Raw genomic sequence first — 288,358 nt, 5'->3', positions numbered from 1 at the left:
TATTCTAAGGAGTCAGCACTATATGCTCCAGGGACTCAAGTCCTAATTAAAGTCTGGAAAGATGGGTTCCCAAAGACTCAACTCTAGCCCACATGGAAGGGCCCCTACCCTGTAATACTTTCTACCCTCACAGCAGTCAAGGGTCCAGGACATGACTCCTGGATTCACTAGTCACGAGTCAAGCCGTGGAAGAAGACAGAAGAGGACACTCAATACACCTGTACTGAGCCCCTGGGAGATCTCAGATGCCTATTCAGGACTGCAAATGAGTGCCATTCTAATGAACACCCCCAAAATCAATATACCCGTGAGCCCCTGGGAGATCGCAGATGCCTATTCAGGGCTACCATTGAGGGTCATTCTAATGAACACTCCCAAAATCTGGTTTCTGGGGATAAGATTTCTCAGGATAGCTCTAAAGAGCCAACACAGCTTGGTAGGGACTGTACTCCAAAACAGACAGGAGATAGATCTTCTGATCCCTGAACAAGGAGGGACTTGAGCCATCCTGGTGATGGGAATTTGGAATTGGCTAATGCCCCTGCTAGTCCTTGTTATGCCATATTGATGCTGCTTATGATTGCTCCATGGATTATCAATTGTCTAACCCGTTTTGTCTCTGCCCAGGTCAACAAGCTACAACATGCAGTGCCAGTTCAACCGAGGCATAAAACTACAGCCGACCACGGAAAATATCACACCCTTAGATGGACACCACAGTGAGGACCCTGAGGCTTGAGACTAGCAAGAGCGGGAGGCCCAATACCCCTCGCCGCCCCAGTTCAGCAGGAAGTAGCCAGAAAGACCTCGACGCCCCTATTCCCAAAGAATTGGGCCGCCCATCTCTTGAGGGGGGAATGTTAGGTAGGGAGAATAGGGAAAAGGAGTCCAGAATGGCGGTGGCTAAAAGACAAGGAAGGGAAAAGCCCTCAGAAATAGAGCAAAGGAAGGTCTGAGGACCTCAGGTAAAACAAACAACACTCCTGGCTGGCCCAGTTTACATAGGACAGGCCTGGGTGGGGGTGGGGGGTTGGGGAAACATAAAAAGAGGAGCCAAAGCTAGCTCTCCCTCTCTCCCATGCACTGGGGCACTCTTCTCTTTGCGTCTTTGGATCGACGTGCCCTCACACGTCGAAGATGGATTTTCCTGCTATCTTCTAAATAAAATAGAGCTGTAACACTGATTTGTCCAAGAGCTACAACACAGTCCTTTTGAGACCTGAGAGCTATAACATGGTCTGTCCAAGACCCAAGAGCTGTGACACGCCAAGGGGGCTTTAATGTCTGTCACTCCAAATCTTTGTTGTAATAAGACAAAAACCGAGGAGCATGCACTCGCCTGACACTTGGAAGAAAAGCTATGACAAACCTAGACTGCATACTAAAAAGCAGAGACATCACTTTGCAGACAAAGTTCCATCTAGTCAAACCTAAGGTGTTTACAATAGTCATGTATGGATGTGAGAGTTGGACCATAAAGAAGGCTGAGCATGGAATAATTGATGCTTTTGAACTGCAGTGCTGGAGAAGACTTTTGAGAACCCCCTGGACTGCAAAGAGATCAAACCGTCAATCTTAAAGGAAATCAACCCTGAATATTCATTGGAAGGACTGACGCTGAAGCTGAAGTTCCAATACTTTGGCCTTCTGATGCAAAGAGCCGACTCATTGGAAAAGACTCTGATGCTGGGGAAGACTGAGGGAGAGAGAAGAAGGGCGAGACAGAGGATGAGATGGTTAGATGGCATCACTGACTCGATGGACATGAGTTTGAGCAAACTCCAGGAGATGGTGAAGGACAGGGAAGCCTAGAGTGCTGCAGTTCATCCAGTCGCAAACAGTTGGACATGACTTAGCAACTCAAGAACAACAATAACAAGCCTAATAAAAAAATTAAAGCTTACCCACTTTCCCTGGGGAAATCTTGACCCAGAGAATAGAATTGCTAAAAAGAAGACAAAGAATGACAGGTGTGTGTGTGTGTGTGTGTGTGTGTGTGTGTGATATCATGTTTGAGAAAATGTACACGTGTAAAATTAAGTGCATGAGTGTGTACATGCATGTGGATGTTCAGGGGTGAGGGCATGAGCATGCACCTGCATATGCATGTGGGCATGTGTGTGAACAGGTGTGCATGTGTGTGTTCACATACAACTGCACTCTCCACCATGCATAGATATCTAGGGTTCCTAGAAGCCAAAAGTAGAATTTAAAGATCAGCTCACTCACAATCTCTTTTGATCCCAATCTGGATTTAGAGCAAAACATCCAGAGGTCTACCAACATCTACCCATTTTCATTCTGCAGCAGAAAAAAAACTTGGTGACAACTACAAAAAGAAAGAGAGACAAATATTCAACTTGCCCCAGAAATGTAAAAGAACCGCCTATTTACACCTGAGAAATGGAACCCTTCCTGCCATATCAGTATACAAGAATGTCACAGTCATCAGCAATCGCAGCCCCCCAGTGTGAGCCAGTGAGCCCTAAGGAAGCTCAGAAATACAATTATCTGCTATCTTTGTTCAGTCATGAGTCGATGTTGTTCAGTGTTGAGTCCATGATGCCATCCTACTGTTCCAGGAAGGCGGACCCCTTCCAGGGCCCGAAACTGGGCTCTTGTCTGACACTCAGAAATGAATTGTCCAAGGAGACACATGTGCTGACAAAGCAAGAGACTGTATTGGGAAAGGGCACCCAGGTGGAGAGCAGTAGGGTAAGGGAACCCAGGAGAACTGCTCTGCCACGTGGCTTGCAATGTCGGGTTTTATGGTGATGGGATTAGTTTTTGGGTGGTCTTTGGCCAATCATTCTTTAAAAAAAAAAAAAAAAAAAAAAAACTTTATTTATTTATTTAGACTGCATTGGGTCTTGGTTGCAGCATATAGGTTTGGTTGCTCAACAGCATGTGGGATTTTAGTTCCACAGAAAGGGATCAAACCCACGTCCCCTGCACTGGAAGGCCAATTCTTAGCCACTGGTCTGCCAGGGAAGTCCCTGGCCAATCATTCTAATTCAGGGTCTTTCCTGGTGGCGCATGCATCGCTCAGCCAAGATGGATGCTAGTGAGAGGGATTCTGGGAAGTGGACGGACACGCGGTGTCTCATTTAGACCTTTCCTGAACTCTTCCGGTTGGTGGTGGTTTGTTAGTTCCGTATTCCTTATCAGGATCTCCTGGCATAAAACACCTCATGCAAGTGGTTACTCTGGTGCCTGGCCAGGGTGGGCGGTTTCGATCAGTGTGCTTCCCGTAACACAACCGTCTCATTCTCTGCCACTCCTTTCTCTTCCTGCCCTCAGTCTTTCCCAGCATCAGGGTCTTTTCCATCTAGTAGCCATCAGACTACAGCCACTCCCTGCAGTGAGCCCCAAGGGAGCTCAGGATGTGAAAATACAGGATACTGGCTTCAGGTAGGTGAGGTGCACATGAAAGGAACGATTTCAGTGAGCCCAGACTCTTGCATCTTCGCATACATTGAAAAGTGCTAAATTCCTTAACTTGAGATAGCTGGTTTTCTTTAATAACAATAATCTTTTGATGTTCAGACTACCTGCTGTTTGATGCAAAACTTCTATATAACCTGTCTCATCCCTTCACCTCCTCAGATCAGTTATCTCAGGGTTACTTGAGATGCTGTCTCCTGGACTTGGAGTCCTAAAATTACCCACTGAATAAAGCATATCTCTCAACTTTTAGGTTGTACATAATTTTTCAGTTGATACATCTCCCTTAAATAAAGAATGTCAACTTCCGCGTAACTTGATATTATGCATCAGCGACTCAATGGTCATGAGTTTGACCAAACTCTGGGAGATGGTGAAGGACAGGGTAGCCTGGCATGCTTCAGTCCATGGGGTCGCAAAGAGTTGGAACCAACGAAGCAACTGAACAACAAATAAAATTTCAAACAATCCAACAGTTTCAGTGTACTGAACTTGAGATAATTTTGCAGGTAATTTCATCTGTGCTGACTCATAAGCGTCGTCATGGCCCCTTCGAGCTCCCTGGGCCCTCTGTCCACCCCTGCTCATCAAGAAGGGTTCAGGTAACACATGAACCTCAGGGCACAGGTTTTAATTATTAGAAAATTCTAGACCAAAAATCTTATTGATGCATTACTCTTTAAATAACCAAACAACTCCAGTTGATACTGAAAACTCTACCAAAAGAGTAATTTATAAGCAGACAGAATTACAGCAGCAACCAAAAGCCACAGCCAACTTAAAACACCTCTAAAGATGCCGAGAAAGAAAAAATTTAAGAAATCACTGCACAGATCACTAAATAAAGTGCTTTTCCTAAAAAACTCGTCCCCTAGTAGAGATAAGGTTGCCTTCGGTTTAAGTTCTTATACTGCTTCTCTTGTTATTAATACAAGGTACTCATACTTGCTTTTTAAATTAAAGTTTTTATTGTGAAATATATCACCGGTTGTTTTTTGTTTTTTACAAAAAGCAAGCTTCTTTCTCCTGAAAACACAATAGCCTGAAATGACCTCTCTCAGGGCTTGGTTGCGGGGCTTAAAGTAACCACCTGGTTGAATCACTCACAAAAGATAAAGAAGAAAAGACATTTAACAGGGATTGAATTATTCTGGAAGGAATGATCTCACACACAGAGACTGATCCAGGGTGTTAAAACAAGCCTTTGAAAAACCACATTAAAAGCAATAGGGTATCTATGTTATGTAAATTTGCTTACAAAAGGAGTGAAAAAGAAGCAATGTTCTGATGTTGTGTAAACAGATAGTTATAGTTTGGGATAAAGTTTCTAGTGACAGCATCTGGCTTGAGTTGGCTGTCTGGCTGGAGCTCAAGAAATTGAGACAAAACTGAAAACTACACAATGTGCCCCGAAAAACTGTGAGCTCAAAAGTCACAAGGAAACTGCATGACAAACAGGCAGGTAATGAATTTGAATGAAATACTTCATTGAACAGGAGCCTGGAAAATCAGCACTATGGTCATTTGAAATTGATATATATAATACCAGATTTTTATATAAGGAAATCAGTAAATTTTGTATTTCAGAGAAAGATTTGACTATTTAATCTGAGTTATTCATCTTTTACAGGTTTTTCTCCTCTAAAAACATCTTTAATGATCAGGGTCACCACCTTTAAGGACATAAGGCAGCTTCCTGAATTTAGGTGAAGCAGGGAACACTGCAAGGAGATCCACCCAGCCCATCCTAAAGGAAATCTGTCCTGAATACTCACTGGAAGGAAGCTCCAATCCTTTGGCCACCTGGTGCGAAGAACGGACTCATTTGAAAAGACCCTGATGTTGGGAAAGATTGAAGGCAGGAGCAGAAGTGGACGACAGAGGATGAGATGGTTGTGTTGCAGGAAGGAGGACCCCTTCCAGGGCCCGAAACTGGGCTCTTGTCTAACACTCGGAAATGAATTGTCCAAGGAGATACATCTGCTGACAGAGCAAGAGATTTTATTGGGAAAGGGCACTCAGGTGGAGAGCAGTAGGGTAAGGAAACCCAGGAGAACTGCTCTGCCGCGTGGCTCGCAGTGTCGGGTTTTATGGTGATGGGATTAGTTTCCAGGTGGTCTTTGACCAATCATTCTAACTCAGAGTCTTTCCTGGTGGTGCACGCATCGCTCAGCCAAGATGGATGCTAGTGAGAGGGATTCCAGGAAGTGGATGGACACGCGGTGTCTCCTTTAGACCTTCCCCAAACTCTTCCGGTTGGTGGTGGCTTATTAGTTCTGTGTTCCTTATCAGGATCTCCTGTCATAAAACAACTCATGCAAATGGTTACTACGGTGCCTGGCCAGGGTGGGCGGTCTCAATCAGTGTGCTTCCCCTAACAGTTGGATGGCATCACTGACACAATGGACATGAGTTTGAGTAAACTCCGGGAGTTGGCGATGGACAGGGAGGCCTGGCGTGCTGCAGTCCATGGGGTCACAAAGAGTTGGACACAACTGAGCAACTGTAGGAATTGAGGGGACACTCAGCGGTGTAACATCAACACTACTTTTGCAATTTTAGTAAATTAGTAACATGCTAATTTTATCCAGATAAGCTTCTCCAGTGGCTCAGCAGTAAAGAACCAAGTAGGAGACATGGGTTCGATCCCTGGGTTGGAAAGATCCCCTGGAGGAGGAAATGGCAACCCTCCAGTATTCTTGCCTGGAGAATCCCATAATCCCATGGACAGAGGAGCCTGGTGGGCTACAGTCCATGGGGTTGCAAAGAGCTGGACATGACTTAGCAGCTGAACAGCAACAAAAACACAGATGAAGAAAACAAACTGTGCTGTGCTGTGCTAAGTCACTCAGTCATGTCCGACTCTGCAATTCTACAGACTATAGTTGTTAGGGGAAGCACACTAACAAGGATTGAAACCACCCACCCTGGCCAGGCACCATAGTAACCATTTGCATGAGTTGTTTTATGACAGGAAATCTTGATAAGGAATACGGAACTAATAAGCCACCACCAACCGGGAAAGTTTGGGGAAGGTCTAAAGGAGAAACCGCGTGTCCATCCACTTCCTGGAATCCCTCTCACTAGCATCCATCTTGGCTGAGCGATGTGTGCACCACCAGGAAAGACTCTGAGTTAGAATGATTGGCCAAAGACCACCCGGAAACTAATCCCATCACCATAAAACCCGACACTGCGAGCCACTCGGCAGAGCAGTTCTCCTGGGTTCCCTTACCCTACTGCTCTCCACCCGGGCGCCCTTTCCCAATAAAATCTCTTGCTTTGTCAGCACATGTGCCTCCTCAGACAATTCATTTCCGAGTGTTAGACAAGAGCCCAGTTTCGGGCCCTGGAAGGGGTCCGCCTTCCTGCAACATAGTTAGCCACGCTCCTCTGTCCATGGGGATTCTCCAGGCAAGATTACAGAATGGGTTGTCATGTCTTCCTCCAGGGAATCTTCCCAACCCAGGGATCAAACACAGGTCTCCTGCATTGGGGGTGGATTCTTCACTGTCTGAGCCATCAGGGAAGGCTGGCAAACAAACTAGGGGTTACCAAAGGCGAGGTGGAAGTGTGGTGGGGCAAATCAGGTGTATGGGGTTAAAAGATACAAACCACTGTGTATAAAATAGATAAGCCACGAACTTATATTGTATAGGACAAGGAATTATAGCATTATTGTGTAATAACATTTAATGGAGTATAATCAATAGTGAATCACTGTGCTGTACACCTGAAACTAGTATAATATTATAAATCTACTATATGGCAATTAAAAAATAAAAAATTTCAAAATTAAGAATAAATAACAAATAAGCAGGTGAATTTTCTGCAGATAATTGATAAAGACTGTATTTTCTGGATGGTACAAACCATCAGACATTTAATAAAGTGAAATTCTATGAAAAAAAATTTGTTTAAGTTCATTTCATAGGCTACGAGTAAACAGCCTATTATTTTACACAAACACAAAAGTCAACATAATTAGACTTCTTTCTCTGGTTAGAACCCAAAAGAGGCTAATTCTTACTGCCCACTTCAGCCTCCAAAGAGGGACAAAGTGAGAATTTGGGGGATAGAAGGGCCAACAGGGAGCAGAGAGAGGCCAGAGGGAAGAACAGAAACCACTGCAGAGCCTGCATCTGAGTGGTGGAGATGGGAGAGGTGGGGCTTGAGGGCTGGGGTCCCTTTAATAACAAAAAACTCACGCTGTGTTTTCTCACACACTTTGCTCTCCGTACAGCAGGTCCCTTCAGGCAGAGGCACGCCACTGGGCTCCCCTGGGAACCTCCTGGCAGAAGAAAATCCTCCAGAGCCCCAGGTCCTGTCCCCAGTGGTTTGGACCTGAGTGGCCCCAGTGTGGCCTGAGCATGCCTGGTTTCCCTGGAGCCTCTGGTGAGTGCAAGGTGTGGCCAGAGCTGAGCACCGCCTGGGGTAGGAAATTGCTTCCCTTAGGATTGCAGAGGGAAGGTGGACGCTAGGCCAGTCTGTCCAGAAGAATTGCCAGCAGCCCACAGGCCAGAGGGCTGACTCCTAGACTGACAGACCCCTTCCATGCCCCACACCCTCTCCTAAACTGAGGGGCTCTCCTCTTGACAGTAACCCTAACCCACACCTCCCCACGCCCACCCCACTACTGGAGGCCTTTGAAAGTCACATTTAAGACTCAAATCCCATCCACTCCTGGCAATGGTCTTCAAATTTTTACTTCTCTAACTTCTAAAATATTTTTGAGAGACCAGGTGCCCCCTTGCACTGCCTAAGCTGACATTGAAACAACTGTTATACATCTAACAAGTGAAGCATGGAATCCACCATATTTTGAATAAGAACGTTTTAAATATTTTTTCTTTATCACCTAAAACTCCACATTCAGAAAACTAAGATCATGGCATCTGGTCCCATCACTTCATGGCGAATAGAAGGGGAAACAATGGAAACAGTGAGATTATTTTGGGGGGCTTCAAAATCACTGCAGATGGTGACTGTAGCCATGAAATTAAAAGATGCTAGCTCTTTGGAAGAAAAGCTATGATCAACCTAGACAGCATATTAAAAAGCAGAGACATTACTTTGCCAACAAAGATCCATCTAGTCAAAACTATGGTTTTTCCAGTAGTCATGTATGGATGTGAGAGTTGGACTATAAAGAAAGAGTGCTAAAGAATTGATGCTTTTGAACTGCAGTGTTGGAGAAGACTCTTGAGAGTCCCTTGGACTGCAAGGAGATCCAACCAGTCAATCCTAAAGGAAATCAGTCCTGAATATTCATTGGAAGGACTGATGCTGAAGCTGAAGTTCCAATACTTTGGCCAAACTGACTCATTGGAAAAGACCCTGATACTGGGAAAGACTGAAGGCAGAAGGAGAAGGGGACGACAGAGGATGAGTTGATTGGATGGCATCACTGCCTCAATGGACATGAATTTGAGTAAGCTCCGGGAGTTAGTGATGGACAGTGAAGCCTGTTGCGCTGCAGTCCATGAGGTCTCAAAGTGTCAGACACGACTGAGCGACTGAATTGAACTGAAAATGTATCCTACTGAATCTAAATAACCTAAGGATCTGACCCCCACCGGTGACGACTCAGAAAGGACAAGAACCAGCTTTTCTTTTACAGTCAGGAATTTCATGTGGATTTTTTTTTTTTTTTCTCCTTGAACTTGCATTTCCATCCTATTGTGACCCTCTCAGGTCCATCCCAAATAATCTGTTTAGTATTGATAAGGTTGAATTCTACTTGAAGTTTTAGACATCCCCTGACCCTTTCATATCCCAGTAAATGGTTTATTGCAAGGAATCCCCACCCTTCTTCATAAGACTTAATAAGACACCTAGAGCATGTGTGTGCTCGGGCATGTCCGACTCTTTGCAACCCCGTGGACTGTAGCCCGCCAGGCTCCTCTGTTCCTGGCATTTCCCAGGCAAGAATACTGGAATGGGTTGCCACTTCCTTCTCCAGGGGATCTTCCCAATCCAGGGATCGAACCCACATCTCCTGTGTCTCCTGCATTGGCAGGCGGATGCTTTGCCACTGAGACACATGGGAAGCAAGACACCTAGAGGCCTCTGTTGTTTACCTGGATAATGATGTGTGAAGAACCCCTCACATTCCCATTCTTTGCCTCATAAAAGATTGCCTCAACCACTTGTCCCCACTGATCATGAGGACGAAACACTGGTTACCCAGAGCTCGGCTTCTCTCCATCCAAGCTCCTGAACTTGGCCCATGCTGTCAGGCAGCCCCTCCTGAGGACCCCTGCCAGAGCCCCCTTCTTTCATCTGTCTCACTTCCCAGCACCCTGTTCTTTTCTAGTTTTGTTCCCTCCACTCTAGGCAAGAAACCCCCTTTAGCATCATGAGATGTCTGAACATCTTTGCTCAGAGCAGCTCACCCATTGCAAGAGACCTTTTTCCTTCCTTGCAGTAGCCTTTCGGATACGGCCTTTCCTTGCTAAGTCTGGATTTAATTTGTTTTTCATTTGACAATATGTGTTTATGGCTTTTTGGAGTAACCTGTCACACTTCCTTGGAAGAAAGTGTAATTTTTAAATTACCTGAGGTGTAGGGCACCGAGTGTCAAAAAATATCTTGAATTGTAAGTTTCGGTCACAATGCTTAATGCGATGTCACTAATGATGACAACGTAAGTATATAGTATAGACTTTGATGTGATTGTAAGTTCTGTGTTTAATAACTGTTTGTTGGAAATGCAGCTATTAATGAGATGATCTGATTTGAGAATGGAAACACATGCACCCACAGCTCTGGCTACAGAAAACTTACAAACCTGCTGTCTTCATAGCACAATTTTGTCCCTCCTGTTGTCTGTTCCCAGGCAGAAACCTCCATCTTTTCATTCAGGAAATTCCCCAGAAGCCCATCAACCTGTCAGTGGCGAGTGTCCACAGACGGTTGAAGATCGTTTCAAACCCCTCACCTCAAAATCGTCTCCTGGCTGTTTCTGCCCGTCCTACCATCTTACCCAATTCTAATCAAACCCCTCTCTTTCCCACCAGCCTGACTTCCACACAAAATCCCGACCTTGCCTTCTGCTACACTGCCCAGCTCCGTGGGGAGCCAGGGCCTAGCTTGCCACGAGAATACAGGGGGAAGGCCGCTCCAGGTTCCCTGCCTGGTTTAGGTTTTTAGAAGAGTGAGAAGTCTAGAAGTTGGCATCAGCTGGATTGCTGCTCTTTGTTTTACAAACGTCAGGGCTGAGAAGCCTGCTGGCCTCAGTAAGAAGATGGGAACAGAAGGTCCGGTCCCGCCGCACCATCCGTCTTTGAATTAGTTCCGAGTGCTGGGCCAGGGTTGCATGATGTAACCCAGGCGGCCAGGCTCGCTAGTCGTGTGGCCCAGGACAGGTCATGACACCCCCTTGCCCCGGTCTCCCCACCTGCCAGGTGGGCTCAGTGCTGTCTGGCCCTCAGGGGTGGGGGGATTCATGGGCTATGTAAGTGGGTCCACCAATAGCTTCTGGCACATGCGAGGGGCTCCCCCGAGTGATAAATAATTACCAACATGCTTTCAGTGATCTCTCATTGATGACCTACTCAGGTCCCTCATCTGCCTGTGTTTAAAGCCTGCCTGGAAACTGGACCCTCACCTCCTCCCACTTGCGACAAACAGGGACAGGGTGAGGTCAGGAGATGGGAGGGGGATGTGTTATTAGCTGCCTCTCAGGAGAGCAGTCTGAGTGGGCAAGCAGATTTGGAGGGTGAAGAGATGGACATCAGTGACCTTGACACTATCCTCGCCCAGTGGCCACCAGTGACTCTCTGTCACCCCTGACTCTGCAGCCCGTCTCCCCAAGCTTCACCTGGATTTCTTCCAGCCCCATGGGGGCAGCCTTACTCTGAGCCGCCTTTCTCCTTTGACGGCAACAAAGAATGTCTGCTTTCAAATACAGGTCTTTTCTCCAGATGGTAAAGAATCTGTCTGTAATGTAGGAGACGCAGGTTCGGTCCCTGGGTTGGGGCGATCCCTGGAGAAGGGAATGGCAACTCACTCCAGTATTCTTGCCTGGAGAATCCCACGGACAGAGGAGCCTGGTGGGCTACAGTTCATGGAGTCACAGAGTCAGACACGATAGAATGACTAACACCTTCACTTTTTCCCTAGAGCCGACCCCTTCCTGCAAACCTCCCCAACTTCCGAGACTTCCTGTCAGTTGTTCCATCATCTCGGCAGTGGCCTGGGAGATGCCTGAAGGATCCTCCCTCTGCTGGCTGTAGCTGCACTCCCAACAGACGTGAAGGCAGCCGCTTAAAGGGGGTGCGTCAAGGGATGTGTTTCCTGATCTGTGTTGTTGGAGGCATGCAGACCTAAAGAGCCCTCAGTGCCCTCAGTTCAGATTCCAGCCCAGCCACTTATAAGGTATGCAGCAATTCAAGCTTCTTAGCATATTTGAGTTCAGTAAAATAGCTTGGTAAAATAGACATTCCACTGATCTTATAAGAGCAAGACCTAGGCAGAACAGATACTCAACTAGGTCTCAGATTGGGACCTGGCCACTCGAAGCAGCAGCTCAGTAAATGCGCCTGGATGAGATTCCCTGCTCATCACTGGTCAGACCTCAGGTAGATACCCCAGATGTGGAGACAGATGTCCCCCACCCCACCCCCCAGAGCCTCTGCCCAGCCCTGGGCCCCCTGAAAATCTCTGAGCCAAAAGCCTTCCAGGGCAGGCATCAGTGCAGACCTATTCCTGTAGAGCTGCGAGTGAATAAATTATTGCCTGCCATATCAGTAAACAAAGGAGGTTGTGGCCATCAAGCCATCACATTGCAGCCACCCCGACCTGGGCACCCTGAGGGAAGTCAGGATGGACACAGGATGCCCCACCCCCCCACCATCCAGCAGTCAACTGCTGCAGCCACTCCCATGGTGCACCTTGAGGAGACACAGGATGAGAATACAGAGGATTCTGGCCCCAGGTAGAACAGGCGCTCATCAAAGGAATGATTGCCGTGAGTCCAGACTCTTGCATCTTCCCACACCTAGAAAAGTGCTAAATTTATTAACTTGATATGGCTGGTTTGCTTTAACAGTCATCTTTTGATCTTCAGACTATCTGGTCTTTGTTGTAAACAGTCCTATATACCCTGGCTCCTCCCTGACCTCTTTGGGGCAGTCTGTCAGAGTGATCTGAGATGCTGTGTCCTGGGCTTATGTCCTACGACTGTTCACTGAATAAAACATAATTCTCAACTTTCAGGTTGTGCTTTTTTTTCGGTTGACAGAGTCATGCCTGTCACTCTAGAATGAGCTTGTTCTTGAGGATGGGGAGTTTTGAGGGTGAGCAAATGGACAGCTTTCTTCTGCTGCAGATCAGGTGGTTCCAACTCTCAAAACCCACTGTCTCCCCAGCCCAGTCTCCTCCCCAGGCTAGTCCTAGGGCTGCTGATGAAATGGTCCCTCAATCCCCACTGTTGTCAGGACACCAGTAGCCTGTCTGAGCTGCCCACCAATGTGTGGGGTGGTTCTTTTGTATTCTGTTCTATTACACCGATCTGTCTGTGGTTCTCTGAACAGTTCCAAAGTGATGCAACTACAAGACCTTTAGCAACGGTCTTTTTTTGAACGTACAGTCTTGAGTACACATTTTCTTTAAAATATAAAGAACACCAACATTTCTATTCCCTTCCTGCAGGAGACATGGATACTCTGACACCCAGCCTCCAGTGATTACTGTGGTCACCTACAGCTTAACCAGTTTTAAATACACAACAAAGGTGTGTATGTGAGTGTGTGTGCGTGCCCACACATGCCTCTCTTTTTTTAGTCTTTTTCTCTATTGTGGCTCTAACAGATGTCCACACACTGGCTGGTTAAATGTTGTACATTTGTTACGTGAGAGTTCTGGAAATCAGAAGTCAGATATAGGTCTTGCTGAGCTAAAACCAAGGTGTCAACAGGAGCATGCTCCTTTCTGGAGATTCTAGGAGGGAATCTGTTATCTTGCCTTTTCCAGCGTCTTAGCATATATGGCCCTTTTCTGCATCTTCAAAGCCAGCCACCTGTGTCTCTCTGATCCTCCTCCATACTAACAACTTTCTCTTACCTGGCTTGGAAAGGTTCTTTCCTGATTAGGTTGGGTCCACAGGGATAACTCCCCATCCCAAATTGGGAAGGAGACAGGTTTCAGGCCCTCACCTGACTTGACCCCTGGTGACACTGTATCCATTGATCATCACTGATCTCACCCCTCGGTGCACAATTTCTCCTGGGTCTCCGGGACCCCACCTGGAGCAGTGCGATCAGGGCACAATTTCTCCTCGGTCTCCAGGACCCCACCCAGAACAGTGTGATCAGGCCACAAAAGACCGCAAACCGGCCGCTTAAACAACAGAAATGTATTTTCTCATCGTTCTGAGTCAGAGATCAAGGTGTGGGCAGTGTGGGTTTCCTCTGCAGCCTCTCTCCCTGGCCTGCAGACAGTCGTCTTCTCCCTGTGTCCCCACATGGTTGGAGGGAAGCAGAACATAGACCCCCAAAATGTGCCCAGTTAGCCATGTGGATCATTTCGAGGGGAAGGCAATCAAGACCCAGCTGACTTATGAAAAACTTACTTCTCCCTTAAGTGCCTGAAAGATGTTGACAGAGGGCCTGATTTGGGCTTCCTGGATGGCTCGGTGGTAAAGAACCTGCCTGCCAATGCAGGAGACATAAGACACATGGGTTCAGTCCCTGGGTCAGGAAGATCCCCTGGAGCAGAAGATGGCAACCCACTCCAGTATTCTTGCCTGAAAATCCAATGGACAGAAGAGCCTGGCAGGCTATAGTCCATAGGGGTTGCAAAGACTTGGACACTACTGAGTGTGATTGACTGAGTACACACACACACTGACCTAGAAAGGGAGCTCTTCTCAGAGATGACTTTTTATCTGACAGACTTACCTGAGCAGCAGGGCAAACAGCCAATGACAGGACCTCCTTAGCATCCTGAGAGTGACCCTCCTCCCCTTTGGAGGCCAGGCCCCTACTCTGGTTCTTAACTCCAAGTGGTATATTGGCCTCAATTATGGGACTGCCTTTGGGGCTCATATGGGGATCCCATACATACAAAAGCAAATTTGTTTTTCTCCTGTTCATCTGTTCAGTTCAGTTCAGTTCAGTCGCTCAGTTGTGTCCGACTCTTTGCGACCCCATGAATCACAGCACTCCAGGCCTCCCTGTCCATCACCAACTCCCAGAGTTCACTCAGACCCAAGTCCATCGAGTCAGTGATGCCATCCAGCCATCTCATCCTCTGTTGTCCCCTTCTCCTCCTGCCCTCAATCCCTCCCAGCATCAGAGTCTTTTCCAATGAGTCAAGTCTTCGCATGAGGTGGCCAAAGTAAAGTACTAGAGTTTCAGCTTTAGCATCATTCCTTCCAAAGAAATCCCACGGCTGATCTCCTTCAGAATGGACTGGTTGGATATCCTTGCAGTCCAGGGGACTCTCCAGAGTCTTCTCCAACACCACAGTTCAAAAGCATCAATTCTTTGGCACTCAGCCTTCTTCACAGTCCAACTCTCACATCCATACATGATGACTACTAGAACCTTGACTAGACAGACCTTTGTTGGCAAAGTAATGTCTCTGCTTTTGACTATACTATCTAGGTTGATCATAACTTTTCTTCCAAGGAGTAAGCGTCTTTTAATTTCATGGCTGAAATCACCATCTGCAGTGATTTTGGAGCCCCCAAAAATAAAGTCTGACACTGTTTCCCCATCTATTTCCCATGAAGTGATGGGACCGGATGCCACATCAATTTAATTATTAGATCAAAGAATTTAGAAGAGAAGAAGGGAAAACTTCTGCCCCTATGTGGCCTTCTCTCTGTACATGTGCACCCCTGGGGCCTTTCTGAATCCACATCTGTTTTGAGAACAGAAGATGGGATGAAGACCCACCCAAGGGTCTTGCCCCATGTTACCTGAATCATTTCTCTGAAGACCCTATCTCTGAATATAGTCACATTCAGCAGTGTGCTGGGGTAGGGGTGGGGGAAATCGGGCTTCAACATGTGAATTTGGTGGGGTGGGGGGGCAGCGAGCACAACTCAGCCCATAGCCTCGCCTTGCCTGCTTTTCCTCCTGGCTCTTTCCAGGTTCTCTGCTGCCCCTGGGCCTCCATCTAGAACTCCCTTCTCTGACTTCCTCCCCTTGGTGACCCCACCAGACTGCAGGCTTTAGAGGTCACTGTCTCCACTTCTGTACACAAGTGACTCCTACATTTCCCCTCCCACCCTACCCTCCCCAGCTCCAGCCTTGAGTTCTCAGTTCCCTCTGTGATGTCTCCATCTGATGTCAAGCAGGAATCACAGATGCAACTTGTCCAAACCTGAGACTTCATTTCTCCCCCAACTGACCCCTTCTCAGCTCAGTAGATGACAACTCTGTCCTTCTAACAGGTCAGATCAAGAACCTTGAGGCATAAGAGTGGTCTTCTCACTAATTGGTAGTGCACAGCAATGAGCTTGAATACCTTTCTTCTAAACTAACCGTTTGAGCCTGCAGATACATCAAGGCCCAGAGACGTGCTGCTGGCTGATTTGTCTGGGCATGGTGCTGTCTCCCCATCACCGGCGGAAGCAGAGGCAGGAGGGTTTGAGCATCCACGTGATGCTTCTGGCAGGCCTGTGCCAGCTCAGCATCTGTCCTCTGGCAAAAACTCAGCACTTGACAGCCCTACACAGAGGCCGGGCTTGCTTCCAGAGCTTCATCTTGGAGCACAGAGGAGGATTTACCTGGACACTAATGAGGTGGAAATCCCATGTCTTCTTGGAAAGACTGTTGCTGAAGCTGAAGCTCCAATACTTTGGCCACCTAATGCGAACAGCTGACTCACTGGGAAAAAACCCTGATGCAGGAGGAGAAGGGGACGACAGAGGATGAGATGGTTGGATGGCATCACCGACTCAATGCAGATGAGTTTGAGCAGACTCCAGGAGATAGTGAAGGACAGGGGAGCCTGGCATGCTAAGTCCTTGGGGTGACAGAGAGTTCGTCACAACTGAGTGACTGAACAACAAATCAGGTGGAAGCCTTGGGGCCCTGGGAGGGTGGTGCTCATATGACTAGAATGTTTTGCATGAGAAAGCTTTTATAGCTGCCGTGGTGAGCTGCTCTGCTCACTCTCACCTCCAGTCCAGTTTTCCTGGTGATATTGCAGCTGCCATGGGCACGTTTGGATGGATGCTCATGGGAAGCTGAGCTGGGGATATGTTTCAGTTGGGATGAATACATTTTATGTTGTCTGCCTCGTGTGTAGGTAGTTTGTTTTTGACTGTGGGGTCTGGAAACAGCTTCTAGGATGCTCCTGCCACCCATAGGGCCGGCTAAGGTACAAGGATACAAGACAAGTGTCTCCTCATCATGAGTGCAGCATGTCCTGGGGTGCCCAGACTCCTCCTTTTGTGGGAAGTGGAGCAGAGCAAAGGTTCTAGATCTACAGAGTGAGAGGCTGCCCTACTAGAGAAAGGCAGAGGCTTCTTCCTCTTCTCCATAAAAGTGCTGTTTTCAGGAACTTCCCTGGTGGTCTACTGGCTAGGACTCCATGCTCCCAAAGCAGGGGACCTGGGTTCAATCACTGGTCAGGGAACTAGATCCCACAGGCCACAACTAAGACCTTGCACAGACAAACAAATGAACAAATACATAAAATATTTTTTAAAGAAATGTTATTTTAAATTGCTGTTATAAGAAGCAAGCAAAGAATAACCGCTAAAATGTAGTTTAAAAGGTATTATAGAGTAAATAAAACCCTTAGTCTGTTCTTCTGAATTATGCTATCATGGTACTGCTTGTTAGAATTCACAGTTTATTGCGGTTACTCATTTTTTAAAATTCTTTTGAAATGAAACACTTTAATCATATCTCTAAGCACTTCTGCTCTATGTTTTATTATATTAAAAAATGAACTCATGGTATAAAAATGAAGCAGCACAGAAGGAATGAAAAGCCAATAACTAAATCTCCAGTCCTTTTATTGCAGAACAGATTCTTACAAGCAATGCAATTACTCTTAAATATTTCTAGTATCAGTATTTCATGGTTATCTTCAGACTACAAAAATATCACTATTGACGTGCACATATTCCTGTTCCAATAGACAAGAACTTTGTCTATTCAAACACTTCAATTACTCCTCCCTCTCTTTTGTTATTGGAGAAGGAAATGGAAACCTACTCCAGAGTTCTTGCCTGGAGAGTCCCTTGGTCAGAGAAGCCTGGTGGGCTGCTGTCCATGGGGTTGCACAGAGTTGGACACGACTGAAGAGCCTTAGCATGCATGCATGCATTGGAGAAGGAAATGGCAACCCACCCCAGTGTTCTTGCCTGGAGAATCCCAGGGACGGGGGAGCCAGGTGGGCTGCTGTCTATGGGATCGCACAGAGTTGGACATGACTGAAGCGACTTAGCAGCAGCAGCAGCAGCATCTCCTTTGTTATTCAGTCGCTCAGTCATTTCCAACTCTTTGTGACCCTATGGATTGCAGCACGCCAGGCTTCCCTGTCTATCGCGAACTCCTGGAGCTTGCTCAGACTCATGTCCATTGAGTTGGTGATGCCATCCAACCATCTCATCCTCTGTCATCCCCTTCTCCTCCTGCCTCCAATCTTTCCCAGCATCAGGGTCTTTTCCAATGAGTTGGCTCTTTCTATTAGGTGGCCAAAGTATTGGAGTTTCAGCTTCAGCATCATAATATTGATTGTTATATCACTGATTTTACTTCCTTTAATGGGCATCATTGCAATATGTATTCTCATTTTAAATAGACATCTGCTTTTGATCTGCTTTTGGATTTAGAATTTTGGATTTTACGCCTTCCAGGGGATCTTTTCAAATCAGAGAAGATCCACCCCCCTATGTGGTGTGGGTCTGGCCCTAGTAGAGTCTCTTACAAATATGCGTCCCCCTCCACACAGTACTGGGTTCCCAGAGCTGTATAAACAGCGGCTTTGTTGACACAGAAGGAGAGCTGGAACAAGCTGATTCCAAAAAAAGCCAGGCTTCCCTCCTGCCCCAGGTGCTGGTCTCTACCGGCTGGGGTGGTGGTTTTGTTTGGTTCTGTGCAATAACAGATGCCTGGGGTGCCGCAGTCCATGGGGTCACAAAGAGTCGGGCACAGCTGAGCAACTGAACTGAACTGAACTGTGCAATAGTTTGCTCTTTGTTGTCTTTTCAAACCCTGTTCAGATCCATCATTTCCTGGAACTGTTGGCACCACGGGCAGGGACAGGCTCACCCCCGAGTCCCTACGTTACAAAGCAGGACATGGTCACTGGCCAACAGCTGTACCCCTGGAACCTAGGAGACTGGAACCCAAACCCAGGTATCCTGGACACTACAGTCCCAGCCTGGACGTGTTCATGTCCAGTAAGGGACCCCACCTGAGGTTTCCAGCTATGGCAGAGCCTGCTCAGGGAGCCATTCTCTCCTCCAAGCCCAGGGAAAGAACCCCAGGGGCCCCAGGGGTTAATTACCTCTGCAGCCGGCTGTTTCTGGTCCAACTGGAAAAACCAGGCAGGCTAGGCTCTGGGTGATGGGCCAGTGGGAAGAGGGAAAGTGTTTCCTTGTGCAGCTAGTGAGAGAGGGGAGAAGCAGAGAAGGCGAACATTTAGCAAGCAGTGAGTCCACTGGGGGAAGAACAGGAGTCTGTCCGGGGGGCGGTCAGAGCCCCCCAACCCCGACTGTGGATGCGGCCACGCAGGCCCTGCCGAGGAAGGGTCAGGACTCACTTCAGTCTCTTGCTGAGTCTCCATTTCTACCAGTCCCGACTCCCATCCAGTCTCCTAGCTGTCAACCCATCTTCCAAACAGGACACGGGACTGCACTTCTAACAATCTGGCCAGCACTTGCTTTGTGGCCTAGAAGTAAACTTGGAACGTAGAACCTGCCCACCCACGTGCTTGACCACCTGGGGGCGGGAGAACGGCCTCTAGGACTCAGGCCTGGGCCTGACTTTGTGGCCTACCATCTCTAGGTACGGGGCTGGCCTGGCACCCTTCTTGACCACAGCCCCCAGGACATGAGTGTGTAACTGGGAAGGGTTAATTTTGAATTTATGTTGGAGCTGCTTCTGAGACTTTAACCCTCATCTTGCCACGTTTGTTTTTATAAACATACATAATGGGCTGCAAGGAGATCAAACCAATTAATCCTGAAGGAAACTGATCCACCCAGTTAATCCTAAAGGAAATCAGTCCTGAATATTCCTTGGAAGGACTGATGCTGAAGCTGAAGCTCCAGTACTTTGGCCACCTGATACGAAGAACAGACTCATTGTAAAAGACCCCGATGGTAGGAAAGATTCAAGGCAGGAGGAGAAGGGGATGAGTGAGTATGAGATGATTGGATGACATCATCAACTCAATGGATATGAGTTCGAGCAAGCTCTGGGAGTTGGTGATAGACAGGGAGGCTGGCGTGCCGCAGTCCATGGAGTTGCAAAGAGTCAGACAGGACTGAGTGACTGAACTGAACTGAATAGCCTGCCTCAGGGAGATAACCTGAGCCACCCACCTGTGGAGGACTGTAAGGAAGTGAAGCTAACACATTCCCCTGCCTGAGGCTTGTTATTCTAGGGGACATTTACAAGGATTGAATAGCCTTTTTAATTTGTTTCCTCACCTCCCCCCATATCTGATCCATAAAAGAACCTGGCATCCAGATCCAGACTAGATGGATATTTTGCGGTGATAGCCTGCTGTCTTCTTCATCTCGAAAAAAGTCCCTTTATGATCCAAACACTTCCTTATCTTGCGGTGAGCAGAGACGACTTGGGGTAACAATTTGGAGCACCAGTGCAGGAGCCTTGCTGTTCCTGGCTAGCCAGCCCTGGTCGGGGGTATTGAAACCAATATCGGGAGCTGCCAGGACCATTTGTTTTGGGAATCTTTCCTTCAAGGCCCCTTGAAAGCAGTGCTGTCTACTCCCAGCGTTTGGCCTTTGGGACCAGGAACTGACTTAATTTGTAGGATGAATTGAAAGTGAAACTGTTGCTCTCTTAGTTGTGTCCAGCTCTTTGTGACTCCATGGACTGTAGTCTACCAGGCTCCTCTGTCCATGGAATTCTTCTGGCAAGAACACTGGGGTGGGTAACCAGTCTGTTAGTCTACATAATCCGATAACTGGTTTGTAGTTTGCATGTGCTTTTGTGTTACAAGTTGATGGGCTCAATTTTTGTAGGATAGATCACTCCAGTGTGCACCCTGGGAATATATTTCCTTTACAGGACAGGCTAATTTGGTTGGTGTACCCTGTTGGAGGGGGAAGGTGTTTTTTGGGCTAGCCGAGTAGGAACTGGCTCATCTGGGAAATAATTATTGTAGGGTAGGATGCCTAGCTGGAATTGAGCTATCTGTTCTGTAGCATATTTGGAATGTGTTAGTTGCTCAGTTGTGTCTGACTCTTTGCAACCCCATGGACCCCATGCAACCCCTGCCAGGCTCCTCTGTCCATGGAATTTCCCGGCAAGAATGCTGGGGTGGATTGCCATTTCCTTCTCCAGGGGATCTTCCTGACCCGGGAATCTAACCTGAGTCTGCTGCATTGAAGGTAGATGCTTCACCATCTGACCCACTAGTGAAGCCTTCTGTTCTATCAGGTAAAGCCTATTTACCTGAGTGGGAACCAGAATCAGTTCATTTGAGGAGCTAATGGATGTGAGTCTGAGTGAACTCCGGGAGTTGGTGATGGACAGGGAGGCCTGGCGTGCTGCAATTCATGGGGTCGCAAAGAGTCGGACATGACTGAGCAACTGAACTGAACTGAACTGGACTGAACTGAAGCTATCTAGCCAAAATTGGTTCATTTGTTCTGTAGGGTGAAGCCTACTCACCTATTCTGAGCCCTGGCTCATCGGAGCATTGATGTTGAAATTTGTGCCATTTTTGTTGAAATATGTGTAGGTCTTTAGCATTTTGGTATTATGAAGCTTATAGAAGTGGAGAATACTCCATCAGTCCTAAAGGAAAGCATTAGTATATTAGTTAGATGGGCAAAATAGAGCAGTGGCGTCTTTGGTCAGCTCCCCTCCTTCCCACTTGAGAGCTTCCTGGCACCACAAGTGGTCTCTTGGCTGCAGCCCACAGTGTCCGGGGCAGGGCCGGTCCCATGTACACGATGGGGAACCGATGGTGGTGGGGCCAAGTCCTCTTCTGATGCTCTTTCTTCACCAGTGTCCCAGTGCCTGGCTGGCCCCCTCTGAGGCTCCGTCCTCACCAGGTATCCGGGTCTGCGCCCACTCAGACCCCCTCGCTTCCCTTTGTTAGGGCCAGAGGCTTGTGTGAGGCCTGAGTCACATTCACGGTCACACCCCAAGTTGGCATGCCCCAGCAGCAATGCATGGGGCACCCCAACTCCATCGGCTGCTGCATCAGAGGGAAGAGGGAAAAACCATCTAAATTAACAAGAGTGGGGATTCCTTAAAGGAAAACGGAGAGCCCCTAGAGGGAAGTGGACATTTCTGTGTATCTTGGAGGTGCAGGTGTCCTATCTGGTCTCCTCTCAGCTGTCGTTTGCAATGCGATTTTAGAACAGGAAAAATAAAAATCTGCTGGTAACCCAATATCAATCCAACCTTTGTGCAAACTAATGGGTTTTATAGTACTGTACCTGACTCAGGATTGAAACCAAAATAAGAACTGAGGTCTCACTGTGTGTCTGTATGTGTCTTTTTTTTTTTTTTTATCACATTGCTGTGGTTATTTTGAGTTTCAGGTTCACGTGAACTGGGAAATATTTGATATTAAATTAGTACATGGTATTCATGTTTAAGTTTGTTGATCTAATAATAATGATATAGACATGTTTTGAGTCATCAACATATTAAATTTAATATTAAGTATAATACTTTCATTGTGCCTAGGTTTAGCATAAATGAGGCATTATATCTATTACAAATTTGTGAGCTAAAATGTACCTCAATGTGGAAAAAAATTTAAGAAAACTAAGATATGTGCTTTCAGTAGAAGGTGTGAGAAATAAAAATATGCTGAAGAGTTATATATGATCAAGACCTCCTAAGACTGGGTTGAGTTTGGTTGGGTAAATGAGTCTTTTTTGAGAGTAAGCTAGGATGTGGATTTGATTTTTCTTTCTGTTCAGAGGAAAGCTTTCCTGGAGTGTCATTTCGATGATGGATTATGTGAGATTTTTGCCTTTGTGTGAGTGAGTTCCTCAGTCGTGTCTAGCTTTTTGCGACCCCATGAACGACCGCCTGCCAGGCTCTCCTGTCCTATGGATTTCCCAGGCAAGAATACTGGAGTGGGGAATACTTGTCATTCTCTTCTGCAGAGGATCTTCCTGACCCAGGGATCGAACCCGAGTCTCCTGCATCGCAGGCAGATTCCTTACCATCTGAGCCACCAGGGAAGCCCAAGAAAATATGTTTCTGCCTGGTTAAGTGATGTGTATTCGCTTTTGAGATCACTGGTTACTTTGGTTAAGAATTAAGTTTTATTCAAATGCCTTTGTCAATTGATCGGATGTTTAACCGTGACTTTGACGTCTTTTGTCATTTATAGATACTTTTGTACTCTGATGCTCTATAGTATGGGCATCATTATCCGGGAGATTCACAGAAAGGTCATGGAAGCAGCTGCAGCAGTTCCACATGAAAATGACGACTGTGTGAGGATTCCAGCCCATACAGATGAAAACAAGGCTGTCCTGCCCCTGGGCCCCTAGACCAGGTATTCTTGGATTTTTGCTCCCTGACAGGCAAGGTCGAAGCTTCACTAAGCCTTAAAGCAACTACAGAACGTAGGTACCCCTTTACTTCTCATACGAATATGAGAATAAATTCTCTGAGGGGGGCAATGAAACAGAAGGAAAAGGGGCAGGACACAATCTGAAAGAATGACATAGTCCAGGGACATTACACAGGCTGAATATAAGTAAATAGGTCCAGGACGGTGGACTAGTCAGTTTCCACTGGACCTTAAGCCTCAACACACACTCTTTATAACACATCAGCAAGCTAAGTGATACACCTACAAGTGGGTGGAGGCCCCATTAAATGGAAAAGAACTTTTAGAAATAATGTTTTAGAACCTCTTTGGATATTCTACAACTTAAAAGTTAAAACTGTGCTACGATAATGATATAATGGTCTTGCCCATGATCAGTCAGTTTGACTAAGGTTTAGACAAGTTTAACTGAGTAAATGAGACTTTAAGCTAATGCGAAAAATAAATTCCACTTTTCCTTCTCTTAAAATGGACAAATCTTCTGAAGACGTTAAACTGCCTTTTGATAACAGAGTTCTAGTTACCTTTTAAATAATCTGTATTTGCCTTTAAAATCTTCTATTATTGCTTTAGCTAAGTTTCATGGTGACCCACGGTCTGGTTGTATTTTAAAATGTTACTTGGTACTCCTTTGACAAGACTTCCCAAATCAAATTATAATAAAGTTCCTTTGACCTCCAGGTAACTCTGGGGTGTTTCAAAGGGCTTCTGAGGGACCCCAAAGGGAGATATTAAATCAGGTTCTTTTGGTATGTTAAATTACAAGGGGAGTGTTGTCAAATGAATAATAAACTTCGAATTCTGTGGTAGATGGTACAGATATTCTAGAACCTAAGAATCTGATATGTCCTGGTAGAATGTTATGAGTCATATTTTTAGTTATCCGAAGTAACAGACTGCAGCCACTCCCTCTGGTGAGTCCTGAGAAGCACTGATAAAGCAGGACTACAGGCTCCAGGTAGCTAAGGTATATAAAATGTGACTTAATGAGCCCTGACTCTTACATCTTCCCATACATTGTTGTTTTTCAGTCGCTCAATCATGTGACTCTTTGCGACCCCATGGACTGCAACACACCAGGCTTCCCTGTCCTTCACCATCTCCCAGAGCTTGCTAAAACTCATGTCCATTGAGTCAGTGATGGCATCCAACCATCTCATCCTCTGTCGTCCCCTTCTCCTCCTGCCTTCAACCTTTCCCAGCATCAGGGTCTTTTTCAGGGTCTTTTCTTCCCATGCATAGAGAAGAATTAAGTTTCTTAACCTGAGATGCTGCCTCCTATGTTTCAAGTTCATTATTTCTAAGTCTACAGGTGTAACGAATGCATTTTTCCAAGAACAAAAGAAGACAAGTCTCAACATTTAAAACTCCAGCACCAAGGGCAGCCACTCCCAGGAAGATCCATCTGACAAGCAAAATGCCTCCCTCCCGCCCGCCCCCCCCCCACCCCCGCCACCTTCTCCCACAAGATTTGGGATGCACGTTGAGAAGGGGGAATTTTAACTGGGAAGGGTTAATTTTGAATTTACGCTGGATCTGCTGTGACTTTAATCCACATCTTGCCACTTTTGTAAGCATGCATAATGGCCTGCCTGAGGGAGATAGCCAGAGCCACCCACCTGTGAAGGACAGTAAGGAAGTGAAACTAGCACATCCCCCTGCCTGAGGCTTGCCGTTCTAGGGGACATTTGCAAGGATTGAACCGTCTTTTTACTTTGTTTCCTCACCTCCTCCCCCATCTCTGATCCATAAAAGAACCTGGCAACCAGGCCCCGACAAGATGGTTATTTTGAGGAGCTAGCCTGCCATCTTCTCCATCAGCTGGCTCCTGAATAAAGTCCCTTCCTGAACTCAACAGCTTGTCTTGGATTCATTCACTTATCATGCAGTGAGCAGAGTGAGCTGGCACTTGGTAACAGGTGCCCAGCCTGACAACACACTTACACTGAAGGATTCACAGTGGGCATGGACTCCAGCCCCTCCCTGCCACAGCCTGGACCACCTTGGGACTTTGAACAAGATGCTCCAACTCTGGGCCTCATCAGTCCAGCAGGCTGGTGACACCTAACTCCTTCACATTCAGGAGGCACCACAGACATACAGAGCACATGGTGATCCTTCAAACTTAAGAAAATTAAGCCTATTGTCTTAATCCGTTTAGGCTGCTATAACATAAATACTGCAGACTGGGTGGCTCACACAGCAAGCATCTCCCACAATTCTGGCTGCTGGGCCAGGGAAACTAAGATCAGCTTGCCAGCATGTTCAGTGTGTGGTCAGGAGGGCCTCCTTGGTCCGTGGATGCCTGACTTCTCACTGGGTCCTCAGCTCCCCTGGATCTCTTCCATAAAGACACTGACCACATTCATGAAGACTTCATCCTCATGACCTAGTCACCCAGAGTCCCTACTCCTAATATCATCACACTGGGAGTCAGGATTTGTGTATGAAGAATGTAACCTGCCAATGGTTTTTGTTCAGTTGCTAAGTTGTGCCCAATTCTTTGTGACCCCATGGACTGCAGCACACCAGGCTTCGCTGTCCTTCACTATCTCCTGCAGTTTGCTTGAACTCATGTCCATTGAGTCGATGATGCCATCCAACCATTTCATCCTCTGTCGTCCCCTTCTGCTGCCTTCAATGTTTCCCAGCATCAAGGTCTTTTCCAATGAGTCGGCTCTTCGCTTCATGTGACCAAAGTACTAGAGCTTCAGCTTCAGCAACAGCCTTTCCAATGAAAATTCAGAGTTGATTTTCTTTAGAATTGACTGCTTTGATCTCCTTGCAGGCCAAGGGACTCTCCAGAGTCCAGCGCCACAGTTCAGAAGCATAAAATTTTCGGTGCTCAGCCTTCTTTCACCGTAGCTTCATAGTATCAAAGTTGGGTAGTGAAACAAAGGATCTTATGGCCATCAAATCATCAGCCAGTGCAGCAGCCTGTCCCCCGCCTCCATGTACCCTGGCCCTAGATAATTAAGGTGTTTACCAAGAGAATGATTTCAATGAGCCCAGACTCTGGCATCTTCCCATATAAAGAAAAGCACTAAATTAACAGCAATCTTTTGGTGTTCCAACTACTCGCTCTTAGTGGTAAAGAGATTCCAGTACATAGATATATTCTTTTTCAGATTCTTTTCTGCTACAGGTTATTACAAGATATTAAATGTAGTTCCCTGGGCTATACAGTAGGTGCTTGTTGTTCATCTATTTTGTGTATACAGGTGTGTATCTGTTAATTCCAAACTCCAAATTTATCCCTCCCCACTTCCTCTTCAGTAACCATAAGTTCATTTTCTATGTCTGTGGGTCTGTTTTGTAAATAAGTTCATTTGTATCACTTTTTAAGATTTCATATATAAGTGATGTCACATGATATTTGTCTTTCTCTGTAGGACTCATGACAATCTCTAGGTTCTTGTATATAATTTTTTTGGTTGACAATTCAGCACATGAATTTTGGGGGAATACAAACAAATCTATGGGCTTCCCTGGTGGCTCAGATGGTAAAGAATCTGCCTGCAATGCAGGAGACCTGGGTTCAATCCCTGGGTTGGGAAGATCCCCTGGAGAAGCAATGGCTACCCAGTTCAGTATTCTTGCCTGGAGAATTCCACAGACAGAGGAGCTTGGTGGGCTACAAAGTCCATGGGCTTGCAAAGAGTTGGATACGACTGAGTGACTAACACTTTCAAACAAACCTATAGCACCTATGGATTACATTTCCATTATACATAATGATAATTTTTAATCTGAAATAGAAATTTGAATATTTATTGTTGTTACTTAGTGCCATTGGTAAGAAAGATTGTATTTTCCAAAAATATTGACCATGGAGCCTTCTCTGGTGGTCCAGTGGTTAAAAATTCACCTTGCAGTTCAGGGAACACTGGTTTGATCTCTGGTCAGGGCACTAAGATCACACATGCCATGGGGTAGCTAGAGAGAACCCCACGCACCACAATGAAGACCCAGTGAACCACAAAAATAGATAAATATTTTAAAAAATAAAATAAATGATTTTTCAGTATTTAAAAACCCCTCCCTTCTATAATACTTTTCCCATTGCTTCGGGTGTCCTTTGTTTGCTATCACCGAATAAGAACCAACAGGGAAATTCATTTATTCTCCCAAAATCCTGCCCAATAAAATGATGCTTAGTTAATGCCTTCTTACAGGAAATTACATTAGTCCAGGCTTTGCCAGAAACCATAACACATGTGGTCCTCCTCTCACTTCTCTTGGTTAAATTTCAGGATGAGGGAAGATACTTTATACGTGGAAGTCAAACTACCATTAGGTAGGAGCTCTGGTCTATGATCACATCACCAATGCTGTGGGTAAGATGATGAGTTTAATGTTGATGAAACCAGACAAAAATGCCCAGGTCTTGAGAATTGGACCGCAGGCTTCTTTCCTGAGACCTGGCCTTTGGTGTTTCGATTTCTCAGGCTGGTACCCCACATGCTCCTGTCCTTTTGTTCTGCATCAAACCATCATCACTGTTATTTTCTCAAGGTAGTAAGACCCTTTCCTTGTGGCTCCATCCTCTTAGGTTAAATAGAACCTGAGAACACAGTGAAAGAATCGTCAGATGCTGTCCACATACAGTAATAACGGGCTGCTTGTGCAGAGCCTAGCAAGCACAGCGCCGTGGCTGCTACACAGCCTGTGTCCTTCGGTCTTTGCAACAACCCCATGGTGGCAGATGCTGCTTATCCCGTATCATGGGTGAGATAACTGCATGTCCCATATCATGGGTGAGATAACTGAGGCTTAGAGGTCTCAGTAGCTTTTCCAGATAACATATGTTGAGATATTAACTCATATTTTCTTACACCTCCCCTTTCCCACCTCATCCTGGCTTGAGCTGGCTGTGGACTTTTATTTCCTGGAGAAGGAGGTGGCAGATGGAGAGAAGTGACCTGAAGTGGTTCTTTCCTTTTTTTCAGTCCCAAAGTCTAAATCTCTAGGACAACTATTTATGGAGCATTCTTTTAAAAGGCTGTAAACTGAAAGGAGGAGAGAATTTGCTGAGAAGGAGACGAGAGGACTGGGGTGCGGTGCTTTGTGCCTATACTCTGCCCTTTTCTAAGCAGAGAGGAGTGTTTCCGCTTCCTCTTTATAGACCTCTGGTCACCTGCTTCACGGGGATCTGGGTTTCTGTTTGAGACAGTTACACAGTAGGGAATCCTGAGTAGTGAGTGCCATGGTTCTGTTGGTTTTGCCTTTTCCCAGATGGGGCGTCTCCCAGTACCATGGGGCCCACGGAGGCAGCTACCAGCAGTCATTCCTTATCTCCAACTGTTCTTTACCTTCGTACCTTTCTTTCTATGGGGTTGCACAGTATCTATTTTTATTTATTTTAAAAATATTATTGTCATTTTAAGTCTTTATTAAATTCATTACAATATTGCTTCTGTTTTACACATTGTTTCATTTTTAGCCACAAGGCATGTGGGATCTTAGCTGCCCAGCCAGGGATCAAACCTGCACCCCCTGCACAGGAAGACAAAGTCTTAACCAAAGGATCCCCAGGGAAGAGGATTCTACTGAGAGCTAGGGTCTAGACAGGACCCCAGGAAGGGAATGGCCACCACGGATGGCACTGGTGTGTCGGGGGGAGCCCAAGGGGGCAGCATAAGACGGCAGAGCCTGTGGTTGGGGGCAGGAGGGACCTGGAACCTATCTTTAAAGTTTTATATTGAAATAAGTAGATTCATTTGGTTTGAGAATTTAATGTAGTCATCATGATAATGAAACATCCTGAAAAGAAAGCTCAGGATTCAGAGTCCCTCCAAGGAGGCCTGGGTGGACTGGACAGGTGTTCCATTGCTGGGATCGATTTATATGCCACCTGTCGCAGAAGTCTGATGCAAGGTTGCAAAAGAGAATAAAAAGACCTGAGCAATAAGGAAGTTAGAGTAAACAAGCAAATTGGAAGGATAAAGAGGAAGTAGAGCACCCCGACTGTAGAGGTGAACACAGCAAGTTTGTTTCTGAGCTTCCTGGAAACCAAGGGTGATGGGGGCAACCCAGCAGTTCTTGGGAGCTGATGGTCCTTCCCAGAAGGACCAGATTAGATACATCCTTCCATCAGACACAGACAGGACTGTGTGATGAGGGGTCCATGCCCACAGGGAGAGCCCACAGCAATGCCCATTCCTAGGCTGGGTTTTCCTTCTGTAAGTAAGATAGAAGAAAACCCTCCAATATTGGATGGGCCTTAAGATTGTGCCTCTAAAGGACTTGAGGTGCCGCCTCATCCTTTCCACTCACTCTCTCAACTCCCCAGCAACCCGATCTGTGTCGTCACTGGAATCACCCTCACCATAGTCCCTGGATCAGGCTGGGATCCAACTAATCCACCCTCACATCACGGGCCAGCTGCTCCTTCTGCCTGGAACCCATTCTTCATTCTGCCTCCTGGGACTTCTCCCTGCTTGGTCCCTCCTGCCCCCATCTCAGGCTCTTCCCTCTTATCCTTCTTCCCCTGAGTACCCCCTGCCCCACACCAGGTCCATTCGTGGGGGACACGCCCTACCTGGGGGCCCGTCGAGACCTGGGGTCTCAGTAGCATCCTCTGCTGGTGACTCCAGCCTTGAGTGTCCTTTCCCTCAGCTCTGACACAGAGTAAGCATCTCCACTTAGAGGCTCAGTTGGCAGCTGTGTCAATTTCCTGGGACCCGTCACTAAATACCATGTGCTCTGAGGAGTTGAACAACACAGCTCCTTACAACGTGGAGGCCAGAAACCCAAGCTCAGCGTGTTGGCAGGTCTGGCTTCTCCTGAGCCTCTCTCCTTGGCTTGTGGGTGGCTGTCTTCTTGCTGTGTCCTCATTGGCCCTCTCTCTATCACATCCCTGTTCTGTGTCCAGATTCTCCTCCTCTTGAGGATGCCAATCAGATGGGATTAGAGTCATCCTCACTGAATCAACTCTAAAGGCCCAACCTCCAAATGCAGGACATTCAAAGTCCTGGGGGTCAGGGCTTCACCATATGAATTGCGAATGGACACAATTCAGCCCATAAAAGCACCTGAAACTCAGTCTTCCCAAGACCACATTCTTAATCATCCCCAAACTTGCTTCCTCATCTCGGTAAATGGCCCCTCCCTTCCAGGGGTCATTTTCAGGGTCCTCTCTGACTCCCCACTTGCCTCTCACCCGCAGCCACTCCCATCAGTCTGTCACTGCCTCAGCCTCCAGCATTCTTGGCCCCACCAAACGCAGCTTCTCTGTGGACCTCCCTCATCCACATGGCTCACCAGGAATTTATTCTGAACATGGCAGAGGGCAGAGTGCTCCTTCCAAGTGTAAACCGAACCCTGTGATGTCTCAGTTACCATCCAACTCGGAATGTAACCCGCATTCTTCCTGAGGCCCCAAGACCTCCCACAACCTGCCTCCATCTCCCATCTCTTATCTTTCATGGTTCCTGTTTGTTCTCCATGCGGCCCCTAGGGCTGCTCTCTGAGCCTCTACCTGGAAAGCTATTCCCCTACACAGGGCCACCCGTTTCTCTCCAGCCTCTTGTCAGCCTCCCTGACTCCCATGTGAGAAGGAGCCTCTTTCTGCCCCCTTGTCCTGGTTTAATTTTTCTTTTTTGCTCTTAGTCCCACTCCACATTATGTGTTTATTGCTTGTGAATTTCGGCCTTTTCTGGTGGAAAAACAGTTGCACGAGGGCAAACCCTCCCTGAGCCCCCAGCATAAGCCTGGCGCGCGGCGGATGTTCAGTAACTGTGGGGGCGTCCAAGAGCAGAAGCAGGCGTGGGGGTAGGGACCCTCCTCTGTTCTCCTCATCCCACTAAGTAAGGATTTAAGGAGTAGGGAGGCTACACAGGAGAAGGTGGTGGCGTTGACAGCAGCTTCTGGTCTCAGGCTCCAGGGAGACAGGTATCCAAAGCTCAGTGCTGTACGTCCAGCACTGACCGGACCCCAGAGCTTCTGGAACAGGTTTTCCAGTGGTCCCAAGGGTCCTCCATGCCAGCAGCAGCCGCACAGATGCCCACATAGAGGACAGCAAAGACTGCTCAGCACTCAGTTCTACAAGGGTGGAGTTGCAACCTATGGCAGTGTCCACTGACTGGTCACTGAGAGGATGGAAGGTACCCATGGGAGGAGATGCCCTGTACTGTGGACAAGCTGCCCCTAGATAGCTCCATGCGTGTCTCAGGAAGAATGTCAATGACCCCAGGTTCCTGCATCTTCCCGTATATAGAAAAGTACTAACATCACTTACTCTAAATATCTGTTTTTTGTGACCAGGAGTGGATAAACTTTTACCAAGATTATGATTGACTGCAAGTATTTTCCAGCCAAAAAATAATGTATAAACCAGCTTCTCCCCAATCTCTTGGGGGCAATTCGCTCAGAGCTGCTATAGGCTGTCTCCTGGACTCAGGAAGTCCCTGGATAAAACTTAACCTCAGCTCTGCTGTGTTGCTTTTTTTTTTCTTTCTTTTTAAAAAAGATTTATTTGTTCATTTTCAGCTGTGCCAGGTCTTTGTTGCTGCACACAGGCTTTTCTCTCGTTTCAGCCCGTGGGGGCTGCTCTTGGTTTCTCTTGTTTTGGGGCGCAGGTGAACAGCTTCTCACTGCCACTGCCGTGGCTTCTCTTGTCGAGGAGCACAGCCTCTAGGCGTGAGGGCTTCAGCATCTGCGGCCCCCGGGCTCTAAAGCGCAAGCTCAGTAGCTGTAGCACTCTAGGGCTTTCTTCCCCGGTGGCATGTGGGGTCTTCCTGGAGCAGAAATCAAACCTGTGTCCCCTGCATTGGCAGGCAGATTTTTCAACACTAGACCACCTGGGGAGCCTTGCATTTTTTTCTTTGAGTTGACAGGTTCAGGGCAGCTGGGGCCACCCCTGCGGCATCCAAAAGGTATGGGGCCCGAGCAGCCAGATCTCTCAAAAGATAGAAGGCTGGATTTCTGTGAAGTCTCCCTATTTTAAAATGTTGTTTCAAAATGGTTTTAGACTTCTGTGTTTCTGGAAGGATGAGTCATACCTGGATTGACCACTACAATTAGGAGCTTGGTTCTAGATCAGTCTAAAGTGACCTGACACAGTTTTAAAGTGATTGATGGTTTCCCTTCTGGCCTCTAGCCATAGAGTTAAGTCATAGAAAGGTTAGGACACTAAAACAGTGATTTAACTTTGCAAACCTGGTAGAGGAGGATATTGCCATTGGGTTTGTTCCTCCCATCTTACAAGATGCCGCTGGACAGGCAACCTCAACCCAAGCTTGCTCAACACTTCACATGAATTAGAGTAAATCATCCTTTCTGGCAGCTGCTGGACGCTGTCATTAAAAGTATGCATCTCGCATGCCTACAGATGTGAAAGGCACCCCTGGAGTTGTGCAGTCCACAACCTGCACAACCACACATGACACCCTAGGTGTGGTGGCCTCTGTCCAGCCCATCCCAGAGGCACACCAGTTTGGAAAAGATGAACCCTTGGATTTGCCTAGCTCTTCCCAGTTTGCAAAGTCTCTCCTCATTCATTGGTTAATCTAACATTCCACAACACAGAAATATGTTGTTTTGCCTATTTTGTGGATAAAGGAACTAGGTAAGCAATTTGCCTACGAGATTACAGAAGGAGTTAGAAGCAGAGGGAGTGCAGACTTCAGTGCTCTGACCACACGGATCCCTGGAGGCCCGGGAGGGCCCACTCTGGTGTCTCTGGGCCTTCTCTTCCATCTCTTGGGCAGTTGGTTCTCTCAGTCCCATTCTGGCACCCAGAATGCACTGGGGGCCATCTCCAGTCCCTCCCAGGGCACTCCCTGGGGGTGTCTGGGGGAACTGGGAGCCATTCCTTCTTGAAGGTCATAGTTGGTAAAGGAGAAAAGAGGTTGCTGTCTTCTTCCATCTTTTAAAAAAAATATTTATATTTATTGATTTGGCTGCCCTAGGTCTTTGTTTCGGCATGTGGGATCTATTTTCCTGACCAGGGATCAAACCCAGGCCCCCTGCATTGGCAGCGTGGAGTCTTAGCTGCTGGACCAGCAGGGAGGTCCCCTCTTTCGTCTTTAATGCGCAGTAACTTACTGTTTCACAGCAGATGATTTGTATCCAGGACTGAAAGATCTTTGCAGCCAGGAACACAACTGCGGTATTAGCCCTATTGAATAATTTCTCTCTGTCCAACTACAGAAAATTGGTCCATTAATGTCAGGCTCAGGCTCCTCAACACCACTCACTCACCAGCTTGCTAGTCCTGGTGATAAGGCAGAGCTCACCCCTGTGGCAGAGGGAGGCAGATGAGATTTGCCCTGGAATGGAGGTGGGGGGCCAGAGGGCACAGGTATGATTAGGGTTAGATGTAGATCATGTTACCAGAGCCACATTGGTGGGAAGAGCCAGGCAGGGAATTTAAGGCAGGGGTTTATAGAACCTCAGGGCATGAACTGTCTGTTGACACATCCTACTGAAAGCGGGCCTTTTGGGAGGTTTCTGGAATGAATGACCAAGTCTTTTGCCTAAGCCTCCTGGAATAGCAGCCATGCCAATTAAGGTGTTGGATAAAATCTTGTTGATGTAGACGGGCATGGACATGAGGCATGGGGGGTTTCAGTGTTCATATTTTAAAGGACAGTCACTGAAGCAGCTACAGTTTCTAAAAATCAGTGAGAAAAAGGCGCATCTTTGTATTTTCATGTTTACATATGTATACACACACATTACATATACTGTATAGATGTCTGTGTTTGCACGTGTATGGGTTTATGCACACATACATATGTGTACACGTGACAAGGCTATGTGTGTACACAATGACAGGGCTTCGTCTGTGCTCAGTCATGTCCAACTCATTGCGACCCAATGGACTGTGGCCTGCCAGGCTTCTCTGTCCACAGGATTCTCCAGGCAAGAATACTGGAGTGGGTTGGTTCCTCCAGGGGATCTTCCCCACTAGGGATCGAACCCACATCTCTTACGTTTCCTGCATTTACAGTTGGTTCTTTACCACTGAGCCATCTAGAACAGCCCCGTGAGTACACACACGTGCATAGATATTGAACGTGCATAGATATTGAACTTGTGTTCAGCAGGGTCACACATCTCAACTGAACTGAACTGGAGGCATTTGAGACCAGATGAACCATGTGGCATATTGATCGGTTACAGTTCATTTCTTGGGCACAGGTAGCCACACCCAGAGCATCCCTGAGCCTGAAGAAGTGGGAAAAGGACCAGGCAGTCCTGAAGCTGCCGGCCACCCCCAGGTTGCTCTTGTTCTGCTTTGTAGCCTGTGGCCCCCAACCCACCAAAGCAGCTGTCTCTTTCACATTGTGCATAGATTCATGACTGGACATTGTGTTTCTCTGGGGAGAAAGAGATTAAAGGGTTTTATGAACCTTTGAACAGCCATTACCAGGAAAAATAGATGCAGGTTGCTAAGCTGCCTTCCTGACTCAGGACATCAGAGGCTCTTGGTAGAGGGAGGGAACTGGGGGAGGTAAATTTAGCCAGTGCCAAGGCGTGAGCATGGAAGCTTGGGGATCCCCAGTGTCTCCTCAAAGTCTGAAAGGGCATTTAAGCGTGAGTACCAAAAACAGCACGTGTAGATCACTGGCCAGGCTTAATCTTTTCCAAAAAAGTTACTTGCCTGGATTTGAGCCAGAAGAGAGAAATCAAGTATAACATGAAAAAATCAAGCCTTTTTTCTTTTTTTTTCAATCCACGTTTTTATTTTTCTGATGTGGACCATTTTTAAAGTCTTAATTGGATTTGTTACAACATTGCTTCTGTTTTGTGTTTTGGTTTTTGGCCTTGAGGTATGTGGGATCTCAGCTCCCCAGTCAGGGATCAAACCTGGACCCCCCTGCATTGGAAGACAAAGTCCTAACCTCTGGACTGCCAGGGAAGTCACATCAAGCATGTTTTAGAATGAGGAACACTTGTGAAAAACAAAACCTCTGATTTTTTAGATCTTTAAGAACTTACTACTAATGGAATAACATTTCTAATTTTTCTCTTTTTCAAAGAAGAAAACTATCCACATCAGTGATACCCCTCTTTGTAGCGTGGGGGTGTCAGCAGGGTGAAGACCCAGGGCTCACATAGAGGTTCAGTGGGGCTGGTTTCATCAGAAAATCTTCATGCAAATATGTCGCATTCGGTAATGAAAACATTTTGATTTCCCATGACATTAAGCTGTGTCCTGCAAAGATAATAAAAACTATATAGCTCATTTAGAAACAAACTTTAATACAATGCTAAAAGTAAGAGGGGTGGAATATTATTTACTAAGCAAATGAAACTTATCAGGAGTCTCCAGGGTGTTTGATCTCACTGAGCACCCCTCCCCCATGAGTACCTTCCCCTTCCTGCCACGTACCTGGTAGGGCAGGGGTGGGGGCAGAAACCAGGGGTGCAAATCCATCTCATCTCCCATTTTAACTCTTCAAGGATGCCCCTGCATTGAGGTCCAACTAAGTTCTTTGAACAGGTCTGTGAGGTCTCTGAGGTTTGATCCAGCCCACTGTTTATTGATTTGTTTTTGGCTCTGCTGAGTCTTTGTGGCTGCACACGTTTTCTCTGGTTGCGATGTGCGGGCTTCTCATTGCGGAGTCTTCTCTTGTTGCCAAGCACAGGCTCTGGGCTTGAGGGCTTCAGTAGTTGGCAGCACATGAGCTTTAGCTGTTCTGGGGCACGTGGGATCTTCCCGGACCAGGGATCGAACTCATGTCTCCTGCGTTGGCACAGGCGGATTCTTATCCACTGTACCACCAGGGAAGTCTGACCCAGCCCACCTTTGAAGGTTTGTCGAGCAGCAGCACATTTCCAGTGAAATCTTGCACATACTGCAAGATGGCCCCAGCAGACCTCGTGGATGAAAAGGAGAGTTCAGATCAGCCGGATGGCCCCTCCTTGGCCTCCACACCCCATGGGACCTGGGCCTCCCCTAGCATATGCGGTGGTCCCAGGCCTCCCTGCCTAGGGAAGAGGAGAAGCAGCTCCTGCGTGCAGTCTCTGTCGCCCACTGGAGCCACTCACTGGTCCCCACCTCCCCCACCTTGCCGAGGCTGTCAGCCTTAGTCCTGGTCCCGGGTGGGAACTCCCAGCCTCTGGACAGCCTCCAAGGGATGAGCTGGCCAGCACGTGTGCTGGTCTCACTGTTCTGAAAGCATGCAGCTTGAAAGGAAAGGATCTGTGACCATGACCTCCCCGAAAACTGTCCCGCCCTTTAATGCCTCAGCACCTTGCCTTTTATTCAGCTTTGAGGTTTTCAGAAAATCCAAGATGTGGGCTTGAAACTAACTCTGAGGGCTAACCTTTAGGGAAGTTTGTTAAACAATAAGTTGTTATTCTGAGAGCAGGGGGCCATCTACTAAAATGCTTTAACCTATGCGCTGGCATTTGTATTTTACCTGCACTTCTCCGGTTTCTTGTCTGAAAGTGCTGGCATTCAACAATGTGATGGAAATATTAGTCTTGACCTGATGAAAAAATCTTCAAGTCCCTAAGGTAGTGTGAACACAGTCCACTGGGCTCCTGACAGAAGGTCCATATAGAGGGCTCTGATGATAACAGGATTTTCGGTGCTCCGAGTTGGAAATGTGGTTTGATGAGAGACAGAGCTTGAAACTCCCCAGACTGGGGTTGATGGTTCCTCCATCAGGGGGTTAATTCCATAGTCGATTAATGAGAAATGGATGAGTTCACATATGTAAGCAGTGAATATCCTTAATTTATGGTTCTTCGATGCATGGGTACATCTTGAGCATCTAGAACACATCACCGTGAGCATGTGGGTTTGAGTCAGGGTGGGGGTTTTGCTAGAGCTACAGCAGGTCATGGGCTAGGAGGCAGTGGTGTGTCCTGAGTATTAGGAGCAGGACTACCAGTAGTACATGAATGCTTAGTTGCTCATTGTCTGACTCTGCAACCCGCCAGGCTTCTCTGTCCATGAGATTCTCCAGGTAAGAATGCTGGAGTGGGTTGCCATTTCCTCCTCCTTGGGATCTTCCCGACCTAGAGATGGAACTTGCGTCTCTTGTGTCTTCTGCATTGACAGAAGACTCTTTACCACGAGTACCACATGCAAACCCAGTTAGCACCAGTAGTAATAACTGCGTAATAGTGATACTCTTTCTAAACCTTTTACATGCCATTACTCATTTAAACCCAACTTTCTCTCTATGGCTTTTCCACTGTAGCCCTAAGAGATTAGATGACTTCCGTCCTGTGTCAGCTTCCCTGGAGACAGGAAGTTTCTTCAGGAGTGTTAAACATTTGGGGGCAGAAGGAAGCAGCTTAAGATGGAGGGAAGGGCTAAGGTGTGGTGCCATCACCCCAGAAGCCTGGGCCACCCCCCAGGGAGTGGGGGCTACTACCCACCGGTAACTGGTGCAGACGCTGTCCTGGGAGAGGAGGGTCCTGGGAGGGGATCTGGCGCCCCAGGCTGGAGATGGGCATTTGGTCAGGAGCCACTTAGGACCCCATGGAAGAGCCGGTGTGTTCTGAGGCACTGCAGTTAGAGGGTTACACGGCTGTCTCTTCATGGCTGTGAGAGAAGACAGTCAGTATAAACCTCTCAGCTCAGGAGTTCATGTTCTCCAGAGGAGAAAGAACATCAAGGGAGAGAAAGTCACAGAATCGTGGAAAGAGCCAGACTGTGGCTCAGGCACCGGGTCCGGCCGGCTCAGGGGAGGCCCCGGGAGGTGGTGGGACCCCTCCCCAGCACTCTTCCCTCTGTGCACCAGGACAGTGGCCAGTCAGAGCCAAGGACCGGCCTGAGTCTAGCCTGTCTGACCAGAACCGACTGATGGAAATCGAAGCCCAGCAAGCCGGCCATAGACCTGGAGTCTGTACCTCCAGTGATGCCCCATCCAGCACAGAAAAACTGTAAAACCTCCCCCTGACCTGGCAAAAGGAAGTGGGTCCAGGGCAGAATTGGGGCCACCAGCACCTCCCAGACAGCAGGGCAGGGACAGGACGGCAGTAAGGCACAGCCAGGTGGGCGCCAAATAAAATGCTGCTGTTTCTCCGCCCCTTTCCAAGCGGCCCCCGCCCTACCCCACCCCCCCCCCCCCCCCCCCCGCCCGCCCGCCCGCCCGCCCCGCACTGTCCTGTTTTTGCTCCGTTGTTATGAATCTGCTGCCTCTAGGGACAGAGTGGGAACTTAGCCCCCAGAGCCAAGGAGGCTTGCTGCCCTTAGTGAATGCACATCCTCTAGTCCCCCAGCCGAGGTCCCTGGATGCAGGGTGATTCCTCACGGAGGCGGGAGGACCAGGGCAGGAGGCAGGGGACCCAGGGCCCAGGAGGAGGCTGACGGAGGGCTGTTCCTTCCTCGCTGCGGCTGCTGTGGGCGTTCCCCCCTCCCCCCACCCCTCCCCCTGCCCGCCTGCCCCACCCTTTGCCCCTGCAATTGCCTCCCTCTGGGTTCTGGAGCAAAGGGAGCCCAGAAACCTGGAACAGATGGGAACACAGGCCCCGCCCACATCCGGGTACCAGGAGCGCCTTACCCTTACCTGACGCCGCCGCCCAAGAGACGGCCAAGCCCAGAGACCCAGTTCTGGCCTTAGCCCCACCCGTGTGCTGAAGCAAGGTCTGGTGCACCCCCTCTCCCAGAGCCTCAGGACCCTCAGTTGTAAAAACTGGGGAAATCAATGCCCCTCTCTCACAATGGAGTAGTGTAAACCCCAGCGTGATGACTGATGCAGAAAATGTTTAATGAAAGGTAATTGTTTTTACAGGGTCAGAGACTCAGGACTTGCTGAGCCTTGGCGCAAAGCCGTACTAAACTGGCTTCGGTCACGAGAAACAACTGCTGAAAACTTTCTCCTTGTGTGAACAAGTGGGATCTGGGCTCACCCAAAGAACTTGGTGAAAGCATGGAGACCATCCCAAGCAGCCGCTAGAGATGCTGTTTGCTCAGCAGTGGTGTTTGATGAGGGGCTTCATTAACTCTGGAAGGAGGGGCCCGAAGTCCTGAGCTCACTGGGCATGGCATCGTAAGGCTTCCGCACAGTCTTCTTCGTCATTTTGGTTCGCAATAAATCCTGTGTGTCCTGCATCCTTGTTTTTCAAGGTACTTGATTCTTTCTTACTCCTTCTGACTCTGGGCACCCACGGGACTCTGGTGAGCATCAAAACCACAACACAGAATTATCCTCTCCATCTGAAGCACCATGGGGCCAAGATGGTCTTATTACTGCCAAACGGTGAGCAGCTTCATCATTCTCATCAAGGCATTCATGTTCAGGGACTTCCCAATGGTACAGCAGTTAAGCCTCTGTGCTCTCAATGCAGGGGGCTTGGGTTTGATCCCTGGTCAGGGAACTAGATCCCACATGCCGCAACTAAAGAACCAGTATGTCACAGCTAAGATCCAGCACAGCTTAATAAATAGAAATAAATATTTTTAAAAGGCATTCATGTTCAGCTGTACACATTCTAAAAACAAAACAAAACAGTTTAATGACACATACATCATTTGTAAAATTATGAAATACTCCATACGTACAATAGCATATGTGTGCGTGCATGCTAAGTCACTTCAGTCATATCCGACTCTTTGCCATTTTATGGACTAGCCCATCAGGTTCCTCTGTCCATGGAATTTTCCAGGCAAGAATACTGGAGTGGGGTGCCTTGCCCTCCTCCAGGGGATCTTTCCCACCCAGGGACTGAACCCGCATCTCTTATGTCTCCTGCATTGGCAGGTAGGTTCTTTAACCACTGAGCCGCCTGGGAAGCCCCAACAGTAGCATACTGCTGTTCAGTTGCTCAGTCGTGTCCGACTCTTTGAGACCCATAGACTGCAGCATGCCAGGCTTCTCTGTCCTTCGCTGTCTCCCAGAGTTAGCTTAAAATCATGTCCTTTGAGTAGGTGATGCCATCCAACCATCTCATCCTCTGTTGTCCCCTTCTCCTGCTTGCAATCTTTCCCAGCATAAGGGTCTTTTCCAGTGAGTCAGCTCTTTGCATCAGGTGGCCAAAGTATTGGAGCTTCAACTTCAGCATCAGTCCTTCCAATAAATATTCAGTGTTGATTTCCTTTAGAATGGACTGATTTGATCTCCTTGCTGTCCAAAAGAATCTCAAGGGTCTTCTCCAGCACCATAGATCGAAAGCATCAATTCTTTAGCACTTAGCCTTTTAAAATATATATATATATATAATACAAAATGGTATAAAAAACATATAAAGGGAATTCCTATGTCGTCACCAGCCAGGCTTAGAAACATATTGTCATCAATACAATATGGGTTATGTCCAGTCTCCCCAGCTTGCATCTCTCCTTATTGAACCTCATCCATTCCCACTGGGGAAAAACCTCAGTACAGAGTTTTTTCTTCTTTCTCTTTTACACTTTTTTCTCTTATTTCTCTTTTACACAGTTCACCATATATGTAAATTCACTTCTTTCTCTTTTACACAGTTCACCATATATGTAAATACCTCTAAAAACATTGTTTAACATTGAATGTTTAGAACTTCACATAAAGGGAATCCTCTGTATGTTGTTCTGCAGCTCACTTTTTTGCTCCACATTTTGTGAGACTCATTTGTGGTAAAGCACACCCTTATCATTTGCCCAGTTTCATTGCATCATGTGAATTAGACCAACACATACTTATTTCTTTTCCCATGAGAAGAACTGACAGGGCTTTCCTGTCAATATTTAGGTTGTTTCCAGGCTTTTGCAATAGCAATTGCGCCTCTGTAAACATTTCTGTAGAAACTTCACAGGAATACTTCAGGCCACATACTTGGGAGTAAGATTGCTGGGTGAAGGGTTTTCAACAACTTCAGTGTTAATGCAGAATTCTGAAAAGGCTTCCAGTTACACCCTCTCCCTCTACCCTCCCCTCCCCTCCAGCTGACTCAGTTTGGGCCACACATGGTATTGAGTAACTTTAATTTTTGCTAATCTGGTATCTTTGTTTTTGTGGTGAAATATAAAGACTCTGATGCTGGGAGGGATTGGGGGCAGGAGGAGAAGGGGACGACAGAGGATGAGATGGCAGGATGGCATCACTGACTCAATGGACGTGAGTCTGAGTGAACTCCAGGAGTTGGTGATGGACAGGGAGGCCTGGCGTGCTGCGATTCTTGGGGTCGCAAAGAGTTGGACACGACTGAGCGACTGAACTGAACTGAACTGTATAGAGCAATGTTGCCTACAAGCGGAACGGTTCTAATTATAGGAGTCAGTAATTGGCTTAAGAACAAATTTGTTAAGAGGCAACAGACCAGATGTTCCATAAAAGTGGAGGGGAGATTTGATCCAGGGGTATGTTTGTAACTTTAGGAGAAGGGTGGTAAGGGTTTGGGCCCAAACGGCCAGCAGAGCTAACTCCCAAAGTGGCAAACTTTATCCCTGGGAGCCCAGTCATCTTTGAAGGGATGCCAGCCGATGGACTTCCAGCAGGCATTGTGTGCCTGTCGCCCGCCCTAGCGGGTTCACTGGGAGATGCTGATGTTGTACATGTTGTAGGAAACATGGAAGATGAAGGGCTGAATATCTAGAGGGACCGGATATTATACAGAATTTGCCTCCCAAGGGCCAGCTATTTTCTGATTGTCCCTCCAGAAGATTGTAGAGGAAACAAATGGGCCTGGACAGGGCTCAGGAAAAGAGCATGAAAAAGGAGGGAAGGGGGCAGGGCACAACCTTTGAAAGAATGACATAGCACAGCATAACATAAACCAATTAAAATCAACTGGGTCCAAGATGACAAAAGTCAAAGTCAAGTAAACCTTAAACTCCAATCTATAAGCCAAAAGACACACCCAGAGGTGGCAGAACAGCTCTAAGGAACTGGCAAAAGACAGAGGAGTGGGTGGTTCCCCAACGGCTGGGATGATCCTCCCACTCATTAGCATATGAATTTACCCCCCTCACAAAGGCTAGCCAGGCCGCATTCCATGGCCAGTACCCTGCAGAGTGGGCTCTTCTCTCTGAATCTTAACAAGTCTACCTCCTATCTATCGCTTTGACTCTCAATGAATTTTTGCAATGAGAACTCAGAGCCTGAGCTTTATTAAGTACCCGAAGCCATCCTGGGTTTTGGTCGGGCTCAAGTCCCCGGAGAGGGCTGAAGGACAGGAGGAAAAAGCAGTGGGAAAAACGTGCCAAGGAATTCCCTCCATAGCCCGCTGGAAAAATTGCTAAATATCTAAGTGGTGCTCAGTTTCATTGGTCTGATCCTTGGCACAGAGAAAAGAAAGGACAGAAGAACCCCCACCGGCTTGTGTAATAGCTATTGGGGCTCAGCAGATAGCGCCTTTGGGACGTGCTGAGGAGTAGCCTCTCCAGAGTCCCTCAGTTGTGCCCCCTGCCAATCTACCTTCCAATCAGTTCAGTTCAGTTCAGTCGCTCAGTCGTGTCTGACTCTTTGCGACCCCATGAATCGCAGCACACCAGGCCTCCCTGTCCATCACCAACTCCCAGAGTTCACTCAAACTCATCTCCATCAAGTCAGTGATGCCATCCAGCCATCTCATCCTCCGTCGTCCCCTTCTCCTGCTCCCAATCCCTCCCAGCATCAGAGTCTTTTCCAATGAGTCAGCTCTTCACATGAGGTGGCCAAAGTACTGGAGTTTCAGCTTTAGCATCATTCCCGCCAAAGAAATCCCAGGGTTGATCTCCTTCAGAATGGACTGGTCAGATCTCTTTGCAGTCCAAGGGACACTCAAGAGTCTTCTCCAACACCACAGTTCAAAAGCATCAATTCTTCGGCGCTCAGCCTTCTTCATAGTCCAACTCTCATATCCATACATGACCACAGGAAAATTCATAGCCTTGACTAGACGGACCTTAGTCGGCAAAGTAATGTCTCTGCTTTTGAATATACTATCAAGGTTGGTCACAACTTTTCTTCCATGGAGCCCCCAAAAATAAAGTCTGACACTGTTTCCACTGTTTCCCCATCTATTTCCCATGAAGTGATGGGACCGGATGCCATGATCTTCGTTTTCTGAATGTTGAGCTTTAACCCAACTTTTTTACTCTCCTCTTTCACTTTCAAGAGGCTTTTTAGTTCCTCTTCACTTTCTGCCATAAGGGTGATGTCATCTGCATATCTGAGGTTATTGATATTTCTCCTGGCAATCTTGATTCCAGCTTCTGTTTCTTTCAGTCCAGCGTTTCTCATGATGTACTCTGCATACAAGTTAAATAAACAGAGTGACAATATACAGCCTTGATGAACTCCTTTTCCTATTTGGAACCAGTCTGTTGTTCCATGTCCAGTTCTAACTGTTGCTTCCTGACCTGCATACAGATTTCTCAAGAGGCAGGTTAGGTGGTCTGGTATTCCCATCTCTTTCACAATTTTCCACAGCTTATTGTGATCCACACAGTCAAAGGCTTTGGCATAGTCAATAAAGCAGAAATAGATGTTTTTCTGGAACTCTCTTGCTTTTTCCATGATCCAGCGGATGTTGGCAATTTGATCTCTGGTTCCTCTGCCTTTTCTAAAACCAGCTTGAACATCAGGGAGTTCACGGTTCACATATAGCTGAAGCCTGGCTTGGAGAATTTTGAGCATTACTTTACTAGTGTGTGAGATGAGTGCAATTGTGTGGTAGTTTGAGCATTCTTTGGCATTGCCTTTCTTTGGGATTGGAATGAAAACTGACCTTTTCCAGTGCTGTGGCCACTGCTGAGTTGTCCAAATTTGGTGGCATATTGAGTGCAGCACTTTCACAGCATCATCTTTCAGGATTTGAAACAGCTCAACTGGAATTCCACCACCTCCACTAGCTTTGTTCATAGTGATGCTTTCTAAGGCCCACTTGACTTCGCTTTCCAAGATGTCTGGCTCTAGATGAGTGATCACATTATCATGATTATCTGGGTTGTGAAGATCTTTTTCGTACAGTTCTTCTGTGTATTCTTGCCACCTCTTCTTAATATCTTCTGCTTCTGTTAGGGCCATACCATTTCGGTCCTTTATTGAGCCCATCTTTACATGAAATGTTCCCTTAGTATCTCTAATTTTCTTGAAGAGATATCTAGTCTTTCCCATTCTGTTGTTTTCCTCTATTTCTTTGCATTGATTGCTGAAAAAGGCTTTCTTATCTCTTCTTGCTATTCTTTGGAACTCTGCATTCAGATGTTTATATCTTTCCTTTTCTCCTTTGCTTTTCGCCTCTCTTCTTTTCACAGCTATTTGTAAGGCCTCCCCAGACAGCCATTTTTCTTTTTTGCATTTCTTTTCCATGGGGATGGTCTAGAGCTTGCTCAAATCTTTATTCTTCAAATCTATATTTTTACTAAGTTTTTGATTGTCTGTTTGGCTGAGCTGTCGTTACTGAAAGAGATGATGATGGATTTGAAAAGATCTTTTTCCTCTTCCATAAACTTTTCTTTGTACATTTTTGGGGGACTATGTTTTTAGGTACAAGGAAATGGCAACCCACTCCAGTGTTCTTGCCTGGAGAATCCCAGGGACGGGCGAGCCTGGTGGGCTGCTGTCTATGGGGTCACACAGAGTCGGACACAACTGAAGCGACTTAGCAGCAGCAGCAGCAAGTTCACAACTGTTACATTTCTCAGGTGACTTGTTTCTTTTACCGTGACAAAGTCAATAAAGCCTTTTCTTCAAAAGTTTATTTTACCCACTATTAATTTAGCGAAGCCAGCTTTCCTTTTCATATGTCCATTCTACATAGTTCTCACAAATTACATGTTTCAATTTTTAAAAATTAGACTATCTGATAATTTATATCTTTCAAAAATCTATTCATATTATCAGGACAGTTTGGAGTATTTATATGTACTATGATTACGGATGCATCTGTATATATTTTTAGGTTATATTTTGGGCTTTTGTCTTCTTTTTGGGTCTGGTTTTGTTTCTCTTCCTTCCCTTTATTTTATTCAATTTCACTGAGTGTTTTTTCCTCCTTATCTCATTGTTTCTTCGTTAGGTTTGGACTAGGTCAACATACACTCTATTTTTATTCTTTTCCAATTTTCCTTTTAACTCAGTGAAGTCACATGTTCTTCCATGTGTTTATGCTCCTCCAGAAGATTGCAATGATTATAATGCTGTGATTTTGTTTCTCCCACCTAGAGCAACAGGATTGAAGCATTTTCCAATATCTTTGTCCTACTTTCTGTTGTTGTCACTTTGCCTCCATGTATTCACCATTATCAGTGGTGCCTTTTTTATGCCGTCAATATATGTTGAGATTTATTTGCATTTTTAGCATTTTATTACCTCACCATTTCCTTTTGCATGTCAGACTTTCCTTCTGGGATTATTTTTCTTCTTCTTGGATTGCATAACTTTCAAATTTCTTTTTGTGATCAACACTGTCTTAATTTGTCTATAAATGTCATTTCCCTCTTTCTTGAAGGATATTTTACAGGATATAAAATTTTAGGTTAACAGTCATTTTTTTTGTCCAAACACTTTGAATATTTTATTTCACCATATTCTGCCTTCCATTTGGGGGCTAGGTCTATTGCTTCAGGATGTTTTTTAGATCTTTCCTTCCTTTTAATAGTTCTGAAGTTTCACTATATTACAATTTAACTCTGATTTCTCATTTTTTTTCTGCTCAGAATTTGTCGTGTTTCAGTAATCTAAGGGTTCATGACTTATCAATTTGGGGAAAAAGATTAATCATTATTGCTTTTAAAGTTTTTTCTCCATTATCACATTTTAGAGGTCTAATCAGGTGTACATTAGATCTTCTGATCCTCCATACTACTTAGCTTCTTATAATTTTATCTTTTTTAGAGTAATTTCATCCTTCTATGTGAATTTTGGATAATTTCTTCAGGAATATATTCTAAGTCACTAATTCCCTCTTCAGCTATTGAAAATTTATATTGTGGTTTGTTTCTAGAAGTTCTGCTTAGAATTTTACCCCCAATTCTCTTCATTTTAAACAATTCTTGCTTCTTATTCATTTTTAGAGTCTCTGCTTTACTTTTTCATATAGCAAATACACTTATTTTGTCGTTTGTGTCTAATAATGCCAGTATCTATGGTCCAGTTCTGCTATTGTTATGCTTGTTGACTTTTTGCATGCTGTCTTATTTGAATTATTTTTAATTTAATTAAGCTCATTTTAATTGACTGGGCATTTTTCCTGAGTTGGAGAATACATCAATCATCAGAATATATTAGCTCTCCAGAACCAGTAAAAGATATATGTTATGTGTGTATGTGTATGCGTGTGTGAGTTTATTATTATAGGAATTAGCTCACCAGATTATGGAGGACAAGTCTTGGGACACACTGTTTGCAACCTGGAAAACCAGGAAAACCAGTGGCATGATTTAGTCTGTGCCCAGAGGTCTAAGAATCAGGAATCTGATGCTGGTAGGCAGAAGATGGATGCCTCAGGTTGGGCAGAGAGGGCAAACTGGCCCTTCCTCTGTCTTTTTTATTTTAAGCCCTCAAAGACTTGGATGATGCCCACTAGCACTAATGAGGACAGATCTTTTCTTAATCTACAATTTAAATGCTAATCTCTTTCAAAAACACCCTCACCAAGGTGTTATTGCACCAAGCAATAGTATTTTATCAGCTACCTGGGTATCCTTTAGTCTAGGCAAGTTGACACATAAAATTATTCATCACAAGTGGCATTCCACTAGAGAGGCTTGCTTCTGCCTTTGCCTGGGGCATTACCTATCAGGGACCACTTTTGATTAAATTCTTGACTTGATGTTTCTCTGACTGCAAAGTTGGTGGGAATTAGGGTTCAAAACTTGAATTCTTGTAAAAGGCTTCCTGGCACTTGTAAATTCTCAGGAAAGCATTAGTCCCCCTCCATTAAGCAACCCTGAATATTCATTGGAAGGACTGATGCTGAAGCTGAAGTTCCAACACTTTGGCCACGTGATGCGAAGAGCCGACTCATTGGAAAAGACTCTGATGCTGGGAAAGACTGAGAGCAAGAGGAGAAGGGGATGGCAGAGGATGAGATGATTGGATGGCATCACCGACTCAATGGACATGAATCTGAGCAAACTCCAGGAGATAGTGAAGGACAGGAAGCCTGGTGTGCTGCAGTCCATGGGGTTGCAGAGTCAGATACGACCTAGGGACTAAGCACAGAGCATTTTTAATATAGAAGAATATTGTTTTGTTTTATTGTATATGTCTACTCCCCTTGGTTGGTAATTCTGATTTCTACTTATACTCATGGAAGATGTGGTAAAGGAGGCTTAACTTCAGTGGTTGGATGCAGTGGTTCAATGATATCATTAAGAATTAGGGCTCCCTGTCATCTCTATACTGTGTTTGTTTGTTTTTTTTAACTGAAGTTAAAGACCCTGATGCTGGGAAAGATTGAAGGCAGGAGGAGGAAGGGGGATGACAGTGGATGAGATGGTTGGATGGCATCACCTACTCAATAGACATGAGTCTGAGCAAGCTCTGGGTGTTGGTGATGGACAGGAAAGCCTGGTATGCTGCAGTCCATGGGGTCACAAAGAGTCGGACATGACTGAGTGACTGAACTGAACTGAATTAATTTATAATGTTCTGTTAGTTTCAAGTGTACAGCAAAGTGATTCTGTTATATACATATTCTTTTTCAGATTCTTTTCCATTATAGGTTATCACAAGATACTGAGTATATTTCTCTGTACTGTATACATAGCAGGTCCTTGCTGTTTATCTATTTTATATAATAGTCTGTATATGTTAATCCCAGACTCTTAATTTATCTCCCTTCCTCTATCCCCCGTTAGTAACCATAAGTTTCTTTTCTTGGTCTGTGAATCTATTTCTGTTTTGTAAATAAGTTCATTTGTATCATTTTTTTAAGAGTCCACATATAAGTGATATCATATGATATTTGTCTTCCTCTCTCTGACTTATTTCACCTGATATGACAATCCCTAGGTCCCTCTATATTGCTGCTGCTGCTGCTGCTAAGTTGCTTCAGTCATGTCCGACTCTGTGTGACTCCATAGACAGCAGCCCACCAGGCTCCCCTGTCCCTGGGATTCTCCAGGCAAGAACACTGGAGTGGGTTGCCATTTCCTTCTCCAATGCATGAAAGTGAAAAGTCAAAGTGTTACCCCATGGACTGCAGCCTACCAGGCTCCTCCGTCCATGGGATTTTCCAGGCAAGAGTACTGGAGTGGGGTGCCATCGCCTTCTTCGCATCTATATTGCTGCAAATGACATTATTTAATTCATTTTTATGCCTGACTAGTGCCACACAATTGCACTCATCTCACACGCTAGCAAAGTAATGCTCAAAATTCTCCGAGCCAGGCTTCAGCAATACATGAACCGTGAACTTCCTGATGTTCAAGCTGGTTTTAGAAAAGGCAGAGGAACCAGAGATCAAATTGCCAACATCTGCTGGATCATGGAAAAAGCAAGAGAGTTCCAGAAAAACATCTATTTCTGCTTTATTGACTATGCCAAAGCCTTTGACTGTGTGGATCACAATAAGCTATGGAAAATTGTGAAAGAGATGGGAATACCAGACCACCTGACCTGCCTCCTGAGAAACTTACATGCAGGTCAGGAAGCAACAGTTAGAACTGGACATGGAACAACAGACTGGTTCCAAATAGGAAAAGGAGTACGTCAAAGCTGTATATTGTCACCCTGCTTATTTAACTTCTACGCAGAATACATCATGAGAAACGCTGGGCTGGAAGAAGCACAAGCTGGAATCAAGATTGCCAGGAGAAATATCAATAACCTCAGATATGCAGATGACACCACGCTTATGGCAGAAAGTGAAGAGGAACTAAAAAGCCTCTTGATGCAAGTGAAAGAGGAGAGTGAAAAAGTTGGCTTAAAGCTCAACATTCAGAAAACTAAGATAATGGCATCCGGTCCCATCACTTCATGGCAAATAGATGGAGAAACAATGGAATAAGTAAGAGGCTATTTTTTTGGGCTCCAAAATCGTGGAGGATGGTGACTGCAGCCATGAAATTAAAAGAAACTTACTCCTTGGAAGGAAAGTTATGACCAACCTAGATAGCATATTCAAAAGCAGAGATATCACTTTGCCGACAAAGGTCTGTCCAGTCAAGGCTATGGTTTTTCCAGTGGTCATGTATGGATGTGAGAGTTGGACTGTGAAGAAAGCTGAGCACCAAAGAATTGATGTTTTTGAACTGCAGTGTTGGAGAAGACTCTTGAGAGTCCCTTGGACTGCAAGGAGATCCAACCAGTCCATTCTAAAGGAGATCAACCCTGGGTGTTCATTGGAAGGACTGACGCTAAAGCTGAAACTCCAGTACTCTGGCCACCTCATGTGAAGAGTTGACTCATTGGAAAAGACTTTGATTCTGAGAGGGATTGGGGGCAGGAGGAGAAGGGGACGACAGAGGATGAGATGGCTGGATGGCATCATCGACTCGATGGAGATGAGTTTGAGTGAACTCCGGGAGTTGGTGATGGACAGGGAGGCCTGGCGTGCTGCGATTCATGGGGTGACAGAGTCGGACACGACTGAGCGACTGAACTGAACTGAATTTTCCATTATATATATGTACCACTTCTTTATTTATTTCTATGTTGATGGACATTTAGGTGGATTTCATATCTTGGCCATTTTAAGTAGAGCTGGAGTGAGCATTGGGATGCACATTTATTTTCAGATCAGAGTTTTCTCCACCTATATGCCCAAGACTGGGAATTCTGGATCACATAGTTGCTCTATCTTGCTTTTTAAGGAACCTCCATCCTGTTCTCCTCAGTGGCTGCACTAATTTACATTCCCACTAGTGGTGTAGGAGCATTCCTTTTTCTTCACACCCTCTCCAGCATATATTACTTGTACTTTGTAATGATGGCCATTCTGGCTGGTGTGAGGTGTATGCTTTGGTTCTTGGTGGAGAAGCTATCTTTGTTGTGGCACTAGCTCCCTGGTGATGGAAAGACAGCTATCAATGATTCCTGTGACTACTTGCTTCTTCCTCCAAGCACAAGGGAGAGGGTCTCTGAAGGCTCCAGTATTAGAGAAAAAAATTCCAGCTTCCCCAGGCTGACTCTAGACTCAGGTGCAAAGGTGGTTTGTGTGTTCATCCCTGAAGCACAAATCCAGGCAAGGATGGGATTTAGCTGCTAAGCCAGACACTGGCCATGTGCTCACCTCCAGAACTGAGGTGGTTCCCCAAGCTAGTCCTTTGCTCCTGGGAACAAACGTTCCAGAAAGTTGCCAAAAGAAAGGGAAATGGACAGTGAGAAAACAACCACTAAAGGGATGAAGGTTGAGACACACGTAGTTCCTGACGTGTGGTGGACACTGAGTTTTGGTGAACAACGGTGCCGTTCCCAGCAGACTCCAAACGCACTGTTCAAAACAGCAATAGATGCGTCACCGCCAGAAGACCACCTAACCTGCCAGTGAGCTGACACTGACCTCGAAGCAGTCCTCAAGGGTCTTCTACTTCGACAACCTGTACACCGCGAAGGATGAGAGATGGGATGGGCCAAAGGGTGGGTGCCAAAGGAGAGGCTGGGAAGCACTTACTAGGCAAGTCCAGTCCCAGGACACCTGCTCAGGAAGGAATGCTGTGCCAAGGCAGCACATGACTTGGCATGAATCGGGCTTTCTTCTGCCTCTACCTGATTCTAAAGCAATCCAGACGTATTTGTGTATTGCAAACGACATTGGGAAGAGCCTCTTAAAAGGAAGCAGAAAGCTAAGCTTTATTTCACCCTTTTCCCTCACCCTCTGCCTTAGTGGGGGCAGGAAGACCTCAAGCCACTCCAGGGGACGTTCTGAGGGAAGGGGAGGGACTTGGGACCTGAGGGCAGAAAAAGGCCCCCCAAGAGGACTGGGGAGGGTCCTTGGGCTCTAGCGCCCGGGCCAGCGGCCTCCGGAAGCAGATTCCTGGGTCCTCGCCTAGGGTACAGAGATCAGGCAGATGCCTTGCGCCAGGGCTCGGCCGGTTTACAGGAGACTCGGTCAGCGCTCCCCAGAATCCCGTTGCCGAATCCAAACTTGAGCGTTCGGGCACAAGGCGCCGGCGACCGGCTCGGTCCCGGTCCCGGTCCCAGGGAATGCGGGAGGGAGACGCGCTCCTCCCCAGCCCTAGACTGCCCGCCGGGGATGGAAGCCTCCCCCGAGCTCCCTCTGGGTCCCTCCAGGAGCGCGTGCCGGGCTTTCCCTGGAGGAAACTCCTCCTCTCGCCGCCTTCGCCCCGACCAGCCCCGCCCGGGACAGCCGTTCCGGTCCGTCCCCTCCCTCTGTCCGAGGTGACCCGGGACCGGCGCTTGGGGGTGTTGCCCTGGGCGCTCGGACACCGCCTCCCAGGATTAAAGCGAGAGCCGGGGAGGATCGGGGACTCCGAGCTGGGCCGAGGAAGAAGCGAACTCCAGAGGAGGCAGAGGAGAAGGAGGAGGAAGGGGTGAGGGGAGGGGAGCTGCCCCGGAGGGCAGCAGGTAAGTGGCTCGCGCGACGAGTTCTCTGCGCTGGAGATCGCGGGGGCAAGGGAGTACCTGGGCGCCCGGACTGGGTGGGAGTAGCGGGATGTGAAGCCAGGTGTGAGCAGCCTCGGCCCGGTGGGTCCGTCCTCCCGCCGTCGGGACGCACTGGGCTGAGCCGTGCAAAGCGACCTGCGTGAGGTCGGGAGGGTTCCGCGTGCCCGGGACGCGTTGGCGCGGGGGTCAGAGGCCCCCCGGCTGCTCTGTTGGCATCACTGGGTTGGTGCAGGCTACTCTGCCGGTCCTTAGCCAATTGGTAGCCGGAAAGGTGCCTCGGAGTGGGTCCCCTTGGCTGAAGTCGGCTCATGCTCCCCTGGCCCCTTTAGCTCCGAGTTGGGAACGAGGGGTGCGCCTTTTCCCTTCGGGGACGAGGAGGGAGGGAGGGTTGTCCATCCGCTTCTTTGTTTCGGGGAAATCTCTGCAGCCTCGTAGTGTTACCTGAACTCCTGTTTCTTCGTTCCCTCCCAAAGTGGGGAGAAACTGGAAACTCTCGGAGATGCCGGGAGCGATAACGCCGGCGCGGCGGTGACTGGCCTGGAGGGCCTCCGGGCGAGGTGCGAACCACTCGGTGGCCCCAGGAAGGCAATTTCCACAACCCTGGCCCCAATGCGGCGACCCGGAGGCTACGATCGGGGCTGGACCGCCTGTACAGCCGGCAACGACCCCCGCCCCCGCTCCGGTCCCCCGAGCTTCCAGTGCCGGAAGGAGCCGTCCTGGTCTCTCGGCGCACATTCCGTGCCAGGGACAAGGCCGGACACCTGGGCGCTTCGGTCCACCGCATGCCATCCGGCAGGACCCCGGGCCGTGGCACCGCGGCTGAACGTACCAGCTTGGCAGTGGGCACCGATAAGAATTGCCTTATGGCCCCAGATTTCGCGCTTCCAGGCCCCAGAGGGGAAGCACGGGTTGAGGGCGGCCGCCTGCCCTGGCCTGCGCCCCGGCTTTTGGGAAGGGCCCACCACGCCGGTGATCCCAAATCAGGAATTCCGTTTCGGACGCGCAGGTGGCTGCGGGCCAGGTGGAAGCCCAGTGGATAGTTTGGGAGGGAAAAGAGAGCGACTCGAGACCTGCCTGTCGGGCAGGGGTCACCCGGGGCTCTGCCTCGAGCCTGCGAATCCCGCCCGATTGCCGCTGGATTCAGACCCTCGTGGTAGTACTGGGGCATCCAGCAGGCGCCCTGGGCTCCGGGCTGTAGAGAGCCAACAAACTGATGGAAAATTACAAAGGCTACTAAGGAGAGCTTCAAGGTGTTTAGAAAACCTGAAGTGAGGGGAGGGTTGTTGACTTAGCCTGGGAGGTCTCAGAAGGTTCTCCAGGAAGTGGGGACGGAGCCAATCTCCCCTGGAGGAGGGCGGGGGCTGGGAGTGGGAGCCCGGCTTACATGAACCAGCTTCCTGGGGGCGCAGGCGCTGCTGCTGCTGCTGCTGCTGCTGAGTGAGGTGCAGGGGTTGGGGAACCCAGGGAGGTGGTGGAGGTTTGCTCCCACCTTCCACAGCTTTTCCGGAGGTGGGCCTGCCTGCAACCCCCGACCACTGCCAACCTTACTGGACCCTTGAGGTCAATGTGAGAGGCCAGGGCACCACCAGCAAGGCCACACCACAGGAGTCAGGGAGCTGCGGTGGGGACTCTGCCTGGAGATTGGCTATGGACACCTCCCTCTCCGTTTTAAAACGTGAGCTGGCTAGCAGCAGGAGCCCTTTGTTCTTGACTGGGAGGTTTGTTTGTTTAATCCCCAGCCATGCCTTTCTTATTGACTCCTCCAAGGTCAGTCTTTTTCCTACAAGATTGTGTAGTTGCCTGGAGCCTACAGGGCTCAGAGTTGTTTGGTGATTGGCCTCCGCTCACCCTGGGCTGCTCCACCCTGGACTCCTGCTTTAATTGTAGGAGAACATTGGATTGCACCCCTGTTATCATAGGAACAGCCCATGTGGATGTGGCCTTTACTTTCAACTGGGCATCCTTCCAGGCTCTTTATGATGCATGTAACTCAGTTGTGAGGAACTAAGGCAGACAGGGGAAATAACTTGCCCCAGGTGATCCCATGACCTGTAGGGAGACCAGGGGGGTGCAGGCAGGCCAGATGGCTCCAGGGTAGCTTCGTGAGGCCTGGAATCCTCATGGGAAAGAGGGTGGCTCTCGGGCCAGGCTGACTTCCTCATGACCCAAGAGCAGAGCCTCTTCCCTTCCCCCTCCCCCTTCCACCTGCCCCGCTGGCTCGGAGCTGCCCATTTCCAGGGTGACCTGGGCAGGAGATCTTGTACCTTTATGGGGCAGTGCAGAGGGGTGACCATCTCTGGTGATGCGGCCTAGGGTGCAAACGTCTTGGTGGTGAAGCCTACACACGCGAAGGACACTATAATGGTTGTTGCAGAGACTCGACCCAGCCTGGGACATGGGGTCTACCAGGATGTGTAAACCAGGGCTCCAGGCTGGTGCCTCTCACTCTTTTCCACCTAGGCCTTTGGCAGGAGTCCTGGGGGCCTCTGTGACCACTGAGGGTCATTGCCCTGGTTTCAGTTGCTGCATCAGATTCTGATGGAATAGGAAATCTATTTTTTGAAGCCCTCCAGAATTATGCAATCCTTAGGCATGGAAGTAGGAAAAGGAAAGGCGACTGGGTCAAAGTAGTGTCTGGTCAGCTTTGCTTACTTATGGAGGGGAAGCCGGCTCTGTTGATGTGGGGGTGGGGCACTCAGGGCTCGTCCACCCTCTGCTGCTCTCTCAGCTCTGGATCTGCTGGGTGGTCTTGCTTCCCACAATTGCTCAGTCTTTGCTGCCCTTCCTGGCACCCCCTAGGGGACCCCCAAGATGAGCTAAGGGGCCTCTGGGGAGGGAATGGGAGGTGTCACACACCTGGGTGCTGAGATGTGAATTGGGCCAGGCTTGGTGAGTCCCTTCCTAGCTTGAGGTTGGGGATCCCTACGTATAGGCCATTTTGGGGGATCTGGCTTGCAGGCCACTCAGGACTGTGGGCCTGGATGTGGTGGAGGGGACTCCCAGTGCCCCTGCCCCCACCATGCCGATGGCCAGCCTGGTCCCAAATGCAGTAGCAGAGGGCTCAGCTGATCACACAGACAGGTCTGAGGAACAACCCCAAGGCCGAACTCGAGATCAGGAGGAAGAGGAGGTAACCTCGGACATGGTCTACCCCAGCCACTGGACAGAGGTCCAGAGAAGAGGAACCAGGGGCATGAAAAATGTCATGGGCAGTCTTAGAGACATCCAGGGAGAATGGTAGGCCCTGATTTTCTGGTGGGCGTGTGGGCAGCTCCCTGAACTTTGAACAGTGTGAATCTTGAAGAGGGCAGGTGACTCAAAGCAGAGCTTTATGCTCTTGTTAGAGGTCAGTCAAGGAGAAGGAGGGAAGGACTTGCCATGAGTGGAAACTCCAGGTGTTTATGTTGTGTGTAGGGGTGGGGTGCAGGAGGGACGAGGGTGCAGAAATGTGATAAGGAAGCAGGGAATGTTTGAAAGGCGTGGAGAAGGAAATGGCAACCCACTCCAATATTCTTGGATTACTGGAGAGAGAAGCCTGGTGGGCTACAATTCACGGAGTTGCAAGGGGTTGGACATGACTTAGCAAGTGCTGTGCTTAGTTGCTCAGTTGTGTCTGACTCTGTGAAACCCCATGGACTGCAGCCTGCCAGGCTCCTCTGTCCATGGGGATTCTCCAGGCAAGAATACTGGAGTGGGTTGCCATGCCCTCCTCCAGGGGATCTTCCCAACCCAGGGACTGAACCTAGGTCTCCCACATTGCAGTCGGATTCTTTACCATCTGAGCCACAAAGGAAGCCCTGCAATTCACATTAATTCTTGCAGCTATCTGCAAGTAAACAGCAACAAAAGCTTAAGTCCGGGAGCTTCTGCAAAGACAGAGTGGACGGAATCATTGGGAGCTCCGTTGGTCTTCTGGTGGACGTCCATTAGAGAAATATTTCCTAGGGAGCTCTGATCTGGAAGGTGAGATGAAGCCCAGGCTTTTATGGTGGCTTGTTTGGATGTCACCTCACATCAGCATTGCTTTAAGCTCCCTGCTTTCGGAGGGGCCCGCCTGGCAGGGCAAGCACCTGGCCTCATCTGAGACTTGATCTGAACACCAGGCATGTGGAGCCTGTGTTTTCTAGGGATAGATTTGTGTTTCTGATCACAAAAGATAAAAGATCATCGTGTCTGGCCTCTCAGCAAAAGCCCAGTTTGGTTCTAGAATGTACTGTAGACACAGCCTTCCAGTGTTGGATCAAACTTTTTTTTTTGGTTTGAGGAACTGTTTCTCACAAGGGAAACCAGTGGATACTGAAACTTCCTCATTGTTGGAACTTGGTTTCCCTGGATTGAGTTAAATCTGCCCTCCTGATATTTCTGAACTTTTTGATCCTGAGTTCTTCCTTTGGATCTTCACACAAAAAAACTGAGTCCTTTTCCCACACATCAGTCCCTTAGCTACTGCCATTATGTTATTCTGGAGGGCTCATCGTGTGATGGGCATGATGTTAGGCCATGAACACACTTAATCTGGACAAAACCCCATTTATCTGCTATCTTTGGGTCAGGAAGATCCTCTGGAGAAGGAAATGGCAACCCATTCTGGTATTCTTGCCTGGGAAATCCCATGGACAAAGGAGCCTGGTGGGCTAGAGTTCATGGGGTCGCCAAGAGTTGGACATGACTGAAGTGACTCAGCACGCATTGCCTGCACGCATGCCCATTTCACAGATCGACTCAGGCAAGTTCTTCGAACCTTAGACAGTGGCTTTTGTACTTTATCGCGGAACAGGCAACCTCTCCAGCCTGCCTGCTGGCATTCGGTCAGCTCTGTGCACCTGGACCTGTAAGGTCACTCACATCCTCAATTTGGTGTCTGCTTTGTCCAGCTGCAGGCTCTCTGGCTCTCTCTGTCTTAAATTTCATCTTACTCATTTGGCCTTTGGGATGCAAAAAAAAAAAAAATTGGAACACTTTCTGTGTATGGTACAAAACTAGACTGAAAGAAAAAGGACCAGATTCAGTTCCTGCCCTAAAAAGTTTGCAATCTCGTTTGGACAATGAGGCATTCATAGAAAAAGAAACTTGGATGATGTAGGCAGTACCTCTCCTGAGCGGCTCTCTCCCTCCCTCTGTCTTTCTCCTTCCTGCATCAGTGACTGTGTGTGCCGTTTCTCTGATAGTCTTATATTTATTTACGTTGAACTGTTAATTAAATCCACCACTGTCTCTGTTAACTTCCCCCTCACAGTGCATTTTGTCCCCAAATGGGATATGAAAACCTCTCCAAATGTAAGGTGATTGTATGCAGTGGCTGAGACGTAAGGGGCTCCATTGATCATGGACCCTCAGATAGGGAGTATCTGTTGGTGGTGTTTGCTTTGGAGTTTGAAGAAGGCACGCTGAATTCGAGGTCAGGAAGGTGGGGTTTCTTCCACCCGTCCCGCCTCATCACACGACTGGTGTCTGGAAGGCATTAGAACGGGCCCGGTGCAGGCGCCCATGCATGAATGATGTGTGAGGGAAAGTTCCCATGCATGAATGATGTGTGAGGGAAAGTTAGTGGAGCCTTCATAATAGGGAAAACCCCTGACTCCTGTGTGGGCATTGGTATCTACCTCTCTGACCTCATTTCCACTGGTTTGGTAGTTTTCAAAATAAATCTCCAGCAAATGTGTTCTGAGGTCCAGAGTAAAGATACTGTAAGGAGGGACCCTCCTTGTCTAGAAATAGCTTCATCACGTCATGGGAGACAGGTGGTATTCCACAAAACCATCCTGTTGAGTGGTGGCCTGGCAGGTGACTTGAGGCTTGAGTCAGTCCCCTGAAAGGAGAGCCCAGGGTGGCCTGGGACAGTCATGCTCTGCTGTGTGACTCAAGTGGGCAACATTGAAGTGGACGCGTGCCAGGAGCAAGCAGCAGGGCAGAGCTTCGTCGCACGTGAGTCTCGGTCACTTTGGGGAAAAGCGTTTCCCTGAGGCTGGCTTTCCGGAATCAAGAGCATTCACGGGTGTCCTCTGATGACCGGAGAGAACATTCGAGAGGCGGTGTTGTCTCTGCCATCTGGATTGTCTTGTTCCTTTCAGAAGCCAGCTAAAGAGTGTTGCTACCTCGTAAGGGAGTGGAATTGCCTGTTTGGGAAATTAATCGCACAGAATGTGAGCCCCTGGTCTTTTTGGACAGCAGTGCGTCTCCATCAGATCCAGGTCCCTGGGGAGACCTTTCTTCCTGGCTTTGTCTCTGGCCACTGAGAGTTAGACTTCCTTGGCAGTTCAGATGGTAAAGAATCTGCCTGCAGTGCAGGAGATTTGGGTTCAACCCCTGGATCAGGAAGATCCCCTGGAGGAGGGAATGGCAACCTACTCCAGTATCCCCCCTGCAGAATTCCATAGACAGACGAGCCTGGCAGGCTACAGTCTATGGGGTTTCGAAGAGTTGGACATGACTGAGTTACTAACACATACACACTGACAGTTAGGAGCACTCTGACTCGTCTTCTCTTCCAGAGTCCGTGGCAGCCTGTCTGGGCTCATTTGGTGTCCTGGGTCCTCAGGATCTACCAGCTGTGGGATCTCTGGGTGAGAGAGGATTGTGCTGTAGTTATTTCTGGGTCCTGGGTGTATAGGGGCCAATTCACAGCTGTGGCTCCCAGTGCCCCTGAGCTCCTGGCTTCCTGGTCTCACTGTGTGGGATCTTGAATGACTAGGGAGCGTGGATTTCAGGCACTGATTCATCACTCTTTTCAGAGGGCTCTCAAACTGGGAAAGCTGCCAGTGAGATCGGATTTTCATTTCCTGAAACTCCAACCAAACCTATAACTGGTGAGATAGCTCAGAGGCCCGGGAGTGCCTGCCACTGAGAGCAGAGAAACCAGGGCTGAGAACCTTGGCCGGAGCAGGACTCATCTGAAACTAATCCGAGGAAGGTGCCAGCTTTTCCTGCTTAGATGAGAGGATTCTGTCCTGCTGTCAAGTCTCAGAAACGTCTCTCGTTACAGAGCCGAAGTAGGAAAGGTTATTAATACGTGATCATCATACCCACGTAAAGATGTAAACATCATGTGTATTCTACATGCTGATCTCATCTTCCTGTGTATGGTCAGGTTTTTTCCTCATACCTGGAACCATGTTGACTCTTTTTTTTTAATCTTAAAAAATCTCAAAGCACGAACTGGTTCTTTTATCTTTACATGAAAAGTAAATGAATGACCTGGTACATCTTTCTTGTGACTTGTTCAACAAGTTTTCCTGAGATTAAACACCCTTACTTATATTTTTATGTATCCAAGTTAATGTTTGAGGGGTTTTTTTTGATGTGTAACGAGTCAAGTAATAATTTTGCTTGGGACTCAGAGAGGCAGTGCCAGCAGGAGCTCCAGTGGGTTTTTCAGAGCTGGTGGATTTCTTGTTGGTATCTTGGGCATTCTTTGCAGATACAGATCTGCGAATCTATAAATGCTGCCAATCAGGCCCATCCTGCCTTTATGGGCTGTTCAACATTTATCAGATTTATGATCAATTTTAAGAGCTTCCCATGCGGTACTAATGGTAAAGAATCCGTCTGTCAATGCAGGAGACTCAAGAAATATAGGTCCAATCCCTGGGTCAGGAAGATCCCCTGGAGTAGAGATGGCAACCCTCTCCAGTAGTCTTGCATGGAAGATTTCATGGACTGGGGACCCTGGTGGGCTACAGAGTCGGCTCTGTATGTACAGCCTTAATGTACTCCTTTTCCAGTTTTGAACCAGTTGGTTGTTCCATGTCTGGTTCTAACTGTTGCTTCTTGACCTGCATACAGGTTTCACAGGAGGCAGGTAAAGTGGTCTAGTATCCCCATCTGTTTAAGAATTTTCCACAGTTTGCCTCCTTAGGTAGGTTTATTCCTTAGGTATTTCATTCTTTTTGTTGCAATGGTAAATGAGATTGTTTCCTTAATTTCTCTTTCTGATCTTTCATTATTAGTATGTCGGACTGCAAGTGATTTCTGTGTATTAATTTTGTATCCTGCAACTTTACTGAATTCATTGAGTAGTTCTAATAGTTTTCTGGTGGCATCTTTAGGGTTTTCTGTGTATAGTAAGAATCATGCCATCTGCAAACAGCGACAGTTTCACTTCTTCTTTGCCAATTTGGATTCCTTTTATTTCTTTTTCAACCCTGTATTGGGTGCCACTGTTATCCTCTCCCCCTCCTTTTTTTTTTTTTAAACAGGTTTGTAAACACTATGTTACACTGTGCAAAAACCTCTTATACTAAGTAAATACCAAACTACATTCTTCTGAAAGATGTTTCTAGTATGTCTTAGATAACTTCTGTATTATGTACAGTGAAACCATTTTTAAAAAGCAGTGACACAGGCAAACCAACCCTACTGATTCATTAAACCATTTCCCCATTTTACAGACAAGGAAACTCGCCCCCAGGTCATGGCGAGTGTGAGTGAGTTTGGTTTGGATCCAGAGTCTGGTCCCAGAAGTCATGGGCTCAACCATCCTGCCTTGCTGCCCTTATCGGCTGTGCACCAGGCACTTTACAGATGAAAGATGCTCTGACCAGATCTGCCAGCTTTGAAGCCCGGAGCTTTCTCACCCAGGACAGGTCCTGTGGATGGGTGATTGTGAAGGCTGTTTCTTGGAGTTACTGTTTGATCAATTCAAGGTAGCCAGGAGTGGTGGACAAAAGCCATTGTTTGCTTAAGATGGGAAGAGTGACATCAGATGGGCCTTTACTATAAAGCTTTTTATGTTGATGGTCTTCCTAGATACCACTGTTCAGAAACGTCTGCAAACAAAGTGACCAAGGGCTTTATTTTTCGTGACCAATTTCCTTATATATTGATAAGCGTATTGTATAGGGCTTCCCAGGTGGCTCAGTGCTAAAGAATCTGCCTGCCAATGTAGGAGACACAGAAGACGGTGGGTTCAATCTCTGGGCCGGGAAGATCCCCTGGAAGAGGAAATGGCAACCCACTCCAGTATTCTTGCTTGAAAAGTCTCTGGGACTGATATCCTTAGAAACCACTCAAATGGTTAGTCCTGGATTTCCTTCTTTTCTGGATTTGGGAATAGTAAGTGGAGTATCAAGTGAGTTTAAATGTGTTTTATAGAATTGTTATACATTTGTGTTGATTAAGGTTGCAGCGACTCCATGTGGCTTATTTGTATGTGTGTGTGTTGTTGTTGTTGTTGTTTTTTCTGCTTTTAAAAATTTATTTTTAATTGAAGGATAATTGCTTTACAGTATTGCGTTGGTTTCTGCCAAACATCAACATGAATCATCCATACGTATACATGTCTCCTCCCTCTTGAACTTCCCTCTCACCTCATATGGCTTGTTCAGGTTCTTTCCCATCTCATCTCCCACAAACTCACCGGCACAGAAGCAAACTCACCGGCACAGAAGCAAAACAGTCCTGTCGTTCTTTCCTCTAGGTCAACTCGAACGTTCCAAATACCTCCCTTTACCCGATGCTGCTGATAACATCAGGATGGCTTTAAACTCCGTAAGTGGTTAATCATTACCTCCCTGGCCTTGCCCTGTCCTGGGTTCCTTCTGCTCTTTCCAGTGGCGGCGTGTGCTGGTCAGCAATGTCAGAGCTGCTTGCTGGATGCCTGTGCTGCTTGGGATGCTGTGAAGGCATTCTGGGGTTCAAGGGTGATCAGGAGTGGGGCGGGGGGAGCCGCGTGGCAGTTGTACAGTTGCAGGGGTTGTGCAGGTGATGAGGTTCTTCCTGCTTTGATCAGCATGGAGCAGGGGGCAGGGGTGAGATGTGGGGACAGAGGCAGGATGGTGGTGAGAGGGAGTGTGTGTGTGTGTGTGTGTGTGTTAGTCACCCAATCATGTCCGACTCTTTGTGACCCCATGGACTGTGTGTGGCCCACCAGTTTCCTCTGTCCATTGGATTCTCCCGGCAAGAATACTGGAGTGGGTTGCTGTTTCCTTTTCTACGGGATCTTTCTTACCCAGGGATTGAACACGGGTCTCCCACATTGCAGGACGATTCTTTCCTAGTTAAAAGAGCGTGCCTGTGACACCAGTGGCCAGCCGAGCACAGTGTAGCCTCACTTACTGGAATCCTGTGAGAGGCCATAGCTGAAGCAAAGGGCTGGCCGCCCCCTCCTGAAACACCCCCCCAAACACACACTTTGGATACAAATGTACCTTACATTTGAGCCTCTTGATGAAAGTGAAAGAGGAGAGTGAAAAAGCTGGTTTAAAACCCAACATTCAAAAAATGAAGATCATGGCATCCGGTCCCATCACTTCATGGCAAATAGATGGGGAAACAATGGAAATAGTGACAGACTTTGTTTTCTTGGGTTCCAAAATCACTGCAGATGGTGAGTGCAGCCATGAAATTAAAAGATGCTTGCTCCTGGAAAGAAAACTTATGACCAACCTAGACAGCATATTAAAAAGCAGAGACATTACTTTGCCAACAAAGGTCCATTTAGTCAAATCTGCGGTTTTTCCAGTGGTCATGGACGTGCAAGTTGGACCATAAAGAAAGCTGAACACTGAAAAATTGATGCTTTGGAACTGTGGTGTTGGAGAAGACTCTTGAGAGTCCTTTGGACTGCAAGGAGATCCAACCAGGCAATCCAAAAGGAAATCAGTCCTGAATACTCATTGGAAGGACTGTTGCTGAAGCTGAAACTGTAATACTTTGGCTGCCTGATGCCAAGAACTGACTCATTGGAAGAGACCCTGATGCTGGGAAAGACTGAAGGCGGGAGGAGAAGGGGACGACAGAGGATGAGATGGTTGGATGGCATCACTGACTCAATGGACATGAGTTTGAGCAAGCTCCAGGAGTTGGTGATGGACAGGGAAGCCTGGTGTGCTGTAGTCCATGCGGTCGCAAAGAGTCGGACACGACTGAAACTGAACTGACTGACTGGCTGTACCTTCCCCATCGCATCTCACTTATCTTACATTTAGATTACTAAAAGTTGTGGTTGATAACAGAGGTCTCTCTATTTGGAAAACAGACCTTTGCTTTCCCCATTCCTGCATTTGATAGTTTCCATTGGATCCTTTTAAAATTCCAAACCCACGGTACAGGAACTCACAGGGTCAGACCGCTGTGCCCGCTGCCGCCTTTCCTGGGAAGGTCAGCGTGTTCTCAGATGCTTCAGATGGAGACCTGTTCTGCTTTTTGGCCTCTGGCTTCCTCATTTAGATGAGAGATTACCTTCTGTTTTCCCTTTCTGTTACTGCTCTGGTGTTGGGTGCAGTCTTCGGACTCTGGAAGGGGCACGTTGGTGAGTTATTAAACTCAAGATTGGCTCACTGTTTTCTAACCACGCTGCCCTGGAGGCCTCATTTAAAATTCTCAGCATTAAGTCGCCTATGCTCAGAATACTAGTCTTCTCTGAGCTCTCAGACAGCCAGGAACAAGAGGAGGCGTTACTGAGTGGGGAGGAGTGTTGCAAGTGGACATTTAGATAAGAGGGCAGGTGTGGCTCCCAGGGCGGCCTAGTCAGTGGGTGGGCTGTGGGGGCAGGAGTGGGTCTGAAGCACAGCAAGTTCTCAAGCTCCTGGGGTCTCCAGTTGCCTTGGGGGGTTGGGGTTTGGAGAGGGCAGATTTTAAGTAGGCATAAGGGGAGGAGAGAAGTGGGGAAAAAAAAGAAAAGAAAAACAACAACAAGTAAAACCAAAATTAAAAGGCAAATGACAAGCTAGAAAATACATTTTAAAGCAAAGATTTACCACTTTATCATAAGAGTGTTCACAAAAATTAATTGGTAGAACACTGAGATTTCGGAAAGTTATGACCAAACTAGATAGCATATTAAAAAGCAGAGATATTACTTTGCCAACAAAGGTCCGTATAGTCAAGGCTATGGTTTTTCCGTTGGTCATGTATGGATGTGAGAGTTGGACTGTGAAGAAAGCTGAGCGCTGAAGAACTGATGCTTTTGAACTGTGGTGTTGGAGAAGACTCTTGAGAGTCCCTTGGACTGTAAGGAGATCCAACCAGTCCATTCTAAAGGAGATCAGTCCTGGGTGTTCATTGGAAGGACTGATGCTAAAGCTGAAACTCCAGTACTCTGGCCACCTCATGCGAAGAGTTGACTCATTGGAAAAGACCCTGATGCTGGGAGGGATTTGGGGCAGGAGGAGAAGAGGATGACAGAGGATGAGATGGCTGGATGGCATCACCGACTCGATGGATGTGAGTTTGAGTGAACTCCGGGAGTTGGTGATGGACAGGGAGGCCTGGCGTGCTGCGATTCATGGGGTTGCAAAGTCGGACACGACTGAGCGACTGAACTGAATTGAACTGAAGATTTCAATGGGCTTCCCTGGTGGCCCAGGGGTGGAGAATCCACCTGCCGAGCAGGAGACACAGGCTCGATCCCTGGGTTGGGAGGATCCCCTGGATGAGGGTGCAGCAACCCACTCCAGCATTCTTGGAGAATCCCATGGACAGAGGACAGGCTATAGTCACACAGAGTTGGGCACAACTGACACAGCTTAGCACACACACAAGGTTCCGACAGAAACTGGTAAAAAGCATAAACCAATACTTCTTGTTAAAGAAAATATTATTTTTTGATAATCATAACTGTGATTATAAACACTGGAAAACCCTGGACCTTTATCAATGTTGCCAACTGCAGCATTGCTGAAATCTTGGAAAGAACTTATGGCATAGCAGATACACCTTCCCCCCAGATCATTACCATTTCATGAAAAAATGTTCCTGTTTGTTATCAAAACGTTTAATTTGAAGCAACTAGATGAGAAAACAATGCTAGGTACAAAGAGAATAGATTTGAAAAGAAAAGCAGATAGGAACCAGCCAAAGGATGGAGCTGAGAGTGCGATGCAGCGACTGGGCGTCCCTTCCATGTCTGTGTGTGTGTACACTACACCCCAGAAATACCACTCAGAGGTGGAGCCGCCAGAGTCCACGTGCTGTCCACACAGACACGTGTGCCATGGAAGGATGCCTGGGGCAGCAGAGCAGCTAGCTGCCCCCAGCTGTAAATCCTTCAGGTAGATTTTGTAGCCTCTGTCACTCACGTTCCTGTCTGAGTATACCCATCACACCTGTACCATCTTGGGAGGTTATGGTCAGGCTCTAAGGAGGCTTGAATACAGATGCCCAAGTTGGTAAGTTTTCTAACGTTAGCTTTTATTATTCTCATTGTAATTCTGGTATTGCTAGTCCATAACTTGGTACCCCAGCCTCAGGGGTACCGGCTCATTTCCAGACTTCTACACATTTTTTCTTTAGTTTGTTACTCAGTCTCAATGTCAGCCATTTATGTTTTCTTTATTTCAAAAAATGAATAGCAAACAAACAAAACCAAACACTATTGCCAATTAATTGGACACCCTGGTGAGTTTTCATTCTAGGTGAGGGTTTGGCATACTTAAAGATGCCCTAGTATCTTTGGTAAAGAATCTGCCTGCAAACCAGGAGATCCTGATTCAATCCCTGGGTCAGGCAGATCCCCTGGAGAAGGGATTGGCTACCCACTCCAGTATTCTTACCTGGAAAATTCCATGAATATCAGCCTGGTGGGCTATAGTCCATGGGGTTGGGAAGAGTCAGACATGACTGAGTAGCTAAGAGTTTCACTTTCACATAGGAGTCTGCAGTGCTGAACCCATGAATTGACTGAGGGCCATGGAATGTTTCTTTAAGCTTTGGAATAATTACAGCTTTGTATCATTCATCTTCTTTTTAATCATTTAGGGATCATCACCAGGTGTCGGGCCTTACTATGAGAACCATGGATACCAGCCGGAAAGCTTGTACCCTCAGCAGCTGCCCACGGCTCCCCCTGCCTACGAGGTGTACCCCGCTCAGTACTACCCGCCCATGGTGCCCCAGTACACCCCAAGGGTTCAGACACACGCCTCGACACCTATAATCTACAGGCAGCCCAAACCTCCGTCCAGAACGGCGTGCACTTCAAGTAGGACCCTTTTTGCTTGTATTTTCTCTAATGGAGCCGAGTTTGGGGTCTGCCTTCTCCAGTGTGCCCTCTGCCCCCACCAGTTTGGTGCCGGCTCTCCTCTGTCTGCAGGGCTGGTGTGCATGCCTCTCCCTTCCGCGTCTCTGCGTCAAAGTTGGGGACCCTGGTTCTCACCTCCCGGGGGCCTTCGGGAGCCTCTTAGCTAGGTGGCGCTAGTGTTAAAGAATCTGCCTGCAGGTGCAGGATATGCTAGAGCATTGAATTCGATCCCTGGGTCAGGAAGATCCCCTGGAGGAGGGCACTCCAGTATTCTTGCCTGGAGAATCCCGTGGACAGAGGAGCCTGGCGGACTACAGTCCATGGGGTCACACAGAATCGGACATGACCGAGCACACAGCACACGTACACAGCAGCTAAGACCTTCATCTCCCACCAACGCTCCTGTACCAGCTTGGCCTGTACCACCCAGCCTCTCTGAACTCCTTCTTGTCTGCGTGGTTTACCACTGTGTCATCTTGAGTAGATGGTAAGCCCCCAGCGCAGGAAGAAACAGCCTTTCTCTACGTACCCATTTCCTGGATGCTACAAGTCGCGGTCAAGGTGCTTGATGAGTGCTGTGCATTCAGTGAAGGAAGTGGCTGGTGGGGTTGTCGCCCAGAAGCATCTGCAACATTTTCTCATGGCTTGGAAGGTCTTACAGAGGGTGAGGGACTGCAGGTGGTGTGTCTTCTGCCCACCTCCTTAATTCCATGTCTTTCATGCCCTCTCATTTGTCTGCTTTCTTTTTTAGTAGTTCAGACTTCCAACTGATTAATTAATTGTTTTGGCCCCATTATGCTGCACGCAGGATCTTAGTTTTGTGACCAGCGATTGAACCCGTGCCCCTTGCATCGGAAGCACGGAGTGTTAACCTCTGGACTGCCAGGGAAATCCTTGTCTGCCCTCCTTACATTTCATTTTATCTTCTTTCCGTCCAGATCCCTTCCCTTTGTGCCCCCTCCCCTAGCTTGTAATGCAGGCAAGTTGATGTGGTAAGCACTGCCCGGACAGGACGAGTACAGCCCATTATATGAGCACAGAGCTAGTATAGGGGCTGGCCCAAGGAACATTTTCATTGATGACATTTTTATATTATTTTGTGAGAAACACATACCCTCACATACAACTCACACAGTTAAAGATCTATGACAGGGTGAATTTCCATGTGCCAACAACGCACCATAAACAGTGGCCTCAGGTTCTATCTGTACCCTTTGAAGATTCCTCTCCTCAGAACTCCCTCAGTTCAGTTCAGTTCAGTCGCTCAGTCGTGTCTGACTCTTTGCAACCCCATGAATCGCAGCACGCCAGGCCTCCCTCTCCATCACCATCTCCCGGAGTTTCTTCACGAGCGCCATCCCTCTTGGATTTCTCTCTCTGTCCTTTCTTGTCTCCCTCATGCTTCACAGACGGCTCTTTATCCTTCCTTCTCCCGACCGCTACTCTCTTCCATTCCTGTGTCTTCCACCCCTTTGTGATGCCTTCTCCTTAATTACTCCTATCCCTTTCCTGTGTGGTTCTCTTTCCCGCCATCAGTTCGTCTTGGTTCAAGAAATTACTTGTCTCTGCACTGATGTCTTTCTGGTGGTGGCTGTTAGATTGAGACCGGTGGCTCCTAATGGGGTGATTTTGGCCCTCAGGGGCATTTGGCGATGTCCGGAGACTGTTTCGGCTGCTATAACTGGGGTGGGGTTGCTACCAGCATCTACTCGGGAGGTGCCAGTGATGATGCTGAACATCCTCCAGTGCACAGAATGACCACCACCAAGGATGGCCCAGCCAAGATGTCCATGGTACCCAGGCTGAGGACCGCTGGTCTTAGCCCCTCATGGTCTTAGCTCATCCTTCCCTAACTCTTGGCAACCACTGATTTGTCTCCGTAATTTTGTCTCTAAATTTTAGAGTGTAGAGTTGGAATCATGCAGCAGTACATAGCCTGTCAGAGCCTGACAGTATTTTGCAAGTGACTTAAAAAGCACAAAGTCAAGAGATCCTCAGCAAGAGTACAAGGGACTTTTTATCTTCCTGGTTCTGTTTGTTTTAGCAAGAGATCTTTCACACTGAACCTTAATACATGTGTTAGCGTTTGGGTTTGGGAGGCTCGAAGGTCAACAATCCTGTGAGGCAAATAGTTGACATTGGTCACAGAAGGGCTACATCAGCAACTGGTAACAACGAAGGTGAGAGGAGAGTGAAAAAAGCTGGCTTGAAACTCAGCATTAAAAAAACTAAGACATGGCATCTGGTCCCATCACTTCATGGTGGATAGAAAGGGAAAAAAGTGGAAGCAATGACAAGATTTTATTTTCTTGTGTTCCAAAATCACCTCGGATGGTGACTGCAGCCATGAATTAGAAGATGCTTGCTCCTTGGAAGGAAAGCTATGACAAGCCTAGACAGTGTATTAAAAAGCAGACATCACTTTGCTGACAGAGGTCCATATGGGCAGAAGCTTCCCTGGTGGCTCAGATGGTGACAAATCTGCCTGTAATGTGGGAGACCCAGGTTCAGTCTCTGGGTTGGGAAGATACCTTGGAGAAGGAAATGGCAACCCACTCTAGTACTCTTCCCTGAAGAATCCCATGGACATTGGAGCCTGGAGGGTTGCAGTTCATGGGGTCGCAAAGAGTTGGACACGGCTGAGTGACTAACACACACACATGGTTTTTCCAGTAGTCATGTACAGATGTGAGAGTTCGGCCATAAAGAAGGCTGAGTGCCGAAGAATTGATTCTTTCAAATTGTGCTGGAGAAGACTCTTGAGAGTCCCGGTACTGCAAGGAGATCAAACCAGTCAGTCTGAAAGGAATTCAACCCTGAATATTCACTGGAAGCTGAAGCTGAAGCTCCAGTACTTTGGCCACCTGATGCAAAGTGCCGACTCATTGGAAAAGACCCTGATGCTGGGGAAGATTAAAGGCAGGAGAAGAGGGTGGCAGAGGATGAGATGACTAGATAGCATCACCAACTCAATGAACATGAGTCTGAGCAAACTATAAAAGATAGTGAGGGACTGGGAAGCCTGGCATGCTACAGTTCATGGAATTGCAAAGAATCGGACATGGCTTAGGTACTGAACAACAATAACAGCAGCAAATGATTAGTCAGTTGTACCTACACCCAAATAGGTACAACTGCAAACCAGCACCCAGTCCGGTCTGATCGACCAGACACTGATCCCGAAATAGTTGTCCACCAGCAGTGAGATCTGGGGCCCTCACTGCCCACATTCCTAGCAAAAGCCGGGCAGGTTGCCACCCTGTCCAGGAGAGGTTCAGGACACCTAGTTCAGGATACCCTCTCAACGAAAGGTTCAGGACACCTGGTTTAATATCCTTCTACTCACCAGCATGGTATCTTATCTTGGATACTATGACACACAGGGAAGTCACCCAAAGGAAGAAATCACCCTTTACTGATGGATCAAATCGACCATTTGGAATTTCCCCTGAGCCTCCTTGGCGACCCCACCTTGCCTGCTGCCAGACACATTGACCGTGAACCAAGCCCTGATAACACGTGGCTGGTGTCACATGGCACTCTTCAGACCGGCGGCCGTGACCTCACCCAGGAGCCTGTAGGTCTGAGACTCACCTCCTCTCCCCTAGCTGAGTCAGAATCTCTGGGTAACAGGCTCCGCAGGTGATTCCTAAGCAGGTTTGAGCACAGACTGTGGAATTTGCAGAATGTGGTAACAAAATGAGGGGTGAGGGTTCATGCCCAGGTCCAGTGGTTCGATTGACTCCAGAAACTGGACTTCTTGGTCTGGTGGACTTCTGGAAGGAAAAATGGGCACAGGTGGGGTGCAGGGCCTCCCCATGGGCTCCACCTCTGCCGCCCGGTGTCCTCCTGTAGGAGCTAAGGAGAAGTAGGTTGTATAAGAGCCTTGGCCCTGGCTCTCCTCTGCCTGTCCACCCATCTCCCGAGCGAAGCACCAGCCCTGGGGTGCTTTCTGCACAGGAACTGCTGGGGGTGGTGGTGGTGGACGTCTTACTCTGAAGCTTGGCACGACTTGTGGCTTAGGCTCTGACCAACAGCGGCGTGTTGGTTTGTTTCGAAATGGCACCCCACTCCAGTACTCTTGCCTGGAAACTGCCATGGACAGAGGAGCCTGGTAGGCTACAGTCCATGGGGTTGCGAAGAAGTGGACACGACTGAGCGACTTCACTTTCACTTTTCACTTTCATGATTGGAGAAGGAAATGGCAAGAAGGAATCCCAGGGACGGGGGAGCCTGGTGGGCTGCCATCTCTGGGGTCGCACAGAGTCGGACATGACTGAAGTGACTTAGCAGCAGCAGCAGCAGCAGCAGAGGACACTGGTGACCTCGTCCTACAGCTTGTCTTCTTAGCTGAAACATGAGCGCTGGCGACCCCAGCGCTGTAGATACTCCCACAGTGATAGATCATCCTTCCTTTTCACGGTCCAGCGCGGCAGCCACTGGCCACGTGGGACTATCGAGCCGTTGAATTTACAGAATGATTTAATATCATTTAACATGAGAATTAATTAAGGTGAAACTAGCCACCGAGGCCAGTGACTGTGAGTCAGTGAGCCAGTGTGACTCTGGCCCATCCATTCCCTAAAGTGCCTTGAGGAAGAGGCTTTTTTCTCTCTGCCTCGAGTATCACTGACACGGAGATGAGAGAACGGCTGTGCTTTGTGGCTTGCAGGATCTTAGCTCCCCAACCAGGGGTCAAACCTGGGCTCCCTGCATTGGAAGCTTGGAGTCTTAACCATTGGACAGCCAGGGATGTCCCTGGAGATGACGATTTGGGGAGTGTTATTACTATTTTGCTTATGCTTGTAGTTACTGGAGCAAGGTATATTTCCTTTATTCAACCAATTTTTTTACATTCATCATTTTTTGGACTATCTTGAGACCAAAAGACTATCTTACTTTTTAAAGAGCTTAACTTCAATGTATGTTTGCTTTATATCACGGCTGCCTGCTTTGGGTCTCCAAAAAGTTAGCTTTAGTTCACCTCTGTGGAGGAAACAAGGCCTCCCAGGATATGTTCCTAAAGAGAAAAGTCACTTTGAAAAAATGGAAATGTAATTGCTTTACAATGTCGTGTTAGTTTCCGCTGTACGACGAAGAGAAGCAGCTTCAAGCGGACACGTGTCCGCTCCCTCGTGGCCCTGCCTCTCACCTGGCCCCCACCCCACCCCACCCCTCTGGCCACCACAGGGCCCTGAGCTGAGCTCCCTGTGCTCTGCTCCCCACCAGCTGTTTCACACGCACTGGTGTGTATATGTCCATGCTGCTCCCCGTTCGTCCCACTCTCCCTTCCCCAACTGGCCGCAAGTCTGTTCTCTGTCTGCATCTCTATTCCTGCCTTGCAGATAGTCTCATCAGCACCGTTTTTCTAGATTCCATAGATATGTTTTAAAATACGATATTTGTTTCCCTCTTTCTGACTTACTTCACGCTCTGTGTGATAGGCTGTGGGTTCATCTGCCTCACTACAGCTGCCTCAATTTCATTCTTTTTATGGCTGAATAATATTTAAGTGTGTAAGTAAGTAAGTAAGTAAGTGAAAGTCGCTCAGTCATGTCCGACTCTTGGCGACCCCATGGATTATACAGTCCATGGAATTCTCCAGGCCAGAATACTGCGGTGGGTAGCCTTTCCCTTCTTCAGGGGATCTTCCTACCCCAGGGATCGAACCCAGGTCTCCCACATTGCAGGCGGATTCTTTACCAACTGAGCTATCAGGGAAGCCCCATTTAAGTGTATTATTCCTTGATAAAATACACCGTAACAGTAGTGCATGAAATTTGAGAGTCTAAGAAACCAGGTGACTAAGCTGTGTACTCACTGCCTTTCCTGCAGAGACCAAGAAAGCCCTGTGCATCACCTTCACCCTGGCGGCTCTGCTGGCAGGAGCAATCCTCGCTGCCGTCCTCCTCTGGAAGTACAGTAAGTGCGGGCCAGGGCTGAGTTGCCTTGTGCTGGCCCTTCAGCAGCCCTGCTGCCTGGACTGGGGGCCCACCCCCAGCCCCTCATGAAGTTTCCCGTCTCTTTCCTGTTTGACTATAAGATGCTTGGAAAACCTTTCTTGGAAGCCGCCAGTCCCGTTGGCATACTTCCTCGCCTGTGGGTTGTCAAGATCCCATGTCCTTCGTGTGGTATTGACACGTGGGGGAGAAGCGTGTTGAGCTCACCCTGTGCTTTAGGACCCTGGGTGGGGCATGGCACTCGTGAGCACCCGCACCTCGGGGCACACCTGTCTCCTGCTTTTCAGTGTACATGGTGGTGGCTGGAGGCCACCCTCCCCAGGGGACTCCTATACCTACAGCCAGGCCTCCTCCACCAGCCTGGGGCGGGGATCATGGGTCACAGGACTCACCTGTGTGGAGGGGGCGTGGGGAACTGCTGTCCATATCCCAGGTTAGGGATCCGCCTCCGAGCGGAAGTAATAAACCTAGGGGATTCACCGTTGCTGTGGGCAGCCCCGCTTCCTTTGACATATGCTGTCGGCAAGGACCCACTCCCTCCTTTTAAAATAGAGGGGGCGGCTTGCTGTCTCTTGTCCCCAGGGCTGGGGGTTTCCTTGGTTTCTCACCTGATGGGCGTCTCCCTCTGTTTCCCTGCAAGTGGAGGACGGGTGCTCAGGGATGGAGTGCGGCTCCTCCGGGACCTGTGTCAGCCCCTCCCTCTGGTGCGATGGCGTCCTGCACTGCCCCGGTGGCGAGGACGAGAACCGCTGCGGTGAGTGGCAGGGCTGCTTGTGGGAGGGGGCCGCTTGGCTTGGGCACCGGGTGGCCCCCAAAGAGGCCACGGCAAGGCAGGCACACGGTGCCAGGCTTGTATTCCGCACGTCAATCACTCCCCCATCGACTCCATTCCTGGAGGCTGAACCTTGCATGCGAGCCCAGTTTTCAGATGAGGAGATAGGCTCAGAGGGGGTGAGCTCCCACCTGGAGTCACACAGCCAGGGGATGGGAGACCACAGCCTAGGGCCAGGCCACATTCATGCCCCAGCTGCCACAGGATGTGACTAAAACAGCAAACTGTTTAAAATAGCAAGTTGGGAGTGGGCTCTGTGTTTTCCAAGCAAGCTGCTTTTCGGGTGGCCTATGTCTGTTGTCACAGGGTAGACACTGCTTCTGCTTTTATTTTCAATGACTTTTTCAGTAGCTGTGGGCTTCCCAGGTAGCGCTAGTGGTAAAGAATTCACCTTCCAGTGCAGGAGATGCAAGAAGCATGCGTTCGGTCCATGGTTCGGGAAGATCCCCTGGAGAAGGGAAAGGCAATCCACTTCAGTATTCTTGCCTGGAGAATCCCATGGACAGAGGAGCCTAGCGGATTATAGTCCATGGGGTCGCACAGAGTCAGACACAACTGAGCAACTGAACACAAAGTAGGTGTAGCAGGGAAATGATGCCTAAGGATGAAGGTTGCACTGATATCTGCTGAAGGCCTTACCCAAAGCCTGAAGCCTGCTGCATGCTCTGGGAGCCGTTAACTTTGAGTGCAAGTGATGCAGACAGAGGCTGTGCTCCTCTCTAGAGCTGTCCATCCTCTGTGGCCGTCCTGGGGAGATGGTTCTCTTTTATATCCCAAGTCCAGGTCAGGGCACCTGTGTGAGACACTGCTGTCCTGCCTGTGGATTCCCCTGCACTGGGAGTTCCTGGAGTTCTCGCCTACAGCAGAGGATTTGCACTTGGCAGACTCGCTCACTCTGCAAAGTGTCCACATAGTGCTTTGCCTTTATGGGTGATAGTATATTTGTCACCATTTTCTTAACTAAAGTGGAGAGTTTCTGAGGTTGAGCAGACGTGGTTACTCTATTGGATGGAATGGTGTTTGATGTTGTAATACCTGTGTCCACTCACGTGTCAATAACTGTAGCAAGACCAACTCATGATGTTGCCTGGAGTGACTTTCTCTTCTTAATGTTGAAGTTGTATTTATTTAAATACTATTAAGAGTTAATGTCTTCAAATAGATCAAAATTCAGGAAGTAGCTAAGGGTACGGAGTGAAAAATCTCACCTACCACTTCACGTAACGCACTCAAACACAGTCTCGTGCTCACAGATACTAATACATACACTCATACACTGTGAGATTAGATAGAGGACAGGTGCTGGTCTCTGACCCCAGTTCCCAGCACAGGGCTCCTGAGACCATGGTGATTTTCAAGTGGTGAGACCACCTGGTGCATCTTTTGTTCTGGTATTTGGTCCCTGACCCCAGCTCCTGACACCGAGCTCCTAAGGCCCTTGTCATTTCCTGGCTGGTAGAATGGTCTTTTGTTCTACGAGGTGATTCTGGGTGGCCCCTGAATGGCTCCTGTGGGCGCTGGTCACCTCAAAGACTGAGCCATGGGTAGAAGCTTTCACCCCCTGTCTTGAAACCACTTTCTCGTCAGAAAACCACTGATCCTTCTACTGTCTCCATGGTTTTGCCTTTTCCCGAGTGTCGTAGAGTTGGAATCCTACAGGACGTATGTAGCCTTTGCCATCACTGACTGATGTGCGCTTACGCTTCCTCCATGTCTCTTCACAGCCTGGTGGCTCATTTCTCTTTAGGGTTGAATCATATTCCACTGTCTGGATGCCCTTACAGTTGGTTTATCCGCTCACATGGTGGATGGAATCGCTCACCACGGAAGCATCAGGAAATGAGCTGGTTGCTCCATGGCGGACTGAGCCTGGATGTCAGGCCCTAAGCAACCACTAATCTGCTTTCCATCTCCATAGATTTCTTCCTCCAGATGTTTCATAGAAATGGGGTCCTACCATGTGTGGACCTTTGCCTGGCCTCTTTCAGTCAGGAGGATACCAATCATGTGTGAACGTTCATGCCTGTTGGGTCGTGTCAGTGTTTCATCCCCTTTCATGGAAGAATAACGTCCCACTGTGCGCAAGGACTGCATTCTGTGCGTTCCTCCACTGATGAACGTTTGGATGTTACCCGCTTTGAGCTCTTGTGAATAATGCTCTCACGAACATGTGTGCACGATGTTCATTCTTGTCTGAATACCTGTTTTCAGCTCTGTCGGGTGAAGGGCACGTTTTGGGAGGAAAGGCTAGATTCTGGGCGTCTCTTGTGTGTAGCTGGGGAGAGGGAGCCAAGCCCTCTGGAGCCTCTGTGTCCGGGGAGGGTGGGGCCTGCGTGAGGCCAGGATGAAGGTCACGGTCTGGGACTCACCGGAGCCTCCCTTCCCGCAGTTCGCCTCTATGGACCGAACTTCATCCTTCAGGTGTACTCAGCACAGAGGAAGTCCTGGCACCCCGTGTGCCAGGACGACTGGAGTGAGAGCTACGGGAGGGCAGCCTGCCAGGACATGGGCTACCGGTGAGTTCCGAGCCCCTCGTCCTCCCTGGTGATGGTGACAGGCGCAGAGCATGGAATCAGTGCGTCTCTCTGCCCCTCTCCGGAAGTGCCAGCCCACGGACACCACACACCTCCGTCTTCTTCCCAAAGCTGCCCCAGGGAACCAGCAGGGGAGCGTGTGCCCTACACCCCCAGCCCCACCTCCTCCTGGGCCTCCATCTGCTCCTGGTTCCTCAGGGCTGTCCAGCGCCGAGGTCACCAGGGTCCCGGGTGCTGGCCGAGGGCCTTGAGAGACTCATTTCCTGAGGAGACTCCAGGGCAAGGTGGAAGCCTCGATTCAGCTCGCCTCCTGGGTGGGGGCTGGAGGTGGGGGCCAGTGGGGAGGACTGCGGGGGAGGTTGGAGGGAACACATCTGTGAGAGCTTCACTGCAGGAGTGCAGGAGGCACTGAGGGCTTTTGAACAGAGAGAGCTGATCACTGGATTTATCCGTAAGAGAATACATCCCTCATGTAGCCACCAGAGAAGGTTCCAGCCAGGAGCTCCTCGGAGCGCGCCTGCCAGCCCGGCCTTCCAGGGAGAGGCTGGGCCATTTTACTGCCCCCATCTCCTCCTTGGGCGTGTCCCCATGTGACTTCTCTGCAAATCTAGCCTGTTCACCCTATGCCAGTTTTCAAAATGAATTATCACCGGATAAAAAAGTTGCCATCTTAGCTAGGGAACTACTTCCAAATTCCACTCTCCCCCTAGTTGAAGTGTGTGTCACTATGAATGACGTAGGGATGTCTCATCATGGTTCAGGGTCTGCATTTTACTACTGGGAGCATTTGGACATGTGGTTACATTATATGTTTGGTTATACTATACGTCCTCGCACATCTATATTCTTACTACTTTTTCATCCTGATCCAGATTAGATTCGAAACACGACTGATAGAGGACTTTCCCCTGACACTTCAGGGTTATTGGATGGTTATAATGTGGTGTCACTTCATTAGAAGTTGTGTTTTTGTTTTCCAAAATGCTCTTAACCTGCGTGTCGTATAAGAGAAGTCCTATGATATAGCTATAGCATAGGGTTTGCAAATGCTCGCAGCAAAACTATTATTTTAAGTAAGACTCTCTGTCTTTTTTTTAGGAATAGTTTTTATTCTAGCCAAGGAATAGCAGATGACAGCGGAGCCACAAGCTTTATGAAGCTGAACAGAAGTGCCAACAATATCGATCTCTATAAAAAACTCTACCACAGGTATTTAATTTGCTGATTTCTTTTTTTAAAAATTTGTTTTATTGAAGTATGGGTGATTTACAATGTTGTGTTCAATTCCACCAAACAGCAGAGTGATTCAGTCATACAAATATATGCATTCTTTTTCACATTCTTTTCCATGTGATGTATCACAAGATATTGAATATAGTTCCCCGTGGTATACAGTAGGACGTTGCTGTTTATATCCATCCTATATGTAACAGTTTGCATCTGCTAATCCTGAAATTCCAGACCATCTGCTTTTCCCTCCCCTTGGCAATCGCAAGTCTGTTTCTACGTCTGTGAGTCTGTCTGTTTCATAGGGAAATTCATTTGTTTCATATTTTAGATTCCACATATAAGTGATATCATATAGCATTTGTCTTTCTCTCTCTGGCTTACTTCACCTAGTAGGATCATTTCTAGGTCCATCCATGTTCCTGCAAAAGGAATTGTTTCTTTTCCTCTTATGGCTGAGTAGTATTCCACTGTGTATATGTACCTCATCTTCTTCATACGCTCATCGACACATGGATATTTAGGTTGCCTTCATGTCTTGACACTGTAAATAGTGCTGCACTGAACACTGGGATGCGTGTGTCCTTTTGAATTACAGTTTTGTCTGGGTATATGCCCAGAAGTGGGATTGCAGGATAACATGGCACTTTTATTTTTAGTCTTTTGAGGAATCTCAAAATTAATCAAACTATTCGCATGGACCACAGCCTTGCCTAACTCAACAAAACTATGAGGTGTGCCATGTAGGGCCATGATGCATGGGTCATGGTGGAGAGGTCTGACAGAATGTGGTCCACTGGAGAGGAGAATGGCAAACCATTTCAGTATTCTTGCCTTGAGAACCCCATGAACAGTATGAAAAGGCAACATGATAGGATACTGAAAGAGGAACTCCCCAGGTCAGTAGGTGCCCAATATGCTACTGGAGATCACTGGAGAAATAACTCCAGAAAGAATGAAGAGACAGAGTCAAAGCAAAAACAATGCCCAGCTGAGGATGTGACTGGTGATGGAAGTAAAGTCTGATGCTGTAAAGAACACTATTGCATAGGAACCTGGAATGTTAGGTACATGAGAGTGAACATCGACATTTTAGGATCAGTGAACTAAAGTGGACTGGAATGGGTGAATTTAACTCAGGTGACCACTACTGCAGGCAGGAATCCCTTAGAAGAAATGGAGTAGCCATCATGGTCAACAGAAGAGTCCAAAATGCAGTACTTGGATGCAATCTCAAAAAGGACAGAATGGTCTCTGTTCTTTTCCAAGGCAAACCATTCAATATCATAGTAATCCAAGTCTATGGCTCAACCAGTAAAACTGAAGTTGAATTGTTCTATGAAGACCTACAAGTCTTTCTAGAACTAACACCCAAAAAAGATGTCCATTTCATTATAGGGGACTGGAATGCAAAAGTAGGAAGTCAAGAAACTCCTGGAGTAACAGGCAAATTTGGCCTTGGAATATGAAGCAGGGCAAAGGCTAATAGAGTTTTGCCAAGAGAACACACTGGTCATAGCAAACACCCTCTTTGAACAACACAAGAGAAGATTCTACACATGGACATCACCAAATGGTCAATACCAAAATCAAATTGATCATATTCTTTGCAGTCAAAGATGGAGAAACTCTACACAGTCAGCAAAAACAAGACCAAGAGCTGACGGTGGCTCAGATCATGAACTCCTTATTGCCAAATTCAGACTTAAATTGAAGAAAATAGGGAAAACCACTAGGTCATTCAGGTATGACCTAAATCAAATCCTTTATGATTATACAGTGGAAGTGACAAACAGATTCAAGGGATTAGATCTGATAGACAGAGTGCCTGAAGAACTATGGACAGAGGTTTGTGACATTGTACAGGAGGCAGTGATCAGGACCATCCCCAAGAAAAAAAAAATGCAAAAAGGAAAAATGGTTGTCTGGAGAGGCCTCACAAATAGCTGAAAAAAGAAGAGAAGCTAAAGGCAAAGGAGAAAAGGAAAGATATACCCATTTGAATGCAGAGTTCCAAAAAATAGCAAGGAGAGATAAGAAAGCCTTCCTCAGTGATCAATGCAAAGAAATAGAGGAAAACAATAGAATGGGAAAGACTAGAGATCTCTTCAAGAAAATTAGAGATACCAGGGGAATATTTCATGCAAAGATGGGCAGAATAAAGGACAGAAATGGTATGGACCGAACAGAAGCAGAGGAAATTAAGAAGAGGCGGCAAGGATACACAGAAGAACTATACAGAAAAGATCTTCATGACCCAGATGACTGCAATGGTGTGATCACCCAGGCAGACATCCTGGAAAGTGAATTCAAGTGGGCCTTAGGAAACATCACTACAAACAAAACTAGTGGAGGGGATGGAATTCCAGTTGAACTATTTCAAATCCTGGAAGATGATGCTGTGATAGTGCCACACTCAATATGTCAGCGAGTTTGGAAAACTCAGCAGTGGCCACAGGACTGGAAAAGGTCAGTTTTCATTCCAATCCCAAAGAAAGGCAATGCCAAAGAATGTTCAAACTATCACACAATTGCACTCATCTCGCAGGCTAGCAAAGTAATGCTCAAAATTCTCCAAGCCAGGCTTTAACAATACGTGAATCGTGAACTTGCAGATGTTCAAGCTGAAAAGGCAGAGGAACTAGAAATCAAATTGCCAACATCCGTTGGCTCATCAAAAAAGCAAGAGAGTTCCAGAAAACCATCTACTTCTGCTTTATTGACTATGCCAAAACCTTTGACTGTGTGGATCACAACAAACTGTGGAAAATTCTGAAAGAGATGGGAATGCCAGACCACCTGACCTGCCTCTTGAGAAACCTGTATGCAGGTCAAGAAGCAACAGTTAGAACTGGACATGGAACAACAGACTAGTTCCAAATAGGGAAAGGAGTGCGTCAAGGCTGTATATTGTCACCCTGCTTATTTAACTTATATGCAGACTCCATCACGCAAAATGTCAGGCTGGATGAAGCACAAGATGGAATCAGGATTGCTGGGAGAAATATCAATAACCTCAGATATGCAGATGACACCATCCTTATGGCAGAAAGTGAAGAAGAACTAAAGAGCCTCTTGATGAAAGTGAAAGAGGAGAGTGAAAATTTGGATTAAAACTCAATATTCAGAAAACTAAGATCATGGCATCTGGTCTTATCATTTCATGGCAAATAGATGGTTTAACAGTGAGAGGCTTCATTTCTTTGGGCTCCAAAATCACTGCAGATGGTGAGTGCAGCCATGAAATTAAAAGATGCTTGCTCCTTGGAAGAAAATCTATGACCAACCTAGACAGCATATTAAAAAGGAGAGACATTACTTTGCCAACAAAGGTCTGTCTAGTCAAAGCTATGGTTTTTCTAGTAGTCATGTATGGATGTGTGAGTTGGACTATAAAGAAAGCTGAGTGCTGAAGAATTGATGCTTTTGAACTGTGGTGTTGGAGAAGACTCTTGAGAGTCCCTTGGACTGCAAGGAGATCCAACCAGTCCATTCTAAAGGAAATCAGTCCTGAATATTCATTGGAAGGACTGATGCTGAAGCTGAAACTTCAATAATTTGGCCACCTGATGGGAAGAACTGACTCACTGGAAGAGACCCTGATGCTGGGAAAGATTGAGGACAGGAGGAGAAGGGGACAACAGAGGATGAAATGATTGGATGGCATCACTGACTCGATGGACATGAGTTTGAGCAAGCTCAGGAGTTTGTGATGGACAGGGAAGCCTGGCGTGCTGCAGGCCATGGAATCACAAAGCGTCAAACACGACTAAGCGACTGAACTAAATTGAAATGAGGAATCTCCTCACTGTCCTCCATAGTGGCTGCACCAACTTACATTCCCCCTGACAGTGTAGGAAGGTTCCCTTTTCTCCACAGCCTGTCCAGCATTTGTTATTTGGAGACTTTTTAATCATGGCCCTTCTGACCAGTGTGAAGTGATACCTCGTTGTTGTTTTGATTTGCGTTTCTCTAATAATTAGTGATGTTGAACATCTTTTCATGGGTGCATTGGGCATGGTTGTTTCTTTTTTCCTTTCAAAAACTGCAAATGAGTAGGGGATGTCTGGGAGAATCACCGTTAGCGTTTGATTTCTCTCTTGCTGATGAGAGTTTGAGTTCCTCACAGGGAGGAGACTGGACTCTAAGTAGGACCCGTCACTGAGCAGCTCTGGGTTCATTCTAGGGAGGCGTTCGTGCTAAGTTTCTTCAGTCATTTTTGACTCTTTGTAGCCCACAAGGCTCCTCTGCCTATGGGATTCTCTAGGCAAGAATACTGGAGTGGGTTGCTGTTTCCTCCCCCATGGAATCTTCTTGACCCAGGGATCAAACCCACAGCTCCTGCATTGCCGGCAAGTTCTTTACCATCAGCGCCACCTTGGGAAGCAGCTGTGGTCTACTGGCCACCTGTGTGTGCCATCTGCCCTCCGGGGTACTGGGTAACATTACAGAATGAAGATTCCTCTTTCCCGATTTTCTTCTCTGCAGACACTAGCGATGCATCTTAGTGTGTGTCAGGGTGTGTGTCTAGGGGTCCAGAAGAATGTCTCATGATCCCCACTGGGGTGACCAACTCATCCTGGTTTTCGCAGGACCCTGCTGGTTTCACACTGGAAACTCTGCTTCCCAGAGGTCCTCTCAGCCCAGGCAGTGGGGAAGGTTGGTCCCCCAGCCCCAGCCATGGAGTCAGAGGATGCTGGGGGGTGGGGGGGCTGGCAGCTAGCGGCTACTCCAGTACGCCAGTGTTTTCTGTACCTGGAGGCCAACTTGCAGTGCTGGGAAGGTCGCAGTGTGTCCAGTGGGTGGACGTGAACCTGAGTTGGTGCCACGGGTTGATCGTTTGACTAGTTAGGAGGGTGGGGGAGAGGGCTAGGCTTAAGCTACTCAGTTTGTGTTGCATATGTTTAAAATGTTTGCAGTCTTCCTAGAATCATTCATGCTGGTGTTACTTAGTTACTAAGTCCTGTCTGACTCTTTCACAACCACATGGACTGTAGCCCTCCAGTCTCCTCTGTCCATGGAATTTTCCAGGGAAGAATACTGGAGAGGGTTTCCACGCCCTCCTCCAAGGGGATCTTCTCTGCCCAAGGACCAAACCTGGGTCTCCCGCATTGCAGGCAGATTCTTTACCACTGAGCCTCCAGGGAGTATAGAATACTGTTATCCAAATGGAAAGACACATAGCATACAGCTTCCTCAGCTCCCAGTTCCCCATCGCTCACCCAAACCATGCCATCCCCTCCCTGCTGGCCAGGTGCCAGGTGCTGTGTTTAGGGAAAGAAGGACAAGTCAAGCTTCCCCCTCCTTTTCTGTGAGTGGGTTTGTGTTCCTGGTGGCCCAGGGGGCTGCCTTCTGCCCGGGGCACCTGAGCCTGGCCGTCCCCAATAATGTGACAGGCTGAACCTAGGAGGAAGGGTGCCCATGGCCAGGTGTGGCCATCAAAACAGCGGGCCGTGGTTTGCCCCCCTGAGAAGCTGAACACAGCTGCCTGAGCTCTTTGTAAATATCGTCTCCTTGTCTTGCTCCGTTTCTTGGAACCAGGGCTGAGTAAGGGAGGGAAGGCTGCCGCCTTGTGGTAACTCAAGGCTTCACACTTTGGAGGAAAGAAGAGGCACATGGTACCCGCATGCTCGTCAGGGGGCTGGGAGGACTTCTTTCCTGCTTGCTTTCAGACGTAGCACTTTGATACTTGAACCTCGGGCTCCTGGTAGGGCTCGTCTGAGCGATCGCTTCGTGCCCTGAGGTTGCGTGTTTCTTCAGTCGCTTAGTCGTGTCTGACTCTTTTGACCGCACGGACTGCAGCACGCCAGGCTTCCCTGTCTTTCCCCATCTCTCAGAGTTTGCTCAAACTCATGTCCATTGAGTTGGTGATGCCATCCAACCATCTCGTTCTCTGTTGCCCCCTTCTCCTCCTGCCTTCAGTCCTTCCCAGAGTCAGGGTTTGATAGCTGCACAGTGCGCCTCCACACAGGGAGAATGATCTGACGATCCTTAGAAAGCATCCGCTCTTAATGGAAGCATGTCTCCTCTTGGCATCTCGTGCCACCCAGCCAGAGGCCACCAGGGCACACCTTGTCTTGAAACCATGGGGGTCTTAGTGGGAGGGTGTTAGAAGGAACTTATAATGGGATGTGGGCTTGTACTGAGTCATTTGGGGAAGGTTCCAGGAAGCTAGGTTTGGCCATGGATTGGATGCTGTCCAGAAATGAGGGTGATTCTATAGTTGGTACCTCAATGCTTTTTTGTCAGAAGGTGGGTTTGCATGAAGCCAGGCTACTGCTGGGATTGGCAAAGAAGCGCAGTCACTCATGCCAGCCAGCAGAGGGGGCTGTTTGTCACTGTGAGGTTTGGACCAGGTTCATGGGATGAATTACTACCTGGAATCGAGAATGCAGGAAGAAATACCAACAACCTCAGATATGCAGATGATATGACTCTAATGGCAGAAAGTGAAGAGGAACTAAAGGGCCTCTTGATGAGGGTGAAAGAGGAGAGTGAAAAAGCTGGCTTAAAAGTCAACATTTAAAAAACGAAGATCATGGCATCTGGTCCCATCACTTTATGGCAAACAGATGGGGAAAAACTAGAAACAATGATAGATTTTATTTCCTTGGGGTCTAAAATCACTATGGATGGTGACTGCAGCCTTGAAATTCAAAGACGCTTGCTTGTTTGAAGAAAAGCTATGACCAATCTAGATAGCATATTAAAAAGCAGAGGCATCATTTTGCTGACAAAGGTCCATATAGTCAAAGTCATGGTTTTTCCAGTAGTCATGTACAGATATGAGAGCTGGACCATAAAGAAGGCTGAGTGCCAACGAATTGATGCTTTTGAATTGTGGCACTGGACAGCAATATCAAACCAGTCAGTCCTAAAGGAAATCAACTCTGCATATTCACTGGAAGGACTGATGCTGAAGCTGCAATACTTTGGCCAGCTGATGCAAAAAGCCAACTCGTTGGAAAAGACTCATCAGAGGAGAGATTGAGGGCAGGAGGAGAAGGAGTGACAGAGGATGAGATAGCTGGATGGCATCATCAACACAAAGGACATGAGTCTGGGCAAACTCCAGGAGATAGTGAAGGACAGGGAAGCCTGGCATGCTGTAGTCCATGGAGTCACAGAGTCGGATGTGACTGAGTGACTGAACAACAACCTGGGATTGTGTGACGGGTGTGCCTGTGTCCTGCTCTGCCATGTAACACTGATCTGGCCCCACACGAACTGATTATGTTCCAAAGAACCTCGCCAGCTTCAAGCACCTGGGTGTCAGCACCGATTTCCTTCTCAGCGTGTCAGGAGGGCATTCAGTACATAGCATTTTTCAGGTCTACTAAATCTTTCTACTTTTCCATTCACTCCATTAATTTTTGAGAGTTTGATATTGAAATTCCAATGAAAAATCTTCATCTACTTAAAAATAATTGTAGTATATAGTGAAATGATATGTAACTGTTCTGTATTTTCCAAATCTGCAGTAAATGTGTTATACTTCCATAATTTAAAAAATAAAAAAGGAAAGAAAAAAAAAAAGGAGCACTGCCAGCTTCAAATACCTGGGCATCAATGCTGCTTCTCTTTTCAACATGTTGGAGAAAATTCAGTGTACAATGCATTGGTTAGTTCTTTTTCATCTGTAACCTGGAATGTTTGCCTCCCAAGGAGTAACTCTTCTTCTGTTCCCAGGCAAATGGTTGTATAGTTTTCTGTGCAGTTCATATAAAGCAGTTACAAGAAGCTGGAAGTTTACAAAAGTCTTCCTTACAAAATTAAAGGATGATTTTAAACTCCAAGAAAAAAAATAACAGCTGATATGATGTGTGTTTTGACTTGACACGATTGAATGACTAACACACACACACACACAATGTGTGATTATCTTCACAACTACCTTTGGTACTATTATTAGCCCATTCTGTTGATGGGGAAATCGAGGCACAGAGAGGTTAAGTGCCTTGCCCAAGGTCACACAGCTTGGATTTTAACCTTCCAGTTTGACTTGGTGTCTACTCTTTACTACTGTCCCCCTATGTATTTACTTTCTCTATTCATGTCTTCAATTGCAAACTCTTCTATATCTAAAGAGGCAGGGAGTGAGAACATTGGAAGAAAATATTTATTTCCAAGTATTTTGAGAATCCAGTGTCTTGATTGTTATAGTGACCAGAATTTCCCCCTCTTCTTTTGCAGCGATGTCTGTTCTTCAAAAACAGTGGTTTCTTTACGCTGTATAGGTAAGTGGTTCTTGGTTTTCTGTTTTGTGTTTCTAAAATGGGATACATTTTGGTATTCCATTTGATACCAAAATCAAATAGTATCAAATTTGATACCTTACTGAAATGTATCCCAGTGTGTCTTTGGGGGACTTGGAGATAGAAGGTGGAATTATGCATCAGGACATGCCCAGCACCTTGCCCAAGAGTTCCCGTTCTTGAATCTGGATAACTTTAGATACCTACTGCTTTGGTCCAAGAACCAGCTGTCCCCTGAGGACAGACAAGCTCCAGAGATGGACAGGCCCTCTCTGTGGTGTCCACATTGTGGGGCTGGAGACCCATGGGTGTCCCCATTCCAGCGTTTGGACTACTTATAGTTTCCAACCTTTTTGGGCTTCCCTGGTGGCTCAGACAGTAAAGAATCTTCCTGCACTGCGGAAGATCTGAGCTCAGTCCCTCTGTCAGGAAGATCCCTTGGAGAAGGAAATGGCAACCCACTCCAATATTCTTGCCTGGAAAATTCCATGAACAGAGGAACCTGATGGGCTACAATCCATGGAGTCGCAAAGAGTTAGACATGACTGAGCAACTAACACTTTCACATTTTCCAAACCTTTTATGGGTATGGAGGATACTGTCCCTGAATTCATTTCTCTGGTATGGCCCCATCCTCTTCCCGTATGGGTCCTGGGCCTGAAGCTTGGATTCCCAGTTTGAACAGGTGAAGCAGGCAGTCGTTCCAGGGTGAACACCATTCCCCAGTGGTCCTGGCAGTAACTTCCCACACAGGTTGGTTCAAGCTTCTTTAGGTACCAGGAGAGCGTGGTGCCTGCCCTGCCCTCCTGCCCACACTGTCCACCTTGTGATGGTTTGAGAGCAGTGCATAGGAGAAAAGCCCTCTTTAGCTTTGTTCAGGAATCTTGGGGTCTCTGAGCATTCAAGGGGGTCCCAGGGCCTTTGTTATCTGCCCTGCTATACGGGTATCTGGGAGATGCTGATGGAATCACACAAGTGCCAAGCAACAGGTGGCATCCAGGGCTATCAGAAGTGGTGCTTCCTGGGGGTGGCTGCGGGGGTGGGGTGGGGGTGGTTGCTGGAGGAGTATCCTCTTGCCCCCCACCCCAGCCAAAAGAGACCAGGCAGCATTTTCTAAAGTCATAGCCCAAAGAAACAGGAACAAGAGGAGATAATGGTCACCCTGCAGCCAGGCCGGAACCTTGGGATGGGAACTGTCTGGGCACACAATGTGGCAGGTGTCCGGGGGAGGCAGGAAGGTGGGGCGGCAGGGGCGTAGTGGGATTGGGTGGGGGCGGCCCTGCTTTGCTCACTGGCCGGCTGCACTGTGCTTGTCACTCTCAGAATGCGGGGTCTCCGTGAAGACGAGCCGCCAGAGCCGGATCGTGGGGGGATCGAATGCTTACTCGGGCGAATGGCCCTGGCAGGTTAGCCTGCACGTGCAGGGCATCCACGTCTGCGGGGGCTCCATCATCACCCCGGAGTGGATCGTGACAGCCGCGCACTGTGTAGAGGAGTAAGTCTCGAGGAGGTGGGGCCTGAGAAAGGGGGCGTGGCCTGAGGGAAGGGGCGGAACCAGAGGAGTAGGGGGCGGAGCCTGGGCTTCTGCGGTGGCTCTGCCGGAGGCCTTGAGCAAAGTCCGTGACTCCCGCAGGCTCCGGTTTCCCTGGGGACAGGTGGGGCTTCTGAGGGCGCCTCCCTGGCTTCACAGGGAGGGTCAGATGACTTGTGAAGCACGTGAAACTGTGGCCAACACATCCCATAGCGTGTGTCCATCGCTTTGAGTCAGCACAGGGATGCAGTGTAAGGCTGGGGTGATGCTATGATCAGGACGAATTCCAGTCCACAGTCTTCTCAGCTCGGTCCTATCCTTCCTGAGGCCGCTGCCCTCTCGACAGGTTTGGGCTCCCTGGGTGCTCGTCCCCAGAGAGACACTCAGAGAATCTTGGAGACACTCACACCTCAGGCTGTCCTGCCGGAAGGTTCTCTGTGATCCATTAAGCAGCCTGGGCCCCAGAGTTGCTCATACAGATGGGTGGGGAGGGGTGAGGGTGGCCATCACTTATAGTGTTAGCTTTTGTAGAAGATACTGTTCTTCCTCCTTTTTTCTTAAACAAAGAATTTTTTTGGTCACATGGATGTTTTGAAAAACCCTCACTCATGGTAGCTGTTTGTCATGTTTAGAGTGAGGCTGGGCCTGACTTGGCTGTTCCCTGACTGATTAGCCTCAGACAGTTCACCCCAGGTGTCTGACAGAAGTGTCTGCACCTGTAAGTCAGGTGTGCTGTTTCGAGGGTTGTTTTGAAGGTTGAAGGAAGGAGTGTGTATAACTGAGAAGTGTCCATCCACAGGATTCCATGGGCTCTAAGACTTGGGATTTTCTTGGAAGGGAAGCACCCAAAAGAAGGTAGTGCCTGAGTGGTTATTAGACTCAGAGTCTACTCCCCGGTACACATTTATTAAGCACCTACTGTGTGCCAGGAGATGTTCTAGTATATAAAGATAAGTAAGACCCAGTCATGCTGGAAATGGGGTTTCAAACCTCAGGGAGACATTTAGATTCAAGAATAAGTGTTGTTGGCCTTCCCAGTTGGCGCTAGTGGTAAAGAACCTGCCTGCTGATGCAGGAAATGTAAGAGACATGGGTTTGATCCCTGGGTCAGGAAGATCCCCTGGAGGAGGGCAGGGCAGCCCACTCCAGTATGCTTGCCTGGAAAATTCCATGAACAGAGGAGCATTGCAGGCTATAGTCTATAGGGTCACAAAGAGTCAGACATGACTGAAGCAGCTTAGCACACACGCATAAGTGTTCTTGGAATTGCGAGGGTTTGCAGGCTGGTACAGAAATACGGGAGGAAAATGATTCACTAATGAAGTAAAGGAGAGAGGTCTGGGAGGGTGCGGCTGTGTAAGATGGAGAGAAGAGCCTGAGACCATTCTGGTGTGGCTTCTGACAAGTCATGCCACCTCGGGGGCTGATGACTTTTGAGAACTGTGGAATGCGTGTTGTGTGTCTGCCATCCTTACATGCTGAGCGGTGTTCCTCTCTGTCTTCCAGACCTCTTAACAATCCCAAGATATGGGCGGCCTTTGCGGGAATCTTGAAACAATCTTACATGTTCTATGGAAGTGGATACCGAGTAGCAAAAGTGATTTCCCACCCAAATTATGATTCCAAGACCAAGAACAATGACATCGCTCTAATGAAGCTGCAGACGCCTCTGACTTTCAACGGTGTGTACCTGTGTTTCAGCAGCCCAGGGTGTGTGAACAGTTTGGACCAAATCTTAAGAGGCTGATTGGAAATGAAACTGCTGTGAAGACTGGATGGAGGAAATGTGCATTGAGCTATCGTGTGCGGGGCTGGGGGAGGGGATGACTGCTAGAAGAGGGTTTAGCAGAGACTGAGCCGCCCCCAAGTGTGCCTGTGGCCACCGAGTGATGCGACCACCACGTTTTTCCTCCACCACACAGTGACAGCTTAGCACACATGCACGTCTACAAAAGTCATTTCATAATCAGGGTCTGGTCAGTGGCAGTTGACACTGCCTTTGTTATAATACACTGATCATTTACCTTCCTCATCATCAGTTTAGTCAGTAGTTGATACGGCCCTGCCGTGCCCAGTGTCAACTGTCTGCATCACAGGACTGTTGACTGTTGACCTTCAGTTTTCCCAAACCCTAACTTCCAGAGATGAACTTCTCGTCTCTTAGAAAAAGGGTCCTGGCAGGGGGAGGAAGAGGATGCTAGGCACATTGGAATCTAGACATCTCCTTGGGCCACAGGCTGGTGGTCCCAGGCCCGGTGCATGCACGTGGGAAGGTCCAGGTGGAGACCATCACCCGGGGCCTTCAGTTAGACCAGACCCGCTCATGGCGTTTTCTTCTCATGAAACAGACAAAGTGAAGCCAGTGTGTCTGCCCAATCCAGGCATGATGCTAGAGCCAACTCAGTCCTGCTGGATTTCCGGGTGGGGGGCCACCTACGAGAAAGGTGAGTCTCCCGGCACAGGGTCGGCAGGCCCCATGAGTCAGAGCATGGGTTCAGAAGCAGGAGATCTAGGTTTTGATCCTGCTTCTACCACTGAGTGATTGGATGATTTTGGGGTGACTCACCCTGGCTATTTGCCTCAGTTTCTCTACATGTTAGATGGGAAAATCCTACCTGCCCTACCTACCACAGTACCCTGATTAAGGTCAAATGCAAAGACTTCCCTGGTGGTCCAATGGTTAAAACTACACTTTCCAGTTCCGGGGGTGTGGGTTCAATCCCTCGTCAGGTAGCTAAGATCCCACATGCCTCGTGGTCAAAAAACCAAGCTATAAAGCAGAAACAATACTGTAACAAATTCAATAGAGACTTTTAAAAAAGTGATCCACATCAAAAAATTAATTAAAAAAACAAATCAAATGGAACAGTGAGTGGAAACTGTGTTTTGGAGTGTAGAGGCCACCTAAACAGGAGAGGCACATGGCCCACCATGTTCAAGTCACATAGTCATTAACGGGCTGCCTGGAAGTCTGCCAGCCTTTGATGCTGAGGATAACGGTCTCGGTGAGGATGGGCCTGTGTGACTGGCTGCAAGTCATCAAAGCCTAGTTCTCCTGGCATGACCACACAGAGGGGAAGAGGCTCTAGACTCTCCTGACGGAGGCTGGCCTTGCTGCCTTCAGTTATAATTTGGTTTCATCTTTGATAACCTTTTTCAAATGAAGAGATCCAGGCTGTTTCCTTATATGGAGCATTGGACGTGCTTCAGTTCAGTTCAGTCGCTCAGTCCTGTCCAACTCTTTGCAACCCCATGGACTGCAGCACACCAGGCTTCCGTGTCCATCACCAATTCCCAGGGTTTGCTCAAACTCACGTCCATTGAGTCGGTGATGCCATCCAACATCTCATCTTCTGTCATCCCCTTTTCCTCCTGCCCTCAATCTTTCCCGGGATCAGGGTCTTTTCTAAGAAGTCAATTCTTAACATCAGGTGGCCAAACTATTGGAGCTTCAGGTTCAGTATCAGTCCTTCCAATGAATATTCAGCACTGATTTCCTTTAGAATTGACTGGTTTGATTGACTCTCAAGAGTCTTCTCCAATACCACTGTTCAAAAGCATCAGTTCTTCCATGCTCAGATTTCTTTATAGTCCAATTATCACATCCATACACGACTACTGGAAAAACCATATCTTTAACTAGATGGACCTTTGTTGGCAAAGTAATGTCTCTGCTTTTTAATATGCTATCTAGTGTGGTCATAGCATTTCTCCCAAAGAGCAAGCATCTTTTAATTTCATGGCTGCATTCACCATCTGCAGTGATTTTGGAGCCCCCCAAAATAGACTCTCACTGTTTCCATTGTTTCTCCACCTGTTTGCCATGAAGTGATGGGACTGGATGCCATGATCTTAGTTTTCTGAATGTTGAGATTTAAGCCAACTTTTCCACTCTCCTTTTTCACTTTCCTCAAGAGGCTCTTTAGTTTTTCTTCACTTTCTGCCATGAGAGTGGTGTCATCTGCATAGCTGAGGTTTTTTGATATTTCTCCCGGCAATCTTGATTCCAGCTTGTGCTTCTTCCAGCCCAGCATTTCACATGATGTACTCTGCATATAAGTTAAATAAGCAGGGTGACAATACACAGCCTTGCCTTTTTTGATTTGTAACCAGTCTGTTGTTCCATGTCCAGTTCTTACTGTTTCTTCTTGACTTGCGTACAGATTTCTCAGGAGGCAGGTAAAGTGGTTTGGTATTCCCATCTCTTTAAGAATTTTCTGCACTTTGTCGTGATTCATACAGCCAAAGGCTTTGGAGTAGTCAATAAAGCAGAAGTAGATGTTTTTCTGGAACTCTCTTGCTTTTTCAATGATCCAAAGAAGGTTGGTAATTTGATCTCTGGTTCCTTTGCCTTTTCTAAATCCAACTTGAACATCTGCAGTTTCATAGTGCATGCACTGTTTAAGCTTGGCTTGGAGAATTTTGAGCATTACTTTGCTAGTGTGTGAGATGAGTGCAATTGTATGATAGTTTGAACATTCTTTGGCATTGCCCTTCTTTGGTATTGGAATGAAAACTGACCTTTTCCAGTGCTGTGGCCACTGCTGAGTGTGTGGATGTGGTTCGTGGTTCAGACAGTTCATCTCAGTCGCTCAGTCATATCCTACTCTTTGCGACCCCATGAACCGCAGCACGCCAGGCCTCCCTGTTCATCACCATCTCCCGGAGTTCACTCAGACTCATGTCCATCCAGTCCGTGACGCCATCCAGCCATCTCATCCTTGGTCGTCCTCTTCTCCTCCTGCCCCCAATCCCTCTCAGCATCAGAGTCTTTTCCAATGAGTCAACTCTTCCCATGAGGTGGCCAAAGTACTGGAGTTTCAGCTTTAGCATCATTCCTTCCAAAGAAATCCCAGGGTTGATCTCCTTCAGAATGGACTGGTTGGATCTCCTTGCAGTCCAAGGGAATCTCAAGAGTCTTCTCCAACACCACAGTTCAAAAGCGTCAATTCTTCAGTGCTCAGCCTTCTTCACAGTCCAACTCTCACATCCATACATGACCACAGGAAAAACCATAGCCTTGACTAGACGGACCTTAGTCGGCCAAGTAATGTCTCTGCTTTTGAATATGCTATCTAGGTTGGTCATAACTTTCCTTCCAAGGAGTAAGTGTCTTTTAATTTCATGGCTGCAGTCACCATATGTAGTGATTTTGGAGCCCAAAAAAATAAAGACTGACACTGTTTCCACTATTTCCCCATCTATTTCCCATGAAGTGATGGGACCGGATGCCATGATCTTCGTTTTCTGAATGTTGACCTTTAAGCCAACTTTTTCACTCTCCTCTTTCACTTTCATCAAGAGGCTTTTTACCTCCTCTTCACTTTCTGCAATAAGGGTGGTGTCATCTGCGTATCTGAGGTTATTGATATTTCTCCCAGCAATCTTGATTCCAGCTTGTGTTTCTTCCAGTCCAGCGTTTCTCATGATGTACTCTGCATAGAAGTTAAATAAGCAGGGTGACAATATACAGCCTTGACGGACTCCTTTTCCTATTTGGAACCAGTCTGTTGTTCCATGTCCAGTTCTAACTGTTGCTTCCTGACCTGCATACAGATTTCTCAAGAGGCAGGTTAGGTGGTCTGGTATTTCCATCTCTTGCAGAATTTTCCACAGTTTATTGTGATCCACACAGTCAAAGGCTTTGGCATAGTCAATAAAGCAGAAATAGATGTTTTTCTGGAACTCTATTGCTTTTTCCATGATCCAGCAGATGTTGGCAATTTGATCTCTGGTTCCTCTGCCTTTTCTAAAACCAGCTTGAACATCAGGGAGTTCACGGTTCAAGTATTGCTGAAGCCTGGCTTGGAGAATTTTGAGCATTACTTTACTAGCATGTGAGATGAGTGCAATTGTGTGGTAGTCTGAGCATTCTTTGGCATTGCCTTTCTTTGGGATTGGAATGAAAACTGACCTTTTCCAGTCTTGTGGCCACTGCTGAGTTTTCCAAATTTGCTGGCATATTGAGTGCAGCACTTTCACAGCATCATCTTTCAGGATTTGAAATAGCTCAACTGGAATTCCATCACCTCCACTAGCTTTGTTCATAGTGATGCTTTCTAAGGCCCACTTGACTTCACTTTCCAAGATGTCTGGCTCTAGATGACTGATCACATTATCATGATTATCTGGGTCGTGAAGATCTTTTCTGTACAGTTCTTCCATGTATTCTTGCTACCTCTTCTTAATATCTTTTGCTTCTGTTAGGTCCATACCATTTCTGTCCTTTATTGAGCCCATCTTTGCATGAAATGTTCCCTTGGTATCTCTAATTTTCTTGAAGAGGATCTCTAGTCTTTCCCATTCTGTTGTTTTCCTCTATTTCTTTGCATTGATTGCTGAAGAAGGTTTTCTTATCTCTTCTTGCTATTCTTTGGAACTCTGCGTTCAGATGTTTATATCTTTCCTTTTCTCCTTTGCTTTTTGCCTCTCTTCTTTTCACAGCTATTTGTAAGGCCTCCCCAGACAGCCATTTTTCTTTTTTGCATTTCTTTTCCATGGGGATGGTCTTGATCCCTGTTTCCTGTACAATGTCATGAACCTCATTCCATAGTTCATCAGGCACTCTATCTATCAGATCTAGGCCCTTAAATCTATTTCTCACTTCCACTGTATAATCATAAGGGATTTGATTTAGGTCATACCTGAATGGTCTAGCAGTTTTCCCTGCTTTATTCAATTTAAGTCTGAATTTGGTATAAGGAGTTCATGATCTGAGCCACAGTCAGCTCCTGGTCTTGTTTTTGTTGACTGTATAGAGCTTCTCCATCTTTGGCTACAAAGAATATAATCATTCTGATTTCAGTGTTGATCATCTGGTGATGTCCATGTGTAGAGTCTTCTCTTGTGTTGTTGAAAGAGGGTGTTTGCTATGACCAGTGCATTTTCTTGGCAAAACTCTATTAGTCTTTGCCCTGCTTCATTCCACATTCCAAGGCCAAATTTGCCTGTTACCCCAGGTGTTTCTTGACTTCCTACTTATGCATTCCAGTCCCCTAAAATGAAAAGGACATCTTTTTTGGGTGTTAGTTCTAAAAGGTCTTGTAGGTCTTCATAAAACTGTTTAACTTCAGCTTCTCCAGCGTTACTGGTTGGGGCATAGACTTGGATAACTGTGATATTGAATGGTTTGCCTTGGAGACGAACAGAGATCATTCTGTCATTTTTGAGATTGCATCCAAGTACTGCATTTCGGACTCTTTTGTTGACCATGATGGCTACTCCATTTCTTCTGAGGGATTCCTGCCTGCTGTAGTAGATATAATGGTCATCTGAGTTAAATTCACCCATTCCAGTCCATTTTAGTTCACTGATTCCTAGAATGTCGATGTTCACCCTTGCCATCTCTTGTTTGACCACTTCCAATTTGCCTTGATTCATGGACCTGACATTCCAGGTTCCTATGCAATATTGCTCTTTATAGCATCGGATCTTGCTTCTATCACCAGTCACATCCACAACTGGGTATTGTTTTTGCTTTGGCTCCATCCCTTCATTCTTTCTGGAGTTATTTCTCCACTGATCTCCAGTAGCATATTGGGCACCTAATGACCTGGGGAGTTCCTCTTTTGGTATTCTATCATTTTGCCTTTTCATACTGTTCATGGGGTTCTCAAGGCAAGAATACTGAAGTGGCTTGCAATTCCCTTCTCCAGTGGACCACGCTCTGTCAGACCTCTCCGCCATGACCCACCCATCTTGGGTTGCCCCACAGGCATGGCTTGGTTTCATTGAGTTAAGACAAGGCTGTGGTCCTAGTGTGATTAGATTAACTAGTTTTCTGTGAGTATGGTTTCAGTGTGTCTGCCCTCTGATGCCCTCTTGCAACACCTACCATCTTACTTGGGTTTCTCTTACCTTGGGTGTGGGGTATCTCTTCACGGCTACTCCAGCAAAGCACAGCCGCTGCTCCTTACCTTGGATGAGGGGTATCTCTTTACTGTCACCGTTCCTGACCTTCAACGTGGTTAGTGGTACATTTATATTAATATATTGTTTACATCCTTCCAGAAGTATTTAGGGCACGCCTACAAGGAATTCTTTAAAGCAGGGGTCTCAAACCCCAGGCCATGGACTGGTGCTAGTCAGTGATCTGTTAGGAACCAGGCCACACAGGAGGAGGTGAGCGGTGGGTGAGCAAGCAAAGCTTCATTGTATTTATAGCTGCTCCCTGTTGCTTTCACCACCACATTATCACAATGTTCTAATAATAGAAACAAAGTGCACAATAAATGTAATGCACTTGAATCATCCTGAAACCATCCCCACCACCTCCCTGGTCCATGGAAAAACTATCTTCTGGGAAACTGGTCCTTGGTGCCAGGAAGGCTGGGGACCACTGATTTAAAGCAAGGTGAATAGTACATGGGTGGAACGACTTAGAGAAAGAAGGGAGAGATGGCAGCTGGGCTGAGTATCTTGGCATCTGGACTAGAGAAGCTCCTGGGTTGATCCTTCCAGCTGTGAGCAAGTTTCCCCAGCAGCCAAGACCGAAGGAAAAGTCAGCCATGATCTGTGGGACACCTTCCAAGGGCTGGGAGAGCAATAGTGCGGAAACTAAAACAAAACCTCTGCCTGCAGAAGCTTCACATTCTCCTATGGGCGCTAGGGGACAGATTGTGCTCAGATAGGAAATGAGAAACTAGGTGCCTTCAAACAGTGGAGGCTTGTCACAGTGAGGGGTGGTCAGGGAGGGCTTCTCGGAAGAGGGGACATTTGAGCTGAAATCAGCATGACAAGAATGTCTTAGGAACAGAAGGACCAGTGTGGCCAGGGCATGATGAACCAGGGGTGAGGTGGCAGTCTGGAGTCAGGTTGCATAGGGCATTGTAGGCTATGATGATAGCACTGGCTTCTAATCCAAGTGGGCCAGGGAGCTGCTAAGGAGTGACATGGTTGGACGGCTAAGTAGGGACTCACAGAAAATGTGACAGCATGGTGAGGAGACCACTGCCACATCCTGCGAGACAAGAAGGAGGCCAGACCAGGGAGGTGGGGGTAGGGGTAGGGGCAGAGCCACCAAATCTGCTGATGGATGGAGTGTCACAGGAGAGTGAGCAGTCTCGGGGGGCCTGCTTCGTGCTCGTGATCTGAGCCCCATGGTGGGGCGTGGGGCCACTTCCCGAGTTGAGGAGGATCAAGGGGCCTGGCTTAGGGCGGAGGAGCACTCTGGGAGAGGCTCTGCTCCAGCCCCCAAGCCCACAGAGCCTAGAAAACCTCTGTGTAGCAGGTGGGTGATGGAGACAGCACAGACCTGCAAGTGATTGGAGGTCTCCACATGCAGGGAGCGAGGGCAGGCAGTCAGGAGTGGAGCATCGCGTGGGGTTGAGAAAGGTTAGGGTGCTTGAGGTGGAAACACAGGAGCTCCTGGTGTCACCCTGGGAACTGTCCAGAGAAGAGACAGCAATGGAGGAGAAGTGATCCCAGGGAACTGCTGGGGTCCAGCCCCTGTGGATCCAGGGTAATTCGAAGGGGAGACGGAGTAGGCATCCTAGGAAAAAACTTATTTAATTACAGATATAGAGAGAGATTAGAAACGGATAGCGTAGTAGGAAAATTAGTGGAGAAAAGGAGGCTGAATAACTTGGTTTATGTGGAATACCAGTCACCATCTACGTAGGCCACAGGCATCTTTCCGTTCTCCCAAAGGAGAGGAGGCACTGAGGCCTTCCCGGTCTGATCTTAGAAGCCCAGGCAAAATTAGCAGGCTTGGTGAGTACCCACGTACCAGATGGGAATTCAGCCAGAAGGGGAAAGAAAGACATGGGGGAATCAGTCTTTCCAGAAACTGATCCGTTTTTCTTTATTTTTAGGTTTGCTTATATACCTTTGTTAAACATAGGGATGAATACAGAGTCATGTGGGGGTCAGCAGACCTGACCCTTGTCAAAATCAGGTGCTTCATATAAAATTATACAAAGGTCTTAGGGGTTTTACATCATCTTCTGGCCATGAGGCCTGCTGACATTTTATGATCCTTCCTGATAACGGTCAGTCAACCAGAAACTTATTTTTTCCAGGGGTGATTTTTTTTTAAACTAAGCGCCACCCTCCAAATAAAGTTGCATTCCTACAGGGTGAGGGTGTAGTGGGTTATAATCAAGAAAGGAATTTACTTAGCCTAAGGTTTAACATGATTAATCTTAACGGTTAATACTTATTTTTCCTATATGCTAGTTATATTCATTATAAGGGCAGGGAATATGGAGATTTAGCAGCAAATATTGGCTCAACAAATAAAAACCCTTCACCAGTATTCCCCTTAGGATCTATTTAGTCTTAAGATAGTGATAAAGTTACATTTTTACATAGCAAGGACACAGTGATTTATAACAAAGTACAGGGATCTATAACAAAAGAGAAAATTCATTAACTCAAAAAGTCTAGTATTGCTAACATCAAAACTACTATATTTCCTTTTCTATATTCCAAATACATTGATTAATATATTCCCAGGTGCCTAAGGATATGGAGGCCTGGCGGCAATCATTGACTCAATAATGAGAAAAGCCCTATGCTAATTAAGACTTTCAAAATACTCTGAACTCTCTGTGCTGTTTATGGTTGAGAGGTAGTAAACAATCATGTGCGTAGTGGCAGGAGTATGGATAATCCTGTCACACAAGCTAGTTTACCAGCAGAGAGGTTTGACCTGAGACACCCTTGTCACACCCAGGGCAGGGAATTAGCAGTAATTATTGGCACAATAAATAAAAAACCCTTCCCCAATATAATTCCTAATCAACCCACTATACTATACTAATAATTTTCTAACTTTTCAAAAGAGTCTGTATATAGAAAGTTCAAAGCATCTCGTGCCTCTCACGGTTGGGAGGCTGTAAACAATCACATGTGGCTGGACGAACCTGGTCAGGCAGGCTAGAAAACCTTCAGAGGAGTTTGTAAGTAAAAACACTCTTGTCACGCCCAGGAATCTTTATTAACTGGAGCTGCAAGTTAACTCCTTCTCCGAGAGAAATGGTGATGGGGGAGGGCTCCCCATTAAGTCAGAGGTGTAGCTGAGAGCATAAAACAGACTCTGGTTTTGGGGGTAGATGCTCGGGAACAGGGGGTCTCCTGAGGCTCGATCTGCCTTTGCGTAATGCCGAGCCTCCTTCCTCATGACCTTCGCCAAGGGCGGAGTTCCTCACGCTGGCTCCCGGCAGGGAACCACGTGGCTGGGCAATGAGCAGGCGACTCTAGGACACAGCTGGAGCTTGGTCCACAGCCCAGAGGCAGGTAGTCCTCCCCAAAACACAATCTAGAGCTGCTTTAAACACACGCCTCAGCAGTTGAAAGGTACCTGGGTTCCGCAGGAGCCGGCTTGGGAGGAGTGGCGTGGCCATATGTCCACGTGTGAGGACAGGCTTCCTGTGAGAGCTATGCTGTCTTTCGTTGCAGGGAAGACCTCGGATGACCTGAACACGGCCAAGGTGCACCTCATTGAGCCCTGGAAGTGCAACAGCAAGTACATGTACGACAACCTCATCACGCCCGCCATGATCTGTGCAGGCTACCTGCGGGGCACCGTCGACTCCTGCCAGGTGATGACCAGCTGGGCCTTGCCCGGCTCCCACTGGGCCCATGAAGTGCATCCCTCCCCTACCTGGGACCCGGGGTTGGAGGAGACCCGGAAGACTCTCCCATCACCCTGCTGAGCCCTCATCCCACCTTCTTGCCCTCTGGCCTGTGTGGCTTGTGGACTGACTTCTGTTCTGTAACCTGCTGTGTCCCCCAGGGTGACAGTGGAGGTCCTCTGGTCACACTGAAGAGCAGTGTCTGGTGGCTGATCGGAGACACGAGCTGGGGGTCGGGCTGTGCCAAGGCGTACCGACCGGGAGTGTACGGGAACGTGACAGCGTTCACAGACTGGATCTATCGACAAATGAGGGTAACCTTTCCATCCTAATTGGCCCCCACTTCACTGTGTCAGAGCCCGGAGGTCTAGGAGGTGTGGTCCTGTGACAGGTGGCACGCCTCCCCGTATGCGTTTGGATGAAAACTTCTGGGGCCCAGCTTTGCAGGGTCCAGGGTTACCTGTGATGGGCTTGCTTCTGGCTCTGATAGCTCCATTCACCTACTCAGATGTCATTGCGTGAGACTCCTGGGGATGGGCAGAAAGCAGAGTGAGGCTGCCAGGCATGATTCGGGCCTATCCTTCTCTGGGCTGTGACAGGCACCCAGGGGAGCAGCTGGGGTCTCTGGTACAAGGAAAGGGCATGAGAAGGGAAAGATCCCAGGGGTTCCTGGCACCCCTGCTACCTCTGGCTTCTGGCCTGGTGCATGATACTCAGCGGGGCCCAGTCTTGGGTTCTGTCCAGATCCTGGGTGAGGATCGGATGTCTGTCCATCACAGGGGCCTTGGGACTGGGCAGTGCTCACAGATTTTGGCTCCTTCCAGGGCTAGGTTCCAGGTGAAAGTCCTGTCTCCCTCAAGTCTCTGAAGGTGCCCAGGTGCTAGGGCACTAGCCAAGGGCAGTGCCTGGTGAGGCATGGCCTGCATCTCTCCTGAGCCAAAACCTAAGACCTAACACTTTCAAGTGACTTGGAGCCCAGCCAGTCCCCACCCCGCAAAGGGCCAAGTTCTGGAAATTCATGACCCCCACTGTCCCACTGAGGACCTGCATGATGCAGGGAAGCTGGGAGGGGGTCCTGGGGGGACTGGGGGGGAGGTGAGGCAGGCCATGGGGTGACTGTCCCTCCAGGATGAGAGAGCAAACAGTTACCGTGTGTCTAGGCAATGCTGGTGGCTCAGCAGCGGGAAGTGGAGGGGGTGCGGCTGGATGACAACAGAAGAGGTGGGGTAGAAAGCAGGACTACATAGACCGTGGATGACTTCCAGTGGCTAAGGTCATGCTTGGTTGGCCCAGAGATGCCTGTGTCCCAGCGGTGCTGAGTCATTGGACACCCCACATCCTAGCCCCTCCTGTCCCTGGGCCTTTGCACAAACCATTCTCCTCCATTGTCAGTCTAACCCAACCTTCATGCTGTAGGAAAAGAATATCCCTTTGTCTTATTTTTTTAAATAACTTATTTATTTAATTCTTGGCTGTGCTGGGTCTTCATTGCTGCACAGACATTCTCTCATCGTGGTGAGCGGGGGTTACTCTCTCGTGGTGTGAGCACGAGAGAGCTTCTCATTGCAGTGGCTTCTCTTATAGGGGGGTTTCCCTGTGGTAACGAACCTGCCCACCAGTGCAGGGAGACGTAAGAGACTTGAGTTCGATCCCTGGGTTGGAAAGGAGGAGGGCACATCAACCCACTGCAGTATTCTTGCCTGGAGAATCCCATGGACAGAGGAGCCTGGTGGGCTTCGGTCCATGAGGTCACAAAGAATCCAGCATGACTAAAGCAACGTAGCGTGCACTCTTGTTGTGGAGCACAGGCTCTGGGGCACAGGCTCTAGCTCCCAGGCTCAGAAGCTGTGGTACATGGGCTTAATTGCCCCGAAGCACATGGCATCTTCCTGGATCAGGGATAGTACCTGCGTCTCCCGTGTTGGCAAGTGGACTCTTTACCACTGAGCCACCAGGGAAGCCCTCCCTGTCAGTGTAGGGGAAAAATAATTTTCTACCTTTGTTTGTCTTAAGAAAGTAACATCGTTTCTTTTTCCTTTTTGAACAGGCAAACAGCTAATCTGTACGGCCTGGGTCCTTGACAACGTTCCACAAGAAAAAGAAGGGGCTGATTTTGAATCCCTATGCTTTACGTATTTTTTGAAGTGATTCCAGGTCCTTTTGTTCGATCATGATCCTGTATGTCTTGGCCCTTTCCACAGTTCTGTGCAGACCCCGTGGCTCCCCTACCCCCGGGCCCACCCTTCCAGACCCCCCTTGTCTGACCGGGGAGGCTGGTTGGATGTGGACGGCAGAGCCAGTGCAGAGCAAGGGGACGGGGTCTGCCCCGCGGGGACCTCCCCTCTGAGCCCCACTCCAGGGACCCTTCTTGGATGCAGAGGGGGCTGGCGACTTCTCAGCTGCTGGACGGCTTGAGAAAGGAAGGGGAAAAACCTGGCAGAACCTGCAGGGGCCAGCCTCTGGGGCCACTGCCGGTGAGGCCACTTGGGGTAGCCCCAGGGCCTGTCTCCCCACGAGGAAATTTGATGAACATTCTTGAGTGCCTTCTTAGCAGCCCAGAGTGCTGGCTGGAGATAAAGGGACCAGCTCTTCATGGGTGATGACTTGATAGCCACTTGAAAGGGGGACCCAAACCTTTTTCTTTCGCGGGGTGTGTAGACAGAGCCCTGGGAACATATGTGATCACCCCCAGCATTGGTGGGGGCCCCCCCACCCAGGGAGACCCGCCTTACTCTCCAGTCTCTCCCTAGTCTCCCTTGAAGATGGTGCAATGCCCTGGGCCCCCACTGAGGTCCTCACCCCGAGTGGGTGCCTGCTGACTCTCTTAAAGCCTGCTAATCATTCACCTGGAAATCGAGCTCACCCAGGGAAATCAGGGATACTAATTAAAGAAACACTGTTTTCTGTAAAGCGTCTACCTGTTACTACCTCAGTCAGTGCCCATGAAAGCGGGCCGTAGTCCTACTCTTAGCTTTAAATTACTGCTGCCTTTGCTTGTGTGAGCAGTGGCTAACTTGAGCTGTTTCACAAAGTGACTGCTCCCAGTTTAATGTTCTGTAAATGTTGTCCTGAAGCACAGCGTCTGGGCTTGTGAGAAAGGAGAGAGGGGTGTGTGTGGGCCTCCCCCCGGTCCCTTCCAACCACTCCTCCAGTTCCCCTGCAGGGGAGAGTCTGGCTTCAGTGACCCAGTGTGAAGCGTAAACACGGGTGCTGTGAGGTCCTGCCTCCTCTCCGACACACTGGTTTCGCAGACCGACTTGAGTGATTCTGCACTAGGACTTGACCTTGGAGTGGAAGTCAGGACGAGCATCCCAGCAGGATGCTCGGGCGGCAGCATCCCCAGGAGCCATCCTGACCTGCCTGCTCCCGAGTCAGATTTTTAAAAGCGTCGTCATGGTGACAAGCATTCCTTCTTTAGTCCTTCTTTTAATTTATGTGACCACTGTTTGTTTTCTGTTTTGTATCTTTTTTAAAATGTAAAATTGAATTGTGAAAAACTGTACAAATAAATTATGCATTTTTTTTTTTTCCAAACATGTGGCAAGCAGAACCAGTCTGCATTTCTGCACTGGGCCTTGATGTCAGGGCAGCCGCTGCATGGTGGGTTGGCAGGGAGTGAGGTCAGGTGTGCTGGGGCAGATGTGGTCTTCTGGCTGCCCTGCTGGCCTCCACAGCTTGTCCTGTAGGACAGCACAGTGAAAGTGGGAAAGTGTTAATTGTTCAGTCTTGTCCAACTCTTTGTGACCCCATGGACTGTAGCCTGCCAAGCTCCTCTGTCCATGGGATTCTCCAGGCAAGAATATTGGGGTGGGTAACCGTTCCCTTCTCCAGAGGATCTTCCCAACCCAGGGACTGAATCCAGGTCTCCTGTATTCCTGGCAGATTTTTTACCATCTGAGCCACCAGGGAAGGCAGCAGTCCCCAACTTTTTGGCACCAGGGACCAGTTTCATAGAAGACAATTTTCTCATGAGCTGGGATGGTTCAGATGGAGTGATGGGAAGCAGCCAATGAAGTTTCCCATCGGCGCTCACCTCCTGCTGTGTAGCCTGGACCAGTACTGATTCTAGGGGCTGGGGACTGCTGCTATAGGAGGTAACCAAGCTCCTTAAGGAGCATCACCTGTACCTCCCATTTCTCCCAGATATGGACCCTGAGACCCAACTCCCTTCTAGAACTCTGCCCAGTGACCCCAGAGTCCTCAGATTCTGTCTTCTCAAACTTGAGTGTAGCATCTCCTCCCCTAAAATTCCTGTGAGCTCATGGCAGCAGAGCTGCTTCCTTAACACGTGTCTCAGCCCCCGGAATTGTGACCACAGGTAGGAGAGAGAGAGAGGGTAAATGTTTTCCTCCCTGGAAGAGAAATCCATTCATGTTCTTCAAATAGCCCAAATCTGGCAGGTCCCAATGTGTTACAGATGATTGGAGAGAACTGTCTGCGTTATGTCAGTTTGTGTTAAAATTACGGTGAAAGTTGTAATAAAAAAGTAAAGAAAACACATATTTTGTTAGATAATATTTTTTAAAGATTTTTTTGTTTTGTTTTTGATGTGGGCCATCTTTAAAATCTTTTATGCTACAACTCCAATACTTTCGCCACCTGATGCTAAGAGCTGACTTGTTGGAAAAGACCCTGATGCTGGGAAGGATTGAAGGCAGGAGGAGAAGGGGAGGGCAGGAGGAGAAGGGGATGACAGAGGACGAGATGAGATGGTTGGATGGCATCACCAACTCAGTGGACATGAGTCGGATCACTCTGGGAGACGGTGAAGGACAGGGAGGCCTGGTGTGCTGCAGTCCGTGGGGTCGCAAAGAGTCAGACATGACTTAGGTATTGAACAACAATAGCAAAAGGGGCCAAGTAGGGGCAGGCGCCTGCCAGCCAGCAGTCTTTGTCACCTGGTCGTCATAGAACTTTGTTTACTGTATGTTTGCTTAAGGACACCTTATTGGTAGATACTGTCAATTCATTAACATTGAACTCATGGCCAGCAACCCCATAACTGATTCCTAAAGGACGCTTCTCTAGCAAACATGTTTTGTCTGGAGGGTACAGCCAGCCTTCCTGCACTTAGGAGATTAGACAGCACTTCCCATGCTGCTTGGGGCCATTTCAACATTGACATCACTATCCGAAAATACAAAAATGCCAAACAACATGGCGCTAAATAAACTGAAAAGGATACTTGTTTACAGTCTGAGCTGAAACAGGAAGGCAGGGTAGCCATTTTCAAACTCAATCAGCAGCTCAATATTTTTGCTCCTCTACCGGTGTCCACAAAGGTGCTGCTAGTGTTCATTTGGGGTAACAAATCAACTTTAATGAGTAGGTGATCTACCGGTAAGGAATATGTGAATAATGAAGATGGGACTGTGTCCTAAAAGTGTCCACGTGGCAGGGTAGCTGACATCTTTTTCAGTTGTATTTCTCATTTTGGAGTCCTTCCGTGAGTGGCTTTAATTTTGAATGAAGCTGATTTCACTTAAAAGATCCAGCCAGGGGACTTTCCTGGTGGTCCAGTAGCTAAGACTCTACATTCCCAATGCAGGAGGACTGGGTTTAATCCCAGGGTGGAATAGATCCCGCATGCCACAACGAAGATCAAAGATCCTGAGTGCGGCAACTAAAACCTAGCGTAGCCAAATGAATAAATATAAACAAACAACAAAGAAAGATCCAGCCTGAATGCTGAAACTAGGGAAATAGATATTTCTGTATTTAAACCTTTACAAGAGACATACATTAATTTGCTTAATATAAATTAACCCAAAATACTAAAGTGGACACACAAGTACTAAAGGTGTGGAATCTGTGTTGATCATTTTGTGGATTCTTGCAGCTGGGGAAGTAGGTGAATTTCCAGGAGAATGAATTAACTTCGATTCAATTCTCATTGCGCTGTTACGGGGGAGGGGGCACAGTCCTGCCTTAAATTCAGGTACCTGGTCTGTTCTCAGCACCTCCCTGGTTCTCCTGGGGTTGCCCTGATCTGGCTCGAAATTCAGAGACTTTATTCTTCTGACCAAGGCTGCACCCTGGACCTGGTTTTGTGAAGAGCCATACACACACACATATACTCCCAGTTGGAGTCCTATCCCACAACCACAGTCCTTTTCTGCTCTGGACACAGAGAGGGTGATGTATGATGTGGTAAAGGCCAGAGCTCTTCTCCCAGTGTGCCCAGTGTTTTAAGAAAAATGTGCAATTTATGCTACTTCCAACGTAGTTCAGTTCAGTTTGGTCGCTCAGTCATGTCCAACTCTTTGCAACCCCATGAACTGCAGCACGCCAGGCTTCCCTGTCCATCACCATCTCCCGGAGCTTGCTCAACCCATGTCCATTGAGTCGGTGATGCCATCCAACCATCTCATCCTCTGTCGTCCCCTTCTCCTGCCTTCACTCTTTCCCAGCATCAGGGTCTTTTTCAATGAGTCAGTTCTTCGCATCAGATGGCCAGAGTATTGGAGCTTCAGCTTCAGGATCAGTCCTTCCAATGAATATTCAGGACTGATTTCCTTTAGGATTGGCTGGTTTGATCTCCTTGCTTTCCATGGGACTTTGAAGAGTCTTCTCCAATACCACAGTTCAAAAGCATCAATTCTTTGTTTTAAAAAGTCACTAATGTACCAGCTGTGCCTGCTTTCTCTGGCTCTGCAACCCCATGGACTGCAACCCACCAGGCTCCTCTGTCCATGGGATTCTCCAGGCAAGAATACTGGAGTGGGCTGTCATTTCCTTCTCTGGGGTATCTTCCCCGTCCAGATATCAAACCCACATCTACTCCATTGCAGGCAGATTCTTTACCACTAGGACATCTGCGAAAGCCCATAATGTACCAGCTATTTCATTTTAAATGAACTAACCCCATAAATATTGGTGTTTGAGCCATCGTTTTGCTGTGATTAAAGAACCTGAACTCATAATCCCCTGAAAATCCACTCATCACTTGGACCCACTGAACCTTGGAAAGCCAACGTCAGTGCCCCATTAGCTGCTTTTAGGGCTTCCTGGTTTACCAGTTGGATTGGATTCCTTTTCTCCCACACAGTAACTGACTGTGGGGACTTTCCTGCCTGGCTGCTTTTGTCTTTGCTCTAAGAAGGAAACTAATAAAAGTAGCTGCTCCGTAGCATCTTAGAAGATAGTCAAGCAACCAGCAAGTCATTTGGACTTGTGCCTGATCTCCTATGCCCACTCCCTCCCACAGCATTTATTAAGCGCCAGCAGACCCTGTATTCTGGAAAACCGAGGCTTCCTAGTTCTGTCACTAATGTTATCTAGCTCCTCTCCTAGCTCTGCTTCAAACTCAGCCCCATACTCGGGTCAGCTGAGCCCCAGACTTGCCTGGAGAGAGGGTCCCTGAGTATGCCTGATTGCTCTTCTAGTTTAGTCTGCCCAGGTTGATGGGCCTTCAAGGTGGCGCTATGGAGCCGGCAGCAGAATCTGGAGAGGCAGGCTCTGATCCTGGTGTTGCCCTTTACAGAGGAGATGGGGGCCTGGGGTGGGGAGATGGGGGTTGGAGGATGGGGGGCAGTTCAGCCCCTTGCCTGAGCCCCACTGCCCTCTGAGTGATGGACTCACACAGAGTGGACTCCAGACCTGCCTCTGCTTGACTCCTCAACAGATAGGAGGGGAGACAGTGTACTTCTGCCCTATCGATGGCCAGTCAGGACAGATCTGAGGGCTTCCTGGACACCTGCTCTTTCTGACGAAAGGAAAGTGAGCACCTTGTGAGTCCTCAGTGGGCTTGTCCCCCAAGGAAATTCCTGTTCTCTGAAATATTATTGGCTTCCTTCCCCCATCTATCTAGGAATCTCTAGGAAAACTATAACAACAGCAAAGAAGAATCGTTGGCAACAGTGACACCTGTTTCTAGTCGAGTCAGATTCTATGGGACGCCTGATACTGGAGCAGTTACTCAGCCAGCCACGAGGGGGCAGCAGCTCCAAGTCTCAGAGCATCCCTTCACGTACATTTGTTCAGTTGCTCAGTCATGTCACGGAGTGCAGCACGCCAGGCCTCCCTGTCGCCCACCGTCTCTTGGAGCCTGCTCAAACTCATGTCCATTGAGTCAGTGACGCCATCCAACCATCTCATCCTCTGTCGTCCCCTTCTCCTCCTCCCTTCAATCTTTCCCAGCATCAGGGTCTTTTCTAATGAGTTAGCTCTTCCAATCAGGTGGCCAAAGTATTGGAGCTTCAGCTTCAGCATCAGCCCTTCCAATGAATATTCAGGACTGATATCCTTTAGGATTGACTGGTTTGATATCCTTGCCATCCAAGGGACTCTTCAAGAGCCTTCCCCAACACCACAGCTCAAAAGCATCAGTTCTTCGACTCTCTGCCTTCTCTGTGGTCCAGCTCTCACATCCATACATGACTACTAGAAAAACCATAGCTTTGGCTATACGGACCTTTGTCAGCAAAGTAATGTCTCTGCTTTTTAAAATGCTGTCTAGGTTGGTCATAGCTTTTCCTCCAAGGAGCAACCATCCTTTAACTTCATGACTGCAGTCATCACCTGCAGTGATTTCAGAGCCCATACGATAATCTCGTACAGAAATTCTTATATTGTCCCACGCTTTGAGGATTGTGGAATCCTGAGTGTCAGAAGGGGCCGGGGTGGGGGTGGGGCAGGGGCTGGATGGGAAGGGAAAGTGCAGCTAGTCCACCTCTTCCAACAAGCTGTTGTCCAGCTTGGCCTGGGAGTGAATGGACAGCTCATGAGGCAGCCATTCCCTTTCTGGCTGGGTGTCTGCATGTCCCCATGGCTGCCTAGCCCAAGGAGGCCAGTCAGGACCCGTACTGCTCCTTCAGGACAACACGTGGTTAATATTCTGCCTTCTCACCTCCCAGACCAGAACAGCATCTGCTGTAAAATCCTCCTGGGTGGGCAGTGACCTCTCGACTTAGGCTTTCACCTTTCAGCTCCACACTAGGTGGCCAGCAATAAAGCAGCCTGGATGCTTGGTCAGCATACATTATAAACAAAAATGCCGATTGCTTCACCTTCTGTCCCATTTTTTTTGTTAACTTTATTCCCCATTTCCCTTCTAGCCTCTTATAAATAACCCACCACGTTCTTTTGCTCAACCATTCCTTCTGACCTAACCCAGTACAGAGGGCAGCCTTAGTGTCCACTGATTGCTCCACAGATTCCCACCTGCTGTCATTTTCAAACGTCTCCCAAATAAAGAAGGTGTCAGAGAGGGCTTCTTGATGGCACAGTGGATAAGAATCCACCTGCCAATGCAGGAGACACAGGTTTGATCCCTGATCTGGGAAGATCCCATATGCCTAGGAGCAATGAAGCCCATGCACCGCAACTACTGAGCCCACGTGCCCTGGAGCCGAGCACAAGAGAAGCCGCCACAGTGAGAAGCCACAGCCATAAGAAGCCCGCACAGCACGGCTGCAGAGCAGCCCTCACTGGCCACAATCAGAGGAACCCCGAGTGCAGCAATGAAGACCCAGTGCGAGCAACATAACAATAAAATAAATAAACATTAGAAAAGAAAGTGTCAGAGAAACGTCTGGTAGAAAGAAGTGTATTACAAATTGAAGAAACAGGCTTCTGTGTGCATTCACAAATGTGGCACTCATGTTCCGAACACATGGGGTGTGAAAGGCTATTACAGTCATTGGAATGACCCTTCTACAGCGCTGTGTGGGGATCATTGACAGAGGGGTGGAGAGAGTTCAGGGATGGGGCAGGGTGGGCCTGAAGCATCGAACGAAATCACCTGCTGTTTGAAGCCAGTGTGCTTATCCACTGAGAGACAGCAGAGACTCCGGCTGCAGGCTGACCACTGAAGCATCTGCGAAGAGGGCAGCTAAGGGCGTGCGGCCGTCAGGGGAGCTGTCGGTGGTGGTCTGCTCCCTAGAGACCCGGGGCTGGACGGGGGGCGGGTTCAGCCCGGGAACTTGGCGAGCCGCTGTCGAGCGCGGGACAGCCGCTCCAGCCGCTCCTTCAGGAACTTCCTCTTGTCTCTGGTGTCGGTGCGCTCCTTCAGCAGCCAGTCGTACTGGTCCTTGTCCTGCAGCAGCTGCAGCATGCTCTTCTTGAGCTGCTCCCCATACGTCCGGAGCACGAAGAACTGGATGATCAAGGGGATGTGGCTGGAGATGCGGGTGCTGACCTCCTGCGAGGAAGGAAGGCGCAGTTCACACGAGGCTGAGGGGCCGTGGCAGCCAGGACGCCCTGACTTCACCACGGCACCCCGGCAGGGACCCAGACCCAATGGGTGCATGGTCCCCGCTTGGGTTTCAAACCCACCCGCATCCTCTGTGGTCTGGGCAGCACCAGGCTAGGGACCAACCCCGACTCTGGGCTCCCGCCAGCCTCTCCGGACCACTAAATGGTTACTTTTGACGGAAGAGGGCAAAACGTGCCTTAGGAAGGTAAATGCGTGCAGTACAAAAAGTACAGAGGACAGGCTTGTGGACAGAGTCTGTGGGTGGGAGGAATTGAGAGCAGCATTTAAACATATGCATTACCATCTGTAAAATAGATAGCTAATGGAAAGTGGCTCTAAAACCCATGGAGCTCAACTCCATACTCTGTGACGACCTAGAGGGCAGGATGGGGGTGAGGGAATGGGAGGGAGGTTCAGGAGGGAGGGGACATGTGTGTATTTACAGATGATTCTTGTTGTATGGCAGAAATCAACACGACATTGTAAGCAATTATCCTCCAATTAAAAATAAATTTTAAAAAACCCTACATTTTAAAATTATTTACAATTCTCCCTAAAAGATTCTATAGCCTCTTTTTTTGTTTTAAATCAAGGCTGAAATTATTTAGCATAAAAGGAGGTGGGCTATCAAAAGCCACAGAAGGGAGCTCCTCCGAGTTCTAAGCACGCTGGAAGTCACTTTCAACTTTCCTTTCTCCCTCTTCCTGAGGGAGTCCTTCCTGAGACAATACCCCCTTCTCACCTCACCCATGTCCTCTGCTTCATTTTGGTCTATTAAAAAAATCTATCCAAAAAATAAATGTAAGCACATAAATGAAAAAAGGCAGACACCCAAATGAAATTTTTGGCCAACCCGATATTAATTTGCTTTACTTGACTATTTTCCTTTGTTGCTGCTGGACTAGGCAAAGAAAGAGATTCTCCCTCTAGACCCGCAGGAAGGCACCCAGCCCTGCTAACACCTTGACTTTAGCCAGTGAGGATCATACTTGATAGGAAAAGTAGGGAGTTCTCATTAAAGTCAGGACAGGGCAAGGATGTCTGCTGGTCTACTGTGGTTTCAAGTTGTACTGAAGGGACCACCAGATGGGGCAAGAAAAGTTTGAGGTATAAAAACTGGAAAGATCAGGGAGAGTGTGAAACCACCACTGTCTGCAGAGGGATGAGTGTTTGTTGGCAAAACTCAGGAGAAACAGATGTAAAACCACCACAGACAGTTTAAGAGAATCAGCATGGTTAACAAATGTAAGACAACATGCAGAAATCAACAAACGCGATGTCATGGAAGAAAAGTCTCATTGATAGGAGGTACAAAGATGAGAAAAGAAGAAGGAATAAGCTCCAGGTGTGTGTACCACCTACACAAAGAGAACTTGAAAACACTTCTGAGACTCCCCAAAAGGATATTTAAGAAGGAACATCAGGGGTCCCCTGATGTTCTTCGATAGGAAATTTAAAGGCACAAAGGTGTCAGCTCCTCCACTGCAGGTAGAAATTCTGAGGAAGAAGGACTTTGGCTTGTGGTCTGCAGATTCAGCACCTGCCTGGCTTTCTGCATGGCTTGTCCTACCTACCTTGGACTTGATGAGCCAGCCTCCATAATTGTATAAGCCAGTTCCTTTGTTTATACTTATCGATATAAAACAAGCCCTAGCCTTTCCCCAGATATAATGGTCAGTTTCATGTGTCAGCTTGACTGGGTTGTAGACCCACTTATTCAATGGAACTCTCATCTAGGTATCTCTGTGGAGATATTTTGTAGATGTGGTTAATAGCTCCAGTCAGTCAATTTTAAATAAGTAAACAAGATCATCCTCAAGAACGTGGGTGGGCCTCACCCAATCAGGTGGAGGCTTTAATATGTGTGTATGTGTGTGTGTGTGTATTGCTCACTCTCAAAGGTTCTGCCAGGCAGCACTGGGGGGTGAGCTTGGCTGCCCTCGCCTTGCCCTTTACTGGCTTCACGCACACCCGTGCACATCCCAAGGTCTGCAGAGTCTGACCGTTTGAGCTTTGTTGCTTAGAGTGTATCCCCATCCAGCAGCATGGCATCCTCTGGGAGCCCGTCAGTCATGCAGAATTGTGCCCCATCTCAGACCTGCCCCCACCCCACCACATCTGCATCTCCGGAAGGTCCTGGAGATGTGTGAGCATGGTTGGTGTGGGAAACTCTGCCTAAAGTGATGGAGACATCTGGTAAACCAGGAGGTTGCCATTTGTCTTCCTGTCCAGACTTTCACATCCCCCTGGGCTCTGAGTTACACATCCTTCCCCAGATGAATTAGATGGACCCTCGAGTTATTTGAAACGTAAGGTGCATGTGCTACATTGCTCAGTCATGTCCAACTCTTGTGAAACCCCATGAACTGCAGCCTGCCAGGCTCCCCTGTCTGTGGGATTCTCCAGGAAAGAATTCTAGAATAGGTTGCCATGCCCTCCTCCAGATATCTTCCTGACCCAGGCATTGAACCCACATCTCTTACATCTCCTGCAATGGCAGGTGGGTTCTTTACCACTAGTGTCACCTGGGAAGCCCAAAATGTAGGGTAGCAATCAAAGTACAAGTCTCTGTGAACAGCAGCTTCTCCAGGGCCAGAGGTCACTGCCTTCTACACTCCTCCTGCTGAATATTCACAAGAACCCTGGGAGGAGGTAGCCATTTTACCTCCTTTTAGAGAGGAAAGCTAAGGCTCAGAGAGGTTAAATAACTCGACTGGGGCCACACAGCCAGCCCAAACCAGATGCAAACGGCTCCAAGTAACAACCCTTCTCATGTCTGATTGAATTGCTCCTACAGAAGCTTACCAAGGGCTGAAAGATGGGGCTGGTGTTCTGCTTACAGAGACAAGACTGAACAGACAGGCTCTTCATTCTCAGAGACAGAGAGTGGATGAGAAGCACTGTCCCGAGACTAGCGGACTCACCTGGTGGTACGCCATCAGGTGTTGAAAGATCTCAGCTGTGGAGGGCTCTGAGTCCTCAGATTGGTAATTACACTTTGATTTTTTGTTCTTTTCTTCTTCTGCCTCCTTCTCTCTGACCTGTTGCAAAGCACGTCGGTACACCTGGTCCTGGCAGTAGACCAACTGCTCCATTTGGAAATGTAGTCGGATGGACTTCTCAGCTTCATTTTCTTGTTCTAACCGAATGTCTTCAATTTTGGACTATAGCAAAAGAGAAACACGACAGAATTTCCATCTAGAAACAAATCACTGGGTCACAGGAAGATAGCTCCACTGCAAAGGCCACCCCGAGCAGGTGCCATCTAGAAAAGAGCTGGTGGCTTTGGAGCAGCCTCTGTCCCCACAATAGCTTCTCTGGGCAGGGAGTGGGACTTCCAATTCTGGCTGAGGGTCAGAATTTCCCAGGAAGCCTGAGCCAGACAGATGACCAGACCTTGCATCCCCAGGGCCTGGGAACCTGCATGGGCTCTGTTCTCAGGCCTGATATCCAGCTTTTTTCCTTTTCCCTTTTACAGTCTTTTCCATCTGAGGAGGAGAAATATTTTTCTACCAGAGAGCTCACAGGGATAAGATGGGAGCCAGATTCCATCAGTCAAATTCCACATATTTCATGTTCCTGGAGTTTAGAGGAACTGGCTGCCAGAAAGTCAAAGAGGGGACTCTTCACACAGAAAGTTACCTGGACCCCCTGGCTTCACTGAATGGAAGAGTGTGATGCCAAGTGTGGTCCTAAATCTTCTTCTCTGTGTTCCTTCTGAATAAGAGGGCACTCTTAGTTCTAGTCTGTAGATGAGGAATCAGAGGTCCAGGCAGGTTAAGAAGCCCCAAGACCTCTGGCTTGCAAAAGGCAGAGCCAGTCTTCCCATCTCTGCTGGGTGCTGGGGCTAAGGTTGGTGTCCCCACCAGATTTATACATTGAAAGCCTAATCCTCAACAGGATGGCATTTGGAGGTGGGGGTCTTTGGGAGGTAAGTAGGTCATGAGGGTGGGGTCCCCACAAATGAGTTAGTGTCCCTCTGAGAAGAGACCCCAGGGAGCTCTCTCTCTACCTCTGCCCCCGGCCTCCTGTTTCGTGAAGACACCAATGAGAAGGCCACCAGCACCTCCATCTGGGATTCCAGTCTCCTGGACTATGAGAAATATTAAGTGTCTGCAGTGGTATTAGCTATGCAGCCCAAGCCAGGACAAGGGGGAGCCCCTGTTCCTAGATTGGACGAGTCTTTCCTATTTGGTTTCCTCGATGAGTTTCCAGAGTCAGTATCATTCTCTTCAGCTGTAACAGGGTTCCACACTTACTATGGCTTTCCTCTGTTCCTGTGACTAAATATTTTCCTTCTGAATTCTTTCTCTTTCTTTCCCTCTTACTGCCTTTAACGAGACATCACTGCTCATATCTTAAATTCATTATTGATCTTGACTGTTTGCTTCTCCAAATACATAATAAAGGTTGAATAGTCTTAATCTAAGAAATCTATTTTCTAGTGTCAGGCCTACATTTTTTTTTTTTTTAAGTAACTTAATGGTCAGTTTTACCTTGGCAGTTCGGTGGAGGTTGAAAAATTCACTAAAGTGTTTTCCTGAAACTTCTGTGAAGGTATTCCGGATTATATCTGGTGAAAGAAAGAGAGAGAAGTCCAGTCTTGCCGGAAGGACCTATGACTTCATAAATTGCAAAATATAAGAGGATAAAACAGCAGAAACAGTTCCCTGCCTCCCTCTTTCCCACCCCCAATCTTCCCTTTCTTTCTGAAGGAAGAAGGTGTGCTTTTTTACTCAAAAACATCCTGGAGGAATTTTAAAAATCTAAATGTCCCCTGAAATATTTATCTGATGTTTACATTTTCATCCCAAGTATAAACAGTTGCAAAGAATGCAATTTCTGTTATTATAAATATATTAATATTTACAGTAAAACACATCACTTTTTAAAATACATCAGTGGAATCAAAATAGCTGTTATCCATTTGAAAGCAATAGGTGAACAAACTCATTTCAATCAGAAAACTTACATTATTTCATTTTATTTTTGAAACTCATATTTCCACTTGACTTCCTCACAGAATGTTATCTTAGTGTGATGTACAGGATCTTTATGCTTGGAAATTTTATTTTGGCCACACTGTGAGGCATGTAGGATCTTAGTTCACTGACCAGGGAGTGAATCCTCACCCCTGTAGTGGAAGTGCAGAGTCCTAACCACTACTGCTGCTGCTGCTAAGTCGCTTCAGTCGTGTCCGACTCTGTGCGATCCCATAGATGGCAGCCCACCAGGCTCCACCGTCCCTGGGATTCTCCAGGCAAGAACACTGGAGTGGGTTGCCATTTCCTTCTCCAATGCATGAAAGTGAAAAGTGAAAGTGAAGTCACTCAGTTGTGTCCAACTCTCAGTGACCCCATGGACTGCAGGTTACCAGGCTCCTCCGTCCATGGGATTTTCCAGGCAAGAGTACTGGAGTCGGGTGCCATTGCCTTCTCCGGCCCTAACCACTGGACCAGTGCTAACCACTGGCTGCTATGCTTGGAAATCTTTTGGCTACATATCACATTTTTCTAAACAGAAATAGATATACAAATATATAGACTTTTTAACATTTTCTGAAGAATTTTCAGAAAGCCTTGAAGTATTACACAAGAATTTTCTTCAGGACTGAAGGAAGAATGCACAGTTGATCAACAAGACACAATTGCAGATTGGGGTTTATAGTTATTAATCCCAAAGATAAAATTGAACTAGAAACACCAGGGAAGCCACTTGCACTGCCCTGGTGGCTCAGTGCACAAGAGTCTGCCTGCCGACGCAGGGGACGCAAGTTCGATCCCTGGTCCAGGAAGATCCCACAAGCTGAGGAGAAATTAAACCTGTACACCACAACCACTAGGGCCCACGAGCCGCTTACTGAGCCCACGTGCTGCACCTACGGAAGCCCACAGGCCCTCGAGCCCGCGCTCCTCAACTAGAGAAGCCACTGAAATGAAAAGCCCATTCACGCAACCGGAGAGGAGCCCCCGCTTGCCGCAACTGAGAAAGACTGTGCACAGCAAGGAAGACCCTGAGCGGCGAAAAATAAATAAAAGGTCAAAGTAAAAAAAGAAGAAACGCATGTCTTATCAACTGTGCAAAGGCTGTCCTCCCTTCACCCCTACGAGTTTACGGATCCTCAAGATTATGACTCGATGCTAAAATGAGACACAGTTGAAGCCTGAGTGAGGAGGGTGTCGGCCAAGGAGACGGCAGAGAAGAGACGCAGTAAGCTCAGAGCAGGAAACAGGAATCGGGAAGTGAAGATTCTCGAGGAGAAGGGGGTGGTGAGTACTGTGAGGGACTGTGCTTCTCCTCCGGAGTGCCGATGTGACTTGCAGTTGGCACGTGACCACAGTGACACCGTCTCAGGTTCATGCTGCACTTTAGAGGCTCAGCCCACTCCCATCGTGTACAGCTGTTTAGTCAACCTTACTTCTCAGAGATTTCAAATAAACAATAGTGTTTTGAGATCCTGAAGTATGCAAAGTGGCGGAGTAGAGGGAGGTGAGGTACGATAAGAAACATACATCTGGTTCTTGTCCCTAGTTCCTAAAACAGAGCTCCTAAACCCTTTAGAATATCCTGGGTGACAGGAGCATCGCTTGTTCTTTTTTTTTTTGCATCTCTTGTTCTAACGAGGTGGCACTAGACAGCTTCATGATGGGGCTGGTCACTAAAAGACCAAGCCTTTGATTAGAAGCCTGGAACTTCCAACCCAGCTTCCCCCTTCTCCCCAACTTCTAGGGGCTATGGGACGGGCTGGAGATTGGATTAAAAATTGACTATGCTTCCATGGGATAATTGATTTTATGTGTGTGGGGGTGTGTGTGTGTGTGTGTTAATAGCTCAGTTATGTCTGACTTTTTGTGACCCCACGGACTGTAGCCCTCGGGGCTCCTCTGTCCATGGAATTCTTCAGGCAGGAATACTGAAATGAATTGCCATTCCCTTCTCAAGGGGATCTTCCCAATGCTGGGATCGAACCCAGGTCACCCTCATTGCAAGCAGACTCTGCCATCTGAGCCACCAGGGAAGCTGTATAATTGATTATACCTTCATAAAAACCCTTAATGACCGGGCTCAAAGATAGCCAGGCTGGTGAACATGACCACATGCCAAAAGGGTAGTCCCGCCCTCACCACTCCTCTGACAGAAGCATTTGTGACCCGCCCACATCACACATTATGCATATCGTTCATTTGCAAACTTTCATTGCAAACTTGCAATCTTTCATATCCAACACCAGGAAACTGGTGCGTGTGTGTGCTCACTCAGTCTTGTCCCATTCTTTGTGACCCCAGGACTGTACTCTGCCAGGATCCTCTGCCCATGGGATTCCCCAGGCAAGAATACTGGAGTGGGTTGCCATTCCCTTCTCCAGGCGACCTTCCTGACCCTGAGATGGAAGCCCTGTGTCTTTTGCAGCTCCTGCATTGGCAGGCAGATTCCTTACCACTGAGCCATCTGGGAAACACCACTAATAAACTGGTAAAGGCAAGCAAATCCTTTATAGCAAACCAGTAAAGTAGAGTATGCTCCTGAGTTCTGTGAGCTGTTCCAGCTGAGTATGGAACCCCAGGAGTGGGTGGTGGGAACTGTGACTTATAGCTGGTCACTCAGCAATACAGGAGTTTCAGACACAGAGCTGCCATCCACAGAGGCGGGTCTTGTGAGCTGAGCCTTGCACAGTTTGAGCCCTGTGCAAACTCCAGGCAGTTAGTGCCAGAAGGGGAATGAATTGTTGGACACCCGTTAGAGTCTGGAGAAGACTGGTCGGGTTGCTTGTGTTGGAAAACACCCCAGCAGGAGGTACTGGCTTTGACCCTGTCCTAGAAATATTGATAAAATGCCTAAAGTAAAACCAAGAACCCACCTGTCACCGTGTGCAGCATGTCCACAGCAGGCTCTTCCAGAACTATGACCTGCTTTTTTATGATGATCTCAAACGTCTTATAATTCACAAACCCTGGCAACTCTCTGCCACGATACCGATTTTCAAATTGCTTTATTTCTTTACGTATAGCTTCATGACCTACAGAAGGAAAGGATAGCTCTGAATTATTTTGCAGAAATAACCTTGCTGGTTTGGCTGAACACAGCAGCATTCTGACCTTCCTGAAAATAGAGAGGAGCAAGAAAAAAAAAATCAAATCTGATTTTCAAATTGAAAAAGATGCAAGGATTGCAATAAAGAAACAGATTTTGAGATAACTGTCCTTAGTCATCTCAAGATGGCACGTGTAAAGCCAGGGAAGGACACTGAAAACTAGCAAATGCAGAAACTTACTAAGACAGAATTTTTAAAAAATTTTGGCTGCATACCACAGCACGTGGGATCTTAGTTCCTTGACCAGGAACTGAACCAGGGCTGGACTCCACCTTCAGCATTGGAAGGTGGAGTCTTAACCACTGGACTACTGGGGAAGTCCCAAGACATATTCGGGAAAAGGTAACTTGAGTAGGAAATTTGGGAAATCAAATTTGATTTTGTAAAGAAAATTATATCATAGAATACTATGACCTGCAGACACTTTAAAAAATAGAAATGGGGACTTTTCTGGTGGTCCAGTGGTTAGGGCTCTGTGGGCACAGTGCAGGGGGCGAGGGTTTGATCCCTGGTCGGGGAACTAGGATCCCACATGCCGCTCGAGGTGGACTTACTTAAAATAAATAAAGAAATGATCATAACGCCAGTTGAAGTCAGTGATTCAGCATATATTCCCAGGTTGCAGCAGGAGTAAAACGGATTTATAAACCAGAGGGATAATACAGTTGGATTATTAATGTGACATGTTATCACTGTTTACCACGTAAAGCACTCAATTTTTTCTCTATATTCTTGGAATTCTTTTTACTCTAAACAAACTAGGGTGTAAAGAACCTCCTTCATGGGGTGGGGGGAGGATGATTCAGAAGGACTAAGGCTCCTTCTTTTTGAAGAACTAACCAGGGATAGTAGCCTGGTTACCCTCTTTTGGTCAGGAGATACTTTCTGAAAGGCATTTAAAAAAATTAAGATTTAATTGGCATACCATAAATTCACCATTATTAAAGTATATATTTAGTATATTCACAAAGTGGTGCAAACATCACCACTAATTCTCAAGCATTTCCACCACCCCAGGGAACCCTGTTTCCATCAGCACTCACTCCCCATTCCCTCCACCCAGCCCCTGAGACCACTAATCCACTTTCTATTTCTATGGACTTGCCTGTTTTGAGCATTTCATGTAAATGGAATTGTACGTCCTGTGGCCTTTTGTGTCTCACTTCTTCCACTTAGCATAAGAGCCACTCTAGGACGTGTGAGATGGGATTTAACTTGCATTTCTGATGGCTAACAATATTGTGCATCTTGTCACGTGCTTATTAGCCATATGTGTGTGCGTCCTCAGTTGTGTCTGACTCTTCGCCACCTCATGGACTGCAGCCCCCGAGGCTCCTCTGTCCAGGGTTGGACACTGTCTGGAGTGGGTTACCATTTCTCCTCCGCTGGATCTTCCCAGCCCAGGGAGGAAACTCGTGTCTCCTGCATTGGCAGGCGTATTCTTTACCACTGAGCCACTGGGAAGACAGTCTTATTAGCTATACCTGTATCTTTTTTCTTTTTTTGAGGAATGTCTATTCCAATCCTTTGTCCATCTTTAAATTGAGTTATTTCTCTTCTTGTTGTTGAGCTGTAAGAGTTCTTTACATATTGTAAATACTAGTGAGTGAGTACTAAGTCACTTTAATTGTGTCCAGCTCTTTGTGACTCTATGAACTGTAGCCCACCAGCCTCCTCTGTCCAGGGGATTTTCCAGGCAAGAATACTAAAGTGGGTTACCATTTCCTTCTCCAGGGGATCTTCCAGAACCACGGATCAAACCCACAGCTCTTAGGTCTCTTGCATTGCCAGGCAGGTTCTTTACCATTAGCACCACCTGGGAAGTGAAGTCCTATAAAGACTAGACCCTTATCATATACATGATTTTTAAATACTTTCTCCAATTCTGTGGAATGTCTTTCACTTTCCTGGTCATGTTCCTGAATAGTGTTTTTTGATATGCACACAAGTTTTAAATTTTGATGAAATCCAGCATACCATTTTTTTCCTTGTGTTGCTTCTGCTTCAGGTGTCCTAGGTAAAGAGACCACTACCTAATCCCAAGGGCACAAAGTTTTAAACCTATGCTTTCTTCTAAGAGTTTTATAGTTTTGGCTTGTACACTTTGGTTTTTGATCCATTTTGAGTTTATTTTTGGATAGGAGGTGCATTAGGGGTCCAAATTAATTCTTACTTTTGGACACTCAGTGATATGGAACTGATCATTTGTTGGGAGGAATTTATCATTTTAAAAAATGAGCCATTTTTCTCTCAGGCTGTCTGCCATAGCACTTTTTCCGTAAAAACCTGGCCAGGCAATGCCACAAGGGAGCTTCCAGAAGCCAAAGACTGTTGTTTTCTTTGAAAGGGGTTAGCATGGTGCTCCCCTTCCCTGACATAAAAACAGACTGCACAGCAGGTGTACAACTCTCTGCTCAAGGACTTGGCTTCTGTAAGCGGCACCAGGGGGTGACAGAGGACGAGCTGGCTGGGTGGCATCACAGACTCAATGGACATGAGTTTGCGCAAATTCTGGGAGATTGTGAAGGACAGAGGAGCCTGGTGTATTGCAGTCCATGCGGTTGCAGAGTCGGACACGACCAAGCAACTGAGCAATAGCAGCAAGTGGCACAAAGACTGTGGACACGTGACAAGTGAGCACCCCAGGAATGAGTGTCCTGGACTTTGGTCCCCAAGGTTCACATCCTACGCCACCCTCTGTGCCCTCTGCCAGGGAATAAAGGTGTGGCCTCTGAATTATGTAGAAACTCCCTTGATTTCTCTCCCCTTGTTCATTATTCAAAGCCAAGGAGGACTGTCAATCTGAACCTCTGCTCAGTTTAAATAAATCATGAAACCACCACCATCACCTACTGCCCCCCTCCACCATCAGATTGTTGGAATAAAAGCAAATTGAAAGTTCCCTCAGCTGCTGCAGTTTTCTCATTGGTCAATATATGATTTAGTTTAGGGTTCTTAAAATAGTAAAAAAAAAAATAAATTTCAGATCACGTTTTCTGACTCCGGAGGATGTGATGATGCAAGATGCTGTTGTATTTTCTTTCCAACACTGCAGCTGTAAGGGCTTCCCAGGTAGCACAGTGGTGAAGAATCCACCTGCCAACCTGGAGACACGGGTTTGATCCCTGGGTTGGGAGGGTCCCCTGGAGGAGGAAATGGCAACCCATTCCATTAGTCTTGCCTGGGAAATCCCGTGGACAGAAGAGCCTGGCAGGCTACAGTCCGTGAGGTTGTAAAGCACCGGATGACAGCAGCGAAACAGTGACTATAACATCCATCACAGGACACGCCAGGTGTCAAGGCCTCAGTGGATTAACCACTGGATTATTTCAGGGGCAGCACCACTGGGAACACAAAGGGCATAACACACATGGCAGGCTCACCTGCTCACTGTTGAGGGAAAACTGATTTTTCTAAGAGTCGTGATTGGCATGGGCCATTGAATCTGCATCTTCTCTCCAGGTGTCCTCTGAAATCTGAACCTGATGCTTGCTGGCCAGAGTTCAGGGACTTGAAACAGCACATGTGGCTTTCACGCTACCAAGTCCTTACTCTGGCCGTCCTTGACCACCGCCATCACCCACCTCCCCCAGCCTTGGACTCAGCTCAACTTGACGTGTTTACCGTGGTGCCTCAGACTCACCTTTTTCGAAATTTTTCTCAACCACAGCGCTCCATTTGCAGAATTCGGCTCGTACTTTGGTAAACAGTCGGGAGTCATACTGCCCCACGAGTTCCTCCCCTTCTATTGTTGAGATGATCTCTTTATTAAATGTATCAATTTTCTGCCAAGAAGGAAAAAAGAATCAGCAGAGATATTCTAAACCGAGCAAGGTAGTTTGGCAGTCGTGTGCATGGATGAGTCCCTCTGTGCTGTCTCTCAGGCCAGGTGGGAGGACAGGAGAGAAGAAGCCTGGGCAGCACAGAACCCCAAACTCCCCTCACTGCCTGGGGGGTCCCCAGTGAGGGAGCGCACTTGAGGAAGAGCCAATGGGGTGGTCCATCACTCCCTGCCCACTTTCTAACTCCGGGCCCGTTTTGGTGCTAAGTGGGCAGAACGAGTTTGGATCAGCTTTAGGAAAGTGAAGACGGATGAGCGTGACACCCATAATCCCTGTGGACAGTGATGTACGGCTCCCCAGCTTGGCGCCACTGGCAGTACTCACCTCTATCAGAGAGAACATTTTCTCACTTTCTTCTTCTGGGATGTCCTTGCCATACTTCTGTAACTCATCTGTTATTCTCTGGTGAGTCTCCTTTATTTGATTTTCCAACAGGGGCAGAGTTTTCTGAGAAAAACAACAGAAAGACATAAATATGAACAGGGAACAAGCTGCGGTTGGTGATGGGGAAGGGCTAGGGTTAGGCCAGCGCCTGCAAGACGCTCATGTTTAATTAGGCCGGGTGGGTAGTTTATCAGCATCCCACTCAGCACGTGATCCTCTGACAGGCAATAGCCACACCCGTGGGAGCATCCCAGGCCACATCCACGCCCCCTGAATCTGAGCCCACATCTTCACAAGATGTCCAGGTGATCCATGTGTGTCGACATGGGTTAGCTTTGCACTTGCAAGACTCTGCTCAGCTCTGCGTGCACTCACACAAATGTGCATGATGAGTTCATTGGTGAGTCTTTCTGCCAGGCAGGGGATAGTGGCCCTCCCTTCCTCCAGAAGGTCCCTGCAAAAGAAGACAACATTCCTGTCCACCTGGGTCTAGCCAGGAAACGCAGGTTGGCTCTCTGTTGCTAGGGAAAGCCAAAGTAAGTGCAGTTACTTCCCACTGGATGGCATGTCCTGCAACTGGATCACACAGAATCACGACTGAATTTTTGTAATGTTGCATATTTCGAAAATGGTATAGAATGATCCCTTCCAGCTGATATAGTAAATGTGTCTTATGACACCTGACTACAAATGGTCTTTATAAAAGTTCACATATCACCTAGAGATATGTTTCTATAACATGCACATACCCTTCTATATACGCAGTGCATACTGGTATTGGGCTTCATGAAAATATATTGACAGATATTTACACAGCTGCATGGATGAAGCCTGGACTGGGGGACCCACACTTCTCCAAAATGACAACTGAAACCATGAGCTGCTTGGGGAAGGAGACCAAGCCCTCCTCTCACTCTTTCCAAATATGTGTTTGTAGAGTGAGTTACTACACAGTTTTCCACATGTTAAAGGACTTTTTAAGATGAAGGGCAGCCAGGAAACATGAGTTCACACATATCTTTGCAAGAGTACACTCATACCTAAGTTTTAGCTTCTGTACCTGTCGAATTTTTTAATTGTGGGAAAATATACACAAAATTCACCACTTTAATAATTTGTAAGTGCACATGTGTGAGCTAAGTCACTTCAGTTATATCTGACTCTTTGCGACCCCATGGAAGGTAGCCCAACCAAGCTCCTCTGTCCATGGGATTCTCCAGGTGGGAATACTAGAGTGGGTTGCCATGCCCTCCTCCAGGGGATCTTCCTGACCCAGGGATCAAACCTGCATCTCCTGCACTGGCAAGTGAGTTCTTTACTCACAAGTGGTGAGTGCCACTTGGGAGGCCTGTAGGCACACATTCAGCGGTATTAAGTACAATTACATTGATGTGTGACCATCACCACCATCTACCTCCAGAAACAGCTCATCTTCCCCACCTGAAACTCTGTTTCCATTAAGCAGCTCCCCACGCCCTCCCCCAGGTCCTGTCTCTATGTTTTGACCCCTTTAGGGACCTTGTATAAGAGGAATTACACAGTGTTTGTCTTTTCATGACTGGCTTATTTCACTGAGCATAGTGCCCCAGGGTACAGCCGTGTTATAGCAAGTGCTAGAATTTTCTAAGGCCAAATACTATTCCACTGTGTGGATGGAATTTTTTTAATCCATTTTGGATAAACATTGTGTTTATCTATCAGTGGTCACTCAGCTTGCTTCCCTTTTTTTTTTTTTTTTTAGCTATTGTGACTAACGCTGCTGGGAACATAGGACTGCAAGGATCTCTTCTGAATTATGTGTCTCTGCAAGCTTCTGGGAACAGCCAATATGATAATGTTTACAAAGGCCGTGTGTCTCCCCCCACATACACATGTGCACACACAAGGGGTCTCAGTGAATGTGTCACTTTTTTCTCAACATCTTGTACGGATCTTTTTATTGGCATCTCCTTGGCACAGCACTATAATGGTTGCTAGCCCTGTGATCTCGTATTCTGGTTTCACCATCCAAATCCCATGATTTTCAACATGTACCTTCCACAGTCTCCACGATTAAAACCAAATCCGTGCTGAACACGCTTTAGGGGACATTACTGAACACATCTCGGATTACTTGCCTGTGTGGAATTCCTAGAAACGGAACTCAGCCTTAGGGACACCTGTGTGATCTCAGCACGCGCTATTGGTAGCGGAGATGCAAGCCCACACCCCGCCTTTCCCACCGACTCTACACCTTCTCATTATTTCAAAATAACCAGTTTATCAGTATCATCCTTTTCAAAAGAAATTTCATTTTTGGCATCAGGGTTAGAAAGGCCTTTATCCTGGGATTATTAATTCTCCGCCTATATTTTCTTCTGAGAAGTGGTACTTTCTTTGTACTTAATTTTAAACTTCCACTGATATTTATTTTGGTATCCCATGGTAAGTAAGGACATGTTTAATTTTTCCCAACTATTAAATAATTATTTCAGTGCTACTGATTGATAATGAAACTGACAAAGCCCAGGAATTTGAAGTGCCACATTTATTACAGACCAAATGTACGTACTTGAGTCTCTTTCTGGGTTTTCCACTTTGTTTCCATCCTGTTATACTTACGTTTATATTCTGTTTCCAGAACTATAATAAGTTATTGCAAAAAGTCTCCGCCTTCTTCCGAAGTTTTAGATTTATTCTTTGCCTACTTTGTGAATTCCTCCTTTGCTCTTCCAGGCAGATTCCCCATGGTCACCGTAAAGGAACAGACACACAGGGATACTCTCAACAGCCAACCTTGGACAGCATGCATTTCTCCTGTGAGGAAGGAGGTCCTTAATTTTGGTTCTCCCTGGGAAAGCTCCATGCACATACCTGAAATGTGCGTGATCCTCAAAGAATATCCGCTCTCTCTGTAGGGCCTTGTCCAGGCTCAGCCGATGCTGGATCTCCTGCTGGCCGCGGCACTTGACGATCATGTAGCCCTTCTTCAGGTGGAAGACCAGGTTTCTCACCACGTCCACAACCTTGTCTTCTGTGCCTTTGTCCACCAGATCGGGCTTTGTCAAGATTCCTGCAACCCAGAGACTCTGGTTGTAGAATGTTCACATCTTCGCAGGGTGAGGAGTAAGATCAGCTCCCCTCCTGGGGAGTGAGCTCCCCTGGCCCCGGGCTTGCTTCCACAATGCAGCTCACCAAGTGAAGGTGCAAGGCTCAGCCCCTATGTGCTCCTTAAGTTCACTTCACCCAGATCTTGGCTCTCACGCCAGAGAGACAGCAGCATGTAATGGCCCGTTATGTTCCTCCTGTTCAGCAAAGGAGTTCACTCTCATGCAATGGGTCTCAAACTTCCCTGTGCATCTAAGCCACCTTAAGGCCCTGCTCCAGAGATTCTGGTTCAGCAGATTCGGTGGGATCGAGGGACTTGCCTTTCTAAAAATTCTTCAGTTAATATTGGTGCAGGTGGGGCCTGGCTCACGCTTGGGAAAATAAGGGTCTGACCAGGTCAGCTAGGTCATTTGCAGGACCCACTGCAAAATGAAAATGCAGAACACCTGTTTAAACAAGTATTGCAAGATGGCATCATCACAACACTGCACTGAGCATGGACCCATCTGCATGTGTGGCACTGTGCGGTTGTCCAGCCCAAGATTAACTCTGAGGTTTACTGTGCCCACTTGTAGCTGCAGCCCTGGCTGAGAGATTCTCATCCCAGGCAGGATGGGCAGCAGGACAAGCAAAGAATGAGAACCTGCAGCTAAGGATGGTGGAGCAGAATGCAGAAGGGACTGACAGCATCTCTGGTACACAGGTGAGCAGCCTCTGCCCAGGCTTCTCAGGTGTGAAAATAAATTGCTGTTTGTTTCAGCCACTGCCCTCAGGCTCTCTGCTATTTACAGCCAAATGCATTTTTTTCAAACATAACACTTTAACCATTTTTACACGCACATTTCAGGTGCATGAAACACTTTCACATTGTTGGGCAACCTTGACCACTATTCATCTTCAAAACCTTTTCATCTTCCCCAGCTGAGACTCTGTAACCGCCAAACACTAACTCCTATTTCTCCCTTCCCCCACTTCCTGTCCATGAACCTGACCACACTAGGTCCCTCATATGACTGAGGTCATGCGGTATTTGTCCTTTGGCACTGGCGTATGTCATTGAGCACAATGTCTTCAAGGTTCATCCTCATTGTAGCAGGTGTCAGAATGTCCCTCCTTTTTAAGGTTGGATACTGTCCCACTGTGGGCTTCCCTGGTAGCTCAGCTGGTAAAGAATCTGTCTGCAATGCAGAAGACTCTGGTTTGATTCCTGGGTTGGGAAGATCCCCTGGCAAAGGGATAGGTTACCCACTCCAGTATTATTGAGCTTCCCTGGTGGCTCAGATGACAAAGAATCTGTCTGCAATATGGGAGACCTGGGTTTGACCTGGGTTGGGAAGATTTCCCTGGAGGAGGGCATGGCAACACACTCCCGTATTCTTACCTGGAGAATCCCCATGGATAGAGGAGCCTGGCGGGCTATAGCCCATGGGATCGCAAAGAGTCAGACATGACTTAGCGACTAAGCACAGCACAGAACTATCCCACTGTATGGATACCTCACATCCTGTGTATCCCCTCATCCTTCTGGGACACATGGGTTATTCTACATAAAATGCATTGTCAACTGATATAACTACTTTTTGCCCCACCCCTGAACCCACAACGCCTCTTATCAGCAGATAAACAAGGATTATGGGTCAACCCATGGCCAATAAGAGTCAGTTGTGGCCCAAGAGTCATCTGGCCTCAATGGTTCTTGAATGGTTCTCATCTGCTGGGTGTAGGTCCCCACTCATGTGTACCAAGAAACACCCACTGGATTTAAGAGATGCTCTTCCACTGTCAAGCCATCTACCATTTTTAGATTCTTCCCTGGTGGCTCAGACAGTAAAGAATCTGCCTGCAATGCAGGAGATGGAGGACACACGGGTTCAATCCCTGGGTCAGGAAGATCCTCTGGAGAAGGGAATGGCAATCCATTCCAGTATTCTCTCCTGGGAAATCCCAAGGACATAGAAGCTAGGAGAGCTACAGTCCATGGGGCCACACAAAGTCAGACCTGACTGAGTGACTAACAATTTCACTCTTCTTACCTATGGTCCTATCTCCTTGGGGATCCACATCCTGAGCCATGCGCAGCGCCTCTGTGGTGGCGATGTCCACGTTAGCAGGGACCACCACCAAGTTGATGGTCTCCTGCCTAAGGATATACTTCCTGATGAGAGACTTGATCTATAAGAAAATGAGAGGGTATGAGAGCTGAGACAGGTCCTGACTTGCTTCAGGCCTTCCAAGTCCCAGAGGTATTTCTTCCAAGAAGCAAACACAGAGAAATGCAGAAAAACTACATTTTCTGAGGGAACACTGTGAGGTTTTAACTGGCAAATCATTTCCCAAGACCTCAAATCTGAAGGTCACAATGAAAAATAAGATGCCAAAAGAATTGCTTGACTATTCTCTAAATCTTTAATCCACGAGGTGAGATTCACTGATACAGGAATATCATTGTATTTGCTCCTAATGCTCCCTCTTCCCACATAAAACCCCTTCCTAATGCATGCCAATTTAGATATGGCATAGAGTGTAACTATAACCAAAAATGAGTCACTGAATAAAACACAAATAAAATGCTTTCCCAACTTTGCCTCTTCCCACAGAAGCTTCCATCCAAGCTGGTGGAGTAATTTCGACCAATGCATGCTCCAAATTCCCCACATGCCCATACCCCCTCCTCAAGCTTGGTCCTGGACTCACTGATGCTCTAACGCAGCCTCTCCCCCACAAGACCTGGGCCAGGATGGGGCCTGAAGTTTCACCTGATATTCAATGTCGGGTGGCTGGTTGCCCACAGCAACCCTGGTGATGCCAGGAAGGTCTATCAGGGTCAGATCTGGGACGTGAGGGGAGCTGACCTCCAGACTAATCAGCTCATGACTGATCCCCATGCCTTCACCAGCGATGGCAATCTGGGCTAGAGAAGAGGAAAAAGGCAAACGGAATAGAGCTTGGGGTGGAATATCTCATTACAGTGAATCCTCTGAAGGCAAAACCCACCTGCTGGGATTCAACGGTAAGGCATGTTTGGGGCAGATTCATTTCTCTGAAACAAAAAGGGACATCAAAGGATAATCCCGTATTTGCATTGCCAGTGGCCAGAATAGTCTGCAGAGAGAACTAGCGAGAACACCTCTGTAGGTGACACCCATCTGAACCAGTCTTAACCTGGCAGAGCAGGTAAGTTCTTCCTGGTGCCACACCTAAATTCCTCCCATTGATATACTAGGAACTTAACAAAGAGGTAAAATGAAAAGAAATTTTAAAAAATGGTGACTCCTAAAACATGACCTGGAAAGTTACATGCTTGTTTCAGGCAAGCTGAGCATTAGCTGTTGATATTCCATTAAGAGATTTAATTCTGTCCCTTCCTCCTTAATAATGAAAATTTCAAGATGAGAATTTATTTCATCAAACTTTTAGCTAATACCACTTGACCACTTTGTACATCCAAAATGTCTTTTTGGTATGCTTTATATCAGTCAAGAATGTAGAAGGAAATAATAGTAACAATGGTATATGTAGCGCAATCTGCTAATTCCGCCCCCTACCCCCCACCCCAAATCCATTTCCCAGAGATGCGGTCATATAAAACTGTCTGGCCCATGGGATAGATGTGAAGATGCTATGTGCAACTTCCAGAAATATGCTTAAGACAGGGATAGGTCCTTTGCCAATGACTAGCTGGCAGGAATAGGCACTTGACTGAATGATGAGGGGGCCTTGGGAGCAGAGGCCACACAGAGTGTAGGAATGAGACAGGAGTCTGGGTTCATAACCTTGGAACCCTTACATCAGCTCTGAGAGACATAAAACTGACATTGTTTAAACCACTGTGTTAGTAACTTGCTTGCACAAATGGCTTCTATACTCCTTCCCATCTCCATATGGATGCCACTTTATAGAAAGAATGCCACTTCTCCCATCAAGAGAATTTGCTTCTTGAAATTGGGCTTGAGTGCATTAATTTCTTTGGGTAACAGGTTGTTACAAAATGTATTCCAGTAGACACTGAAAGGTGCTTACACATGAGAGATTTGAACTCAGGTCTCTTGGTACTTGGAACCCTTCTTCCAACATGTTAAAAAAACCCAACCCAGTCACCTGGGGGGACAGGCCACTGTCAGACCATGGGAAGGTCTGGTCATTCCAGTCAAGGACTGGGTTGGTACCTGAGGTCATCCTAGACTCTTGGCCCCAGACAAATCATCCTAGAGGAAAAGAACTGCCCAGCTGATCCTTTGAATCACAGGAAATAAACTGTTCCAAGCCATTAAGTTTTGAGATTGTTTTGTTACACACCAAAGACTAACTGATACACACTAATTTTGCATTTTCTGCAGGCAACCTAATCCCAACAAACACACAATAACATCTTCATGATAACATTATTTAATTTTTGCACAACAGCCAGTAAATGGTAGTCAGTGCTTCCAGTTTTTATAGAGTCAAATCCATTCTTTCCTACTGCTGGATATCAGTTCATACCATTTTTTGTATCTTCCCCAAGTGACTAGAACTTAATTACGTGACACACTAGGAAGAAATTAAAGTCAATAAGGGAAAATTGCTTACTCATCTCACTCGCACTCAGCAGCAACTAAGTGTATCCCTACTTTGTCCCTATCTACATCAATTTTCTCTTTTCAGATGTTTCAAATGGATACAGTAATCTCTGTGGTGTGCATTTACTGAGACCTGGCATATATTATTCTAAGCTGGGGATTATTCAAGCACATGCATCCCACTCTTGGAAGAAAAAGACTTCCAGTTCTGAACAGGATTCAGTGGTGTTCCAGCCAGCATTTTGGAAAGCTGTTAACAGGTGAAGGTGTCCCCTGGCCCCACACCTTGACATCAGATCTGTGGAGCGGGGAGGCCTTTGAATAAAGGACAAATACTCCATATTTGAAGACAAGCTTCAAAATTCACACTATGCTCAGATACATACTTACATACTAAGTAATAAATTACTGAGGTCAGATTCTGTCCAAAGCACTGGTCTTAATGAGAGTAAAAAAAAAAAAGAGAGAGAGAAAATACAAGAGAGCTGGGGGCCTGATGGAGGGAAGGGAAGGTTCCTGAGGGACCAGAACAAGCCTAGAAAGGGGAGAGTGGGGACAGTGACAGGCAGACCCCATCTAGTTCACCTGGTTGACCAGATATCCAAATAGGCATGAAGAACAATCATGAGACACTTACCTTCACTGATTTCCTTTTCCACCTGTGAAGCATCTGAAATCTCAATCTCTCTGTCCAGGAAGCTGACTTTGCCTTTCCACTCGCCTTCATTCTCAAGTTTTTTCAGCCTCAGCACGAGAGGACATCTTGTAACAATACCTAGGAAACCACTACTCATCAGGTCTATACTCTGCTGCTAACAGTCCTATATGGTGGTCTTAGACCAGTGGTTCTTAAATTTGTATATAATCATCTAGGAGGCTCCCAAAACTGCAAACTCCCTGTTCTCACCCTTTGACTCTCTGAGGCGTCCTATCTGGGGTGACTCACGATTGTGCATCTAGGATTTACATTTCAGATGGAATTTGACTTGAAATCCCCTACTTTAGATCTCTTGCTTCACCCCAGTGTTTTCTATCAGCCCAGGTGGTACACTGCAGTGGGAAACCCCAGACTTCTGCAAACATTCTCCATCATCCCCCAGAAGACACAAGGAGAAGATAGTCCTCTGTAAGCGGAGGACACAGGCCTCGGGAGAAGCCAACCCTGGTAATACCTTGATCTTGGGCTTCTAGCCTCCCAAATTTTGAGAAGTAAACTTCTATTGTTTAAGCCCAAGTCTGAGGTCCTCTGTTACTGCAGCCTGAGCTAACACAGAAGGCAAGTGCTTACCACTGCCCCTGGGGAGGGCAACCCCAGACAGGGCCTCCAGCACAGAGCTCTTGCCCGAGCTCTGGTCCCCGATAACGGCGATGGCGGGCAGGGCCAGGTCCTGCTCCACGCCCAGGGCCCGCAGAGAGTCAATGAGGTCAATGCAGGGCCGCACCTTCTCCTCATATTGGCTGTACAGGTTGCCCTTGGACTCCTGGAAGAGGCAGAATGGGAGATCTCTATCATAGCCTGCAGGTCACGTTCCATCAAAGATGGATAAGTTCAATCATCCTAATGTATACAGGTGATTAAAGCTCCCCAATCAAGAGAATGAGGGTAAAACAGAAATAAATATTTGAAGAAATAATAGCTAAAATGTCCTCAAACTGGATGAAAACCCAAAGATCCCCAAAGCTCAATGAGCCCAGAGCAAAGGAAACATAAAGTAACTATATCATGGCACACTATAGTCGAATCGGTCAAAATCAGTGATGAGGACAGAATGCCAGCCGGAAAGTGACATGTTATGTACAGAGGAATAAACATGAGATTTATAGCATATTTCTCAGTAGAAACTATGCAAATGAGAAGACAGTGTAGCAACTTTGTTAAAGTACTGAGAAAAATCATCAACCTAAAATTTTCTACTCAGAAAAAGATATCTTTTAAAATGAGAAAGTGAGTAAGGACTTTTCTGGATGCACAAAAATGAATGAATTCATCACTAGCAGACCTGCACTACAGGAAATGTTTAGGATGCCCTTCAAGCCAAAGGAAAATGTTATTGGATGGACATTTTAACCTACACCAAGGAATTTACACCAGAAATGGTGACTACTATACTTTTTTTATTACTTAAATATCTTTAAAAGACATTGGCCATTTCAAAAAAAATAACAATGTAATGTGGGGACTTAAAATATTGATAAAATAAAAAACTCATGACAAAAATGGCATGAAGGCTGGGAGGAGAGAGATGGACACACATTATCATAAGGTTCTTATATATGAAATAATATATTAGTGATTGAAGGTAAACTTGGTAAATTAAAGACATGATATACTCCCTAAAATAGTTTTACTCAATAAACCAACAAAGGAGATAAAATGAAATCATAAAAAACTTGGTTAATTCAAAAGAAAGCAGAAAAAGAGGAAATGAAGAATAAGGCAAACAGAAAACAAATAGCAAAATGATCTTTCCAAGTGCAATTATATTAACAATCACAGTAAATCTAAATAGTCTAAATACTCCTAGAATAGTCAAATGACTTTGAAAAACAAAAGAGTTGGAGGGTTAACATGACCTGATTTCCATAATTATTATTAAAGCTGTGGTAACCAATTTTCTTTAGGGTTGATTGGTTTGATCTCCTTGCAGTCCAAGGGACTCTCAAGAGTCTTCTCCAGCAACACAGTTCGAAAACATCAATTCTTCACCTCCTATTACCCTTCCCAAATTACTCTTGGCAATTCCTTCTCCTCTCCTCTATGCTGCCCACTTGTCCTTGTATCCACACTAAGTTCAAGCTCTCTCCTCTACTGCAATAGTCTTGAATAAAATCTTCCCCACTATTTTTAAACAAGTGTCCTGTGTGAGTTTTCTCAATAATGACACTTAAGAAAGATTTGGGGCTTGAATCCCCAGGGAAAGCCTTGTGGTGGCTATGCACATACCTGGCTGAACCTTCATACTCATCAGTGGCCTATTTGAGCCCTCCTTATGGGTTCTTTTTGTTTTCATTTCTTTATATCACTCATTCCCAAGAGTTTATAAAACATGAACGATAATTGGCCAAAATGCATGTGCCAACCACCTGGATTAAGAAAACACATATTCCCTGTACTTGAGACACTTTGTCCACCCCTCCCCAGGCACCTTCCTCCTAAAACCCCTTTACCTCTAGAGGGTCCCTCTATTTCCAGGTTTATGAAAACTACGTCCTTGCTCTTCATTCATTTTACCACTCACCCATCTTTCCCTAAAAAATACATGGCTTATGGTGGCCTGGATCTTTATATAAATGGAATAATACAGTATATTTCTTTTGTGACCTGATTCTAGGGGATTCACCACAGTCTATTCATGTTTTTTTTTTTTGGCCGTGCCATGTGGCTTCCAGGGGATCTTAGTTCCCCAACCACAGATTGAATCCAACCTACGGCAGTTAAAGTGTTGAGCCTGAACCGTAGAGTCACCAGCCACACCATTGCTTTTTAGAAGCAGCCATCACGATACCTGGAAGTCTAGCTCATTACTTTTCACTGCTGTGTGGAATTCTACTGCATACCACAATCTATGTATGCATTCCACTACTCATGGACACTTGTGTTATTTCTGGTTTTGCTTATAAAAAAGTGCTGTACAAACATGGCAAAATGCATCTCAAACTTCAGCACAAAGAAAAATCACCTAGAAGGCTTGTAGAAACACAGATGGTAGGACCCACCCCTGAAATTTCTAGTTCACTAGGTCTGGGGAAGGGTGTGTGAGGGTGATAGTTTGCATTTCAAACTTCCCCAGAGATATTAATGTTGCTTCTCTGGGGATCATACTCTGAGAACCAAGGTCAACACCTAGAAGTGGAATTTCTGGGTCATAAGATACACCTTGTTCAACCTGGCCAGAAAGGCCAAGCTAGATTCACCTGATACGAAAAGTCAACTCACTGGAAAAGATTCTGATGCTGGGAAAGATTGAAGGCTAAAGGAGAAGAGCTTGGCAGACAATTAGATGGTTAGATAGCATCACTGACTCAATGCACATGAATTTAACTCTGGGAGATGGAAGAAAGAGGAGCCTGGCATGCTATAATCCATGGGGTTTCAAAGAGTAGGACACAACTTAGCAACTGAGCCCACCAGGCTCCTCCGTCCATGGGATTCTCCAGGCAAGAATACTGGAGTAGGTTGCATTTCCTTCTCTAGAATAACAACAACAACAACATTCAAACATGTGGGTGTGAGCATTATGAGTTCCTACTGCCCTATACCTTGCCAGTTACAGCCAGGCAAGAGACAACAGTTATATCATGGTGCTGGAAAGATGGGTGAATTTCTTATTTTTCTGTGTCCTTTGGTGCAGTTTATAATATTGTTTAAAGTATTGTTAACCACTGATGATTAAAATGGAGTCAATTGGAAAGAAGCTGAAGAGCCATTGCTTTAAAACATATGACAGCAATAAACAGAGCTGTTTCTAAGTGCCCAGCCTCTACCTCCTCTCAACAGCTGCACAAAGTAAATGCTCTTATTATTGTCATTTTAGAAATGGAAAACCAGGCTTCTAAAGGGAGCAGTAACCACCCAAGATCTTACAGCTGCAAGTGTCGGCAGTGGAATCAAATTTAGGTTGAACTGATTCCAGAAGCCAAGTTTGATTCCCACCAAAAATATGTCTCATTCCTGGGAGAAAAGACACCATATGGCTTCACTGTCGGAGATATCACAATGACACTTAGGAGGCTTGAGCTTGAGACTGAACTAAGGTGTGGGCACGTGATCTCACAGGGCTCCTTGGGCCCAGTGCCTGGGCCCAATTCTTACACCAGCCCATCGGCCTCTTGCCTGGATTTTCCACTCCAAAACTGCACCTCAACCAGGTGGCTGAGATGGTAAAGAATCCTCCTGCAATACAGGAGACCCTGGCTCGACGCCTTGGTTGGGAAGATCTCCTAGAGAAAGGAATAGCTACCCACTCCAGTATTCTTGCTTGGAGAATCCTATGGACAGAGGAGCCTGGCAGGTTACAGTCCATGGGGTTACAGACAGACATGACTGAGTGACTAACACTTTCACTTTCAGGATCAGCTAAGGCAAAACACTAATGGCATTTGGCTGCAAGAAGGGCCCAAGCAGAATGAGTCACATCTTTGCATCCACATCCAGCCCCTGGAGAGATGAGGAAGCGCGCATCCCTGGGCAGCAATGGTATCACTGTTATCAATGGGCAGCCCACAGGTGAACACAGTTCATGTCCATGTGGATAGGGGTTTTCAGGCATCAACTTACCGTTTCATGTTCCCTCACCATATCGTCACTTCCATTTAGACCGGATTCAGGTGAATCAGGTTCTTTGATATCCAAGTCAGAAAGAACCATCTTCTTCCTTTATCAGTTCAGCGTAAATCAAGCACATCAGGATCAACACAATTCAGGAGCTGGGTACACTCAATCATGGAACGAAACCCACCATGAGACACACTGAGGCAGAGGGGGAGCTCAGAAAGAAAGGACAGGAGAACTCCAAGGAACCGAATGTCAGATGATGACATGCTCCATCCCAGCTCAGTGGTCTTCAGAGACATGCTTCCGGATGCCAAAAGCTTTTTTAAAACTCTGTATTTCCCATCATGATTACAGGGTGAACATCAAAAATTTTTTCACCATAAAGTTAAACAGCAACAAAGAATGAAATTTCTGCATTTTAAAATTTATGTTTAAAAATAAAATTACTGTAAGACTCTTTCCAATGTAGATGAGGGACTCTAAATATTTGATAATACCCAAACATTTTATATATACATATATATATAGCATAGCTTGCATGATCTTAGTTCTCTGATCAGGGCTTGAACTCAGGTCCCAGCAGTGAAAGTGCTGAGTCCTAACCACTGGAATATATGTTAAAAAATTATAATTTTTTTCTGGGACCACAAACTTCTCAATATTAAGACTTATGTAATAATATTGGATAAAAGTAAATGAAAATATATTTCTCCTAGGACTTGAAATAAGTGTTATAAAAAGTATAAAGCACTTACCTCAATATACTTTCCTTTTACTTGACAATGTAGTGCTGATTAGTTGGCAGAAATGCAGAGCTCTCCTCCAACACCACCTTGGAATCAGGCAAAACATACAAATTAGACCAAAACCCGATGAATACAATCCATGTCAGTGCTCATCGCCATACATCCCATTGCTGAGAATGGTGAAGATGCAGAGGGGATGTGCTTTGAAGGAAGTTCACAGTTCCCTGAGTCCTTTTGTAAACCTTAAATATTTAAATTCTAAGGTTGAAGGATAAAGCAGAGAGACTTGCTGTCAGTGTACTGAATCAACACTTTTTTTTTCGGATACTCTTCTTGTATATTCTCTAGGGACCCTCCCCCAAGGCCTATGCAGATTTTGGATCCACACTGAAAGGCCAAGTTGAAAGGGCAAGCTTGTTTAAAAAAAAAAAAAACAGTGTGGGGGAGGGATGGATTCTGTTCGTTGTATAGTGAAATGTGATTTTGAAAGGTGATCAACTTTAAAGAATGCTTATGGAATCTGGCAATTTATTTCTTAACCACCATCCATCCCCCTGCCTTTGGAAAGATTTCGTGTGTCCGGGGGCTCCTATGCTGGAGCTGGGGCCCCGGGTTAAAGACCACAACCTCAGCTGACCTTACTGTACCCAGTCATGTGGCATCATTGATCCCCAGAGCTAGCACTCGATGACCATGGAAGTTCTGAGAACAAAAAATCTCTCTCTTTGTTTCATAAAGTGACATTCCCTGAAAACCAAGTCTTGTGAGTTTTGTCTGTACATCGTAAATATCTGTACCTATCTCAGATAGTCTTTGAAAATCAATTTGGATCTCTGGGGCAAAGCTATCTCAGTAATAAAAATCAGTGTTTTACTTACTTGTCACATTCAGCATCTGGCTGCACTTGCCGAACTGAACAGCCCAAATAATTCAGTCCAGGTAATCCTTTAAGAACTTATATTTGCTTTTTCTCGTGGAAGTGTTTTGCCTTCCAAAAACTCACTGATATTTAAACTGTTTACGATTGTAATAGGGAGTAACAAATCTGACACCATATTAGATCTGTGTCATTTACTTTTATCTTTATATTCTATTGTTAGGGGAAGGACACTGACTGAAACCGCCCACCCTGGCCAGGCACCCCAGTAACCATTTGCATCAGTTGTTTCATGACAGGAGGTCTTGGTAAGGAACAGGGAACTAATAAGCCACCACCAACCGAAAGAGTTCAAGAGAAGTCAAAAGGAGACACCACATGTCCAACCACCTCCCGGAATCCTTCTCCCTGGCATCCATCTTGGCCGAAAAAGGTGTGCACCACCAGGGAGGACCCTGAGTCAGAATGATTGGCTAAAGACAACCCAGAAATGAATCCCATCACCATAAAACCCAAGACTGCGAGCCACTTGGCAGAGCTGTTCTCCTGGGTTCCCTTACCCTCCTGCTCTCCACCGGGTACCCTTTCCCAATAAAATCTCTTGCTTTGTCAGCACGTGTGTGTCTCCTTGGACGATCCATTTCCGAGTGTTAGATAAGAGCTCAGTTACCGGCCCTGAGCGGTCCCCCTTTCTGCAACACTATTGCTTTCGCCACAAGTTAATCATTAAAGGGATGTTCCCTACAGCTTAGAGTAAGCACAGTGGCCCCCAAGCCAGGATGTAAAACGAAAACACTTTTTTCAGCTCACAAGAAGCATCCTGACCCAGCCGCCTGCGAATGACTACAATAAAGAAGAAATCAACACATCCCCTCCTACTTCCCTAAGTCCAACAAAACACTTGATTTAAAATTTGACTTATTAATTCCGAGAATGCCACCCCCGGCTGCTCTGCGGGTTGCAGGTCTCAGCAATACCTGGGCTTTCAGCCAGCCCCCAGGACTGTCCTACCTCGCTCCACCCGCAGAACTAACTGCGCCGGCCCCACACCATTGCATCCCGCTGCGCAAGCTGGGGGAAGCAGCTCTCCATCCCCTGGGTGACTTGTACTCCGCGGAGGGCACTTCTGCGCATGCCCCATCTCTATAGGGACGGTCCCTTAGGCAAAACCTGTCCGCGGAGACCCTCCGTTACAACATCCCTGTTTCCAGCGAGACTGGGGAAGATCCCTGGGTCCTTGCGCTTCCAAGGATACCTCCCCGGCGTAGACTTGTTTGGCTTGCACTCCTTAGCTCCCTCGGAGACCCTTTTTACACGCTCTGCTCCACCTTCCTATTTCTTCAGGCAGAAAAGTGCTTGGAGGACAGGAGGGGCGTCCTGCTGCTTTTGATGCGTCACTCAAGAGCCTCAGCAGCGTGTCGGTGGGAAAGCAGCATCAATTATGCTCTGAACCCAGCCAACACTGTATTACCATCATCATGTCATCATCACTATCGCCTGCTAAGTCGCTTCAGTCGTGTCCGACTCTGTGCGACCCCATAGACGGCAGCCCACCAGGCTCCCCCGTCCCTGGGATTCTGCAGGCAAGCACACTGGAGTGGGTTGCCATTTCCTTCTCCAATGCAGGAAAGTGAAAAGTGAAAGTGAAGTCGCTCAGTAGTGTCCGACTCTTCGAGACCCCATGGACTGCAGCCTACCAGGCTCCTCCGTCCATGGGATTTTCCAGGCAGGAGTACTGGAGTGGGGTGCCATCGCCTTCTCCTAGTCTGCGCAATACCGGCATCCCAGAGCGCTCAACTCCCAGCCAAACGCCCAAATGCCCCGACCCGCGGAGGGTGCCCAGACCCAGGAGCGCTACACTTACCCGTCCCCAGCGTAGTGACCGGCGGGCTCCCGGCGCTGGCCCTCCTCGGCTTTATGCAGCGCTAGCGCCGCCCCCAGCTCGCTGCCCCCGCCTCCCCGTCCCTCATCTCCCACCCAGCCTCGGGGAAACGAAACTCGTAGAGTTTTCAGGGCTGCTGCATCGGAAAGGAAACCGAAACCGAACGGGTAGCGCACTTGCGCACCGGCGCCTCCCGAGGTCGCTGCGCCCAGCACCCTCAGCTGTATCTTTCCAGAAGCACTCTAGGTGCGCCCCGCACCAACAGCATCCCTAGGAGCTTGCGGGAAATGCAGATTCTCGGCCCGCACCCAGACCTGCTGCCCCAGAAACTCGGGAGCAGGACCCAGCTACCCGAGCTTTATCCGGCCCTTCTGAAGTTTCTGACAGTTTGAGAACCTCTGCTCAAGCAGCCCCGAGTCATCCAAAGCCGAAGGTAGCTTGGAACCTAGCTGGTCCCTTAACCTTTGGTTGTTTGATAACTGGGTATCAAACTTCTGCTGTAGGTTCGCTGGGAACATTCCAGCACCGGTAGGGATTCTCAAGCATGCTAGGGAGCTACCCCCTTAGCCCCCTCCTCACCCAGACCTACATCAGGCTCCTTTCTCAATTTTCCTTATCCTCTTCAAGCACCGCCCCCTCCATCCACCTTTAAATCTCTTGACCGCTCTGCATGGCATGTGGGATCTTGGTTTCTTGACCAGGGATGGAACCTGTGCCCCCTAAATTGGAAGCAAAGGGTTCCCTGGACCACCAGGGAAGTCCCAAGCCCTCCATGAAGTTTAGCTCATTTGATTTCTTCAGGATGGAAATGAGTAGAAAGTGGGGGACCAAGGTCAAATAGACCTAAAGATGAGCCTTCCCGGAGGGCTTTGGGGATGAGGAGTAAAATTTCATTTTGGAAAGCCCACCTCCATCCTCCTTGGCTCAGCTAAGAAGCCTGGACAACAAGTATCCTCCCCACAAAGACTCCTGTGGTTATAGAGGGTCACCTGCCCCCTACACAAAGACCCAGAACTGCCCCTTTTCCAAGTGCTGGGGTCAGATGTTGACTTAAAAAAAAAATACACACCTAAAAAAATTGAGAATTATATTTTACTTGGTGGACTTGCTGAGGACTTACCCTGGAAGACAGCCTCTCACATTGCTCTTAGGGATGGCAGCAAACAGGTCAGAGAGGAGCCAGAATATATAGGAGTTTTTGCAACAAAATCCAGGTAGTGAAAATATTAACAAAGTTACTGTTATTAAAGAAAAACCAGACATCCCAAGTTCATGAATTCAGCACTTATTCTATGTATGGGAAGATGCAAGAGTCTGGGCTCCTTGAAATTATTCCTTTGTTGTGCACCTTAGCCATCTAGGGCCAGCATCCTGCTTTTCCTCATCCTGAATCCCTGAAGGACGTACAGTCACAGGTCAAAAAATGCAGTGGCTGCTGGTGTGATGGCTGCAATATCTTTTGTCTACTGATATGGCTGGTGACATTCTTCAGCCACATCGGGAAAACTTGGATGGAACCAATTTCAATGTGGTGGCACCCAAAAGAAGGGGAGGGGGCCACACAGAGCAGCTCCCTGGCCTGAAGTCTGGCACGTTCTAAGGGGCCCTCTGCTGGGGTCTAATGGGAGAACACAGGCTTCCCCAGCAATTATCAAGGAACCCTTGCATGGCTGCTTACCCACCCAGGCCTCAGTTACTTCCTAGTTACAAATGAGAAATGGAATATTTCCGGCCATATCGGTAAACAAGGATGTCACAGTCACCAGCCATTGTAGCCACAGCTTACGGTGAACTCGTGAGCCCTAAAGAAACTCAGGAAGGAGAATACTTGCCATCTAGCAGCCATCATGGTACTCTCTTCCAAAAACACTAGAGAGGATGCTACACATGGACATCACCAGATGGTCAACACTGAAATCAGATTGATTATATTCTTTGCAGCCAAAGATGGAGAAGTCAGCAAAAACAAGACCAGGAGCTGACTGTGGCTCAGATCATGAACTCCTTATTGCCAAATTCAGACTTAAATTGAAGAAAGTAGGGAAAATCACTAGGCCATTCTGGTATGACCTACATCAACCCCCTTACAATTATACAGTAGAAGTGACAAGTAAGCTCAAAGGATTAAATCTGATAGACAGTGCCTGAAGAACTATGGATAGAGGTTTGTACCACTGCACAAGAGGCAGTGATCAAAACCATCCCCCCAAAAAAGAAATCCAAAAAGGCAAAATGGTTGTCTGAGGTGGCCTTACAAATAGCTGAGAAAATAAAAGAAGTGAAAGGCAAAGGAGAAAAGGAAAGATAAACCCATCTGAATGCAGAGTTCCAAAGAATAGCAAGGAGAGATAAGAAAGCCTTCCTCAGTGATCAATGCAAAGAAATAAGGAAAACAATAGGATGAGAAAGACTAGAGATCTCTTCAAGAAAATTAGAGATACCAAGGGAACATTTCATGCAAAAATGGGAACAATAAAGGACAGAAACAGTATGGACCTAACAGAAGCAAAAGGTATTAAGAAGAGGTGGCAAGAATATACAGAAGAACTAAACAAGAAAGATCTTAATACCTGAAAAACCACTATGGTGTGATCACTCACCTAGAGCCAGACATCTTGGAGTGTAAAGTCAAGTGGGCCTTAAGAAGCACCACTACAAACAAAGCTAGTAGAGATGATGGAATTCCAGCTGAGCTATTTCAAATACAAAAAGAAGATGCTGTTAAAATGCTGCACTCAATATGTCAGCAAATTTGGAAAACTCAGCAGTGCCCACAGGACTAAAAAAGGCTAGTTTTCATTCCAATCCCCAAAAAAGGCAATGCCAAAGAATGTTCAAGTTCAGTTCAGTTCAGTTGCTCAGTCGTGTTTGACTCTTTGCGACCCCATGGACTGCAGCACACCAGGCCTTCCTGTCCATCACCAACTCCCAGAATTTATTCAAACTCATGTCCATTGAGTCGGTGATGCCATCCAACCATCTCATCCTGTCATCCCTTTCTCCTCTTGTCTTCAATCTTTCCCAGCATCAGGGTCTTTTCCAATGAGTCAGTTCATCATACCAGGTAGCCAAAGTATTGGAGTTTCAGCTTCAGCATGAGTCTTTCCAATGAATATTCAGGATTGATTTCCTTTAAGATGGACTGTTTGGATCTCCTTGCAGTCCAAGGGACTCTCAAGAGTCTTCTCCAGAACCACAGTTCAAAAGCATCAATTCTTTGGTGCTCAGCTTTCTTTATGGTCCAGCTCTCACATCCATACATGACTACTGGAAAAACCAAAAACCATAGCTTGGACTGGGCGCATACAAAGAAAAGCCGCTAAATTCCTTAACTTGGGATATCTTATTTTCTATAATTTTTTAAAAAAATGTTGGCATTCAAACTACCTGCCCTTTGTTGCAAAACATCTATATAACCTGGCTTCTCCCCAGCCCCCTTCTTCTCAGAGCAGTTTTCTCAGGGTCACTTGAGATGCTGCCTCCTGGGCTTGCAGTCCTAAAAGTTTCTGCTGAATAATGCATATCTCCAAACTTTTAGGTTGTATGTATTTTTTCAGCTGATACAAAGAAGAGTGAAGACTTAAATCTGAGGCATGATCCTACTTCTTCAAACCACAGGAGGCTCTCCCCTTGACTCCTGTACAGAAATGAACTCAGGAAGAGCCACTGGCGAAAGTGAAAATTGGCCAGGGCAAAAGTCACTGCCTGGGCCAGAACTAGGAACAGGTGAGTGAGGTGCCTGGAGTTCAGTGTGTAAAGAATCACTCACTGTCAGTAGGTCAAGTGTATCCTTAACATTGGTGCCCAGATGCTTCACACTCTTCCCCTTCTTGCCTCCTGGTCTGGGATTTTGGTATCTGCTGCTTCTATATGCACCTTAGAAGGTAGTTTCCTAAAGAGCCCAGGAGCTTGTTTGGGATGTAATTTAATAATAAGACAATAATAGCTTGTATGCTCTAGGCCATAGCATGTGGGTGCCACCTTGAGAAAATAACTCACTTCAGAACCAGGGGAGTAAGATCATCACAGTCATGTTACATATGAGGAGACAGGCCAACAAGTTAGGTTACTCTTGGGCCCCTTGACTAGGAAGTGAAGGAGCTTAGACTGCAATCAAGATTTTTATTCTTAAGCCTGGGTTCCCTAGCATCTTTTCTCCATGCTAAAGCTGACAAGATGAGGCTCTTAGGAGGTTCACAGCCTTTTGCCTGAATTGTGAACTATTCTTCCCCTACTAGAAAGACACTATATTCTACCAGGTAAGTGTCACACTCATAGCCCTTGAGAGTTGCCCTCCAGGCTCAGCACCCAACTCACCACCCACCACCCCTGATCCCATTTCTGCTGACCTCACTGTCATCCTGGGCTCCCAGAGACATTCTCCTTTCTGGCCAATCCCCAGCTGTGTGTTTCCTGTCTCTGCAGCTACCCTGGACAGCTCCTTCTAAGCCTGGGTCTCACCTCTTCCAGCCTGGCTTGGACCTCTTCTAAGCCTGGGTCGCACCTCTTCGACCTCTCCCCTTCCGTGGGCCTAATTAGCTCAAGCAAAGATTCTTTGCATTTCAGATGGATGTTCTGAGTAGTGCAGATATGGCCACCTCCTCAGTGAGGCTGTCATCTTGATAAAGGTCTATCAAGCTTGGATGCTCCAATGCCTAACTACCTACCAACAGTGAGTGCTTAGTAATCATGTGTGTGCTTAGTCACTCAGTCGGGTCCCACTCTTTGCGACCTCATGGACTGTAGCCTGCCAGGCTCCTCTATCCATGGGGATTTTCCAGGCAAGAATACTAGAGTGGGTTGCCATGTCCTCCTCCAGGGGCTCTTCCCCACCCAGGGACCGAACCCATGTCTCTTACGTTTTCTGCATTGGCGGGCGGGTTCTTTACCACTCACACCACCTGGGAAGCCCCCTATCCTCTTCTTACTGTTTCCTAACATCATCCAAGTGTCTGGCGAAAACAGCATCCACAGGAAAGCATTTGTTGCTGTTCAGTTGCTCAGTCGTGCCCTACTCTTTGCAACCCATGGACTGCAGCATGCCAGGCTTCCCTCTCCTTCACCATCTCCCAGAGTTTGCTCAAACTCATGTCCATTGAGTCGATGATGCCATCCAACTCTCTCATCCTCTGTCTCCCCCTTCTCCTCCTGCTGTCAATCTTTCCCAACATCAGGGTCTTTTCCAGGAAGGCATATCAGAGGCTAAAAAAAAAACACTGTCTCCAGAACCCCTCCTGCCTGTGCAGTCCTGGGTGCTCAGGGCTCTGTAGGTCTCTTTGGCCCTTGTCCACCCCTCTCATCACCTGCTGGCCTGGCTTTGCAGAGGAGAGGTGCACTGGTGTTAATGGGAAACCAGGCTGAGCAGTCTTCTATGCATCACTCCCTACTTGTAACTGGTGCATTTCCTCAGATACCTGTGGGAAGCGAACGGACCGCCGCGCCCTACTGCAGAGGTGGGAGAGGGTAGAGGCATTCCAACCTGCTCAGCTTGGCATGCCCAGCCTCACCTTGCTCCACCTCCATTGTCTGAATGTAATGCCTCCTCACTGCACAAGAACTTCCAATTCAGGGCTCTCATCTTCCACCTGGGCTTCTTCTCAGAAGTCAGCCAGCCTCCGTCCTTCTCCAGGCCTGATAGATTCGCTTTCTGGGAGCCCCCCGCCCCAGCTCCCGGCTTCCCACGACCATGGCTTCATCGCACAGCCTTGGTCTTTTTTTGAACGCCCTGTCTGCTACCAGGCCATCAACAGGGCGGCCATGTCGGTGGTGTTTGTTGCTATCCTTGTGATCCAGCACAGTTCCTGACACACGGCATTTCAATAAATGTTTCTAGAATGAAAGAATGAGTGAGTGAAGAGTCGGAGGACTGGCTCTACTCCTGCAGAACGGTCTCCATGACCACTCCGGAGGTTAACATGACCTCCGGAGAGTTCCCCTAAGCCTTTCAGTTTCTGATCTCCGGTTTCCCAGTCTATCAAGTTGGGTTTCGCTTTCTTCTTCTCCGATTCAGAGAGAGGAAGTCCTACTGGCGCCACCCCGGAGTCCAGGGACCCGGAGAGAAGGGGGCGGTGCGCGGGTGGGGGGGGCGGTGCGCGGGTGGGGGGGCGGAGCCTCAGGAGACAGAAGGACTCGCCCGAGGTGGAGGGGGTGGAGTTAGGGGCCCGGTCCCCGCCCCGCCGGATCATTTCGCAGCCCGGCTGTCTCGTGCGCGGCGGGTTGTGGCCGCGCTGCTGCTGGGACCTTGCATCCAGCCCGGTCGCAGTTCTTCCGGAGCGCGGGGTTGCGCGGGGCTCCGGGGGGCCTGGGAACCGACCCACCAGGGCCATGCTCCCCTCTCTGACGCTGGTCAGGGCCCTGTCAGTCCCCCCTGGAGACTGTCTGGTGTCACTGCCGCGTTTTGTCTTCTGTGCGTGTGACGTACATCCGTGTTTCTCAAGGGAAGGTCCCGCGGCCAGCAGTGTCGGCTTCACCTTGGAGCTTATTAGAAACGCAGGGTCTGTCACTCTGGTGGAGCTGAGTTGGTGGCCCTGGGACGAGGCTTGGTGGTGGTGTTAGTCGCCCAATTGGACTCTGCAACCGCGGGGACTGTAGCCCACCAAACATCTTTGTCCATGGGACTTCCCAGGCAAAAGTACTGGAGAGGGTTGTCATTTCTTCCTCCAGGAGATCCTCCTGACCCAGGAATGGAACGCCCAGGGATCAAACTCGCATCTCCTGTCAGATCTCCTGTATTGCAGACAGATTCTTTACCGTTGAGCTACTGGATGGAGAAGCTCTCATGTGGCCCAATGTGGAGTCGCTGGGGACGGTTGGTGGCCATTCCAAAATCATTTTTTCCTGGATAAAGGCCAGCTGTCTACCTGGCATTCGTCGTGATCACTTGGTGAAGGTTTGATATTCCAATGGAGGAGGTAACAGTGCATGTTACCTGCCTTCTGGAGAACTCTCCCCAGGGGAATGGAAATTGGTCCATCCAGGCTGTTCTTTATACCAAATTCCTGCAAATTCCAACTCAGTTCCTCCTCTGCCTGCAACTGAGTTCCATGCGTTATGGAATAAAGTTGAATTTCTGTGCTAAAATTGCCGTCTCTTGGTTATGGAGCATCTGTGGAGTGACCACGACAGGCGTTGGGCTAACTTGTCTACACACATGATCTGGAAGGTTGCAAAAATAAATCAAATGGGTAATGGAGCTCAGAGAAGCGGACTTGATCTGGGGTGGCCTTGGCCTGCAGCGGCTTGCAGCAGGGTTGGCTTCCCTAGCCAGAGAGTGAGGTCAGGCCCCGGCAGTGAGAGCACCGAATCCTAGCCGTTAGACCACTGGGGCCAGTGGCTGGTGATAAGGCCCCTGCCCATTGGCTGTGTAGAAATAAATTTCCAGAAAGAGTGAACCAAGTGAAGTGTTTATTAGGAACAAAAAAGAGTAGGTGTGAATAGACACACACGGGTGGGCTCAGAGTCACGCCTTTACGGTAGTTTGAGTTACTTACACGGGGCATTTCTTCCAGGCTTCCTCTGGCCAATCATCTTGCTTTACCTGATTCTGAGGCTGTATCTGGTATAGCTCAGGATCCTCCCGTGTGTGCACACATCTCTTAGCCAAGTCGGATTCCAGCTAAGAGGCCCCCAGGTAGGTTGACATCACTACCTGTAAGGAGGGTGTCAACTCCCTCCATTTTTGACACCCCCCCCCCCCCGCCGCCCGCCCCAAGGAACCTTCCTCTGCATGTGCAGTCAGGAAGGTCGCCTTGACCTTGAGGATGAGAAATATGTGGTCTTTATCTCTTATCTGGACAGGACTCTTGCCAATGCCATTACTATTAATCTTAATTGTCTGTCTAGAGGCAAAGCCAGCTATTTACCTTGTTCCTGTTATTATTTCTATCTGAAAGTTATTTCCGTCTGTAAATGTCTAACCTATTGTTGTTCAGTTGCTAAGTCATGTCTGACTCTTTGCGACCCCGTGGACTGAAGCACACTAGGCTTCCCTGTCCTTCACCATCTCCCAGAGTTTGTTCAAACTCATGTCCATTGAGTTGGTGATGCCATCCAACCATCTCATCCTCATCATCCCCTTCTCCTCATGCCTTCAAACTTTCCTAGCATCAGGGTCTTTTCCAATGAGTTGGCTCTTCACATCGGGTGGTCAGGGTATTGGAACTTCATCTTCAAATGTCTGACCTGGAACCCAATCTATCTCCTGCCTCAGGTGCAGCTGACTGGCCCACAGCTGGACTGAAACTTAAGGAAAGACCCTGGGCCAGAGGCACCAGTCTGAGGCTCATGTGAATTCCTGAGCCAAGAAATGAGGAAATTTCAGGGCTAAAATTTGGAATAATTTGTTATGTAAAAATATAACTGTTATACCATGTCACTATGCATGACAAAGGGGGCATTTTAGGATCTCAAGGAGTAGAAACAAGTTGGACAATCCACATTTTTTATCCCACCTATAGATACCCTCTTGTGGATAATCCTTTGTCTTTTAGCTACTAAGTCCAAGCTTGCTGTGCTCACTACACGACAGACCAATAATTTGGGAGATGAGGTGTTGAGGCAAGTGAGAGAGTTAAAGCTTAGGCAGGTTGATGGAGAGTCCAAGGCCCCTTAAGGAGGAGCAGGCAGACATTCTTTTTTTTTTTTTTTTTTCACATTGTTTTGCCTTAGTCAATGGGCCCTTTAAGCAACAATACAACTCTGCATTGCAACAATATATCTTGTTTGAAAATTGTTTTTTCTTTAAGGCCAGAGTTAATGATATATCACAATGTATCTTCCTGGTTGAAAATGCTTTTCTTAGGCTCCACATTAATGATTATATTTGTAACAAATCTTGCCTTTGAGTCTGTTTTCCCATATCACTGCTTTCTCACTTGAAGACACAGTGCCCAGGAGCCCATTCTCCTTGGATAATCTTATGCCGATATTATCTAAGATATATGTTGTGGGAAAGAGGTCTGGCAAGTTTTGCAACCTTGAAGTATTCTTTTACCTATTCTTAGTAGCCAACTGAAAAATGTATAAAGCTCCGCTTAACCTCATAAAGAGGGGTACTCTTTCTACCTCTTTCTGATGTCTATGTCAAAAGCTTTCTCTATCCTTTCACTTTAATAAAATATATGCTGCATGAAGCTCTGAGTGACTGAGACTGTGTCTTTGGTCCCGGAGTGAAATTTTCTCCTTTAGAGACCACGAGCTTGGCACCATTCACCATAAGCTATAACAAAGAATAGTGACTTTATCAAAGAGTTAGCCATCCAAGAAGATGCTGAAGAGCCTGAGCTACTCCATCTTGTAAAAGAACTCCATTTTGCAAAGGTACCAGGGAAACAGACTTAGACTTTGGATATTGCCTAAACTTGCCTCACCGTGCACGAGCCAATCAGCCCTTAGGTTAAACCTCCTGACTTTAAGTTCAAGAATTTGTGATTTACCTTGGAAGTAATGATTTACCTTTGTGATTTACCTTGGAAGTAATGATCTACCGTGGAAGTAAAAAAACCAATCAGAAATCCACACACACCCTATAGATGAGGGTAACCGATCAGCAGTCCTTCAGCCTGAACACCCCCGTTGTTACCCTTTTACCTGGATATTCCCTGTGTAAGCAGCGTAACCCAAAACTCGGGGCTCCTCTCCTTTGCCGCTGCGTCGGTAAGGGTGGGAGCCCCAGCTCGAGCTTGGTAATAAAAACTCTCTTGCTTTTGCATCGGATACCGGCTCCCTGGTGGTCACTGGGAGATTTCGCGACTTGGGCATAGCGACGGTGAACTAGAGTTCCAGAGTACCATCTTACCAGGGTCTGGATGCTAACTTCTTTTATAGAACAGAGACGGGGAGGAGGTGAAGCAGTGAAATAAAAAGGCCGTAAGTCTTACAAAACATCTCCTGGTTTCACAGCCTTGGGGAGGCGTTGTGTTAATTTCTTCTTTCCTGCAGCCATTCAGAGGTGGGCAGGTCAGGCTGTCTCCTTGTGAGCTGAACAAAGGCAGTTTGGTGAAGAATCAAAGCTACTCCATTTTGTAAGGTTCCGGGGAAAAAGCCTTTGGAAATCCCCTGACCTCACCCCACCACCTGCGAACCAATCAGAACCCTTGGCCAGCCCGGGAAATTCGAGTCAAGCCCGGGAAAGGAGAACCAATCAGAACTCAACACATAACCCTTCACCAGAAGGTGACCAATCAGACCCAGAGACTCCCGTTTTTTGAATTTTTCGCGCAATAATACCCTATATAAGCAATGTAACCCAGAGCTCAGGGCTCCTCCCTATAGCTGCTGCGTTGGTATTGGTGGGAGCCCCAGCTCGAGCTTGGTAATAAAAACTCTCTTGCTTTTGCATCAGATATCGGCTCCCTGGTGGTCATTGGGAGATTTCGCGACTTGGGCATAACATTTGGTTTAACATTCAGGTAGAGGGGCACGGTCCCCAAGGCAGGCAATTATGGGCTTGCCAGGTGGCTCTGCAGTAAAGAATTTGCATGCAATGCGGGAGACTCAGGTTTAATCCCTGGGTCAGCAAGATCCCCTGGAGAAAGAAATGGCAACCCATCCCAGAATTCTTGCCTGGAAAGTGCCACAAACAGAGGAGCCTGGTGGGATACAGTCCATGGGGTCACAAAGAGTTGGACACAACTTAGAGACTAAACAATGACAACAGAGCTATAGACAGAAGAAAAGCAATGAAAAGCAAAGGTCAAAGTAAAAGAAACAGATCCAACACGGAGTCAGAGTCTGTCTATTATCACTGCACCATTGACTGGGGAGAATATTCCTTCCCCTCCCCACCTCCACCCCAATATGGAATCTCAAGGGAAGGAAGGGGAGAGTGATACTGAGCAGGATCTTGTGGGATTCCTGAGCACAAAAGCCTTTCTGTGTCCCCTGTTTCTTGATTACAGAAAATAGGCTTCATTCAGCCTCCCTTCCTGAGTTCCAGCAGTTGCTGATTAGGGAAGGGAGGTGATGCTCAGACAAGGGAGAAATAGTTGAGAGGCAATAGTACAGCCTTGGACCAGGGTCCTGGTTCCCCATCAAGGGACGTATAAAACAATATCTTTGAGCTGTTCTGCAGATACTGAAACTCTTGCCAGGTGGGAGAAATTAGTGATATGTTGCCCATAAGCACATAGACTCCAGTATAGCTGGAACCAGAGGTTGGTTCACCACCAACCAATGAGAAGAATGTCCACAAACTGACCATGTCCTCTTTGAACCATTACTCTAAAACTTCTCACTACCCTCTCCAAGTTGGGACACACGGTTTTGAAGGCATTAGCCTATTGTGGCCCCCTTTGGCTGGAAAATCAATAAAGCTATTCTTTTCTACTTCATCCAAATCTGTCTCCAAAAATTAATTCAGAGTGGGGGTAGAGAGGCTGGAATCAGCTTCAGGAGGGATCATATTCAAGCACAGGCAGATCACCAGATTTTGATCAAAGGAGATTTCACCTGTAGGAGCAGGTCTGCAGTGTCCAAGGGCAGAGGAGAAATAAAGACCCCCACAGGACCTCAGGGAACCCTGCCCCTCTGCCTGAATGTTAAACATAACTGCTTTTGTTCATTTCACAGGGAGACACCCTGACCTACCCACTTCTGCAGGAAAGAAGAAATTAACCTACCCCTCCCCAAGACTGGTGAAACCAGGAGATACTTTACAGGACTTAAGGCTCTTTTCCTTTACTTCCTCACCTCCTCCCCTTCTTTGTAAGCTGTCAGAGGCTTAACATACAGTGAATGGTCAGACCACATGTGAAAAATCTGACCTTCAGGCTGCAGTGACTTGTCTAGGAAACAAATCCATCTTCTGCGGTAGCCAACCAAGGAAGCCAGCCTGTCTTAGGCCAACTTGCAGGAAGTCAGATTGCTGTTTCCAATAGTCTGGGAAGTCAAACAGTAACTCCTGAAACAATTAGCTTCAAATGACTGGGGTTTTGTTACCAAACCAGGTGTGTTTGCAGCAGAGAAAAAGTCTATTCACAAAGCAGCCAAGAGTGGGGAAGAGAGAACAAGTCTCAGATCCACCTCCCAGAATATGAGGGAGTTGGGATATTTATGGGATAAGCAGGGTGGTCTTAGAGTTGGGGAAAGGTGATGGAGATGGAGGAAAAAGGTGGTCACTGGCATTCTGCACAGGCACATCTGGGTTGCATACATTGACTAAAAAATTATTTAGAACCTAAAAGTTGAGAGTTACATTTTATTCAGCAGGAATTTTTAGGACTTAAAGCCTGGGAGGCAGGATCTCAAGTAAACCTGAGAGAACTGCTCTGAGGAGGCAATGGGGGGAGCCAGGATATATAGAAGTTTTTGCAGCAAAGGGCAGGTATTTGGAGTATCAAAAGATTACTGCTACTAAAAGAAAACTAGATATCTCAAGTTAAGGAGTTTGGCACTTTTCTATGTTTGGGAAGATGCAAGAGTCTGGGCTCACTGAAATCTTATTCCTTTGATATGCACCTCACCTATCTGGGGCCAGGATTCTTTGTTTTCACATCCTGTTTCCTCAGGGCTCAATTAGGGTGTAGCTGTAGTCTGATGGCTGCTAGGCAGATATTCTTTTCCTTCCTGAGTTCCCTCGGGGACACCGGCTCACCATCAGCTGTGGCTGCAATCACTGATCACTGTGACATCACTATTTACTGATATGGCAGGAAATAATCCATTTATCACTGGTTTTCGTGTGGGCTTCTTGGGTGACTCAGATGGTAAAGAATCCGGCTGCAATGTGGGAGACCCAGGTTCCATCCCAGGGTTGAGAAGATCCCCTGGAGAAGGAAGTGGAAATCCACTCCGGTATTCTTGCCTGGAGAATTCCATGGACAGAGGAGGAATGGGGTGCACAGTTTCAATTTGGTTATAATGTAACCACCAGGTGGCATTTATGAGGCCTCCAAGTCCTTTATGTCTGAGCGCAGAAAAGAATTCAGCAAGAGGCAATGTGATAGATATGAAGTGATTTATTAGAATATGAACTTTATATGACTTATAAGCAGGCAGGTAAGAGGGTGCTGCACCTAAAGAAATTAGTGGGCTCCAGTTTCATAATCAAAGGAAAAGTGGAGAGGGGCAAAAGACGACCTTCATCCTCTTTCTTGAATAGACGTCACACTTCCATCATCAGCTCCACTTCAGGCAGGTGAGTTTTCTTGTCCCTACACGGTCAAGTCTGGACTGTCGTGTACAACAGAAATGAGCAAAAAGGTGGTTCAGTTCAGTTCAGTCGCTCAGTCGTGTCCGACTCTTTGTGACCCCATGAATCACAGCACGCCAGGCCTCCCTGTCCATCACCATCTCCCGGAGTTCACTCAGACTCACGTCCATTGAGTCAGTGATGCCATCCAGCCATCTCATCCTCATATGCTAAAAATAGAAAATCAGCTTAGGTTTTAGTATAATGTCACCTTTTCCATATATATATATATTAGTGGGTGCAGAGGATGGTATCCTAGGAATCATTAACTTACTGAGCTCACTGGGGAGGATGTGAGTCTCGTATTTTTGTTAGGGGCATGTTTCATGTTTTTGTTGCTAAGCGAGCCTGCTTGGTTTTGAGGTTTAGAAAACCACTTGAGTGCTATCTTGAGTGATCATTCACTTACAAGGGTCTCCCATACTTTTTCTTTACTTACAGTCCCTTAGTGGGATTAACTATTTAATCACCTACTTCTTCTCTTTACTCTGTCCCTACCAAATAAAGTCTTCCTTTTTTGTCCCCACTTTTAACTTAAGACTGTAAAGAAAAAGAATTGTTGCCTGACATTCCAGTTCTACAAGGATCAAACCATTGGGCACCACCATTGCCCACCCACAGTGTACCTGAGGGGAATGCAGGAGGGGAAAAACAAGGAGGACTCTGTGCTTGGATACACCAGCCCTTAGACACCAATCGTGAAGATGGACACTAAGGAAAAGTTTCAACGGCCCCAGATTCTTGCATCTTCTCCTATTTAGAAAAGCACTGAAATCATTAACTTGAGATATCTGTTCTTTGTGACCAGCAGTAATCGTTTTATGCTTGACCACAAGTTTTTCTTGGGCTTCCCTGGTGTCTCAGACACTAAAGAATCTGTCTGCCAATGCAGGAGAGCCAGGTTTGATCCCTGGGTCAGGAAGATCCCCTGGAGGAGGAAATGGCTACCCATTCCAGTACTCTTGCCTGGGAAATCCCGTGGACAGAGAAGCCTGATGGGCTCCAGTCCAGGGAGTTGCAAAGAGTTGGACATGATGGAGCATGCATGCACACACATGATTTTCCTAGCAAAAAATATTCACAAATATCCTGGCTTCTCTGTTTTCTCTTTGGAGCAGCTTCTCAGTGCAAGCTGAGCCTTCTTTTTCTTTTTTTCATCCCACTATGAAGCTTCCCCACTCCTCTGCCTATCCTTGAGATTCTGCCAAAATGTAAGCAATGGTGGCTGACCCACTTGCTACAGGCAGCTGTAAATGAGTAACTTTGCTTGTCCTTGTGGACTAAGAATGCCTCCAGAAGGACCCAACCTTGCCCACACCTGGATTTCAGACTTCTGGCATCCAGAACTGTGAGGGAACAAACTTCTGTTGTTTTAAGCCACCCAGTGTTTGGTGCCTTGTGTTGCGGTCCCTGGAAACTCATACACTTGATACTAAGTATCTTCCCTAGATGTCTCACACCTAAGTTTTGGGGTCAGTTCTGAGGTGGTAAGTGAGAAAGCTTGGTTGAGGCTGTGTGCATGTGCACACAGGTGTGAATGCATGTGTACACATGTGTGAAATGTACAAAGTATTTAGGGGCAGATTTGACTATACAAGGTATGACACAAATGATAACATCAGATTTCATTTTTCTCAGATTCCATTGTTCACAACTGCATTCATACTGGGAAGGGATTTGATTCTTCTATTTTCTTTAGTTCTGCTACTATTTGTACCTGTGACCCAATTCATAAAATGAGGGGGAAAAGCCAAAAATAAGAAAAGTATGATACCTAAAGTGAGACCAATGTTTGTCTCTTAAAGTTTCTCATAATCTTCAATTTTGATATTACACTTCTATAAAATCAGAGTAAATTTGTAAGACATGGATTCCCACTTGTGCTACTTTTATTTAACATAGTATTGGAAGTTCTAGACAGAGTAGTTAGGCCAGATTTGGAAATAAAAGGCATCCAACTCAGAAATGGAGAATCAAAATAATTTTGCTTCACAGATGATATGACCTTGTGTGTATTAAAAAAACCATAAATATACCACAAAACTATTATAACTAAGAATGAATTCAACAAAGTAGCAAGATATAAAACCAACACATAAAAATGATATAAAAATTTACATATATGTAAATTATCAGTGAATGATTTGAAAAAGAAATTAACAATTCCATTTACAAAAAGAACAAAATACTTGGTAACTAAGAGACTGAAAAACTTGTACACAGAAAACTATAAAATATTGCTTAAAGAAATTAAAGAAGACACAAACAAATTTCAATCCTGTGTTCATGGATTGAAAGACTTAATATTGTTAAGATGCAAGTACTACCCAAAGCAATCTATGGATTCATTACACTTTCTATCAAAATCCCAATGATCTTTTTTTTGTTTGTTTGCAAAGATAGGACAACTTATCCTAAAATTCACAGGGAATTTCAAGGAAACCTGAACAGCCAAAACTCATGGGGAAAAGGAACAAAGCTGGAGGACTCAGAGTTTCTGATTTCAAAACTTACAAGAAGTCTGCAATTATCAAAACAGTATGATAATGTCATAAAGACAGTCATCTAGACCAATGGAATAGAACAGAAAGCCCAGAAACAAGTCCTTGCATATATGGTCAAATGGTTTTTGACAAGGGAACAAAGATCAATAGGGAAAGAACAGTCATTTCAAAAATGGTGCTAGGAAAATTGAATATCCATATGCAAAAGGATGCTTATCTAACATCATATACAAAAATTGTCAAAAAAATAGCAAAGAACTAAATGTATGAATTGACTGGAAGAGTCTTAGAGCTGAGGGCTCTAAGACCTAGAGGCAAAGAAAAATTAGAGGGAAAAATTGCTGGCAGCTTTGAATACCTGCTTTGGGGCACATAGTTTGTAAAAATGGTTTCACTTAACCCTCCTAAAATTGCTGTGAAGTCATTAGCTTAGTTTGAGGAAGAAAATAAAATTATCCATAATCCCCCAGTCTAGAGATGACCACTGTCATGAAGCTCTATATTTTTTTTAAAAAAGTTTTTCATTATTAAATTTCTCTTTAAGACTTAATACAGCAATGGAGCTCACTGCATTCAGAAAAACTAAATTAAAAATGGTATCACTCAGCCAGTTTCCTCTAGGGGGGCTGGGAAACACCATCACAGCAAATGATGGGAAGCAGGTGGTACGACTGAATTTATAAGAAAAGGACCAGCTAAGGGACACCATTCCGAACAACCAAACTGGATTTAAGCCACAGCCTCAAGTGTTCCCCATTATTCATTTGTTCAATGAGATATTTATTAAGTGAACTACTATGCTCCAGAGGCCACGCGAGATTCTGGAAATACAAAAGAATAAGAAGTGACCTTTCGTCTCTGAGGTCTCCTAGTCTAATGGGGAGGGGTGACAAGTGAACAAAGAATGACAGTAGTATTTAAGAATATTGTAACTGGGGGCTACGGGGCCCAAGGACTGGAAAGACCCCTCTTCACAGAGGACAGGGAAGACCTCCCGGAGGAAGCGACAGCTCTGAGCAGCTCAGGACTTCAGGTATAAACTCTTGTTCTGAGTGCAGTACAGCAGAGATGGATGTAGACAGCAGCAGAAAGGCCTGGCCCCAAACAAGAGGCCAATTCCTGGACCACCTCCCTTAATGATCACACATGTAAGCAAAACCCAGAAGTATTGCTGTTCCTTTGGCATTTACCCTTTGAAATGGGGGAATTCGTAGAGAGCTTGCTGTGCCTGAGTCAGCCGAAAAATCTTCTCCTTCAGGAATTTCCTCTTGGTAGCTGTATCGCTCTGTTCCTGAAGCAGCCAGGAATAGTGCTGTGTCTCCTGCAGAAGCTGCATCATGGCTTTCTGCACCTTATCACCATTCTCTTGGAGCATAAAATACTGAATGATGAATGGGATCTGATTGGCGAGCCGTTTGCTGGTTTCCTGGAAGAGGGGGTAAGAGGGGTCTGCTGGAGGGGGTCTATGGTTGCAGAGGCAAGTTCCTTGGATCCATGCTAAGTCCTGGGGTCCTGTCCACTTCCACTCAGTGGTCACTACCAACCAAAGGAAGGATCTATTTGGGTTGCCCCATTTTCACTACCCAGGTATTCCCTCTGACACTAAGATCCACCTGAAGGCTAGCAGAACCAGCCACCTTCTGGACATACCAGCCTTCCTGGAAGGGATCTCTTCCTCATTTTCTCTCTCCTCCCTGGAGGGACCTCCTGGCAGTGAACCCCGAGTCCCTTCTGGGAGATGATCGGGACATACTTCAATGCTTATTTCATTTACTCCTTTCATCAGCATCTCCAGTTTGCCTGACAGCTGGACCCCACATCTGGGTCACTCTACTTTCTATCCTAATCAAGAAAGGGCTTCAGGAGTTGGGTAGTTTAAAAGCTACCTTCTGGGACTTCCTTAGTAGTCCAGTGGCTAAGACTCTGCATTCCCAATGCAGGGAACCTGGGTTCGATCCCTGATCAGGGAACTAGATCCCATATGTCACAACTAAGATTCCATGCAACCAAATAAATAAATAAAAACTCAACTAAATAAAAAGCTACCTACTTTTCCATGTACCCTAATACTTTAATCCATGGATGAAGCCTTAGAAACCATGAAGTCAGCTAAGCCGCAAAATTTAGGGACAGGCTTTTCCACTTCCACTTTGTGGGACTTAGTTTGAGCTTGAGGCACTCTGGGTGCCCTCTTAGGACACGCAGGAAAGCTAAAACATCGCCAGTAAAGTTAGTGCTTATGTTTTGCTGTATTCTGATCATAGTAATTTTGGAATTTATGCAGAGAATAAAATATAATGAACTTAGGAGTTGGAATTAATTTTGAGTACGGCTGCTGCTGCTGCTGCTGCTGCTAAGTCACTTCAGTCATGTCCAACTCTGTGTGACCCCATAGACGGCAGCCCACCAGGCTCCCCCGTCCCTGAGATTCTCCAGGCAAGAACACTGGAGTGGGCTGCCATTTCCTTCTCCAACGCATGAAAGTGAAAAGTGAAAGTGAAGTCGCTCAGTCATGTCTGACTCTTAGCAACCCCATGGACTGTAGCCTACCAGGCTCCTCCATCCATGGGATTTTCCAGGCAAGAGTACTGGAGTGGGGTGCCATTGCCTTCTCCAATTTTGAGTACATATTCTGCTAAGATGAAAAATCTGATTTGGGGCAAATTAATTAAAAGTGTCTTGATAGGGTTACTATCCCTGGTGGCTCAGATGGTAAAGAATCTGCCTGTGATGCGGAATCCCTGGGCGGGGAAGATCCCCTGGAGATGGGAACGGCTACACACTCTAGTATTCTTGCCTGGAGAATTCCATGGACAGAGGAGCTTGGCGGGCTATAGTCCATGGGGTCTAAAAGAGTCGGACCTGACTGAGCAACTAACTCTTTCCCTTTCAGTGTTACTGTAAAACTATGATGAGATGATAAATGAGTAGGTTTTCACAGCCTAAAGGGCTTTGTACACAGCAGTGCCCTGTTCTTTGCTCAGCTAAGCAGCTGTCAACCAGGACACCGGCTTTCTGCTCAGTAGGGACCAGAGCATACTGACTTGTATCCCTACATGCTCACCGTGAAATATGCATTCAGGTGGACCCCAATCTCAACGATGGAGGAAACTGAAGACTGATTATTTAAAAAGGGATGCTTCGACTGAGGATTCTCTGAAGCCTTTCCCACGGAATTAAAAATCTCTTCTCGGACTTTGTTCAGAACCACGCCGTAAATCTGGTCTTGACAAAAAACCAGCTTCTCCATCCTGAACTGAAGTTGGATCAGATTTGCTGCTTCTGCCATTTGTTTTGTTTTTATGTCTTCGATCTTGTTCTGGTCGAATAAGGAAGAGAAATACATTACTTCTCCTTGTCTTCCCCTGCTGTTTAAACAGCTTAGGAAGTATTATTACTATTACTATAGTACCGTATTACGATGTTGAACACTGAATTAAAAATAATCCGAGGTCAACGAAGGTCTGAGACTTTTCGAGTAATTTTCAGAAGCTCCCACTTTGCCCTCCGCTGTGTCCTCACCTGTTGCATCTTGTGGCTCCCCGCCTTGCACATGCCATGCTCACCCTCTCTCCTGCCTGTTGTGTGTTTGCCTGTTGTGTGTTTGTTAGTATATATGCTGCCGAAGCAAGCACCTGTCTTTCTCTTGGCCCCAACCTGCTTCCTCACACATTACTGCCTTTCTGCTTCCTCAGTTACGGTTTAATCTACATGTTCAAGCCCATCACTCTTGTCTCTGTTGCTGGCTTGAATCCAAGCATTCAAGAATGCATCCGGTGCTAATGAGCACCATGGGATAACAGCTCCATCTCTGTGCTTCCCAGAAATCCTGTGACTCCCGAGTCATGCACATGGTCAAAGGCATCCCAGGAAAGGGAGAGGTGACTCAGTGAAACTGGGTTACAGGTTGACTTTTGAGTTTCACAGGGATTTTTGTGCACTGAAGGCAGAGAAGAGAGAAAATGAGAGCTTCACAATGGCAGTTTCTTCATTGGAGTGTATGTGGCCACAAACACGTATGTGACAACCCACTCTCCTTGCAGACTGGGGCCCTGAGAGTAGAAATGGGCTGTGCATCCCAGTTTTATGGGAGGACACAGATCCTGGCTTCTGATGCGGCTAGGAGAAGAGGGTACAGATGGTGGAGGGAAGTGGCTGGCTGGGAGCCAGGTAGCTGCACCCAGACCTCTGTTCATACCAGGATGCTACAGGGGACAGAGGCCCTTGAACTTTCCTGGCCCCAGAACAGCCAATGCTTGCAGCAGGTAAGAATACTGGAGTGGGTTGCCATCTCCTTCTCCAGAGGATCTTCCCAGACAGGGATCAAACCCACGTCTTCTGCACTGGCAGGCAGACTATACGTAAGCAAACTGCGGGCGCTTACCTGGACTGTTTGATGCAGATTGCAAAATTCAGCAAAATGCTTTTTGGCTGTGTCCTTGAAAGTTTGCCAGATAATTTCTGATCAAGGAAAGAAGGAAACATCAGCAAAATGCAAGCAGGAATGAAATGGGTTAAAGACACAGGAGGCTAAATCATGATACACTGGCCCCATTCTGGTGCTGACTCTTCAGATCACAGACCAAGAGAGAAGGAGGGACGGCACATAATACCATGGAGACACCAAATCCACCCCCATCCTAAGCAGATCCTGTCAACTTCTGGTCCTTTCCTGGGTGTGCATTCTTGGCAGGATTGCTGCTGCTGTTTAGTCGCTCGGTCGTGTCCAACTCTTTTGCGACCCGATGGATGGTAGCCTTCCAGGCTCTTCTGTCCATGGGATTCTCCAGGGAAGAATACTGGAGTGCATTGTCATTTCCTCCTCCAGGGGATCTTCCTGACCCAGGGGGGGTCAAACCCATGACATCTGTGGCTCCTGCATTGGCAAGCTTCTTCTTACCACTAGTGTCACCTGCTAGCCCCTCTCTGCAGGGTTAGCAGCTAATTATTCCACACACTGCATCATCCAGGCTTAGGTAAGAGGTACGTAAAGCTGATACACACTCTCAGTTCAGTTCAGTTCAGTCACTCAGTCATGTCCGACTCTTTACGACCTCATGGACTGCAGCACACCAGGCCTCCCTGTCCACCACCAACTCCCAGAGTCTGCTCAAACTCATGTCCATCAAGTCAGTGATGCCATCCAACCATCTCATCCTCCGTCATCCCCTTCTCTTCTTGCCTTCAATCTTTCCCAGCATCAGGGTCTTTTCCAAAGAGTCCATTCTTTGCATCAGGTGGCCAAAGGATTGGAGTTTCAGCTATAGTATCAGTCCTTCCAATGGATATGCAGGACTGATTTCCTTTAGGATTGACTGGTTGAATCTCCTTGCAGTCCAAGGGACTCGCAAGAGTCTTCTCCAACACCACAGTTCAAAAGCTTCAGTTGTTCAGCACTCAGCTTTCTTTATAGTCAACTCTCACATCCATACACGACTACTGGAAAAACCATAGCTTTGACTAGACGGACCTTTGTTAGTAAAGTAATGTCTCTGCTTTTTATACGCTGTCTAGGTTGGTCATAACTTTTCTTCCAAGGAGTAAGCATCTTTTAATTTCATGGCTGAAGTCACCATCTGCAGTGATTTTGGAGGCCCCCAAAATAAAGTCTGTCACTGTTTCCATTGTTTCCTCATCTATTTGCCATAAAATGATGGGACCAGATGTCATGATATTAGTTTTCTGAATATTGAGTTTTAAGCCGTTTTTCACTCTCCTCTTTCACTTTCATCAAGAGGCTCTTTAGTTCTTTTTCGCTTTCTGCCATAGGGGTGGTGTCATCTGTGTATGTGAGGTTATTGATATTTCTCCCAGCAATCTTGACTCCAGCCTATCCTTCATCCAGCCTGGCATTTCACATGATATACTCTGCATATAAGTTAAATAAGCAGGGTGACAACATACAGCCTTGACAACACTCTCCCCCTCCCCCTAAGTGGACAAACATCTGCAGGCTGTGTTTGATACTTCCATTCCAATCTCTCCCTCCAAGCACTGAGACCTATGGGAGGTACAAGGGTAACAATCTGAAAGTTTTTTTTGAGAGTTCCTCACCCATGGCCTTCTGGAGCATCTTGAGTGCTGGGTCTATCAGTTGTCCCAGGTAGTGCTTCACGACAGTCTCAAACGTCTTGTAATTAACAAATCCGAGAAGTTCTTTGCCTCGATACTTCTTTTCATATTTTGAGACTTCTTCGTTAAGGATACTTTTAACTGCAACAAAAACAAACCACCAGGATAAATTCTAATAATTTCACAGACAGTTTAAAGATAGGGATTTTTTTCAAGTCTTGCTTACCTAACGAATCCTATGACAATGTTTCTAAATAGAATTTCTTTTAACCATGAAAATAATTATTTGTGGCCTGATAATGCACAGAAATATTGACTGTTAAGACACAGAAATCTTTTTCTACTTCAGTGTGTTTCAGTTGAGAGAGTCATCATGCCAGGAGAGAAGCTGAGTGTTTATAATTGGTAGGAAAAAAAAAATCTGATTAATTAAATGAAAATAGAAACAAAAAATTCTTGTGGCCCTTACAGCTCTTCTTCTAAGACTACATATAGCTGGAAGGCTCTTAACATGGAAGGAATAGTGCTGCTTTTATTCAGTGTTAACACAGAGCTTCCTTGGTGGTTAAGAATCCACCTTGCAATGCAGGGGACACTAGTTCGATCCCTGGTCCAGGTAGATTCCACATGCTGCAAGGCAACTAAGCCCATGCACCACAACCACTGAGCCCATACCTTAGGGCCCACGAGTCACAACTGCTGAGCCTACATGCAGCAATTACTGAAGCCCGAGTGTCCTGGCGTCTGTACTCCACAACAAAAGAAGCCCCAGCTCTGCAACTAGAGAAAGCTTATGTGCAGCAATGAAGGCCCAGTGCTGCCAAAAATAAGTAAATAAATATATATTTTAAAGTGTCAAAGCAAAGATACACACACATACACACGCTGCAACACCACACAGGCACACACCCTATTGGCCTTTGGGCTGGAGCAGATAGAAGTTGGAACTCTGCCAGAAGAAGGAAGGAGTTTGTTGTCAAAGCATAAACCTTTCTGATTTGGATTGGGGGTAAAGAGGAGGAAAGAGACAGGGTAAGTGAAACTGCCGAACCTCAAAACACAGAAGCAAGGAGGTAGTTGGAAGTAGGTGGTGGAATGGTCTAATTGAATTGGCGAAGGCAGTGCTCCACAAGAATGGCCGGGAAGCTGTTATAGATACTAAGAGGTCCCTAGTGTGGGCACAGTTGGCTCTTCACACAATTTTTATGTGCCAGAAGTAGCTTCTGGTCTTGGTAAACGTGATGCTGCTTTTGGAGAAGCCCTGTCCCAGGACTTACCTTTTTCGATATTGGTGGTAAGTATGAGTACCCATCTTGTAAACTCCTCTCTGATTCTGTTACATAAGCGAGACTCTGTCTCTATTACAATTTCTTCTCCTTCTATTAACTTTTCAATGTCCTCATTAAATACCTTAATTTTCTGAAAAGGTGAGATAAAATCATCAATCTGTGCTGTAATTATATTAAAGAGCAGGGATCTGGATCAGCTGTGCATGGTGGTGTGGGGGCTGGGGCTCCAAGGGGGTGAGATGACCCACCAGCCCCCTCATACACCCCCCACCCCCAACCCCCTCCCCACACCGGCCACCGCATGAGAAACGAGGAGGGCAGGGCAACGGGGAGTCCTGGGTAATCCTCACCTCGATGAGGAAGAACATTTTATCCCCTTCATCGCTGGGAATGTCGTCCCCGTACTGCTGCAGCTCCTCTGTCGCCCTCTGGTGTTTCTCCTTTATTTGGTTTTCTAACAAGGGGAGCGATTTCTGAACAAAATAAGAGCAAGCAATGAAAGGCTACAGCTTGATGAACTTTTTTTGTTTTTAAGTCGCTAAGTCCTATCTGACTCTTTTGTGACCCCAGGGACTATAGCCCGCCAGGCGTCTCTACGATTTCCCAGGCAAGAATACTGGACAGTATTGCCATTTCCTTCTCCAGGGGATCTTCCCTGAACTAAATAAGAGCAAACAACGAAATGCTGCCGCCTGCTGAAATTAGCTGACAGGTATCTTAGGTGTATGGGCAGAGTCCCACTTGAAAGCATTCGGTTTCGATTATCCTGTGACTCTTGTTGAGCGCAATTCCTGCTAAGAACTCAAGGAGGACTTGGGATGCAATGTTTGAATGATCTGGTGTTGAGAATTCTGCAGTTCCGTCATGTGACCAGAGTTGGGAGAGAATCCGGTGGTGACCAGGTTGGGTTTTTTTGTTTGTTTGACTCAGAGCTTTCATTGAGATAACAAGCACCTTTGAATATAATGAAAGGTTTCTTTAATGAAATGTTCCCTATGACATTTGAGTGTTATAAACTGATAAATGGTGCTTTGGAAGAGGTTATGCCTTTGTGTCAGTGTCAGCTGGCAAAGGTCCAAAGCAGTCAATGTTGCTGATGACAATTTAACAAAGTGGAGGAGCAGGAACGATGGAGAGGGGCACCGAGGAGGGTTTTCTTTGGGTTGAGCATCATTCCAAGTCCTTTACATCTTAGTGAAGCCCGGCGCTGTGGTACAAAGCACGTGACTTCGTTGCCTGTTTTTCACAAGAGAGGAAAAGGCTCAGAGAGAAAAATTGTTTGATATCATCACTGAAGTGGTAAGCAGCAGACTTCACAGTTGCTCACACCTTTACAGCCCGAGCAGGTAAAAACTGCAGGTAAAGATATCTGAGTGAAGGATGTTAATGTAGTCAGCCAGGCAGAATGAACTACTGGGATTTAGAGGAAGTTTGTGGAGTAGCATACGGAGAAGTTGATAAGGTCTCATCCTCTCTCTCTTTGGACAGTTTGTATCTGTAGGCAGAAATGTATTAATCTTTTTCCTGATATTTCAAATGATCATGATTGTGTCTTGATATAAATTTTAAAGATTAATTGAAAATAGTACAAAACTGAAATGCAAAATTTAAACTGCAATATTTAAATGTTAAGATCTGTTATGAAAAAAATTATCAAAATATAACATCTTTTTTTAACAAAGATGCTTTTCTCAATTAGATAGGAGATACAGCTTTTAGACGGGCTTCCCCAGCGGTGCTAGTGGTAAAGAAACTGCTTGCCAATGCAGGAGACAGACGTAAGAAATGTGAGTTAGATCCCTGGGTTGGGAAGATCCCCTGGAGGAGGGCACAGCAACCCACTCCAGTATTCTTACCTGGAGAATCCCATGGAGAGAAGAACCTGCTGGGCTACAAGTTCATAGGGTCGCCAAGAGTCGGACGTGACTGAAGTGATTTAGTACTAGCAGCATAGTTTTTAGACAGGGTTATATCTTTTAGAATTCTCTGCTGCAAATGGAAGGGATTTCACCAGAATCAGTACTTCTCCAAGTATGTTTCCAAAGATCACCTGAGAAAAACAAATTCATGGGCCCCACCCCAGACCTACTGACTCAGAAGCTCAGCCAGGGCCCAGGAATATGAATTAAAAAAAATTTTCTAGGTAACATTTTTCCCTAACTGTGTGTTAGGCAAAAATTCTCCAGGCAAGAATACTGGAGTGGGTTGCTGTGCCCTCCTCCAGGCAATCTTCCCAACCCGGGGATCTAACCCACATTTCTTACATCTGTCTCCTGCATTGGCAAGCACGTTCTTTACCACAAGCACCATATACAGTTTGAGAAATGCTGCCCCTCTACAAACAAATATTTTGAGTATGCATTTTTTTGGTTCAAAAGAATGCATTGTTTCCATGCAACATGCAATTTAGCACGGACTGGGATCCAGCCCCTAGGTTCCACCTCTGTTCTCAAGGTTCATCTTCTCATGTACAATGGTTCAGGCAAGCATGACAAATATTCCATTTATCATTTGGCTTTCTCTCTATTGTTCTGAGTGATTTCCATTATTCTGTCTTCCAGATCACTTGTTTATCCTTCTTCATTATTCATTCTGCTATTTATTGTCTTTAGATCAGCTTTCATCTTGGCAAATGAATTTTATTTTTTCTCCTCTTTATAGTTTTTAGTTCCTTTTTTACAGTAACCTGCATTTCTATCCATAGCCTTTCTTAATTCCTCCAGTATTTTCATTATCTCCCTTTTGAACTCGGCATTTATCAGACTAAACAAGTCTGTTTGATTGTTCTTTCAGGGGCATTCTCTTGGCCTTTTAATTGAGAGTTGCTCTTCTGCATCTTCATTTTACTTGTATTTCTCTTACTCAGAGAGTTTAGGAGAAATGATTATCTACTGTGGTCTCAGAGGGCTATTTTGATGTGAAAGGTCCTTGAGAAACCCTTGCATGGGTTTAATATTTTTAATAGGAGGACTATTTTCAGTATGGACACCTGCTACTTCTTTCCATTATTTCTGGCCATTATCCTCTTGATTTGTTGTTCTTCACTCTATAAGTTGTGTCCGACTCTTTGCAACTGTCCAGACTGCAGCATGCCAGGCCTCCCTGTTCTCCACTATCTCCAGGAGTTTGCTCAAACTCATGTCCATTGAGTCAGTGATGCTATCCAACCATCTCATCCTCTGTCGCCCCCTTCTCTTCTTGCCTTCAATCTTTTCCAGCACCAGGGTCTTTTCCAATGAGTCGGCCCTTCACATCAGATGGCCAAAGTATTGGAGCTTCAGCTTCAGCCTCAGTCCTTCCAATGAATATTCAGGTTTGATTTCCTTTAGGATTGACTGATTTGCTCTCCTTGCTGTCCAATGGACTCTCAAGAGTCTTCTCCAGCACCACAGTTTGGAAGCATCAATTCTTTGGTGCTCAGCCTTCTTTATGGTCCAATTCTCAAGTCATCCTCTTGATGGGGGTGTGCAGATGCAGTGGCTGGTGCCCAGTCCTGGAGCCTACAGTGGTGATGGTGATGGCTATAAATATTCTATTTCTCAATAAGCACTAAGCCAGAGTCCCCCTTCAATGACATCACGAGAACTTTGTCTGTGGTTTTCTTATTTTGAGAATCACTGAAAACTGAACATTTATTTCCTAAAAGTTTGAAGCTAGGAAAATGTTTTATATTTATATCTTTAATTTATTGTTTAAAGACTTGTTGAGGTGAACCACTTTTAAAGTCTTTATTGAATTTGTTACAAGATTGCTTCTGTATTATGCTTTGGATTTTTGGCCTCGAAGCACTTGGGACCTCAGTTCCCTGACCAGGGATCCAACCTGCACCCCTGCACTGGAAGGTGAAGTCTTAACCAGTGTTCCATCAGGAAGTCTCAAAGGAAAGTGATTTTTATACTGTGAATTGTTAGAAGTGAAGTCTCTCAGTCATATTCGACTCTTTGCGACCCCATGGACTGTAGCCTACTGGGCTCCTCCATCCATGGGATTTTCCAGGCAAGAATACTGGAGTGGGTTGCCATTTCAAACTATTAAAAATTTGCTAACTCGATATTCACTCTTTTTTACACTGCTAACCTGGTGTTAGCATTTTCCTTCTCTTTTTGCTTGCCCCAAATTGACAGATTCAACTCTTTATTTCAACACTATGCAGTTATTGCTTTTCTGTTTCAGAAGCTCTTTTGTGAGCCTCTGACCAGGAGTGATTTGGTTTTCAAAACGTTCTTATTTATCTACTGGTTTGGACATTTCACTGGACTGTCCTAGTCAACCCATGACTAAAAAAGTGACCTGGACAGGCTGTCATTTTTTTTTTTAAGATTTGTTTTTTGATGTGGATAATTTTTAAAGTCTTTATTGAATTTGTTACAATACTGCTTCTCTTTTATGTTTTGGCTTATTGGCCATAAGGCATGTGGGATCTTAGCTAGAGATTGAACCTGTATCGCCTGCATTGGAAGGTTAAGTCTTAACCACTGGACCACCAGGGAAGTACCCAAGGCTGTCATTTTTTTTTTATAGCTTGCAACTTAAACTACTGACTCACATTGATGTGCCAGATGAGCTCGGTGGTAAGTCTTTCTGCCAGAAGAGGCACCGTGGCCTTTCCTTCATCCAGAAGAACTCTGAAACAAGACAGAGCACACATGAATTTAAGAAGGGCCCATAGGCTTACTTTCCAGTACTGCACCTTATAATTGGGTAGATGAGCTCAGTTCCTTGGAGTGACACACACCATCAGAAAAGCCAGGTGGTACATGAGGACAGTTGATAATTAAGGAGCAAGATCACACCTGGGCAAGTATAGTACTAGAGAGGTTACTTTTTTTTTCTTTTTGTGTCCCAGTAAACTCACGTGGTAAGTCATTTTTTCAGGAAAAGCAAAACAATACAATTTCATAGAGGTTAAGTGACTTGCCCAAAGTAGTATTTTATTTCTTATAGCAAATATTTATCCCTGATTAGATGTATCAGTCTTGATAAAGAAGAAGAAAGCTAGAAACATCATATATCTGATTTAAACTATATTGCAAAGCTACTATAATTAAAGCAGTATGGTGCTAGAATAAAGACAGATATAGTCCAGCATTCTTGTCTGGAAAATTCCATGGACAGAGGAGCCTGGCAGACTATAGTCCATGAGGTTGCAAAGAGTCGGACATGACTTAGTGACTAAACAGCAACAGCATAGACCTATGGCACAGAATAGCAAGCCCAGAAATGAATCCATGCATATACAGTTAACTGATTTTTGCAAAAGTGCCAAGAATACACAATAGGAAAAGGATAACCTCTTCAACAAATGGTGTTGGGAAAATTAGATATCCATAGCAAAATGGAGCCTCTTCTTACGCTAGACACAAAAGTCAACTGAAAATTGATTAAAGGCTTTAATGTAAAACCCAAAACTGTAAAACTCCTAGAAGAAAACATAGGGGAACATCTTCATCATATGGATCTTGGAAATGATTTCATGAATATGACACTAAAAGCAAGGGCAACAAAAGCAAAAATAGACTAGCAGGACGATGCCAAACCAAAACCTTCAGCACTGCAAGCAAGCCATCGACGAAGGAAAAGGCGACCTGCAAAATGGGAGAGAACATTTGCAAAACCATGCCCCTGATAAGGGGTTAATTTTCAAAATATGCATGGAACTCCACAATTCAATAGCAAATAAACCCTAATAACCCAATGTAAACATGGGCTAAAAGACTCGAATAGAGATTTCCTCAAAGAAAACATAAAAATGGCCAAAAGGCGCATGGAAAGATGATCAGCATCACTAATTATCTGGGAAATGCAAATCAAAACCACAATTAAATATCACATCATATCAGTTAGGATGATATTAAAAAAAAAAAGACAAGTGTTGGCAAGGATGTGGAGAAACTGAAACACTAGTATACTGTTGATGGGAACTCAAAATGATGCAGCCTCTATGGAAAGCAGTAATGAAGTACTGTAAAAAATTAAAAATGGCTCTAGCAATCCCACTTCTGGGCATTTACTCCAAAGAATTGAAATCAAGATCTCACAGATTTATTAGGGCCCCTCTGTTCACTGTAGCACTGTTCACAAGAGCCAAGATGTGGAAACAACCTCAATGTTCATGGAAAGATTAATGGATTAAAAATTGGAGATACATGCAAAAGGATATAATTCAGCATTTCACAAGAAGGAAATTTTGCAGTATGTGACATGAATTAACCTTGAAAATGTTATGCTAAGTGAAATTTGTCACAGAAAGACAAATACTACATGATTCCATTTATGTGCTCTATCTAAAACAGTCAGACTCAGGCAATCAGAGAGTGGAATGGTGGTTGCCAGGTGTTGTGGGGAGGAGGAAATGAAGAGTGCTAATCAAAGGGCAAAAAGTTTCTGTTACGAAAGATAAACACATTCTAGAGAGCTGCCGAACAATATCGTGCCTGTAGTTAACAATACCACATTGTGCACTTAAATATTTGTTAGGAGGGTGAGCCTCATGTTAAATGTTCTTTCCATAATAAAATTAAATTTAAAAAATGTTTACATGGTTCATACTAAGTGCCTACTCCATTCTAAGGGCTTTACAAATATTTAATCATTGAACAACCAGTTTTCGAGAGCAAAAGGCAAAGGCACAGGAATGTTAAACAGCTTGCCCAGAGTCACAGACCAGGTGGTCTGGCTGCAAGGTGTTCACCTTTAACATAAATTCACGAAGCACCCAGTAGGATCATTTTTTCCAGTGCTACTGAGAGCATCTTTGCTGCAAAAGAGCTGAGTCTCAGCACTTGGGCACACAAGGATTGAAGCACAGATGTTCAGTGACAAAGCACTTCAGCACACTTTTTCATCCAAGCCTTAACTTTCCCAAAGACCTTGAACAGTGGCTTTCAAAGTGTGGTCCCAGGACCAGCAACATTGACCTCAACTGGGAAATTGTTGTGCTTGCACGTAATCACTGCCATGTGACTCTTTGAGACACTTTGGATTGTAGCTTGCCAGGCTCCCAGGTCCATGGGATTTCTAGGCAAGAATACTGGAGTAGGTTGCCATTTTTTCTCCTCCAGGGGACCTCCCTGACCCAGGGATCAAACTCAGGTCTCTCAAGTCTTCGGCATTGCAGGTGGATCCTGTACCTGCTGAACCACCAGGAAAGTCTGGGAACTTGTTAGAAAGTCTGGGGGCCTACCTTAGAACTCAGAAACTCTGGGATGGCACAGCTAGCTGAATTTTAACAAACTCTCCCACCAACTGGTCCTTGAAAGAAAAACTATGACAAATCTAGACAGCATATTAAAAAGCAGAGACATCACTTTGCCAACAAAATCTGTAAAGTCAAAGCTGTGGTTTTTCCAGTTGTCATGTAAGGATGTGAGAGTTGGACCGTAAGGAAGACTGAGCACTGAAGAATTGGTGCTTTCAAATGGTGATGATGGAGAAGACTCTTGAGAGTCCCTTGGACAGCAAGGAGATCAAACTAGTCAATCCTAAAGGAAACCAAACTTGAATACTCATTGGAAGGACTGATGTTGATGCTGAAGCTCCAATACTTTGGCCACCTGATATGAACAGCTGACTCACTGGAAAAGACCCTGATGGTGGGAAAGATTGAAGGCAGAAGGAGAAGGGGATGACAGAGGATGAGCTTGTTGGATGGCATCACCGACTCAATGGACATGACTTTAAGCAAACTCTGGGAGATAGTGAAGGACAGGGAAGACTGGCATGCTATAATCCACGGGCTTACATTGAGTTGGACACAACTGAGTTACTGAACAACAATAACCCACAAATTCTGTTGCTCGCTCAAGGTTGAAAACGACGTGTGTGATTGTTACGGAATCTTCTCTTTGCTTGGAGGCAGTCTTCTCTGCTGGAACCCTCAATACTTCTGAAACCCTTCCGTTTCTTTCATTCAGGGCCGGAGCAGAGAGAAAGAAGGAACCAAGGTGATATTTATGGTGTACTAGCCAGAACATCTGCATGTTATTTAATCCTAAACCTAATCCCATGAAGCAGTAGCAGGACTCTCTGAGCAGATGAAAAAGCAGAAGCTCAGAGGGGTTGAACCATCTCCTAAAGGCACAGAATAAGTAGTAAACCAGGTCTGCAAAAATTCACCAATTCCCCACAGTCTCTCCTTAAAGTAGGAGCGACCACTATATCTTATTACCCTCTCCCCCATGGTTCAGGAACAGCAAGGTCCTAAATAAAAGGAAAGGAGAAAAGTATCCAGTTCAATGGAAAAAAATCCCAATGTCTTTCAAGATACTGTGGGACTCAAAAGAGAGAGCAAGGGAAAACATTTTGGGGAACCAAAGTGTGCTATGCCCTAGGACAGTGGTCCCCAACCGTTTTGGCACAAGGGACTGGTTTCCTGAAAGGCAATTTTTCCACAGAGGGGAATGGTTTGGGGATGATTCTCATAAAGATCTTGAAACCGAGATCCTTCACATCTGCAGTTGACAGTAGAGTTTGTGCGTCTATGAAAACCTAACGCTGCTGTTAATCTGACAGGAGATGGAGTTTAGGTGGTAACGTAAGCAATGGGGAGCAGTTGTAAATACAGATGAAGCTTCACTCGCTTGCCCATCAGTCACCTCCTGCTATGTGGCCCAGTTCCTAAGAGGCCACAGACCTGCAAAGGTCCGTGGCCTGGGGGCTGGGGACCCTTGCCCTATGAAATACTCGACTTCAATTTTTAATCAATGTCATCATCAGAATTCAAGAAAAAATGATTTAAATAAGCCAATGCATTTAATACCAAACTAATGAAAACAGTTGGTTATGCTAATTGTGAATGTCGACATTTTAGGAATCAGCGAACTAAAATGGACTGGAATGGGTGAATTTAACTCAGATGACCATTATATTTACTACCGTGGGAAAGAATCCCTTAGAAGAAATGGAGTAGCCATCATAGTAAACAAAAGAGTCCGAAATGCAGTACTTGGATGCGATCTCAAAAACGACAGAATGATCTCTGTTCGTTTCCAAGGCAAACCATTCAATATCACAGTAATCCAACCGGTAATGCTGAAGAAGCTGAAGTTGAATGGTTCTATGAAGATCAACAAGACCCTCTAGAACTAACACCCAAAAGAGATGTCATTTTCATTATAAGGGACTGGAATGCAAAAGTAGGAAGTCAAGAAACATCTGGAGTAACAGGCAAATTTGGTCTTGGAGTACAGAATGAAGCAGGACAAAGGCTAATAGAGTTTTGCCAAGAGAATGCACACAAGAGCAAACACCCTCTTTCAACAACACAAGAGAAGACTACACATGGATATCACCAGATGGTAAACACTGAAATCAGATTGATTATATTCTTTGGAACCAAAGGTGGAGAAGCTCTATACAGTCAGCAAAAACAAGACTGGGAGCTGACTGTGGCTCAGATCATGAACTCCTTATTACCAAATTCAGACTTAAATTGAAGAAAGTAGAGAAAACCACTAGACCATTCAGGTATGACTTAAATCAAATCCCTTATGATTATACAGTGGAAGTGAGAAATAGATCTGACAGAGTGCCTGAAGAACTATGGACGGAGGTTCGTGACAGCAAACAGGGATCAAGACCATCCCCAAGAAAAAGAAATGCAAAAAAGGAAAATGGCTGTCTGAGGAGGTCTTACAAATAGCTGTGAAAAAGAAGACAAGCAAAAAGCAAAGGAGTAAAGGAAAGATATACCCATTTGAATGCAGAGTTCCAAAGAATAGCAAGGAGAGAAAAGAAAGCCTTCCTCAGTGATCTGTGCAAAGAAATAGAGGAAAACAATAGAATGGGAAACACTAGAGATCTCTTCAAGAAAATTAGAGATACCAAGGGAACATTTCATGCAAAGATGGGCTCGATAAAGGACAGAAACGGTATCGACCTAACAGAAGCAGAAGATATTAAGAGGAGGTGGCAAGAATACACGGAATAACTGTACAAAAAAGATCTTCATGACCCAGATAATCATGATGGTGTGATCACTAACTTAGAGCCGGACATCTTAGAATGTAAAGTCAAGTGGGCCTTAGGAAACATCACTACAAAGTTAGTGGAGGTGATGGAATTACAGTTGAGCTATTTCAAATTCTAAAAGATGATGCTGTGAAAGTGCTGCACTCAATATGCCAGCAAATTTGGAAAACTCAGCAGTGGCCACAGGACTGGAAATAACAGTTATCATTCCAATCGCAAAGAAAGGCAATGCCAAAGAAAGTCTCAAACTACCACACAGTTGCACTTATCTCACATGTTAGTAAAGTAATGCTCAAAATTCACCAAGCCAGGTTTCAACAGTATGCGAACCATGAACTTCCAGATGTTCAAGCTGGTTTTAGAAAAGGCAGGAGAACAAGAGATCAAATTGCCAACATCTGTTGGATCATTGAAAAACAAGAGAGTTCCAGAAAAACATCTATTTCTGCTTTATTGACTATGCCAAAGCCTTTGACTGTGTGGATCACAATAAACTGGAAAATTCTGAAGGAGATGGAAATACCAGACCACCTAACCTGCCTCTTGAGAAATCTGTATGCAGGTGAGGAAGCAACAGTTAGAACTGGACATGGAACAACAGACTGGTTCCAAATAGGAAAAGGAGTATATCAAGGCTGTATATTGTCACCCTGCTTATTTAACTTCTATGCAGAGTACATCATGAGAAATGCTGGGCTGTATGAAGCACAGGCTGGAATCCAGATTGCGGGAGAAATATCAATAACCTTAGATATGCAGATGACACCACCCTTATGGCAGAAAGCAAAGAACTAAAGAGCCTCTTGATGAAAGTGAAAGAGGAGAGTGAAAAAGTTGGCTTAATGTTCAATATTCAGAAAACTAAAATCATGGCATCCAGTCTCATTACTCCATGGCAAATAGATGGGGAAACAGTGGAAACAGTGACAGACTTTATTTTTTTGGGCTCCAAAATCACTGCAGATGGTGACTGCAGCCATGAAATTAAAAGACATTTGCTCCTTGGAAGAAAAGTTATGACCAACCTAGACAGCATAATAAAAAGCAGAGACAATACTTTGCCGACAAAGATCCATCGAGTCAAAGCTATGGTTTTTCCAGTAGGTCATGTATGGTTGTGAGAGCTGGACCATAAAGAAAGCTGAGTGCCAAAGAACTGATGCTTTTAAACTGTGGTGTTGGAGAAGACTCGTGAGAGTCCCTTGGACATCAAGGAGATCCAACCAGTCCATCCTAAAGGAAATCAGTCCTGAATGTTCATTGGAGGGACTGATGTTGAAGCTGAAACTCCAATACTTTGGCCACCTGATGTGAAGAGCTAACTAACTCATTTGAAAAGACCCTGATGCTGGGAAAGATTGAAGGCAGAAGGAGAAGGGGTTGACAGAGGATGAGATGGTTGGATGGCATCACTGATTCAATGGACATGAGTTTGAGTAAACTCCAGGAGTTATTGATGGACAGGGAGGCCTGGCGTGCTGCAGTCCATGGGATCACAAAGAGTCAGCCATGACTGAGAGACTGAACTGAACTGATGTTAATTGTATAATTTTTAAACATGGTGATCATCTTGGCCAATTCTGGTAGGCAGGGCTGGTTTCCATGGAATCCAAGGCTGTCATAAAGAATCTTACCTGAAATACGGATGTGTCTGAAAGAACATTACTTCTTTCCTGGTTGCCTCTGCCAAGCTCAGCTTGTTGGTGATATCCTGCTGGCCCCGGCACTTCACGATCATATACCCCTTCTTGAGATGATAGGTGAGGTTCTGCATGACCTTCAGGACACCTTTCTCGGTGCCCTTGTCCACCAGGTCTGGTTTGGTCAGGATCCCTGTGAGATAATTAGAGGAGGGCAATGGAAAGGTCAATTTTATCTTCAAATATATTGAACACTGCTAGGCTACGGGGTCCTTTTTGGCCAAGACCAGCAGAGTATCATTTTCTCATTGTATATTCTTACCACTTTGGTCCCAAATCAGCTAACTCTACAGACATGAATTTATTTCTGGGCTTGCTATTCTGTCACGCAGATCTATATGTCTGTCTTTTTGCTAGCACCATACTGTTTTAATCACAGTCGCTTTGTAATATACTTGACATCAGGAATTATGATGTCTCCAACTTTCTTCTTCTTTATCAAGACTGTTATGACCAAGAGCCTCTTCTGCCCAGTGCCTCTCAGCTCATTCTTTCATTCCATTGTCATTCCTCTTATTTGTATTTTTATTTGCTCATCCAGTCACTCAACTCATTGACTGCCTTGTGTAATTTATTTAACAAATGTCTCTCGGGTCCCCGCTGAGTCCCCGACACTAAGGCAGCGTGCATCATCAGAACCAACTCACTCCGTCACCATGTCTCCAAAAGCACATCATTCCCTACTGTACGGAGGGTCTGTGACTGTCTAGGGTCTCCTGTCACAGACTCACTCTGCCCCTCTAGCGGTACCTCCTTTGAGATCCTCCCTGCCTTCCTCTCCCACTCTCCTGCCCTTACTCCTGTCGCTCACACTGGACTGAAGGCTTTGAATTCCAAGTGACTGTGTTCTTGATGGATGCTTGGTTTGCTTCCACCTTTTGGCTGCTGTGTACTTGAGTGTATATTCCATTTCTTTTTTAAGCTTAGCATACTTTTCTCTATTTCTATCCTTAACCTTGAATGCATAGGAAATTTGCACAATGTTATAAGGCTGTTTGGAATATACTAAGGCCTTTTTGTGTATACTCTATGTGTATAGTACTTAACTGAATTTACCACAATAATACTTAATATTTAGTGAAAGCTTACAGATTATCAGAGTTTGTGGCTAATGAATGCTGGAGTGGGTAGCCATTCCTTTCTTCAGGGAATCTTCCCCACCCAGGGATCAAACCCATGTCTCTTGTGTCTTCTGCATTGGCAGGCAGAATTTTTTTTTTTTTTAACCACTGAGCCACCTGGGAAGCCCCATGAGAAGAACAGAAAACTACTAGTAAGAAGTATGACTCAATTTCTATAAAGATATTGATATCCAAATAGATCTATCTACTTAAAAGATGAAACTATCTTCTGTGGTCATTAATGAGACATCCCTAATGACTTATGATTGCATAATAGTGGATGACCCCAAACTTGAGTTTTCTCTCTGGTTCAATGTGTTCTAGACACCTGTAGAAGTCAGCAGGTAATAGGGTACAAGTCTAGTCTGGAATATAATAATACATTAAACTCGAGTTGTATTCCCCTACTGTTATTTTTATCCTTACTGGAAACCTGGGTATTTGTTGGGAAAAAAAAAGTGGAAAAGGCAGTAATATACTGGGTGTCCATTTAGTCAAAGAAAATGACTGGCACACTTTCAGGAAGGTAAATTCGATGGGTAAGTGAAGTGATTGGAGAGAAGTGATATTAAGTAATAAACTTAGAATTTTTAAAATAGCAGCTCTCATTTGCCCCAGGATATGTGGCCAGTAAGTTGTAAAGCAAGGATTGAAACCCAGGCAATCTGTGCTCTTAAACCAAATCCCCTATAATGCCTTCTGTGGGGGACATTTTTAATAAAGGAATTTAAGAGAACCCATCTCCCCAAGGAAGAGTTCTACTTGAATATAAACTCTGTAGACACCTGTGCTCCAGTGTAAACCTGAAAGTGTATTCCCTGAATATGTTCATACATGCCCTGGTGAGATCTTTTCCATGAACCGAAGGCTCACGAGAATTTTTCCTCTGGACTTGCACAGTTGATGGGCCAGTCTTTTCCTTCTTTCTGGACCACTGTGGGAGACATAATAAGGCATCTCTCTCCCCCTATCCAGAATGGGTTGAGAATGCAAATAAGGGACAATAGGAAGGAGGGCAAAGAACCTCCAGATATTGGCCATACATCTAGCCCTGACCATGAGTGAGGGTGGCCCGTCTGCTGTGTGCAACTGCACCCTGAGCCCACGGAGTTTCCCTGGGAACAGAGTTCGTATTTGATGCAGGATGTGGGCGCCTCTAACAGGGCTATTACATCCAGGACCTTCTAAATATCTGAGGGGTCTCCCCCGGCTTCCTGTCGGTGCTTTCTTCTTACCTATGGTCCTGTCTCCATCGGGGTCCACCTCCTGGGCCATGCTCAGCGCCTCCGTGGTGGCAATGTCCACGTTGCAGGGGACTACCACCAAGTTGATGGTCTCCTGCCTCTGGATGTACGTTTTGATGAGTGCCTTGATCTGATGCCAGGGAGTCACAAAGGAAGAGCACATCTCTGGTCACCCAAGAGCACAGCTGGTCATCCCAGAGCACCACCCAGTTTTCACACTTCTGAGCTTTGGATTAGCCTATGCCCTTCCTCTAGAATGTCTGACCAGCTGCCCTCACTGAGCTCTCTGTTGACGTCCTGCTTATCCTCCAGAGCTCATCACTGGTATTTCTTCTTTCCCAAAGGCTCCCTGATTCCCATGGTCAGATAAGACCCCTCTTTCCTTGACAGATCTTCCCTGGGATGCTTCTGAGCTGACAGCAGGAGGAAGAGGCATGCTCTAACCCCAGGCAAGCATTTTTGTCATGCCCTGGGAAATCCCACACTTTTGTTGACTGAAACAGGGTAAGAAGTGTGGAATGAGTCCTTTAACTCAGGAAGGGGAATGACCTAATTACAAGGTTCCCAGAGACAGAGAATGGTGATCTGGATGTTGAGGAAAAAAGAGTAATCAAGTGCCTAAGACAGTGGGGCCAGCAAAGACCCATCCAAGCGGGACTGCCATGGTCTTAGTTGGGCTGTAATTGGGTTCCCAACACTGGCAGTGCCCCGCCTCCTCCTCAGAAAAGGCAAGAGGGCAGCTGTGACCTCAGTCTCAGGGGAAGAGGGTTTCATCTTCTCCCTCTCCTCTGCCCCGTCCCTTTACACCCTGGACAACAACCCTGATTCTGAGACCATCCTTGCCTCCTTGGCCTCCATGTAAGCTGTCTCAGCAAGGCTTGACAAGGCTGGTCTCAGGGTGGACCCAGCCAGAGATCAGGTGTGATTCCGGCATCCCTGTGATGACTGTTCTCAGGCAACCTTAAGCGGGAAGGCCGTTGGTAAAGAAGCCCCAGGCTCAGCAGCTGTTAGTTTGTATCAGTCAGAGCTGCTCTGTGGTTCTCATGGCTCCACTGTACCAGCCTTCTTGTCCCCAGCCAGAGATCACAATCTGTGTCCTGATTGACTTACGTGGTATTATTTTAAAAACTTGTGGCTAAAATCGGCAGATCCCATGTAAAACTCCAATGTCTGGCTTCTTTTAAATATTAGGATAGTGGTAACACTGGGTCCATATTCCCACAGGACAGCATTGGGCAGGGTGTGCATTATACACCTCCAGGCCTACGGAGTCAGCTTTGCCTGTTTCCATGACTGCCAGGCCCTTGTCAGAACCCGAGTGTGAGGCCCCAGCCCTAGACTTTCCTCTGCAGTCTCCTCCCAAACTACTCAGAGTACAGGCTGGGAAGGTGCACCAGAGCCCTGGGGGCTGCCGGCAGAGACCTCAGAAGTGCCCCCTGCTGAGCATGGGGCCCACTCCCAAGTTGCAGAGAGGCTCACCTGCAGTCCGATGTCTTGTGGCTGGTTTTCCACAGCCACCCTGGTGATGCCGGGAAGGTCAATGAGGGTCAGATCTGGGACCTCAGGGGAGGTGACCTCTAGATTAATGAGCTCATGGCTGATGCCAACTCCATTCCCAGCTATGATGTTCTGGGCTGTGGAAACCAAGAGAGGAGAAAACCTGAGTCCAGATGAAGAACCCAACCAGGCAAAAGCAGTGGAATCTGTGGGCAGATTTATGTCCCTCATCTATTTATGTGTCTCACCTGTATCAGGGGACAGTCCTAGGGTGAGAAACAGGGAGGCAATTTAAGCACAGCCCTGATGAATTGCCTAATTCTTTAGGAATTAGGAAGTGGGAGAATGATGGCAACCAGGCTACTTTGTAAACGTTTCCTGCTTCAGCTATCAGTCCCAGTCACTACTTGAGCTATGATTTTGTAACTCTGTATTGAAGTGAAACATACATACAGGAAAGCACCCCTTGTCTTAAGCCTGTGGCTTGGTGAGTTTCACAGGCGGGACCCATTGGTGTCACAGAAACACATATCTAGAAACAGAACATGGTCAGCCCCCCTACCCTGCTAAAGCCCCTCTCTCCCCGTGGATCACTAGCCCTCGCGTAAAGTAGCGCTTATCTTAAGCTTTACCAGCATCTACTCTTTTGCCCATTTTTGTGCTTATACTTGGCTGAGCTAAGTGAATTTGCTGATAGATAACCACTTTTGACCTACAAGAAGAGCATGTTCCTGTGGTCCCACCTAATTAAAAAAGGAATCGTAAACTATGTCTTCTCTAGGTGTCACGCATGTGCACCTGTGTGCTAAGTCACTCAGGTGACTATGTCTGACTCTTTGCGACCCCATAGACTGTACGTTGCAAGGCTCCTCTATCTGTGAGATTCTCCAGGCAAGACTACTGGAGTGGGTTGCCATGCCTTCCTCCAGGGGATCTTACCGACCCAGGGATCAAACCGGAGTCTCCTGTGGCTCCTGCATTGCAGGTGGATTCTTCATCGCTGAGCCCCTTGGGGAAGCCCTCTCTTGGTCCCGCTTCCTCAACATTTCATTTGTGTGAATACCTTATACTGGTGCTTGTGGCTGAGGGCTGTTCCTTTTCATTGCCATTCGGTGTCTTGATCCAGTCTGTGGGGTGTTGGAGGTTGGGGCTGGGGGGTGGGGGATGGGTAATCATAGTTGCTTGCTTGCTAAGTCACTCAGTCATGTCTGACTCTTTGCGATTCTGTGGACTGGAGCCTGCCAGGCTCCTCTGTCCATGGGCTTTTCCAGGCAAGAGTGCTGGAGCGGGTTGCTGTGCTCTCCTCCAGAGGATCATCCCGACCCAGGAACTGAATCTATTATGTTTCCTGCATTGGCAGGCAGATTCTTTTACCACCAGCACCATCTGGGAATCACAATAGTGCTGCTATAGAGATTCTAGAAGCTGACTTTGGGTGCACATTTTGGCTGGGGTATACTTGGGATAAAGAAGGCTGAGCGGCAAAGAATTGATGCTTTTGAACTGTGGTGTTGGAGAAGACTCTCAAGAGTCGCTTGGAGACTGCAAGGAGATCCAACCAGTCCATCCTAAAAGAGATCAGTTCTGGGTGGCCATTGGAAGGACTGATGTTGAAGCTGAAACTGAAATCCTTTGGCCACCTGATGTGAAGAGCTGACTCATTTGAAAAGACCCTGATGCTGGGAAAGATTGAGGGCAGGAGGAGAAGGGGACGACAGAGGATGAGATGGTTGGACGGCATCACCGACTCAATGGACATGAGCTTGGGTAAACTCTGGGAGTTGGTGATGGACAAGGAGGTCTGGCATGCTGCAGTGCATGGGGTCACAAAGAGTCGGAAATGACTGAGGGACTGAACTGAAGTGATACTCAGGATTAGAGTTTTGAGGTGTCATGGGTTGTGCACACAGCCTTAGTGGATATAGTGTCAATTTTCCAAAGTAGTTGTACCAACTTATACTCCTTCCTGCAGTGGACCAGAGTGCCAACATGCTATAGATGCTTTAGAGATGCTGTTGTAAAGATGCTCATTACTCATCCTTACACAGAACATTCACCTAAGTTCACAGAACATGCCCTCCCAGACCTGCCCACAGAGCTCACAGCTAGAGAGAGACTGGGCAGATCTCAGGCACAATGAAGGATGTGCTGGGCACATGTGGACAGGATGGGCGTAGCAGGCATGGCAGTGCAGAGCTTTTATCATTTGAAGCTAGGAAACTTGCCAGGTGAAGATCTCAGGAAGTTCCTGTTTTGGGGGTGGATCTAGAATTGAGGCAGCACCTTGCAATTTGGGGAGCGATCCCTCTGGTGAGCTAGCTGGAGACATGGGGTTCTCAGGGAGCTGAGCCCAAGAAGTCATGTGAAAACCCCAGCCTCAGATGCAAAGTTTGTTGCTCAGTGAGGCATAAGTCAATGGCAATCCACTCCAGTACTCTTGCCTGGAATATCCCATGGGCAGAGGAACCTGGTAAGCTGCAGTCCATGGGGTTGCTAAGAGTCGTACACGACTGAGCGACTTCACTTTCACTTTTCACTTTGATGCATTGGAGAAGGAAATGGCAACCCACTCCAGTGTCCTTGCCTGGAGAATCCCAGGGACTGGGGAGCCTGGTGGGCTGCCCTCTATGGGGTCGCACAGAGTTGGACACGACTGAAGCGACTTAGCAGCAGCAGCAGCAGCAGAGACATAAGTCCATCTCCCTAGAACGGAAGCTATGGCCACAGAGTTTCCTGTTATGATCAGAGTGAATTTTTGCCTGTCTGGCTGAGCTCAGCTTGAGTGCAGGAAGGGGAAGATGCCTTGGGGAGGCGTGGGCAGGCTCAGGGACGGGCTGCTAGGGGATGACCTCCAGGGTCCCCTCTGGGTGGGCATGGAAGTGGATTCCAGGAGCATGTGTGCGTGCTACTTCAGTCATGTCTGACTCTTTGTGACCTTATGGACTGTAGCCCACCAGGCTCCTCTGTTCATGGGATTCTCCAGGCAAGAATACTAGAGTGGGTTACCATGCCCTCTTCCAGGGGATCTTCCCGACCCAGGGATCAAACCTTACGTCTCCTGCATTGGCAGGCAGGTTCGTTACCACTAGCGCCACCTGGGAAGACATTCCAGGAGCAACTGAGCTTTCTTCTCATTCACTGGTTACCTCAGGCTGATCTCAAGAGTTGGATGTGCTTCTAGGAGTGATGGGTGGGTGGGATTGGCCTTGGGGGAAACCTCATGGCTTGGGGACAGGAATACAGCCACAGGCAACCAGACACTTCAGGTTAGAGCAGCCCCTTGGGACACACGTCCCCAGTGCTGACCAGGGTAGCTGGAGCAGGGGTGCTGCCCGGGACACTTCCCAGAGGAGAGGCAGGTAAACTGACAGTCACGAAAGGGTAGGTTTATGTAGCAAGGAGGAGGGACATGTGCAAGGCAGAGGGCCGGCACGTGGGAAAGCCTGGGAAGAAGAGATGGTGCTCGCTGTGGAGCTGGAGAGGCCTGAGTGACCGCTGATGACCCCAGCGGGGGAAGGAGCCGACTTGCAGATGCCCGCAGGGCCCTACCTCTACGAATCTCCCGCTCCACCTCCGAGGGGTTGTGCAGCTGCTGCGTCACGTTGTGGTAGGTGATTTTCCCCGTCCATTCACACTCCCGCTTTGTCAGTTTCAGCACCAGCGGACACCGGGTGATGATTCCTGAGAGAGAGTTTCCCAAACAGCCTCTAAGTTTCCCTTAAAAAGAAGCATTCACAGGCGCCCTTTTCTTTTCCCTTCTGATTGCACCACAAGGCATGTAGAATCTTGGTTCCCTGACCAGGGATCGAATCCTCATCTCTTCAATTGGGAGCATGGAGTTCTAACCACTGGACCACCAGGGAAGCCCCACCCTTTGCTCTTATCCTCCCCAGTGTCCCCAGAGGCCTTGTCTGAAATCTGTATCCCTCTCTAGGGAGGACTCAGCCCAGCCCCACTAATTACCCCTGGCCCTAGAAAGGCCTCGGGCACAGTCCAGGTGGCAGCCAAGGGTCAGGACGGGGGTAGGAGTGGGAGGGAAGCAGTGAGATCTACCCGACCCCATCCAGCCCTCCCAGCCCCTCACACTCGGGCGTGGCGGGAGCCCGAAGCACTGTCCTGTAAGGGGCTCCTGCCTGTCCAGCAAGACTGCCACGGCCACACTGGCCTCCAGACGCTTTGCTCTGTTGCTTTTCTCCTGGAAATGCTGAACCCATGGTGGAGAGGAGGAGCCACTGGTCCCTACTCTGACTCCATCACACACCACAGTTGGGCTGATGGGGATCTCACAGGAGACCCTGGAGTAAAGGACCGGCTGCCCATGCTTGGGAGGACACACAGGCCGGGGCGCCTGGTCTGGGTGGTTGTTGAGGGCTGTGCAGGGTCCATGAAGCCCCCATACCCTCCTCTGTGCCCAGGAGGCAGCCCTGGCTCCCCGGGTTCCTGTTGTTTTTGACGGATGGGCAGTGCTGGAAGAAGATGAGTATGAGAGAGGGAATCAGGACAGGGGAAACTACCCAATTTAGGGTGCCAGGTCCATCATTTTTTTCCCTTTATAATTATTTTCATTGTCAGAATGTATGACAGCTTTTTAATTCTGTGCTTGAATGCGTGCGTGCTAAGTCACTTCAGTTGTGTCTGGCTCTTGGTGACTCCATGGACTGTAGCCGGCCAGGCTCCTCTGTCCGTGGGATTCTCTAGGCAAGAGTACTGGGGTGGGTTGCCATGCCCTCCTCCCGGGGATCTTCCCAACTCAGCGAGTGGACCCAGGTCTTCTGCACTGCAGGCAGATTCTTTACCAGCTGAGCCACCAGGGAGGCCCAGACGATCATAGCAGTAGTAGTATTAGTTAGTTCTGTCCGACTCTGAGACCCCACAGACTGTAGCCTGCCAGTTTCCTCTGTCCATGGGATTCTCCAGGCAAGAATACTGGAGTGGGTTGCTATGCTTAATTCTACACACGCTTAAATTTTCTTCTTTTTTTTTTTTTGAGAGGAAACAGGAACTTCCTTGGTGGTCCAGTGGTTAAGACTCTGCACTCCCAATGCAGGGGGTGCAGGTTCGACCCCTTGTTGAGAAGCTGAAAGCCCACGTGCCTTGAGACATGACCAAAAAACATTTCTCTTTTAAAATGAAACATTGTGTCTTATCACACCATGATCCTGGCTAGTAGCTTCTCAAATTTGAGAAAATTCTTCAAAAAGACTTTACATGTTACCGGAAACTGAAAAATTAACATAGAAATGTTTCTAGAGTCTTAGAAGACTAGAAAGAAACCAACTGATACAAAGCCCAGCAATGACTGTTGACACGTGAAAGAGGACTCAGAACCTAGGGGCAGCAGGAACATCCAGGCCCGCACCCACTACCACCCCCTGCCCACATCACCGGTCCAGGAGGGGCTTCTCATGACCTCTCCTGAGCCTACTGGTCCTGGGATGCTCTGTGGCTTGCAGGAGGCTGCTCCAGCCGTACTTACCGCTGCCCCTGGGGAGGGCGACCCCTGACAGAGCCTCCAGCACGGAGCTCTTGCCTGAGCTCTGGTCCCCAATGACGGCAATGGCGGGCAAGGCCAGGTCCTGCTCCACGCCCAGGGCCCGCAGGGAGTCGATGAGGTCAATGCAGGGCCGCACCTTCTCCTCGTACTTTCTGTACAGGTTGTTTTCGGGCCCCTGGAGGAGACAGACAGACTCACAGTCTCTGATGGACTCCCACCGCTTTCTGGAATTTGCGGCTGAATTGATGGATCTGCTCATGCTGGGTTAGAGACAGGAGGGGCGAGAGGTGGACCCGGGTGTGCCAGAGGCAAGGCCCCCGCGCTTGTTCCTGCAGAGGCTTGGCTTCCACTGCTGTGGGCTGGAGGTGGAGGTGCCCGTGTGAGTTGGGAGATGGCCCTGCGAGGGCAGGCGCTTCCAGTTGGAGGGAGGGGAGAAGCCCACCCGGGCCTGCAGGGCTGGGGTGGGGGGTGGCTGGCAGTGATGACTGTGGCAGTCATAGCTAGAGGGAAAGCTCCTAGGCAGGAGACTCCAGCAGAGAGAATGGAGGCCCCAGATCCATGTCCAGGAAGGTCATTGCTGCCCCAGAGACTGTCTGCCCCTGGGGCTTGTTGGAAGTGACCAGAAGGTTGGGGGCGGGGGAGGGCACCAGCTGTGCTATGGGGACTGGACTAGACTGGCAGGTTTTATTCCCCACTCCCCCCAACCCCTCCACCTTCTTTCAGATGGTAAGGAATCTGCCTGCACTGCAGGAGACCCAGGTTCCATCCCCGGGTCATAAAGATCCTCTAGGGGAAGAAACGGCAACCCACCCCAGTACTCTTGCCTGGAGAATCCCATGGGCAGAGGAGCCTTGCGGGCTGCGGTCCATGGGGTCACAAAGAGTCGGACAAGACTGAGTGACTAACACACACACTTCTCTCCACACACACCCCAACCCACCCATGCACCCTTCCTGACCCACCCTCTTCTCACCTTACCTTTGACCTCTGTTGGCCCCCGTCTGCTTCTGGCTGCTGAGGGTCCAAATTCAGCTGATTGAAGTTGTTGGGGAGGAAGTCCGGGTTGCTCTCTCCCACCTGCCAGTGTGGGGGACTCATTGTCTGCCCCAGTGCTGCGCCCGGTAGCCCTGGTGGCTGCTGATGGAAGTTCATGTCTTCCTTTGGGTGGTGCTGAGTGGAGGTTGGAGCGTGCCTCCTGAACTTCAAAGCCCTGTAGGACGTCGCCATGACTGTCTGCTCGGAGAGCTGGGGTGTGTGGTCTCTGGGGCTCAGCGCCTCCGGTCTTCTTGGCTAGCTCTGCGAAGACACAAGACGGGAATGTGCCCAGAGGTCCCCCAGCAGACCTTCCTGGGGGCTGTATTTCTTCCAGCTCTGCCTTGCCCAGTCCCTTACAAAACCCGCCTGCCGCTCACCGATGCAGGGGAGACCAGCAGCCCAGCTCAGGCCTGTCTGCAGGAGGGGCTGATGGCAGCAAACAGGCACAGAAAACAAAAGGGGTGTTGGTGGGCCCCCGGGGCCTGGGGACAAGTGGACTCCACGCTTCCACGGGAGCGTCTCAAGGGTCTGCCGTCACTTCTGCTGGCCTCCGCGTCGTCACCTACAGCTTAGGATGAAGAGGAAGCAGTAAGGCGTGGAGAGATGACAGGGAGCCCCTCCAGGGTTCCTTGGTTGCCAATCTCTGCCCCGCCGTCACTGTTTCTCACCCAGGCTGGGTCAGGCTGCTGGAGACTCTGGGAGAAAAGGTTGCTGGGGTCTCTTACATCTCCGTGGGACCTATAACCAGGTGGTCTTCCTCCTAGAGACAGCTGGCCTCACTCAGCACCGCTCTGAGATGCTCATTTCACAGCAACCTGTGATGCTGTTTCCACAGCAACCCTGCATGTCAGTGCCTAGTAGGCACTTTTTCAGGTCAAGAAGGTGAAGCACAGAAGTCTAGATACTGGCCTGAGTCAGGGCCCAGAGGCCGGCCAGGGACTCTGGGTCATGAACACTTTCCTGCTATGACCGCCTCCCACCCGCTAGGGGGGCCAGAGTGGAGACAGTGAGTTGAATGGCTTCGCTCTCCTCCCATGCAAGTCCACCTGGATATGTGACAGTGACCTTACTTGGAAAAGCCTACTTGCAGTGGAATTGAGGCAGCTCTGGCGATGACGGTGGGCCCGAAATGCAAGAAGAGACAGGCGGAGAGGGTTTGAGACTCAGAGCCCCTTGGCTGGAGGGCGACAGAGGCACACACTGGAGGGTCGCTGGCCCACATCAGGGACCTCCGAGGGGATCAGGGGCCCCAGAAGCTGGGACAGGAGCCTGAAAGGGGTCTCCCTCAGAGCCTCTGGGAAGAACTAGCTCTACCAACACCTTGCCCTGGAACTTCTGGCCTGAGAACCAGGAGAGAATAGATGTCCTATGTGTCTGAGTTGGGGGCATGTGTCTGAGTTGGGGGCATTTGTCAGGCCAGCTCCAGGGCACTAACCAGTGGGGAGGATTGGAGTCTCGAGGTGGTGCCTACCCCATAACTGCCCCTTGGGGCATCCGTGTGTGCCCCGTTTCCAGCCCTCTGTCCATCCCCTCCTCACAACAGTGGTCCCATCCTTGCACACACTGTGGCCCTTTCCCTTCTAAGCCCTCGGTCTCATCCTGCCACTACCCTTTCTAAAAACTTCGGGAGTCTTTTTTCAGAACAAAGTTCCTAAAGAATTTGGTCCTCACTTACCTCTTCCTATTTGATGCCACCTCTGAATGCTGGGCCAACTGGAGCATGCTGCAACTGGAGCTGCACATTCATAACCTTGTGTGTGCCATTGGCCTAGCTTTAAAAGTGGGGGTGGCTCATTCACTTATTCATTCATTCAACAGATGTGTTTTGAGGACTGATGCAGGCTGAATTGTGTCCCCAAGTTCATAGATCAGAGTCCTAACCCCTAGGACCACGGTGTATGTCTACACTGGAGAGATGGCCTTTAAAGAGGTGATTGAGGTAAACGAGGGCACTAATCCAATCTCACTGGTGTCTTAGGAAAAACAGATTAGGACAAATACACACATACAAGACCAGATGAGGACACGGGGAGAAGACCACCGTCTCCATGCCCAGGAGGCCTTGGGAGAAAGTAACCCTGCTAACACCTTAGTCTTGGACGTCTGGCCTCCAGATTGGGAGAAAGTAAATTTCTGTTGTCTAAGCCATCCACCCTGTGGCACTTTGTTACAAACTAACAAATACAAACTAATACGAGGACCTACTATGTGCGAGGTGGTTCCTGCCATGAGGGTTCAGTGGTGAGCAAGCCAGATGAAGTCCCTGTCTCCGGTACACACATTCTGTCAGGGGGACCCCCCAAACAAGAAAGCCGACCAATGAAGAAGGCTGCAGTAATGCAACCCCAGGTGACGACGGGGTGTCTGGAAGAAAGGGAGTGGGTGACAGATCCTAGGGTCAGTGTCAGAGGTGGAGGCAGGGGCTGTTTGAGGGCATGTCTGTGTATACAGGAAACAGGAAATTAATGAAGAGAGGAACTATTATTTGAGGACCTGGGGAGGAACCTTCTTGGCAGAGTAAGTCCAAGTGCAAAGGTCCTGAGGTTAGAATGAGCTCAGGGAACTGGGAGCAGCACACTTACCTCCTGCGGGCTCAGAAAGCCCAGCCCAGGGGCGGCTCCCTTCTTTGGGACTGGGGGCTGGCCCCTCTGGTCCTCTCTGTCTTGCTCTTTCTGGGCTGTGCCCTGGCCTTTCCTGGCATGGCTGGAGCTAGACCTGACATTTGGGTTTGGGCTGGACGGAGGTGGGGAAGTCTTCTAACCTGCACTTTTCTGAGCAGCCAGCCTCACCGACCTGGAGACCCTAAGAAAAGGGAGACACCCCCAGGCTTGGTCCCACTCCTGGGGGAGCCCTGCAAAGGCTGTCCAGTGGAGGGGGCACCCTTATCTCTGTGGTGAAATCCTAAGACAGCACCTTTGTTCCCTCCTGTGGATGAGGGGCACTAAGACTGCTCAGCTGAGTGTTGGGTGGAAGGCCAGTCTTACAGGCAACCCCAATCTTATAGTCAGCCGATTCCCAGATGTGTGGGGCTGCGGGAAGATGAGGCAGACACTTCCTGGCCAGGAATTGCTGGCACGCAGCCCTCAAATGCCCTGTGGCTAGCTTTAGAGGAAGAAGACTCTCAGCCAGCCCCTCCCACTGGTCGGGGACTAAAACTAAATCTGGGTTTTACAGCTGCTTTGCATCTTCCTGTTCTTCATTTCTCTGAGTCCCTGAGGTTTAGCCTTTTCTCTGTTTCATATCTGATTGTTTCCCATGGGGCCAGTCTCTCCCACGAAATTCCTCGTCTTATAAAATACCTGACCCTTCAGCAAGTGTCTAGAGAAAGTATGATCCCATGAAAAGTCCTCTGCTTTTTCTTTTTCATCCTGCTGGCAGCATCCTCAGATATTTTCCTCCAGTAGTGCCAAGGAGTGCTGGCAATGAGCAGAAGCTGGCAGGGACGGGGATGGACTCTATGCAGAATCTCAGGAGGAAACAGCGCTGCTAATGCCTCCATCTCAGACTTCCAGCCTCCAGGGCTGGGAGAGACTAAGTTTTCATGTTTTAAGCCCTCTAGTCTGGGATACTGTGCCATGACAACCTTAGGACACTCACACACCATTGCTGTTCAGTCACTCAGTCGTGTCTGACTCTCTGCAACCCCATGAACTGCAGCACGCCAGGCTCCCTCTTTCAGAGTCTCCTGGAGCTTGCTCAGATTCATGTCCATTGAGTTGGTGATGCCATCCAATCATCTCACCCTGTCTTCCCTTTCTCCTCCTGCCCTCAACCTTTCCCAGCATCAGGGTCTTTTCTAATGAGTCGGCTCTTCGCATCGGGTGGCCAAATTTTTGGAACTTCAGCTTCAGTATCAGTCCCTCCAGTGAATATTCAGGGTTGATTTCCTTTAGGATTGACTGGTTTAATCACCTTGCTGTTCGTGGGACTCGCAAGAGTCTTCTCCAGCCCCACAGCTCAAAAGCACCATGGTTTATACCTAATCTGTTCCCCCCCAAGTGCCTTTCTTTGCTGGGCGGACTTGGCATCATATCTATCTCTACGTAAAAATCTGAAGGCATAATAATCCACCAGTTCATGCTACAATAGGAATCAGCAAATGCTAGAAAGCAGGTGTTGGAGAAGGCAATGGCACCCCACTACAGTACTCTTGCCTGGAAAATCCCATGGACGGAGGAGCCAGGTAGGCTGCAGTCCATGGGGTCGCTAGGAGTCAGACACAACTGAGCGACTTCACTTTCACTTTTCACTTTCATGCATTGGAGAAGGAAATGGCAACCCACTCCAGTGTTCTTGCCTGGAGAATCCCAGGGACGTGGGAGCCTGGTGGGCTGCTGTCTCTGGGATCGCAGAGTCAGACACGACTGAAGTGACTTAGCAGCAGCAGCAGCAGAAAGCAGATGTCCTTGCCCCTTGAGAAACAGTGTCAGGAGCCCTCTTGGCCACCGCTGCCTCAAGTAAGAGGGATCCTGAAGCTCTGAGATCAGGCTTTGGGGCTTTAATTCTGATACAAGTTCCAAAGTGTGTGTCATTCTAGATCATCATAGTTGACTCAATTCAGATACTGTCTACTGGGACATGACAGCGGATACCACAGGACTATTATCAGATGGGGCTCACCCTACTCACCTGCCCCCACCCCATCCTGCTGCCAATTGCAAATTGGCACTTGTCATCTGTCTCTAGGCTTCCCAGGTGGCACAGTGGCAAAGAATATGCCTACCAATGCAGGAGAAGCAAGAGACTTGGGTCTGATCCCTGGGTCAGGAAGACCCCTGGAGAAGGAAATGGCATCCCACTCCAGTATTCTTGCCTGGGGAATCCCATGAACAGAGGCGCCTGTCAGGCTATAGTCCATGGGGTCACAATTGGACACAACTAAGTGATTGAGCACACACACAGACACACACACACACATACACACATCTAACTCTACAAGGATTGAATTCTGAGCCACTGCAGTTGCTCCCCTGAAAGTAATTCAGGATGGAGATCAGGAACAAGGCCCTCTGTGCTCTGGGAAAAACTGGCAGAACAGGTCTTCAGATAGTTAGATATTTTCCGGAAAAGATTTTATGAACACAATTCTTGCATCTCCTCATGTCTAGAAAAGCGCTAAAATCACTAATAGTGGCATCTGCTCCTCATGACTAGCAGTGAGCTTCTGCAGAAATGCGTGCTTGATTGCATGTATGCCCTTCACTAAAATCATATATTACTGACTTCCCCACTAGCTGTTTGTTGCAGCTCCTCGGAGCTATCCAAAATGCTATCTCCCAGGCTATCATCCTCATTTTGGCCCCAATAGAACTTAACTCACAACTCTCATGTGCATTTTTCGCCCAGTAAACACTGCCCACTTCAGATGCAAAGTGCTAGCAAAGAGCACCCCCCGCCCCCCCGCCCCCCCGTCCCCCGCCCCCCCCCCCCGTCCCCCGCCTTCCCCACCCCACCCCGCCCCGCCCGCCTCATCTCACCGCCCCTCTTGGGTTTGAATAATCTGCTAGAGCAGAAACCTTTCACTGACTAGATCACAGGTTTATTATAAAAGGATTTCCCAGGTGGCGCCAGTTCTTTACAGAACCTGCCTGCAATGCAGGAGACATAAGAGACTCGGGTGCGAACCCTGGGTGGGGAAGATCCCCTGGAGGAGGGCATGGCAACCCACTCTAGTATTCTTGCCCAGAGAATCTCCATGGACAGAGGAGCCTGGTGAGCTACAGTCCGTGGGATCACAAAGATTCGGACATGACTGAGTGAAATCGCATGCACACAGACACAACTCAGGAAAAGTGAAAGTGGAAGCCGCTCAGTCTTGTCCGACTCTTTGAGACTCCAGGGACTATACAGTCTATGGAATTCTCCAGGCCAGAATACTGGAGTGGGTGGCCTTTTCCTTCGTCAGGGGATCTTCTCAGCCCAGGGATGGAACCCAGGTCTCTCTCTACCAGCTGAGCCACCAGGGAAGCCCAACTCAGAACAAGCCAGATGGAAGAGACGCAGAGGGCAGGCGCGGGCCGACGGTGGAGCTTCCGCTTCGTCTGCGAGCGCCGCTGCCCCGCATCTCCAGTGCGCTCCAGAGCCCTCCAAACACTCTCGGGTTTTCAGGCGGCTTCATTACATAGACCTGAGTGATTCCATCACTATCAGAGATTGAACTCAGCCTCCTGCCCTGCTTCTCTTCCGGGAGGTGGGGCGTGGCTGGAAGTGCCCGGCCTCTGTCACGTGATCGCTCACCTAGGCAACCGGCTCCCATCTCATTAACATAACACTGGGACCTGACACCACCTGATTAGCATAACAGAAGCCGATGCTCTCCTCGCTTCTGAGGGTTTTAGGAACACCTGTGAGGTTGGAACTGACACAGACCAAATAATCTCTCCTTTTCCCCTACAATTGTGAATATTATGAAATAGTCACCTGGATGAGTTAATATCTATCCTCATACTTACTTTTTTTTCTTGCGATGAGGACTTTTAAGATCTACTCTTTTCGTTGTTAAGTCTCTAAGTCGTGTCTGACTATTTTGCAGCCCCATAGACTGTAGCCTCCCAGGCTTCTCTGTCGATGGGATTCTCCGGGAAAGAACACTGGAGTGAGTTGCCAAGCCCTTCTCCAGGGGATCTTCCTAACCTGAGGATCGAACCTGCATCTCCTGAGTCTCCTGCATTAGCAGGCGGGTTCTTTACCACGATTGCCACCTGGGAAGCCTTCTACTCTCTTAGCAACTTTCTAAAATGTTACACAGTATTATCAGCTGTGGAGATGCATCCTACAGCAAGGTGACTATGGTTAATATATTTCTTATTATAAATCACAGCTTCACAGAGCATGAAACTCTTTGCCCTCCTCAGGATGTGCAACTTCCATGGAAGTTCCAGAAGCCACTTCTGAGTAGTCACAAGGTCTTTGGCCAGACTCGGGGAGATGGGCACCCCCTGTGCTTCCTTTCTAGAGCATGCCTGCAGGGATGGCTAGGGGCCAGCACTCCCGCACAACGCAGGCAGCTTCAGAAACATCATCTTTCTGCCTCCAGCCTTCTGGCACAAGCCACGTTTACCAGGAACCGCTTTTAATAGAAAAGCAGATCTGCTGCCGGAAGACGCATTTAGGCAGCCCTCCCCGCACTGACCCAGCTCTTACCTGTGCGCCTGTAGGAGGGAGGCCGGCAAGTCATCTCTGCACATTCCTCCCGTTCCTTTTATAGGATCCCTCCTCCCCTCGTGGCTTGCTTCCCCAGAAGCAAGGGAAATGAAACTAATGGCTTGCCATAGAAACGAAACCATCAGCCTGCCACAGAAACGAAACCTGAAGCATCCGTCCATTTCCCGGTGTTTCACACAGTGGTCCTGACTCCAGCTGCATCAGTCTCGTGGTGGGCATTTGAACTCATAGGGAGGGGCGGGGTGGGAGCGGGTAACGGGTCTAACAGGTTCTCCAGCAGGCTGGGGCCGACCACACTTGGAGAACGGGTCACTTATCATAGCACTGTCCAGAAGGACTTTCTGAGATGCTGTGCGCTGCCACTCTCTGCCCTGTTTAAGCTCTGAACATGCTAGGAAAAGACATCCACAGCTCCTCCACAGCATCCCTCACGTAGGCACGCGCTGCGTACCCTCACACATGAGCTGGTTCCCAGGGGTGAGCCTGACTTCCTGGTCTTGTGTGGGTTACTTCGCCTGCAAAACTATGGGCATGCACCCCCCGGGGTCCCAAAGCCCTCCCTTCGCTGTGACTGAAGCGAGGGTGAGCTGGGCATTCCCACCACCAGAGTATGGGGGGCCCCAAGGAGCCCTGGGGGTTCTGGGCTGGCACAGGACGGGGGGATTCTGCCTCCATCTCAGTGTCACACCCATGAAGCTTTCCAAAACAAAACAAAAAATCTAAGAAAATTAACAAAATTAATCCGGAGCACTTTTTTGCTCATTCACCTGACTTGTGGGCAAAATTTCCTCTAAAGAAGACATTTTTAGGCTTAAAAGATGGTTATTAAAGCCTGGCATTAAGAGGTCCTGGGGGGAAGTTTCCAGGGTCTGCGTCCTGCAGGACCTGATGCCCAGGTCATCCATCCAGAGGTCTCTGGGCAGAGGGGTAAGACGGAGGGAAGAACTGGACAGCTGACTTTGCAGTGAGTTTTCTGATTCATCAACTGTGTTACAGGGTGAATGCCTTTGCAGCTCCAGGAAAGGCACAGGGAAGACACCGCAGAGGCCAGACAGAGTGGGACCACTTCCACGGAGGCAGTGAGGGAAGTTCGCGCTAAGGAGGTGACTGAGGACCCACCCTCCCCAGCAGCACAGCACTCCCCCTCGGCACGCCCTCAGGAAGTCTCTCCAGGAAAGATCAGGGCCTCAGCAGCATCAAGGCTCTGGGCTAGTTCGCAAGCTGCTGTCCGGGGTTTCGGGCGGGAGCTTGGTGATGACCCCTAGCTGGGCTCCCTCAGCCCACCTGGCCCACTGACCCTCCAAGGAAGGGCTGGTCTGGGTGCTCATACACCCTCAGCAGGACTGCTCCTTCTGAGTTTGCTTTCTCGGTTGTGCAGAGACCATAAAGTGTCTGCCCCACTAATGGATTGAGGAGGTGAGGAACTGGGAGCCTGTGCACAGGTGAGAGTTCTAAGTGTGTGTCTGTGCAGGGTGGTGGAGTGGCAGAGGCCACTGTGGGTGGAAATCCCCCAGCTCTTCACTGTCTGGACCCCCCCTTGCTCCAGCGGTGCAGGGGCAGGGCTGGGGGATGATGGTGACCCATCTCAGGGCAAGTGCAAGGAGGCTGTCAGCCCTCATGCACGCATGGTGCTCGTGGACGGAGGACAGGCCTGGGTGGGCAGTGTCTGTCTGGGCTAGAGGGTGACAAAGGGCCTCTGGGCAGTAGAGGGGCTCAGCTCCTTAGACAGGAACAAGCTCCATTTCTGAATCTGTGATGTTCAATGTCCAGTGTGTGTGTGTGTGTGTGTGTGTGTTCAGTCACTCTTTTAAGACCCCTTGGACTGCAGACCACCAGGTTCCTCCATCCGTGGGATTCTCCAGGCAAGAATACTGGAGTGGGTTGCCACTTCCTTCTCCAGGGAATCTTCCTGACTCAGGGATTGAACCCGCATCTCCTGCATTGACAGGTGGGTTCTTTACCACTGAGCCACCAGGGAAGTCTTTCAAAAATCCAGGCATATTGGTAACAGGGATTCTTAGAGCTCAGAAGTGCCTGCCTTTCACAGGGTAGGGGTTAGAGGCCCTGCCCTCTCGTGGGAGGGGCATTCCTTGCAGGTCCACCCGCTCTCCAGCAGCAGAGAGAGGCGGGGCGGCCCTGCTGGGAGAGTTCTCAGGGTGGGGCTGGGGGTAGGGGAGGCTCAGGCTGACTTCCACATGGGGCAGGGTGGGGGCGTCTGGGGAGAGAGGATGGACGCTCAGGACAGGTGGCTGCCCATCTGAGTCTGTTTCCTTGACAGCTTTGTTTTGTAATAGACTTTATTTGTTTAAGGTTCACAGTAAAAAGAGGAAGATACAGAGATTTGGAAATTTCCCCTAGACCCCCCTAGAGAGGAGTCCGCTGCCCTTCAAGTCCTGGGCACCCCTCCCTCCTCCAGCCCCCACCCTCCCAGGGTCTCCGTTCCGCTGCCTTTCAGTGACCCTCAAGTCCCCTTCCAGGCCTCCTCTAAGGTGGTCCAGAGCCCAGAAGGGGGTTCTCTCTGATGGCCTGTTTGTGTCCAAATTTCTCCTTTTTGTTAGGACACCAGTCACACTGGATAGGGGCCACCCGACTTGAACTTGTTACACCAACAGTGACCCTATTTCCACACAAGGTCACATTCTGTGGTACTGACAGTTAGTTATGACTCAGCTCATGAGTTAGGGAGGAACAGAGTCTAGCCTGTAACAGGGCCCCAGCCAAGATCCCACTGAGTGGTTTGCAGACTCCTCTGCAGAGAGAGACGCAGGCTCCCTGAGGGGGCCGACAGTCACCCCCCTCACCACCAGGAGGCTGATGTTCTCCCTGGTTGGCAGCGGGATGCAGTGATGAGGGCTCACACCTGTCCTGGCAGGAGCTCTGGCAAACATCTGCACTTGCACGTTCTCCGGCTTCCGTGCCCAACAGACCCTCCTTCAGCCTGGCCCCCATGCTCAGAGTTAGGCCTCCACTGCCCTGCAGCCCACCTACAACCACGGAGGACTCAGCGCTGCTATCAGCCACCGAGACTTGGGGAGTTGGGTCCTGCAAGAATGCTGAAATTCAGGGTGACACGTACTGCCATGTTTTTAAAAGGAGGCCTGCTGATAAAAATACTTGAAACCGTTCATCTGTTCCAACCCCTCTATGGATAGATGAGAAACTGGAGGCTAGATAACCACTATCAAGCTGGCATCAAAGTCTCCTATCGTTTCTGGGAGCCAGATTTGGGAGGGAGGTCAGAAAGAGCACTTGGCAATGACTTGGCTGTCTTAACCCCAAGGCGCTGGGCATCTTGGTATGTGGATCTACAGTGTGTCTCCTAGGAAGTCTGGGTTGTATAGTGGTCCCCCTGAGAGCAGCCTCTGCCTGCCTGGCCCATCCGAGATCCCTCCTCCCCATCCTGTTAAACAAGGTGCAACTGGAGCAACACCCCTGCGTGGAGGCAGACACTGAATCTCTTCACCATTGTATTGCTTGTGCCCGAGTTAGGCGCACCCACATTTGTGGGATGAATGAATCAATTCAGGGACCTGCAGGGAGAGCTCAAGAAGGTTGACCCAAGAAGGTGGCTAAGCCCTATGGCTGCTGCTCATTGTCCCTATGAGATGACCGTCCATAACGAGGGTGTGCTCCGTGGTTGGAGAATAAAGGTTTTCTCTCTGTAGAGCTATCTGGACTACATGGGTCAAACTTGGATCTGATGATAAAATAGCTCCACACCTGTACAGGCAGGGACTGCTTCCCCTAATCTTCTGCTTCCCAGGTGATGTCACTGAATCCTCTTGAACACTCTCCGTGCGTTTCAGCTCAACATCTTCACTCTATAAACACTGGCATAAAAAGTCTGTGGGACAAGATTTTATACAACTGGCAAATATTTTGATTGGTTGGTTGACAAACCTGAAATATTCATCAAATATTGACCATTGGAGAAGGGCCATAGTCCATTCAGGATGCATTTGTCTATAAAAAGCCCATTTATCGAGGCAGGGCAATGTTAGCTGGGCCCTTTTGGTATGCAGCCTTCTACCTGGATCTCGGCTGGCCAGCCAGAATACCTGTTCTTCGCATCATTTGAGTGGTTGATCTGTGCAAAGGAAAGAAAAGGATTTAATCTATCCATTCATCTAATCAACAATGTTTAATGTGCCAGCTGTGAGCAAAATCAGAAAAGAGGATCACCTCCTAGAATGAGATTTGCTCCAGCTTACTCAGTAGTCACGCACGGATGTGAGAGTTGGACCATAAAGAAGGCTGAGTGCCGAAGGATTGATGCTTTTGAACTGTGGTGTTGGAGAAGACTCTTGAGAGTCCCTTGGACTGCAAGGAGATTAAACCAGTCCATCCTAAAGGAAATCAAGCCTGAATATTCATTGGAAGGTCTGAGGCTCAAGCTGAAGCTCCAATACTTTGGCCACTTGATGCGATGAACGACTCATTGGAAAAGACATTGGTGCTGGGAAAGATTAAAGACATAAGGGGATGACAGAGGATGAGATGGTTGGATGGCATCACTGACTCAGTGGACATGAGTTTAAGCAGGCTCCGGGAGTTGGTGATGGACAGGGAAGCCTGGCGTGCTGCAGTCCATGGGTTGCACAGAGTCAGACCAACTGAGCTACTAAACTGATAACTGACTTATGTTTCAGGTACATTGCAAGGTGATTCAGTTATACATGTACACATATATTATTTTTCAGATTATTTTCTGTTATAGATTATTACAAAATATTGACTATAGTTCCCTGTACTGTATAGTAAACTTGTGTTGCTTGTTGCATATCTATAAAATTCATCTATTAAAGTGGTTTTTAATGGTTTTAATGATAAAGTGGTTACTCAGCGGTTTTCAGTATATTCACAGAGACATACAACCATCATCACATTCAATTTTAAAACATATTCTGGGAATTCCCTGGGAGTCTAGTGGTAAGGAATTGGTGCTTTCACTGCTAGAACCTGGATTCAAACCCTGGTCAGGGAACTAAGAACCTGCAAGCCACATCCTGGCAAAGCACAAAGGAAAACATTTTCACCCCTGAAACAAGAAAGCACATACCCACTCACCATGCCCCATAGCCCAGTCAGCTCCTAATCTGCTTTCTCTCTCTGGGTTTTGACTATTATAGAAATCTCATACACATGGAATCATACGGTATATGGCCTTTTGTTTTTGGGTTTCTTTACTTAGTGTGTTTTCAAGGCTCACTCATGTCACATATCAATACTTCATTTCTTTATGTGCCTGAATAATATTCCAGTGGGCACTTATATCTATTTTACTTATACATTTTTAAGTCCATTCACCCAATCTTTGGGTTGTTTCTGCTTTTTGGCTGTTAGGAATAATAGCACATTTCCGGTGCAAGTTTTTGTGTGAATATGTGTTTTTGTTCTCTTGGCTGTGCATCTGTGAGTGGAATTGCTAGGACATACGATAACTGTTTGAGAAGAAGGGATGTTTAACAACCACTCACCTTTTCTCTCTGAATTCCTGCAGGAAGTTCAAAGCCTTTCGCCGCCACAAACACCCAGCTTGACCTGAATCGCATGTTCCTGATCTCGGTACTTCCCAGGGCTTCTATAACCTTCTTGGCATCCTCCTTCAGCCTGGAGGGATGCAAAGGGGGGAAGCCTGTGAATGTCTCACCTGCAGACTCGGGGGTGTACTCTAGAACACAGTCTGGCCTAGGACAGGTTTCTAAAGCAGCACCTGCTAGCCTGGGGCACAGGGCAGGAGAGAGATGTGAACACTGGCTGAGTGCGTCACATCTTTGTGTGCGTGTGGGCTCACTCATGTCCGACTCTTTGCAACCCCATGGGCTGTAGACTGCCAGGCTCCTCTGTCCATGGGGTTTCCCAGACAAGAAGACTTGAGTGGGTGGCCACCTCTTTCTCCAGGGGATCTTCCTGACCCAGGGATTGAACCTGTGTCTCCTGCACTGGCAGGCAGGTTCATTACTTCTTGAGCCATCCAGGAAGCCTCTAGTTACACATAAAGCCATATCCAGGACTCTTTGGAAAAGACCCTAATGCTGGAAAAGATGGAGGGCAGGAGGAGAACAGGGAGACAGAGGATGAGATGGTTAGATGATGAATAAAAAACTCAATGGACATGAGTTTGAGAAAACTCTGGGAGACAGAGGGCAGGGAAGGCTGGAGTGCTGTAGTCCATGGGATCACAGAGAGTCAGACATGACTGAGTGACTGAACAACAACAAAGGACCCTTTTAGATTCAATCTGGGGCACAGTTTTAATTCTCAATTCTGAAAAGCCCTGGGTCTTATGGTCCAGTTATCCTCACCCCAAAACAACATAATTTCTGGTCCTTGCTGCTGCCTGTTTACTGACCACAGAATAAAACAGACAGAAAATGCTGAAAGATGAAAACAAATGTCAAAACTGTATCTTTCATATTCACAAAAGTCAGTATCAGAAAAAAAAAACCTAAATATTTTGAAAGTGAAAGTCGCTCAGTTGCATTAAGACTCTTTGTGACCCCATGGACTATACAGTCCATGAAATTCTCCAGGCCAGACTACTGGAGTGGATAGCCATTCCCTTCTCCAGGGGATCTTCAACCGAGGGATCAAACCTAGGTCTCCCGCAATGCAGGCAGATTCTTTACCAGCTGAGCCGCCAGGGAAGCCCTGTAAACAATCTTACTTTGTAGAAAGCTGCCATTTAGAGCTCACAAAGGAAAGAGGGCAGAAAGGAAAAGAAAAAACTAAGCTCAGATTTTCCCAAGTGGGCTAAATCCAAGTTTTTCAAAGCATATGCTGAAGAATTTCCACCCGGGAAGATACTCTATTAAAGAAGAGGATCCGGATTCAAACACATCTGGGAAATGTCTTGTTCAGTAGTCCCCATCTTGGGAAGTGACAATGCAAATCAGCACCTTGAGGCTCTCAGAAGTTATGCAGTGAAGATGCACACCCGGAGAAACACTGAGCCAGGTCACTTTCTCTCTCATAAAAGCACTGTATCTGTGTGTGTGTGTGTGTGTAAGTCCCACTCTGTGTTTAGCACTCTGGCCGAGGGTTAGCTTTGCTATCTTATTTACTGTCAGTGATGAGTTTGTCTTGCTACCTGGAAATAGTCCTTATTTCTAGGATTCACGTGCTCCACCAGCTCATCATTTCTCTGGAAATGCAATCTGTTCATTGTGGCCTCCCATTCCTTCTCCTTGAAGAAGCCTCCTGTTCCTTGGAGCTCTGTTCTCTCCCAAAGGGGGTCGTGAGGGACCCTGACAGGGCTGGCACTCTGCCCTCAGCTGGCATCTCTGGCCCCTGCCGTGATACAACTGTACACTCACCTGCTGCTGCCATCGTCGTGGGTTACCATGAAGAGCAAGGACTTCGAGGGAGCGCTCTGAATAAACTTTGTCATCGGTCCAGAGTTATCTGCCGGGTCAATGTACATCAGATTTAGGACCTTCTCCGTCAGCTGAGGCTGTGACCCTAGGGGTTGTTCTGCTCTCAGCTCTGTGCTCTGAATCCTCTGATTCCAGAGCTGCCTGTCCACCATGCACCTGACCCCCTAGTGCTCTCATGGTAAGTGACCTGGGTTCCACGGTGGGGCCACGTGAGGGGGGCAACACGATCAGATCATAAAGACTCTTGTGGTTGACTCTCAAGCCAACCAGCAATGACGTCACAGACCAGGTGCGCTTTTCTCTACAATCACCGAGAAAGCACCCGACCTGGTGTGACCATCTTAGAGCTGAGTGGCCCCAGGACACTGAAGAGCACTAGGAAGCATACACGCCCAACCCAGACAGGTACGTCTTTGCTAAGAGACCCCTCTGTTTCTTACAGGGAGAAAACAAAGGCTCAGCTCAAACCCCGTTATTTACCACTGGAGCTTGTTATTTATAGTTACGATCAAGTTTGACGACAGAGTGAAAACACAGCATTCCCAAGGGCACTGGGATACTTCTTCATTGCTCCTCTCCATTATCTTTACGAAGACTTGTTTCTGTTAATTCTCAGGGTTAACTTAAAATAACTGCAGTGGAGATTCAGAGCCCAGAATGGAGGGATCACTGGTGGAGGGGGGGCACATGGTCTCCAAAATCTGGCAGACCAACAAGCCCATCACAGGGAAGACAACGATATATATGGTGACATTCAGGACTGGGTACTGAGCACGGTTATCCTACATGCCTGGTTTAAAACAAAAAGAGATGTTTTCTCTTTCCCTTTATCTGATGAAGGAGCAGAAGCAAAGTTCCCAGACAAGTGTGAGCAGAGAAGAGACACTCTCTAGATCATGCCTTCCAGCTTAAATATACAAACTCACTTAGAGACCACAAGGATTGTGTCAGACCATTCTAGAGTACTCATGTGCACTTCTGGCAGCTTTCTTGGTAGACAAAATAAGAACGTTTGACATTTTTGATTGTGGGTTTTTAATCTTAATTCATTTTAATTTGATATAATTCATTTTAAGAGGAAAAAAGTTTTCTTACCACCTTCGTACATATCAAAATACTGTGTTGCTATCACTTTCCCAGTCACATCTGGAAATGAAAGAAACAGCTTTTGAAAGACGGTTCATGGAGACTCAGGGTGCATGTGTGGTACTGCGCTTCTGAAAATGGGCTTCCCTGGTGGCTCAGGGGTAAAGAACCTGCCTGCCAATGAAGGTGACACAGGTTCAATGCCTGGGTCTGGAAGATCCCACGGGGGAGGAAATGGCAACCTGTTCCAGGATTTTTGCTTGGAGAATCCCATAGACAAAGGAGCCTGGAGGGCTATAGTCCATGAGGTCAAAAAGAGTTGGACACAACTGAGCAGCTGAACAACAATACCAAATTCTGAAAATGGTGTGTTCCTTCTCCCTGTCTTCCAGGAAGCATGATGCCTGGTCCCACCTGAAGGAAAGGCCCGCCTTCCCTGGAGGGCCCCCGATGATGTGGGTCAGGAAGGCAGGGCTCCTCATCTGCCCAGAGCCTCCCTCCCGCCTGCTTCCAGTTAGATTCTCATCCATGCTCTTGCCCAGGGTGCCTGCCTCTTCCTGAGAACACTGGGGCCCGCCCTCAGCCCTTTCTGCTCCCTCTGTATATCTTCCTGCCTGATTATCAGACCAGGCACACATTCCTCAGGTTCCTACAGCCTGGGGCCACAGGCGTCTGCTCACTTCGCTCACAGGGACAGACACCACTGGAAGCCCCTTCCCAAAACCTGCTACCGCCCTTACTGTCAGGGGTCCCAGTGGCAAAAGGGACAGGTGTTCTTTTCCAGGCCTAAGAGGTCAGGCTGTGCTTCTCTGAGGTCCTTTCATCAGACAAGGTAGGAACTGGTATCACCCTCGGCTAGGCAGCAGAGCAAACACGAGGCCCACCCCCAGGGCGTCTGTGTTCTCAGGTCTGCTGATCCTGTTTTAGCTCTGACTTCTGCAGGTCCTTCTTTGTCTTCTTAAAGTCGTTTTGGATTCCACAGATATGCATGAATACAGGATATGTGTTTTTCTCTTTCTGACTGACTTCACTCTGTATGAAAAACTCTAGGTCCACATGTCTTGTACAAATGACCCTATTTTGTTCCTTTCAGTGGCTGTACCACACCTTCTTTATGCATTCATCTGTTGCTGAAAATTTAGGACATATATACAATACGATATGGAAAATAAATAGCTAGTGGGACCCTGCTATAAAGCGCAGGAAGCTCAGCTTGGTGCTGTGTGACCTAGAAGGGTGGGATGGAGGGAGCAAAGACCAAGAGGGAGAGGATACGTATACACACATAGCTGATTCACTGTATCGTACGGCAGAAACTAACACAACATTGCAAAGCAATTATGCACCAATAAAACTTAGTAAGTTTATATCTGATTTCATTTTTAGGGGGGAAGAATCACAAATTTATAAAGTGAGGCATTGTAAAAATAGTTAAACATATACTCTTAAATGCATTAAAATATAAACCTAGACTAGACCGTGTGCAAAAATAGCAAAGAAACCCAAGGTACCACGGAGTACCCAATCACAAAGCTTTTAGAGGTGTTTTAAAGAAAACGTTTAATCACTTACAGTTGACAATGGCAATGTTTATTCCTCTTGCAACATTCCCAGTCTTTTCTCCTATGAGCCTGAAATGCAAATAAGCATCAATCACAGAACTCCTTTCTCGCTGAGCAGTGAGCAGCCCTCCCTGCTCTATAAGATTGTCTCTTGGCAGAATTACTGTTTATCCTCTGTCACTTATTTCCTTGTAGATACACACTGATTTTAGCCCAGCTCCCTTGAAAGTCATCCCTACACTTGCTGTATGCATATCCACCCCCCTACACATGTCTGTAGATGGAATCCCTCAGGGAACCTGGGAATTGCATACTCTCATAATCTACACAAACAGCCAGGGAGAGAAACACCAGTGTTTGCTTAGCACAGCCTTTCTGCAAACACTCTCTCACTAAAGCTTTAACCTCCTCATGGGAAGGCATTCATTTTCCAACTATATTCATATGGAGAACAACCACCAATAGAATGCATGAGGAGCCAGAAAGTCTGTAGACAAACACACACACACACACTTTACCTGGTTACTTGCATAGTCTAGTGAAAGTTTACTAGACCATGAACAAGGAGATGAGAAATAGAAGGAGAAAGGAGATGGCAACGTAGAGAGATGCTGAAGATGTATGCTTGCTGGGCTTCGACAATGGATGGGATGTGAGACAAGAGAAGGGCGTGGCAAATGTGACTGACGCATTCAGCCTGGCTGGCTGGAAAAAATGAGGCACAAGAGGTGAATGAAAAGAGCTGGGTCTGATCCAGCTCTGGTGTCAGCTTCTGTTCATCCTGTTCCCCTCACTGCTCTGACAGAGCTTTTGCTGATGCCTGGGAAGCTTGGCACGTTGCAGTCCATGGGGTCACAAAGAGTCGAACATGACTGAATGACTGAAAACAAAGAATCCTTTTATCCAACCACAGAAAGTAACCCTGTTTATCCCTTAAACAAATTTCTTTCACTACCTCACTTAATTTTTACTTTTAAATTGGAGAATATGAAAGGCCCAGCTTCAAGGGGATTATGCCTTAAAACCAAGGAGGAAACTGACTTTCTTGGAAACGGGAAACATTACTGAAGACCTTGGGAATTGTGTGTGTGTGTCCATCTCTATGTGTGCGTGCATCCTCTGTCAAGTTTTAGAATCAATGATACGATAACTTCATAAAAAGAATTTGAAAGCTGTCCTTCTCTTTCCATGCTTTAGAACAGTAAATATGGCTCTGGAATATTCTGTTCTTGACATGCTTACCTAAAGTCCCCGTGGATCTTCCAAACTAAGTCTTTTTGCAGAGAGTAGCTTTTAGGGGGCAATTTTAGAGAATACCCTATAACAATCTGAAGAAAGAAAAAATGGGTATTATGAACCTATTCTCTCATAGGGAATTGATCTGCTAAAGTATGCTAGATTACCTAATAAGTGATTCTTAGGCCAAGATTTTTGAGAAGGCTAAATTTCAAGGTGGTGAGACCAGCATTTAAAGTCACTTTAATACTAGGAGCATTTGCTGATTTTAGAGAAAGTACAAAAGATGAGTAGCATTTCTGACAACCATCTGAGGCAAGGAGGACAAAGGTTGGAAGCCAGGGCCAACCAAAGGGAGGGCCCTGATAAACCCTCCACTTTTGTTTGGGTTGGGGTCAAAACGAATTGAATCCTTAAAGTGAAAGTGAATCAGAAAAAAAATAAGAACTTGCATGGCTGTGGTGCAGTTTTAAGTCCAATGGGTGGCTCAGAAAAATAAATCTCAATCCTTAACATATATTCGGATCATTCTGTCTTGCTAAAGATTCTGCATCCCTATCAGAAGCAAAACAAACAAACAAACAAACAAAAAATCCTCAGGAGAAGAAGGTAATATTATCTAATGCCTCAACTGGGCTTCCCTGGTGGCTCAGACGATAAAGTGTCTGCCTGCAATGCGGGAGACCCGGCTTCGATTCCTGGGTGGGGAAGATCCCCTGGAGAAGGAAATGGCAACCCACTCCAGCACTCTTGCCTGGGAAATCCCATGGATGGAAGAGCCTGATAGACTACAGTCCATGGGGTCGCAAAGAGTCGGACACAACTGAGCGACTTCACTTCACTAATGCCTCAATAAAAAACAAAACAAACAACAACAACAAAACCCAAAGCAAAGCAATTTATCAAATGCGCCGTCTGGCACACTGCACACTGCACACTGCATGTAAGGAGAGAAGCCCTCATGAAGAAGGACCAACACAACCAAAAAAAACCTGACGGTAAGGACAGACTCATGGACCCCAAATAGTAGAATTATCAAACAGACTTTCAAACAACCATACTTAATATGTTCAAGAAGATGATAGATAAGACTGAAGATTTCAGAACTGGAAACTACAAAAGAAAGATAGATTAGAAAAATAAAGTTCTGGAAATAGAATATTTAAAATTAATAATTTAACGGCAGATTATATTCAGTAGAAAAGAGAATTAGGGAGCTGAAAACAGCCCTGTCCACAATGAAGGGCAGAGATACAAAGACAGGAAACAATATATGGAGTGTATTCTGCAGACAACATAGCAATCAAGTCTGGCATACGTTTCATCAAAAGTCTTAGAAGTATGGGAGACAGGGAATGGGGCAGAAGATTCAATGAGGAAGAATTTGTTAAATGTGATGATGGACTTCAATAGGCACATATTTAAGAAGCCGAATAAATTCCAAACAAAATAAGGCAACAAAACAATGGACAAAGAAGGTGCAAGTACTGAAAACCACAGACAAGGAAAAAAAATCTTTAAGGCGATGAGGGAAGGGAAAAAAAGGACAGTTACTTTCACAGTATCAGCTTTTAAATTGTTGGTTGACCTCTCAAGAGAAACAATAGAAGCCAGAAGGCAATGGAATGGTATCTTGAATGAGTTGAAATAAAAATAATAGCCAACTCACCATAGAAAAAAAATCTTTTAGCAATGAAGAGGAAATAAAGATATTTGAAAGAGAGATTCAAATAAAGATATTTGAAACTTAGAATTCTCCACGAGAAAACCATTCAGCAGCTTTTGCTCTGTGTCTTTTGCTATAACAGATTTTATCTGTAGTATTAACTCTTATTTAGACTTATGAGTCCTAGTCATTGAAACTAAGGGTGTTTATGCCCCACCCCCCAATACTCAACCAAAATATATGCACATATGCAGCAAAAGTATGAACAGAACTATTTATAGCACCAGAATTCATCACAACTCCAGAGTAGAAATGACCCAAATGTCATTCAACCGCAGAATGAATAAATAAATTGTACTATATTTATGCAATTCAATATTATACAGCAACATGAATCAACTGCATTTAAAATTTTAAATTTATTCTGTAGGTTTTAATTAAGAAATATGCACAATAGCATAAAAGTGTGAGATGTTTAGAGATTAAAAATGGCAAAAGGTCTGTAAGATGCATGCACTGAATACTACAAACCATTACTGAGACGAATTAGATTTAAATAAATGGAGCTGAGTAAAAGACTCAGTACGACCAAGATGTCAATTTCCCCAAATTATCTAGAGATCCAAGGCAATCTCAATTAAAAAAAAAAGCCAGTTGGCTTTTTGTATAGACATTTGTAAGTTTATTCCAAAACTCATATGGAAATAGAGTTTCCATAGAGGATTCAGTAGAGAAAGACAGTGTGATGAACACATGGTTGTAGAACAATTAGTTAGCCATGTTTCTAAATGATTACCATTCATATTTCACATCATTTGCAAAAAAAATTCAAAATGGATATATCATCTTATATAAAGTGAAAACCTAAAACTATCAAAATTCCAGAAGTTTAAAAGAAACTTTGGAGGACTTTGGAGAAAAAATTTGTGAGCTTGGGTTAGATGGAACGTTTTTAGATATGCCATGAAAAACATGTTCTGTAGAAGGAAAAAAACTGGTAAATTAGATTTCATTAGAGTTAAGATTCTCTGGGCTTTGATAAACACAGCTAGGAGAAGAACACAAGACACAAAAATGGGAAAATCTGTATGCAAATCTTATATTTAATAAAGAGCCTGAATACAAAATATATAAAGAAACCTCGAAATTGATAATAAGAAAACAACCCAATTAAAAATGAGCTGATTTGAATAGGTATTTCACAAAATAAAATACACTTACAACAAATAAACACACGAAAAGAGGCTCAACATTATTAGTAATCAGAGAAATGCAAATTTAAACCACAGTCTGCACACCTATTAGAATGTCTAAAGTAGAAAGACTGACCACACCAAGCATTGGTGAATATAGTGGCTAAACTGTAGCTCTTATACATTGATAGGGAATTAAAATGGTATGCTCACTTTGCTTTAAATATTTCACTCCAATTTCTTCTTGCTTGCCTGGGTTCTGCTTGCTTGCATGATTTCTGAAGAAAAGTCTGATGTAATTCTTATCTTCTTCTTTTACAGGTAAGGTGTTTTTTGTTTTGTGGCTATTTCCACCTCCCCCAGCTAGTTTCAAGATTTTCTTTTTGTCTTCAGTCTTCCCTAGTTTGAATACAATTTACTTAGGTGTACATTTTGGGGTATTTATCCTACTTGGAATTCTCTGAGCTTCCTGAATCTGTGGTTTGGTGTCTGTGTTTAATTTTGAAAAGTTCTCAGCAGTATTACTTCAAATATTGCTGTTTCTCTTTTCCTTTTTCTGGTATTCTTATTACATATATTATACTTTTTGAAGCTGTCCCACAGGTGTGGGATGTTCTCCTCTTTTTTGTTTTTCCAAGTTTTTCTTCTTTTTTTTTCTTCTCCTTTTCTCAGTTTGGGAGGTATTACTGACGTATTGTTAAGCTCACTGATTCTTTCCTTGGACATGTCTAGTCCACTAATGAACCCATCAAAGGTGTTCTTCATTTCTGCCTTTTCCTTTTGATTCTTCCTTGGGATTTCCATGTCTCTGCTTACATTACTCATTTGTTCTTGCATTCTGTCCACTTTTTCCATTACAGCTCTTAGTATATTAACCATAGTTGTTTTAATATTCCTTTTGTATTAATTCTAAAATCTCTGCTATATTTGGGTAAGCTACTGATGCTTTTTATGTCTCTTTAAATTGTTGTTGTTGTTTTTACTTTTAATAAGCATTGTTATTTTTTTGCTTAAAGCCAGACATAGATAACTTGGTATTTAACATGAACTTTATGTTCATCTGGCAAGGAGCTGGGTTGTGTTTACTATCTGCTACAGCTGTAAGTGTCAGAGGCTAACATTTCTTCCTGCCTTCTTGAGTATCCCTATAGGCTTTTTAGACCCTGATGCTGGGAAAGATTGAGGGCAGGAAGAGAAGGGGGCGACAGAAGATGAGACAGTTAGATAGCATCACTGACTCAATGGACATGAATCTGAGCAAGCTCCAGGAGATTGTGAAAGACAGGAAAGCCTGTCGTGTTGCAGTCCATGGGGTCACAAAGAGTCAGACTTGACTTAGGGGCTGAACAGCAACAGACTCTTTGACCCTGGGTTTGAGACTTTCAGTTCTTCTCAGCTTTAATCCTTTGTTATTTTACGGGAGCCCTATTATGCGGTAATGAGACGTCGGATGAGGACGTGTTCTCTAGTCATGTGACTAGGTCTCAGTCTCTCAGTGAGCCTGTGCCCCTGGGTTGTGGCCTTCACAAGTGACCTTATTTTTTCTTTCACTCCTTAGGTGAGACAGAAAGGCCAGAGGGGCCTGGAGTTGGGTATTTTCCTCCCCAACACAGGTTAGCCTTTGTTAATATCTACATTGGTTAGACTCTGGTAAAACCACTTCCCTTGAAGGCAGGCTATTGTTAAGGAGAACAGAACACTGTGAACATATTTCAAAGGGGCTATTTTTCCACTGGCTTCCCTGGAAGTTCAGCTGGTAAAGAATATGCCTGCAATGCAGGAGACCTGGGTTCAATTCCTGGGTTGGGGAAGATCTCCTGGAGAAGGGATTCCCTCCAATATTCTTGGACTTCCCTGGTGGCCCAGTTGGTAAAGAAGTGAAAGTGGCTCAGTCATGTCTGACTCTTTGTGACCCCATGAACTACACAACCCATGGAATTCTCCAGGCCAGAATACTAGAGTGGGTAGCCTTTCCCCTTCTCTAGGGGATCTTCCCAATCCAGGGATGGAATCCAGATCACCTGCATAGCAGGTGGATTCTTTACCAGCTGAGCCACAAGGGGAGCCCAAGAATACTGGAGTGGGCAGCCTATCCCTTCTCCAGCAGACCTCTGGACCCAGGAATTGAACCAGAGTCTCCTGTACTGCAGGCCGATTCTTTACCAACTGAGCTATCAGGGAAGCCCTAGTTGGTAAAGAATCGGTCTGCAATGTGGGAGACCTGAGTTTGATTCCTGGGATGGGATGATCCCCTGGAGTGGGAGATGGGAACCCACTTCAGTATCCTTGCCTGGGAAATCCCCATGGACAGAGGAGCCTGGCGGGCTATAGCCCATGGGGCTGCAGAGTCAGACACTGCTGAGTGACTTAGCATAGCACAGCACAGCACTTTCCCACTCCTGCTGCCAGAAGCTCAAGGGGATTTTTTTTCTTTGATCTTCACTCCAAAAGCCTGGTAGGGCTCTTGGAGGAAAAATTCAGGAAGGCCTAGGAGCTCCTCCAAGGCTTGGCTTCTAGGAGTTAATTTCTCAAGCTTGTCCAAGCTCAATCTCCAGCAGTTAGTCATTTCACCTTTAAGGGTTTCTACCTAATGCAGGCTCCAGCTGAGCTCTCTGCTCTAGGTAAGCTGTGATTCTATGAATCTGCCTGTCTCTCCAGTTTTCAGGGTAGTGGCTTGCCCTGTGATCTCAATTATTTTGTATGTACATGTTTTTAATATACAGCATAATTTGGGATTTTTGTGCTGTGATTCAAGCTAAGAATCACCTTCTTGGCAGTTTATAGGCCACTTATTAACATGTAAGATATATTTGGGTTTGTGTGTGTGTGTGTGTGTGATGCTTTTATACTTGGGTTGTTTTCATTGCTTTTCAAATATTTAAACTTTTGCTTTCACTATACTGGGTGTATTTGCTTTGTTAAAGGTCCTATATTAACTACAGCATGGACACGCTTAGTCATTTGGTCATGTCCAATTCTTTGTGGCCCCATGGACTCCTCTGTCCATGGGATTTCCCAGGCAAGAATGCTGGAGTGGGTTGCCATTTCCTACTCTAGAGGATCTTCCTGACCCAGGGATTGAACCCATGTCTCTCGTGGCTCCTGCATCGGCAGGAGGATTCTTTACCACTGGGCTACCCGGGAAGCCAAAACTAAACCATGTGCTGTGCTTAGTCACTCAGTTATGCCTGACTCTTTGTGACCCCATGGACTGTAGCCCACAAGGCTCCTCTGTCCATAGGAATTCTCCAGGCAAGAATACTGGAGGGGCTTGCCATTCCCTCCTCCAGGGGATCTTGCCAACCCAGGGATCAGACCCAGCTCTCCTGCATTGCAGGTGGATTCTTTACCATCTGAGCCACCAAAGAATTCATGGATAAGCATGTTTAAAAAAGGTGTCTAAAAAATAAAAAGCGAAGTTTGGGGAACAGTTTTACAACACAAAAGGGCTAACTACCTTAATACATAAAGAAATCAATTTTAGAAGCCCAATGATAAGAATAAAATGGGCAAGAGATATGAACAGTTCACAGGACATATCGTCCTCCTTCAGTATCTGCAAAGAATTGGTTCCAGGATTTGCCATGGATACCCAAATCCAAGTGCTCACGTTGCATAGCTGACCCTCATATCTGCCAGATTCACATCAGTGGATTCAACCAAGCACAGATCATAGACATAGAGGGGAAGAGCTGACATACAGCTAGCTGTTTTTAGCATGAAAAGACCCTGGATTCACTTGGGTTCACTCACAGCAAGAATGATGAGAGTAAAACACTGATCTGAGATGAACGTTCTTCTCTTGGAATGTAAAAAAATCAAAATATTGGTCAACATGCTTTGTTGGACAGACTATGAGGAAGCAGTCATTCTCATTGTGTTAATCTGAGTCCTCTGAGAAGCAGATAGCAAAACAGAGCTAAATGCCAAGAATTTTTATTGGGAAAATAGAGAGGATAACAGGGATGGTGGGCAGACCCCAACTCAAGCCTGACTCTAAGGGGAGGAAAAGCTGGGGTGGACATGTCCCAGGCTGCTAGGCAGTCTCAGGAGGTTACAGCAAGGTCACTGGACATCTGAGACCTCAATCTGGCCTTCAGCTGAGCTTGTGTTTCCCAGGAATGGAGCTTCCTGCTTCTAGGTTCTGACAAGGGTTATTATCTTTTTGGCCAAAATCTACTCAAGCCCTCCAAGCTCTTTTTCAGATTTTTAAAATAATTTTATTCATTTATTTAATTTTTGGCTGTGCTGGGTCTTGGTTGCCGTGCAGGCTTTTCTCTAGCTGTGGCGAGTGGGAGCTCCTCACTAGTTTCGGTGTGTGGGCGTTTCATTGCAGTGGCTTCTCTTGCTCTGGAGTATGGGTTCTAGGAAGCTCAGGCTTCAGTTGTTGTGGCTTCCAGGCTCTACAGCACAGGGTCAATTCGGACTTAGTTGCTCCTCAGCATGTGGGATCCTCCCAGATCAGGGATTTGAACCTGTGTCTCCTGCAATTCTGAAGTTCATGGGGTCGCAAAGAGTTGGACACTGAGTGACTGAAGAACTCCTGCATTGCCAGGTGGATTCTTTACCACTACTGAGCCACCAAGGAAGCCCTGCCCTGAAGTCTTTTTAAACTAGGCTTGACTTTTGGATAAACTTCGGTGTTTATCTTCACACTGTCCAATTTTAGTAGGAATTCTAAGTCAGTTTAAAGGTGTGGTTAAATGTCCCACCTTTGATATCTGATCATCACCCATATAAAATCAGTTTCCTTATCCTCCTAGCCTCCAGGTGATATCTGATCACCCTGGCCTGCCTTTAGCAAGAATCTTGTTAGCCTGTTTAGCCAGAATGCCCTAATCCCCAGTGCTTCCTCTTGGTAGGCTTCCATCCATGGTCTCCACACTGCTTCTTGGCGCTCACTTCTTGCCCACGATGTATCTGGAGTTGAGTCCTATTTCTCACCTTCACTGCAGGACCTCACGGCAGTCGTCCCCACATCTACTGCCAACACCCCCTTGAATAAAGTCTGCCTGGCCATTTTCACAAAGTGTCATGAACTTTTTTTTTTCCTGTAACAGTCCTCAGTCACTAGCTGGAAGCAGCCAGGGAAAGCCTGGTCTCCAGCAAACCTGCTAGGGATTTCAGAATGCAGCAGCTGGAACTCTTCCTCAGTGAGCTTCCTGCCACTAGGAATCTGAGAAGTGCAATCTCACAGTCATCTCACTCAAACGTTGCTGGAGGGACAGTTGCTTAATTCCAGGCAATGACTTAAAATTCAAAGTGGATGCTATTTACACAGTGCTGTGCTGCGCTTAGTCATGTCTGACTCTGCGATCCCACAGACTGTAGCCCGCAAGGCTGGAGTGGGTTGCCACGCCCTCCTCCAGGGGCTCTTCCCAACTCAGGGATCGAACCCAGGTCTCCTGCATTGGGGGGCAGATTCTTTACTGTCTGAGCTACCAGGGAAGCCTATGAATACTAGAGTGGGTAGCCCATCCCTTCTCCAGGGGATCGTCTCGATCTCGGAATCAAACAGGGGTCTCCTGCATTGCAGGTGGATTCTTTACCAGCTGAGCTACCAGATGCAGTAATCAATGTCTATACTTAGCCTAACTATCAGTTGATTGTGAGTGGGAATGAATACACTTTAAACATGAAGAATCTTTAAAAAACATTACCTCCCCTGTACCCTTTTCTCAAGATGTTACTGGAAGGTGTGCTCCAGCAAAACAAGGGTGAAAATTAAGAAAGCGGAAGGTACTGTATCCAGGAAACAGGTGCTCCAACTGCAGAGAAGGAGACAGAGGTCATCCAGAGTGGTGTTAGAGGGGGGTCCTGGGATGACAGACACACAGTGGCTTCAGGACAACCTGGCTGACTGAAGCGGAACAGAAGCTTCACAAGGTGAAGTTGGCAAATACCTAATGTGAGAGATTTATTTTAACTGGAGGAAATTTAAGGATTAAATTGACATTAAGTTCATGGAAAACCAAGAGAGCCAACCACAAACAAAACGTAATTATTGTATACAACATGCTTCAGTCATGAAGAACATTTACTTCATCCTATTAGTAAAAACCAAACTAGAGGCTAGAGTTTGAATATATCCTGAGACGGACCCTCACAGCCACATAACCAAAACTTAAAACCTTCCTGACATCCCCCCAGTGCTCACTCTGACCTTAAACAAAACCTACACTTTCTTCATGTCATCATGACCTTACAGTTATGAACAAGTCAGCTCATGCAATACAAAGACATGTAAGTTTCCAGTAACACATCACACTAGAAGACAAGGCACTTACCCATTCAAGATTTATAAACCCAGTTATAAATCACCTCCTAACCACCTTCCAGCTGGAAGTATCCTTGTTCACCAGAAGTTGGGTTCTCACTTGGTAAAATATTCCAATCAAGTAAAGGTCTCTGAATTTTATGCTCACAGTTATAATCATGTAAAGGCTGAATTTTGCTCAAACCACGATGACAGTATAGTGACTTAATCAGAACAATGGTAGGGAAAGAGGACAGGAATTGTGTGATACAATAGAAGACAGCTAAGCTCCCAAAGGGCAAGTTCCCTTTTCCAGGGGATCTTCCCAACTCAGGGATCAGACTCAGGTGTCCTGTATTGCAGGTAGATTCTTTACCATCTGAGTCAGAAGGGAAGCCCAAGGAAAGAGAACAGAAATTGTGTGGTACAGTAGAAAGAGAGCTGACCTACTGGGGCAAGGCAGCAGATAAAACAGGAAAATGAGGGTGTGGTATAAACTTGCTGATCAGAGGCAGGGATGTGAGTGAGCAGGGAGCTCTGCTGACAGCTGGAGGGGCTGTTCCCGGGGCAGGAGTGCCTGCAGGTGCCCAGATCATGACATTTATGGGGATGAAGGAAATGCAAAAAAAAAAAAAGGAAAGAAAGAAAAAAAAAACCAAAAAACCAACAAAATACTTGTCATTCTACACAAATCCGTATCTTTTCTATATAAGACAACGAGGTCTCTACAACCTGAACTGTCTGTTCCAGGAGTCAGTAACAAGAAAATACAATGCTAAAGCCACAAACAAGTGTCTCGGCATCTGGCCGCATTTATTCCTGTTCCTTTTAATTTGCTTTTTTTTGTGCTTATCCTGCTTTATTTTGCATTGAATTCTGAAAAACATCTAGAATATTGTTGGAAGCAGGCAAGCTACCTTTGGGTGCTATACACTCATAGAAAGATTTAGCGGTTTTTTTAGACTACTGGATTCAACGTGGTCCACTCAGCAGATCCTGCGTTCACCAGGGTGGAATCCTGGCTCTGTCACCGACAGCTGTGTGATGGGGGGCAGGTGACTGAACCTCTTACCTCTCTGTGACTTGTTTCCTTGTCAGTATCATGGGAATCATAATGATAACTACCTCAGAGGAAGTCATGTGAAGTTAATGTTTAAGTGAGGTGGTGTGTACCAGGTAGGGTGATATACTCCTATGTCATGGCCTGGAGAAGGCGTCCGGCACTGTGGAGCAGGGTGACTCCCAGGCTCTGGGGCTGAGCTTGACTAACCCTCTTCTGATGATGTGATTCTAGATAAGCGACCTGACCCCTGTCTCCAGTCCTCCCAGGTCTTCCTACCTCTTCCTTTCCTAGGGATCCTGCTAAGTTTTCAACCTATCTCACTGACAATTCTGTTCATTAGGCCATCACCTCTGAAATTATATCAATTAGGTTCAGTTCAGTCGCTCAGTTGTGTCCACTCAGACTCTTTGCAGCCCCATAGACTGCAGCATGCCAGGCTTCCCTGTCCATCACCAACACCCGGAGCTTGCTCAAACTCATGTCCATCGAGTCAGTGATGCCATCCAACCATCTCATCCTCTGTTGTCCCCTTATCCTCCTGCCTTTGATCTTTACCAGCATCAGTCTTTTCCAGTAAGTTAGTTCTTCCCATCAGGTGGCAAAATTATTGGAGCTTTAGCTTCAGCATCAGCATCAGTCCTTCCAATGAATATTCAGGATTGATTTCCTTTAGGATTGACTGGTTTGATCTCCTCGCAGTCCAAGGGACTCACACAATTACCATACAGCATTACCATCAGTTCAGTTCAGTTCAGTTGCTCAGTCATGTCCGACTCTTTGTGATCCCATGGACTGCAGCACTCCAAGCCTCCCTGTCCATCACCAAATCCTGGAGTTTACCCAAACTCATGTCCATTGAGTTGGTGATGCCATCCAACCATCTTTCATCCCTTTCTCCTCCCACCTTCAATTTTTCCCAGCATCAAAGTCTTTTCCAAGAAGTTAGTTATTTGCATCAGGTGGCCAAAGTATTGGAGTTTCAGCCTCAACATCAGTCCTTCCAATGAACACCCAGGACTGATCTCATTTAGGATGGACTGGTTGGATCTCCTTGCTGTCCAAGGGACTCTCAAGAGTTTTCTCCAACACCACAGTTCAAAAGCATCAATTCTTCAGTGCTCAGCTTTCTTTATGGTCCAACTCTCACATCCATACATGACTACTGGATAAACCATAGCCTTGACTAGACGGAACTTTGTTGGCAAAGTAATGTCTCTGCTTTTTAATATGCTGTCTAGGTTGGTCATAGCTTTTCTTCCAAGGAGTAAGTGTTTTTTAATTTCATGACTGCAGTCACCATCTGCAGCGATTTTGGATCCCAAAAATAAAGTCTGTCAATGTTTCCACTGTTTCCCCATCTATTTCCCATGAAGTGATGGGACCAGATGCCATGATCTTAGTCTTCTGAATGTTGAGCTTTAAGCCAACTTTTTCACTTTCTTCTTTCACTTTCATCAAGAGGTTCTTCAGTTCTTCGCTTTCTGCCATAAGGGTGGTATCATCTGCATATCTGAGATTATTGATATTTTTCAAGGCAATCTTTATTCCAGCTTGTGCTTCATCCAGCCCAGCATTTCTTATGATGTACTCTGCATATAAGTTAAATAAGCAGGATGACAGTATACAGCCTTGATGTACTCCTTTTCCTATTTGGAACCAGTCTGTTCTATGTCCACTTCTAACTGTTGCTTCCTGACCTGTACACAGATTTCTCAAGAGGCAGGTCAGGTGGTCTGGTATTCCCATTTCAGACTTTTCCACAGTTTGTTGTGATCCACACAGTCAAAAGCTTTGGCATAGTCAATAAGGCAGAAATAGATGTTTTTCTGGAACTCTCTTGCTTTTTTGATAATCCAATGAATGTTGGCAATTTGATCTCTGGTTCCTCTGCTTTTTCTAAAACCAGCTTGAACATCTGGAAAGTTCACGGTTCACGTACTGTTGAAAGCATTACCATGGACATTGGCAAACTCTGTTCTCTCCATCTATACCAATTGTTCTTCTTCTTTTTTTAAATTGAAAGATAATTGCTTTACAGAATTTTGTTGTTTTCTGTCAAACCTCACCATGAATCAGCCACAGGGATACATATATCCCCTATCTTTGAACCTCCCTCCCATCTCCCTCCCCATCCCACCCCCCTAGGTTGAGACAGAGCGCCTGTTTGAGTTTCTTGAGCCATATGGCAAATTCCCATCCACTGTCTATTTTATATATGGTATTGTAAATTTCCATGTTACTATTTCCATACATCTCACCCTCTCCTCCCCTCCCCCCATGTCCATAAGTCTATTCTCTATGTCTGGTTCTCTGTTGCTGCTGCTACTGCTGCTAAGTCGCTTCGGTCGTGTCCGACTCTGTGCGACCCCATAGACGGCAGCCCACCAGGCTCCGCTGTCCCTGGGATTCTCCAGGCAAGAACACTGGAGTGGGTTGCCATTTCCTTCTCCCGTGCATTAAAGTGAAAAGTGAAAGTGAAGTCGCTCAGTCGTGCCCGACTCTTAGCGACCCCATGGACTGCAGCCTACCAGGCTCCTTTGTCCATGGGATTTTCCAGGCAAGACTACTGGGGTGGGTTGCCACTGCCTTCTCCGATGCTGCCCTGTAAATAGGTTCTTCAGAATCATTCTTCTCGACTTCATATGTATGTGTCAGAATATCATATTTATCTTTCTATTTCTGACTCACTTCACTCTGTATAACAGGTTCTAGGTTTATCCACCTCATCAGAACTGGCTCAAATGTGTTCCTTTTTATGGCTGAATAATATCCATTCTGAGTAATACACAAGATGGTCAACACTGAAATCAGATTGATTATATTCTTTGCAGCCAAAGATGAAGAAGCTCTATACAGTCAGCAACAACAAGACCAGGAGCTGACTGTGGCTCAGATCATGAACTCCTTATTGCCAAATTCAGACTTAAATTGAAGAAAGTAGGGAAAAACCACTAGACCATTCAGGTATGACCCAAATCAAATCCCTTACAATTATACAGTGGAAGTGAGAAATAGATTTAAGGGACTAGATCTGATAGACAGAATGCCTGATGAACTATGGACTGAGGTTCGTGACATTGTACAGGAGACAGGGATCAAGACCATCCCCAAGAAAAAGAAATGCAAAAAAGCAAAATGGCTGTCTGAGGAGGTCTTACAAATAGCTGTGAAAAGAAGAGAAGTGAAAAGCAAAGGAGAAAAGGAAAGATATAAACATCTAAATGCAGAGTTCCAAAGAATACCAAAGAGAGATAAGGAAGCCTTCCTCAGTGATTAATACAAAGAAATAGAGGAAAACAATAGAATGGCAAAGAAAAGAGATCTCCAAGAAAATTAGAGATACCAAGGAAATATTTCATGCAAAGATGGGCTCAATTAACAACAGAAATGGTATGAACCTAACAGAAGCAGAAGATATTAAGAGGAGGCGGCAAGAATACACGGAAGAACTGTACAAAAAAGATCTTCACAACCGAGATAATCACGATGATGTGATCACTCACCTAGAACCAGACATCCTGGAATGTCAAGTCAAGTGGGCCTTAGAAAGCATCACTACAAACAAAGCTAGTGGAGGTGATGGAATTCCAGTTGACCTATTTCAAATCTTGGAAGATGATGCTGTGAAAGTGCTGCACTCAATATGTCAGCAAATTTGGAAAACTCAGCAGTGGCCACAGGACTGGAAAAAGTCAGTTTTCATTCCAATTCCAAAGAAAGGCAATGTCAAAGAATGCTCAAACTACTGCACAATTGCACTCATCTCACATGCTAGTACAGTAATGCTCAAATTCTTCAAGCCAGGCTTCAGCAATACGTGAACTGTGAACTTCCAGTTGTTCAAGCTGGTTTTAGAAAAGGCAGAGGAACCAGAGATCAAATTGCCAACATCCGCTGGATCATGGAAAAAGCAAGAGAGTTCCAGAAAAACATCTATTTCTGCTTTATTGACTATGTGAAAGCCTTTGACTGTGTGGATCACAATAAACTGTGGAAAACTCTCAAAGGGATGGGAATACCAGTCCACCTGACCTGCCTCTTGAGAAACCTGTATGCAGGTCAGGAAGCAATAGTTAGAACTGGACATGGAACAACCCATCGGTTCCAAATAGGAAAAGGCTGTATATTTCATCATGCTTAATTTATATGCAGAGTACATCATGAGAAACACTGGGCTGGATGAAGCACAAGCTGGAATCAAGAGTGCCGGGAGAAATATCAATAACCTCAGATATGCAGATGACACCACCCTTATGGCAGAAAGTAAAGAGGAACTAAAGAGCCTCTTGAAGAAAGTAAGACAGGAGAATGAAAAAGTTGGCTTAAAGCTCAACATTCAGAAAACTAAGATCATGGCATCTGGTCCCATCACTTCATGGGAAATAGATAGGAAAACAGTGGAAACAGAGACAGACTTTATTTTTGGGCTCCAAAATCATTGCAGATGGTGACTGCAGCCATGAAATTAAAAGATGCTTACTCCTTGGAAGGAAAGTTATGACCAACCTAGACAGCATATTAAAAAGCAGAGACATTACTTTGCTAGCAAAGGTCCGTCTAGTCAAGGCTATGGTTTTTCCAGTAGTCATGTATGGATGTGAGAGTTGGACCATAAAGAAAGCTGAGCACAGAAGAATTGATGCTTTTGAACTGTGGTGTGGGAGAAGACTCTTGAGAGTCCCTTGTCAGCAAGGAGATCCAACCAGTCCATCCTAAATGAGATCAGTCCTGGGTGTTCATTGGAAGGACTGATGTTGAGGCTGAAACTCCAATACTTTGGCCACCTGATGCGAAGAGCTGACTCATTTGAAAAGACCCTGATGCTGGGAAAGATTGAGGGTGAGAGAAGGGGATGACAGAGGATGAGATTGCTGGATGGCATCACCGACTCAATGGACATGAGTTTGGTGAACTCTGGGAGTTGGTGTTGGATAGGGAGGCCTGGCGTGTTGCGGTTCATGGGGTCTCAAAGAGTCGGACATTACTGAACTGAAACTGAATATTCCATTGTGTATATTGAAAAGCAGAGACATTACTTTGCCAACAGAGGTCCGTCTAGTCAAGGCTATGGTTTTACCAGTGGTCATGTATGGATGTGAGAGTTGGACTGTGAAGAAAGCTGAGCACCCAAGGATTGATGCTTTTGAACTGTGGTGTTGGAGAAGACTCTTGAGAGTCCCTTGGACTGCAAGGAGATCCAACCAGTCCATCCTAAGGGAGACCAGTCCTGGGTATTCATTGGAAGGAATGATGTTGAAGCTGAATCTCCAGTACTTTGGCCACCTCAGGCAAAGAGCTGACTCACTGGAAAAGATCCTGATGCTGGGAGGGATTGGGGGCCGGAGGAGAAGGGGATGACAGAGGATGAGATGGCTGGATGGCATCACCGACTTGATGGACGTGAGTTTGAGTGAACTCTGGGAGTTGGTGATGGACAGGGAGGCCTGGCATGCTGCAATTTGTGGGGTCGCAAAGATTTGGACATGAGTGAGCGACTGAACTGAACTTTCCCAGGCTTCAGGGTTGAAGTCTTTCTTCCTTTTCGTTTCTGCCCTCCTAAGGTTGGTCCAGTGGTTTGTGTAAGATTCTTTTAGGGTGACATTTGTGTTGAGTTTTTGTTTGTTTGTTTTCCCTCTGATGGTCAAGGTTGAGTTAGGTGGTGATCCCATCTGTTGAGGAGTGGGTTGTATTTTTGTTTTGTTTTATTTAGGTGAGGCATCCTGCACAGGGTGCTACTGGTGGTTGGGTGATGCCAGGTCTTGTATTCAACTGGTTTCCTTTATGTGAGTTCTCAGTATTTGTTACTCCGTAGAGTTAGTTCTCTGGTAGTCTAGGGTCTTGGAGTCACTGCTCCCACTGCAAAGGCTCAGGGCTTGATCTCTTTTCAGGAACGAAGATTCCACAAGTGGTTTGTTATGGCATTAAGTGAGAATAAAACAAATATCCAAAAATGAGAAACCAAAGATGAACCACCGACAAATGGCAGTTAGAAAATCGGCAAATAATAATTAAAATAATGAAATATACACATATACATATACACCCATGAGCAAAGAGAAAACAGTCCAACAAAAATAACAGTAGATTGACCCAGTGAACAAAGAAATAAAAAATTATATTTACCAGTTATAAGAACAAAGCTAACTAAAGCACAAACCAGAAAACAAAACTAAAGCAAGGTGCCAAGTGGGAAATAAAGCTATGAAAAGAAAAGTAACAAATATGTTGAGAGGAAAGGAAAGAAATAAAAGATAGAATAGATATGCAAAGTTAAATCGACGTAGATGAAGAAGATTTATATACATTAAAGATTAACTTAAAGGGGAAAAGAACAGTAAGAAAGCCAAACAAAGGAATACATGTAGAAAAAATAATAACAGGTTTAACTATTTTAAATTAAAAAAAGAGAAAAGAAAAAAGAAACTAAAAAAAAAAAAAAAGGAAAACTCCACAGAACTGCAAAAGCCCAACATAGAGGCAGAGGTTTATAACAACAATAAAAAATGTGACTGAGGAAAAAGAAAAGCTCAAAAGCTTAATTAGATTTCATAGTGCCGATAAAATCGGCAACTCCAACAGAGGGGGGATAAAAGGGAAAAAAATCCAAAAAATCTACAGAACAAATGAAAACATAATAATAGACTTTTGTTTTTTTTTTGAGTCACTTCTGTCAAGAATCCTTTCCTTCGCTTGGAGTTATAGTCCACCTCTCCTCCCTAGAATGCCCTTCAACACTGTGCTGATCTCTGGACCTGCTGTGGGGGCAGCTCAGATTCTAATCTGGTCCTACTCCTGTGTGCTCTTGCCTCAGAACTAGTGTGTTTTCTTGTGTGGGAGCTCTCAGTGCCCTTTTGTATATTTCATAGACATAATCTGCCTCATTGATTGTGTGGATTTTATCTGCAGCTTGTACAGCTGGTGGGAAGGTTTTGGGTCTTCTTCCTTAGCCACATTGCCCCTGGGTTTCAATTGTGGATTTATTTCCACCTCTGCATGTGGGTCGTCCACTGGGGTTTGCTCCTGAGGCTGCCCTGGAGGACTTGGGTTTGCCCCTGTGAGGGCCAGGTGTGGAGGTCCTGAAGCTGCTTGGGTTGCAGGGGTTCTGGCAGCACCAGGTAGCTCAGGGGAGTTGGCGGCTAGGGCAGCAGGAAATACAGTGCTCTAGAAGGGTATGGCAACCAGTGTTGGCCGATACGCTCCAGTATTCTTGCCTGGAGAACCCCACTGACAGAGAAGCCTGGTCGCCCACAGTCCACAGGGTCACAAAGAGTCGGACACTACCAAAGTGACCCTGTGCACATGGATGAAAGACTTTTTTTTGCCTGTGGCAGCTCTGCCCCAGTGAGAGTTGAGCATGAAGGTGGTGCAGCTGCTTGGCTTGAGGCGACCGTGGCAGCGCCAAGTGTGCAGGGACACAGACTCTCTCCATTGCAGGAGTTGTGGCCCTATCAGAGTCTTTTTTCGAGCCTCTTGTAGCTGGCGATCAGAAGGCCTCTTTGGCCAGTGTTCTCCATAACTCTGCCCATTCAGATACTTAGAGGGCTCCCTTGCCTGGGGTCCTTCTCTGTTGTTAGGTGTATCAGGCACACAGAGGGGGCCCCTCTGACTGGGGTCCTACTCTGTAAATCGGCGCATCAGGCACTTACAGGAGCATCCTGGGTGGGGTCCTGCTCTGTAGTTCAGTGCATCAGGCGTTTGACAGGCCAGCCTCTCCATTGTTCACCTGCCAGTGCTGGCGTGTGGGGAGAGAGAGGCTATGGTGATGGCTCCACCCACTGCGTGTGACTCAGCAGTATCGCCTTGCTCCCATGGCTGCCCGGCTTTTCCCCACAAGCATTTCCCACCACAATCTCTCCCCTCACATCCCCTCAATCAATCTCTCCATAGTCATCAGCAGCCCCCGCCCCGGGATTGCTCCACAATCCCTAAACTCCAGCTCCTAGCCGCTGTGTCTTCCAGAGGACCTGCGTCCCAGTCTGGGGTATGTATGGCTGTGGCAAGGACTGTCCGAGTCTCATTCCATTTAGGCTGCTGCAGATCAGCTGTTTCACTCTCAGCCCTAAATGTCTCTCCTCTGACGTGGGGATCGGACCCCTGCTTCAGTCCCCCACCCGCCGAGGTCCAGTCCTACTAACACTCCTGTTTTTCCCCGTAGTTCCTTCATGCTACTGAGTTTCGCGTGGTTCTATATATTCTTTTCCACTGGTCAGGTACTCCGTCTGCTCTCAGCTGGTGTTCCACATGCACTTCTGTGACTGAAGGTGTGTTCCTGATGTATCTGTGGAGAGAGATGTACTCCACGTCCACCTACTCCTCTGACAGTTTGTTCTCTCCTACACCAGTGGTTCTTAACGGGGTGGGGAGTAGGATTATGCCACCCTGGGGACATGTGACAATATCTGGGATGAGTGCTGTTGTCATAGCCAGAGGGAGGGGGGAAGGCTCTATGGCTCCAGTGGGTGGAGGCCTGGGGAACTGCCAAGCCTGCAATGCCCTGTGTGGCCCCCACTGCACAGAACCAGCAGGCCCTTGTGTCCATGGGGTTGAGGTGGAGAACCCTGAACTGTGATGTCAGCTTCTTGGGCAGGAGCCACATGTTCCATGTCAGGGTCCCTCCACTGAGTGCCTCACCCCGGGGGGTTCATCGGTGGATGAAAGTTTGTCAACAAACTGTCTGGCAGGGTGAATGGGGCTTGGAGAAGGGATGGACCTGTAGAGGGGCAATTTCTACCCAACTCACAAATACTGAACAAAGGATACACCAGGACTGAGTAAGGTGTGTGGAACTGAATCTGACCCCCTCTCTGAGCGTGCTGCCCACTCCCTGGTGGACGAGGTGTGTGCAGAGACAAGTGACTGAGATGGAGGGAGGAAAATGCGGACGAGCCAAGTGCTCTGGGCAACAAGCAACCAACAAAGAAGGGAGGGTGGGCCTGGCTTTCGGGGAATTGGTGGGATGACTCCAAATGACCTGCTGCTCAGGGTTAGGAGCGCTCAGTTTCTTTTATCTGCAGTAATCACTTAATCACCCAAATCATCCTTAAGTTGGGTGTTGTGGGTTACCCTGTGTTCCCTCAAAGTTCAAATGTTATACTAATCCTAAGAACCTCAGAATGTGACTTCATTTCGATACAGGACCTTTAAGGAGATGACTCATTTAAAACAAGTTCTTTAGAGTGATCCTAATCCAATATGAAACAGCCTCTTGATGAGGGTGAAAGAGGAGAGTGAAAAAGCTGGCTTAAAACTCAACATTCAAAAATCTAAGATCATGGAATCTGGTCCTATCACTTCATGGCAAATAGAAGGGGACAATGTGGAAACAGTGACAGATTTTATTTTCTTGAGCTCCAAAATCACTGTGGATGGTGACTGCAGCCATGAAATTAAAAGACACTTGACCCTTGGAAGAAAAGTTATGACAAACCTAGACAGTGTATTAAAAAGTAAAGACATCATTTTGCTGACAAAGGTCCGTCTAGTCCAAGCTATAGTTTTTCCAGCAATCATCATTTATGGATGTGAGATTTGGACCATAAAGAAGGAGCGCTGAAGAATTAATGCTTTCAAATTATAGTGTTGGAGAAGATGCTTGAGAGTCCCTTGGACAGCAAGGAAATCAAACCAGTCAATCCTAAAGGAAATCAACCCCGAATATTCTTTGGAAGAACTGATGCTGAAGCTGAAGCTCTAATACTTTGACCACCTCATGCGAAGAATCAGCTCATTGGAAAAGACCCTGATGCCTGGAAAGACTGAAGGCAGGAGGAGAAGGGGGTGACAGAGGATGAGATGGTTGGATGGCATCACCGACTTAATGAACAGGAGTTTGAGCAAACTCCAGGAGATAGTGAAGAACAGGGATCCTGGTGTGCTGCAGTCCATGGGGTCACAACAAATCGAACATGACTTAGCAACTGAACAACAACAGCAATCCGATATGAACGGTGTCCTTTCAAAGAGGAGAGGTTGGGACCAAGACACAAGCAGGGAAGGCAATGTGAAGACCCAGGGTGAAAATGGCATCTGCAAATCAAGGGAAGAGCCTGAGACAGACATTCCCTAGCAGCCCCAGAAGGAACCAGCCCTGGCCACACCTTGATCTTGACGTTTGGCTTGCAGAGTGTGAGAGAATGAATGTCTGTTGCTTAAGCTGCACTGTCTGTGTACTTTGTTATGCAGCTCTAGCCAGGGAACACGCTGGGCTAGGACAGTTCTAAGTGCCAGGGATTAGTGGGCTATTAAGGGTAAGGCAGTTGCAGGGAACCTGGACTGAGTTGAGCAAGGGGTGTGGGCTGCAGGGAGAGATGACACTGACTTTATTCCAGGAGGGTGAGACTCAAAACCCAAATGCAAGGACAGCTATGTCCTGAGTTTTGGTGTTTCCCTGATTTTGAAGGGCTAGAGTACAAAATATATACTGAAGTTTGTGCTGTGTGTGTGCAAGTGTGCTAAGTCGGTTGTGTCTGACTCTGATCCTATGGACTGGAGCCTGCCAGGCTCCTCTGTCCATGGGATTTTCCAGGCAAGAATACCTGGAGTGGGTTGCCATTTCCTTCTCCAGGGGATCTTCCTGATCCAGGGACTGAACTCCCATGTCTCTTACATCTTTTGCATTGACAGGTGGGTTCTTTACCACTAGTGCCGCCTGGGAAGCCCTGAGTTTTGTGCTGACTGTTATCAAATGGAAGCTCAACATGTGGCACATAAAACCACGAGAGACAATCCACGTGTCCCCACCCCACCGTGGGCACAGTGGGCTGTCTCAGCTCCCCTCGGACACCCCTAGCCTCTGCCTGAAGTCCAGGACATGCCCTTCTCTCCTGGGACAGGCTTGCTGCCTAGTCAGTTTCAGATTCTGCCTGCAATGCGGGAGACCTGGGTTCGATCCCTGGGTTGAGAAGATCCCCTGGAGAAGGAAATGGCAACTCACTCCAGTATCCTTCCCTGGAGAATCCAATGGACAGAGGAATCCATAGGGTCAGGAAGAGTCAGACACAACTGAGCGACTTTCATTTTCACTTTTCAGCCTCAGAGAAGGCAAACAACCACGCGGGGGAGCTAGGCTTTCTTTTCTCGCACTGATACTTACATCTCATCCTCAAAGCAGATCTTGGCGTATTTGTCCCTGCCACCCCCGCTGAGCAACCGGTAAGCGTAGGTGTCTGCAGGACACGGGGACCAGTGGTCACACTTTTGCCTTTTTGGGGTTGGGGCTGCAACAAACAGGAATATAACAGTTAGCACCACACAGTATTGATCAGGAGAAGCCACTGCTTGGCCATGAATGGCAGTTTGTCTGTCCCAGGACTTCATATTGGCAAATCTCAGGAGTGGTAGAGGGCTTCTCAGGTGGCTCAGATGGTGAAGAATCCACCTACAACACAGGAGACCTCGGTTTAATCCCTGGGTTGGGAAGATCTCCCAGAGGAGGGAATGGCCTCCCATGCCAGTAGTGGTAGAGGAAAACTGGGAAGATGTGAAGCTAATTGAACATGCTTTTGTCTTCAAATAGCAAATATGCAAAAGGAGGGGATGCTGAGCAGGCGGAACCATTTAAAAGGAGTTGGGAATCACTCTTAGTTGTTAAGCGTGCTGGTGAAGCAACCAATAGCCTATGGAACATCTATCCAGCTTCTGAATTTACATACCTGAAACACACACACACACACACATTCCTGACCACTGTTAGTCTTGCCCCCAGGCCACAGGTGCAAGACCTTGTACCAAGGCCAGAAGTAGAGCCCAGAAACAAGGTCACCCCATCGTTGCCAAAAGCCACCCCTTCCTTAATCCTCATGAACAGGCTTCCTGAACCCATATTAGGCAAAAATCCCCTTCCCAGTGCTCACTCTAACCAATCAACTAATGCCACCCTTCCAGCAGGAATTTTCTTTGTCTTGAGGCTACAAAAATTGGCTACTAACCCACGAAAGGGGTTGGCTCTCCCTGATCTGTCAGGAGGGATCGGCCTGCTAGCTCACAGCACCCACATTATTTCTGCTCTTTGGTCTGTATAAACTCACTCCCTTCTGAGATGCTCTGCGTCTGGAAACTCTTTTCCAACCCACGTTTGGACTGCCTCCACAACACCACTCTGGCCCTGGCTGACCCCTCTCCTTTCCCTTAAGCCTGAGACACTGCGGTTTTCTGCCTGGGCTGCTATGTCAGTGGTGGCAGGCCCCGGAGATGTCTTGCCCAGCAATAGAGGGCAGCAGTCGGGGAGGGTGGGGTCAGCCAGCCCTGGGCACTACCTGCATCTCCCACTACTGGGTGCCTGTTGCCATCACTTGTGTCTCCCTCCTTTCACAGGTGTGGCTATCTGTCATCACCCACAGAACCCAGAGTCTTGTGTTGGGCTCAAATTGTAATCCTGAGTCTCCAGAAAAAAAAAAAAAATCAGAAAATGCTCCCACTCCCTCCTGTTTGAGTGGGGACTGCCTTATGGATCCCTCCAGTGCTCTTCTGTTTCATCTATCTGGATGAAAGCTCGGCCGGCAGAGTGGCTGGGAGGCTCTGCTGGGGGAGTCAGGACTACCCATGAGTGCTGTGATGGCTGAGTGCCATGGGGCGGAGCTGGATCAGGGCTGAGCTGCTTGGGGATCATGGGGATGCTGGTGCATGCCTATTCCTGGTGCCCAGGAGGCCACAGAGTTCTTGGGGGTAGTGCACCCCAACATCGCACTTAGCTCTTCACATCTTTCTTCCCCTCACTTGCGCTACCCCCGTCACCAAAGCTCCAACCCACCTTGCACTGTCCAGCTTGCCCTGTTTTATTTTCTTTTGCTTAGCCCTCATCACTGTTTAACATCCCGTAGTTTCTTTTTCAAAAGCTCCTCTGTGAGGACAAGGATGTCATCTGCTTATTTTCACTGCACCCCCAGCACCTAGTGGGTGTGCAGCACAAGCAGTTGCTCCATCAACATGTTGAACAAATATGTAATGGAGCAGGACCCTATGGGGTCTTCCTGGGCCAGATCCCCACTCTCCCCCTGGCCCCAGAGTCCTCTGCCTGCCTCTTGTCTGTAGAAAAGCTTAGTCTCCCAGGACTCCCCAGAGCCACAAAAGCCTGACTCAAGAATTAATGATTGAAGGTATGTGATTGTATAGTGACAAAAGTAGCAGTTGGGCCAGGAGAATTGGTGACAGTTCAAACAGTAAATCAGCCATATGGCAGTGACAGAATCTTTAGTTCCTCCCTGAAGTCCACAACAGGGGTAACAGTGTCTCATGCACGTCACTGAGTTGTTTTACAGCTTCTAAAACCACCACCAAAAGGAAGAGGTTAACTACCCAATGGCTACTGTGTGTGTTTTAAGTTGCTTCAGTCGTGTCCAACTCTTTGTGACCCATGGACTGTATCCCACCAGGCTTCTCTGTCCATGGGATTCTCCAGGCAAGAATACTGGAGTGGGTTGCCGTGCCCTCCTCCAGGGCATCTTCCCTGCCCAGGAATTGAACCCACATCTCTTACATCTACCTGCACTGGCAAGCAGGTTCTTTACCACTAGTGCCACCTGGGAAGCCACCTGACGACCATTAGGAGCATGTATATTTCAGACCTACTGGAGCCTCAGGAGTGATTACGTTAACCCCTGGTACCTTGCCCTGTTACCTCACTATCAGCCAATCAGAGAACTGTGCAGAAGTTGAGCATGTACTCTAAGGCTCTCTCCCTCATGTTGCCTTTAAAAATGCTTCCCTGAAACCTACCAGGAAGTTCTTGTCTTTTGAGCACTAGCTGCTGGACTCCTTGCTTTGCACCTGGAATAAATGCTGTACTTTCCGGGAGTACAACCCAATGTCAGCAGATTGGCTTTACTGCTAGAAGGTGAGCATATCAAGGTTTGGTTCGGTAACAAATGAATGGATATCTGGCCCTTTGATGAGGCAGAAACCTGTACTTACTTTGGCAGAAAACTCAAGAGCCACTGAACCTGTTCCCCCACTACAAAAGGGATGAGCAATCTGGAGTTAGGGCTTTCTGTACATGTGCTACAGCAGCTCTGCTTTGCTTTTAGTAATAACAAAGGACCTTGGGATTTTATCTTTTTTAATCTAATTTCTGAAGAAAAAAATTGAAAGTAATAGAAAGGCAAAAAGAAGGGAAAAAGTCTTTGTATTATTCTAAGTAATCATCACTGTTTTCTCTTTTGGTATATTTTCTTCTGGACTTTTCTATGCCTGCAGAGGACATCTGCAAAGTTGAAAAACATGGATTAACAATATATAAACAGTTTATCTATAATATATATGAACATATATGTTACCTTACATTTTCATAGATTATAATATACTAAATACATTTTTTCTTAATCTCCAGTTACCTAAATTTAAAGCAAGTTGTCCAACTATTAACATGTGAAAGTGCTATAAATACAGTATCTTCTCAATGTTTCTCGGTTTTGAACATGAAAGTGTATTTATTTTAGTTTTTTAAAAAATTAATGATAATGCTCATTACTTTGAATTCAGGGGTAGCTTATCTAAAAACACACTGAGCATAATATTTAAAACTGTAACTAACACACGGCCTAAAGTCTGTTTCCAGACTTTGCTGATATCCGGAGTATGTACAGTTGGTTCCTGACTTATGATGGTTCATCTTTATGATGATGTGAAAGAAATATGAATTCAGAGAAAACTATACTTTGAATTGTGAATTTCTATCCTTTCCCAGGGCTTCCCTGGTGGCTCAGTGGTAAAGAATCCGAATATTCATTGGAAGGACTCTTGCTAAAGCTCTAATACTTTGGCCACATGATGTGAAGAGCTGACTTACTGGAAAAGACCCTGATGCTGGGAAAGGTTGAGGGCAGGAGGAAAAGGGGACGATAGAGGATGAGATGGTTAGGTAGCATTGCCGACTCAATGGACATGCATTTGAGCAAACTCTGGGAGATAGTAAAGGACATAGGAACCTGGCATGCTGCAGTCCATGGGGTCACAGAAAGTGGACATGACTTAGTGACTGAACAACAACAACCATCCTCTCCCACCTAGTGCTGTGTGGTCCAGCGCCTCTGTAATGCTGGACAGTGGCAGTCACAGCTCCTCCCAGTCAACCACATGATCACGTGGATGAATAACCGGTATGTGGACAGCCATTCTTTTTTTTTGTTTTCAGCAAATTAAAGGAGATAATCAACACAATTATAAATAGACTTTGTGATAGATGAGTTTGCCCACCTGTCGGCTAATGTACATGTTCTGTGCCCAGTTAAGGTAAACTTGGCTAAGCTAGGATGTTCAGGTGTATTAAATGCATTTTTGACCTGTGATATTTTCAACTTATGACAGGTTTATTGAGATGCAACTCTGTTATAAATCAAGGAAGCAGGACATCCCTGGTTGTCCAGTGGTTAAGAATCAGTCTGCCAATGTAGGGGACTCGGATTTGATCCCTCCTCCGGGAAGATCCTACATTCACGGAGTAGCCACAACTACTGAACCCACAAGCCACAGTTACTGAAGCTTGCATGCCTAGAGCCTGTGCTCCGCAAGGAGAGCAGTCACTGCAATACGAGGCCCCCACTTGCTGCAACTAGAGAAAGCTCACGAGCAGCAACGAAGACCCAGCACAGGCCTCAGAAAGATAAGTCAAGGAAGCTCTGTACTCAGTCTAGAGAGAACACTCCTAAAGTGGGATCCACACGCATCCTGCCTGCATTTCTCTTCCCGAGGACACAGACTTGCTCAGTGGACCCTGCTGTTCTTGACAGGACTTCTTTGAGATTCACCGTACCAGCCCCCTGCTCGTGGAGAAAGGCAACATTCCCAGGCCCTCTGCCATCATCACCATGCTGTCGGGTGCCCTGGTGACATAACCCTCTTGTCCTCACTGAGTGCTGGGCATGCAGACAGCTCTGGTGTGACCAGCAAGATGGAAGGTCTAATACGGCCCAACCCCAGTGTTGCTTAAAATATCTCAAGGTCATGGGGACACTGTACCTCCTGACCCCCAGTGGAAGTGGCAGTTTGGAGACAGAATGAGAGCAGATTAGGATGGGAGGCAGAGCATGGAACCAGAAATGATATTTTACTCTATTTTTAAGCCAGCTGGAAAAACAGAAGCAAACAGGGCCTGGTAACATCACAAATAAGTGGGACAAATATTCCCACAGGGTGAAAGAGGCAGCCTGTGTTCCAGAACCTGGGCAAAGCATCATCCACGCTGCTTCTGAGGGTCCATGGTTACCAACAACGTCCTGGGTGTAACCAACCATGCTCTCAGCCGTTAACCCTGTGCCCACTCCAGTGTTCTTGCCTGGAGAATCCCAGGGACGGAGGAGCCTTGTAGACAGCCATCCATGGGGTCGCACAGAGTCGGACATGACTGAAGTGACTTAGCAGCAGCAGCAGCAGCTGTCTCCTGAGCAGGCCTGCTCCGTAAGAGATTCCGTGACGCAACCCAGAAAGCAGAGAGAAGTTAAACCCAGGTGAGGAATGCAACTTCTGAGTAACAGGGAAGGAGAAGGCCATAAGGCAAGAGAGCCCGTTTTGCAAAAATGTTGGGAAGACTTAAAAAATAACCTGTGTTTTTATGATTCAGCTAAGGGCTGTGCCTGCAAACATATCAAATGCAGTTTTATGTATTTAATATGATTCCAATAAGATTCAAATACATTTTTTATGTTGAGAAAATAGCAGTGAGTGGTTTCCTTTTTATGGAAGAATAGCTCAATGGCACCTCACTCCAGTACTCTTGCCTGGGAAATCCCATGGACAGAGGAGCCTCGTAGGCTACAGTTCATGGGTTCACTAACAGTCGGACACGATTGAGTGACTTCACTTTCACTTTTCACTTTCATGCATTGGAGAAGGAAATGGCAACCCACTCCAGTGTTCTTGCCTGGAGAATCCCAGGGACGGGGGAGCCTGGTGGGCTGCTGTCTATGGGGTCGCACAGAGTCGGACATGACTGAAGCGACTTAGCAGCAGCAGCAGCAGCAGCTCATAGTTGATTTACAATGTTGTGTTAGTTTCAGGTGCATGACAAAGTGCTTCAGTCATATACATATATATTATATATATATATATGGGACTTCCCTGATAGCTCAGTTGGTAAAGAATCTGCCTGCAATGCAGGAGACACTGGTTCGATTCCTGGGTTGGGAAGATCCCCTGGAGAAGGAATAGGCTACCCACTCCAGTATTCTGGCCTGGAGAATCCCATGGACTGTATAGTCTGTGGGGTTGCAAAGAGTCAGACATGACTGAGCGACTTTCACTTCACACACACACACACACACATATATATATATATATGTATATATATGCATATTTGTTGTTCAGTTGCTAAGTCATATTGGACTCTTTGTGACCCCATGAACTACAGTATACCTGTATACTTATACATTATAATAATTAATATGTATTATATACACCATACATTAATATATAACATATTAATGCATATTAATATATAGTATCTATTAATATATGTATCTATTAATATATACTTCTACCAGTGGAGTCATATATATAGTAATATTAATATACTTTATCATTATAGTTTATTAAAGTATAATACTATATTAAAGTATATTATATTATATTAGTATAGTATATTAAATTATATAGTATATTAAGTATATTATATTATATATATTAAATATGTTAAATACATCAAATATATTATATATACTATATATAGTATATTAAATTATAGTATATTAAAGTATGGTATATAAATATATTAAAGTATTAATATACTTTATTAATATACTAATATAATATAGTGTGTATATTATATAATGTTTTTATATAACATACACACTATATATTATATTTAATATGTATTATATATACATATTTATGGGCTTCCTTGGTGGCCCAGATGGTAAAGAATCTGCCTGTAGTATGGGAGGCCTGAGTTTGATCCCTGGGTTGGGAAGATACCCTGAAGAAGGAAATGGCAACCCACTTCAGAATTTTTACCTGGGGAATCCCTTGAACAGAGGAGCCTGGCAGGCTACAGTCCCTGGGGTCACAAACAGTACCTAACACTTTCACTTTCACTTTCATACATATATATTAAATATATATATATATATATATATATGAAGTTTATTTCTCCTAGAAATAAGCTGTGTCACTGAGCCAGCGGGCAGTCACTCCACGCCCTTCTTTTCTCGGCTCTGGCAGCAACAGGCTCTTGAGCCCCAGGTCTGGCCTCTGCGTGCCCCTGCATGCGAGGCAGGAGCAGCAGGCTGCCAGCTGAGAGCAGGTGGAAGGAAAGCGGGAGCTGGCAGTTCTCTGAGAAGCACAGCTGCACAACGGCCTAGTGTGCTTGGGCACCAGGGAGTTGGAGTTCCTCCCCTCAACTGGCCCTTGGTCCTCCTCTTGCCCGTCAGAAAGAAAAATAAGGACAGCCCTCCTTCCTCTCTCCGTGGATTCCACATCTTGGACTCGACCAACCAGGAACTGAAAAGATTTTAAAAAATTCCTGAAAGACCCGAAAAGCAAAACTTGAATTTGCACCTGGCAGGCAATGCTTTACATAGCATTTACATTGTATTTACAACTATTGACATGTCATTTACATTGTACTAGGCATTGTATGTAACCTAGCCATAATTTAAAGTATGTAGGAGGGTTGTTAAGACAGCAAATCCTCAGAGTTCTCATCACAATTTTTTTTTCTATTCATCACAATTTTTTTTTCTATATTTTTAACTTTGTGTTTAAATGAGATGGTGAATATTTACTAACTTGTGCAAACCATCACATGATGTATGTAAGTCATGCTGCACACCTTAAACTTAAACTTGGTTGTTTAGTCGCTCAGTCATGTCCGACTCTTTGTGACCCCATGGACTGTAGCCTGCCAGGCTCCTCTGTCCATGGGATTATCCAGGCAAGGATGCTGGAGTGGGTTGCCATGCCCTTCTCCAGGGGATCTTCCTGACCCAGGGACTGAACCCATGTCTCTTGCATTGCCGGGTGGATTTTTTACTACTGACCACCAGAGAAGCCTCCAAACGTATCCAGTGCTGTATATCAATTATGGGATTCCCTGCTAGCTCAGCTGGTAAAGAATCTGCCTGTATATCAATTATATCGCAATAAAATTGAAAGAAAAAGAGATGAAGTATAATGGAGGGTGTGGGTGGGTAACATGCAGAAATTGCGCCATTTTATATAAGGCACCTGAGCACCTGTGCATTTTGGCATCTGCAGAGGTCCTGGAATCAATCTCCCACAGATAGGAGGGATGACTGTAGTTGTCTCAATTGGGCTTGATGTTCCAAAGGTCATTGGAAGCCTGAGAAATGCTAGTTACAGTGGCAACTTGCCACTTTGTGCCTGCCCCACTGGGAAACTTGGAAAGCTGGGAACTGCGTGTGTTGCTGAGGATGGCGGGAGACAGGAGCCAGTTCTGGAAAGCTGTCAGGCTCGACTGAGTCACCTGAACTGACGGTTGCGCTGTGGTTCCACTCCTGGGTATGTAAATACCAAAAAAAGTTTTAGCCATATCCACGAGGAGACCTGTGGGGATGTCTGCTACACAGCATCTGTGTGGTGACAAGCTGAAGGCAACGGGGAGCTGTCCCCCACTCCCAAAAGAGAAAGAGGAAAATGCCAGGACTCAAGCCCCAGGCACCATGCAGCCTGAGCAGCGTCAGAGGGGAGGCACCCACAGCCAGACAGGGCCTCCGGCATGGCGCTGAGTGACACCAAGAACCAGGTCCTTGCAGCACCGAAATGCACACCTGCAAGACAGGTGTTCAACAGAAGGGTGTCATTAGATGCATCAGAGGGCTGGGGGACGGTGGGTGATGTCGGAGAGGGAAGTGGGGATACAGGGAGAAATAAAATGAGAGAGCAAGGAGGAAAGTGGGGGATAGGACGGATTAGGAGATTAGGATTGACATATATACACTACTGTGTATAAGATACACATTAATAATGTATGTATCAAATAGCTGAGAAAAGAAGAGAAGCTAAAGGCAAAGGAGAAAAAGAAAGATATACCCACCTGAATGCAAAGTTCCAAAGAAAGGCAAGGAGAGATAAGAAAGCCTCCTTCAGTGATTGATGCAAAGAAATAGGAGAAAATAATAGAATGGGCAAGACTAGAGATCTCTTGAAGAAAATTAGAGATACCAAGGGAACATTTCCCACAAAGATGGGCTCAATAAAGGACAGAAATGGTATGGACCTGACAGAAGCAGAAGATATTAAGAAGAGGTGCCAAGAATACACAGAAGAACTGTACAAAAAAGATCTTCATGACCCAGATAACCATGATAGTGTGATCACACACCTGGAGCCAGACATCCTAGAATGTAAAGTCAAGTGGGCCTTAGGAACCATCACTACAAACAAAGCTAGTGGAGGTGACGGAATTCCAGGTGAGCTATTTCAGGTCCTAAAAGATGATGCTGTTAAAGTGCTGCACTCAATGTGCCAGCATATTTGGAAAACTCAGCTGTGGCCACAGGACTGGAAAAGGTCAGTTTTCACTCCAATTCCAAAGAATGTTCAAATTACTGCACAACTGTACTCATCTCACACACTAGCAAAGTATACTCAAAATTCTCCAAGCCAGGTATCAACAGTATGTGAACTGTGAACTTCCAGATGTTCAAGATGGATTTAGAAAAGGCAGAGGAACCAGAGATCAAATTGCCAACATTCACTGGATCATTGAAAAAGCAAGAGAGTTCCAGAAAAACATCTATTTCTGCTTTAGTGACTACACCAAAGCCTTTGACTGTGTGGATCACAACAAACTGTGGAAAATCTAAAAGAGATGGGAATACCAGACCACCTGACCTGCCTCCTGAGAAATCTGTATGCAGGTCAGGAAGCAACAGTTAGAACTGGACATGGAACAACAGACTGATTCCAATTTGGGAAAGGAGTACCTCAAGGCTGTATATTGTCACCCTGCTTATTTAACTTCTATGCAGAGTATATCATGAGAAACGCTGGGCTGGATGAAGCACAAGCTGGAATCAAGATTGCTGGGAGAAATAGCAATAACCTCAGATATGCAGATGACACCACCTTTATGGCAGAAAGTGAAGAAGAACTAAAGAGCCTCTTGATGAAAGTGAAAGAGGAGAGTGAAAAAGCTGGCTTAAAACTCAACATTCAAAAAACAAAGATCATGACAGCCGGTCCCATCACTTCATGGGAAATAGATAGGGAAACAATGGAAGCAGTGAAAGACTTTATTTTGGGGGGCTCCAAAATCACTGCAGATGGTGACTGCAGGCGTGAAATTGAAAGACGCTTGCTCCTTTGAAGAAAAGCTATGACCAACCTAGGCAGCTTATTAAAAAGCAGAGGCATTACTTTGCTGATAAAGGCCCATCTAGTCAAAGTTATAGTCTTTCCAGTAGTCATGTATGGATATGAGAGTTTGACTATAAAGAAAGCTGAGCGCTGAAGTATTGATGCTTTTGAACTGTGGTGTTGGAAAAGACTCTTGAGGGTCCCTTGGGCTTCAAGGGGATAAACTAGTCAATCCTCAAGGAAATCAGTCCTGAATATTCATTGGAAGGCTGATGCTGAAGCTGAAACTCCAGTTCTTTGGCCACCTGATGTGAAGAACCGACTCATTGGAAAAGACCCTGATGCTGGGAAAGATTGAAGGCAGGAGGAGAAGGGGATGACAGAGGATGAGATGGTTGGATGGCATCACTGACTCAATGGACATGGGTTTGAGCAATCTCCAGGAGTTAGTGATGGACAGGGAAGCCTGGCATGCTGCAGTCCATGGGGTCACAAAGAGTCAGACAGGACTGAGCAACTGAACTGAACTGAACTGAACTGAATATATAAAATGGGCTTCCCTGGTGTTGCAGTGTAAAGAATCCACCTGCCAATGTAGGAGACTCAGGTTTGGTTTCTGGGTCAGGAAGATCCCCTGGAGAAGGAAATGGGAACTGGCTCCAGTATCCTTGCCTGGAAAATTTTATGGATAGAGGAACCTGGTGGGCTACATCCATAGGGTGGCAAAGAGTTAGACACGACTGAGGGATGGAGCACAAACACGTGCATGAGATAGATAATTAATGAGAACCAAGTGTAGAGCACAGGGAACTCTACTCAGTAGAATTCAAGGAAGGGATATATGTATATATGTGACTGATTCACTTTGCTGTATAGCAGAAACTAAGGCAACACTGTATTTTTTCCCAATACTTAAAAAAAAATTAATTAGTTAATTAAATGAGCGTGGCCTGGTCTATGGCAGGTCACCTTTCCTCCTAGTCCAGAGGTTCTGACCGCTGAAGATGGTTGTCCTCCTGCTCTCTGTCCCTCCCTGGCTCCACCTGTGCTTGCCTCACATCCATCCACTCACCTGCCTGACCTTCCTTCCTACGACACTTGTCCCAGGCCCACCTAGTGATAGTTGTTATTAAAAGGGCAGTGAGGGGCCTGCCCCTCTGCTGGTTTCCCTGGTAACCGATGAGCCCACCTGGTTCAGTGTCCCCTGTAACTGATAACCTCCCCCTGCCACCAGGACCTGCTCCCTTGGCAGCACAGGGAGTGTGGGTGTTGCCCCAGGACCCTGCCTCCAATGTGTGAGCCGCCCATCCATTAAACCAATGATGTCTGTGTTGCTGACTCTGGGTGCTTTCTTGGGTCTTGAAACTGGGCGAGTGCAGGGCTTGTAGGCCTGCTGGGGGACAGCCCAACAGGGAGGAAATGAAGGAGTGGGTCAAGGAGGAGAGATGTGGGAAGCCTTACCCCTCAGGAGGAGGGAGACTGTGTGTCTGTCTTGTCCTGGAGGCGAGCACAGAACCTTCCACGAAGTCCTAATATCCCCGTGAAATATGAGAAGGGGGATGCAAGGGTTAATAGTCAGTTACCTGTCGATCTGGCTATGCCACGTGAAGAACAGCACAGGTAAAGAATAAAAGCCAGATATAGCATCTAAGTATAATCTAAACAAAAAGTACATCAGGCTGATTAGCTGGGGTTGTCATGCTTTGCTAAGCTAAGGAGGAGCATGGTGTGGACCTTGGAACTCTGGGTCAGCGCAAGTTCAGAAAGCTTGTGTGCACACTGATGGTTCTTCCGATGTTCCTGCAAAGATTGCTGACCCCCAGCTGTGTGATGCCCTTGGTACTAGAAGGTAACATAAAAGTACAGAGAAGAGCATTAACTCTGGGATGTGACTGGGGCATAGGAACATTATGTTATCTAAAAACCAGATACTTTCTGCATGCCAAGAGCTCAATAAAAGCAACGTGAAATCAGTCAGCAGGGCTCTTGATTCTAGAGGTCATCAGTCCCCTGGTCTCATCTTTAAAACACCAATACAGTATACTAACACATATAAATGGAATTTAAAAAGATGGTAACGATGACCCTATACACGAGACAGCAAAAGAGACACAGATGTGTAGAACAGTCTTCTGGACTCTGGGAGAAGGCAAGGGTAGGATGATTTGAGAGAATAGCATTGAAACATGTAAATTATCATATGTGAAACAGATCACCAGTCCAGGTTCGATGCATGAGACAGGGTGCTCAGGGCTGGTGCACTGGGATGACCTTAAGGGGAGGGATGGGATGGGGAGAGAGGCGGGAGGGGGGTTCAGGATGGGGAACACATCTACACCCATGGCTGATTCGAGTCAATGTATGGCAGAAACCACTACAATATTGTAAAGTAATTAGCCTCCAATTAAAATGAATAAATTAATTAAAAAACTTTAATTCTGTCTCTAGTTTCCTTTTTCCAAACTGTGCGTTAACCACTTTCAATCCCTACCTGCTGCTCTGGCTGCAGCAAGTGGTGCCCAACGTGGGGCTCAAAAGTGAAGGATCGCCGAGAAGGAAGCTAAAGTTGAACAATCGTAGCAGGGTCTCGAGGAAGAGTGGGGTGAGGCATCTGGAAATCCCCCTTTGCAGTAACACTCTCTCAGGCATTGAAACCGGGGTTAAGCACGGGAAATTCAAAAAGGTCGGAACAATACCCACCGTATTACCTTGTAAGGCAGCTTTTGAAAGAGGTGGGGCGGCGGGGTGGAGGAGGGGACAAAAATCAGTGAGGGCCGGCTATTGAAGCTTTTACAAACCTTTGAGAAACGTTGCTGGCGGTTCCCTCCTTTAGATTAAGGAACATGGGAGAAGGTAGGTAGTGAATTAGAGAAACTTCTTTGCAAGGGAGCGCCCTTGCCTGCATCTATCTGGTCAACTTGGACACTGATAAAATCCGCTTTGGAACCTCTTCCAACCCCTAAAAGCTCAGAAGGGAGTGAGGATGAATGTGAAACCCCATCAGAGGGAGGACCTGAGTATACAGAGCCCGCGGGGGTCGAACCAGCTGCAGTTTCTTCTGTGCCTTTGTTTAAGAAAGGAATTTGCTCGGCCTCCTCTTCTTCCCCCTCTTAACTGTTGGAGCGGCTCAAGCTTTTGCTTCTTTAGGACAGACAGCAGTTCTGTCACCCCTCCAGAAAGGTTTCGCAGCAGCCTCGACAGGAGGGGTGATTTGGAGGTTATGGCTATGGCATTTCCATTGACAATAGATTAACGGATAGCTCCTGGGACAGATCCTAATAATCCTAGTGGGGTGAGGCTATACACAAGCAGATTCAAAATATTAAAGGAACGTAAGCAAGCTGTTCAGAATTATGGAGTAAATTCTCCTTTCACCATGGGAATCGCGCAGGGACTAGCTGAGGGTTCCTGTTTGACAAAGGCAGCTCATGACCAAGTCAGGTAGATCCCCACCTCTTCAGATCAACTGATAGGCAGTGGAAATCGGGGGAGAACTCAAGATCAAGTGCTTAGGGAAGATCAGGCTATAGAACAGGTGAGGTGACTCTACATTAAGAGCCTGGGAGAAAATAGAGGTTAAAGGACAGGCTTTCTTTAAGAGAAGACCTCACTGCTCCAGAGAGACAATCCCTGCTGGAACAACATCTTATCAGTCAGGCCACCTGTCATTAGAGCCCATTTGAACACGCTTTGGTTTCTTTTTTAGCTATGAAACTATGACTACAAAAAAGAGAGATGACATTTTTGACACTGAATGGCCAGGATATGCTTCAGACTCCAGAGAAAACTGGTTAAAATCTTTTTTGAAACTGCAAAACCGGTTCTTCTTGCATGTACAGTTAAGAAAAAGTTGACTTGTTAAAATACTTTTTTGGAGCTCCAATTCTGCCTGAGAAACAAAAATGGGCCTGGGAAGAAACCTGGTTAACTCTTATCATGTCCTTGGGATACACAGCCCACTCTATCTGGGACTCCAGCCATGAACAAATTGGTAGCACTCAAACCAAGAAAAAAAAAGAAGAGGTAAAGAGACATTTTAAATTTCAAGAGGAAAACTGTGAAATCTGTCTGTCTGTCTAAATTTATCTGTATCTCAGTGTGTGTCTTTGTTTTAGGATAATATGAGGTTAATTTATAAATGAGCTCCATTTAATTTCAGGTTCACATGAACTGAGAAATATTCAATATTAACTATCTAACATTAATGTTTTGTTTGTTAAGCTAATTATGTCTTGAGCCATCAACATTGTGTAATACTTTGATTGTGCCTAGGCTTAATGCAAACTAAATTTGTCGACAAGTAAAGTAACTCGAGTGAAGAAACTTCAAAAATAACACACACATACAAATATATATGAGATGAAAACTTTTAGATAAACTCTACTAAAAATAATTATATTTTAGAAATGTCTATCTAAAATAATCTGAGGACTGGGGTAACTTAAATTTCTAGGGTTGTGCTAACTAAATGATAACAGTTTATTAAATAGCTAGGTCATTTCCAAACAAATTAAGATTTTGAAACATTAATTACTGAACACTAACAGAGAAACTAGAGATTTTGGATTATTAATAAATATGTTTACTGCCATCCTGAGATGTTCTCTGTTAAAAAAAAAATTAAAACTGGTATTTATGTTCACCAATCTACAAAATGCTAAGATAAAAGACAGTTCATGGTTTAAGGAAAATGAGATTTATATTTTTAATAAAAAAGGTATGAAAAATAAAAGTACAGTCTATTAAAAAAGAAGTGAGCCTAAACTTAAAGGTGGTTATTTGCTAAATAGATAAATGAAGTGATAAATACAAAAAGATGTAAAAAAGGTTTGTAGCAAGTGAAAAAAGAGTTTTGTGCATGGTACATTTTCTTAAGACATTAAACTGCCTTTGAAGTCTTATTGTTACTTTGACTAAGTAAAAAAACTATTATTTCACAGTGAATATAAGCTGGTACCAAGCTGGAATTTGGTTTTCTCTTCCTGTTAAAAGAACAGAGTTTGGAATGCGGCTTTTGATATATAAATTTATATATAGATTATATAAATTTCTTTGTCTTTAAGTGATTCATCAGTTCAGTTCAGTCGCTCAGTCGTGTCCGACTCTTTGCGACCCCATGAATCGCAGCACGCCAGGCCTCCCTGTCCATCACCAACTCCTGGAGTTCACTCAAACTCACATCCATCGAGTCGGTGATGCCATCCAGCCATCTCATCCTCTGTCGTCCCCTTTTCCTCCTGCCCCCAATCCCTCCCAGCATCAGAGTCTTTTCCAATGAGTCAACTCTTCGCATGAGGTGGCCAAAGTACATACTTGCTTATAAAATCTTTTGTTACTTTGATAAAATGAATGAGTGTTATTCCACAGTGATCTATGGAGACTATCGCACACATGGACAAAGATCATTCTGCTTCTACAAAATTAACCCCTCATCAGGAAATTTAAAAAGGATAAACAATGGTTATAAACCAAACAGGGCTATGGGAAGTCCAAGACGGCCACTTGGCTTTTCCTGGGTCCCTTTCAAACCTCACTTTTATTTCATAAGCTAAAGCCTTTCCTGGCTTCAGGGCTGATATCTCACAATAGAAAAAAAAAAAAAAAATGTTAAAATGTGTTTTCTAAAATGTCCAGTGATTGGGTCATCCACTTTGCAGGACAGGTCATATAGACATTGGCAAAAAACTTCACAAACTTCTTGCAGACTATCGTTTTTACTGATGTCCTTGGTCGTCAGGCAAGGGCCACAGAACGAAGGGATTAGTTACGTGAGACTGAACAGACTGCTACATATGCCTACCATTCTCATGACTTTTTGTCTGACATATTACTGGCTTATAATTTTTGTTTTCAGATATAAAAAAGCTGTTCTCAAGTCACTGATGGTTTAAAACAATTTAGTGATTTACACCTGTGGGTAAAATTAACACATTTTCTCTTTTCTCTTTACCTTGTCCCTCCAGAAACTGGAGACATTTGGGTTGTGAACAGCCTCATCGAGGTGAAAAGGAATGTCTCCAGACATTTACAAAAATCTCAGAGTATACTTAGGGTTTCTAAAAGAAATATCCACCCAACTGATGGCAGGCCTATGACATCTGTTTCACTGACTCTTCAGTTCTCGTTTTGTTAATTAAGATCTGTATTTACTAAGGGCACTTCCCTGGTGGCTCAGATGATAGAGGTCTGCCTGCAATGCGGGAGACCTGGGTTCAATCCCTAGGCTGGGAAGATCCCCTGGAGAAGGAAATGGCAACCCACTCTAGTACTCTTGCCTGGAGAATTCATGGACAGATGAGCCTGGTAGGCTGGTTCCTTGCGGTTATGTTATACTGCTAAGAGGTTTAATTAAGTTATGTAAAACGACACTCTAAGTTTGTTTCGAAAGATTATCTCAGTAACCAGTCTTTGAATGAGGGTCAGATGCTCCAGGATCTACAACCAGCAAATTAACAACAGGCCATAGTCATTTAACAAACTAAGTCAGATGACCTAGAGATGTTACTGAGCTATACCTAATGAAAGTTCTTGACTTAAGTTCTTACTTATGATTTTACTATTGCTGCTAACTATATTGCTTGTTTCAAAACGTGTCCCTTACATTATCAAATGTGTGACTGAGCCACTGATAAAATGATGGTCTATAGTTCCATACGAAACCCATAGTTATAACGGATGTAACTCATATATCTTCCTTCGGTAAGCTCTCTTGCATACATGTAACTATTGATACATTCTCTCAATTTATATGGACTACTTACTCAATCTGGTGAGCCTACAAAACATGTACAAAGACATTTATATGCTTGTTTTGCTGTTATAAAACTACCAAAAACTATAAAAACTAATAACGGCCCTGCTTAAACCAGTAGAGCATTCCAACAATTTCTTAAAATTTGGTCTATAAAACATTCTATAGGCATTCCCTATGATCCACAAGGACAGGCCATAGTGGAGAGGGCTAATCAATCACTTAAACATATGATACAAAAACAAAAAAAGGGGGAGATGCCACAGGACATTAAACAATACTGAATAACGCTTTGTTTACTCTCAATTTTTGAATATTTCAGCACAAACTATGGAAACTGCAGCTGAGCGACCTTTTCAGGCTACATCCACAAATACAACTAAGGCTGTGATTTGGTGGCAGATCCACTAACAATGCTGTCACCGGGGAAGTTAATTACATGGGGAAGAGCGTTTGCTTGTATCTCCCCAGGAGAAGGTCTAGAACCTGTGTGGATTCCAGGTGGTAGAGTAAAACCGAGCAGAAACAATCAGTGACTCCAGGCAACCTGATCATGGCTATGTTTGCCCTGATAACCATCGCAGTGAGTATACCCCTGACTTTGGCAGAAGCAAAGAATTATACCTATTGAGCCTATGTACCTAATTCCTCGATTGCTAAGGCCTGTTAATTGGGGTGAAGGATCTATCCCTGTTTATGTTAATGAATCCTCCTGGATCCCTGGTCCAGAAGAGAAGCGTTTGCCCTTCATAAAAAGGAAAAGGGGACACCCTACAATAGTACTTTGGGTTTTGACCCTTGGCCTCTTTGCCTGGGTGCTGACCAGGGCTGTCTTAATCTATCAATGCAGGCGTGGCTTTCTGTAAATTCTTTAAACAGAAATCACACTAAGGCTCAACTGTATTTGCTTTCTGGGTTGAGCTTTGGATATCAAGAAACTAATCAAAATACTCTACCACATCAGATAGACCCATGTGAGAACAGATGCTTATGGGCCAATCGAAAAGACCGAATAGATTGAGATAACTGTTGCGGGACTGAGGGGGTGATCTTACTCAATGGTTCCTACGGAATCGTCTGGGACTGGTCCCCGAAGGGGTATACAGTCTCTAATTGCTTACACCATAACTCATCCTGCAGTCCTTATAAGAAGTTGCATTGGCATGTATGTGAGTACAATCACACTACTATTACTACACACTGAGAATATCCCATCATCTGGCAGGGCAGTGGCATGTCTTCACCACAGCCACAGCTCGAATCAGGTAGGGCTCAATCATAACTATGGAAGTTGGCCATAAGCCTGAAGAAATAGCGAATTTGGGATGCAAATTATTCTCATTCCACAGTTTAGACTCTGTCATTCAATACATCAACAAACTGGACGTTTTATACTCAAACTTGTGTTTGGGATCCAGATGTGATTATGATTGGCACTATAACTATTAACAAGACAGAAAGGAACCTAACCTGCCAGGATTGCAAACTATATACCTGCTTGATTCAACTCTAACCATTCCTATGTGATGTTGCACAGATGTGTAGGAGTCTGGCTGCCAGTAACTTGAAACAGGCCTTGGGAACTCTCCCCTGACATGCACACTTTACTCACAGTACTAAATACCATTTTGAAAAGATCCAAGTGTTTCACTGGGCTCCTTATTGCCGCCATAATGGGCATAATTGCCATCACCACCACAGCGGCAGTGGCGGGAATAGCCCTCCATCAGATGGTACAAACCACCACCTTTGTGCAGGAGTGGCATAAAAATGCCACTTCCGCTTGGGGAGCCCAAACTCATATAGATGAGGAGATTAACAGCAGGTTGGTGGATGTAGAAAGGAACCTACATCCTGCATTGCTACTCTTAGGGGAAAAAGTGCAAAATCTTAAATTACAAATGCATTTAAAGTGTGACTGGAACATTACTACTCTCTGTGTGACCCCCCCACCCCCCCAGGAATATAATCAATCTGAACATACCTGGGAAAATATTAGACGACACTTGCAGGGCTATATGGCTGACAAACTTACTCTAGATATTAAACAAGCAAAAATCATTGGCATGCAGCATGCTTCTCTTAGACTACTACCAGGAACAGATGCACTTCAAGGAATAGCAGAGGGCCTTAAATCATTGAGTCCTCTTGAGTGGATCAAAGGTATCAGACGTGGTCTCATTAAAACATTACTATGCTTTGTTGTTTCACTATAATTCTCTGTTTAGTCTTCAGAGGCGAAAAGTCCTCCGAGAACTAATGAAGAAAGAAGTCATGAATAGGCATATCTTTTGCTACAAAAACAAAAAGGGGGAAGTGCAGGGGTTAATAGTCAGCCACCTGTCACTCTGGCTAAGTCATGAGAAGAACACCATGGGAAAAGAATAAGAGTGAGATATAGCAACTAAATATAATCTAAAGAAAAAGTACATCGGGCTGATTAGTTGGGCTCGTCATGCCTGCTGAGCTAAGGAGGAACATGGTGTGGACCTTGGAACTCTGGGTCAGCGCAAGTTTAGAACACTGCTTGCAGAAACACTGATGGGTCTTCCGATGTTCCTGTGAAGATTGCTGCCCCTGGCTGTGTGATGCCCTCGGTACTAGGAGGTAACATAAGAGTACAGAGAAGAGCACTAACTCTGGGACTTGACTGGGGGCATGGGAACCTTATGTTATCTAAAAACCAGATACTTCTGCATACTAAGAGCGCAAAAAAAGTGATGTGGAATCAGTCAGCAGGGCCCTTGATCCTAGAGGTCATGAGTCCCCTGGTCCCATCTTTAATTCTGTCTCTAATTTCCTTTTTCCAAACAGTGTGTTACCACTATGTGCTGTGCTGGCTGCAGCAGGGGGAGGCAGGGAGGCCAGAGGATGAAGACCTGCTCTCCAGGCAGATTCCAACCACTGCCCAGGTTCCTGAGCAGGAGGAGACTGGCTCTAGAAAATGAGCCGAGTCAGCAGGACTTGCCCGTGCGTGCAAAGTGGTGGAGAGGCTACACCCAATCTACTGACAGATGGTGTGAGCCCAGGCAGAGCTGGATCTACAAAGGGAAGGCTCAACTTTGTGGACTTCCAAAGCCATGATCAAGGGCCTCCACAGCTGTGTCAAGAAATGGGCCATTTTAAGAGAATAGGTAATGAAGTGGGAAAAGCCAAGCCAGGAGGAAGGGGTGACAGCCCACGGTGGTGGATGTAGATGGTCTCACTCCGGGGCTGTGGCCATAGGGTTTCAGTGCTCAGAGCCTCAGTTTCCAGGGCTCGTTTTGCTCAGCGCCCAGCTCTGACCTCACACCTCAATGTGACCTTCCTTTGCTGCTGATTCTGAGTGGGTGTGTCACTCATGCTGGCCCGTAGCCTCGGGGACTGAGGAATGTAGGTCAAACTCTGTGCGGAGCCCAAAGTAACAGAGGATTCCAGGGCCCTGAGGCCTGCAGGAGTTGTGTTCCGTCCTTGAAACTGGTCCTGAGGCCAGGAAAGCATCCTCTACCCGCCTGTCTGCCAGGCACAGAGGGGCTCTGAAGCGGGCACCTGTCCCTGGGGAGCATCCATTCCCCGGCCACACTGTGGATAACAGCACAGACTAAGTGTGGCCGCAAAGCCAGCCTGATGCCATGGATGATGCTGTCCCCTTTTAATCTTTTATTCATGTAGGAAATGGAATATGTCCTGCCATATCAGTAAGCAAGGATGTCACAGTCATCAGCGACTGCAGCCCTCCTACGAAAGCCAGTGAGCCCTGAGGGAACTCAGGAAGGAAAGAACACCTGCCATCTAGCAGCCACTTCAGAATGCAGCCACTTCCCACGGTGAGCTCTGAGGAACTCTGGACACAAAACAGGATACTGGTCCCAGAGAGCTGAGATACATATGAAAGGAGATGATTTCAGTACACCTAGACTTTTGCATCTTCCCATACATAGAAAAGTGCTAAATTCCTTAACTTGGGATATCTGGTTCTCTTTAATTAACGATCATCTTTTGATGTTCAGACTACCTGCCTTTTGTTGCAAAACTTCTATATAACCTGACTCCTCCCCTTGCCTCCTCAGAGTTTCTCTCTCAGAGCTACTTGAGATGCTGTCTCCTGGACCTGAAGTCCTAAAATTTCCCACCGAATAAAACATAACTCTCAACTTTTAGGTTGTGAATATTTTTTAAGTCAACACATGTGAGCATTAAACTACGAATCATAAGGTACCACCTCCACACTCTGGGTCCACCAGACTCCTGAGCAGTCCTGAGTTCCCCCAGAGCTGAGGCTCCAAGCCAGTAGGATCCAGGACACAGCTGCTGGCTTTCAGCACCACCTTCGGTTCCCAATAACTCGACATGCTTTGTCACGAGGGAGGGTGACAGGGCCTCCCCGCTCCCCTGGTGGGAATCAGAAACCACATGAATGAGCCCGTATAAAAAGATCAGCTTACAGGCAGCTCCTGGAGGCAAGCCCTCACCTAGAACAGACTTCCCATTTTGTGTAACATTGGAGAAAATGAGAAAGTCCACCCTTTGAGAGCAGATCCATTCCTTGAACACACAGGGTCTCCCCCAAGGTACTGGCCTCATCCATAATCCACAGGCAATAAAATACATCTGATTACAAGCAAATTCACTGTGAAAAATCCTACTTAAAATAAAAACACTTCAGTCACAGTCAATATCTAAAAAGTTCTTTTTTTTTTCTTTCTGGCCACAAAAGGTAATCAAGTTTGAAAAGGAATGGTTTTTTATAACATTTAAAAATCACTACCTGGCTCTTTATACGTGTGAAAATTAATTTTGTATCATTTATTTCTGTTAAAAATATATCAGCTACCTATTTACAATGAGATTGTGGAGAAAGGTACAGATGATGACTTCAGGGTCCCACACATTTTCCAATGTAATTTTTAGCGGATATTTTGTAATTTCACTTCATCCCCAGTTCCAGTGTGAATTTTTAATGCATCCCGCATATAAAGCTTGCTTTCCTAACATCATGGCTTGCTTGGGGTCTCATGGGGTGTGAGCAGGGCAATGGAGTGGGAACTATGGGAGAGGATTCTTCCTCTTCCTCCTCCTCCTCTTTCTCATCAACATAAATGGCAGTAGAGACCTCAGCCCAGTCTCACCGCTGCAGCAGGGATGCAAGTCCTTGCCTTGACCCCACCGTGGTACCCACCTTTGAGGATGGGCTTCTTGCCAATGCTCTGGATGCTGTAGATGGTGCTGGACAGGTGCACGTCTGGGATGAGTTCTGCCAGCAGGTACCCGGAGTACCAGGCACACAGGGAGGCGAAGATGAAGAACACTGCCTTCAGGGTGCCTGTGGACAGACAGATGGCAAGATGCATGTGGTGCCCCCACCTGCTCTTCTGACCCCATCCAGGCCTTCCTGATGGCACCCGAGTCTTAGCAGAATGCCCCATGGGGAATTCCTCAGGATGGTGGGCTGGCGAGGGCCTGGGGCCACTCAGTGGAGCCCATCGGCTTCTGAGCACAGCTGCTGAGGGGAACAGGATCGGGTGACATGAGTGGGTGACAGGATTGGGATGTGAAGGCGGTTGGGCTGAGGTTCCCATCTGCTGCTGTGCAGAGCTTCCGCACGGGCTCGCATCAAGGGCTCATCCAGCATCCCTGACACCTGGCCTAAGGACAGACGAGGCCCTTCCCTCCAGAGCCCATGGGACTTAGGAAGCTCCTGGAAGCAGACAGAAACCCACAGGGTGGCGGAGGCACCCTGGTTTGTTTACTGTGTCACCAGTGCTGAGGGTGGTACCTGGTCCCCGTGAGCACACAGTCACCCCTGTGACACTGGAAATGGTCCCCAGACTGTCATTATCCTCAGACAAGGCTGGAGGGACACCCATGGTTCCTGGCAAAGGATGTTGTTGAGCTCTGCTGCAGGCCGCAGGTGCGAGGCTTTGCACAGATCACACGGAAGTGGAAGCAGAACCCAGAATCAAGGTCACCTCTGAAGCTGACTGAGCCGCTTTGTAACCATTGCCAAAGCCCCCTGATCATTACTAACCAGCTTCCTGACTCCCAGGTAGACAAAATGCCCGCTCCAGTAAACACACTGTGCTGTGCTTAGTTGCTCAGTCATGTCTTACTCTTTTAGACCACACTGACTGTAGCCCGCCAGGTTCCTCTGTCCATGGGGATTCTCTAGGCAAGAATACTGGAGTGAGTTGCCATGCCCTCCTCCAGGGGATCTTCCCAACCCAGGGATGGAATTCAGGTCTCCTGCATTGCAGGGAGATTCTTTACCATCTGAGCCACCAGGGAAGCCCAAGAGTACTGGAGTGGCTAGCCTATCCCTTCTCCAGAAGGATCTTCCCAACCCAGGAATCAAATTGGGGTCTCCTGTGTTACTGGTGGATTCTTTACCAGCTGAGCTACCAGCGAAGCCCAAACACCCTATAGCACCCCAACCAATCACCTAATGCTTACCTTCCAGCAGTTACTTTGTCTTGAGGCTATAAAAATTGGCTATTGACCTATGAGAACTGTTGACTCTCCGTGGTCTTTCAGGAGTTGTCAGCCTGCTGAGCTCCCAGCGCCCACATTATCTCTGCTGTTTGCTCTTAATAAATTCACTCCCTTCTGAAATGCTGTGTGTCTGGAAATTCTTTTCCAAACTGCGCTCAGACTGCCTCCACAGACATTCCTGGAGAGAATCTGTGTGGTCGACAGACTCCAGGATCCTCCTCTCAACTCCTGGGGACAAGGCACTGACCCACCCTTAGGTTCCCAGAGGCCTGGCGGACAGCTCTGTCCCTACACAGACAATTTTTTTAGATTTTACTCTGTACAGAGTCCACAGATCAGGACTATGCAGCATTCCCCAAACTGCCAAGATCCAGGGGTGGCCCAAGACCCTGCACAAGGGGACTCAGGGATGTCTCCCATCAGTGTTTAGGTCTAGTCCTGAGAACAAGAGGACAAATGGATGGATGGATGGAAGGAATGAGGGAGGGAGAGAGGGAGGAAAGAGAGGGAGAAAGGAATGGAGGAAGAGGGTAAAACGAGAGGAGGGGAGGGGAGGGCAGGGCAAGAGCCCACCCACCGGACCCCACACCTCCTCACCGCCTTGCTCTGTTCCCTCTCAGGCAAAGCATCGGAAATAACTGCACCCTGGAGTGGCCTTCAGGCCTCACCATCCCCCTGCGGCTCCAGGCAGCTGTGCTGGTCGAGGCCTCCTGAGCCTCTAGGCTGCCAGCCCCAGGCCCCTTGGACGGTCCTGCCCCGTCCACACCCTCCCTGGACAGCACACACCCTCCGGAGGGTGGGAGGTTCCCCCGTCCTGGGCAGACCCAGCGTCCTCTGCTGGCTTTCCCTGTCTGTGTCTCTCCACAGGATCTCAGATGACCTCACTAGACCATCGTCCGAGCTCTGGACAAGACTGCCCCCTTGCTGAACTGTCAGCACCCAGGATGCCTCACAGGGCCTCGCAGGTCCCAGATGAAACCCTTGGTCCTCCCCAGCTCCCCAGTCTGCTCCTGCCCCATGTCTTGCCCAGGACAGGCTCTGATGTCTGGGCCTCTCCCCGATTCCTCACGTCCCCTGCCAGGCCTTGGTGGGATCCACTGGCCAGGCTGCTGGGGCCCCGCCACAGACCTCTCTTCATCTCTATGGCCTCTTTCTTCCCAGGTCCCCCATCCTGGCTCTTCTCTCTCCCTGGTAGTGAACCTAGGTGCTGACTTATCACTGGAGTGTAATAAGGAATGGGCTTCCCAGGTGGTGCTAGTGGTAAAGAATCCACATGCCAGTGCAGGAGATCTAAGAGACAGGGGCTCGGTCCCTGGGTTGGGAAGATCCCCTGGAGGAGGAAATGGCAGCCCACTCCAGTATTCTTGTCTGGAGAATTGCATGGACAGAGGAGTCTGGTGGGATACAGTCCATGGGGTCACAAAGAGTTGGACACAACTAAAGTGATTTAGCCTGCACCCATGCACATGATAAAGGATACATCTCATCTTTATCCCAGTTCCTGGCACAGAATTCCTCAAACCCTGATAACTTCCTGATTGGAGTGTCTGCTGCGGTTCATATGGGGCCCCTTTTATCCACACCAGAATTTATGCTAATGAGGTGGGTCCTGGGATAGTTTCCAGGGAGGGTGGCCAGCCATGCGAGAAAGACCCAGCCCATACCTCAGACCCACTCCCAACCCCCAGGAGAGGGGACAGAAAGGAGGCCAGTTCAGTCATGTACTGGTGATGTAATAAGAGCCAGTGAAACTTGGAACTCAGAAACTTGGGGGGTTTCCGGGCAGGGAACACACAGATGTGCCAGGAGGGGACGTTCCCAATCCCCAGGGGCGTGGGCACAGGACTCTCACCCTGGGCCCTCCAGGTCTTTACTCGTGGCCATGCCTGCTGCTCAGTTGTGTCCCACTCTTTGTGACCCCAAGGGCTGTAACCCGCCAGGCTCTTCTGTCCATGGGATTCTCCAGGCACGAATACCGGAGTGGGTTGCCACTTCCTCCTTCAGGGGATCTTCCCAACCCAAGGATGGAACCTGTGTCTCCTGCATTGACAGGCAGATTCTTTACCACTGCACTACCGGGGAAGCCCTGCATGTGGCTGGTCCTCCTGATCTGTATCCCAAAGCATAAAACTGTAATCGCAAATAGAGTGGTGCTTGCAATGTTTCTGTGAGTCGTTTCAGCAAATTACAGAACCCAGACCCCACCCAGGAGTTGCGGGAACCCTCAGTTTTGTAGCCATCTGCTCAGAAGTGTGGGTGGCCCCTGAAGCCTGTGGCTGGCATCTGAAGACAGGGCAGCTTGCAGAGGGCACTGCCCTTAACCCCTGGGCTCTGGCGCCTCCTGTGGGTGGTGGGTGTCAGAAGTGAACTGAATGGCTGGACACCTAGTCTGTGTCAGAGGGCTGGTGACTCCCCACCCAGAGCCCTGAGCAGAGACCAGTGGGTATTCCCCAGCCCCCTTTCCACCTCTCCAGAACCCAGCCCTGGGTATCCTCTTTCTCTGGCCATGATGAAATGCAAACCTCTGTCAGTCTGGCCATGTTGAGCCCTGGATCTCAGCTCCCTCTTCATTCCTCATACCTAGAGATTCCTTTCTCCGCCCAGCCCCCTCCCCCGCCAACTTGTACTAACATGGGGTAGGTTATATCCGTCAGTGTTGCAGATGCTTGGGCGGGGTGGCGGGGGGGCGCTGTCTGGTTAGCTTAGGTAGTCACCTGGTGAAACAGGACCCCTCTGTCTCACCTGGATCATTTAGCCTTTTTTCAAGTGCATAATCTCAACATCAATTCCCTCTTTTTTCCAACCATGCAGTTTCTGAGAAGGTTAGAACATGATGTGGAGAAGGCCTTTTGCTGGAAATGACTGAGACAGTGTGGTCATTGCAGTCCCTGGCATAGGGACATCTCCATGCTGGAAAAACCAGCCACAGAAAACACAGTGAGAGGCCAGGGCAAACCGGCATGCTGTCCCAGAAACTGTCCCTGTCTGTTTTCAGCTCCAGCCGCCCTGACCCGCTGCCCTCTCCATCTGCACCCTGGGGATGAGCTTGTCCCTCTGCCCCCACGGGGCCCACCTCCAGACCCCTGGCCATCTGTTCCTTCAGTGGCCCGCTGTGCAGATCTTTGGCCTTCTGGGTGTGGCCTGCACGGCCACCCTCAGGAGCCCGTCGGCGCTGCCCACCACATCTCCCCTGCAGGTCTGTGCCACACACCTGGGATGGTGCGAGGGTCACAGGGTGTCCCAAACAGGCTGCTGGATGCGCCCTGAGTGAACCGTGTGATGCAACTGCTGGGAACATGGATTCGGCATCAACAGTCTCAGGTTCAAAAACAATAGTTCACTGTGTCCCATGTGTCAATTTACAAACAAGTGTTGTACTTGAAGAAAACTGGCAAAGCGGAGGTTATTCAGATCTTCTCAATGTTACACGTGAGATCTTTGAGCAAAGAGTTGCTGTTTGGTTTGGAGGAGACTGAAAGGGAGCGGGGTGCCACTTCTCTGATGCCTTTTCGCTCTGAAGGGAGGCATGGTTTTGTCCCCAGGTGAACAAGGACAAACTGGTGGCAGTGAAGGGGAAGATAATGAAGAGAGAATAAAAGCCCAGACATCCTCACGTGGAGAATCATGAACTTGGAATTTGAACGTTTTCGAGTTCAAGGGGCTCCTAGGAAGGCTATAAAGAGTCTATGCTCCAGGGGACGGGTGCAGCTGCTGACCCCCAGGCCAGGCTTCCCACAATGGCTGGGAGGAGCCACGATCTGCAGCCAGATCCCTCCTGGGGAGGGAGGGCAAACCCGCAGCACGCACTGGGACCAGTTTACGGTAAGATGAGGCACGGGCAGGTGGTGGAGCCAGCACCTGGGGCCTTGGTGGGAAGCATGGCTGAGGATTCCTCTTGGGAAAGGTGGGGGCTCAAGGACTTGGCTGAGACCAGCACCGGTGCAGGGGGCGGGGAGGGGGAGGTCTACCCCAGCAGGAGAGGTCCAGCACCTTCAGACGTGGAAGAGGAGACAGGAAGTGCACGGAGTCCAGGAACTTCTGTGATTCTGCGACTCTGGCCTTTCCTCATAAGGCAATAAGGTTGTCATCGGCCCACAGACATGTCCTGAGCACTTCCGTCAGCAGTTACCCTTGAGCATTAGAGCAAAGGCCATCCTGGGCACAGGTAGGAAGTTGGAACTTCCTCCTCAGAGACCCTCTGTTAGGGCACATGTGTATATGCCCTGCCCTGCCCCCCCGCCTCAGATTCTTGGATGTTTCAGGTTGGCACTGACCACTTAGGCTGGAGGACAAAGCCGGTGCACAGTAAGGCAGGATACTGGTGAGGAGGGTCTCAGGATCCCCCCACCCATCCAATCCTGAACCCACAAGAGCACACTCGAGAGGGATTCCTTCCACATCAAGTGGACGAGGATGCTGTTTGTCACTGGCAGCCTCCCCACAGGGACCCACATCCCCTGGACCCCCGGGGCAGCCACACCTGCACTTCTTGTCCTGAGAGGCTGGGGGCGCTGAGGGGCGGGTGAACCAGACTTGGGTTTCAGCAGCTTTGAGGCTTCAGGCCCTGCTAGCCCCAGTGGCCACAACTGTCATAGTCCTGTCGATGAGGCTTTTTGGCAGTAGGGCTGGGAAGTGTCACACCTGAGCATCTCAGCAGGTTTGCAAGGTTCAAAGTTCACATGCCAGCGCCCTTACTTTTAAGGAATTAGGATGACTGCTCCAGGTAGCTGCCCTTCTTCAGTCTGAGTGTCCTTCCTAGAGCCATGTGTCCTTCCTAGATCCTTCCTAGAGCCCTACCCGGGGCAGACCTGGGCCTTGACTGAGTGTCTAGGGAAATACTACTTTCACGTATTGCCAGATCCTTAGCTCACAAGATCAAAAGTGGCATAGCTTTGACCTTTTCTGAGTATTCTCTCTGGCAGCCACACCCAGATAAATGCAAACTCGGTGTGATCTCAAAGCTTGATGTGAAAGGACCACGTAGCTCACAAATGAATCACAAGGACTGCGTGCGAAAAAGTAGTAGGTGGGGGGAAAAGCAATCTAATAATATTCAATTATTTCCCACCAAGTCAGCAGCACGATAAGGATATACTAAATAATATGTTGTGCTCAGATGCTCAGTCATGTCCCACTTTTTGTGACCCCATGGATTGTAGCCCACCAGGCTCCTCTGTCCATGGAATTCTTCTGGCAAGAATGCTAGACTGGGGTGCCATTTCCTCCTCCCGGGGATCTTCCTGACCTAGGGATTGAACCTGCGTGTCCTTTGTATCTGGCATTGACAGGCAGATTCTTTACCACTAGCGCCACCTGGGAAGCCCAAGTATATAATGTGGAAATAATGGAAAAAAAATCTTCCAAAAAGGCTATAATAAAAGTCAGTGCCCCAAGAGATATATTTTCCCCCAAGAAAAGAGGTGCATCTCCTTGCATTTATCCTACAAGCCATGCAAGTTACCCAAAGCAGTACTATTCATAGGAAAATGGTTTTGTAGAAAGCATGGATATTTTACACAAATACAACAAAAGTCTTAAAACCGGGCTTTCCTTCATGTTGGGCATGGAGCAGAAAGGCAGTGAGTGGGACTTTCTGCAGTGTGGTCACACAATAAGCTTCTCAGGGAGGAAGGAGATCGCCTGCCACCCAGGGATGGAGGGCTGACCTCTACAGAGTCCAGGAGAACGCTTGGGATCTTTTCATTTCTTCCCACTATGCTGCAATGCTCTGGGAGGAATCCAGATTCCTCAGATTTCCGAAGAAACAGCAAATCGATTAGAAAGGGAATGTGTGGCAGGGACCAGAGATTCACATGGACCCCAGACTGCCTGAATTCACAGGCAGGCGGGAGGGCAAGGCACACAGAGGCCACTGCTGGGAAAACGAGTGCTAGGAGATGAAATAGTGTCTTTCCTACTTTTTTCCCCAAACCTTCTGCAGGCTCAAGTAGTTTGGAGGTGAGGAGTGGAGAGTAGGGAGTCTTATAAAATGATGCTACCGGAACTGTCATAAAAGGGACAATGGGGCCTTCCTTGTTAATGAGCCCCCACTTCCCAGCCACCCACAGACAGGTGACTTAAAACACTGTCTGTTTCTGCACTTTTCATAATTCCCCGGGTTCGTCGGTTGGACCTGTGGCTCAGGATCCCTAGCTTCAGCCCGAGGGACCCCAAGTGCAGTTACAAGGACCTCTGACCAGCTAGGGCAGCCCCCTCCCAGCCCAGGAGCGGGGTTGGGGGGCGGGGGGCACGTGAGCACCTCCCGCCTAAGGGCTCACTGGGTTCCGCTCTAGCTGCCCTCAGCTACCGCCTGCCTTCCAGGCAAAGCGTCACAGTCACTGGTTCCACCCTTTTCTTCGCCCTGCACGAGGAGGGGACAAGCGGGGACAGGCGGGAGGGCGGACGAAACTTCAGCCCACTCGCGCCGCGGCTGGATTCGCTTTGCGCATCCTTGATCCCCAAACAGAAGACCTTCCTCGTGCCGCCCCCACCTCTGGCTCCGCGTGGCGGGTCCCAGGAAGGGCAAGGGGGCGACTCTCCCGTGCCGGGCCCCCCTTCCCGCCTCCCTCCGGTGGGGGATTGCACTCACCAGCAGCCGCGGGGCGCATTTTCCAGGCGCGGCTCGGGCCCTCCTGACCCTTGGCCGCAGCTCCGGGAGACAGAGGAAGCCTCTCGAGGGCTGGACTGACCACTGGGCGACACGCCCTGGAGGGCAGGCCGGCGGCGAGGAGGGCGGGCAGATGCATGTGCTGGTGTGTCAGGCGGGTGCGGGCGGGGCAGGTGAGTGCGGCAGGTGCGCTGGCGGCGCCCTGGAGCTTTGGGTCAGCAGCCCAGGCTGACTAGGGGATCAGAGAGAAGTACAGGGTTTTGCTCTGAAGGGAGGACGCCCTCCCTTTATGGTTGGCGGCTCCAGACCCCAATTAACGTCTCTCAAGGTCAAGAGACTGCCAAGATAGCCATATTCTGAGTCTTTAGGCCGTTCCACCCGAATCCAGGTTCGAAGTCCAGGTCACCACGGCCACTGTTCTAAGGCTCTTCGCTTCCTCCAGAAGTTTCTGCCCACTGCTGTTTGCACAGCCCAGCCTCCTGCCTCTTGCTTCCTCCTTGACTCCGGGAGTTGATCGTGGAAAACAGAACAATGTCCCAGCCCCGGTGGTCAGGGTGGCAGGGCTGCAGGTCCTTGAGTTTCCAGGAGGCCAGGCATGCTTGAGTGAGAGGCCAGCAGATGTTGGAAGTGAGCTTCCCAGAAGATGCGCCATCTCCAAAGAGAAAGAGCTGCTTCTCACCCACAGATGGCTTGCACTCCGGATATCCATCAGGTTGTAGGGGCTTTTGAAAGTCACGGTGGACTCAGACTCCCAAGGGCAAGTTAAAGCTCCAAGAGCAGTTGGTCACTTTTGTGGAAAAAAGAGTTCCAGAGAGGCAGGGAGTGCCGCCCTCTGGATCTATTGGCTCCTGAAGTTCCGTTTCCCTAAGAAAGCCCAGAAGATTCCAAAGTACCCTGGGTGGTGGCGAGGGGGCCAAGGAAGCTTGGCTGTGACCCACCCAGAAGACAGTGGTCTCTATTACAACTCCCTTCTCTGGGACTCCAGCTTCCCTGGTAGTTCAGCTGGAAAAGAATCCATTTGCAATGCAGGAGATCCCAGATCAATTCCTGGGTCTGGAAGAGCCACTGGAGAAGGAATAGGCTACCCACTCCAGTATTCTGGCCTGGAGAAGTCCATGGACAGAGGAGCCTGGTGGGCTACAGGGGCAAACAGTCCGACGCGACTGAGTGACTTTCACTCACTTCACTCCAGGACTCCAGAAGGGTAACCGGCTTGAGCATGGCACATTTCAGTCTGGATGCTTTTTTGAGCTGCTCTATAGTGCTACTCTGGAGAAGGCAATGGCAACCCACTCCAGTACTCTTGCCTGGAAAATCCCATGGATGGAGGAGCCTGGTAGGCTGCAGTCCATGGGGTTGCTGAGTCGGACATGACTGAGTGACTTCACTTTCACTTTTCACTGTCATGCATTGGAGAAGGAAATGGCAACCCACTCCAGTGTTCTTGCCTGAAGAATCCCAGGGACGGGGGAGCCTGGTGGGCTGCCGTCTGTGGGGTCGCACAGAGTCGGACACGACTGATGTGACTTAGCAGCATAGTGCTACTCAGAAGTCATTTCCCAACTATTCCTAACAATTATACTAAACATTGTGAATCAGCTCATTAAAGGGAGTGTGGGTTTCATCTCATCTTTGTCTTGAGCTCATCTCATTTCAGAGATGCAGGTTTTATCTCTGAGTCTGCTTTCATTTAAAAAAAATGTGGTCAAAAGTGCTCAACATAAAATTTATCACTTTTTACCAAATTAAAATAAAAGTACACTTTTAAGCGAACAGTTCAGCGATGTTCAGACTACTCACATTTTTGCACAATGGAACTCTAGAACGTTTTTATCTTGCAAAACTACAACTTTGTTCCTATTAATCAACTTCCCATCCCCTCCCCACTAGCACCTGGTAACCACCATTCTATTTTTTGTTTTCAGACTTTGAATAGTTTGGATATCTCAGATAACTGGAATCATACACTGTTTGTCTTATTATGACCAGCTTATTTCCCTTAGTATAATGAACCTGAGGTTTATCTATGTTGTAGTATGAGACAGGATTTCAGTCCTTTTTAAGACCAGATACTATTATCATATGTGAAACAGATCATCAGTCCAGGTTCGATGCGTGATATAGGGTGCTCAGAGCTGGTGCACTGGGATGACCCAGAGGGATGGGATGTGGAGGGAGGTGGGAGGGGGGTTCAGGATGGGGAACACATGTACACCCATAGCTGATTCCTGTCAATGTATAGCTTTGTCAATATTCATGTCAATATTACTTTACAATATTGTAATTAGCCTCCAATTAAAATGAATAAATTTTAAAAACAGACCAAATACTATTCCATTATATGCATAGGCCACGTTGTCTTTATCTGTTCGTCCCTTGATGAACACGTGGGTTGTTTCCACCTCTAGGCTAGTGTGAATGATGCTGCTATGAACATAGGTGTGCAAATATCTTTTCAATTGTCTTGGGTATATACCAGAAGTGGGACTGCTGGATCATATGGTAATTCCATTTTAATTCTTTTGAGGAACTACCATACTGTTTTCCACAGTGGCTGCACCATGGTACATGCCTAATAAGTCCATTTCACAAGTGTTCCAATTTCTCTGCATGCTCACCAACTTATTATTTTTATTTTATAGTAGTCATCCTGAAGGATGTGAGGTGATAGCTCATCGTAGTTGGATTTCTATGTTTCTAATATATCAGTATTGTTGATCATCTTTTCATGTGCTTGTTCGTTATCTGTGTATTATCTCTGGAGAAATGTCTATTCAGGTCATTTGCCTATTAATAAATCTGGTTGGTTTTGTTGTCGTTGAGTTGTAGGAGTTCTTTAAATATTCTGGACATTAACTCATGATCAGATATATGGTTGACAAATATTTCCCCCAATCCATAGTTTTAACTGTGAGGATTGTGCCCTTTAATGTGCAGAAGTCTTGTTTGATGTAGTTTTTATTTGGCTCATCTACTGTTCTTTTTGTTGCCTGTGTTTTTGGTGTCATACCCAATATATTATTATCAAATCCAATATCAGGAAACTTTCTTCCTATGTTTTCTTTTAAGAGTTTTACAGTTTTAGGTCTTGAATCCACTTCAAGTTAATTTTCTTGTACATGGTTTTAGGTAAGGGTCTGATTTAATTCTTTTGCATGTGGATATTCCGTTTTCCCCAACTCTGTTTGTTGAAAAGACTTCCTAGTCTGTCTTTATGCCAGTACCACACATTTTGGATGACTGCTGCTTTATAATGGAGAAGGCAATGGCACCCTACTCCAGTACTCTTGACTGGAAAATCTCATGGATGGAGGAGCCTGATAGGCTGCAGTCCATGGGGTCACGAAGAGTCGGACACGACTGAGTGACTTCACTTCCACTTTTCACTTTCATGCATTGGAGAAGGAAATGGCAACCCACTCCAGTGTTCTTGCCTGGAGAATCCCAGGGACGGCAGAGCCTGGTGGGCTGCCATCTGTGGGGTCGCACAGAGTCAGACCGACTGAAGCAACTTAGCAGCAGCAGCAGCTGCTGCTTTATAATAAGTTTTGAAATCAGGAAGTGTGAGCCCTCCAACTTTATTCTTCTTTTTCAAGGTTATTTTAATTGTTCAGAATCCCCTCAAATTCCGTATGATCCCAAGAATGGATTTTTCTATTTCTGCAAAAAGCAGAAATATTTTGATAGAAATTACACTGAATCTGTAGATTGCTTTTGGTAGTATAGGTGACTTGTGTGTGTGTGTGTGTGTGTTAATTGCTAAGTTGTGTCTGACTCTTTGAGACCCTGTTGTAGCCTGCCAGACTCCCCTGTCCGTGGAATTCTCCAGGCAAGAATTCTGGAGTGGGTTGCTATTTCCTTCTCAAAGGGATCTTCCCAACTCAGGGATCAAACCTGGGTCTCCTCAACTGCAGGAAGATTCTTTACTGTCTGAGCCATCAGCGAAGCCCATGGGTAGCTTAACAATATTAAATTTTCAGATCTATGAACACGGGATGTCTTTTCACTTCTTTGTGTCTTCTATAATTTCTTTCAGCAGTCTTGTACTTTTCAGTGTCCTTTCTTAGTTAGGTTAGGGTTTGCTTTCAGTTTGCTGTAATCACCGTACATCCAGACTCCACTCCTGATTCTCTCTCTGTCTGTGAGAAACTTCCTTAAGTCCTCCTTAGCAACACAACATAGGATCCATGTCTGGGGAGCTGTATTAAGGAATTTTCTTTAAAGAAGAAATGTTGTATACACACACTCCCATAATAAAATCTATGGGAGTGACAAATGACTGAGAGATTGTTCGAATAAATCACTGTGTCACCGCTTGTAACTCTATGAAGGAATTTAAAATGATTGGTGTCAGGAGCATTCATTACTTGTAATACACATGAAACATGTACGTGAAATACGTGTTAAGTGGCAAAGCAGGAACAAACAGTGGACACTGGTACATATAAAAAGACTGGAAACACATCAAAGTGAAAAACTGTTTCATTTCCTGGAGCAGACTGGAGTGGGTAGCCATCCCCTTCTCCAGGGGATCTTCTGGACCCAGGGATGGAATCCAGGTCTCCTACATTTTAGGCAGATTCTTTACTAACTGAGCCACCTGGGAAGCTGGTATAAAGCCACATTACTTTTAAAATTTTGAAAATAAATGTGCACTGAAAACTCCTATAACCTCTGCTTCATCCTCCCCTCTATACCTCATGCTTCCCTGGGCCACCAGCTCAGTCTCAAAACTCTCCTCTCACAGCCCCTCCCCACCCAGCAAGTCTGTTTCATAGGAGTCCCCTCTCCTCTACAAGTACTTCCCCGCCAAGTCCAGAGTTCCCTTCTCAGAGACCACCACTGTCCCAAGCATTTCCTGTAGCCTTCAGAGCTATCTCACCCAAGCCCACATATGATTCCCTCATCCTTTCTATACATTTTTGTACATGGTATTTCATGACCTACCTTTTATGTTATAATATCTCAGAAAGCATCATATACACGAGCGCACACAGACTTGGTCTGTTATAGTGGATTCCTGTATTCTTTTCTACCGTTGGATTCGTTGTTTCATTTTTTCTATTCTTTTTATTGTTTGATGAACTGTCTTTTATTGTTGGACTGTAGATCTTTTAACCGTATTTTTTACTGTTGGGTGATCCTTTTCTTTTTAAAAAATTTTTTTGGCTGCCCTGGATCTCCACTTGGGCTTTCTCTAGTTGCGGCAATCAGGGGCTACTCTTTGCTGCGAGGCATGGGCTTCTCATCGCAGTGGCTTGTCTTGTTGCGGAGCACTGGCTCGAGGCGCATAGGCTTCAGTAGTTGTGCCTCCTGGGCCCTAAACTCAGTAGTTTGGTGCACGGGCTTAGCTGCTCCATGGTGTGTGGGATCATCCAGGAGGAGAGATTGAACCTGCATCCCCTGCATCGGCAGGCAGATTCTTATCCACTGTACTATCAAGGAAGTCCTCTATTCTTTAAATAGGCTACAGAAGGGCATTTTGTGGGTTTTTTTTCCAGGCTTTTCTACTATGAACAATGCCGCAGGAAACACCTTTGTGCATCTGTCTTGGGATGCATATAGGGGTGGATTTACACAGCTGTGTATAACGGACTTTTGGACTCAGAGAGAGAGGGAGAGGGCGGGATGATTTGGGAGAATGGCATTCTATCATGTATACTATCATGTAAGAATTGAATCGCCAGTCTATGTCTGACGCAGGATACAGCATGATTGGGGCTGGTGCATGGGGATCACCCACAGAGATGTTATGGGGAGGGAGGTGGGAGGGGGTTTCATGTTTGGGAACACATGTAAGAATTAAAGATTTTAAAATTTAATTAAAAAAAAAAAAAAAAAAAGTAAATTCCTAGAAGTGAATTACTGAATCAAAGGGTATGTGAATTCTGAATTTTACCAGATACTTCCCACAGCTCAACAGAGAAGTTACACCTATTTACAGGCCAGCCAGCAGCATATGAGAATCCCAATTTTTCATATCCTTCCTGACACATTATATTATCCAACTTTTTGATCTATACAGCCTATTGTTGAAAAAACAGTATTGTTCTAACTGATTCTCATTAAAGTGATGGCCTTGGCATACTTCCATAGGTTTAAAAGCCATTTGTGATTGATGCCTGTTTGTTTTCCCAGGAAGTATCTAGTCATATACATTGCACACTTTTCTATTGTTAATTTTTTTTTTTTCAGATTACGTTAGGAGCTCTGAGAAGTAATTTGTGGACTAGATAATACATGCATATAGTTCAATTTTATTTAAAAAATTTAAATTGTATTTATGTATTGTTTTTGGCTGTGCTGGGTCTTCATCACTGCATACAGGCTCGCCTCTAGGTGCGGCGAGCAGGTGCTGCTTTCTAGCTGCAGTGTGCAGGCTTCTCATTGCAGTGGCTTCTCGTTGCAGAACGTGGGCTTGGGCATTCAGGTTTCGGTAGCTGTGGCACTCAGGCTCAGGAGTTGCGGCTCGCAGCCTCTAGAGCTCAGGTTCAGTAGTCTTGCCACAAGGGCCAAGCTGTCCCTCAGCATGTGTGATCTTAGTTCCCGGACCAGGGGTCAAACCTGTGTCCCATGTATTGGCAGGTGGATTCTCAACCACTAGACCACCAGGGAAGTTCCCATGGTTCAGTTTTTTAAAGTATATTAAAAGGTTGATAGTAATAAATTGCCCACTTATTCTTGCATCTTCTTTACCCAATAGAAAACCAATAGGTGTTTAATAGGTTATCAATTTCTTGGGAGTCTTTCCAGAATTTCTTTATACATATTCAACTAAATAAGAATATCCCTCCCCGCCAACACTTACACTAACACACTGTCACTCTGACCCACCTCTTGCCTCTCACGACATCTTGGAGAGCCTGCTGCTTGCGCACACAGAGCTCTTCTTCGTCCTTCCACACCTGCAGAGCATCCGACAGCAAGGATGGACCACAGTTTAGCAGCTCCCTAACACAGCTGTTTCTTTTCCACCTTCTTTTAGGACTAATACTCTGTAATGAAAACCTCTCACATAGAACAAGTTTGAAACAACTTGTTTCAAACAAGTGAAGAATAGTAAATAAATTCCTAGAAGAACTGCTGAGCTTGTCTATCAGTAATCCTGAGATTCTGCCAGAACAGACCTGGATTGGATGTTGTGTTCACGGATATGTTCCCCTCCCCACCACCGCCAGCAGTGTTCGTGCATAGCTCTCTTTAAGGACTTTTCAAGGAAAATTTTTACTGCTCGATTCTCACCTTCACTTGCTTACTTTGAGAAAGCATGGCTGTTTAAGAAGGGACTTCCCTTAAAACACACTCCGATGTGAAGCAACCAAAATAGCAAGGGGTGGGGGGGAAACAGCTTCATTTATATATAGTGCAAAGCCCCCCCACCCTTCCTACACAAAGGGACATCTACTGTACACATGGATACAGAATTATAAAGTGTGCATTATAGTTTTTACAATTTTCTATTTATTAGTTCCTTATTGCAGGTAATAAAAAATTTTGTTCCCTGTTTGTTTTTACTTTGGATATCAAATTTTTCTCTGTAGGCAGCTAAAAAATGTTTTTCTGTTGATACTTTTGTTTAGCTTAGAAAGACCTTTTCCTCACTCCCTTTCCCCTATATTTTCTTATTTTTAAATCAAAATATTTGATTCCTCTATACTAAGTTTTGATGGAAATTCAAACTTCAGCTGCCCAGCCAGTTGTTCACTGTTTGTTGAATGGTAACCTTCCTTCATCGATTTGAAATGTCTCTTCCTCAATATTAAGTTCCATGTGTAATAATCGTGTACATATCTGGACTTTGTTCTGTTCTTTCTGCCTTATTTCCTTCCGCTTAGGTATTTTCTAGTGATTTGTGCATGTTTACTTTCCACGTGAACTTAAAAAATTTGTTTTTAATTTATTTTATATTGGAGTATAGTTGATTAATGGTGAATGTTATATTAAATTCTGCTGTACAGCAAACTGACTCAGTTTTACATATGTATCTCATCTTTTTCAAATTCCTTTCCCATGTAGGTTATTGCAGAGTATTGAGCAGAGTTCCCTGTGTAATATAGTAGGTTCTTGTTGGCTATCTATTTTATATACAGCAGTGTGTACATGTCAACCCCACAGTCTCAATCTATCCGCACCCTTCTTCGTCCCTGGTAACTATTAGTTCATTCTCTAAGTCTGTGAGCTTTTTCTATTTTGCATTAATAAATAAGGTCATGTTTACGTTCCCCATGAACTTTGGGTTCAGCTGATGGTTCGTGAACCGTTACTACCCTCCAGCCACGAAGCCTGCACTCTGTTTTGGACGTTTTACTGAGAAATCTTTTTCAAACAGCACAATAGCCTAAAGGGGAGATATCGGAACCATTTTACGGATGATGAAGCAAAACATCAAATGTCATGAAGTTCATCCGTTACTGATAGAAGTTTCTCCAGGATTGCAAGCGGCTCCACGCATCCTTCCTCTGTAAGTTCATCTGCTTATTTAGCACATCAATTAAGACAACTCCAGGGCCTCCTAATAATTCTATTTTAATAACTATGATCCCTAAGTTCTGTCTGCTTGTATCCATGAACTTCCTTGCTTCCGAAGGTTTAATTCTCCATCTCAAAAATTCATAGCACATAAAATGCTAAAATTTCAAAAAATTCTTCTGCATAATTACATTTAACTTCTTTACAACTAAGTCAATTCTGATTTTTCTCATTTATTGTACAGCTGGATGTATTGAAATACTCCGAAATTTCTGAAAACTAACTTTCCTTCTCCTGCAGCTGTGAGATCTTATCATGGTGTCTCCCCCAAATTGCTCACCCTTTCTCTATTTGTTCTCTGTGTAGCTTTTTCTGACTTTCCCTCCAGTTCCCTAATTATATGTTCAGCTCTATCGAACCTGCTGTTAAACCTATTCGTTGTTTGTTCTTGTTGTTCTGTGTGTGTGTGTACATACATAGAAATTCTAAAGGGTTCTTTTTCAAAGAAGTCCTCCCTAGGACTCTTCTTCACTCCTCTATACCTGTACAAAGTCTCTTCCTTGTTTGGGGGGCTATTTACAGTCTGTCTCCTTCAGCAGGATATAAGGTCCACCAAGGCAGGACCTCCTCGTAAGCATCTCTGGGACACTAGCGCCCGGAACGGAGCCTGACATGAAGGGGTTTCTCCACGAGTCTCTGGTGAACACCTGAGTACATGGATAAGGCGTGAACCAGTGATCCCACGGGGAAGAGACAGCAAGTCAGGAGTGGGTGGCACCCTGCCACGGGAGCTGGGTTATGAGGCTGACCTGAGGGAGGGGCAAGAGGCGGGCTCAAGGGGCAAAACCCAGGAAACAAGAGGATCCACAGGACCCCGGGAGGGAACAGAGACAGAGAAGGAAGCATCCAATCAAAGGTAATAAAGACCAGTATCACCAGCCTGTTTCCTTCTGACCACACAGATTACCAATGAAGGACGTTTGGAGCAGAGGATGTTTGCAACCACATTTTCATGTCCTGGGACCAAAACATCCTAGATGTCTTTTTTTTTTTTTTTTTTTTAATCAAAACAAAAATTTTAGAGCGCTTTTAGGTTCACGGCACAGTTGAGAAGAAGATACAGAAATTGACAATATATCCCCTGTCGCCCACTCAGGGATAGGCTGCCCTGTTATCAACGTCCCCCCCAGAATGTATATTTGTTAGAACTGATGAACCGACACATAATTACAATGAACTGTCACATCAAAGACACCAAAAGCCCACCGTTTACATTAGATCTTTTTCTCAGTTGTGCAGGCACTGAGGGTTTGCACAAATGGACAATGGCATCTATTCATCTTTATGGCCTCATACACAGTAATTTCACTGCCTTAAACCCCTCTGCCCTGCCTGGTCATCCTACCACCCCACCCCAACCACTGATCTTTTTATCGTCTCTGCAGTTTTGCCTTTTCCAGAATGTTATGTAGTTGGAACCATACAGTGTATAGTCTTCTCAGATTGGCTTTTGTTTTTTTAACTTAGTAATAGACATTTAAGGTTTCTCCATATCTTTTATGACTTAATAGCCCACTTCCTTTAAGCACTGAAATGTTCTATTATCTAAATGTACTAGTTTCTTCATCCATTCATGTACTATAGAACATCTGTTACTTCCAAGTTTGGGCAATTATTAATAAAGCTGTTGCAAGTGAAGAGGAAGTAAAGCGCCTCTTGATGAGGGTGAAAAAGCTGGCTTAAAAACTCAACATTCAAAAACCCAAGATCATGGCATCCAGTCTCATCACTTCATGGCAAATAAAAGGGAAAAAGTGGAAACAGTGACAGATTTTATTTTATTGGGCCCCCAAATCATTCTGGATGGTGACTGCAGCCATGAAATTAAAAGACGCTTGCTCCTTGGAAGGAGAGCTATGACCAATCTAGACAGCATATTAAAAACATAGAGATATCACTTTGCTGACAAAAGTCTGTATGGTCAAAGTTATGGTTTTTCCAGTAGTCAAGTATGGATGTGAGAGTTGGACCATGCAGTGTTGAAGATTTTGGTTATTCTAATAAGTGTGTTTTGGTATCTCATTTTTGTTTTGATTTGCATTTCCCTGATGACATATGATATGAAGCATCTTTTCTTATGTGTATTTGCCAACTGTATGTCTTCTTTGGTGAGGTGTCAAGGTATTTAATCTTTTTTAACAGGTTGTTTTCTTATTAAGTTTTAAAATTTTGATTTATTTAGTTTTATTTCCTTTTGGCTGCGCTGGATCTTCACTGCTGCTCACGGCTTTCTCTAGCTGCGGTGAGCAGAGGCTACTACTCATTTCTGTGCACAAGCTTATTATTGTGGTGACTTCTCCTGTGGCCGAGGGCTTAGTTGCTGCACGGCATGTGGAATCCTCCCAGACCAGGGATGAAACTGATGTCCTCTGCATTGGCAGGCAAATTCCTAGGCATGGTACCACCAGGGAAGTCCTTGTTTTTAAGTTTTAAGAGTTCTTTGTATATTTTGGATAACAGTCCTTCATCAGATTGCTAAAGGTCTGTGGCTTATCATAATTTTCTAGACATTGTCTTTTACAGGGTAGAGCATTTAATTTTAATGAAGTCTAGGTCAATAAAATTAAAACTTCAAGAACATTAGAGATATCAAGGGAGCATTTCATGCAAAGATGGGGTTGATAAAGGACAGATGGTATGGACCTAACAGAAGCAGAAGATATTGAGAAGAGGTGGCAAGAATACACAGAAGAACTGTACAAAAAGATCTTCTCGACCCAGATAATCACAATGGTGTGATCACCTAGAGCCAGATATTCTGGAATGTGAAGTCAAGTGGGCCTTAGAAAGCATCACTATGAACAAAGCTAGTGGAGGTGATGGAATTACAGTTGAGCTATTTCAAATCCTGAATGATGATGCTGTGAAAGTGCTGCAGTCAATATGCCAGCAAATTTGGAAAACTCAGCAGTGGCCACAGGACTGGAAAAGGTCAGTTTTCATTCCAATCCCAAAGAAAGGCAATGCCCAAAATGCTCAAACTACCACACAATTGCACTCATCTCACACACTAGTAAAGTAATGCTCAAAAGTCTCCAAGCCAGGCTTCAGCAATACGTGAACAGCAAACTTCCAGATGTTCAAGCTGGTTTTAGAGAAGGCAGAGGAACCAGAGATCAAATTTCCAACATCCGCTGGATTATGGAAAAAGCAAGAGAGTTCCAGAAAAACATCTAGTTCTGCTTTATTGATTATGCCAAAGCCTTTGACTGTGTGGATCACAATCAACTGTGGAAAATTCTGAAAGAGATGGGAATACCAGACCACCTGACCTGCCTCTTGAGAAACCTGTATGCAGGTCAGGAAGCAACAGTTAGAACTGGACATGGAACAACAGACTGGTTACAAATAGGAAAAGGAGTACGTCAAGCCTGTATATTGTCACCCTGCTTATTTAACTTATATGCAGAGTACATCATGAAAAGCTCTGGGCTGGAAGAAGCACAAGCTGGAATCAAGACTGCCGGGAGAAATATCAATAACCTCAGATATGCAGATGATACCACCTTTATGGCAGAGTGAAGAGGAACTAAAGAGCTTCTTGATGCAAGTGAAAGAGGAGAGTGAAAAAGTTGGCTTAAAGCTCAAGATTCAGAAAACGAAGATCATGCCATCCGGTCCCATCACTTCATGAGAAATAGATGGGGAAACAGTGGAAACAGTGTCAGACTATTTTGGGGGGCTCCAGAATCACTGCAGATGGTGACTGCAGCCATGAAATCAAAAGACACTTACTCCTTGGAAGAAACCTAGTACCAACCTAGTACCATATTGAAAAGTAGAGACATTACTTTGCCAACAAAAGTCCGTCTATGGTTTTTCCAGTAGTCATGTATGGATGTGAGAGTTGGACTGTGAAGAAAGCTGAGCACTGAAGAATTGATGCTTTTGAACTGTGGTGTTGGAGAAGACTCTTGAGAGTCCCATGGACTGCAAGGAGATCCAACCAGTTCATTCTAAAGGAGATCAGTCCTGGGTGTTCATTGGAAGCACTGATGTTAAAGCTGAAACTCCAATACTTTGGCCACCTCATGTGAAGAGTTGACTCACTGGAAAAGACCCTGATGCTGGGAAGGATTGAGGGTGGGAGGAGAAGGGGACGACAGAGCATAAGATGGCTGGATGGCATCACTGACTGGATGGCCATGAGTCTGGGTAAACTCCAGGAGTTGGTGATGGACAGGGAGGCCTGGAGTGTTACGATTCATGGGGTCACAAAGAGCTGGACACGACTGAGCGACTGAACTGAACTGAGGTCACCAATGATTTCGTTCATGGAAGGTGCCTTGGCATTGCATCAAAAAAGGCATCACCATACCCACGGCCATGTAGGGTTTCTGCTATGTTATCTTCTATGAGTTTTCTAATTTTTAATTAATTTTTGTAAAGGGTGTAAGGTCTGTTTTAATGTGTATGTCCAGTTGTTCCAGCACTGTTTGTTGAAGAGATCATCTTTGTCCCACTGTATTACCTTTGCTTCTTTGTCAAAGATCAGCTAACTATACTTCAGTTCAGCTCAGTTCAGTTGCTCAGTCATGTCCAGCTCTTTGCGACCCCATGAATCGCAGCACTCCAGGCCTCCCTGTCCATCACCAGCTCCTGGAGTTCACTCAAACTCATGTCCATCAAATCAGTGATGCCATCCAGCCATCTCATCCTCTGTTGTCCCGTTCTCCTCCTGCCCCCAGTCCCTCCCAGCATCAGGGTCTTTTCCAATGAGTCAACTGTTCACATGAGGTGGCCAAAGTATTGGAGTTTCAGTCCTTCCAATGAACACCCAGGACTGGTCTCCTTTAGGATGGACTGGTTGGATCTCCTTGCAGTCCAAGGGACTCTCAAGAGTATTCTCCAACACCACAGTTCTAAAGCATAACTATACTTAGGTAGGTCTATTTCTGAGCTCTGTATTCTGTTCCATTGATGTATTTGCTTTTTCTTTCACCAATATCACACTGCTGTGGTTGCTGTAGCTTTACAGTAAGTATTGAAATTGGGTAGTGACAGTCTTTGGAGAAGGCAATGGCACCCCATTCCAGTACTCTTGCCTGGAAAATCCCATGGATGGAGGAGCCTGGTAGGCTACAGTCCATAGGGTCGCTACGAGTCAGATACAACTGGGCAACTTCACCTTCACTTTTCACTTTCATGCACTGGAGGAGGAAATGGCAACCCACTCCAGTATTCTTGCCTGGAGAATCCCAAGGATGGGGGAGACTGGTGGTCTGCCATCTATATGGTCGCACAGAGTCGGACACGACTGAAGTGACTTAGCAGCAGCAGCAGCAGTGACAGTCTTCTGAATTTGTTCTTCTCCTTCAAAATTGTGTTGGCTATCCTAGGTCTTTTGCCTCTATGAATAAACTTTAGAATCAGTTTGCCAAAGTCCATAACATAAGAGTTTTGATTGAGATGGCATAGAATCTACAGATCAAGTTGGGAAGAACTGACATCTTGACAATACTGAGTCTGTCTATAAGCACAGAATATCTCTCCATTTATTTCATTTTTCTTTGATTTCATTCACCAAAGTTCTGTAGTTTCCTCATATAGATTTTGCAGACATTTTGTTAGAGCTATATGTATTTAATTTTGGGGGGTGCTAATTAAATGGTATTGTGTTCTTAATTTCAAATTCTACTTGTTCATTGCTGGTGTACAAAAAAGTGATAGACTTTAATGTCAAGTTAAAAAACTTTGTATCCTGCAACCCTGCTCTAATCACTTAGTTCCAGGAGTTTTTTTGTTGATTGTTTAGATTTTCCTGTAGAGATGATCATGTCGTCTGTGAACAAAGACAGTTTTATTCCTTCCTCCCCAATCTGTATACCTGTTATTTCTTTTTCTTATTAGTCTTATTGAATAGATAGAATGTTCAGTACCAGTCATGAGAGAGGACATCCTTGATTGTACCTGACATCAGTGGGAAAGCCCTGAGATTCTCACCACTAAGTGTGATGCTAGCTGTCGGTGTTTTGGTAGACATTCTTTATCAAGTTGAGGCAGTTCCTCTCTGTTTCTAGTTTCCTGAGAGTTTTAACCAAGAATTCTGTGCTGTGAGTATGTTGGGATTTTGTCAAATGCATCTATTAATCTGATCATGTGATCTGTCTTTTTCAGTCTGTTCATGTGATAGATTGCATTAATGGATTTTTGAATATTGATTCAGACCTGCATAGCTAAGATAAAGCCTGCTTGGTTGTGGTGTGTCATTCATTTTATATGTTGCTGGATTTGATTTGCTAATATTTTGTTGAAAAATTTTACATGTATATGAGAAGTACTGGTCTACAGTTTTCTTGTAATGTCCCTGTCTGGTTTTGGTAATAGGGTAATAACAGCCTCCAGGAATGAGTTAGGAAGTATTGCCTCTGTTTTTACCTTCTGAAAGAGATTACAGAGAGTTGTTACAATTTCCTCCTTAAATGTCTGTCAGAATTTCACCTGGTGAATTGACTGGTGAATTCAGGCCTGGTGCTTTCTGTTTGAGAAGGTTATTAATTATCAATTCAATTTCTTGAATTAATGTAGGCCTACTCAAATTGTCTATTTCCACTGGTGTGAGTTTTGGCAAATTGTGTCTGTTGCAGGGGAAAGGAAAAAGAAGAATGAGTTTTCCTGAGAACAAAGGAGATAAAAAGAACAGTGAGCAGGCCTGAACATTCCTAGGTTCTTTTACTTTAACTGCTCCTAACTCTCTATGTTTGTAACGAAGTTTGCTTTTCTGCCCCCTAACTCTGCGGGAGCTACATTTTGCACCTATTATCCTTTGCTTACCCTTACCACACCCTCTTAACCTTACGGTTCCTCTTTTTTATAAAACATATCAGAAAGAAGGCCACAGAGCCACTGAACAGCCAGACTCAATTACTGGGTTACTGACGCCAGCCTGTGACTGTCTTTGAACAAGTCTGTGACACTTTGTTCCTCATCTCTGACCCCAGACTTTGAATTCTCACCTTATACAAACACTAGTGGTAAAGAACCCACCTGCTGATTCAGGAGATGTAAGAGACACAGATTTGATCCCTGGATCGGGAAGATCCCCTGGAGAAGGAAAAGGCCACCCTCTCCAGTATTCTTGCCTGGAGAATTCGTGAAGAGAGGAGCCCATCCATGGGGTCAAAAAGAGTCGGACACGACTGAGTGCCTGAACAACAACAGTAACAATGGCTTGAATCTCTGTTGAGACACAATTTATTGGTGACCAAATGATGGGCCCTTTCAAAATTAGAGAAACTAACAAACAAGTTTCTAGAGCACAAACCAAAAAGCCACTGACAACTCCAGGGTCCCTAGGAATTGTGGGATTTTGTCACATAAAGATACCAAATTTGGGCCTAATTGCAAAGCCATCAGACCATGCTTTGAAAGGCGCAGATTCTGAACTTTTGGTTTGGATGAAATACTGCCAAAGGGCTTCCCTGGTGGTTCAGATGGTAAAGAATCTGCCTGTAATGCAGGAGACCTGGGTTTGATCCCTGGGTTGGGAAGATCCCCTGGAGAAGGGAATGGCAATCCAATCCAGTATTCTTGCTTGAGGAATTCCATGGACAAAGGAGTTTGGCAGGCTACAGTCCACGGGTTGCAAAGGATCGGACATGACTGAGTGACTAACATACACACTGTCAAAAGGCTTTCAAGACTCTGAAACTGAAACTCATGACTTGCCCGGTCCTAGGCCTGCCTGATCTCCAGAAAGAATTCAAACTATATGTGCATGAGAGGCAGGGGATGGCCCTGGGCATACTTATACAACTGGTGGGAGACATTCCCTGACCAGTAGCTTATCTTCAAAACAGCTGGACACCACAGCTACCAGCTGGCCCCCTTGCTTACAAGCAGTGGCCACCATCTGTGATCTACAGAAAGGTTCACTTTGCCCATACTGTTAGGGGAAGCACACTGATTGAAACCACCCACCCTGGCCAGGCACCATAGTAACTATCTGCATGAGTTATTTTATGACAGGCCGTCCTGGTAAGGAACAGAGAACTAATAAGCCTACACCAACCAGCTGGCCTGCCAATGGACCAGACCCAGCAGCCGCAACTGGGACCCTTTTGTCCCTGGTCTCCTCCTGACATGGACAACTGGACAGAGTGCCCCGACTGGTAAGGAACAAGAGACTTTATTGACCTCTCTCCCCTTCCGTTTCTCTTTCCTCTCCTTAACCCTTCCTATCCTTACCATTTTTCTAGTCCCCCCGTCCTGAATGCAGGAATCTGGTCGAAGGGCCTCAGCCTGAGCTGAGGATTGGAGACTGATCACCTCCTCTTGGCAGAGCACTCAAATTCTGGTAGGGCCGAGTTCCAGTCCTCCCTTCTCTGGAGGCCCAGGGTAAAGTCCCATAACGCCTGGGTATCTGCAGGCGGCAGGAGACATCTGTAAGGCCACCCCTTTTGCCCCCTTCTCCCGCCTCCTCCCCCTTCTTCTTTCAACCTGGCTTCCTTTCCTCCCTTTGAAATCTCTGAAGACCTGAGCTGATTCTTGTATTTAAGGGAGTGTCTGATGAGGACTGCCAGGTTTATATGTGTGTGTTTTAACTCTGCGTTCTGTGTTGTGATTTTTGATGGCCATTTTGCTTTCTCTGCCCACCATTTGGTTTAGACCTGCTGTCATTTTGTTAGAACTTGATTTTCTTTCCCTGTGCCTTGAGACCAGGGCTCTCAGGAACACTTATCTAGACCATCTCTAACTCCTGAGACTGAGGGAAAAGGGGAAAAAGCCTTTAAAATTTTTATTTATTTCAACTGTTTTTCAAATAAACTCGTAAATTTTATATTGTAGTATCTAATTCATGACTAAACTTAGAAAATGAAGCTAGATTTTGCACTGTGTCTGTCTAAATATGTCTTGGTATGTCTTTGTCTCTGGGTAATATTGTTGAGGTTAATTTGTAAGTGAGCTCTATTTAATTGGCTTAAAGAAAGGTAAGTGCTTACAAATCAAATAATTCTGAATTAAACAATAAATTCCAGGTTCATGTGAACTGGGAAATATTCAGTTGTAAATACCTGATATTAATGTTTGTTTATTGACCTATCTAATATAGACATGTCTTAGAGTAATTAAGTAGAATATTTTCATTGTGCCTAGGTTTAATATAAGTTAAATATTATATCTGTTACAAGTTGTCAACAAGGAAATTACCTCAAGTGAAGAAACTTCTAAAAAAATGTAAATGAGATATGAGCTTTTATATAAACTCTATTAAGAATAATTATTCTTTAGGAATATCTGTCTAAAATAGTCTCTCCAGATTGGCATAACTTGAATTTTTAAAGGTTGTGCTAAGTGAGCTAAGTGTTGGAAATCTATTGAATAGTTAGGTCATTTTCAAATAAAATAATATTTTGAAACATTTACTACTAAACACTAATTTCCTTTTACAGAGAAACTAAAGAGATTTGGGACTGTAAATGAATAATTTTTGGTGCCATCCTAAAATGTTCTAAGAAAGCAAGGGTTTTAGAAATTATCACTGGTATTTATGCTCACCAATCTATAAAATGCTCATATAAAAGTTAGTTTTTGGTTGCTAAAGGAAAGTAGGAAGTGTGTTTTCAGTAAAAAAAAAAAAAAAAGCATGAAAAAAATACTAAAAAGAGTTATGCATGATCAGGATTCTCTAAAATTGGATTACAATTAGTTAGATGAATGGATTTTGTTAGAAATGACACAGCCATGAGAAAACTGGTTAAAGCCAACTAGGTCCAAGATGGCGGAGCTGCCTTTCACTAGACCTTGAGCCTCGGTATTTATGCCCATTGTGATTTATCAACAAGCTAAATGATACACCCATCGACACTGACTAATTCTGACCAAATGTTCTAAATGCTGTTAATTGATCTTTTCGATAAAACTTCCTAAATCGAATTCTTTTGAAGTTCCTTTGACCTCTAGCTAACTTTGGGGTGCTTCAGAGGGCCCCTGAAACATCCCAAAGAGAGATATTAAACTGTGTTTATTTGGTTGGTTAAATTACATGAAAAAGATTATCAAATGAGTAATAAATCCACTCATGTTATAATGTATGGAAAAATTACTAATATGGATATCCTAGAAATTATATGGAGTTCTTAACATTTTGATATGTCCTGGTATTCTAATGGAAAACCTGATGACTTCACAAAAGTTAACAAAGGAATGAATGAACCAGCGAATATGCTTATAACTTTTATGGTTTCTATCTGAAATATCACAGGTTTGAATCTTGTGTTTTCCGGGAGTAGGGAAAACCTTCCTCTCAAACTAATTATGAAAAGAATTTGGTAAAATTCTACATTATAAACAAAACAATTATATTTTCTCTCTATCAGACTCCTCCAGAAATTTGAAACTCTAAGGTTTCCAATAAGTTTATCAAATGAGCTAGGAAGGTTATCTCACTAACAGGTACAAAAATCTCAAGGAATTTTTGAGACCTTAAAAAGGGAAGAATTCACCTAGATTTGTTAGGTAAAGTCTGTGATAAGCCTTTGGTGTGAGTTTCCCAGCCCTGTTTTATTTTAAAGTTCAGTCTGAGATTCTATAAATGTTTCAGCAAATAAAAAGTCTATGATCAATTATGGTTATATAAATCATCAGATCAAAATTAGTGAGAACAGATCTACTTTCAAACAAGCTAGTCTTAATTTGGTTATATTTGATAAAAATGAGGGTAATTTTAGGGAGAAAAAGATGTTTTAATAAATGTTAATCCCAGTTTGTTAATGGAGGTTTACCAATGGAGGTAGTAAGACTCATTTCTTGGATAGTTTTTTGCTGTTATGTGATATTAATGTAAAATTTAATTGAATTCTTAAAGAACGCTCTAAGTTTGTTTCCGAAGCTTATCTCAGTAATCTATCTTTGGATGAAGATCAGATGCCTCATGACCTGCAACCAGGACTAGAAAAGACAATTTAAGGGACTGTCTCCAACCTGGATGGAAGGACTTTTTTATCAGGTACTGTTAACTAGCTCATGCACGATGAAACTGAAGGGAAATTAACTCATAGATTAATTCCCATTTCCAAAGGCTCCTACACTGGATTGGTCTATAGAGAAGACAGCTGACCTGATCTCTCCTTAAAATAATGCTCAAACAGAGGAGAGACTACACTACACCAGGATGAGAAGACGACGACATCAGAGGTAGACAGCTTGCCCAAGATGCTGGACCTGACTTGTATGATCATTTATAATGTTTTCTTGACTTCTTAGACCTTTGCATATAAATCAAATGCTTTTCTATCATAGGCCTGATCTTATGCTAGTTTTAGAAATCAATCCAATTGTTGGGTTTGTGGCTAATTACCTGTGTCTAGTTCTGGGTTACCTTGGTAAATTTCTCTACTCCCAGACTCTAACCTGTTGGCCCTGAGAAAATTTACTAAAAAAAAAAATTATAGTCATATTCAGGTCACTGTGATATTACTAGATGGGATCCCCTCACTGGGCCAATTAATAATGCCTGCTCTGACTCTGGCCATAAATTTGAGCTTTCTTCTATTACTCAAGTTCAATCAGAGCAACAAGCACAGTTTCAGCAAAGGAGGAAAAAATCTTTCACAATTATGGGATGGATTTATATAGATAACATCAGACTATGGTAATTTAGGTTTAAAGTCTCCTCTGTGTTGGAAACAATTAAATCATACTAAGGACAATCAGTCTAGTAACACTAGAAATCTGGGCTATGTGCCTTATAGACGGTGCCAATATATAATTTCCCTGGAAGATAAAGATTCTACAGAGTAGACTAAGTCAGATGACCTGAGATATACTGGGCTACATCTAATGGAAGCTCGTAACTTAAGTCTTACTTGTGACTTTACTAATACTGCTGGCTATGTTATTTGTATTTTGCCTGTTTTACATAATTGCTGTTTCTTGCACTGCCAATTGTGTGTCTGAGGCCTCTGTTAGAATAATATCTATAGTTCCATGTGAGACTGATGATGGTAACAGTGTAACTCTAGATATGGGAAGAAGCAAGAAGAGGAAATACTTTCCTGGACCAAGAGGCTAGTAAGACAGGTGGTCCAGAGAATTTTGGATACCGTTTTATGGCCTAGTCCAGTAACAGCACGTTGAGTGGCCTGTCAACAAAATCTTTGCCAAATGTGAGAATGGACATTCTCGGCACCATGGGATAAAATGGTCATGAAATGCCCCCCTCAAAATCATGGTAATGTTTATGAGCAAAAAGGGGCTTTGCCAACTGAAGACTGACACTTGCCATCTACATCTACAAAGATTAAATCATGGCTACTGCAACTGCTGACTTTCAACGCCCCTGAAAGGAGTTCAGGGTGAAAATCAGGAATGAGGCATACTGTGCTCTGGGAAAAACTGGCAGAACAGGCCTTCAGATAGTTAGATCTTTTCAGGGGAAGATTTTCTGAGTTCCAGTTCTTGCATCTTTTCATACCTAGAGAAACACTGACATCACTAACGGTGACATCTGCTTTGGCTATTAAGAAAAATTTTACAATTAAAAGTCAAAATAGAGTAGCTATGGTTCAGACATCCTGGGAAATAAGTATTTCCCAGACATCCTGAGAAATGATATTATGGGTGTAATTTTAGATTAGACGTTGTATTGCTAAACACTTGAGTTTTCTGAGTCGTGTCAGGCTTAGATGCCACCATTCTCAAAACAATGTCTGCTGGAAGCTAGTAACAGCAACCTTACTTTTTATACAACTAGGCAACTGGCTACCTGGTTACAAGACTCCCCAAAGTGCCAGGTACAGACTGGCTTTCAGGCGTATTCTTCTAAAAAGAAACAGATTTATTTTGTCTATTAAAATTCCAGCTATCCCTCCTCCTGCTACTTCTAATTGGGTCTGTTACAACAAAATAGCAGACCAAGGGATTGAGATTTTAATCATACAAGGCTCAGATCTAGGACTTGGAACTCAGGAATACTTCCAATTCAGTGTCTATACTCCAAGCTGAGGCAGTCCTATGCCCCATTTTGACAGGACGTTATCAGTCATAGTTGCCCAGTTCCCTAAATTAAAACTGAGCAGGACTCTGTGGGGCTCTGGAGTAGAGATCTGTTCTGTGTTCTCCATTTCTTATCTGTAGGATATAGGCTTCATTCAGCCTCCTTGAGATCAAATTACCAATATCCGCTGGATAATCGAAAAAGCAAGAGTTCCAGAAAAACATCTAGTTCTGCTTTATTGACTATGCCAAACCCTTTGACTATGTGGATCACAATCAACTGTGGAAAATTCTGGAAGAGATGGGAATACCAGACCACCTGACCTGCCTCTTGAGAAACCTATATGCAGGTCAGGAAGCAACAGTTAGAACTGGACATGGAACAACAGACTGGTTCCAAATAGGAAAAGGAGTACATCAAGACTGTATAGTGTCACCCTGCTTATTTAACTTCTATGCAGAGTACATCATGAAAAGCTCTGGGCTGGAAGAAGAACAAGCTGGAATCAAGATTGCCGGGAGAAATACCAATAACCTCAGATATGCAGATGACACTACCCTTATGGCAGAAAGTGAAAAGGAACTAAAGAGCTTCTTGATGAAAGTGAAAGTGGAGAGTGGAAAAAGTTGGCTTAAAGCTCAACATTCAGAAAACAAAGATCATGGCATCTAGTCCCATCACTTCATGGGAAATAAATGGGGAAACAGTGGAAACAGTGTCAGACTTATTTTGGGGGGCTCCAAAATCACTGCAGATGGTGACTGCAGCCATGAAATTAAAAGATGCTTACTCCTTGGAAGAAAAGTTATGACCAAGCTAGATAGCATATTCAAAAGCAGAGACATTACTTTGCCAACAAAGGTCCATCTAGTCAAGGCTATGGTTTTTCCTGTGGTGACGTATGGATGTGAGAGTTGGACTGTGAAGAAGGCTGAGTGCTGAAGAATTGATGCTTTTGAGCTGTGGTGTTGGAGAAGACTCTTGAGAGTCCCTTGGACTGCAAGGAGATCCAACCAGTCCATTCTGAAGGAGATCAGCCCTGGGATTTCTTTGGAGGGAATGATGCTGAAGCTGAAACTCCCTTCCAGGTGTCCCTGTGCTTTGGACACCTCATGCGAAGAGTTGACTCACTGGAAAAGACTGATGCTGGGAGGGATTGGGGGCAGGAGGAGAAGGGGACGACAGAGGATGAGATGGCTGGATGGCATCACTGACTCAATGGACGTGAGTCTGAGTGAACTCCGGCAGTTGGTGATGGACAGGGAGGCCTGGCGTGCTGTGATTCATGGGGTCGCAAAGAGTCAGACACGACTGAGCGACTGAACTGAACTGAACTGAACACCCTCTTTGACCTTCCCTGAGTTCCAAAGGGTGGATTCAAATGATTGCTAATCAGGGAAGGGAGGGGATACAGAAACAGAGGAGAAGCAATCAAATGGTGGTACAGCCTTGAGACAGGGTCCTGGTTCCTACTCAAAAAAATATGCATAGCAATGTCTTTGAGTTCTTCTACAGAACTGGAGCTCCCACCAACCCAGGTGGAGGATGGTAACTTCAGACTAAACACAAGATTCCTGGAGCACAGCTCTGTTGGCCTCACCACCAACCAATTAAAAAAAAAAAAAATTCACAAACCCTGCAGCCCTCACCCTAAATGTTTCCTTCTGTTTCTGGGGACCAGTGATGACTATCCTGTTAGGTCTCCTTTTTGGCCCCTTTCTATTTCATCTCTGAGAGCAGCCAACAGTTTCAAACTAAATTGCTGTTATTACAAGGGTGAATGCTGGTTTCAAGCAAAAAATACCTTGACTTAGATCAGATAGAGAGAAATTTCTGCTCTGCTAGGCAGGTCTCCGCACATGCACAGCAGGAAGAGGCCACAAAACAAAGAGACCTCTGCCCCAATTCCCAAGAAGTATCTTGAGTATGAAGTCTCTCAGGGGGGAGTTGTTAGGGGAAGCACACTGACTGAAACCGCCCACTCTGGCCAGGCACCATAGTAACCATTTGCATGAGTTGTTTTATGACAGATGGTCCTGGTAAGGAACAGGGAACTAATAAGCCTCCACCAACCAGAAGAGTTTGGGAAACGTCAAAAGGAGGCACCACTCGTCTGACCACCTCCCAGAATCCTTCTCTCTGGCATCCATCTTGGCTGAACAAAGTGTGCACCACCAGGAATGACTGAGTCAGAATGACTGGCTAAGGACAGCCCGGAAACTAATCCCATCACCATAAAACCCGAGACTGCAAGGCATGTGACAGAGCAGTTCTCCTGGGTTCTCTTACCCACTGCTCTCCACCCAGGTGCCCTTTCCCAATAAAATCTCTTGCTTTGTCAGCAGATGTGTCTCCTCAGACAATTCATTTCCGAGTGTTAGACAGGAGCCCAGTTTTGGGCCCTGGAAGGGGTCCCCTTTCCTGCAACAATACGACATTGAATATCCCACATTAAGTCCTGGTCCTCTTGGAACAAAAGGGTGGATACTGGTTGACGTCAGGGAGGATGGGAGAACATAAGGCAATCCTCGATGATCCCAATGTCACCACTGGAGTGACCAATGTTTTAAATTCTGCTGCCCTGCTTCCCTCACTCCCTAAGAAGGAGATCCTCCAGAACTGCCTGGAGGTTTTGAAGACCATTTACCCCAGTCAACTGGATTTGACAGGTAAGCCTCTGAGTGAGGCTGACTGGCATCTGTTTACTGATGGCAGTAGTTTTGGGAAAGCAGGATACCGAGCAGCTACAGAGTAGCCACGGAGCAGCAGCTAGTTGTCACAGCAGCCCTGCCTGCACTCCCCCTCCCCCCCCCCCACCCCCCCACCCCATGCACAGAGAGCTGAGCTGATTGCTCTAACTGGAGCCCTAATCTTATCAAAAGGAGAAAGAACCTGACTTCCTAGGCTCTACCTGACTCTGGGGATCCCAGAGCCTTTTATAAAAAGTAGATAAAGTAAGAAACAAAAAGAAAAAGCCTTCTAAACTCTCCCCAAGACAAAAGCTTGATGATTGGATCCTAATGAAAACTAAAGTTATAAGAGTTGACGGAATTTAGATAAAGGTATATAAAATTAGTATATTTAAACTTTATATCAGGTGGTTACAACTCTTACTTAAGTATATTGTGGGATAGATAAGGCATATAGATTGCCACTAAGAAAATATTAACATACTGAAGAAACCAGTAGAGTTACCTGTGCCATACAGAATAAGTGAAAACTGGGAACTAACATACAAGGGCTAATAAAAATAAAAATAGTCATTCTGCTTTGGTTTAATTTATAAATTCAGAAAGGTCTTTGCCAAATGCCTTATACAAACCGTTGAAGGCATAATCATTTAAACTCTAAAGCTACAAAATATAGAACTTGTAAAATAAATTTCAGTTTGATTAAAAATTTTGTCACTGACTTTAGTAACTTTAGGTGACAAAACCGTTCATTGAAAAACTAAACAACCATCTTTGTCTTGCAAATGTCTCAACCAGAATATGAATGCAGGTCATAAGTACCTGATAGACTATTAAATTTATCTTGTAATGCCGATTCATTACTAAGCTTTTAAGTGAAGCCATCAGATCTCTTGTCTGCCTATTTATGTCAGTGTACCCATTATACATGAGATTATCTCTATTTCTGAAAGGTAATATTGAAATTAAATTCACAAGGAGCTCTATTTAATTGTTTAAGAAAAGATGCTACATTTAAGTAAACTGACCAAAATGAATTTCAGGCTCATGTAAACTGGGAAATATCCAATACTAAGTTGATACTGGTATTAATGTTTAAGTTTATTGATCTAATTAGTATAGGCATGTCATTAAGAGTCATCAAAATTCAATTACATGGGACTGAATGAACTGATACATATGATTTATTACCTTGTGACTTTAGAAAATATACTAGCTTGAATCTCTGTTTTTCAAAAATATCTTTTCTTTTATGCTGTGGGCTACAACAGGTTGATAAAAACAAAGATTAAACATTTTTTCTTCCTCCCTACCTGATCCTGCTAGAGTTTAGCTTCTCCAACTGGCTCTCCTATGGACTTGATGGTTTACTGCAATTGAATTACAACCAGTTATATTAATCATTGCTTAATTTGCCCTTTGTTTCCAAATCGCTTATGCTTTTGTTTCCCTGTTACACTATGACTTTTACAGTGTCATTAGCTGAATTACTTAGATCCTATTTTATAAGATTTTTTTTCTTACTGTACCCAGTGTGTAACCAGTCCTCCAACAACAATAATGATGACTAGATGACTTCAAGCAGTTGATCAGAAATGCAGTTCCATATAAGGTCAATGACTGTAACAGTATAAGTCTAGATATGGGAAGAAACAACAAAAGGGAATTTTTTCCTGGACCACAAGAGACTAGTAAATACAGGTAGTCCAGAGAATCTTGAATACTGTTTTATGGCCTAGTCCAGTAATAGCACATTGAGTGACCTGTCAACGAAACTTTCACCAGGTCTGGGAATGAGCATTCCTAGCACCATGGGACAAAATAGTCATGTAATACCCCCAAACTATGGTCAGGTTCATGACCCTGAAGGGGCTCTGCCAACTGGAAGTTGGCAATTGCCATCTACCTCTACAAAGATTAAATCATGGCCACTGACCTTCAATACCCCCTGAAAGGAGTTTAGGATTGAAATTAGGAATGAGGCACTCTGCGCTCTGGAAAAACTGGCAGAAGAGACCTTCAGATAGTTAGACACTTTCAGGAGAAGATTTTTATGAGCCCTGATTCTTACATCTTCTCATACCTAGAGAAACATTAACATCATTGATGGTTATAATCACTTTGGCTAACAAGGAAAAATTATAATTAAAGTCAAAATAGAGTAGCTATGGAAATAACTAGGTGACACAATGGTATTTCAGATAAGTCCTTATATTGTTAAAAACTTGAGTCTCCTGAGCTGTGTCAGACTTAGGATGCCATCAGCCATTCTAAAAACAGTCTGCTAACAACTGGTGACTACAACCTTACTTTCTAAAGGTCTCTTTTTGTAACTATTATATGTTTAGACAATGAAATTGCTCTGAATCATGTGTTGACAAAAACAAACAAAAAAAACACATGTGTAAAAACAAAACAAAACAAAACAAAAACAAAAAACACACATGTGTAATGACCAATAGCCATATTAAAGGTTAAGACCTATTTAGATAAACCCAGACAACCGGCTACCTGGCTACAAGTCTCCTCAAAGTGTTAAGTCTAAATTAGCATCCGGATAATTTTTTTCTATTTTGTCTATTAATGTGCAGGTTGCCATTCCTCCAACTACTTCCGAGTCCAAACTGCTCCATTCGTTTGGACAGAAGACCCAAGCACTGACCCTATCTGAATCACAGTCAAAACTGTCATCAAACGTATCTTGCTTCTTCTTCTTTGGCCTCTAGCTACAATAACTCTTTTACTGATCTATGGCCTCTGTTTTTTTAAAAAGTGTTAAGTTTTGTCTCCTCCAGATAACAACAGTTTTACATCAAGATAATGATGATGTAGAGATTACAGTCATTCCCCTAAACAGATCCTGTGGGAATAACCACAAATACCCAGGGGCCCCTTAATAAAACAGGATAAGCGCTCCGTGACCCCCACTAGGTAGGGTCTATGAGTCCTATGCCAGCACTGAAGAAGTTATGGAAGAGAGACAGTCTGTCCCTCATCACCCCACTAAAGATTTCTTAGGGTTTATGTCTCTCAAAGGAAATTTGAAGGAGGAGATAGCTGGGCCCCTGCACTGAACAGCTAGTGATTGTCAAACAGAGCAAAACTGAGGTTCTGTCCTCAGCCAGACAAGAACAACACCTATTTCCCTTCCTCCCTTCTTTCTCTTTCCTGCAAACAAAGAAGATAAAGAAAACAGTGAGGAGGCCTGAACATTCCTAGCTTTTTACTTTAACTGTTCCTTACTCTGCATGTCTGTAACTAAGTTTGCTTTTCTGCTCCCTACGTCTGCAAGAGCTACATTTCACATGTATTAATCACCCTTTGCTTACCCTTACAACCCTCTTCCCCTGGTAGTTGCTCTTTTGTACGTATCAGAAAGAAGGCTGCAGAACCACTGGACTGCCAGACTCAATTACTGGGTGACTAATGTCAGCCTATGAGTGTCTTTGAACAAAATCCTAACACCTTTGTTCCTCATCACTGACTCCTGACCGCTAGCACTCATCTTATATAAGCCTCTAGACTTCCCATGGAAGGGGGACAGTTCTTGAGGAATGAGCCTACTGTATTCCCCTCTCTGCTGGCTGAGAATCAAAGTGACCTTTCTATTGCCTACAAACTCTGTCTCCGTATTTTTTTATTTGTCTTTGGTATGCAGAGAAAGCCAAGATTTTGGCCAGCAACATGTCTTTTAAGGAATTGGTCCAACTTATCTAGATTAAGAAATCTGTAGGCATAAGTTGTTCACAGTATTCCTTTAATACTTTTTTAATGCCCATAGAGTCAGCACTGATGGTTTCAATTTAATTTCTGATATTGGTAATTTGTGTTCTCTTGCTTTTTCTTAGCCTGGCTAGAGGCTTATCAATTTTATTGATCTTTTCAAAGAACTAGTTTTTTGTTTCGTTGATTTCCTCTTTTACTGATATCTGCTCTCATTGTTATTATTTCTTTTTTTTTCTACTTGTTTTGGATTTGATTTGCTCTTCTTTCACTAATTTCCTAAGGTAGAAACTTAGATGATTAACTTTGGGTCTTTCTTCTTTTCTTATATACACATTCAGTGCTATAAGTGTTCCCCAAGCACTGTTTGGCTGTATCCCACAAAGTTTGATAAGTTATGTTTTCATTTTCATTTGGTTCAAAATATTTTAAATTTTCTCATGGTGCTAGTGGTAAAGAATCTGCTTGCCAATGCAGGAGATGCAGGTTCGATCTCTGGGTTGGGAAGATCCCATGGAGGAGGAAATGGCAACCCACTCCAGTATTCTTGCCTGGAAAATCGCATGGACAGAGGGGCCTGGCGGGCTACAGTCTATAGGGTCACAGACAGCCAGACACGACTGAAGCAACTTAGCATGCACGCATTCTTCTTTGCCCAGGTTTTATTTAGAAGCATGTTATTTAATCTCCATGTATTTTTGTATTTTCCAGTTGTCTGTCTGTTATTTATTTCCAGTTTAATTCTATTGAAAGTCTGACAACAGACATTATATAGCTTCTATTATTTTAAATTTGTTAAACTGTGCTTTATGGCCCAGAAAGCAGTATCTCTTGGCAACTATTCATGCTAGCTTGAAAAGAATGTGTATTCTGCTGCGGCCTCCAATAAAGCCCAACACACTTAGTATACAATGCATCAACTCCACCTCAGCGCCATCTCCTAGCGCATGAACTGCAGGCATTTATGTTGATAGCATCCACAGAAGATTATAGCCAGAACCCACATACAAGCCGAAAGTCTATTAATAGGAAAAAAGATAAATGAACTGTGGTATACTCACAGGGTAAAATACTACTCATGGATTAAGAAAAGAAAAAAAAAAGAAAGCACTGTTGTTAAGTGCAACAACATGGATAACTCTCAAAAACAACATGAATATCAGGACTTCCTGGGCGGTCCAATGTCTAAGATGCAATGCAGGGGGCCTGGATTCAATCCCCAGTCAGGGAACTAAGATCCCCGCAACTAAGACCCAGCACAGCCAAATCAATAAATGTTACAAAAACAACATGCATACCATACCGAATGAATGACTGATCAGATTTAGACGACATTCAAGAGCAGATAATAGTCATCTGTGGCACAGAAGACTGAATGGTGGTTTCCTCTGAGTGCAGGGGTGGAAAGATACTCAGTTGGAAAGGATCGGGGAAAACATGCAGGTGCGATGGAGAAGTTCTTTATCTTTATTTGGGCGATGAGTACACAAGAATCTTACATAAAAAGTTATAGGGCTATATGTGTACTTTACTGCATAAAATGCACATATTGAAGTACGAAGAGTACTTCAATCATGTATGTTATCAGGAAAAGAAAAAACAAGTGGGCAGAGATGACAGAGCTGGACGGTGCTGTGGAAGCACGTTTACAGCTTAGTCTGGCCGATGCAGTACACCAGCCACCTGGTCAAGAGCCAATTCAGACCCGAGTGGTCCCTCTGAACCACGTCTTCGGCTCTGACTGGCTGCACACAGTGCAAGCTGCCTTCATCCTTCTTTGGGAGACTGGAGGGAATAATGGTGGTCCTATCTCAGCTTGGACACCTCCCCCCTCCACTAAACTGTATCCTGCTCTTCCTTCAGGGCCTCCCCCAAGCCTGTCTTTCTCTCTGTCTCCCTCCCCCATTGGCCCCCACATGCTTCTGGTCATCCCAGCCTCTCCAGTAGATATCAGTTCACAGGAGGCTGGCCTAGGAGCCACGGCATGGATGTGACTGGGGGTCATGAGTGGCCGCCAAGGTCAGTCATCACTCACACACAGAGAATGAGACCCAAAGTGCTTTTTCTTTTTCTTAATGCTTAGCAAACTTAAGTGATCTGTCTTTTTTTTTTTTTTTTTTGCCTTTCCCTAATTTCGCATACTGAATGAAACATACTTTTCAAGTGTTAAGACCATTGGATTTAATTTTTTATTTCTTTTGTGTCTTCTTACAGGGCTTTGTGGTCAGTGACCATTCAATTTATACTGCAGACCAGCAGTTCTCAAAGTGTGCTCAGGGAACCCCTGAAGGGTCCACACGACCCTTCAGGGATTTTTCAAGGTCCAGACCTATACACTGTAACATGAATTTCCTTTTCCACTCTCATTCTCCCAGGAGTAGACAGTGGAGCTTTCCACTGTCTACTGAGAAAGTCTGCATGACTCAGTGAACCAGCAGTTTCAAACGAGGGATGAGAAATGGTACAAGATCTTGCAAGGGCAAAAGACCCACTCCAAGTGCCAGACAGACCACTATATTTCACATAGCAGAGTAAGGAAAATTCATTTTCAGATTCTACATTGCAACTCATCTTTCCCTGGCGGTTCAGTAGTTAAGATTCCCCATGTCCACTGCACAGGGCACAGGTTTGATGCCTGGTCAGGGAACTAAGGGGGCTTTCTCAGGAGCTTAGCAGTAAAGAATCGGTCTGCAATGCAGGAGATGCCGGTTTGATCCCTGGGTTGGCAAGATCCCCTTGAGGAGGGAATGGCAAGCCCCTTCAGTATTCTTCCCTGGAAAATCCCATGGACAGAGGAGCCTGGCAGGTTACAGTCCATGGGGTCCAATAGAGTCAGACATGACCAAAGCGACTTAGTACACATGCACACACAGGGAACTAAAATCCCACAAGCTGCACAGTATGGTCAAAAAAAGAAAATGATAGGGAATGATTAAAAAGAAAAAGAAAGTATCATTTGTTGAATTTTGGCCTAGGATCAAAGCAGGATAGTCACAGTTATGTAAGAAGGATACTAAGACACTCCACACTGGAACTTCCCTGGTGGTTCAGTGGTTAAAGAATCTGCCTCACAATGCAAGGGATGTGAGTTCAATCCCTGGTTGGAGAACTAAGATCCCAGTGCTGAGGAGCAATGAAGCCCACACACTCCAACTACTGAACCTCTGCACCAAGACGCAGTTCCCACAAGAGGCAATGAAGACCCCGCGTGCCACAGCTAAGATCCAACACAGCCAAATAAATAAATATAAATAAAGTTACTCTACACTGTTCTGACTACGTCTTCATGTGAGGCCACAGTTTTGCCAATCCTTCCACCAAAACAAAGGACTTCCCCGGTGGCTCAGACGGTAAACCGTCTGTCTACAATACGGGAGACCTGGGTTTGATCCCTGGGTCAGGAAGATCCCCTGGAGAAGGAAATGGCAATCCACTCCAGTACTATTGCCTGGAAAATCCCATGGAAAATCCCAAGAGGAGCTTGGTAGCTACAGCCCATGGGGTCACAAAAAGTCGGACAACTGAGCGACTTCACTTTCCTATTTTTTTCCACCAAAACAACAGGTTACAACAGGCTGAATACAAAAGGTGCCCTGAGGACCCAGCTGTCTTCTGCTAAGGCCATTAAAAAGATTTGCAAAAGTTTAAAACAATGGCATTCTTTTCGCTATTTTGTTTTGGAGAGCAAAGTTATTTTTCACAAAAATATGTTGACATGCAATGACTATGGTGCTGTTATTTTAAAGTGAATTAACAAATATTTAAAAATTTTCTCAGTTTTAATTTCAAATGCATAACCTACAGGCTTCCCTGGTGGCTCAGAGAGTAAAGAATCTGCCTGCAATTTGGGAGACCCAGGTTCCATCCCTGGTTCAGGAAGATCCCCTGGAGAAGGGAATGGCAACCCACTCCAGTATTCTTGCCTGGATAATTTCATGCACAGAGGAGCCTGACAGACTATGGTCCATGGGGTCGCAAAAAGTCGGACATGACTGAGCGACTGACACAGAGACACAACCTACAGAAATAAAAGCTTTTCAGGGTCCTTGGTCACTTTTAAGTTTACAGAGGGGTTCTGAGATAGGTTTGAGGACTGCTGTTTCTGGCTGCCTGGCTGGAATATTGAGCAGACCCTTTAGAAATGGAAGGACCAGATACTGCAGTCAGATAGACCTGTGCTTCCATCAGTGTTCCACGCTGCACTGATGGATGTGGAGTACCTGACTCTTGGGGTTTATTTTTAATCTGTGCAATGAGAAGAGTAACATCATTTTCAGAGCTGCCGAGATTAAATGAAGTAATGTACCAGCACAGACCATCTGCAGCTAGCAGGCACTCGGACATTTCGCTATTTTTGCATGTTGCACTTGGTCCTCTAGGGCATTGAGGCAGCCAGGGCCTCAGTTGAATTAGGACTGAAGTTCAGATTCCTGGCTGGCTGGTCAACTACATGGACAGAAAGGCTCTCCATGTCATGGGACACAGCCCAGGATGGTCACAGGAGGGTAGAAGGGCTGACGCCTGAGAGCTCTTCCAATCTTGGAGAGGAACTGTCCACCTTTCGATGCATCTAAACTGAGGTCACCAGGTCCTGGAATGGCGAGCAGAAGCGCACATGCACTCACTGACCACACACAGACCATGAGACCCTCGCGCATGTCTCTCCCTCTTCGCCCTTCTGCCAACTGATGGTCAGTCCACTGTTATATGCATTCTTCCTGGAATGCAAGATGTGTGAGAAACAAAAGCAAAAACCCAACACCCAAATGCCTTTCCTTGTTGCTGGTTTTCACTCTTCGTGAAACTAGTTTTGTTGACTTTAGTGGCTGAGATTTTAGGAGGAAGAACATGGAAACTGGATCAGACGGACCCATATCTCCTGGTGCCGTCCCTCAGTGTGAGCCAGTGTGTGTGGTGGGGGGAATCACAATGTCACCTCAGAGTGACAGGATGAGAAGATACCTAGAATGAGGCTGGATGCACAAGAGTGAGTTAGTGTTAGTTGCTCACTGGTGTCCAACTCTTTGCAACCCCATAGACTGGAGCCTGCCAGGCTCCTCTGTCCATGGAATTCTCCAGGCAAGAATACTGGAGTGGGTTGCCATGCCCTTTTCCTGGGAAATCTTTGAACCCAGGAATCAAACCCAGGTGTCCTACATTGCGGGAAAGGCTCCCCATAAAAGGTCGATATTCTCATGGGTCATTTTGTCTCTCACTACCATAAGCAATCAAGAGAAAAACCCGCTGAATTTCAGTTTTGATTAAGAAAAATATAAGGGACAACCAAAGAAACACTGTATGACATCTGTCCTAGCATATTCTAAGAAGAAAAAAATGTTTCTTAAAGGTAATCCCTTCGGGAAAGAAACAAAACAAGAAAACTCAACAGCATGTGTATGTAATAGTCCAAAAAAAAAAAAGGAAGATAACAAAAATATTTCTGAAACTCAGAGTTTGGTGAGTTGGCCTGAGCTGCAGCGTGTTGACAGTTCTTGCGCATGTAGGATCCCCTTCCCTGTAACCAAACTATCCCCCATCAACCCAAGGGCATGCCGCCGGGACCCCACGTGAACCCCACCCCGCCCCCTTTCTTTCCCATTTTTTGGTGAAGATCGCGGCCCTCCGGACCTCCATCGGCCTGGAGTGCTTCCAGCTTGGAAGCGCATGATTATGAACGCTTTTCCTCGGGGAGTGGTTGGAGAATTGAAGATACAGGGGCCCTGCAGAAGTCACCCGAGCACAACCCCCTGGCGTTCTGCCCGCCCTCCCTGACTCCTGTGGGTCCCTGCGCCACGTGGTGCTCATGACGTCACTCCGACAACCTCCACTGGCCCCCCTACTTCCTGCTACCCTTCCTTTCCGGACATCGTCCACTTTTCCACACCCCTGCACGTGCCGAAACCCCGAAGCCTGCTGATTTGGGGAACAGCCGGGGTTCGAGGAGGCTCTGATCCCACTGCAGCTTCTGGAACCCGCTGCTGGGGGCGCTCTCTGGGGCGGCCAGCCCGGAGGTCCTAGGCCACATGGTGTTCTCGCTCAAGGCCCCCTTGGAGGACGAGCACGGGGACGCAGTCTCTCGCGTGCTGAGAAGACCTGGGGAGTTGGACCAGTGAAGCGCAGCTCAGATGCGGTGTATCCGTCCCCGGAAACCAGAGGTGCTGGACACCCGAGGGCTCATTCCCGAGACCCCCAGGCAGGCCCCTCCGACCCCTGTTGGCCTGCATGACGGCCCACGTCTCCATAAACCCCGAACCGGCCCCGTGGTCCCGTCCCGAATCCAGCCCCAACCTGGTCTCCTCTAGGCCAGAACCAGGATCAGACCCCGACCAGACTCCCATCTCTGTTCCACCCCCGTCGCGCCCGGCCCCTGGCCCTTCCTGCCCCTGGTTCCCGCCTCCTTTCTTACCGCATGGCCGCTTCCGGCCTCCGCGTGTTCTGGGCAGCAGGCGCCGCGCCCACGCCGTCCCCATTCCTGCCAGTCGGCACACGCGTAGCGGGGTCTACGCAGCCTCTCCCGCCGCCGCTGGGGGGCCGCACTCCAGTCTGCGCGGGCTTTCCCTCCTGGTGAACTCCAGGGGAAGAAAGATGGTTCTCCACACAACCTGTCCCGCGTCTGTCCCGCAGAGGCTGGCGTGGGTGTGGTATTTGGGTTCCTCACCGCCTTTCCTAAGCGCCCCCAACATCTCCCCACGTGTTCCCTGGGCCCGCCGCCTCTCCTGTCTCCTCCCTTTGGGCCCACACCATTCTCCCTGCCAGGGAGAGCCCCCAGGGAGGCTCAGGAGCCCACAGAGAGTTTCCTAAGGAGGCACCGCTGGTGGCCCAGCCACTACCCTGGGCTTTCCTGGGGTTGTGTTTGCTTAAATTGCCCAAGGAAATGACCCCACTCCAGGCCATAGCCACAGCCACAACCAAGTTCTCAAGGCAGAGAGGACTGCATTCAAAAAGGGTAGGCTGTTTCTAAAAAGCTGTCCATTTCTTCTAGGTTGTCAAATTTGTTGGCATACAGTTCATAATATTTTCTTATAGTTTTTGTGTTTCCGTGGTATCAGGTGAAATTATTCTCCCTGGTTGAAGTACTTTAGAATTAATCTCCATATCAAAATGTTTCTGTGAAAATGCTCCCCACCTCCCCTTCATTCTCCTGATGCCCCACCCAGGTCTTTTGAGTATTTGCTACAAAGCCAGGTTAATGGCTTTTTTTTCACATGGCTGATGCACCTGCTGGCCTATAGGTTCCTGGTGGGTGAGGACTGTGTTTATTCTTTATGTCCCCAGCATCCAGCACTGCTGAGGCACTGAGGAAGCACTCAGAAATAAACTATGTGCTGCATGGATGCCTATGAACATGTGAAGCGGGTGCCAAGTCCAGGTTTCGCTTAGTTCAGCTCCTATTAGTCAGCTGGGGCCCACAAGCTTTAGTAAATGCGGTGCACAGGTTCAGTAGTTGCAGACTCCAGACTCTGGAGCACAGGCCCAGTAGTTGTGGCACATGGGCTTGGTTGCTGCATGGCATGTGGAGTCTGCCTACACCAGAAATCAAACCCACGTCCCCTGCATTGGCAGGCAGATTCTTACTCACTATGCCTCCAGCTGCTGCTGCTGCTAAGTCACTTCAGTCGTGTCCAACTCCAGGGACATTCCTTAATCTTACCACTTTGAAAGCCTGATCTTCAAGGGCCTCAAACTGGATTTAAACTGGAGTAATAATAAGCTTATATTTTTGTATTTTCATAAAACAGTGTTTTGGCTACTACCTGTAACTGTAGCTGGAGTTCAGGCCACAAGATCAGGAAAAGGAGTCATACCTCCAGTTAGCTCAGTCATTGGTGTTGACAGCTAAGGTGTTTGAACAACACAGGATTTGGCTGGAGAAAAGAGGTTTCTTGAGAAAAATAAAAACACTAAAATCACTGTTGTAGTTTGTTCTTGATGTCATGATGTGGAAAGAAGTCAGAATATGTGGTGAAGAATGCAACGCAAATACTCCTTGGTCGCATTGCCTAACAACCATCGTGCCAAGGAACCTGGCTTATTCTTTTCTCATAATGGAAACTTTCCTTTTAAAAACCATGATCTAGAGCTGTTTTTCTCTCACAAAGTCTAACAGTGATCAGCAAGTTGCAAGAATTACAATTAAGTACAATTAGTTACATGTACACACGTACACACATACACACACACACACACATGTTTTCAAGAGGTGACAAGAAAAAATTTTAAAGTCTCTTTATTTAATAAAAGTGTCTGCCTTCTTCCTAAGGAGAGAAACAAAAGTAGCTTTCACTTTTTCATGGGCTCAGTTTCACCTGGTCCTCCCCTTCCTCCATTCCCTTCTCCAGCTCTTAACGGAGCAGTGAATGAATGAACAGAGGCTCATTTGGACCTGTGACTTCCGTGATGTCATTTCACAGCCACGATAATCCTGGGAGGGCAGAATCATAGGACCCACTTTACAGATGTGACAGTTGAGGATCAGTTGCGGACCCGTGAGGTCTGGTGACTTGTTCCTTGTCACCTGGCTGGTGGGACTGGGGCTGCTGGTCATCTATCATGCTGTATTCCAATGCCTGTTCACCTTATGTGTCTGGCTCTTTGTGACCCCATGGACTATACAGTCCATGGAATTTTCCAGGCCAGAATACTGGAGTGGGTAGCCTTTCCATTCTCCAGGGGATCGTCCCAACCCAGGGATCGAACCCAGGTCTCCCGCATTGCAGGCGGATTCTTTACCAGCTGAGCCACCAGGGAAGCCCTCTTATGGATAGGATCCGTTTATTGTTTTTTAGTCCCAGAGTCATGTCCAATTCTTTTGCAACCCCATGGACTATATCCTGCCAGGCTCCTCTGTCCATAGGATTCTAAAGGCAAGAATATAGGAGTGGGTTGCTGTTTCTTCTCCAGGTGATCTTCCTGACCCAGGGACCGAACCTGCATCTTCTATATTGGGAGGTTGGTGGTCTTGTTGTTGTTGTTTTTTACCACTGAGCCACCAGGGAAGCCCAAGGCTTGCTTATCCAGTTACTAAAACCATACTTGGCACATAGCAAATTTTCAGTACCTTTTGAATAAATGAATGAACAAATGAACTCTGGAAAGCAATGGAATAAAGTAAAGACTATGTTTAATTTGACTTTAAAAATTCTAGGTTCCAGTCTCAGCTCTGCCACATTTCTAATCAGTTCACCTAATTCTTCGAGCCCTTAGTTCCTTCACCTTTAAGATGGCATGGTGATGATGACGATTGTTAGCTATCTGCCTCTACAGTTTTCATAAAGATGAGAGGGAAACTCCCCTGCAGGGTTCTTGGA

The 288,358-nt window shown here is 46.4% G+C and overlaps 4 protein-coding genes across 5 annotated transcripts; 1 reads left to right on the top strand and 3 right to left on the bottom strand.

Moving 5' to 3' along the window:
• The first annotated feature begins 51,441 nt into the window (after positions 1 to 51,441).
• TMPRSS2 (transmembrane serine protease 2) lies at positions 51,442 to 100,374 on the top strand. The gene is made up of 14 exons (XM_068972461.1): positions 51,442 to 51,533; positions 60,988 to 61,058; positions 65,268 to 65,490; positions 71,365 to 71,451; positions 72,130 to 72,243; positions 74,711 to 74,837; positions 75,954 to 76,064; positions 84,276 to 84,319; positions 85,661 to 85,832; positions 87,375 to 87,550; positions 88,217 to 88,312; positions 97,269 to 97,411; positions 97,606 to 97,758; positions 99,492 to 100,374. Exons 2-14 carry the CDS (start codon positions 61,044 to 61,046, stop codon positions 99,501 to 99,503), a joined length of 1,473 nt encoding a protein of 490 aa, XP_068828562.1. The 5' UTR covers positions 51,442 to 51,533; positions 60,988 to 61,043; the 3' UTR covers positions 99,504 to 100,374.
• Positions 100,375 to 107,225: 6,851 nt separating this feature from the next.
• MX1 (MX dynamin like GTPase 1) lies at positions 107,226 to 136,395 on the bottom strand. The gene is made up of 15 exons (XM_068972456.1): positions 136,366 to 136,395; positions 133,634 to 133,710; positions 132,882 to 132,978; positions 128,892 to 129,084; positions 128,241 to 128,378; positions 125,801 to 125,955; positions 125,078 to 125,216; positions 122,811 to 123,009; positions 120,333 to 120,411; positions 119,898 to 120,020; positions 119,375 to 119,516; positions 115,498 to 115,656; positions 112,136 to 112,212; positions 110,564 to 110,803; positions 107,226 to 107,585 (listed from the first exon to the last, which is right to left on the bottom strand). Exons 3-15 carry the CDS (start codon positions 132,969 to 132,971, stop codon positions 107,355 to 107,357), a joined length of 1,965 nt encoding a protein of 654 aa, XP_068828557.1. The 5' UTR covers positions 132,972 to 132,978; positions 133,634 to 133,710; positions 136,366 to 136,395; the 3' UTR covers positions 107,226 to 107,354.
• A 12,970-nt stretch (positions 136,396 to 149,365) lies between these two features.
• MX2 (MX dynamin like GTPase 2) lies at positions 149,366 to 188,678 on the bottom strand. Of its 2 annotated transcripts, none has more exons than XM_068972444.1 (16): positions 188,641 to 188,678; positions 181,875 to 182,065; positions 181,441 to 181,758; positions 180,445 to 180,637; positions 178,518 to 178,649; positions 174,951 to 175,105; positions 173,463 to 173,601; positions 171,041 to 171,239; positions 163,984 to 164,062; positions 159,788 to 159,910; positions 159,426 to 159,567; positions 158,131 to 158,289; positions 156,461 to 156,537; positions 155,141 to 155,395; positions 153,267 to 153,502; positions 149,366 to 149,742 (listed from the first exon to the last, which is right to left on the bottom strand). In XM_068972444.1, the coding sequence occupies exons 3-16, from the start codon at positions 181,687 to 181,689 to the stop codon at positions 149,736 to 149,738; spliced, it is 2,145 nt and encodes a 714-aa protein (XP_068828545.1). In that variant the 5' UTR covers positions 181,690 to 181,758; positions 181,875 to 182,065; positions 188,641 to 188,678; the 3' UTR covers positions 149,366 to 149,735. The 2 variants fall into 2 exon arrangements, with proteins under 2 accessions (XP_068828545.1, XP_068828552.1); XM_068972451.1 differs by lacking the exon at positions 188,641 to 188,678 and adding an exon at positions 183,703 to 183,729.
• A 3,980-nt stretch (positions 188,679 to 192,658) lies between these two features.
• Positions 192,659 to 285,520, bottom strand: FAM3B (FAM3 metabolism regulating signaling molecule B). The gene is made up of 10 exons (XM_068969397.1): positions 285,457 to 285,520; positions 284,947 to 285,143; positions 251,154 to 251,403; positions 243,255 to 243,398; positions 221,192 to 221,315; positions 198,696 to 198,754; positions 197,133 to 197,183; positions 195,978 to 196,065; positions 194,139 to 194,271; positions 192,659 to 192,748 (listed from the first exon to the last, which is right to left on the bottom strand). The coding sequence occupies exons 1-10, from the start codon at positions 285,518 to 285,520 to the stop codon at positions 192,659 to 192,661; spliced, it is 1,200 nt and encodes a 399-aa protein (XP_068825498.1).
• Positions 285,521 to 288,358: the final 2,838 nt, after the last annotated feature.

Source organism: Capricornis sumatraensis, chromosome 1 (genome assembly GCF_032405125.1).
Source record: "Capricornis sumatraensis isolate serow.1 chromosome 1, serow.2, whole genome shotgun sequence".
NCBI lineage: Eukaryota > Metazoa > Chordata > Mammalia > Artiodactyla > Bovidae > Capricornis > Capricornis sumatraensis.
Note: the sequence above shows the minus strand (reverse complement) of the source record. Positions and strands in the feature narration are given on the sequence as shown.

Bases quoted from the DNA above. Each gene is read 5' to 3' on its own strand.
- FAM3B (XM_068969397.1), bottom strand. From the start codon at position 285,520: ATGGGGACGGCGTGGGCGCGGCGCCTGCTGCCCAGAACACGCGGAGGC. The intron at 243,399-251,153 runs GTGAGTGCAATC...GTCTGTCCACAG, and splicing joins AATGCGCCCCGCGGCTGCTG to GCACCCTGAAGGCAGTGTTC. The intron at 194,272-195,977 runs GTGAGTGTACAG...GCATCCCTCCAG, and splicing joins CACGACGATGGCAGCAGCAG to GCTGAAGGAGGATGCCAAGA.
- TMPRSS2 (XM_068972461.1), top strand. The intron at 72,244-74,710 runs GTGAGTGGCAGG...CCCTTCCCGCAG, and splicing joins CGAGGACGAGAACCGCTGCG to TTCGCCTCTATGGACCGAAC. The intron at 88,313-97,268 runs GTGAGTCTCCCG...CTTTCGTTGCAG, and splicing joins GGGGGCCACCTACGAGAAAG to GGAAGACCTCGGATGACCTG.
- MX2 (XM_068972444.1), bottom strand. From the start codon at position 181,689: ATGGCGACGTCCTACAGGGCTTTGAAGTTCAGGAGGCACGCTCCAACC. The intron at 178,650-180,444 runs GTAAGTACGGCT...ACTCTCTCTCAG, and splicing joins CGCCCTCCCCAGGGGCAGCG to GAATCATCACCCGGTGTCCG. The intron at 159,911-163,983 runs GTGAGTCAGTAG...TATTTTGTTCAG, and splicing joins AGCTCATCTGGCACATCAAT to AAATCGCTCCCCTTGTTAGA.
- MX1 (XM_068972456.1), bottom strand. From the start codon at position 132,971: ATGGTTCTTTCTGACTTGGATATCAAAGAACCTGATTCACCTGAATCC. The intron at 123,010-125,077 runs GTAAGAAGAGTG...TCTGGGTTGCAG, and splicing joins CCAAGGAGATAGGACCATAG to GAATCTTGACAAAGCCCGAT. The intron at 120,412-122,810 runs GTATGTGCATGG...CTTCTTTTGCAG, and splicing joins GAGGATCACGCACATTTCAG to GGACCTTCTGGAGGAAGGGA.